Source organism: Episyrphus balteatus, chromosome 1 (assembly GCF_945859705.1).
Source record: "Episyrphus balteatus chromosome 1, idEpiBalt1.1, whole genome shotgun sequence".
Lineage (NCBI taxonomy): Eukaryota > Metazoa > Arthropoda > Insecta > Diptera > Syrphidae > Episyrphus > Episyrphus balteatus.
In genome coordinates, this window is record NC_079134.1 from 164,290,610 (window position 1) to 164,578,967 (window position 288,358).

General features: G+C 31.8%; 29 protein-coding genes across 38 annotated transcripts; 13 read left to right on the plus strand and 16 right to left on the minus strand.

Moving 5' to 3' along the window:
- Nucleotides 1-7,831: 7,831 nt before the first annotated feature.
- Nucleotides 7,832-8,158, minus strand: LOC129911880 (probable H/ACA ribonucleoprotein complex subunit 1). Its single transcript, XM_055989869.1, has one exon. It carries the CDS (start codon nucleotides 8,156-8,158, stop codon nucleotides 7,832-7,834), a length of 327 nt encoding a protein of 108 aa, XP_055845844.1.
- A 496-nt stretch (nucleotides 8,159-8,654) lies between these two features.
- LOC129911885 (probable H/ACA ribonucleoprotein complex subunit 1) lies at nucleotides 8,655-8,975 on the plus strand. The gene has a single exon (XM_055989882.1). The coding sequence runs from the start codon at nucleotides 8,655-8,657 to the stop codon at nucleotides 8,973-8,975; it is 321 nt and encodes a 106-aa protein (XP_055845857.1).
- Nucleotides 8,976-10,844: 1,869 nt separating this feature from the next.
- Nucleotides 10,845-11,120, minus strand: LOC129911891 (acanthoscurrin-2-like). The gene has a single exon (XM_055989895.1). It carries the CDS (start codon nucleotides 11,118-11,120, stop codon nucleotides 10,845-10,847), a length of 276 nt encoding a protein of 91 aa, XP_055845870.1.
- A 511-nt stretch (nucleotides 11,121-11,631) lies between these two features.
- Nucleotides 11,632-11,907, plus strand: LOC129911900 (acanthoscurrin-2-like). Its single transcript, XM_055989905.1, has one exon. The coding sequence runs from the start codon at nucleotides 11,632-11,634 to the stop codon at nucleotides 11,905-11,907; it is 276 nt and encodes a 91-aa protein (XP_055845880.1).
- A 1,452-nt stretch (nucleotides 11,908-13,359) lies between these two features.
- Nucleotides 13,360-13,953, minus strand: LOC129911908 (ATP-dependent RNA helicase glh-2-like). Its single transcript, XM_055989918.1, has one exon. The coding sequence runs from the start codon at nucleotides 13,951-13,953 to the stop codon at nucleotides 13,360-13,362; it is 594 nt and encodes a 197-aa protein (XP_055845893.1).
- Nucleotides 13,954-16,781: 2,828 nt separating this feature from the next.
- On the plus strand, nucleotides 16,782-17,132 carry LOC129911916 (uncharacterized). The gene has a single exon (XM_055989928.1). The coding sequence runs from the start codon at nucleotides 16,782-16,784 to the stop codon at nucleotides 17,130-17,132; it is 351 nt and encodes a 116-aa protein (XP_055845903.1).
- A 1,989-nt stretch (nucleotides 17,133-19,121) lies between these two features.
- On the plus strand, nucleotides 19,122-20,365 carry LOC129911922 (dermokine-like). The gene is made up of 2 exons (XM_055989943.1): nucleotides 19,122-20,299; nucleotides 20,350-20,365. The coding sequence occupies exons 1-2, from the start codon at nucleotides 19,122-19,124 to the stop codon at nucleotides 20,363-20,365; spliced, it is 1,194 nt and encodes a 397-aa protein (XP_055845918.1).
- Nucleotides 20,366-27,750: 7,385 nt separating this feature from the next.
- LOC129911930 (uncharacterized) lies at nucleotides 27,751-28,131 on the minus strand. Its single transcript, XM_055989955.1, has one exon. It carries the CDS (start codon nucleotides 28,129-28,131, stop codon nucleotides 27,751-27,753), a length of 381 nt encoding a protein of 126 aa, XP_055845930.1.
- A 278-nt stretch (nucleotides 28,132-28,409) lies between these two features.
- Nucleotides 28,410-29,015, minus strand: LOC129911935 (translation initiation factor IF-2). Its single transcript, XM_055989970.1, has one exon. The coding sequence runs from the start codon at nucleotides 29,013-29,015 to the stop codon at nucleotides 28,410-28,412; it is 606 nt and encodes a 201-aa protein (XP_055845945.1).
- A 6,107-nt stretch (nucleotides 29,016-35,122) lies between these two features.
- Nucleotides 35,123-35,601, plus strand: LOC129907122 (uncharacterized). The gene is made up of 2 exons (XM_055983190.1): nucleotides 35,123-35,323; nucleotides 35,386-35,601. Exons 1-2 carry the CDS (start codon nucleotides 35,155-35,157, stop codon nucleotides 35,547-35,549), a joined length of 333 nt encoding a protein of 110 aa, XP_055839165.1. The 5' UTR covers nucleotides 35,123-35,154; the 3' UTR covers nucleotides 35,550-35,601.
- Nucleotides 35,602-38,321: 2,720 nt separating this feature from the next.
- LOC129905622 (ADP,ATP carrier protein-like) lies at nucleotides 38,322-39,238 on the minus strand. The gene has a single exon (XM_055981150.1). The coding sequence runs from the start codon at nucleotides 39,236-39,238 to the stop codon at nucleotides 38,336-38,338; it is 903 nt and encodes a 300-aa protein (XP_055837125.1). The 3' UTR covers nucleotides 38,322-38,335.
- A 4,789-nt stretch (nucleotides 39,239-44,027) lies between these two features.
- Nucleotides 44,028-44,444, plus strand: LOC129911944 (uncharacterized). The gene has a single exon (XM_055989978.1). The coding sequence runs from the start codon at nucleotides 44,028-44,030 to the stop codon at nucleotides 44,442-44,444; it is 417 nt and encodes a 138-aa protein (XP_055845953.1).
- Nucleotides 44,445-52,419: 7,975 nt separating this feature from the next.
- LOC129917406 (uncharacterized) lies at nucleotides 52,420-52,873 on the plus strand. Its single transcript, XM_055997692.1, has one exon. The coding sequence runs from the start codon at nucleotides 52,444-52,446 to the stop codon at nucleotides 52,828-52,830; it is 387 nt and encodes a 128-aa protein (XP_055853667.1). The 5' UTR covers nucleotides 52,420-52,443; the 3' UTR covers nucleotides 52,831-52,873.
- Nucleotides 52,874-53,007: 134 nt separating this feature from the next.
- LOC129911952 (keratin, type I cytoskeletal 9-like) lies at nucleotides 53,008-53,415 on the minus strand. Its single transcript, XM_055989992.1, has one exon. It carries the CDS (start codon nucleotides 53,413-53,415, stop codon nucleotides 53,008-53,010), a length of 408 nt encoding a protein of 135 aa, XP_055845967.1.
- Nucleotides 53,416-60,077: 6,662 nt separating this feature from the next.
- On the minus strand, nucleotides 60,078-62,187 carry LOC129911961 (uncharacterized). Its single transcript, XM_055990005.1, has 3 exons — nucleotides 62,109-62,187; nucleotides 60,783-62,040; nucleotides 60,078-60,258 (listed from the first exon to the last, which is right to left on the minus strand). Exons 1-3 carry the CDS (start codon nucleotides 62,185-62,187, stop codon nucleotides 60,078-60,080), a joined length of 1,518 nt encoding a protein of 505 aa, XP_055845980.1.
- Nucleotides 62,188-65,246: 3,059 nt separating this feature from the next.
- On the minus strand, nucleotides 65,247-65,615 carry LOC129911968 (uncharacterized). Its single transcript, XM_055990013.1, has one exon. It carries the CDS (start codon nucleotides 65,613-65,615, stop codon nucleotides 65,247-65,249), a length of 369 nt encoding a protein of 122 aa, XP_055845988.1.
- A 6,199-nt stretch (nucleotides 65,616-71,814) lies between these two features.
- Nucleotides 71,815-72,252, plus strand: LOC129911977 (34 kDa spicule matrix protein-like). Its single transcript, XM_055990024.1, has one exon. It carries the CDS (start codon nucleotides 71,815-71,817, stop codon nucleotides 72,250-72,252), a length of 438 nt encoding a protein of 145 aa, XP_055845999.1.
- A 3,552-nt stretch (nucleotides 72,253-75,804) lies between these two features.
- LOC129911983 (keratin, type II cytoskeletal 1-like) lies at nucleotides 75,805-76,284 on the plus strand. Its single transcript, XM_055990039.1, has one exon. The coding sequence runs from the start codon at nucleotides 75,805-75,807 to the stop codon at nucleotides 76,282-76,284; it is 480 nt and encodes a 159-aa protein (XP_055846014.1).
- Nucleotides 76,285-79,040: 2,756 nt separating this feature from the next.
- LOC129921277 (MAGUK p55 subfamily member 7) lies at nucleotides 79,041-121,142 on the plus strand. 6 transcript variants are annotated; one of them, XM_056003020.1, is made up of 12 exons: nucleotides 79,041-79,221; nucleotides 98,194-98,272; nucleotides 108,594-108,775; nucleotides 108,845-108,940; nucleotides 109,087-109,218; nucleotides 111,433-111,462; nucleotides 117,139-117,306; nucleotides 117,367-117,549; nucleotides 117,607-117,745; nucleotides 118,014-118,310; nucleotides 120,518-120,861; nucleotides 120,930-121,142. In XM_056003020.1, exons 2-12 carry the CDS (start codon nucleotides 98,230-98,232, stop codon nucleotides 121,104-121,106), a joined length of 1,791 nt encoding a protein of 596 aa, XP_055858995.1. In that variant the 5' UTR covers nucleotides 79,041-79,221; nucleotides 98,194-98,229; the 3' UTR covers nucleotides 121,107-121,142. The 6 variants fall into 6 exon arrangements, with proteins under 6 accessions (XP_055858995.1, XP_055858996.1, XP_055859000.1 ...); XM_056003021.1 differs by having other exon boundaries at nucleotides 118,017-118,310; XM_056003025.1 differs by having other exon boundaries at nucleotides 79,042-79,221; nucleotides 118,131-118,310.
- Nucleotides 121,143-125,223: 4,081 nt separating this feature from the next.
- Nucleotides 125,224-126,750, minus strand: LOC129906866 (spermine oxidase-like). The gene has a single exon (XM_055982821.1). It carries the CDS (start codon nucleotides 126,699-126,701, stop codon nucleotides 125,292-125,294), a length of 1,410 nt encoding a protein of 469 aa, XP_055838796.1. The 5' UTR covers nucleotides 126,702-126,750; the 3' UTR covers nucleotides 125,224-125,291.
- A 3,355-nt stretch (nucleotides 126,751-130,105) lies between these two features.
- On the plus strand, nucleotides 130,106-133,356 carry LOC129906799 (beta-ureidopropionase). The gene is made up of 4 exons (XM_055982723.1): nucleotides 130,106-130,421; nucleotides 130,486-130,748; nucleotides 132,502-133,121; nucleotides 133,186-133,356. Exons 1-4 carry the CDS (start codon nucleotides 130,318-130,320, stop codon nucleotides 133,354-133,356), a joined length of 1,158 nt encoding a protein of 385 aa, XP_055838698.1. The 5' UTR covers nucleotides 130,106-130,317.
- Nucleotides 133,357-133,904: 548 nt separating this feature from the next.
- On the minus strand, nucleotides 133,905-135,320 carry LOC129911984 (spermine oxidase-like). Its single transcript, XM_055990055.1, has one exon. The coding sequence runs from the start codon at nucleotides 135,318-135,320 to the stop codon at nucleotides 133,905-133,907; it is 1,416 nt and encodes a 471-aa protein (XP_055846030.1).
- Nucleotides 135,321-135,742: 422 nt separating this feature from the next.
- LOC129905307 (spermine oxidase-like) lies at nucleotides 135,743-137,345 on the plus strand. The gene has a single exon (XM_055980757.1). It carries the CDS (start codon nucleotides 135,773-135,775, stop codon nucleotides 137,207-137,209), a length of 1,437 nt encoding a protein of 478 aa, XP_055836732.1. The 5' UTR covers nucleotides 135,743-135,772; the 3' UTR covers nucleotides 137,210-137,345.
- Nucleotides 137,346-138,043: 698 nt separating this feature from the next.
- LOC129906438 (spermine oxidase-like) lies at nucleotides 138,044-139,881 on the minus strand. Its single transcript, XM_055982217.1, has one exon. The coding sequence runs from the start codon at nucleotides 139,661-139,663 to the stop codon at nucleotides 138,233-138,235; it is 1,431 nt and encodes a 476-aa protein (XP_055838192.1). The 5' UTR covers nucleotides 139,664-139,881; the 3' UTR covers nucleotides 138,044-138,232.
- Nucleotides 139,882-145,075: 5,194 nt separating this feature from the next.
- Nucleotides 145,076-170,685, minus strand: LOC129918951 (spermine oxidase-like). Of its 2 annotated transcripts, none has more exons than XM_055999730.1 (2): nucleotides 170,667-170,685; nucleotides 145,076-146,934 (listed from the first exon to the last, which is right to left on the minus strand). In XM_055999730.1, exon 2 carries the CDS (start codon nucleotides 146,901-146,903, stop codon nucleotides 145,473-145,475), a length of 1,431 nt encoding a protein of 476 aa, XP_055855705.1. In that variant the 5' UTR covers nucleotides 146,904-146,934; nucleotides 170,667-170,685; the 3' UTR covers nucleotides 145,076-145,472. The 2 variants fall into 2 exon arrangements, with proteins under 2 accessions (XP_055855705.1, XP_055855699.1); XM_055999724.1 differs by lacking the exon at nucleotides 170,667-170,685 and adding an exon at nucleotides 154,094-154,209.
- LOC129918941 (exocyst complex component 3) lies at nucleotides 157,561-163,931 on the minus strand. The gene is made up of 2 exons (XM_055999713.1): nucleotides 162,882-163,931; nucleotides 157,561-158,844 (listed from the first exon to the last, which is right to left on the minus strand). Exons 1-2 carry the CDS (start codon nucleotides 163,851-163,853, stop codon nucleotides 157,600-157,602), a joined length of 2,217 nt encoding a protein of 738 aa, XP_055855688.1. The 5' UTR covers nucleotides 163,854-163,931; the 3' UTR covers nucleotides 157,561-157,599.
- LOC129911987 (uncharacterized) lies at nucleotides 170,657-172,092 on the minus strand. Its single transcript, XM_055990070.1, has 3 exons — nucleotides 171,385-172,092; nucleotides 170,997-171,318; nucleotides 170,657-170,937 (listed from the first exon to the last, which is right to left on the minus strand). The coding sequence occupies exons 1-3, from the start codon at nucleotides 172,090-172,092 to the stop codon at nucleotides 170,657-170,659; spliced, it is 1,311 nt and encodes a 436-aa protein (XP_055846045.1).
- A 107-nt stretch (nucleotides 172,093-172,199) lies between these two features.
- On the minus strand, nucleotides 172,200-176,673 carry LOC129918966 (uncharacterized). Its single transcript, XM_055999737.1, has 4 exons — nucleotides 176,460-176,673; nucleotides 176,156-176,405; nucleotides 172,440-172,705; nucleotides 172,200-172,370 (listed from the first exon to the last, which is right to left on the minus strand). The coding sequence occupies exons 1-4, from the start codon at nucleotides 176,582-176,584 to the stop codon at nucleotides 172,325-172,327; spliced, it is 687 nt and encodes a 228-aa protein (XP_055855712.1). The 5' UTR covers nucleotides 176,585-176,673; the 3' UTR covers nucleotides 172,200-172,324.
- Nucleotides 176,674-178,798: 2,125 nt separating this feature from the next.
- LOC129906041 (CCR4-NOT transcription complex subunit 1) lies at nucleotides 178,799-203,370 on the plus strand. 4 transcript variants are annotated; one of them, XM_055981666.1, is made up of 8 exons: nucleotides 178,799-179,614; nucleotides 190,829-191,023; nucleotides 191,112-195,655; nucleotides 195,717-195,915; nucleotides 195,990-196,715; nucleotides 196,778-197,946; nucleotides 198,006-198,365; nucleotides 202,036-203,370. In XM_055981666.1, the coding sequence occupies exons 1-8, from the start codon at nucleotides 179,513-179,515 to the stop codon at nucleotides 202,127-202,129; spliced, it is 7,389 nt and encodes a 2,462-aa protein (XP_055837641.1). In that variant the 5' UTR covers nucleotides 178,799-179,512; the 3' UTR covers nucleotides 202,130-203,370. The 4 variants fall into 4 exon arrangements, with proteins under 4 accessions (XP_055837641.1, XP_055837650.1, XP_055837667.1 ...); XM_055981675.1 differs by having other exon boundaries at nucleotides 195,993-196,715; XM_055981692.1 differs by having other exon boundaries at nucleotides 195,717-195,903; nucleotides 195,993-196,715.
- The last annotated feature ends 84,988 nt before the right edge of the window (nucleotides 203,371-288,358 follow it).

Below are 288,358 nucleotides of genomic sequence, written 5' to 3' on the forward strand. Positions count from 1 at the left end.
TTAGTAAACTTCTTTGGAACAATAAAATGCGTTTCTTTCTAACTTTTACCGTGTTAGTTCTAGTCTTCGTATTATTCCAAGTTGATGCTCGAGCAACAGGCCAATTGCAAGGTGGTAGGGGTAGCGGAGGTGGCCGTCAATCTAGTATTGGAGGTGGAGGACGCAGACCCAGTGTTGGCAGTGGATACGGTATCGGACTTGGTGGATCAAGTGGACGAAGTGGCAGAGGTGGATGGGGTGGATAAGTGAAAATTATTCTATATCGATTCCGATGAGTTTCAGAAAAAAAGTGAAGAATAAAAAGAAAAACAAAGAACATTATAAATTTCGTTTATTATTTAAACCATTCAAAATTTAAAATTCTTAGAGTTAAAGTTGCTAAAATTTTTAAGACTTTTTATATGAAAATTTGGTGAACGCTTAGTTTATAAAAAAAAAAAACAAAATTAAAAAACATAAAATTCGTTTTTCAATAAGGAATAAAACAGCATCTGAAATTAAATTGAGCTAAAAAACAAGTATGCAGTTTTTTTTGTTAAAGCCGTTTTTTTAAAAGTAATTTTTTATGAATAATTTTTGAAAAAAAAATTTATTTTAAAATTTAGTATGCCATTTTGTAGCAAGCCTTCTAAGCCTTCAGACCTAAAACTAAAATTTCAAAAAAATTCAATATCACTATTCGAAAAAATTCAAATGATTTATAATTAAGGCTATATAAATGCTTTTACATTTAAAAAATCATTACATTTTAACCAGTAATTTGGGATGTATTAAAAAATTTAAAAACCTGTCCTATGGCAGGTTTTTTTTCATCAAAAGATAGATCGTGTTTTAAAACTATTGAATTTTTTAATCAAAATCGCAGGAGCAGTTTTTGAGAAAATTAAACTTTTCCAAAATTAGTACCGCAATTTTTGGTCCAAAAAAACTAATTCCGAAAATCCCTCTGTACAGGATCCAAAAACTGCTACATGCCAAGTTTGAAGTAGATCAGCCCATCCGTTTAGGCTGTAATTCCATATACCTACAGACCGACAGACATCCGTCTGTCAGTCGGACGGACTTTCAAGACCCACTTTTTTCGCTGTATCTATCATCGTTATACAATAGAAAATTGTTATCTCAACTTTTTTTTTTAAGAATGCATAACTTGAATATAGTAGGTAAATATTGCATGAATGCATGAATTGGGTTTTGAATTTGTTTTTGATTGATATATTTTTGTTAGTGAATTTAAAAAGCCATCAGACGTTAGCCATGAAATGTTCAAATTTTGAAGAAGAATACTTGTTGCCTTCATTTTCTCCAATCACCACAAATTAAAATAATTTCAAATAGGGTAAACAGAGGTAAAATGGGCAGTAGGAAGCCCAACTAACAATTTTGATTGTTTGCAGAAGCAAGAAGAAGTAGGTACCAATAAAGCTTTTCAGGAACCTTGTCACTTTTTACTTGCTCTATAGGGCAAGTATTGGTTTCGTGTCGAAAAAAAAAATTGAGCTTTTTACGATGATGGAGAACTCCGAAAAAGTGGGTCTCGCAATTCCGTCCGTCCGTCTGTGCGTCTGTGCGTCCATCTGTACACATTTCCACATCCTAAACAGGTTTTCAAATTTGGTACAGATGATTTTTATGGAATTCTGAAAGTTGGTCGCTTAGAAAGTGTAGCTCCCATAAAAATTTTTCAATTTAAACCACATATCTCGAAAACGACTCTAACGATTTTGATTGATTCCAGACGTAATATTCAAAGCAATTGCAATAAAACTGCATTTTTATTTTTTCTAAAAAAAGTCAAATACAAATTTTTATTTATATAGAGTCAGCTCTTAAAATATATAAGTAAACTAACATAAAAGTGCAAGAGCAAGTACGTGCGACCCCAGTCTAGCATTTTATTTATTTTCTAAAGCTTTAGTAGTACTCATTGTCACACTTTTGATTTACCTACCTAAAATGTTCAAACATTTTAAGGTGGATATTTTCTCTTTTCACAATTTTTTCTGAGTGAGGGGGGAGATGAAAGAGATAACATTATTACATTAAATTTAGACATCAAGAACTATTAAAACGCCAAAAAATTCCTTTTACAAATTTTTTATTTTTCAAAATAGTTTTTAACTTTTATTTCTTAAAAAGTTTAAATTTTTTCTGAAGAAATTACTTCCCAAAATCACCACCTCCAACACCACCTCCAAAACCACCACCAAAACTACTACCACCTCCTTTTCCTTTTCTGCTGCTTAATCCACTACTTCCAGGTCGGCGACCTCCACTTCCAATACTAGGTTGACGGCCAGCACCATCAGCATCAACTTGGAGAAATACCAAGACGAGTACGAGTAAAGTAAATGTTAGAAAGAAGCGCATTTTGCTGTTTCAAGACGTTTACTGAAAGACTTTTTACTTAAAAGTGTAAATGATCATAAAATTGAACTGCTTTTTATATAAGCTGCATGAAATTTTATACTAAATATAATTCTTTTTTTAAAAATATCTTACGACCATTTTGCTAACTTGTTTGAACCTTAAATTTACGATATGATGCAATTATCGGTTATTTCAATCTCCACAACTTGTTATTTACAGAAGATTGACATAAGTTTTGATAATTTCAATATAAATTATACATACATTTGCGTACTTCGGACTGGTTTTAAATATTTTTTTTTATTGATTCTATAAACGTAAATACTGACCGCGATAGCAGATGTTAGCCAAATTTATCTTTTAAAATGTTCATGTTCATGTTCAATTTTTTGAGTGCGATTTTTTGACTACGCGACCGAATGATTGATTTTGTTTAGAAAGAACAATTTGGTGAAAACTCTTTTTTTCCCAAAGAAATAAAATGCACGACTGGGATCGCACGTACTTGCTCTTATGTTTAAAGTAACTCTAATATTAAAACTTAGATTTTGTAATTAATTCAACACCGTTTTTAATGATTTTTTACACAAAACCAAGTAAGCCATTTGATTTCTTGTACATTTGAAATATTTTTTAAAAATCCGAGAACGTGTTTTTTGAAAATTGTATAAAATCTTAATACAACGCGTTTTTGGAAAAAGGAAAATTTTTACACTGAAAAAAAAAAAACAAATTTTGATTTGTAATAGGTTGGTAATTTGAAAAAAGTTTTTTTTTGTCATAATTTTTGAACTAAGGGTGGGCTAACGAAAGAAAGTGATGTAAATTGTAGGAATTACCAAGGATAGTTCAGAAATGTCTTAAAAGTTTTATTCTTGTACTGAAAAAGAAATACCTTCACACCATTTTATATGGGAATGTTATATGGACTACATTCAATCAAGTAAAAATTCTAAGTCAAATAATTAATTGAGGCGGAATTCCCACACCAGTGAATTTATTTTTTTTTTAATTATAAATTTAAAAGGTCACTGTGGTGTATGCGTACCTACTTTTTTTCATTTTTTTTTTTAAACTAAGCCTAGGATAGCGAAAATAAAAAATTGGGCTATACTAGGCTTACCTTGGGCAATTCAACCAGGCAGGTTTGGAAAAAAAATTAGCGTTTGTGGTTAAAAAAAACTCAATTAGTCAGCTAAAATTATTTACTTTACTTTTTTTCATTATTTATAGTACATGTTCATTATGAATTATTTTGTATTCAAAAACATATAAATGTTCATTATTTCAAAAGTTGTTCATTATTTGTTCAGTATTTACGATTTAATGAAACAAAAACATGTAAACGTGCTTTAGTTTTCAGAATGTGAAAAATCGTAAAGTAATGAAATCTGTAAATTTAATGAGCCTAAATTATGAAAAAGAAAAACGATTTTAATCTTGATGACCCTGATGCTTTTGGCTAATGTATACCCACCCAGTGAAGGGCATGGTCCACTACCTTTAAATTAGTTAATTTTGTGGGTTTTTAAAGATTGCCATTAAAATTTTACAAAAATATTAAGCAAAAGAAAGCGGAGGAAATGAGGTTAGAAAAAAACTCTCCAAGAAAAAATAAGCGAAAAATTTGTTTGATATGGCTGTGTTGAAATGTTTATATTTTGATATCTACGCGATGCACATTTCGTTATTGAACAAATACAAACATAAAATTATCAAAGTTTTGCCGAAAAATTAGAAAAAAACAAAAAAGTTTCCACGCTTGATTTTAAAAAAATCGGACAAAATTCAGACGCTTATCACATCAGACCGCTGCAACTATAGTTAATGTTTATTTTCTTAAAATTTTGCTGAGAATATAAAAAATTATTTTTGGTTTTTTGTGAAAAAAAAATAGTTTATTCTGAAAAACATTGTCCTTCTTTGATTCCAAACAAAGTTAGGAACTCTAGGCAAGGAAATCCCTTCGAGAACATCTAGGTGGCTGTGGTTGTCCAAACTTTTTGGGTATTCCGCGGAAGCATTATGGTACTCAAAAGCTCTTGAAGGAGGTTCTCTGAATGCTGTAAACAGGCCATATTCCACAACAAATGGACCTGTAACCTGCTACTGAGATTTATAATACAGGAGCTTGATAATGACCATGCATGTGCCCTAACAAATTGCAAGAAAAAGTTCTTCTTAGGTCAAGAAGATTTTAAATGGAGATCAAAATTTTATTCAAGCAAATAGTTTTACAAAAAGGTTCAAAAAATAAAATTCAAATTCTGGGCTTGAGGTCATATCGAATTTTATGTTATCCAATCCGACGTTTCGAATGTGTTAAAAATTTTTATTAAAAAATATATATAGAAAAATAATAATATAAAAGCATGAAGTGTTTACAAAACAAAAGTTCTTTATTTTTTATGTAGGTAAGGAAAGTGAATTGATCACCCGCCAATACCACCACCAAATCCTTTACCTGCTCTATTATTTAACCCCCTTTGTCTTATATCTGATGCACTTCCCACTCCTGGTTTGCGTACTCCAGCTCCATAACTACTCGAAGGTCGACGGACACCACCACTTCCCGTTTTCAATTGCCTTGGTCCTCGAACATGTGTGTCTTCAGCATCAACGTGGAAAAAAACCGAGGCAAATACCATCAATAGCGTAAATGTAAGAAGGATACGCATTATTGTAAATATTTTTATTTTAAAAAGTTGATACTACAACGAGTGAATACAAAATGTAAATTGCACGCACTTCTTTTTATATCAATTGCCGGACGTATCGCAAGTTTTTTTTTTATTCTTTTGTGATAATATAATCAAAATAAAAATAACCTTAACTTATTTGAACCTTTTAATTATAATGATATGATTACCGATTTTTAATCAGTTTCAACCTGCACAACTTGGCTTTGGAGAACTTATATAAATTATGTTAATAAAAGTGTATAAGCAAGTACACACAGCAGTTAATTTGAGATTTTTATGGGTAACTATTTTTGGAAAAGCTCAGATTTAAACCAGGCCGAAATTGTATACTAAAAATGTTCAGTAAAATATTAAATTCTTATTGGAAAGTAAAAAGTCATTTTTTGTTATTTTAAGTTCAAATCCTTGCTAGAATCCTTGGGCGGTGGGCGTCCCAGACATAGTAAACAAAATTCTAAGGTCTCTTGTCTCGACCCAACCTACACGCTCTAGCTTTTTGGCACATTACTCCTGAATCACCCTGTATAATAAGTTTTATTAAAACAATTTATATAATTCTCCAAAGCCTTGTAAGAACAAGTTGTGAATGTTGAAAATGTTTAAAAACGCAATCCTATCGCATAATTAAAAGGTTCAAACAATTTGAGGTTATTTACTTTGATTATATCGCAAAAGAATAAAAAAAACTTGCGATGCGTCCGGCAATTGATATAAAAAGGAATGCAATTTCAGTATGTTTGTATTCTTTCGTTGTAAAGTCTTTAAGTACCTTGTCTTCCTGAAATAAAAATATATTTAAAAAATGCGCATCCTTCTTACATTATTTGCGGTATTGATGGTATTTTTCTTGGTTTTTTTCCAAGTTGATGCTGAAGACTCAAATTTTCGAGGACCAAGGCAATTGAAAACGGGAAGTGGTGGTGTCCGTCGACCTTCGAGTAGTTATGGAGCTGGAGTACGCAAACCAGGTGCATCAGATATAAGACAAAGTGGATTAAATAATAGAGCAGGCAAAGGATGGGATGGCTTGAGTGGTTGATCAGTTTAAATACTTTTTCATTTGAAAATTGAAAATAAAAATTAATAAAGATCATTTTGAATTTATAAATACCTACTTGATCCTTTTTTATTGGGTTTTTAAGAACATTTTCAAAAAAAATAGCTACATATTTGGTTTTTCTTTCTAAATATAAGAGGTTTGGTTCCCTAACTTCCGATGTATCAAATACAATTATGAAAAAAAAAACTAAAGAAAGTATGTTATACAAACTTTGTAAAGAAAAAAAGAAAACAGAAAAACAAGGATACAAAAATTATGTTTTTGGTTAATTTTTTTGATGAATATTTTATTTAACCTGAATATATTTTAAATAACTGCCCCTCCACGCTAAACGAGGGGGAATAGATCCCCCCTCCCATACGATTTTTTTCTTGTCTTGACCCAATCTACACACCATGGCACAATACTCCTGAATCACCCTGTATACATAGAACATACTTTGAAATGCAAGTCAGTGTCTCATGATTTTACTGTTTATTTAAACAATAAACATTTTATTACAGTTAATGAATAAACACAGAGACAATAAAATAACAGTTGCACTTTAACTCTTTTAATAACTGCATCGGATTGATATTTGGGTGACCAAATTCAGATTAATAGAACTTGTTTCAATTTTAATGCTCATTTGACTTAGATGAAATGTGACTCAGGAATATGCATTTAACCAAAACATATAGGTAAGACTATCCAAAACAAACTTTTGAAGATACAACAAATCAAAAAGCGGTATAGTTAAAGTATTGTTTGTAAACAAGGAGTTTATGATGATGTAGTTCTTGATGATGTAAAAGTAAATTATAGAACTCGCCAATAATTCACCTCAAAAAGCTAAGTAAGCAATGAGTGAAGCAGCACCGAATTCAATTAGTTAAATAAATGTGATAAAGTTCACAATCTGAATATGCAAAATCTTGAAAATTAGTTTGCTCCAGTACAAAATATTGGGTTCCGTTATTTTTGTAGTAGATCTCCTAGACGACCTCCAAAAAAAATGTGTCTGGCGGTGAGCACGATTACTCCGGAACGGCTGGACCGATCGGCTTGAAATTTTTACTGAATTTTCTTTGATATTTTTGTCAGGTAATGAACGAAGGAAAAAGGTTTTTGACAATAATTTTTTATGCCATTTTAAAGTGTAAATTTTTGTGAAATAAACGATTTTTGTCTTTGAGAAGCCGCCATTTTGTCAAAAATCAAAATTTTGACTACTCCTTCGTTCATTACCTGCATTTGTCTATCCTGGAATTGAATATTTTGGATTTTTCAATTTTGGGTGATTTGTATCAGAGATATCTTGCTCACCGCCAGACAGCTTTTTTTGGAGGTCGTCTAGGAGATCTACTACAAAAATAACGGAACCCAATATTTTTTTAAATACACAACGAATTCTTTTTATACATTAAATTTGCTATAGGGATATGTATTCTTTATGTTTGTATAATGAAATGCCTCTTCACAAAAAATCCGCAAAAAAGAACGTTTTTTCGCACTTACAACTAGATATAACCCCTTAAACAGACCTATTTTCAGTTAGGACACATTATAATAATTCTTGCATATCTTTGAGTAAGTACAAACACATAAATGTTTCTTTTTAATCCAGCATTTATTTGAATAGAACGTATTTTTAAAATTTAATTGCAATATTATTGTGAAGAATCGAGGTAAGTTTTGAAAAATTCAAATTAATCCAGAATTAACGGCCAAATCCTGATCCCAAACCTCCGAGCCCACCAAGTCCTCCCTGACCGCCTTGTTGTCCCTGACCACCTTGTTGTCCCTGTCCGCCTTGTCCTTGTCCACCTTGTCCTTGACCACCAGCTAATCCACCAAGTCCACCAGGTTCACCATCATAAAATAAATTTAAAGTAAGTACGGGTTGTTCCGGTTGTGTTTGAGGTTGCGGTTGCGGTTGCGTTTGCTGTTGTTGTTGCTGTTGCCTCTTAACACGAGCACCTTCTGAATTTACTTGAAGGCATGCAAGGATCAAGAAGAGCATAGCAAAAGTAAAAAACGAACGCATCTTGTTATTGGTTTTCTAAAGAAATGCACAAGCTTGAGGAATTATGGTTTGAAAGTGATGATGGTTCTAAATTTGGAACTGTTTATATACCCTGAAATGCATTTAATTTTGCTAAAGTTTAGAAGAGGAAAATTGAAATTTTGTTCCAGCCCAGTGAATTTGATCCAAGAATTGCATTCCACTTAATAATGATTAATAAATCCAACCTTACCCACAAACAAGTTCTATTATTCTAATTCTACCAAATAACAACGCTCAACACATTAATCAGTAATGTATTTGCAACAGTATTTAATTGTTTAATTTGTCAATCAAATGATCTGTTATTTCTTTAATTGTCATAAAATTATTTATTGTTTGTCTTTCTTAAAATTTTAGCATAATCAAACTGACATGTATTTCAGAGTATATAAGCAGTTTCAAATTTAGAACCATCATCAGTCTCAAACCACAATTCCTCAAGTTTGTGCATTACTTTAGAAAAACAAATAACAAGATGCGTTCGTTTTTGACATTTGCTATGATCTTTTTGGTCCTTGCATGCCTTCAAGCAAATTCAGAAGGTGGTCGTGTTAAGAGGCAACAACAACAACAAGAACAAACGCAACCACAACCACAACCGGAACGACCCTTACTTACTTTAAATGTATTTTATGATGGTGAACCTGGTGCACTTGGTGGATTAGCTGGTGGTCAAGGACAAGGTGGACAAGGACAAGGCGGACAAGGACAAGGTGGACAAGGAGGTCAAGGGCAACAAGGCGGTCAGGGAGGACTTGGTGGACTCGGAGGTTTGGGATCAGGATTTGGCCGTTAATTCTGGATTTATTTGAATTTTTCAAAATTTACCTCGATTCCTCGCTAAAATATTGCAATTTAATTTTAATAAAACGTTCTTATCAGTTCAAATAAATATTTTTTAATTGACAATAAATCACTTATGACTTTTTACAATATCAAAGGCATTCAAGACCCTAATTCTACTAATTTAAGAGAGGTTATAAGGGTAATTCCTAATATTATGCGAAACGCAGTCATTGCTGATAGAGTCCATTTATACACAAAAGAAAAAAGTATACTTCTTCTTTAACCGAATATATTGCTTGGTTTCAAATGTAAAATACATAAACATAACGCAGAGATAATTTTTCAATTCATTTTGGTCATACGAATTCATGAGAATCAACAAGAACAAACATTTATAAGAAATTATTTATCAGAGTTCGGTGATTTCAAATAATTTTCTCGTCTAAAACTATAGCTTTTCAGAAGCATATATGTAGATGTAAATTAGCAAGTTCTTTATGTAAAAGAAAACTTATGTGCCAAAACAGTTCTTTTAAGAGCTAAAAATTTAATTTCGAAAATGATTTAAGTTCCATTTGCAAAGTTTCAGACGCATTTTGGACGCGTTTTGGAAGCGTTTCAGGCGCGTTTTTGACACATTTTGGAATCTTTTCAGAAGCGTTTTGGACGCGTTTCAGACGCGTTTTGGACGCGTTTTGGATGCGTTTTGGGCGCGTTTGGGACGCGTTTTGAACGCATTTTGGACGCGTTTTGGGATCGTTTTGGGCGCGTTTTGAACGCGTTACCGACGCGTTTTGGACGCATTTTGAACGCGCTTTGGACGCGTTTTGAACGCGTTTTGGGCACGTTTTGGACGCGTTTCAGGCGCGTTTTGGACGCATTTTGGGCGCGTTTTGGACGCATTTTGAACGCGTTTTGGACACGTTTCAGACGTGATTCGGACGCGTTTTGGACACGTTTTGGGCGCGTTTTGGAAGCATGTACTACGCGTTTTGGTAGAAAGCAGAATTCCTTAATAATTTGTATCTAAACTTAATTTCAAACGGGTAGTTGGTTTTTTGCAGTCGGCCCGAATAACAATTTTGGTTGTATTGCGCTACACTTTCCTCGTTAAAAAACGTGAAACTCAAAAATTTGTTTTGCAAAAACAAATTAAATACTAAAACTTTGAACACCGATTTGTTTTCTGCAAAATTAGTTTAGGTTACTTAAAAATCAGCAAACAAATTTTAAGGATTTTGAATTTTTTTCGTATATTGAAAGCTAAATTTTGAACTAACTTGCATTAACAAAATATTGAATGTTTCCAAAAGTGTTGAGCTACAATTTGGGGTTAACCCTTAAAAAAAAAACTACTGAAAAAAAAATAAATAAAATAAAAACAGTATTTTTTTCAAAATTTTTCCACTCTCCGAGCAGTTCGGAAATGCATTTTTTAAATTAAAAATTGAAATACAAAATTACCCATAAAAATGTACCTACAAGATTGATTTTGTACCACTACAAATTAGCATTTAACTAGCTACAATTTCTGAGATAATATAAATTTTTCTCTAATTCCTCCACAAGGGATCTATGCCAAAGTAAGGAACTTAATAATATGCAATAATTTTGTGGATCTTCGATCTCAAGCCAAACCTATCTGGGTCTAAGATTTCGAACATGCTACTCACACTATGAAGGCTTTTAAGCATCCAAGTGGCAAAAATAAAATTTAAATTAAAGTACGAGTGATTAAAATAAAAAGTTTTTGTCGCTTTTTTTAATCAAATAGGTACATATTATATTTCAACAAGACATTTCAATATTTCCAAATAAAATACAATACTTAACATTAATAGAATTGAAATTAATAAGAAAATCCAAACAAATCCAAGAATTAACGGCCCCAACCACCGCCACCAATTCCAGAGCTACCACCAATGCCACCACCAAGACCACCACCAAATGGGCTGCTCTGAGGACGGCCTCCAGTACCGATTCCAGAGTTGCCACCAATTCCTCCGCCAAGTCCTCCGCCACCAGCACCTCCGCGGCCGAGACTCAAATTCAATCCTAATTGCCTCTTTGCTCGAGAGCCTTGTTCCTCTTCAGCATTAACTTTAAGACATGCCAGGACCAAAAATACGATAGCAAAAGTTAAGGAAGAACGCATCTTGTTTTGAATTTTTGAAATGTACAAACTTGACGAATTGTAGTTTGAAACTGATGATGGTTCCAAATTTTGATTACTTTTATACTCTGAAATACATCCTAGTATTTTATGCTTAAATCTTTTTCAAAACAATAAAATTATTTATTGCAAATCAAGAACAAACTCAATCAATAAAATTACAGTTGCACCAAATATTGATGAATTTTTCACTAAAGCTTGATTCTTAGTTCACTAGAATAAGTTTAATGGAACTTGTTTAACTTTAATTCAGTTTTATCTAATTAGTCACCCAAAAAAGTATCAATCTTCTTTGAATGCATTAATCAATAAATTGTTGCAACTGTTATTTGTTAAGTAGTAAAACTTTTTAATTGTTTGTCAAAAGGATTTCAGCATCAAATACTAGCTTGAAATTCGGGTATAAAAGAAGTCCCAATTCGTTACCATCATCAGTTTCAAACGACAATTTGTCAAGTTTGTACATTTCTTTAGAAACAAAAAAAAAATCAAGATGCGTTTTTTCTTTACTTTTGCTATTGTATTTTTGGTCCTGGCGTGTCTTCAAGTTAATGCTGAAGAAAAACAAGGCTCCCGATCAAAGAGACAATTAGGATTGAATTTGAGTCTTGGCCGTGGAGGTGCTGGTGGCGGAGGACTTGGCGGAGGAATTGGTGGCAACTCTGGAATCGGTACTGGAGGTCGTCCTCAGAGCAGCCCATTTGGTGGTGGTCTTGGTGGTGGCATTGGTGGTAGCTCTGGAATCGGTGGCGGTGGTTGGGGCCGTTAATTCCTGGATTTATTTGGATTTTTTTTTACTCGTAACTTCAAGACTATTCAAAAATATTGTATTTTAATTGGAAATATTGGAATATCTTGTTGAAATATAAAATTTTATTTAAAAAAAACAACAAAGCCTTTTTATTTTTATTATTTATAAAAATTTACTCTTTACCCTTCAATTTTACAGAACATCCATGTTTTATGATACAAAAATATTAAATTTCAACAAATCTTGTATTGGATCTAGAAATGTAAAACAAGTTTTAAATTTAAATAAAATATTGATGTTGCCCAAATTTTCATAGAAACTACCCTAACATTTTTAACAGTGTGAAATTTTCTAAATCATCATCAAGATGTTTCTTAATCTTATAGCAAATATTAGGTTTTTTTGTTTATTGAGATAAATTAAGTAAATAAAAAATATTAAAGTTTATTTTAGCGCTTAATGTTTTTCTATTATGCAAACAAACAGATGTTTTTTTGTTTTTCGGTTATGGTGATTATGATTGTTTATCACAAAAATTTTTTTTTTTAACTAAGCAATTTAAAAAAAAAATCAACACCAATTTTAGGGAAATTGTTAGGTATAAAAAGAATTAAAACTTAGAAGTTTTTATCATAGTTATTTCAAAAACAAAACTTTATCACTGAAAAAAAAAAATCAAAATCTTTCGTATCCCCATAGTTTTAAACTTTTAATGTGTAGTACACTTTCTGATTAAAAGATAATTTTCTTCAAAATTTACAGACAAATTACAAAGATATGACCATTTTTGTAACGATCAATATTTTCGACTTTTTCTGTTATTTTTTGAGTTTTTGTCAATAACTTTAAAAGCAAGCCGAATTTGAAAATTATTATTAAGTAATTTTTTGTAGATAATTAAATTCAATATTAATATGTGTCCTTTTAAAAAAATTTTAAACTAAAATATTGTATAAGACTTAGAAAAACTATTCAAAAAAGGGAAAAAAATGTTTTGATGTTTTTACAAAATGGTCTATTTTTATCCTTTGAGAATTAATAGATATTGAACATGATAAAAAAGAAAAGAAGATACTATATCTTTCAACAAAAATTAAATACGGCTAAAATTGGATAAAAAATGTACTTTCAAAATCAACTGTTTTTGTTCTTCAATTCAAATTCTGAAGTTACAATTTTGTATGGAAATGTTCGTTCTTGTTGATTCTCATCAATTCGTATGACCAAATCATATGGTAATATTTCATTACCAAAATGCAATATAGGCAATAGAACACCACAAATTAGTTAAGTAAAGGGAAAATAATAAAAATAATCACATTTTCATTTATATTAATATTTTATTTTTAAAATTTTTTTCAGCTGAACCAAATTATAGCCTCCAATTCAGGACAATAATGCTTAAGTATTAATTAGTAAGTGTGAGAAGAGTGTTGAAACAAATGTCAAATTTGAAAAAAAGATCGAAAATTAACGACCGAATCCAAGTCCACCGAGTCCCCAAGGAAATCCATTTCCTTGACCAAATCCTCCATTATTGAAACCATTTTGCCCTGCTCCAAATCCGTTTTGCCCAGTCCCAAGCCCGCTTTGTCCAGGTCCAAACCCCGTTTGTCCATTTCCGAACCCACTGTTTCCAGGTCCAAACCCCGCTTGTCCAGTTGAAAAACCCGATTGAGCAGTGCCAAACCCCGCTTGTCCAGATCCGAAACCACCTTGTCCATTTGCGACTTGCCCATTTCCAAGTCCGACCTGTCCATTTCCCAGTCCAACTTGTCCATTGCCAAATCCAGTCTGTCCATTTCCAGGCCCTGCTTGACCATTTCCATATCCATTTTGTGGATTTCCAAAACCACTTGAAATACCTCCAAACCCACCTTGGTTGCCTCCGATAGTACCGCCTTGTCCACCACCAAATCCATTTTGACCATTCTGTCCACCACCACCATAAAACAATTGCAATCCAAGTCCTATTTGTCTCTTAGGTCGGGGATCATCTTTAGCATTCACTTGGAACTGGAAATATGCCAGGATTAAAACAAAGACAGTCAAGACAAAACGCATTTTTTATTATAAAATATCCAATCTTAAAGAATAGTAATGTGAAACTATTTTTATTTGAAGAAGTTTCATCCTTTTTATAGTTTGAAACTTATGTATGTTCTGTCATTAAGTTAAGCAATCCGAAATAAAATAGATAAAATCTCAGTTGAACTTTTGATTTTGATTTATTGGTCTAGGAATTTGATTTTTTTTTTCTTAAATTAGAATTAGATAAATAGAACATGTTTAAAGTTTATAGTTCAATTCAAAAAGTTGTCTATTTGAATAATACGTATATGTATTTTTTTTTTTTTTAGAAAATATGTGTCGAAACATTTGAATTATATTAAATTAAAAGTCTCTACAAAGCCTTATGGTTTCAGTTTTACAATAGATTAGATTAGATATAGTCTACTTTTAAGTGCAGGATCGCACCAAACATTGATCTTCTCTCACCGAATGTCATGAGTGCAATTTTCAGTGTGCAATACATTGAACACATATCCTGGCAGGAGTCAGAGTTGCCATGTTTTTTTTCTGCATTTTGACAGGTGGTGGGTGTAAGGAGTCCCTTGAACCATAACCAAGGTAATTTGAATTTCCTGATATAAGTGTTTGCAAAAAAATCTTTATTTTTAAATTTCCTTCAAATCCATCGAGTGAGACATCAAAATAAAGGTATCTTTAGGCTCTATTAATTTTTACTGAAAATTTTCTTGGATGTTTGATTGTTGATTTATTTGCATCCAAACATCTGCTGACTAACAACTTCTCGAAACAAGTTTTGGTAAACTACGTTCACAGTTAACTGGGTATGCATTTATGTAAAAGAATTACTTATTAAAAAAAAATCAAACGGTACCTACCCCTACCCCTTGCCAAAAAAAAAGGATTTTAAAATTTTTCTAAAATCCCCTCAAGTGAAATATCAAAAAACAGGTCTCTTTTAGCAATTTTCATAATTGAAAACCAAAAGTGTCTTATAGGCCCTGCCCCTGACATAGCTATTTCCAACCAACATTTTTTTCTATTTTTTTTACGTCCCGAAGCCGATACTTTTTGACCAAAGTCTCGAAATTGGTTATGAATTAAAGATATGAGTCCAAATCAACAGGCATGTGCATTCAGGTAAAATTACAAACCTTCACAGAGAAAATAGACCACATAAAATAGAACAAAAATAATATGATCTCTCTATGGTTTTCATCCAAGAAGGAAACCTTATTTAAACAATCGGGTTTTTCTTATTGTTTTAAAATCTGCACTTGAAGGGTTTTGAAAAGAAAAAAAAACGACAACCAGGCCGAGAATCGAACTGGAGACTTCAAATCATTAGTCGCCCACCTTACCACCTGAACCAAACCAATATGAAAATATTGATCGCGATTTTTGTTTTAGTGCCAAGTTGCAAAAAAAATGAACTTTTCACTCAATAAGATTTTCTCTATAAAAATAATAAGAAATATTTATAAAAAAAACCTTATTAATCGTTGCTTTTAATAAGATTTTTTTATAAAACATATGAGCGGTAAAACAATATGGCAATCTGTTAGTTTTTAGGTGGTCATATTTTTCTCTGTGTTTTTGTTTGGATTTTCTCTTATGGTTAAAGCTCAACGAGAAATTAGGTAAAATTTAATATTTGATATTTTTGATAAAAAATGAATTTAAAAAAAAATTGAATAATTTTAATAATTTTATTTATCTATACAAATTTTCTAACAATTTTCAAAAAAAAAAATTGGTATGCTATTTTTAAGAAAATATTATTCAACACATAAAAACGAAATTTCCATAAAATTCATCAACCTATTTTAAAAAATTGATTCTTCAAAAAAAAAAATTGAAATAATTTTTAAAAATCCAAAAATTTAAAAAAAATTTCATTTAACGATTGTTTAAACGTTTCTGTATACAAATTTTGATCGAAACCTGCTTCGTCCTTTACGTGAAACTCATAAATAAAAAAAACTGTTCTATGGCAGGTACAGTTAATCACGGTACGAAAAATATTTTCCTTATTCATTTTTAAAGGAATTTTTTTTGTTTTACACTACACACAAAAATTTTAATCAAAATCGCTCCAGTACTTTAAGATGGAGCTCAAGGAAAACACAGACGGACAGACAGACAGAATTGCCGGAGCCACTTTTTTTGGCATTCTCCATCATCGTAATATCATGTAAAATTGTAATCTCAAGTTTGATTTTTTCCCAATCCTAAACGGCTTGGGTGTAAGTAATTCTAACAAAACTCATCTGTGTTCACCAAATTTCGAGGTAAAATTTACGAATCAATCCCAGTACTTACTTTGAATACCAAACAAAAGTGTTTGAGTATTATCTAATCTCAAATTTATTCCTTAATACTACATATTTAATTGGTAAATAATTTGTCATTTTAGATTTTCTATATAGATCAATTTCCAATAAAAATGTATTTTTATTTTTTTTTTTCTACTTCGATTTTATCTTAATACGATCTTAATTCTTAATCCAGTGATACCTATGCATTTCGATTTTTGATTTAGCTGTGACAAACAATTAATTAGAGGATATAGTAATCAAATAAAAACAGTATTAACATGCATTTATTTGGTCAAACTAGTTCTTTTAATATGATACGAATTGACTTAGATTTTATGTATCCAAATCATACTTAAATTTGCTGTGTCATTTTATTTCAATATACTTTCTCGCTAATAAAATATTTATTGTTTAAAAGAAATCAAAACTTAACTAAGAGTTTTTTGAAATAATATAAAAGAAATGTTAATTTTTTGAATAACATCAGTCTCAGAACAAAGTTACTTGAGTTACTACAATCTTATTGGAAAATAAACAAACAAAATGCGATTTGTATTCACCATTGCTGTAGCCATTTTGGTTTTGACATACTTTGGAGCAAACGCTGAAGATGATGCCATTTTTCGAGCAAAGAGACAAACTCTTGGATTGAATTTATTCTTTAATCATTTAGGAGCTGGAGGACAAGGTAGTGGACAAGGTGCTGGACAAGGTGGTCAACAAGGTAATCAACAAGGTGGTCAACAAGGTGGTGGACAAGGACAAGGTGGTTCTCAAGGACAAGGTGGTCAAGGACAAGGACCAAGTCCCAATCAATTCGGAATTGGAGGACTAGGCGGCGGTGGTGTTGGTGGCGGTGGTCTTGGTGGAGGAATCGGAGGATTTGGTCGTTAATTTCTCAACTTTTGATATACATTTTTTTGTTTTGATTTATTTAATTTGATAACAAAAGAAAAATAAATTAAAACTTTTTTAAAATTATTGCTGCATAAAAGAATTGTTTCTATTGCCATTCACAAGAGGAAATAGCGGTCTTTTCTTTTTAATAAGAAAAATATCAAATTTGATCTGCATTTAACGAAATTCTGATTCTAACAGTTAATAACGAATAACCGGTTACTGGTAACAGTTAGGTATTGATATTTCTGCCATCACTAAAATTCAAACATAATTTTTTTATCTTCAGTGGGCAAATAAAGTAAATAATTTAAATATTTACATTTTATGAACGTCAAAAATTTACTGAGTATAATATTTTTTCAACTTAATAACTTTGAACTTAAAAGATTGACGTAATTGCTGCTTTCCAAATATTTAGTTATGTTTTAAGATTTAAGTTTTATTTCTATTAGTTCAAGACAAATAGATAACTTCTTTAAAGAAAAATAAGTTATAAATGAAAGACAAATTTTATTTTTTATGAAAAAAACTATGTATTTATTTGCATTTCGTCTGGTATGAAAAGATAAGATATGAAAGAGTAGCAAGTACTTTGAGATTGGAACCAAAAATCATGGATAAAAGGGTGATTTTTTTTTAATTACAAAAAAAATGTATGGGATACCCTAATGCCTAATGTAATTTGGTGATAATGTTACAATTGGGATAGAATCCAAGAAAAAAATTCTCATGCTATAATTTTTAGTGGAAAGGCTTCACAAAAAAAACACCCTTTCACCGAAAAAAATCGGTTCATTTTTAGCTCCAAATACACTAAAGTTCTTAACGAATGATTGGCTATTGGGGTAATACTTCTTCGAAGAAAAAAACACCTTTTCACACAAAATTATTTTTAGGGTCTCTTTAAATTTGGTTTCTTTCCCAAATAAACGTTATTACCAAATTACATTAGGGTGAGCCATAATTTTCTTTTTGTTTTTATAGCATAGACACTTGAGATTCTATTTTAAAAATTGTAAAAATGAAAAAATTGCTATTTCGTATTTAATTCATGATTCCTATACGATACCAACAGAAAATTCAACATTTTTTTCATATTTTCCAGAAAAAAACACACTTTTACCTGAAATATTTTGATAGACTGCTTAGATTTTTGGCTTTTGTCGCAAATGAAACATTTTACTAATTTTAATTATGTATCATTTTTGTCTCAGTTTAGTTGATACAAATTTTGAATTTCTACTTTCCTTTAAAAAGAAACACCCTTTCATTCAGGATAATTTTTGTACACTCTTTAGACTCTTAGTTCTTTTAACAAACGAAACTTTTTCTCCAAGTTCAAAAAGAAACAAAATTTATGTCAGCTGTTATGGAACTTTTCTCACACATTACTTGGCTCTAAAAAAAACACCCTCTTCTTTTTATAAATATGCTTTTCGTTTTATTTTTTCAAAAACAGTTCACTTTCTGAAGTTGTTTTAAAATTTCTTGCGACCACCCAGTCGTTGTGATTTATCCATTGGCATAAAAATGCATGGACAAGAAAACCGAGCTATTTTAACTTTATACGCTTGATCTTTATTACAATTAGGATTAACATATTTAGTTAATACTTCGTTATCTGAAATTTATTGCCTTAAAAGTCTAATATTCAAATTGTACTATTATTTTACGTCAGCAAAATTTAAAAAATATTTGTATATTTACCGAAACTTAAACTATAAGTCTATATTTACTTAACAATATCTGTTATTAAAACAATAACATTTTGGTAGATAAATACATTTAAAAAAATTCCACTATTGTTTTTTTTTAGATATGGAATATTTGTTTTTAAGTTTATAAAAATTTTCCAAAGTTTAATCTGAAAAGCAAATAAACAACCGTTTTTTCGGTATAAAAGGAGTAGATTTTTTGTCAAATACCAACAGTTTACCGTAACAATTCTTAGAGTTTGTTTCAGTTTAAAAATAAAAAAATTAAATGCGTTTTTTTCAATCAAGTACAGTGCTAGTTTTAGTTCTTGCGTTCTTCCAAGTAAATGCTTTAAGCCTTTTTGGAAATTCTAGAGGACATGGTGAACAAGCAAGTGGACTTCTTTCCATTGAACTATTAGGTAATGAAGGAGTCACTGGATTGACACAGGGGGTTGGTGGACAAGCCAGTGGAAGTGCTCAAGGTGGAGGTGTCCAAGGGATCAGTGGATCTGTTGATGGAGCTACTGGGCAAGCAATTGAAAGTGCTCAAGGAGTTGCTGATCAAGCTCAAAAATCTGCTGGGGGAACAATTCAACAAGCAGTTGGAAGTGTTCAAGGTGCCGCTGGACAAGCAGTTGAAACTGCTGGAAATGGCATTAAATCAGCATCAGATGTTGCTACACAATTAAGTGGAAGTGCTCAAGAATCCGCTCAAGAAGCTAGTGAACAAGCAATTGGAACTGGTGATCAAATAATTGGAAGCTCTCACGGAATTGCTGGATCATCTGGACAATCAAGTGAAGGTACCCAAGGACCAGCTGGACAATTAATTGGCGGTGCTCAAGGACCAGTTCAAGGAGTCGGTCCTCAATCTGGTGGATCACCTGCACAATCAAATGGAGGTGCTCAAAGACCTAACAGACAACCTCAAGGATCCGTTCCACAACAAGGTGGATCATTTGGACAATCCGCTGGACAGTTAACTAATGGTGCTCAAGGACCTGTGCAAGGACTCGTTCCTCAATCAGGTGGATCATCTGCACCATCAAATGGAGGTGCTCAAAGACCTAACAGACAACCTCAAGGATCCGTTCCACAACAAGGTGGATCATTTGGACAATCCGCTGGACAATTAACTAATGGTGCTCAAGGACCTGTGCAAGGACTCGTTGCTCAATCAGGTGGATCATCTGCACCATCAAATGGAGGTGCTCAAAGACCTAACAGACAACCTCAAGGATCCGTTCCACAACAAGGTGGATCATTTTTACAATCCGCTGGACAATTAACTAATGGTGCTCAAGGACCTGTGCAAGGACTCGTTGCTCAATCAGGTGGATCATCTGTACCATCAAATGGAGGTGCTCAAAGACCTAACAGACAACCTCAAGGATCCGTTCCACAACAAGGTGGATCATTTGGACAATCCGCTGGACAATTAACTAATGGTGCTCAAGGACCTGTGCAAGGACTCGGTCCTCAATCAGGTGGATCATCTGCACCATCAAATGGAGGTACTCAAAGACCTAACAGACAACCTCAAGGATCCGTTCCACAACAAGGTGGATCATTTGGACAATCCGCTGGACAATTAACTAATGGTGCTCAAGGACCTGTGCAAGGACTCGTTGCTCAATCAGGTGGATCACCTGCACCATCAAATGGAGGTGCTCAAAGACCTAACAGACAACCTCAAGGATCCGTACCACAACAAGGTGGATCATTTGGACAATCCGCTGGACAATTAACTAATGGTGCTCAGGGACCAGTGCAAGGACTCGTTGCTCAATCAGGTGGATCATCTGCACCATCAAATGGAGGTGCTCCAAGACCCAATAGACAACCTCAAAGATCCGTTCCACAACAAGGTGGATCATTTGGACAATCCGCTGGACAATTAACTAATGGTGCTCAAGGACCTGTGCAAGGACTCGTCCCTCAATCAGATGGATCATCTGCACCATCAAATGGAGGTGCTCAAAGACCTAACAGACAACCTCAAGGATCCGTTCCACAACAAGGTGGATCATTTGGACAATCCGCTGGACAATTAACTAATGGTGCTCAGGGACCAGTGCAAGGACTCGTTGCTCAATCAGGTGGATCATCTGCACCATCAAATGGAGGTGCTCCAAGACCCAATAGACAACCTCAAGGATCCGTTCCACAACAAGGTGGATCATTTGGACAATCCGCTGGACAATTAACTAATGGTGCTCAGGGACCAGTGCAAGGACTCGTTGCTCAATCAGGTGGATCATCTGCACCATCAAATGGAGGTGCTCCAAGACCCAATAGACAACCTCAAGGATCCGTTCCACAACAAGGTGGATCATTTGGACAATCCGCTGGACAATTAACTAATAGTGCTCAAGGACCTGTGCAAGGACTTGTTGCTCAATCAGGTGGATCACCTGCACCATCAAATGGAGGTGCTCAAAGACCTAACAGACAACCTCAAGGATCCGTTCCACAACAAGGTGGATCATTTGGACAATCCGCTGGACAATTAACTAATGGTGCTCAGGGACCAGTGCAAGGACTCGTTGCTCAATCAGTTGGATCATCTGCACCATCAAATGGAGGTGCTCAAAGACCTAACAGACAACCTCAAGGATCCGTTCCACAACAAGGTGGATCATTTGGACAATCCGCTGGACAATTAACTAATGGTGCTCAGGGACCAGTGCAAGGACTCGTTGCTCAATCAGTTGGATCATCTGCACCATCAAATGGAGGTGCTCAAAGACCTAACAGACAACCTCAAGGATCCGTTCCACAACAAGGTGGATCATTTGGACAATCCGCTGGACAATTAACTAATGGTGCTCAAGGACCTGTGCAAGGACTCGTTGCTCAATCAGGTGGATCATCTGCACCATCAAATGGAGGTGCTCAAAGACCTAACAGACAACCTCAAGGATCCGTTCCACAACAAGGTGGATCATTTGGACAATCCCCTGGACAATCAACTAATGGTGCTCAAGGACCTGTCCAAGGACTCGTTCCTCAATCAGGTGGATCATCTGCACCATCAAATGGAGGTGCTCAAAGACCTAACAGACAACCTCAAGGATCCGTTCCACAACAAGGTGGATCATCTGAACAGTCAAGTGAAGGTGCTCAAGGGCCCGTTGGACAAACAAGTGGACTCGGTGGACAGTCAGGTGGTTCATTTGGACAATCTATTGAAACTGCTCAAGGACTCGTTGGACAATCAGGTGGATCTTCCGGACAATCAAGTCAAGGTGCTCAACAAACTGAAGGATTCGGTCAACAAGTAACTGGAACTGCTGGACAAGTTGGTGAAATTCTTCAAGGACAAGCTCAAGGTGCTGTCTCACAAGCAGGTGGAGCTGTTCAAGGAGCCGCTGGTCAAGCAAATGAAGTAACACATACCGGTGGACTTATTAATTTAAGTATACTTTAAACTCATCTATAAAAGTCTTACTAACAAAAAAATACTTTGCATTGTATATACAAATTTTCGTTTTTTTTTCCTTATGTATGAATTTTTTTTTTAATCAATAAAAAATAAGATATTAAATTTAAAATGTTGAGGAGGCTCTTTTAATTTGAAGATTTGAAGAAACAAACGGAATGCATGAAATAATAAGGTTTATTTCGAAAAAAAAATTAGTTCTTACAAATTAATATCAATATTTTTTTGAAAGAAAAATTAAAGATGAAAGAGAACTTAACGACCCATTCCAGGTCTTGGAAGTCCACCAAATCCAGGCACATTAAGTCCACCGCGAAGGCCTGCATTAACACCAACTCCACCAATATTTACTCCACCACCAACTCCGGCATTAATTCCACTACCACTTTGTCCTCCTTGTGGGCCAACAGGACCACCAGATTGCTGTCCACTTTTATCCCCATCCAAATCCAAGAAAAGAGTCAAATGCCTTTTTGCTCGAGTATCAGCTTCATCTTCAGCATTCACTTGATTGAATGCCATCAGGACTACAACGACTATAGCGAATGTTGTAAAGGAACGCATCTTGTTATTGACCCTCGAATCAATTGAAACTTTATGAAGTGCAATGTGAAACTGTTGATAATTGGTAAATTGTACAACCTTTTTATATGATCAAATGAAGAAATAAAAAATAATTAACTGAACTTTAAAATTGCTTTAGATACATACATATGTCAAAAAGCAATACGATATGATTTTAAATCAAACATAAAATTGAAATTACCAATTAGGCATTGTATATTATGTACCCAAATCCCAAATATCGATTAATTTTTTTTTTCAAAGATACATTTTTCTAAATTACCATAACACAATTGATGTTACAAACATTTATCACTTAATAAAGTTTCTAAAACCAGTTAGTTTAATTATTAAATAATTAAGTGTTAACTGTTGAAACAAGACGGGTATAATGATTGATTTTTTTCATTAAAAGATTTAAATCAAGTGCAATTACTCCACACACCCACTTTCTTATATCGTCGCCTCAGAATTGTTTTGTCGTATACGCCAATTTTGGAATTTTGGGAAATCGCATTTTAAGGTTTGAGCTTTTATAAAAAAAAAAACTGGCCGATAGATTTTTTTCAATTTTTAATAGAATATTTTGTGCGATATTTTCTTCATATTTATGTTGTCAAAATTGTCACATCTATTTTAGTTTTCAAATTATCAAGGTTTTTATCCAAAATCAGTTTGTCGTAAACGCCACCAAAATCAACTTTTTTTCCATCCCATACACGTACGACAAAGTAGACGCACGTACGACATTCCAATATTAAAAAATAAATAAAAACATTTTCACAGTTCGTTTTTATTTATTAATTAAACATTTAAAAAAATAGTTTCTTATTACATAGAAGTAGTATTGGTTTGACTTAGAGGCTCAATTATTAAAATAAATAGATAAATAAAGAAAAACCAAAAAATATGACCATAAACATAAAAAAAAAATTGAAAAAATGTCAACAAAAAATAAAAGTCATCCTATGGCTATGAAATATGAAAGAAATAAAATAAAAATAAACCAAGTTTGGTTAAATTAATAAATTAATATATGGTCATAAATAAAAGTAAACTAAATAAATATCAAACTAAAGAATTTATTCCAATTTTTTGATTTGAATAACGCTTCATAATATTCTTGGTCTGATTTAGGCATTAATATGAAAAGGCTTTTAATATCAATAATCTTATCCTTAGTTATCGAGTTAGATTTTTTAGTAATTTGAAGACATTGGCTGAACAAATTTACAGGAGTTGCTATGGTAGACTTTTTATATGTTTTAAATATTGATGAGCTTTTATATTCCACTTTTCTACCGCTAGCTTTATAAAATAGTGTAAAAGTATCATCAGTATCATCAATTTGCAAAACAATAACGCAAATTTAGCGAAGAACAATGGCGCCTTAAAAAAATAATTTTCGACCAGCAGGTGTTTTTTGCGAGCGGGTGCAATAAAAAAACTCACAGCAACCCTTTTTCGCTTCGTTCACGATAACGCGCGTGAACGAAGAGGCGCCACGGGCTCAGCGCCCACGACTACAGTCGACTTGTTGATCTTGTGTGTTCGATACAAGATCAATAAGTATACAGCAATAAAACAGCAACCTTTTTTTCACTTTACTTCGTTGAAGACAGCGCGCGCGAACGAAGTGACAAGATCAATAAGTGTACAACAATAAAACAATAAAACTGCGACCTTTTTTCACTTCGCTCAAGACAACGAGCTTGAACGAAGCGGCGCCCGCGACCGACGGTCGACTTCTTGATCTTGTGTTCGATAGAAGATCAACAAGTGTACATATTTATAAGCGGTACTTGCGACCGAGGATGAGGTCAAGTATCTAGCGGCAGGAACAAACGACAAGAACCATGACAAAATATACAACATTTGAGATGTCTCTCAGATGCACTTATTTCTTCCTTGCACCACTAGGAATAGTGCAAAACCTTAAGTAGCGCAAAGCTTAATGCAGCCCTTAGTTTTTAAATTCGTTGTCCTTAAGCACATGAAGTCCTTATTTTCAATAAATATTATATTTATTATATTTGTTTATATTCTATTTGGGTCATATACCTACATACATGTAAGACAAAACAAGTTCGAAATTTTCTACCGTATCTGTTTTGTACGACGTACGACAAACCAATACTGAAGAAAAAAAAGCTGAAAAATACATAGAATTTTTGTCGTAAACGCCAAAAGTTGGCGCTTACGACAAACCAACGCTAATCCGATGCTTATTTTGTGGATATACGACAAAATGAACACTAATTATCTCAGTAACGGTAAACGATAGGACAAATCTGATAACAGAAATGAAAAGAGAACGTTCTAAAACCTATTACTACATATCCAGTTTAAAAAAGTGCATTTTGGCGTTTACGACAAAACAACTCTCGGGCGACGATATGACATTTCTTTGATCGTTCTTCTAACGGAAAAATTCAATACCTCTTTAAGTTTCAGTTCCAAACGAGATATAAAACTTTCAGAATTTAATACCAATAATCTGTACAAAAATTTGTTTGTATGTAGTTCTAATTCCTTCATAATAAACGTTAAAAGCCTTTGTTAATTAAGTAAAACAAAACAATTTCAAATAAAAGCGATGAAATGCGAATTAAAAAAAAAGATTCAAATAACTCTATTTCGGTTCACTTTCTTTTGAAGGAAATTTAATCTCCTTTGTAATTCAAATTTTGGAATTTCTTTTATAACAAGAAAACATTGATAAATTATTTAGAAAATAGGAGTCTTTGAAATTTAGAAAAAAATATAAATAATAATACTATTACCGTCAAATAAGGTGAAAAAAGGGTTAAACCTCGAAATGAATGCTAATAGAAATTTTTTTTTGCTCAAAATCTTCATTTTGGCATTCTATAACATACCTCAAAAATCTAGAAAAATCTCATGTCCGCAAGTCGCGATTTTCAAGGTCAAAGCGCGAAATGGGGGTTTTCAAAATTAGCAAAAAAGACGATGGTATTATACATACACATATGATACATGATTTCAAGGTATTTTTTAATGCTGATTCCAAAAAAATTAAAATCTGACGTCACTGAAAAAAGTAATAGGTACCTGTTTTTCATCTGTCAACCCATATTATTATAACAGTTGCTAACTTACTACCGAAAAACCCTAAAAAGTTATGGTAGCGGAACCAAATTTTGCATGAAGGTTTAAATATCCATTATCATTAAGAATCAAAACAATGCAATACAAAAACATTCATATCTATGGCAAAATGGTATTTTTTGAGACAGGGGAAATTTTAGGATATGCACTAAAAAACATCCTGGTACAATCTTGGAATAAGTGTTAATAGGCTAATTTTTTTTTTTTATGTTTGTTTGGATGTTCTATAATTTATGTCAAAAACTAAAAAAATCTCATGTCCGCAAGTTCATTCCGAGGTTAAACCCTTATTTAACTGAAAAAACGTAGAAGCAAAAATGCAAACAAATTTAAACCATCAACTTGTTTGTTTTTACTGTTTTGGTATAGAATTTTTTTTTTTCCAAAATGAAAAACATTATTTCGATAGGAAATTCAATTCTCCACAAAAAAAAAAAAACATATGCATCAAAATTTCGCTTTGTTAACGAGATTTATTGAAAAACCCTAAAAGGAAGGTTTTGCACCCCTATTTTCAATTTTGACCCTCTCATTTAATAGAACTCCACGGTTATATCTTCCTTTCTTCCCGCCTAAGTTCCTTTCTGTAAGACATAATCAATAGATATTGAAAATCGAACAAAATGATTAGTATGTATGTACGGCCTTTCAAGTGATGAATCATGGATGCTATTATTCGCAATTGTTGGAATAACCGCGCAATTTATACCTACATAAACAATCAAAACTAAATGTCAACTGAAAATTTTACAGAAATCGTAACCATTGTTTCTGAAAAATCATGATTTTAGTAAAATAAGGGGCGTATCGGTGGAAAGATTTAAAAAAAAATATTTTTTAAATGTTTTTCAACACCTCAGAAACAACCTACAAAATTTAAGAATGCCCCGAATGTTATCCATTTGCGAAATCTTAGATTAACTTAATTTGTATATTCCAAATGTAGCTCTTTTGGTTTGTTGATCTCAGAACTTGGACGTCAACATCATATTTATATGGGTCAGCTGCTGGTTTAGCAAAATCTTAATTTTAACACTTTTCATGATATACAAAGTATAAATTCAATCCTAAGTGGGCTTTAGGTCTAGTTTATAATTTTTTTCTATTTTGTCTCCGACGTTTCGACCGTGTTTACAGTCTTCTTCAGGGAGATTATTCTATCTTCTAATTTTAAGAATTTAATCTTAAAAATTTGTAAAGGTTTTGTTTGTTTTGTTTTTATTTTTAAATATTTTAAAATTCAAAAAATTCGAAGTCTTGAAAAAGACGTTTCAAATCATCGAATTTTTTGAATTTTAAAATATTTAAAAATAAAAACAAAACAAACAAAACCTTTAAAAATTTTTAAGATTAAATTCTTAAAATTAGAAGATAGAATAATCTCCCTGAAGAAGACTGTAAACACGGTCGAAACGTCGGAGACAAAATAGAAAAAAATTATAAACCAGACCTAAAGCCCACTTAGGATTCAATTTGTTTTCAAAAATAAGGTCACGAAGATAGAAATTATTACAAAGTATAAAATTAATTTTTCGAGTATTCAAATCTAGCTGACCTTTAGAAGATAATATTTTTACCGCTGTTCATCAACAAGCCTTTGAAGACTGATGCGAATCAGCTCTAGTCCCAAAAAAATATTTAGTTAACATATTTTTCCTCAGCCATAATAAATTAAACTATACATAATATAAAATTTAAACAAATTAATATTTTTTTTTATTAATAAATACTTAATAACTCATTTTTGTACATAATTTACGAAAAATATTTGTTTGATGATTTATCCTCTATGTCTGTTATAAGGTTGTTGAAAACCACCACCGTATCCACCTCCGTAACCGGGAATACCTCCATAACCAGGAACAACACCTCCATAACCAGGCCCAATACCTCCAAAACCTGGACCATAACCGCCAACACCACCATGATGATGACCACCTCCATGATGACCACCACCATAACCGCCTTGACCATAAGCACCGCCAGGTCCTCCAAAACCTCCTGGCCCACCAAATCCTCCTTGCGGATAACCACCAGATCCAAATCCAAATTGCTTGCCTTCACGTTGACCAGTTGAAGAATTCACTTCACCAACTGGATAGGCTACTGCTAGAGCAATTAAAATTACAAACATTTGCAAAACAACAAGAATCTTCGACATCTTGAATGAGATACTATCTTAACTATCCAACAAAATGAACTATATCTTATAAACAAAAAGAACCTTACCTTTTATAGGTTTTCTTTGGCGAAAGGTATAAAACTTAAAATGGTTTGAAGCTTAATGAGAAAGTAATTTACATAATGTAAATTCTATGAATAAATAAACTTTCATTTTTGTTGGACTTTTTTATTAATTTTTTGCCTAAAATTATAATAAATATAGAAACTACCTTAAACACACAATTTAACTAAAAAAAAAACACAAAAACCGCAAGTTTAACCAAGCTGAGCGAGAATATCAGCCAATGAGTTCGCAGAACCTGATGATGCTCCACTTAAACCAGCTCCTCCATTTGCCATTAAAAGTGGCCGTAGTGACGCGCCTAATGCCTGGCCAAGAAGTGCAGCTTGACTTGGAGTGAGATTGCTGAGATTTGGAAGTGCGGGAGCTGTGGCAGTATTTGGACGGTTGTTATTAGAATTGTCTAAGCCTGGTCGTGGCACACTTGGCACTCCACCGGCTGCTGGCCCTCCATAAGGCCGATTACCAAAGCCAGGTCTTGGGTACTGCTGATAGCCTCCATAATATCCACCGGGATAGCCACCTTGATAGAACCCACCTGGACGATAAGCACCTGGATAATATCCTCCGAAGAATCCAGAGAAACCGCCTGGTCTTGGATAACCGCCCGGTCTTGGGTAGCCACCGAAAAATCCTCCAGGTCTATATCCACCGAAAGCCGCACCAAAGCCGGGAAAGAAGCGACCCTCTCCTTCGGACTGTCTTGATCTTCCACTTGATTCTGGGGTTTCCGATTTCGAAGATTGACACGATGCAAGAGTTAACACTAAGCTCAAAACGATAAGTTCTCGAATAATCATTTCAACTGGCTTAAACTTTAACTTCCAAAGAATTCAACTACAAAAGACTGAATGGCCGGTTTTTAAGTTATAACTTTATTATATAAACAACGAATTGTGTCCAAAGATGACCTTGCGGAATAAACTAACGATGCGTGCATTTTTTACCAGTTTAGATTTTTGTGCAAAAATTATACATTTATTTATTAGAATCTTCCAAATTCGGTCAAAAGTTTGACGAAATCTACAACTTTTTGTTTTTGAAATGAATGAAAGGTTAATAACCTAACTAGTGTCATGCTATTGAAATTGAAAGTGGGTTTTCCATATTTGGGGCTTTGGAGCTTATTCTTCATAAGGTGTTTGCTAAACAAACTGCTATAAGAGGTTTCGGTTTCATTGCGTTGAAGAGATGCAGGAAGTTAGTTTGTTTGTTGTTGATTTGGAATAAAAATGACCTTAAAGATTGTTACGGTCATATAGTTTTGGCTAAGTGTTAACTTTTTTTATGATAGATAAATCTTGGAGTCAGTCTGTTAGTCGTTTTATGGCTTTCTACATGAGTGGTTTTCAGACGGTTAGCTGAGTCATATCAACGAAAATTTAAAGATTCAATTCTTTTTTTTAGAGACTTTTGTGTGAAAGTTAATGTAAATGTGATGAAGAGTAAAGTTGAATTTTATAATATTAATATGCCTGCCAAATTAGCCTACCGCAAATTAATCACTTAAGTAGTCTGTCGATATTGTTTACGTATCAAGTCGGTGAAAAAGAAAATTATGGTAAAAGTTCAACGGGAGAATCTAGCAGACTTGGAGTCAAAGAACGAAGATGAAGTTTGATGAAAGACATTATCAAATCCGGTAGGTTTTAACCGAAGTATACAAAAATTAATTTCCGATTGAAACAATCATTCAGGTTTTGGAACAGAAATTTAGACGGTGCGATGATGGTTTGAAGATAGATCCATGCAAAATAATTAAGATTGAGATGGAGACAGCTAGGCCGAGAGACTTCTGGACTAATGTATCAAACTGCATGGACAATATCGATACCTTCCCGTAAGAATGTATTAAGCGACATTTTTTTCGAAAATGACTTTTTGATGTGGAAATATACTCTGAGCGCCACGTTTTGGTACAATTTTGGTTGTTATATCATGTATGCAAATGAAACTAGAGAGAAAATAAAATTGTGAGTCCCATACATTTCCTCACAAGACAATTTTCTTTTTTGCGTTTCCTGAACAACTTTAGAAATGTCGCTTAATACATTCTTACGGGAAGGTATCGATATGGACATATCCAATTAAGATACATATTTTGGGATATTGACTATATGCTATTCGTCTAACATCAAATAATGCATTTCATGCTTGGACAAAACACTTACGATAAAGTAAGTTAATGTATCATGTACCAACATCAAAAATTATAGCTGAAAATCTCGACCAAACATTTATCAGCAGAAATCTATCAAAATTCATAAACTTTTTTGCATGCTAGTGAGAATTTGGAAAATTAAAAAACACACATCATCAAGGAATCGGACTTAAATTTTAAGTTGAAAATTTCTTGTTGCCAACAGTTATCAAAGTATTTAACTTCGAAAGGAGAAAAAAACGGAGTGAAACGGTTAATGCGTAAGGGTATACAAATTATAACTTGTTTTAATCTCTAGAACATAACATTAAAATTTTTCAATTCATCCTTAATAAAAGAAAATCTTAAAAAAAAACAATTTGTTAACACTTTTGCTCTCGATTTTCTAAGCAGTAACTACGGATCATCAAACTCTTGATATGAAATATTAAAAATTTTTAGTTTTAAATTTTTTATTTTTAAGAACAATCCTTGCTAACTTTAAAAATATTAAAATACACCAATCTTTTGTACCTTAAGAACTTTAAGTAATAAAAAAAATGAAATAAAGTCCTGTATCTCTTTCTTTTTTACAAATTACTATTTTTAAACAAAATAAAATGCACGACTGGGGTCGCACGTACTTGCTCTTATGCTTAAAGTTACTTTAATGTTAAAGATTTTTATTCAAGAAAATTAAGAAAATTTAAAATTTGATATTTTCAAGAAATTGAAAAAAAAATTAAATCTGTTTTTATAATTAATTAAATACCGTTTTAAATGATCTTTCACAAAAAACCAAGTATGCCAGTTTACTTCTTGTATAAAAAGGAATTTTTAGAAAAAAAAATTTTGAAAATCGTTAGAGCCATTTTTTAAAAAAATAATTTTTTATGTATAAAAATTTTCTAACATTTTTCAAAAAAAAAGTTGGTATGCCATTTTGAAGAAATAATTGATTTACGCATAAGAACGAAATTTCAAAATTTTTTATAAACCCGTTTTCAAAAAATTGATTTTTCAAAAAAAAATTTTAAAATATTTTTTAAAAATCCAAAAATGAGTTTTTTGAAAATTTTCTAAAATTTAAATGTTACCTTTATCTTAATGCTTTTGTATAAAAATTTTCGTGAAAATCGGGGTATTCTTGAACGAGATATTCATAAATCAAAAAAACCGTTATATGACAGGTACCGTTAATAAAGGTAAAAAAATATTTTTTTTATTTCGAAAGTTGGCTTTAATGTGTTATACTTCACTCAAAAATTTTAATCAAAATCGTTAGAGCCGTTTTTGAAAAAAATTATCTTTTCTATTTCCGTTATATGACAGGTACCGTTAGTTTTGGTCCAAAAAAAAAAATTTTAATTTGTCCTCTAGGGAATTACCCAAAACTCTTAACTACCAAGTTTGAACAAAATCACTCTAATAGTTTAGGCTGTAGCTTGAGGTACATACAGACAGACAGACAGACAGACAGACGGACAGACAGACAGAATTGCCGGACCCACTTTTTTGGCATTCTCCATCATCGTAATGTCATGTAAAATTGTTATCTCGAGTTCGATTTTTTTTACGAATCCTAAACTTGCCCTATAGTACCTATATCGCAAGTAAAAATCCGGATATTGCCTTTTTAGTTTGGGAGATTAATCCTCCAGCGGGGGACTATAGCACTTTACCCATTTTATAACCATAGACATAGTTTGTCATATATTTTATTATACTTTTATTTTATTATATATTTTATTATACTTTAGTTAATTTTGGTCATACTGATTCATGAGAATCAACAAGAACGAACATTTACAGTGACTCAACTAATTGATCACATGGTGAGTGGATCATTGGATTTTTTGATATAAATTTTTTATTTTTAATGATAATTCAATGAAATTTTTAACTTAGGGCCAATTTTTCAATAGTCAGTTAAACAGTCAGTTAGAGAGAAAATCAATTTTTCAAAAGTCAGATAGTCAGATAGCTTATTCCTAGAATAAAACATTTAATAGAGCAATAAAACTATCAGCTTCTTTCAGACGCGAATACAATTTATTCTAAGAATAATCTCAACAAAACTATTGTGTCAATTCTTTGATGCCGGGTACAAAGGGGTTAAGTAAAAAAAATCGATTTTCGCATTTTTATTGGACTTCAGTCAGTTTTTTTTTTTCTCTTTCGTTTGGTCGCCATAGCTCTAGCGTATCTCCTTCCGTTAGAAATGATTCGGTACAAAGGGTTTAAGTCAAAAATTTTTTAATTTGTATGATACTAAGGGCGTAAGTTGACTTAACTCCTTTGTTTTTGCATTCATTTTTAATTTTAAAATACAAAAATTGAGCCTAAAGCGTTAAGTCAAGAGGAAGAAAAAAAAACGAAAAGCGATTTTTCTACTGTATTATATTATTTCAAAAAGAATTTTCACATTTGATAATTAATCACATTAGCTGCGTACATTTGGAAATATTTATCTACTTTTTAGTACTTAAAGCTGCTTTGAACTACTTTTTCAGTATAGCAAAAGTAGTTCAAAAAAGTTTTTGGTACTAAAAAGTAGATAAATATTTCCAAAGGAACGCAGCTATTAATATTTCCAACTTTCTTTTATAAAATAAACCTTGTTATCAATGTAAACAAAGATTTTTCTTGACTTAACAATTTTGGACCAAGTTTATTTTTGAAGACTAAATGGCTCTAAAGTTTTAAGTCAACATAATTTTTTTTTAAAACGGTAATTTTTTGGTCAACAGCATATGTATATTAAAATAGATCTTATAAATGATGTTTCTGCATCATTACTTTTTAAAAATAATAACATTCAGATTTACAAACAAAAATTGAAACTTCAATTTCATTTTCCTCAAAACTACATTTTCTGACTTAACACCTTTGTACCCGGTGCCAAAGAATTGTCAAAGCTATTTTGAAAGAAATTTTGAAAAACATACAGCGGAACACAAGAAAACAAAAACAATTATGAATAAAAATGACGTTTAATTTTGAATATTTTTGAATTTGACATTTTTTTTTTGTTATTCTGTAGAATAATTTTTCTTGATTGAAAAATTCAATGTTGTTATCTGATTGTTTATGAGCCTTAAAACATTATTCGTCGAAAGTTAACTGACTGTTTATTAGACTGTTTATTAAAAATAGAATTGTTGTTCAGTGACGAAAACAATTTAATTTAACAAACAGAAAACCATGATATGTTATCAATTTGTTAACTCTGTGGAAGGCCCTACCGTATTACATAATTTTAATTGTTTCTTTTGCTAAAAGTTGTTTTTATTTTTTGTTACAGAAATCTCGTAAATTATTGTTTTGCAATAATTTCGATTAATAATTTGCCAAAAACTTTGAATGCTTACCATAAACCTTAACAAAATGAAAATCAGTTCAAAAAACTATAATGACACTTTGAACTTCAGCTTAGAGGTATTGGATTTCATTTAAGAGAAGTTAAATTAAAGAAGATTGTTAATAAGTTTCTTTGTTATCAATATTTAGCTAACTTTTGAGGTCTGCTGCAGGTCATTATCATGCACTCTTTTCAAAATTTTTAGGGGACTTTTTTTCTTAAATTGTGTTGTAGTTTTTGACAAAAAAAAAAGATCAAAATTATTTTTGTTGTTTTGGAGGGCAAATTATGATGCATTTTAAATGAAATACATACTTCTGTGGCAAGAACCAATAACTGCATAGTTGACTGATGCTCAAAAATTCTCTGTATAATTTTAGTTTTTAATTCATTTAAATTTAAGCCTTTACAATGATATACTTAGCCTTCGGTTGCTCGTAAAAACTTTCAAAGCAGAAAACAACTTATGTTATCATTTGAATTCTGCCATTCGATATTTAGCAGTGTAGGCAATGGGAACAAAAAGTATATAACTACATTTATTTTATTATTCGTAACATAAAAACTTTTTGACTAAATTTATATTTTTACAAATTGTAAACTGGATGCCCCATTTCATATGATTAATTTCAAAGAGTATAAAATGTTACACATACACCACAGTGTCCTTATAAATATACGGCCTTTTCAAAAGCCTTGCCGCGACGTTAAAATTCGTTTAAGAATGCTGAAAAAAGTTTCATAATGCTCGTTATACATATAAATATTTGCTATAAAATGCAGAATTTGTGTGAAACCAGCTGCAAAAATCTTGAAAAATGATTAACAGAGCATCTACTGTGTTCCAGAAAATCAAGTGTTAAATTTTGTGTAAATCAATGCTACTTGTCAAATACACCCAAATTAAATGATTAATTAATTTAATAATTGCAATTGTCCTTCAAAATATTTTAAGAAGCAGATAACAACTAGAACAACGACAAAAAAAGAACAACTAAGAATATTGAAGGTATTGAATGAAAGAAGCAGCTTAGTAATTATGAGACCGAATAAAGAATATAAACAAACTATGTTTACGTGCCTACATTATGTTCATAATTTGTTGTGATTGTAAGATTTTGATTAAAAAAATATAATGACGAATTAAATATTAAAAACACTAAACTTGATAACAATATTTATACAGATAGAACGAAAAAAAAAATATAACATCAACAACCACATAAAAAGGTCAATAGTGATAACAAGAAAAACTGTTGCAAGTTTTAGGTTCATTTCAAAAATACAATAATTGAAGTTTTTAGTTGAAGATTAATATTCATTCTAAACGAATCTCTACTTTTTAAAAATGAAACAACCAATAGTAATTATTTTCTCGTTAGTGTTAATTTGTTTGCATTTGACATTTGCAAGAAATGTTGAATCTCCAAGTCAAAATATGATAGCAACTCCACATAGTGAAGGTGAAAGTGGAAGAAGAGTTGCATCAATTCATCGTAGAATTATATCTGTACCGAGTTCTCGAGTTGGGCCATCAAAAGCTGTCGAATACAATTCAGTGCCAACTATTGAAAGAAAAATAGAAACTCTTCGAAGATTCCGAAGAGGTAAATAAAAAACACTTTAAGTTTTACATTTAATTACTTTTAACCTTTGTTTGTATGTATAGTTCGTAAATCAGTGACAGCATATCCAAAACATCATCTTTTACAACCTATTGAAGTGCCATTAGACGAAGTCCAACCCAAAGAAGGTCTTAATTCTACAACAGCTCCGTACACGGATAATCATCATTCTTGGAAAAATCCACCAGCTATTCTACAATATCTTTAAGTTGTAAAAATGTTTTTGTAATTTTGGTGATGTGGTAATTAAAAACTTTTGATGTAGAAAAATTGTTTAAAACTCTTAAAAAACATAGTAAAAGCATAATGATGAATAGGGAGCAAAATAAGTAAGTTCCTAAATGAATCAGCACTAAGTCCTACAATCTTAGGGTTAATCTCACCGCCGCGGCGTTCCATATAGAAATTGTGCTTTACAAATGTTAAGAATTTTGGTGCAAACAATTGTTAAATATTTTGTATAGAAATTTAATTAAATTTCTGCAGAACATAAACTTAAATAACAGAAAACAATGAAAGTGAATTTTTATTACTTGCTGTCTGAAAACAAAACAAACTTAAACCTTAAACAAGTTCTATTAATCTAATTCTAGTCAACCAAGAATCAATCTTCAGTCAATAGCATTAATCAATATTTATGGTGCAACTGTAAATTTAATGCTTAGGATACAAACAAAAGCTTAAACTTGTTCTTTTGTTTTTATTTCTCATAAAAATGTTTATTGTTTCAAGAAAAATAGTCTAATGCACTTTAGAATATAAAAGTAATCTTCAATTTGGAAGCATTATCAGTTTTAATCTGTTATTTGTTGTGGCATATCTTCAAGTATGCTGAGGAACAACAAGGCTCAAGATCAATGAGGCAATTAGATCTTGGCTATAGTTACGGAGGAGGTTGAGATGGTTGTGATGGACTTAGTGGAGGAATTGGTGGTGGCAGCTCTAGAATTTGAGGTGGGGGCGTTAATTCTTCACTTTTTTTTTGTTTTTAATTTCAAATTTAATTTTTTTTTCTGTACATACGATTTGACATTCGAAATGAGATACTTTGCGAAATTATCTCATTTGGGCTCTAGTGAAAACAGGCTATCATATTTAAGCGCGATTTGCTAGATTCGACGAAGAAATAGCAATTTCATCCGAAAATCTACCACTTTTTAGATTTTAATTTTAACCATTTGTTCAATTTCGGTAGAGACTTCCAAGTTTTTGCGTATATGTTAATTTATAGGTTGGTACTGAAAAAAATACCAAGGGTGAAATCGGCTAACGTGATAGTTGATAATTGATAATCAAATCCGTATTTTATGGAGCAGTTAAGGCTTAAATTTTGTCTGAAAATGTGGAATTTTGGCTTAGATATGCTAGATTCATTTGCTCAATACGGCTTAGAATATAATTATATTTCAGGTAAAGATTAAACAGGTTTGACTTAAATCAAGTATTTTAGGTTGAGATTCATAGGTTTTGATGGAAACTTCTTAATTAGGGTAATAAAACTTTACCAGTTTCAGTGAAAATGTGACTGTTTCTACTTAGTTTTAACAACTCAGAACTTGGTTACCATTTACTAAACTTGGCTTAGAACCAAAAATTTCAGCTGAAGATTTACCAATTTTTTCTGATATTTTACAGTTTCGGCGGAAAATTTAGTAGTTTCCGCTGAGATTTACTAATTTCAGCTGCAAATTTGCGAAATTTGAGTTAAAGAGTTAGCAAATGTAGCTAAAATTAGGAAGTTATTATATTTGCAAAACAAAATTCAAAAATTTCAGCTGATTTGTTCTAAATTTAGCGGAAAAATTATCAGTTTTTTGTCTAAAATTTAGAAAATTTGGTTGATTTTTACCAGATTAAGGTCAAGTTTTATTAAATTTGGCTGAAATTTACAAGTTGCAGCGGAAAATTTATTATTTTCAGCTGAGATTTACCCATGTCAGCTGAAAATTTTCCTATTTTGCGCGAAAAGTTTATAGAATTTAGCTGAAGTTTATTAAATTTAGCTAAGAAATTATTATATTTGGCGGATATTTACTAAAAATCGACTGAAAATTATCAACTTTAGCCGAAAATTTAAGAGTGTCAACAAAAGTTTTCTAGTTTTGCCGAATACTTTCCAGTTTTGGCTGGATTATCCCAAAACCTATCATTTTTGGCTTTAAGTTAATTTATCTAAAGTTTGGAAAATTCGAATGATTTTTAACACATTCAGCTCAGAATTTATTAGATTTGGCTGAAATTAATCAAATTCAACTAAGAATATAGTTTTTTCATGTAAAGATTAACCAGTTTTGACTCATAATTACCGGTTTTTTGTTGTTTCAGCTGCTAATTTATCTTATTTTATTGGACGACAAATTTGTCAATTGTACAAAATTATACTAAAAACTATCAATTGTAGCCGGAAATTAACTAGTTTCAGCTGTAAGAACTGTTCAGAACATAGTTACCGGATGGTTTATTCCAGTTTCAACTGAAGGGCTATAAGATTTGGCTTAAATTTTATCAGTTTTGTTTAAAACTTAGTAAATTCCGTTAGTATTTATCAGATTCAGCTCAGGATTTATTAAATTTAGCTGAAATATAATCAATTAAACTTAAAATACTTAGTTTAGTAAATGATTTACCATAAGGTTTCGACTGATTTTTACTAGCTTGTTGAACAATTACGAGTTCCAGCGGATATTGGCTTATTTTGTTGGAGATTATTCACTTTCGGTGGAAAAGTTACCAATTTGTGCAATAATTTGACAATTTAGACTAAGATTAACCAGAATTAGTAGAATATATTCAAGTTTTAATGTACCATTTGCCGCTTAAATTCGCTGAAATTTATCTGAATTTTTATAGGGTTAGCTCAAAAAGCATTTCTTCCAATTTTCAGTGCTTTGAAAAATAACACTCAAACTGTTGGTCAAAAAAAAAAGTATCAACATTTTTTTTCGAGAAACAATTTAACAATTTATTTCATAAATCATAACAATTAAACAAAAACTACATCAAATTTCTTATTTCATCATACAAAACCAACACAAATGCACCTCCAGTTCCTCTCAACACATTTGAGAAAGCACCTTTAAAAAATGCACCCGTCCCCTCTGTTTTTGCTATTACAGCCCAGCAATGTGCTGTATTTTTATAAGTTACCTCAGTGGCTTTCAAACCTGATTGCATCATCATTCGGCGTCGAACTGTATCAAATGGATATGATGCAATACCAGCAACAGTTGTTACAACTTGTGCAATAGCCCAGCTTATGTAAAGTTTGGTATTCTTTGGATCTGGAAGCATTCCACGAGCTGTATCATAAAAACCAAAATAGGCAGCACGATAGATAATAATTCCTTGAACTGATACATTAAATCCACGATAAAGACCAATGGGACCATCACTCTTGAATATCTTCATCAAACAATCACCAAGTCCAGTGAATTCCCTTTGTCCTGTCTTGCCAGTATCAGCACCCAATCTTGTTCTTGCAAAATCCAATGGATAAACGAAACACAGCGACGTTGCTCCTGCAGCTCCACCTGAAGCTAAATTTCCCATAAAATATCGCCAAAATTGTGTATTTTTATCAACTCCTCCCAAAAATATCTTCTTATATTTATCATTGAAGGCAAAATTCAAAGCTTGAGTGGGAAAATATCGAATGACATTTGCCAAATTACCACGCCAATAAGATGTGAATCCTTGTTCTTTTGGTATGCGGACGAAACAATCAATCATTCCTTTGTATTGTTTGTCAGGAGATATTTGTTTGGAAATATGTTGAACTTGCAGCAACAATTTGACGCGTTCTATTGGCGCAACAACAGTTTTTGAAATTGCAGCTGAAATGCCACCGGCAGCAAAGTCCTTTAGGAAACCACCCAAATCAAATTCACGTTCGCCCATTTTTATTGATAAATTTTTGTTGATGAATTATTTTTTTTGTAAGTTTTGAATTTTTCACAAAAGCAATTTGTCAATTGAAACATTTTTTAAAGTTTTTTGCCAGTAGTTTTTTTTTATTGGTAATCTAAAAAAAAGTTGTTTAGTGAATAATATTTCATCCAATTTATGTGGGAAAAGTAGAAACACCCATTTTGCTTAGCATACATTTTTAATTTAGAAAGATAGATGATTGTTCTTTAAATCCTCAGGCAATAAATCTTTCAAAAATCCCCCAAACAGATATGTTTACCTCCTTTGCCAAAATTATAATTGAACAAAAAAAGACTCTTAATTATTCTAACCAATATTTAATGGACATTCACACTAACGTCGAAGAAGATAGAACATTCATCAAAATTTTGGGGAAATCCATCAAATTATCTAAATCATTTGCCAAAAATTATTAAAAAACAAAAAAATAAATAGGTAACACGGAACAAACAGGTTAGCTCTTCTATAAACAAAAATCTTATTACTAACAAATATATGAGTCAAATAAGAAGTATTAACTAAATTTGATCATTAAAGTTCGTTAGCATCTAGACGTTTAAAACTGATTCATGCCCACAACTGGCTATCTAACTGGAGTTTTGTTTTTTGTTTATTTCTTCTTTTTGTGGTTTTCGTATGTCAATCTTTTGAATTATTATAAAATCATTAAAATAAAATGCTATTCTAACAATTCTCATATTAAACTGGTACAGTCGATGCTATTTCACACTGAACTTATAAGAGTTAGGAAGATGTGTGTATAATTTAAATTAATTTTGGTTCTGGGAATAACCCATTTACGTACTGGACAGTAATTACTTCTCATTTTGTTTACAATTTTATGTGCGATAAATAAGAAAGAATCAATCTGAAAAATAAAAGATTACAGCTTATTAGCTAAGAAGAACCAAATCAGTAAAAAAGTGTATTAGTGTCGTATTTGGTATGTTTTCTTGCAAGCTTTAAACTAATTCTCACGAAAAAAATGCACAAAGTTTTGAAAAATTTTTGTCAAAACTGAAAATTCAGACATTTGAAGGATGTCATTTTTGTTACAAGAAAAGCAAGGAACTTGAAATATTTTTCCCGTTATCTTAAAACAATTTCTTCTTACTATCGGACACGACAGTTCCGGTTCCTTTTTTATTACTTGCGATATATAGGTACTGTAGGGCAAGTTTAGGATGCGTTAAAAAAAATCGAACTCGAGATAACAATTTTAGATAACATTACGTATGGGTCCGGCAATTCTGTCTGTCTGTCCGTCTCTAGGTACCTCGAGCTATAGCCTAAGCTACTGGAGTGATTTTCTTCAAACTTGGTAATGAATAGCAAAAAAGTTTTTTTTTCAAAAACGGCTCTAACGATTTAATTAAATTTTTGTATGTTGTATTACACATCAGAGCCATCTTTTGAAATAAAAAAATATTTTTTGTACCATTATTAACGGCACCTGCCATAGAACGTTTTTTTTTTTTGGTTTCTGAATACCTCACTCAAGACTAACCTGATTTCAACGAAAATTTTTAAACAAAAGCGTTTAAGTAAAGGTTATATTTAAGTTTTAGAAAATTAAAAAAAAACACATTTTTTGGATTTTTAAAAAAAATTTCAAATTTTTTTTTTTTTTTGAACAATCAATTTTTTGAAAAAAATGGCATACCAAATTTTTTTTTTTTTTGAAAAATTTAAAAAATTTTATATATATAAAAAATTATTAAAAAAAAAACCATTCTAACGATTTTCAAAACAAAATTTCTAAAAACTCCTTTTTATACAGGAAATCAGATGGCAGACTTTGTTTTGTGATAAAAATCATTAAAAACGGTTTTTCATTAATTATAAAAACAGATTTTATGTATTTTTTACACTATCGGAAATGTTTTAATTCTAGCTTTAACATAAGAGTTACTTTTACCATAAGTGCGTGTGACCCCAGTAGTGCATTTTATTTTAGTTTATAATTTCTTACTTTCAAACTAAAAACTTCTGATTATAAATCAAAATAAAATGTATGGAATTTTTACAGAACAATTTTTTGGAAAGATAATTTTTGTTCGTAAATGAATCATTGATGTTTCAGTTTCTGCAAAATGGCATGCCAACTTTATTTAAATTTTGTTTTTTTTTTTTTAATTTTTTAAAAATAATATTTTTTAACGGCCCTAACCCTAGAATAAATTTATGGAGCTCAAAATCATTTAAAGAGCTGTCTTAAATATTGTTTAAAGTTTGTACGTTTTTTTTTAATTCATACTAAACTATCTAAAGTAAAATGAACACCTGGGTACCATGCCCTTGCTCTCTTCCTTAGAGTTGCTGAAAATACTCAAGCTTTTTAGAAATTCATAAGAAATTTATTAAAAACTTAAAAAAAACATTACAAAATATGTATTGGCTGAGTTCATTAACGCGATGCGTTTGTGATTTCAGCCATTACAAAAAAAAATCAATTGCAATTTTTTGTACAACACAGAATTAATATTTTTTTTGGAAAATCGTTGTAGTTAGGTATTTAAAAAAAATAGTATTTTCAAAAAAAAAATGTTTGACAATGAAAAAAAAAATCAATTCTGATAGTTTTGAATGAACAACAACTTGAATGTTTTCATAGGATTCATTTGTCAAGTGCAATGCGTTTGTCAAAAATGCGAGTGCGTTGGCCTTCCAATTTCACATTCCAATCTGCAAGTATGAAAAAGACATACAAAAAACCCCTTCTAATTAAATATAAATCGACACATAAAAACAATGTGAATTCTTATATTTCAGGAGAATTTAAATATATTCGTGCATCTACAATTAATATTGCCCGTGACCAGGACGATATTAATAAAGAAAAAAAAACGCAAACGATGAATAATTTACATTTTATTTGTTTATTTTTAGTGGCCTTTGTGAAATTTAATTCAATTTAAAGTTTAAGCGACCTTCAGCCCAAATGCGTTAAGCTCTGGTACAACAAAAAATATTGAAAATGTATTCATTGTTTCTTCTTTATTAATATCATTCTGATCACTGAAAATATTAATTGAAGATGCACGAATTTATTCAAGTTCCTCTAAAATACAAGAATACACACTGTAATTTAATTAAATAAGAGTCGCTGTTTATCGATCAAAATTTTGTGACTTCAAAGTTCAAACGGTACAAATGAATCTAACTGATGAGCCAAATAGTTGTACCTGGGCGAAATGTATTTGGTAACTTTTTTAAATTGAATCAAATTTCACAAATTCCACTAAAATAATAAAAATAATGAAAATTATTAATTTTTTTTCTTTATCATAAAAAAAAGTTTAAAACAAACATCTTTATATACTGTTTTTTTTTTTTAGAATTTCAATTTTTTTGGCAATCTTTTTGACAATTAAAATTACTAAAACGTTTTTCTACAAACATTTTCGTTGCAATTGGTGACACTTACGAGAAAATCAAACATCAAATTAATGGTTAATTTTTGTTTCTTTTCACCACTGTAACTTCCCATCAAAAACCCTTAACCCTTATTATAATTCTCTAGACTTCAATGCATAGTTTATTTATAATAAACATTCAGTTCACTGTGGTGTATGAGTACTAAAAATATTATATGTTGTATATGAACTGTAACCGGTTGGTAAAGTGTTAACGCCCAGGTATTTTGTACTGTCCTTGATCCTGACAATTTGGTTGTTAGGAATATAATCCAAATCCTTCACCCAGGAACTCGCGTTTAAAAAAAATTATTTTACTTTATACTGAAGATTTAGAAATTTTAATTTAGAAGTTCATCACAATTGAACCACGGATTCGATCCAACTGATTCTCACCAAAATATGTAAAAAAAAATTGTTTGGGAAAACTTCAAGTTTTTTGGTCTTTAAACGAGATTTTTTTTAAACAAGATTTACTTATATGAAACCAAAGTCACTAAAGTTTCCTTATTACTTTTAACACATTTCCGAAATATGATCCGAAAAGAAACAAGTGTTTTTTTTTCCGTCACTTCAAATTACTCATAATAAATTTATTGTTCTCTATGCCAATTAAATGAATTTAATACGTTTCTGAATCATATAAGCGGGTAAAAATGCAATATCTTTTGATCAAACATAAATCTTAGACTCTTAAGCTGTCAGCGATAGACACACGAGTAACCGAGAGGAGGGATATAAAAATTCTTTTACGGTCAAAATTCCCCCAAAAAAATAACACAAATAAAAATGAATTTAATCTCAATTTGGCCAATTTACAAAAAACACAAAAAAGGCAGATGGGATATAAGACAAAACACACGCCATCGCCACCGAAAAAAAAATGAACAAAAAAACATAACAAGCTATACAACCAACCCCCCAGACAGCAGCAACTTGGTTAGAAAAAGCCATTGCCCCTTTACTCGATTTTGGTAGCTTTCAACTACGAACTTTAAGTACAGACTGATTCATTTCAAGACTTTAATTTGAAGCCAGTCTTTAAATAATTTTTTTTTCATTTAAGCTTTTTTTTTTGTTGTTAATTGTTATTGGATAATAATACGATGAGTGTTTTGCTTTCCTCCTCTCCAATGTACACACCTGTTCACCTGCCTTCAGGGAATCGCTTCAATAGGAATAGTCAGTCTCAGAGTTATTCGTCATAATAAGATGGCTTAGATATTTGAAGACAGATTTTATATAAAAAGACACAGAATCTTCAAAATCTCATCAGACCAGAACCTCAGTTGAAGTTGAAGTGATTTAAATAAATTATACAAATCGAAATTTTGGAAACAAGGATGCATTACTTAGTAGCTTTTGTGTGTTTGGCCGTAGTTGCCACATCTGTCCTGGCAGTCCCAGTCCCAGTTGAAGTGAAATTAGAAGCTGAGGAACCAAAGAATGTATCGCCATCGTTGGTGGAGGCATTAATTGATGTGGATAGTGAAACTGGACACGAAAATGAATCAGCTCGATTGGCTAGACATGGAGGATTTGGCGGATATGGTGGTCGTGGTGGTTATGGTGGAGGTTATGGTGGCGGTTATGGTGGCGGTTATGGAGGAGGCTACGGTGGAGGCTATGGCGGAGGATACGGAGGAGGTTATGGTGGTGGATATGGTGGTGGCTACGGAGGTGGCTACGGTGGTCGTGGAGGTTACGGAGGATACGGAGGTCACGGACATCACCACCACCACGGTGGATTCTACGGATAAGCTTTTGAGTAACAAATGTTTGAAACATGATTCAGTGCAAATAAAGATTTTTTTTCAATTGTATTTTTATGTGTTCTGTGTTTTTTTTTTGCAGTGTTGCTTGATTTTTTTAACTTTCCTTAAAGTTGGATTGTAAACAAAGGTAACTAAATAAATTTACTTGAATAACAATTTATTCAAATATTTACTTTATCAATAACATCTGTCAAGATTTTTAAGATAAATACCTACCTTAAGGGGAAATATTTCTTATTTTTTATTTTTATTTAAATAGGTGTTAGCTTTGATCACAGTTGTATAGTGAGATAAAATTTTTTTAAAGAGTGCTTTTTTATTTTACCTACAAAATCAACAGATCATGCCCACAAAAAATGCATTCAGCAAAAATTAATTTTTTTTTTTGGTTCAGTGATAACGACTGATTAGTAAATACCAGTCGTTTGGAGAAAAAAATGGTAGCATATTTCTGGGAGAATAACTTTAAAATTATATTTGGTGAAATTCTTGTATACTTGGATTTTGTGTGTGATTTTTAGATTCTACCCATTTATCTTCTTTAAAGCTTGATCGATGTTGTTCTTATTTTGCATTTCAAGATATTAATAAAAATATTTTCTTGAATCACAAAAAAATCGAAAAGGAAATTCATTTTTAAATCGATCAAGCCGTAAAGGAGATAAATGGAAATAATCTAAAAATCAGATGCAAATTCCAAGTAAAAGTATTTCACTTTGACACAGACTGCAAGTAAAATCTGAAAAAATTAGAGGATTTTTTTCGTATTTATTTGGAGACTATTGAGCGGATGTCGTCATGAATTTTAGAAAAAAAAATTTTGGAAAAAAAATCAAATAAGGACATTTATGGTTTTTTTTTATTTTAAAGACTAATACGCTCCTGATGCGAAACGAAAATGCTAAACGAAAAAATATCATCGAGTATTCTGTCAAAGTCAAAATAAAAAAAAATAAAAATTAATTTAAAATAAAGTAAAATCAACAGAAAATAATTTTTAAAGCAAGGAATAAATGAATTAAAAGTGAAAAACTGTAAACGCTGCTCTTGGAGTCAAGAAAAATGCACAGGACAGTAAAAAGTAAGTGACAAATGAGTGAAAACTCTTCACTCATTTGTGAAGAGCTAGAGCTGCGTAGGTACTGAAAAAGGAACAGCAAAACGAAATTTTCCTTTCAAAATTTCATTAACGAAATTTTGTATGGGAAATTTCATTTGGCTTCAGCTGCGTACAAGGCTTAAAAGTTTAATGAGTTAAAGTCACGGTTAACGTTTCGGTAGAAATCTACCAAACTTCTTAGGTTTTTTTGGCTTTGGTAGGATGGTAGGTTTAAGCCCGTATTGGTAGTTTTTGGGTAGGCTCATGGAAACAATTATCTGAAAATAAAATTATTTCTTATTGCACTAAATAATTTTATAGTTTTTTGAATGACTATTAAACGCGTTATTCGAAAGTCTATTTAATTTTATTGACTCAATTTCTTTCTCATTTTGGATTTCAAAAATATCATAAAAATATCAAATATCTCGTGTTTTAAGGTATAACTCCAATAGCCGCTTTTTTTAAATAAAAAAAAACTAATCTTGTTTGTTAGCATAAGGTTGTACAAACACTTTTTTGAACCCAAAAACTATATCGTTTTTGTAAGTTTTTTTTTTTATATTTCGTGCATTTGTATTGCTGAATTAAGTACTTATAATTCTTATTTTACCTTTTTGTATTTCTTCTTAAAGTCCATTAATTTTTTTTTATTTGTTTGTAATCTATATATTTCGAAGACCTTTTTGCTTCATCATCAAGATCTTGTATATAATAAAAACATGCGTTAAAATAATAAAAAACATTTATAAATTTACACTTTTACCTACCAAAAATATTAACAATTAATGATTTTATTTTTTTTTTTAACTTCGGAAGTTTTTGATTTTGGTAGGTGTTTGGTAAGATTTTTGAGGAGGTTTGATAGGAATTTTTTTTTAGGAGTGGCAACCGTGCTTAGAGTTTGCAATTTTGATATAGATTGAAACAAATTACCAAATGCACACTCAGTCAGGGGTATAAAAATATCAATTGAAAAAAATTCATTTTGAAGTTAAAAAAAAAATATTTATTGCAAATAAAAACAAAATGCACGACTTGGTCGCACGAACTTGCTCTTGAAGTTCAAAGTATCGATATACTAAATATCTATTGGAAATTTATGATTTTGTTAAATTTCGAGAAAAAAAAGTTAAAAACAAAATTTAAATGAAAAAAAATTAATTTTTTAGGTAATTTTAAAGAATTTTTTTACATTTAACAATTTAAAATGATAAGAAATACCTGTCTGTAAACTTTGAATAAAATAGGCCCATGCTTTAATGAAATATACGAACCCTAAAAATATGTTAATATTTGCAAAAAACGGCAACGCCATATTTCCGTTCTCGGCATTTTTTGAGATAAACTAAAAACGCAGTTTTGTTAGAATCAATTAGACTGTTACGTACACCAAATTTAATCAAAATCGTTAGAGCCGATTTCGACAAAATTACAATACCTCGAAAATGTTATATGGTAGATATGCGTTAAAAAAGGAAATATTAAAAAAAATAAAAAAAAAACGGTTTTAGGGAATTACGTCTGTACCAAGTTTCAAGCAAATGCATCCATCCGTTTGCTCGATGCACATATGCACGCACGGACGCACAGACCGAAGGATGGCATGACGAAAACCACTTTTTTGACCTTCTTCATCATCGTAATGTTGGTTTTGATTAATACCTCGATTTATTTTTTTCACACGAAAACTGTAAACAGTAAACAAAATATTTTTGTTTTAATATTCGTCGAATTTATTAAAACTTGCTATATTAATGTATGGTCAAAAAGCCAAAATTTAAAGAAATTCGACGAATATTTAAAAAAATATTTAATGCAATCAAATTTTTTTTTAATGCAAAATATTTTTATTTGCAATAAAAATTTGATTTTCAATGCAACTATTTTTCAGTTTGCAATATTTTTTTTTGCAATAAATATTTTTTTATTTGTAATGGACAACAAATGCATTTAAAAAAAGTATTTTTTTTTACAACTCTGCACTCAATACAAAAAGCGCCATTGTTTTGAACTTTTTAGATAAAATTTTTTAGAAGGTAGATATACTGTATGTATTAGTTAAATAAAATGCGCGACTGGGTCGCACGTACTTGCTCTTGTAGTTCAAAACATCTTTATCTTAAATATCTATTGGAAATTTAAGATTTTATGGAGAAAAAAAAAAATAAAAACAAAAAAAAATCGAAAGTTAAAAAAATTCAATTTTTTAAATATTTTTTGAAAAAACTTTTTTTTTTAATTTTTTTTTACATTTTACACTTCAATACCTATGATGTCTGTGAATTTTGAAAAAGTTGACTTATGCTTTGATGAAATATATGCCATATTTCCGCCCTCGGCATTTTTTGAGAAAAACTAAAAACGCAGTTTTGTTAGAATCAATAAGAGTACTGCGCACACCAAATTTAAACGAAATCGTTAGAGCCGTTTTCGAGAAATTTGAAATACCTCGAAAACGTTATATGGGAGATATGCGTTAAATTGGAGATATTAAAAAAATAAAAAAAAACGGTCCTAGGGAATTACGTAAAAATCATCTGTACCAAGTTTCAAGCAAATCCATCCATCCGTTTAGGCCCTAGCTCCATGTACAGATGGATGCACAGACGCACAGACCGACGGACGGCATGACGAAAACCACTTTTTTGATCTTCTCCATCATCGTAATGTTGGTTTTGATTAAAACCTCGATTTTTTTTTCTACACGAAACCAATACTTGCCCTATAGAGCAAGTAAAAAATGGGTGGAAAAAAAACCATTACCAATTTCTTCTCATTATTTAATAAACACATAGGCTTGCTTGGCGGTGTTGTGCGAGACTTTTGCGGCAAAAAAAAAATAGCATTTTTTTTTTGGATTTTTTCGATCGATTTCTTGATAACGATGTATGATACGCAAAAAATTTTTATGTAGAACATGGAAAAAGCTACAAAAAAATACTTAATACAAATTTTCATATCTTGTAACCTTAATTTTCCAAATGGCGAAAATGTTGATCGAAAACTTCGAGTTAAGTTTTTCTAAGCACCCCTACCAGTACATTTACATTTCCAAATGGATATAATGACTGGACTTGAAAGGCAAATTGGATATAAGCCAAAACACGTGCCACAAAAAAAAAAATTAACAAAAAACAATAACTTATAGCTGTGTATAGCTTACACAAACATCCCAGACAGCAGCAAATAAACCGTTGCCCCTTTACTCGTTTTGGGTATAGCTTTCAACTACGAATTTATAGTATTCTGATTCATTCAAGACTTTAATTTGAAGCCAGTCTTTAAATTATTTTTTCGCATCTAAGCCTTTTGTTAATTTTTATTGTATAGTAAATAGAATGAGTGTATTGCCTCTCTCCTCTCCAATGTACACACTTGCACATCTGCATTCCGGGGAACAACTTCAATAGAATAGTCGTCATAATGGCTTTAATATTTGAGGACAGATTTCATATAAAAAGACACAGAATCTTTCAAATCTCATCAGATCAGAACCTAAGTTAAAGTTGAGGCGATTTAAATTTATTATAAAAATAAATAAAAATTGAAACAAGGATGCGGTACGTAATAGCTTTTGTGTGTTTGGCCGTATTTGCCACATCTGTCCTGGCAGTTCCAGTTGAAGTGATATTAGAAGCTGAGGAGGTCCAAAAGGTGTCACCCTTGGTGGAGGCATTAATTGATGTGGATAGTGAAACTGGACATGAAAATGAATCAGCTCGATTGGCTAGACATGGAGGATATGGAGGATATGGCGGTTATGGTGGTGGCTATGGTCATGGAGGATATGGACATCATGGACATCACGGACATCACGGACACCACGGATAAGCTTTTTAGAAATAAGTGTTTTAAACATGATACAGTGCAAATAAATTTATTTTTTAAATTATATTTCGATGTGTTTTGTTCTTTTTTTTGTATTCCTTGAGTTTTAACATTCTTTATAGTCTGGATTGTAAACAAAGGTAATTAAGTATAAATTACAATACAAACAGTTGAAAGATAAATCAATTTGAACAACAATTTATGCAAATATTTTCTTTATGAATAACATTTTTCAAGATGTTGACGTCTATAAATTAAGTACCTGAGGAGTAAATATTTCTAATTTTTATATTTTATTGAAATATCACCGTTAACACAGTGGGATAATGAGATACAATATTTTTTTTTTGAAGAGTACCTACATAATCAACATAATCACTGCACGCGCAATGCCCACAAACAATGCATGAAGCAATTTTTGGTTTTTTCAGTTGACTCAGTGTTAACGACTGATAGGTAAATAGCAGTCGTTTGAAAAAAAGAAAAATGCAGCATATTTTTAGGAGAATTACTAAATGGTTATAATATGACTGTTTCTTAGAAAATTTTTCAGCAAAGATTGAGCTCAAACTTACATCAAATAGAATTTGAACGAAATTTCTTTTTTCCCTTATAAAAGGGACAATCTTTCGTCACGGGTGGGATACAGTAAATTAATTGTTTTCTTTTAAATAAAATTAACTCATAGTTCTTTCATAAAATAATTGAACTGAATAAATAGGATTTTTTTTAATAAAATCAAAGGACTGATTGTTGAAAATAAGAATAAAATGCCATTTTAGAGATATAATGCAGTAAAGTATCAAGATTCTACAAAACTATTGGGTCGTATTATTTTGAGATTGTCATGTCACTTCTAAAATATCGAGCTTTTCTCGTCATTCTAAAGTAAGCGACAACATGGCTTATAGGCCCGGTAATTCAAACATAAAAGATCCCTGGTATATCCCGCACATGTCTCGAACATGTCCCGAACGTACTCCGAACATGTCCCAAACGTAACCCGTAAATGTCCCGAATGTGTCCCAAATATGTCCCGAATGTGTCGCAAACATGTCCCATACATGCGTTGTGTCGCATCTTGTCGCGTTGCGTCGATGCAATAGGCATCTAAACACATTAAAACGCTAATAAAACTAATTATCAAGTGTTATAGTGTTATTCAGTCCTACAAAATTGTATCAGAGAATACTTATTACACTATAGCAGGCATGTCAAACTCAATTATTACTAGGGGCCAAAACAGGGAGGTCTAAATTTTGATGGGCCGCTGGCCGAAAAAAAAGACTTAAAAAGACTTATAAAATTCGGTCATATCCACTTCATAAAAATTCCATATTTATTTGTTCATTAAAAAAAAGGTTGAATGTGAAATAAAAAAAAATATAAATTATTACCTTAATCCTGGTACGCAGATCGAAATAAATTTTAGAACATTTCGAATGTTAATTGGTCATAACTGATAACAAACTCATAAATGGGTGCATTCACGAATCTATTGATCCCACGTAGTAAACTCGTTCTGATTGGCTGAATACAACTAAAAAATGAGTTTAAATTTCCCCTCTGATGTAGTATAAAAATTTCGACTTCAAAGCAAGTTGAAACTGCTCAGTCAGCTGTGTGATGGAAACAATTGTATTTCAATTTAAATTTTTTGGTGGAATTGATGAAAAAGGCATAAACATATTATGATATTAATTGTGCAGTATTTAAATATAAATTATGAAATTGAGGAATTACAAGAAAAAAGTTATTTAAACCACTCAAAACACAAATTTTTTTTATTTCATGATTTAATCTGTCAAATATGATAGTTTGCATTTGACTACCTTTGTAGTGCAAACTCACATTCCAAAAGCTTGTTGAAATTCGCCTACGTAGTCACTACATTCGTGAATGCGCTCAATAAGATTCATTTTGGCTTTAATACAAACTGTCGAAAAAGTTCAGTCGAACTAAGGTCGTGAGTTCAAGCCTCGCTCGGGCAATTTTCAAAATTAATTGAACATAAGCGACTTAGCACCACTGAAAGGAGTCTGATGATCGCGTTGGTCCCCGTGAAATAGCTATAACTCCAGCCTATGAACTTGGTGTAAACACACACAAGTTGTTGTTGTTCATTCAAAACCTTCAAAATTTGTCTTTTAAGTCAAAATTATTAAAAATGTCGAGGGCCGCAAAATTATTCGCTGTGGGCCGCATGTTTGACATGCCTGCACTATAGTATAGGACTATTAATGGTTGCCATAATAACGCACTTGAAATTGAATAAAATTACTTTAAATAAAAACACTTATCGCAGGGTCCTCACGCCCAAAGTATTTTTTTAAGAATGCATTCACCCGATTGAACGCCAGATAAATACTTATTTAATTAAATTTCATATCATCTCTGTTCAAAATCAAAACTGTTAGCTACTGGGTTTTTTTGTTTATAATAATTTAACAAAATATGAAATAATAAAGCAATTTGAATAAATTTGTAATAAATTAAAAATAATTACATATTTTTCTGAATTCTATAAAATTGGTTATATTGTTCTAAACCTTGTCAGTCTTCTCATTTCTATATAGTTATGGAAAATTTGCATTCACATAAGAAAATTCGCCAAATCAAGATTTTGATCGCAAAGATGTCACCAGGATGATAAAAAACACGAAAAAGTGAATCTGACAATTCAATTTATCTGTGTGGGGTATTGTCTATTTTTTCTTATTTTAAATCGCAAAATGCGACACGCAAATCTTTAACTTCAAGCTTTGTAAGTTTTAAGCTTTTAAACTAAAATTCGTGATCAGTTCATTTTATCTATGACGTAGAATCTTAAACATCATTTACCTGTGTGACCTATCCCTCTTCTATTGCATTCTTTTGAAAAATATTACAAAAATTATAAAAAAATCATTCAAGAATAAATAAGTTTGAATCCCCCTTAAACCTTTTAGAAGCTTTTTTGCGACTTAAGAATTTTCTATAAAAAGACGTGACAAAAAACTCATTTAGATCAGAATAATACTGACAGTCGGAACGGTTTTTTTTGGTTTTCTGAAAATGCACTTGCATTTCGTTTTCGTGTACCTTGTACTTGCAATAGTAACATCGGTTGTAATAGCAGCTCCAAAAGATGACGTTTCGCAAGAGCCTAAGGTATTATCTGCTCTGGAAGCATTGATCGATGCAGATGCAAATACAGGACATGTAGCAGAATCTAATCGGCTAGCACGTCATAGCTATGGTGGCGGTGGTGGCGGGCATAGACCCACAGCTATGGTATACGTCGTTACAGTATACAGTAAAGGAGGAGGAGGACATGGTGGCGGTGGAAGAGGATATGGTGGGAAAGGCGGAGGATATAGGCGAGGACATGGGGGCGGCGGCGGATATAGACGAGGACATGGAGGCGGCGGCGGACGTTGTTGCGGCGGATATCATGGTTAATCAAAGTGACATGTTTTATGAAAATATATATCAACTATTGTGAATTAACAAAAAAAAGTTTTTTTTTTACTGTGACTATTTGAAAAAAAAATAATTAACAACTTTTAGCTGGAAATTCCAAACTTTATTGCTTTTAAATTGTTCTTACATAAAAAAAAAATTATTATACTTTATGACTTAGCCTTTGTAACTGTTGCCAGGTCTTCCAGAACTTACTGGTTGTCCTCTGTATACGGTTCCAGGACGTGGTCCCGGTCCACTTTGCAAGCTTGGTCTACCTCCACTGCTACTAACACCATAAACAGATCCGCCCAATGGTCGACCACTTGGGCCTCCGGGTCCTGGTCCACCAAAACTATATCCTGATGTCAATGTTGGTCGATTACTGGGTCCCAAGCTAGGATTTATACTTTGACTGCCACCGGGTCTGCCACCTGATGACGGTCCAGGTCCATAATTTGGACCCGAACTTCCTCCATAACTTGGCCCAAATCGTCCGGCTTGTCGTGGATTACGAGCTGCATCTTCAGATGCAGCAAAAGTACAAAATATTGCAACAATACTAAGAACTATGTTAACTTTCATTATGCCGATGATGATTTTTATTCCAATCGTGAAGCTATAAAGCAACTTTTCACTATGACTGATTGAATGAATCTATTCCTGAAGGAATTATTGACCGTCTATTTATATGCGAAAAATTGAATTATATACGTGGGAATGCAAATCTATAATCTTGCAACCAGTTCGAATGTAAAAATCAAACTTATCTTCTTCGTATAATGACAAGATTATTAACGCCTCGTCAATTCAGTTAAAGTGCGTGCGTCGTGATCTTCGTCCTGTCCTGTGGGAAGAACTACCCACTTATATCAATGTTCTATTCTAAGAACTGATACACAAAAATACTTTTTTTAAGATCCAGTTTGTGCATCATTGCTGCATTGCAGGAATAATAATACTTGTAGTGTGATATCATTGAAAAGTCGTGACAGTTTGATCAACTTGTTAGCTTGTTACAAACTGCACTTGCATCAAACAGAGAAGACCACTTATTTTCACAGAAATATAAAGTTTGTGATTATTTGAATGAAACGTGTCATTCACATAATCTCTTTAATTGCGTGTTGATGTGCTGAGAGCACCATCTGAATTGCATGCATATTCTTCTTAGTCAATTTTTTTTTTTGAGCCTGGACAGCCAAACTTGAATATTTAAGCAAAACCATGTAAAAATACAATTTTGCTCATTCAAATCGTTACTTCTACAAGATTGGAAGATGGCTGAGGTTTTTTTTTGTCAACATCTAAATTTTTTTATCCGCTTAAGCCTAGTATACAGTTCTTTTTGATAAAAAAAACAAGTGGTGAACAAATTTTTTTTTCGCAAAAACAATGGGATGCACATTGCTTTACGAGAAAAAAATCGTGGTGAGCATTATTTTTTTTCGGTTTTGGTTTACAGCTGTGGTGAATAAAAAAATATTTTTTTTTCGGAAAAAATCTATAAAATTCTCTCCCATAAGAAGTGCATCAGTTTTTTTTAGAAGAACTGCCTAGCTTTAAAATAAAAATACACGAAAATTCTATCGAACCGTTTACATACAATTTTGCTTCGTTTCAAAAAATATAATGGTGCATATACACGTATAAATATTTGTGCGCAATACCATCTGTATGCCCTCGAATGGAAAATTTGAAAGTTTTTTTATTTTTCTTCTTATTTGTTGACCATTTAATAATCCAGATGATCACCAACAAAATCATCAATCATGAAATTTAAATATTTTTTCACACAATAAAACAATCTTTTTCTTAAGAAATTTCCAAACAGTTTTCATTTTTACTTCCTTTGTAAAATCCAACAATTACATCTATTTTATAACTAGGTACTACCTACTTCATTATCTCCAGAAAAAACATATTTTCCTCCAAAATACATAGTGTCCAAAAATGGTCCAAGCTAAATATGCTGAGGGGCCAACTAAAGGCTCTCAGAATTTTGAACTTTTTAATCCCTAATACAATTTTTATAAAATTATCATTTATGGCATTACGATGGTATCTAAATAATGCAGCTTGTCCTTCTGTCTGTCTGTCTGTCAAACTTGGTAGACTCTCCAGAGGGGTTGGAAAAGTTTAATTTTCTCGAAGAACACTCCAACGATTTTGCCAAAATATTCAAATGTCAGTTTTTAGAAAAGCTCTATTTAAAAAAAAATGTGAAATCAATATTTACGATAGATACCTGCCATATTTTTATTTTAATCTGAATTCCTCCCAAATTCAATTTCAACGAAATTTTTCATAAAAAAAAAACAAAAGTATTAATATAAAACAAAAATTAAATTAAATAAAAATAAAATTAAGTTAATAAATTTAATAAATAATTTTTGGATTTAAAAAAATAAATGAATTTTTTTTTGAAAATTCCTACAATACGGGAAACCAAATTTATTTTAAAACTTCGTTTTCCAAAAATTATTTAACGATTTTGATTTTTGTATTGCATTTTAACCCTCTGTAGGCACACCTCTTTTTTGTGACGGCACACGGGTGCGAATTTGGTTTATACTTTTTCATGTCGCTAGAACTTTTTACGGTCACAATATTTTATAGAGAATCAAGTAAGAAATTGATGTAGAATATTCCGAGGAATTCGAATATTGTATTCACAATTCCGAAAAAAATATTTTCACCCTTATAAAGAGACTTTTTTGTGACCACTTTTTTGAAAAAATCGTAATTTTTTTTATTTTTGTCCTGCTAAATTCGCACCCATGTGCCGACAGAGGGTTAATAAGGAAAATAAAATAACCTACTCTTTTTGGATCTTAATTTCATTTGAGATGTTGGTTTTCCTTTGTAGAACGAATTTTGTTTTTTTTTCTTAACTTTATTTTTTTCATATATGCTTTCATCAATTTTGTATGCAAAAAGCTTTAAAAATTTTGGGAATTTTAATTCCAAGACGAAGCTTAGAACATGTAACTACCTACAAAGAAAAATGTTCGATTTATTGCAATTTTCTCGAAACGGCACTAACGATTTTGATAAAATGTGATTATTTCAGTTTTTTTCCAAATTGAAATCAGAGATTTTTTTTTATTTTAAATCAGTAAATTAGCTACAAATGCAAAACAGTTTTTCTTCAAACTGTGAGAAAGGAATGAAAATGAAAATCAATTAAAGACAATTTGGCCCTTATTATATTTCAACAAAAACAAATGTTTTTTTGAGTAATTTGTTTTTGGCTTGCGTTTAAAATGAAAATTAGCAGCTAATCTGCTGAGTTGTAGAAAAAACACGGCTTAATTATATTTTCCTCCCATTTCTTTTAAATTATTCTACGTGTTTTCTTTCTTACTTATTGAAAGTGATTATTTAGCATAAATATAATAAGAATGATTATCTCTATAGTTTTTCGCAAACTGCACTAGTCTTGAATCCTTGAAAAATTAGCAAAAACAAATTCTAAGAACGAATTACTTCAAAAGAAATTCAAGGATAGATTTAAAATCTCAATTTGATTCCAAAACAACGAAAATTATTTGACTTTTGATCTCTTAATTTTTGTGGGCTAAAGAAATTTATTTACTTTTTTTGCGACCAAAATTTAAATAAATTGATACAATAAATCAATTAAATAAGTATTTATCAGTAGCAAAATTATTATTTATGCGGTTTTTAAATATCAGTTCATCTATGCTCTTTTATAAAAAGTGTACTGACTCACTGTTGCTTTCGTTTTGTATCAATATTGTGTTCTATTTTTGATCACTTCCCCGAAATTGAATCGATTTGTTGAAATTAAAGTTGTTTCACTCTAATGAAGAGATGTAAACAAACTTCCATGGAAAGAAAAAAAAACCTGTTTATTGGAGAGTCATGTGTTGAATCTTCCCAAAGGTCGCTATTTGGTTAAGTTTATAAAAACAACAACTACACAGAACTAGCATAGCAACAGCGGCTGAAATTTTTTCGCAACACTAGTCATAAAAATGAAAACATATCCAAACACTTTAATTTTTGAAAAACACTCACTTTATTTTCTAAATCATTTTAGTTAAAATATTTACAAATTATTTTTATAATCTTTGTTTAGTTTGATAAAAAATAAACACTTTTTCATCCAAATAAAGTTTCTTTTCTCTTCGATCGTCCAGCACCACGCCATTTTCTTCTACCTCCTTGTTCTCTTGGTTTCAGTTTTCTAAATAAAATTCCACTGAAGTCCGAGTTTCTTCTTCGAATATCCTTTTCCAAAGTTCTAGGTTTTCGAATCATATTGTCACCAAATCCTTGTATCCAATTTAATGGATCCAAACTATCGTCAGTTCTCCAATTGTACCAAGGCGAAGCTGTTATAGCACTCACAAGCAACAGAGTCAAAAATAAAATTTTTAAAGAAGACATTTTGACAGGTCAACGGTTCGATTTGTACTGATCCTATCGATGATTGTCTAGTTCTATTTTATATACTAGGAATATCGAAGAGAAAGAGGGCTCGAAAACTCTCCACTTTTTCCATGTCAGGTAGTCAAAAAAAAAGTAGGAAATCAATCCTTTTTCAAATGATCCATATGACGGATTATTAAACAACAAAAGTATTAAGGGTCTTTCCAATTTATGATCGAAAAAAAGTAATAAACCTCAAGAATCTAGTGCACCTTATTGAATTAGGGTTTTTTATGGGCGTCTTAATTATTTCACCTTCTCATTTGAAAAAAAAAAAAATTGTTCTTTGTTCAGGATATTTCCTTGTTTCTTTGGGTTTTCTCGATGATATCTTTCTTGCAGTTGTGTCATGTCATATCACATCAACTTTAAAGAAAATTTTATTACGGGTCAGAACATAAATATAATAGCACTTAAGATTTTAAACCTGGATGTACAATACCATAAAGGTATCTTTACCTGTAATTTGGATTTGTTTAATTAAGGGATACAGTTTCACTGTGGGAGTATATTCTTGATAACGAGCTTAGAATGTTGGTTTGAAGAATAAAAATAATTGATTTATGGTTTTTCTATTCTCTGTTCGTTCGTTTTACCTGACTAATGGAACTATTTATGAGAATGAAAAAACGTTGCCGCAGTCACGTTGCAAGATAAGAACTGAAGATGAGGATACCAGTTTTGTAGAGCAAGGTCAGAGGTATGTCTACAAACAGCAAAAGAATAAACTAGTCTTAGGAAAACGGTTTATGAAAAATAAGTTGATGATTTCAAAGAATGTTAACCTAAATTAATGTAAGGGCAATTTTTTTAAAATTATTTAAAATGAAAAAAAAAAAAACTAACGAGAACGACAAACTTAGGACATTTACGTTTTTCATTGCAAAACTAATTTGAAAACTAAAATTCTATCTACATTATCTTTTAATTTTTAATTTTAAGCACTTAAATGACTACTGTTATGGAAGGAATATCACATACCTAGTTATTTTTCTTCTTTCATACTTTTAAGAAGTGATTTAAAGAATTGTGGTATTTATTTCGTGATAAAGTATTTGCGAGCCACTGTACACTGTCTTCAAATAGCCTATAAATAGAAGGCAAGTACGACCCTCTAAACGATTAAGATAAATAGATTAGAAGTTATGATAGAATGGGTGAACAAATTTGCATAGCAAGCTTTGAATAAACACCTTCGACGCAGATCTTATACATTTTGACGTAATTTGTTGTCCAAACAAAGATATTTACAAACTTTGGGACCTCATTGAAAATAAGACTTTATAAAATAAAAAGTTGTCATAATGTATAAGGATTTTCCAAGTTAAAAGTATCACTTCAGGACCTCATTGAAGATGGGACTTTATAAAATAAAATGTCTTCATAATTTATAGACATTTCCAAGTAAAAACTCTCACTTTGGGACCTCTAAGAAGATGAGACTTTATAAAATAAAAAGCTTTCATTATGTATTAAGACTTTTCCAAGTAAAAATTTTCATTTGGGACCTCATTGAAAATGAGACTTTTTAAAGCAAAGAGTCTTCAAAATGTATAAGGTCTTATCAAAGCAAAAAGTCTCACTCTGGGACATCATTGAGACTTTATAACATTATAAGTCTTCATTTTGTATATGGACTTTTTCAAGTAAAATAACTCACTTTGGGACCTCATTGAAGATCAGACTCTATAAAATAAAAAGTCCTCATAATTTATGAAGACGTTTTCAAGTCCTCATTCAAAATGAGACTTTAAAAATTAAAAAATCTTCGTAATGAATAAGGACTTTTCCAATTAAAAAATCTCATTCTGGGACCTCTTAGAAGATGAGACTTTATAAAATAAAAAGGCTTCATTATTTCCAAGTAAAAAGTCTCATTTGGGACCTCATCGAAGATAATACTTAATAAAGCAAAGTCTTAAAAATGTATAAGGACTTTTCCAAAAAAAAAAGTATCACTTTGAGACCTCATTGAAAATGAGTTTTTATAAAGCAAAAAAGTCTTCATAATGCAAAAAGAGACCTTATAAAGCAAAAAGTCTCCATAAAAAAAAAAGTCTCACTTTAGGACCTTCATTATGTATTAAGACTTTTCCATGTAAAAAGTGTCATTTGGGACCTCATTGAAAATGAGACTTTAAAAAGCAAAAAAAAGTCTGCTTAATGCAAAAGAACTTTTCCAAGTAGAAAGTACCATTTGGGAATATTTGTCCACTAGGTTCTAAATTTTTAGTTTGCAATAGCAATACATTTATTATCAAACTTATTCACATGTTTCTTCAAAACTCTTGTTCAAAAATAATAATGTTGTGTAAAAGTCTATCGGATGTAAAATGTTTAGGTGTGAATACCAATCTTCCAATTAGCACTACATTACATATGCTTCAATTGCTAATGCTAGAGGTTAACAAGCGTAATTTATGTTCAAGGTACCTTCTCCCAAAAAAACCTTTGCATAATATTTTTATATTTGCTACTATAATTCACAACTTTCATTGACAAAAATTTGTATGAATGAATTTCAAAGTGATAGTATATAAAGTAATGGTAGTCACATTGAAAAATTCAAACATCAATCAACACTTCTTGAACTAAGTTCCCACAAAAAATAACATTAGATACAAAATGAAGACTGTGATTTTCTTGGCTTGTTTTCTGATCCTAATCATATCCAGCAACGCATTTCCAGCTTCAAGTGAAATTGAAACAGCTGAGATAGAAAAACAACCTGAAACAACAAGGGTACAATCAGAAGCTGTTACAACACAAACGGATCTTTTAAGTGTTGACTATCCTGTTCCAATTGTTAGTTCTGAAGATGAATTGAAACGATCAACAAGAGCTTTGGGATTACTTAGCCTAGGTTTGGGTGGATTTGGAGGACTTGGAAATAAATTCGGTGGATTAGGTGGACTTGGCGGATTCGGACATGGTCTCGGAGGTGGATTAGGAGGTGGACTTGGAGGAGGTCTTTTTAATTTTAAAAAACCTTTTGGGCTGTTTTAAAAGTTAAATTAAAAAAAAAGAATTCTAGTTACTAAGTTTAAATTTTAATATGTAGATAATACAATAAAGAATCACGGTACAAAATTAAAAAAAGATCTGTTATATTTAACTTTGTGTCTGGTAAATTTAACGAAGTTATGGTAAATTTAACTATATTCTGGTAAATTTAACTTAATTTCTAGTAAATTTAACTAATTTCTGGTATATTCAACTATATTATGAATTAAACCAGAAGAAAAGTTATTTTTTCTCCGTGTACGTGGAAACAGACAAAAGAAGGCCCTTCTTCGTCAAATGCTTTGAAGAAGGTAAGCCAATTTTGAGGCCCGTTCCTAATAAGAGTTGCGAGTAAATTCTATAGAAAGAGGTGAAAGTCTACTCCTGACCATATTCAAATGAAACAAGCGGATTCAATAATTAATTGTTTCTCTTTTTATTTTCGAAGTTTCTTTGTATCGTATCGTTTAAATATTTGATGATTGCTTTACTGGTTAACAGGTGTAGGAATTGGTATCAACGAAAGTAAAGCATTTGGTTGAGGCCTAGACTGTTCCATAGACTGAGGAATAGGCATTGGCTGACTCAAAGGCTGAGGCATAAGCTCAGGCATTGGTTGAGTCATAGGCTGGGCCATAGGCTGAGGCATTGGTTCAGGCATAGGCTGAGGCATAGGCTGATACATCAACTGAGGAATAGGTTGCGGCATAGCTTGATCCATGGACTGTGGCATTGGTTGCGGAATTGGCTGAGACATTGACTGAGGTAAGGTCTGAGGCATAGGCTGAACCATAGACTGATCCATAGGTTGAGGCACAGGCATGAACTGAGGCACAGCTGGGGCTAAAGCTGGCTCAGGCAGGGGTTGAACTTGAAGTTGAACTTGTGGCTGGGGTTGTGGTTGAGAATGCTGTTGTTGAAGCTGCTGTTGAGGTTGTTCTTGGGGTTGTTGTTGAGCCTGTTGTTGAGGTTGTTCCTGAGCTTGCATTGGAGCTTGAGGTTGTTGTTGTTGTTGTTGAGGTTGTTGTTGTTGCTGTTGAGCTTGAGGTTGTTGTTGAGGTTGCACTTGAGATTGCTGTTGAGGTTGCTGTTGTAGCTGAGATTGAAGCTGAATCTGAGGCTGTTGAACATATGCAATCAAACCCTGACGAAGATAATAACTATCCGGATTGTTTAAACCACCATTTCCACCGGAAAATTCGGGATTTGTAACAGTTTCTCCAATTTGATCTGGATTTTGAGATGCAGAGCCTGTGTTCGATCCAGATTCATCACCATAACCATTAAAACCACCATACCCAGGATAACTTGGATAAAGATATGGGTATTTAGGTGGATATCCTGAGGGATAAATTGGATAATTTGGATAAATTGGAACTTGTGGATAAGGTTGGAGTCCTGGATAATAGCCTGGATATCCGGGATATTGAGGAAATGGTGGAATTTGTGGTGGCGGTGGTGGTGGTAGCGATGGTTGTGGTACTGGATATGGCACTGGATATGGTTGTGGATATGGTCTAGGTCTTGGTGGGAAGAATGTATAAGGATTATTTGGATTTTGTTGTTGTTGCTGTTGGAATTGTTCAGGATTTCTTTCAGGATATTCTTCTGGATAATCAGCTTGAATTGGATAGTATGGCATTAATGTTGATGGACGTTTTCGTTTGACATTTCCTTCCAAACTGATACTTGTTGGTTTTGATCCAAGGATTTTACTTAAAAGTCCAGGTGTTACTCGAATTGTTGTTGCTATTAAGACAAATAGAAATGAATGTTTAATATCTTTTTATTTTAAATTTTTGAAATGTTTAACTTACTATATCCATCGGATTCTTTTTCTGCAGCATGAGCACAAAATGCAAAGCAAAAAATAACTAAAACTGTTAAACTCCTCATTTTGAGTGAGTTTCGTTGTGACTTAGGTTTGGAAATTAAACTGTTTTTCTGCTTCACTGGTATTTATATACATCATCACTAAGATGTATTTTTATTAAAATACCACCTCTCTCGATATTGTAAGAAAAAAGAGAAATTTGTATTTTTAAAATCAGTCAAATATAAAAAAATCGAAAGCTAAAGTTCTTGTAGAGAATTTTGTTGCCTACGATTTTTATCACTCATCATTAAAAATTTACCATTTTTTGCCGAAATCAATATGCAAAATTTATTGCAAATCAAAACAAACATAGAGAAAGTGATTAAAAATTCAAGAATCGAGATGAAAGCCAATAGCTATTATCATTCAGAAATGGATATATCATAAAACTTCGATGGCTATAAATAATTCATAGTTAAATAGATTTAAACTAAATTTAAATAAAAAATTTACCACATGAATCATTTAGTGAGAAAACCAGTTTAAACTCATGATATTAGTTGGTTTCCTGATCAAATCAATACAAAGCAATACAATTTGTTGGATTAGTTGATCTGATATCATAAGCATTTTATCCTCTGCTATGATAGCGCCACAACTTATTTTCGTATGTTACTATTGTCTGCGAGATAGTGACCTAATAATTAAGCACCAATGAAGTTGAGGTTTGGTTGACATTTTTGTAGAATTTACCTACTTATGATTAAATTTGAGCGAGTGAATTAGTCTCGTGTGAAGAGGCCCATTGACGCTATTTGACAAATCAACAAAAATAGTGATGAATTGTTGGAAAATAAAAAAAAATAGTGAGAAATACTCGTTTTTAATAAAAACTCACAATATGCACTTTCGTTGGCCATGCAATTTTTATCGATCATGATCTTTACCCTAGAAATATACTCGTGAGGCTGAGGATACATATCAAGTTTTGAAAGGACTTATCACACTGGGTACAAAAGAATGTTTACAATGTACACTGTACATATTTCCCTACAACAATAATATCTGGATTTGGAGCCAAAATTCAGTTTTTTTAACTTTCAGTCACTGCAAAAAATTTTAATTCGTAAAATTTCAACTGAATTTATTTTTTTAAGCAACATATTTGAGAAGATGAAATTTAATTCTTACAATTTACAAGTCATTGTGGTTTGCGTAAAATAAACCTGAAATTTAGCTCAAGATATTAAAAAATACTGTTTTTTCTCCATTATTTCTTGGCTGAAAAAAAAAATTACCAGCTATATCTACCCAATTCCTTCCGATTTTGGGTTAAAAAAAAAATTGTACGTAAAGGTTCGAATTTCTGCCTGGATCAAATAAATTTAGTTTTAGTCAATTTTCGACCTCTTTTCATAAAAAGTACCTCTTTATTTTTAAAACAACATTTACCTACTGGTTGAAGTAAAAATCGATGTAAAAGACGAAAAATTAGAGAACGAAGCAGAATTTTTGAAATACCTACTTGAGTTTTATCAAAACCAAATGTTATATACCTACATTTTGAAAAGCTGTGAAAAATATTGAAATTGAAATCCGGCAGAACCAGAATTTTTGTAAATACCTGAAGGTCCCAAAAAACGGGCATTCCCCTTAAAACCGGGTTTTTGGTGAAATTAAAAAAAAAAAACGAAATATGCTGTTTTACTATGTTCAAAAAACCATAAAAAATGTAATTGGTAAAGAAAGTAGCTTATTTTTTTTTGTATCTGCCAATGAATGTTAATAGTAGAAACTGAAAATTTTTAAAACAAATTCAGAGTTGGGTCAAAATTATATTTTATTTTTTAGAATTCTGGTATTTTTATTTTCTTTTTCAAAAGAATTTTTACTCCAGCGATACTTGGACAGGATTCTAATTAAAAATACCAAAACAAGGCACAATTATGTCTGTAAAATTACATACTTTATTTTGAGTCCTACAGTGCTCCCGGAAATTGCGTTTTGATTATAATTTTTTTTAATTTATTTTACTTCACAATGTAATAAGAAATATTTTTGAGATTATATTGTAGTAGAAGTAGTAGTATGTAGATCATGGTAAATATCAACAAAAATTAGTATTTCAACCTAAATATACCCCAAAACAAGCGTTCCCGGAATGACAGTTAATTAATGTACGCCACTCATAAAGGAAACTTCAATAACAAAATGATCCATAACCCAATGGAAAAACAAAAAATCTTACATTTTACATACTGTCTCTCAAATTGAAAACCGTTCTGAGTATTGTCCCTTATTTCTGTTTATTTTCAGAAGTTTTTTCTAAATCGCCAGCTTAACTGAAGCCACCTGTGCGATAACATGAGACAATTTTCAACTATGTCTCCTCCTCTGTGCCACGTAGTTCTATGTTATATGTTCTTTCTTTGTGTCTATCTGTCTTTCTCTTTGTCATTGTCTAGTGTTGTCTCAGCCAAATGGCCTCAGATGCCGCGCTGAATAAGTGTCAGTACTTCGTACATTTATGTACTTTGTACTTTGAATATAATAATAATAATAATAATAATAATAATAATAATAATAATAATAATAAATAATAATAATAATAATAATAATAATAATAATAATAATAATAATAATAATAATAATAATAATAATCTGTTTATTTTTCGAAATCTTCCTCTTTAATGGCTTCTAGCTTCTAGATATATGTAGATCTCATGAACCCTAAAAGTTTTATTCAATACTTCACCGATTACAACAAATTGTAAATTTTTAAAATAATTTCTGTTGTAGTTATAACATTTAATACAGAATGAAGAAGAAAAAATTGTAAACCGAGAACTTTTGCTAGAGCCATAACCTTAAAGTCAAGGGAAATCACGAGTTCTTCGGGTTTAAATCGATAATTCCAACCAAGCACTTTATTTCACATCACAAAGAATAGTGAAATTATTTTGTTTATTTGTTTGTTTATGGATACCTTGCAAATTAAAGAACCGCATTTCATTTTTACTTTGTACTTTTATTATATCTTACAAAAATATTTTACGTAACTAACATTTCTTTTCTTTAATATTTAAATCACAATTTATCTTTGATTTATTAGTAATCAACCAATCAAGGGCTTAATCATCTAGCCAAAGAATCCACCACCATATCCAGGATATCCAAAACCACCTCCACCGTAGCCAGGATATCCACCGTAACCAGGTACTACTCCGCCAAACCCAGGTCCTCCAAAACCACCGCCAAATCCTGGCCTTCCAAAACCTCCGCCAAATCCGGGTCTGCCAAATCCTCCACCGAATCCTGGTCGTCCAAAGCCACCTAGAAGGCCACCAAAACTCCGACCCAAACCAAATTGACGAGCTTTGCGTCCCGATGTATTTTCATGTCCTTGAACGTCTACGTCTACATCTAGTAAACTATTTGCTTCCGAACTTCCGTACACAAATGTGACACACAAAAGGAGAACAACAACAAAAATATTAGTTAATCTCATTTTAACTATTTAACTGACTGCTATAAAAGTTCTAATGATGATGATAATTCGATAAATACTGTTTATTGATTCTACTATGTCGAAAGTTTTTATATAAAAGATGCTAGTTCGTTCGATGAATATTCAAATTAATATTGATACTAGTTTTTTGGGTGTTTAATTGATATCGGTTCTGACGGGTTAAATATATTCTTACCTACAATGCGCACTTTAGATTAGTCACTAATAGCCACAATAATGACCGTGGGGTTTTTTTTCGGGTCTGGTTCTACGTTCTAAAGAGAACTCTTAAAATTTAATTTTGAATCTTAATCAAGTCTTTTTGGATTTTTTTGTTGTCTTTCAAGTGTTTGGAAAACTACTAAGCTTAGATTAATTATATGATATTAGTTTAAACACTTGAGTCTGTATATTTTAAGTTGGTAGGTGGAATCCAATTTCAAATTTTGTTTACAATTTGTCTATAAGTATGACTGATGATGTCTTTGAATTAAGCGTGTTTATAATTAGACGTATTTTCCCAAATACAAATTTAAGAATTTCTTAGGCCATGAAATAATTTTAGTTTTTAGATTCGACACATTTTTTTTAATACATCAATCCCTTTGCACTCCCCCCATACACCTAAACCTACTTAAAAAACAATAAACAGCTTTGGTAGACGAAATGTTAATTGGGCAGTTGCGTGTTAATTTTGTTTTCTGTCACGTGTCACTTTGCCATGTCTAAAAGATATTAATTTATCCAATTTTAATATAAGATTTCATGAGTGCATAACAAATTGACACCAACCACTGGGGTTACAACTTTTTAGTACAAGTATAAAATAGGCATTCAAAAAATTGTTACATTCATTCAAATTGACAAAAAAATTGCGTTTTGAATAAGAAGCAAGGATTAAAAGAGTCTACAAACAAAAATTGGTTAAAAGGGTGTTTTTTTCGGGGTGTAGCTCCGAAAAACAGTGAAAACAAATTCAATGTCATGAAAATCAAATCAATACGATTGCTCAAAGAATACCTAGTTATTGCAGAGTTAACACAAGGATGCTTGTTTTTTGACTAAAACAGGTAAAATATAACCGTACCCCATGGGAAAACCGTGTTACACTAGAAGATTTAAGATGAAACAGTGACAAAGGATCCATATATAGTTCTTAGAAATATTTTTGGTGGGTGTTTTTTTGTTAAGAGCATAGTGATATGTGAGAAAGGTGTTGTTACAGCTAACTTAAATTTAGTTTAGTTTTTAAAACTTGGAGAAAAAATGTCGTTTGTTATTAGAACTAAGAATCTAAAGAGTCTACAATATTAGACTAAGGTGAAAGGTTGTTTTTTTTTTTAAAGAAAAGATGAAATTGAGATTATTATCATAAAAACTGTGACAAAAATGATACCACAGTGAAAATTGGTACAAATTTTCAATTTAAAGTGTACAAAGTTCTAAAGCTTGGCTTTAAATTTGTATAAATAAAATTTTGGCTGTTTCCTTGGCAATTTTACTTTAAATAACCGATTTTTAAAGCTATTTGAAAAATTGCCAAGTAAACAACCAAAATTTTATTTATACAAATTTAAAGCCAAGCTTTAGAACTTTGTACACTTTAACATTTCAGTACTTTTTGTGCTAGCATAATTTCAAAATAGGAGAACTTGGCTGTTTTTTTAACAGTAATGTTTTTGTTGTGATTTCACTTCTTTTTGCAAGGTTTTGCTGATGAAATTAAAATCTCTATAATTGATGAAAATCCAGAGAAAATGGGTGGTTACCACCCTTGTCTAAAATTCTCAAATTTTAAATTTTTTCTTTTGTAATAACTACCAGATCTACCATTTTACCAAGTTTCAAGATTCTACGATAATCAGAAGTGCTCTAAAATATTTAATGTAAATTAAGCGAAAATGGGCGGTTACCACGCCCCATGACGAAAATTCTCAAATTAAAATTTTTTTTCTTTGTATAACCTACCATCTGTACCATTCTACCAAATTTCAAGATTCTACAATAATCAGAAGTGCTCTGTAATAATTGATGAAAATTCGGCAAAAATGGGCGGTTACCACGCCCCCTGAATTGAAAATCTCAAATTTTCGATTTTTTCCTTTATACACCACAAGTCCTATCACCATGTAAAATTTCAAGTTTCTACGATATCGGGAAGTTCTCCATAATTTTGATGATCTGTCAGTGAGTCAATGAGTCAGTTACGGTTTTCGCGATTTTTGAAGTCTCAGAAACTACTATCGTAAGAAGCTGAAATTTTGTGAGGAATTTGGGTTCGGCCAGCTCAACAAATGTAGCGAGTTTGAAATGTCTGGCATATTTGGTGTGGAAGTTAGAGGGGGGTCGAAAATGGCCTGAGTTGTTTCCTGTAAATAAGGGTGTAGTGCCAAAGTTGCTAGAGAACTTGGCTGGGCACTACCGTGCCCCTTTATTCTACTGGTCGGCAACGAAAATAGAGCCTTCAACAAAACATACTTTCTAAAAAAAATTTGTGTGCTGAGTTCGAATAAGAAATTTAATTTTCACTGACACCGTATTATTATCACATTACCGTAATTTTTTGTTTTTGCAAAATTACTTATGCAATCTCAACACGCCATATTTATTATTAATTTTTTCTCAAAAAAAAAAAAAATTATGATATCTCAAAATCCTATAGCGTAAAACATACTGAGTGGTTTTTTAAAGAAAATTCCAGTTCGCAACATCTGATTTATATTTAAAAAAAATACTTTTTTGAGTCCTTCTAGTGAAAAAAGTGATGAGTGTAACTCAAAAACTACGTATATTATGTAAAAGAATAAATCTGTAAAATTTTTTGAATTCATCACACTAAAGTTAATATTATTAAAATCACATAAAAAAGTTTACTCCTACATTTTATCATTATGAAAATTTTATGCGTTTGAAATTCAGTTAAAATGATATCAAAAGGTAATTAACATTACAATCATTCTGCCGAAATCGTCGAAGTTTTTATAAGAATTTTTAACAATAACATTTTTCAAAAAAAATAACAAAAAATAGTTCAGTAAATAGTTCCTAATAGTAATTGTATTATTTGTATTGTATTGTATTTCAACTTCATTCTGGCCACCATTCGATTGAAAAAAAAAAGTTTTATACATTTTTTTAATTTATTTTCATCATTTTCGTCTTGATTCAAAACAAAAGACCATTATGCTGCCTATAATCTCGTAAAGGCCCTAACTACAAAGTTTTCGGAGTTAGGGCAATGTCTCTGATTTATCCTCATTTACGATTTCCTCAAATACGTCAGAAAATTCAAAATGTACTTTGATTTTTTTTAATTTTTATATGCAAATTGCGATATTAGATTCACTGTTTCCCTCTATAACTCAGAAGTAAGAAAAATGTAGTAAGGGCCTTTACGAGATTTTGGGCAGTATACGACAGTGTAAAGAAATTGAACTAAAAAGCGTATCTCAAAATAGAATTCATTCAAAATTAAAAAGCTTTTTAATTTTTCTAAAAATTTTTGTACAAAATTGCGCTTTTTTTACATGATTTTAAAACACCCTGTGTGCATATTTTTTTCTTGATGTATGTAGAAGTGTTGGCGGTTTGACATCAGATAAGCCCCATATTAATTGATTCTTTTCATCTCAACACGAGATGAGTTTATAAAAAAAAACGAAAATAAACAAAGAATTTTTAAAGTCGTCTAACAACCAAAAACTTGAGAATAAAAATCCCCAAACCAAAAAATCACAAGAAAAAAAACATTCTACAAGTTATCAAAACAAGTTATAAAATCCAAACACTCCAAAGAATCTGCAGCTCAATGTCAATCCATCAAAACAGCTTCACAGCATATAAAGTCCGTAACCGCACAAGCCAGGCTTCCAGTGGCAATAAAGTAGTTTCCAAAAAGAATACAAACAATATTTTTGAAGTTATACTTCTTATGGGAGGGTGAGTATGAAAATTTACTTTTTGACAAGAATGTCAAAGGGATTATGACGCGATCACCCTGGGTAGCAGGGCTGTCGTTTCACCTTTAGAGTAGGCAGTACTTTAGTATTTAAAAATGCAGTACGCCGCAGTACGGCAAACATAAAACACACAACACGTTGCAAGTTACATGTTTCATGTGGCAAGTTGCATGTGGCAAGTTGTATGTGGCAAGTTGCATGTGGCAAGTTGTATGTGGCAAGCTGCGTGTGGCAAGTTCTAGTGGGAAGTTGCATGTGACAAGTTGCATGTGGTAATTTCCATGTGGCAAGTTGCCAGGGTTGCAAAAAGCTCACATTTCAGCTCAGCTCACAGCTCAGCTCAAATTTGAGCTAGGTACCATAGCTCAGCTCATTTGAGCTGAGCTGAAAGTGAGCGCCCCAACTTCCAACGCCTATATCTCGGAATTTTGAAGAAAATGGAAAAAAAATTTTTTGATGCCAAAAGGTAGCGGGGACTCTAACATACATTTGGGTACAACTCTCATCCCTGTAGGTCCACACGTTCTCAAACCGGGAGAACTTAAAAGTAAAAAAAAAATTAGGCACGATTCTGATAAAATAGGCATGATGTGGCGGTTTAACATGGAAGGCGATTTTTTTAAAATCTGATAATGTGCAAAGCGTAGGCCCATGACACAAGCTATCATTTGGCATTACTCCCAAAAATTGCTCTCAAACGGTTTAGCTTCCAGGAGCGTTCAAAGATTCGGGGATTTTTCGAAACAAAATTTTACCCCAACTTTCAAAGGCGATTTTCTCGGAATTTTGAAAAAAATCGAAAAACCGGATTATACCACTATCGAGTAGCTGAGAATATAAGCTTTCATATGGCACCACTCCCCTGTCTCTAGATCAAAGCGTTCGAACGCCTATATCGCGGAATTTTGAAGAAAATGAAAAAAAATTTTTTGATGCCAAAATTTAGCGGGGACTCTAACCTACATTTGGGTACAACTCCCATCCCTGTAGGTCCACGCGTTCTCAAACCGGGAGAACTTAAAAGTAAAAAAAAAATTAGGCACGATTCTGATAAAATAGGCATGATGTGGCGGTTTAACATGGAAGGCGATTTTTTTAAAATCTGATAATGTGCAAAGCGTAGGCCCATGACACAAGCTATCATTTGGCATCACTCCCAAAAATTGCTCTCAAACGGTTTAGCTTCCAGGAGCGTTCAAAGATTCGGGGATTTTTCGAAACAAAATTTTACCCCAACTTTCAAAGGCGATTTTCTCGGAATTTTGAAAAAAATCGAAAAACCGGATTATACCACTATCGGGTAGCTGAGAATATTAGCTTTCATATGGCACCACTCCCCTGTCTCTAGATCAAAGCGTTCGAACGCCTATATCGCGGAATTTTGAAGAAAATGAAAAAAATTTTTTTGATGCCAAAATTTAGCGGGGACTCTAACCTACATTTGGGTACAACTCCCATCCCTGTAGGTCCACGCGTTCTCAAACCGGGAGAACTTAAAAGTAAAAAAAAATTAGGCACGATTCTGATAAAATAGGCATGATGTGGCGGTTTAACATGGAAGGCGATTTTTTTTAAATCTGATAATGTGCAAAGCGTAGGCCCATGACACAAGCTATCATTTGGCATCACTCCCAAAAATTGCTCTCAAGCGGTTTAGCTTCCTGGAGCGTTCAAAGATTCGGGGATTTTTCGAAAAAAAAAAAATTACCCCAACTTTCAAACGCGATTTTCTCGGAATTTTGAAAAAAGTCGAAAAACCGGATTATACCGGATTTCAAATGAGCTGAGCTATGGTACATAGCTCAAAAGTGTGCTAGCTCAAAATTTGAGCTGAGCTGTGAGCTGAGCTCAGCTAACTTTTGAGCTTTGTAGCAACCCTGCAAGTTCCATATTGCTACTACTTGTGCTGAAGCACACACAATTCTCATAAAATTACCATATCGCACATTTTATGCGCAATTCATTTACTTTAGTTAACCATCAACCGTACGTTCTGAACCGCACAACATGAGTAAATTTCACAGAACAAATTGAAAACTACATGGACGCAAGGAGGATGAAAGAATTAATTTATTGTTCACTTGATAAAAATGTAAAAAAAAAACTAAATGTGGATTATTTACTTCATAATAGAAATTAAAAATATCAAATAAAATTAATTTACATAATACTGAATGAGAAGTATAACTTCAGTCGCGTGTACATATACACACACTCTTTTTTTTTTACTTATTTTTAATATGCGAGTTTTTAATCTCACGTCATTAACCATATTATTAGCGACGCTTTTGTTTGTGTCGGCGGCAGATGAAATCAATTCTGATAAAGAAGATATTAATCGGCAATTAACGTTATACGATGTAGACAGTGGCGATGACGGGCAAAGTTTGACATCTGGGCGGAAAGTTCGTCAATTTGGTTTTCCTTTTCCTGGCTTTGGAGGAGGGTTTGGGGGGCCTGGCTTTGGAGGACCAGGTTTTGGAGGGCCTGGTTTTGGGGGACCAGGTTTTGGTGGACCTGGTTTCGGTGGTGGACGTGGATTTGGAGGTGGCAGACGTGGATTTGGAGGTGGCAGACGTGGATTTGGTGGTCGTGAAGTAGTTCGTGAAAGAATTCGTACCGTAGAACGTACTCGGGTGCGACAAAATAATGGATTTGGAGGAGGATTTTTTGGTTAGAAGAAATTTTGTGCATGTTTTTTATTTAGTGAATCTTGTGATACAATGTTTATTTGTTTATTTTAAGATACTCATAGATAATAATTAAATAATAATAAAATTACAAAAGAAATACAAAATATATATTTTTTTCTTCTAAGATTTAAATTATTTGAGATAGGTATATAAATTAATATCAACTAAATCATACTGTAACAATAACTGTCAAAGAGTGAAGTTATTAAAAATGTCAGGATATTTATTACCATACCAGCATTCACCTAAAATGTACCGCTGGAGCTGCGTAGAAAACGTAAACAAAAAAATATACGTTTGTCCCGTAGTAAGGTACGGAAATTTTAAATGGTGATTTTTGGTATATTCTAAAAAAATATATTCTACAGTAAGTGACTATCTCTAAAATTTGTTTGCTGCAGTCTTAAAAGGCTTAGAACAAAAAAATTGTTTTTATTCCTTAAGAAAACACTGGCTAATCCCTTTGAAGTCAGTAGTACCAGTACACCCTCAACATTTTTACTTTAAAATGCCAATTTTTACTCTAAAATTACTTCGGATTAATCTCGTCGAAATACATAAAGATATGTAAGACTAGTCAAAAGCACTGTCCACCTGATTTTTTTTTTTATCGGTGAATTTTTTGTTTAAAGTCCTTGGTTTTGTACGCATGCTAGAAACCCGATTTTTGGATTTCATTGGATTTCGATAAGAGCTATTAGAATTTAGAAGTGAAAAGTTTCAAAATATTTTATTGTAGACAGCTGTATGATCTAGAAGTCTTATCTGTCATATGATTCTAGATCTTATGTTAGTTTACTGTTAAAGTGATTTTTGTCAAATGCAGGATATATGGATATATGAAAAAAGTTGTCAGCTAAATTTCAATACAAAAAAAAAATAGTGCGCATACACCACAGTAGGGTGTCCCTTATATTGCAAATGGCTGAATTTAAATACGCATACGGGCTCAAAAGTTTCGCAACAAATAAAAAAAAATATTCCCAAAGTTTCAAGTCCCTATCTCAATGCTAAGTGGACGCGACTTAATTTTTAATATTTCCATACAAAATATCGATAAATTACAGGTAGTTTTGAAGTGGTTTACTCAAAAATTCGGTAAAAATGTAAAAGTTGATAGAAAATTTTGAAAATTTGCAAATATCTAAAAGGAGTGTACGAAAAAAATATTTTTCTTTTGTAAACAATGCTTAGTAAGTAAAACATAACCGCAAATATCATAAGAACAGTGATATTAACGGTTACCTACTTTTTACTGACTCAGCATTATTTAAAAAAATAAATAATTTTTTCGTACACTCCTTATAGTGCTGAAGATATTTGCAAATTTTCAAAATTTTCTATCAACTTTTACAGTTTTGCCGAATTTTTGAGTAAACCCCTTCAAAACTACCTGTAATTTATCGATATTTTGTATGGAAATATTAAAAATTAAGTCGCGTACACTTAGCATTGAGATAGGGACTTGAAACTTTGGGAATATTTTTTTTTATTTGTTGCGAAACTTTTGAGCCCGTATGCGTATTTAAATTCAGCCATTTGCAAAATAAGGGACACCCTACACCACAGTGACCTTTTAAATTTAAAAAAATTAGAAAAAGTAAATCCACTGGTGTGGGCACTGCGCGCTGCACCACAAATGTTTTTTCATTTGATTTAGAATTCTTACTTAGTTGAATGTAGTCCATATAAAATTCCTGTTTATTTGTTTTATTTCACCTTAAAAACCACGAAATACTAATACTGTTCCAAGTGTAAAAATCATTGATTTTTTTGGTTTCCTATATGAGCAGCTAGAAAAGCTACATGCTTAGAATAATCTATCCAAATTTTTTTCAAAAGCAACAACAAATATAACATTTAGTGTGAGGTGATTTCTTTTTCGGTACGTGAATAGTACTTTTTTAAGTACTTTCTCAACTTATATTAGTATCTAATTAGAACAAATTCTATCACTTTTTTTGTTAGTCCACCATTAGTTAAAAAATTATGACAAAAAAAAACTTTTTTCAAATTACCAACCTCTTGAAAATCAAAATTAGTTTTTTTTTAAGTGTACAAATTGTTCTTTTTACACTTTTACTCAATTAACCATGGTTATTCCAACAAATAACAATTTTCATCGAAGATTAGAATAGCGAAAATTTCTGATATGAAAAAACATTTTTTATTGTATTTTTTATAAAAATGATAGAATTAAGACGAAAAAAGGTTGGCTATCCTAGGCTAACGTTGGGCAAACGAACCACAGTGCAAACCCAACAATTTTAGCACTGAATAAAAAAATATATTTTTTGTGATTTTTGAGGTGAAAAAAAATAGTTCTGTTATAATATTAGAACTAATTGTGGGTTAGCGAAAAAAAAAATCTTGGGTCATCATGGAAGGTTTGAAAACAAAATTAACATTTGGGGGTGCTAACTTCATAAAGCCCGTCACGTGCGTCGACTTCGTGAGGGGTATCCACCATTTAAAAAAACGCGTAGGCCCCAATATCTTGGTAATCAACGGTACCAATTTTTTTTAGATTTTCTCCCATTGACTGAACTAATAGACATAATAGAAAATACAAATATATATTTTTTGAACCCTTATAAACGTTAGGTAACCTAGAACCATCGTACAAATATTGAGGTTAGTATCTTCCGAGTTTCTATTTTATTAAAGATTTTGTTTTGTCAAAACTCTCGATTATAGTGCAAGTTTGGAAAAATTTGCAACTTCAAACATTCAGTAAACATGTTTTGAGATAAAACTTGTTTTGAAATTTGTTAATAATAAGCGGATAGTAAGAGGAATTAAATGACAATTTTTGAACAGAAACGGTTGAGTAGTCACTTCTAATATAAAAATTTTCAAAAAACACATTTTTGGATTACCTATAAATTTTGTTTTTTTTTCGGAAACGATTTCAAACGATTTAGGTAAATTTTTTTTTTAATTTATTTTTATACAAATTTTATTTCATACTACATTTAAAATGATTGTGCAGGTAAAACTCTAACCGAGTGCTACTATCCAAACAAATGTCGATACGGATAAATTATCTTCATTTTACTTCACTCCCAAAAAAACGTTATGAGTAATCTTTTTTTCCCAAAAAATTTGCGTCTCACTTATTTTAACTTTTGTTTACTCTTAAGTACAGTACAAACCCCATTTCTGAGTTTCTTCTGAGTTTATCATTTTTATCAAGGTCAATATTCATTTTTTTTTCCTTTAAAGCAATGATTGTCCCATGCCACGATGTTAAATGGATTTTTCGGCCTTAAATCAATATTTGAACACCAATTCAATGTGATCTCTAAGTGCGTTTAATCCATTAACAGCTCAGCGGAGTAAAAAAATTCATGGTCATCACTTTTGGTTAGTTGCCTTAAAAATGGTACACAAATTTATGACTTCAACAATGTACACGTACAGGGACCATTTGTTTATTTAAGTTATTCTCAGTATTTAGTACAAATAAACCAAAACCTAGCTTAAATTACTTATAAATAAGTGTCTGGGATTATTGCCGAAATAGTAACTTCCACGATGTTATCTCGATTGTGTTTATTATTTCTTGCCGCTTCAGCAATATCAAGCGCCTTAGCGATAAACAATCTTGAAGAAAAGTCTGCTGATGAAATCCTAAAACGATCTATACGATCATTAATCGTTGGTGGAGGAGGACTTGGATTAGGTGCAATTGGAGGAGGAGGTGGAGGAGTTTCATATGTAAACAATGTTCCAATCGTATCATCAGTGCCAGTGGTGCAGACAATACAAACCGTTCAAAATGTTCCAGTAGTGTCTAACTATCAAACTATTGGATATGCAAATAATTATGGATACGGTCACGGTGGCTATGGTGGAGGTGGTTACGGAGGAGGTCTCGGTGGAGGATTAGTTGGCGCTGGAATTGGATTTGGTGGATTCAAACAAAGAGGACACTACAGGGAAAGTTATCGATACCGTTCAGGTGGTGGATTTGGTGGAGGTGGATTTATTGGAGGAGCTGGACTACTTGGATAGTTTTTACTATTGTTGTTTAAAATATTGTTTAATAAAGTGATCTTGAAGTAATATTTTCGTGTATCTATGATTGAAAGGAAATTTGCGTTTGGTGTCTTATCGAAATTTGGAAATTCACCAACTGAACTCAAACAATGTATTTTCTAGATGTGTTGGTGTCTAAAATTCAGTATTCCAAAATCTGTAAATCCAATATTCTGTTTTCCAAAGTTCTGTAAATCCATAATATTATACCAAACTTTTCGTTTTAAGAAGTTAAGTCCAGAAAAATTATTTGATTAGTGGTAAAAGGTATAAATTTGAATTTCCAATTCTTACGCATTCACAGTATTTTTAAGAATTAAGAATTTTGAAACACTGAATACTGAATTTACAGAATGAAGAAAACAGAAATTATGGAAACAGTTAGTTAGAAACATTTAGTTAAGCGAGTAGTAGGACAGACAATTTCTAAAACAGTTTTTAGAACCTAGTTTTTGTTCACGTTTCAGTTCGGTGTTTTTTCTTAAAATACGAAAACCTATCAAATTAGATGTCATTTATGTAATGTAGTAATGTAGGCTCCAAAACAACAAAGTCAATGATGATTACCTTAAATTAATATCCTTACACATTATATTTTTGGTTTTCCTTTTAAATAGCCATATTTGGACCCATCAGGTCATTGGGAAGAGGTTTTATAGGTGATCAAACAAAGTAGCAGAAAAAATTTTACAAGCGATGTTATTTTTTACTTTTTTTTTCTTGATAGAAAATTCATAAAGACATTAAAAAAGTGAATTTTTGCTAACTATTCATTAAGTCGTTTAATTTCAATTTTACCTCAAGACTTCGTCAAAATTTGGACAGTTAAGGACTGGCTTTTTTTCTTAACTAAGAGGCCTTGGTGTACTCTAATTTGCTCTCTTGGTGAGCAAGTCCTAACTGTCCAAAATTTTGTACCACTTAATGAAAACTAGAATTCAAACCATAATTTCACTTTTTATATACTTATGACTTTTCTTCCAATAAAACAAAATTAAGGAATTTAAGTTTTCTTTAAATGATGTGGAAATGATAAAGCTTTAAGTTCCATAAAAAAATTAAATTAAATTGAAGAGAACGCCGAAATTTTTTTTCTGAAATTAGCTACTAAATCCATACTGAGAATTTCTGAGAAAACGGAGTCTCGAGTTTACTTTTGAAAGTCCAAATTTACGGATTGCACTTGTCGGAAACGTAAATAGAGCTTGAACCAAACCCTACTTTTATAAAGAATTTTTGTGTGCTGAGTCCGAATCCGAATTCCAAATGTTACTGGCACGTCACGTTTTTGAAATAGATACTTGAATATTAACAGGTCAAAAATGCGTTTTTAGGGTAATTTTGACGTAGAATTACATCGCCGTTAACATTTTTTTTGCAAAACTACTTATGCAATCTCAAAACGATATATTAAATCGTCCTTAATGTATCTATTTTTTACAAAATTAGTTTTTTTCTCAAAAATATTGGAAAAGAGAAATCTGTGGTAAACTTCTCAAAATCTGGATTTTTTTTCCAAATTATGAATGGTTTTTGTAACCAAATTCTTGTTTGCGACTTCTGATTTTTAGACTTTAAAAAAGCAACATAATACGGAAAAGTTAATATTTTTGATTCAGCATTAAAAAGAACTTAATTGAAAACTAGTTTTAAAGAGTTTATAAGTATAATAATGATGAGTATATGTATCTCAAAAACAAGATATGATAGAATAAATCTGTGAATAGTTTTGAATTTGGCACATTAAATTTAATTAAAATCAGCTGACAATGTCCTTTTCCCCGACTTTTGTTTTTTTTTTTTCGACTAATGTTATTAAGAACTTTTGTATTGCATTTGAAAATGTTGCTTTCAACCGAAAAAGTCAAAAAAAGAAAAGATTAAATTTCTGTAATTTTTAAAACAAAAAAAATGAAATGGTACATTTGTGTACAATATAGCAAGTTATTTAGTAAAATAAAATCCTAAATTTTTAAGCTTCTTTTCATTGTTTTTAGGATAGAAAATACCTCGTCAATGCATTTCTTAAGTTAGGTTTGGTTTTCGGGTTATATAAAAAAATGAATACCGACCATTGATGCCTTTTTCTCAGGAACTAACCAATAGGTATCATATTCGACAATAAAAATACTTGAACGAATTTGTTTGATTTTTTTCCGTAGCTCAGGTCTATTAGTTTTTCATTAACCATTAAATTTGTGTATACAAAAATCTCTAATCAAACAAACCTTTCTAATGACACTTCCATGTCAAACCAATTTCATACACATTTTTCTTACACAACTGTCAATATTTTTTTTTTTTGCAAATCCATCGCATGCGCATTACACCCTTATCCCCTATTCACCACACTCACCACCAAAAAATTTGACAAAACAAAAAAAAAACTCTTTCCAAATATGCCACAAGAAAAAAACGAACTCCTCCTATGTCTAGACACATCCAAATCGGGATGAGATTAACCCGAAATCAGTTGTCAGAAATACCACATTGCAGTCGGACGTTCCTCTAAAAATAAAATTTTTGAAGACAAAAAAAAAGAAAAGAAGAAAAAAAAAACGTGAATCCCATCATCATCATTTCGGTGCAATATCTCTTATATCCTAAAAATAACATAACACAACAATAAGTTGTACCTATTATTACCCCCATCGAAAATTCTTTGTCAAATTTTTTTCTAATTTTGAAAAAATGAAAATGAAAATCTAATGAAAAATTAGTAAAAGAAGGAAAAATAGAAGAAATATTATCTGTCCCTGTCCGTGGCCCGTGTGGTGGTGAAGTGAAAAATCAGTGAATAATTTTTACTGGGTGAAGTGAAGAAGAAAATCATAGTACTTCCCCTTGTAGAAAAAAAATTTTCAGAAAATACTGAAATGTGCTGAAATTTGGTTAACTTATTTAACAAAAAAGGTAATCAAACATTTCTGTCAACGACTTAATTTTTTAAACCAACAGATTTTTTTTCTCGTTCAGAAAAAAAAATATATTATTTCGGAAAAAATTCAGGAGGAAATCTGTGTGGAAATTGATTTTCCGCAAGCGTGTGCAATTGCCTTTTTTACTTGTGAGGTTGTGACGTTGAACGAAGAAGAGAAAAATCGAGGGTAAAAATGGGAAAACACGCAGAAACACAGAGAGAAAGAAGTCGTTGTTGTTGTTGGTATCCTTTTAAGGTTTAATAATATTGAAGGATATTTTTTTCTCCCAACTGCTGAGCTGATAATGCATATGCAGTACTGGATGATTGCAATTTCCATCCCCTAGGATGAAATAATGCAGGCAGTAGTACAATATTCGTATGTCCTTGTTCGTGTCGGTAGTATCCTTCGGAAATTTCCTTCTCCGGAAAATTCAACCTGTTTCTCTTGTTCTTTGCGAAGAATACAAGAACCAAATACCGAACCGTCTGTCGTCATCGTGTTGTCAGTATGCTTTCCCCATGGTGACATTTTTGTTTTGTATATAATTCACATCCAACACACACATTACAGTAGTAACTGTAAGTATTCGGCTTCTTTGTGTTTTTTTGGTCTTTTGTTGCGGGATGAGGATGGGGATGATGATATAGGAAGATGGTTCGTTGTCAAGGGATTCGCTCATGGGAAATTGTATTTCCACATTCAATATAAAAAAAAGGAAGAAGATATGAGAATAAAACAAGGACTTCCGGGGTATCCGGTATGTGGAAAAAAAAACGGGAGGAGAATGTTAACTAGTTCAAGGTTTCTTATTCTCTCCATCCTTCCTACGTGTTTTGTTTTTTTGTTGTTGTTGTATGGTTCCATTAACATTTTATTTTTTTCTATTTGCAAGGATTTTCAAAAGCAGAGGGAGAAAGTGAAGGATTATTTTGTTGTTGTATTTTATATGTTTGTGTGTTGTTGAGTACCTACTTTACAACACACATTTGAAATGACAGATAATAATATGTCAAATGGGATATTTTTTTTTTTTTTGTGTGAATATTTAAAAGTGCCAAGCGAATTGTGAAAAAAAATACAGAGTAAAGGAACTTATTCAAAAAGTTCGTGCCATTTGTATAAAACCTTTGATAAGTTGAGTGTGTTTTGTTTAGTGCTCTTTTATTTTTTATAAAAGCATCAACTTATTTGACAAAAACAAATTGTTAGATATGCAAAAGGTGGATACATTTAATGCTAACATAGTTTTTTTGAAGTCAAATGGAATTTGAAAAATTATTTTACCCTTTCCTTTCGGTTTCTGGAACCTTTTTATAGGATTAAGTTGGATTTTTTGAGGACCCACATTACTGGATTTGCAATTTTAAAATGTAATGCCTTCTCATGTGTGTTTTTCTTTCAAGTTAACAATCAATAATGAAGTCAATGTGTACGTAAAAGACATATTTGGGTGATTTTCTAATCCCTTTTTGTACAGCTATCAGAAAATTCAAATCAAATTACGTGTCAGCTGTTTGTTTCCTTGTCACTTCTGAAACAATTTTTACGAGATTCCTAATTGAGGAACCAATCGAATGATCTGTACTTTGTGTAATAGAGGCTGTCTTTTCAGAATCGTTGAATTTTTGCGGCGAGACTGAGAGTTCGCAAATTATAAACACTTACCCAACAAAGACGTTCTTTTCTTTGGCAGACCAAAAAGGAATTTTTAAGTTCTTGTAAGGGAAAGAAATATTTTTCTAAAGTCTTATTGGAAAATTTTTAATATTTTCTTGTAAAAAGATTGACTTTCTTTTTCTGGAAAGTTCACTAATAAAAATAAAAGGGTTCGAGATTTCCTACAAAATTAAAAAATTATAAAAATTTTTATCATAAAAAGGCGACTTCTATGGATCGAAACATGGGCTTATGGTTTTCTCAAAAGGATTCTATAGTCAGAACTGGACGAATTTGAAATGGGACCACACTGCACTAGTTTTCGAATACAAAAAAAAATACAACAGCAAAAATACAGACGACTTGATATCCTCCTCTTTTTTTTAAGTCGGTTAAAAAAAACCCATGAATTGAGAACCTCCTCGTTTTTGGAAGTCGCATTCAGGTTGTACTGGTTGATTTCTGTTCCCCTAATAAGACGCCGCCGGTTATAGCGATCAGGAAAAAAGAAACAGTATGAAATTGAATATTTTTTCCTGATGCTCGTTTATAGCGACCAGGAAAACTTACGTCAGTTGACACACAAAATCTACCTACTCTCTTCTTCTCCTGATTGAAATACACACGAAAAATTTTTTCTTATGCAGGGGAACAGGAAAAATTTGAACCACTTCAGGGGAACGTTGTTTCACTTTGTTTCAAATGTCACGAAAAATTGATTTGCATCAGGAAAACATATACAGTAGCGAGCAAAAAAAATGCAAACGAAAAAGTTTTTAAACAGTTTTGAAAAAGAACTAAGTTACCAAATATGGCATATTGAAACTGTTTTATTTTCATTAAACAGAGTCAATTTGTTCAATATTTTACTCCAAAAACATTATTTGGTCAAAAGTCTACTTTAATATGCGTTTTTAGACGAGCAAAAAAATGCAAATGTTTTTATTGTTTGCATTTTTTTTGCTCGCAACTGTATATACAATTTAAGTAAAAACTATTGTACCATTGTAAATTTTCTTTTCAAAAATAATTCTTTAAGTAATTTATACTCGATTGGTATAGCATTTGTCTTTCAAATCAAATTAAAACATCACAAAATATCTATATGAAAATTTTTCCTGATTCATTTTCCTGACCACTATAACTGGTCCCTACCCCTTTAGAACCTCATATCATAACTTTTGTGACTTAAAGGACTCTTGGAAAAAAGCGTTACTCACAGTTAAATTGAGTGTGTACACACTTGTGCGGTGACTATGCGAGTCGTAGGAGATCCAGTGATGAAACGTAGACTCACAGGTCCCCAAACGAAGTTGCGTTACCAGACGAGTGGTTAAATCTATCAGTAGATTGCCGCAGCGTCACCGCATTTGTGTATGATTTCTGTAAGAATTGTGCATGGTGCAAGGTGACATATACTGGCACATTTATTATGTCTCCCACTTATACCATTCACACAAGAGATCAACCTGTGCCTAGGGTCCGCAAGGTTTACCTGAGAAAGCAGCGGCAACCCTACGGTTTTGTATTATTTCATATCCAAGCTCAACTGAATGCTGCAATTTTTTTTTCGCTTGTACTTAGAGTTTTTGAGCCTACCTATTGGAACGTTGAACAGTACTCTTCTTTGAACACTATAGTACCAGAAAAGCCGGTCATGTTGGTAGATGATTTTTTTCGCTCCCTGCGATAGTCATTCATAGTTTATTCAATATTGTGAATTGTATGTAGACGTATCTAACCATATTGAACCCTTCTTTTAGCTTAGAGGTATTTTTCGATCACAGAAGAAAGCTGAATTTCGTGCTACGTTATCGTGTTAAACTTATTAAGCTGATATCTGAGCCCTTTTCAAATGCCACTTGCAACATTTAAGCACGCAAAAATTGTGATATAAATAAAATACCTTTTAGTTGAATCAATTTACAAAATACAACTTTAACCTTCTTTAATTTGTTAATATTGTTCTTTTTTGCCTACGCAATACAAAAGTATCGTCCTTCTCAATAATCCTTTGTTAATGTCAAACCAAAATGTATTCCGGATGTATTTTTTTTTTCGTTTCAACCACACCAACTTAACCTATAACCTATAGCGTGATATTTTAAAATTAGACACGGACTTCATGTAAGATAGTCTTTTATTTTCTTTTTTCCATTTTACGCATGAATCGATTTATAATTTAGGAAACCATTCAACCATGGCTATATACCAACCAATACTCAAACCTAGCCCTCCTACTCATCAACAGTTCTTTGTTGTGTATTTTGTATTTAAATATAGAGTAAGTTCTATCACGCAGAGTCGAAAATGTCATATATTCCTGGAGGACAAAAAGAAAAGAGTTTTCGTACAAATTACGACCTCGAACTGGTGAATAGTTGATGATGACGTCAAACTGGCCCATAGTATCTAACTCGTTTGGCAATGGTCTAGTTTTGACAAAATTAGTTTTGTAGTAGATTGCTCATGCACGTTCGTCGTCATTGTCGAAGTCTCACGAGAGTCCTTGTTTGTTAAAGTTTAATTTTTAATTTTCCAACTACCACAAATCCTATATCCTCAAAATTGTCTGTATACACAAATGGTTCTTATACTACTTCAATGAATTAATAATAACCCTTTTATTAATTTAACATTGAACATTCAATAATCCTATGGGTATTTATTATGTTCATAATCATAAATAAACAATGTAAACACACATGTTGTGACATTTAAGTAGGTATAGGTTATAGTAGAAATTGTGTAGTAACAATATTTTACGACCCATTGAATGTAGAACATGACACACAATCAAAGTCGATTGAATCGTACAAGTGCACCTTCAGATGATGCTTCTATTACTTGCGCCCCACTTTTATTTTTCCCTTTATTCTCGATGACAGTAGGTATATTCTCCTACCAGTTCCACCTCCTTTCACGTATATAACGGTTGACTACTTACTTATTGAGAACATTGATTGATGACTTATACAAAGGTCAACAAATTTACCGTTATTGGAGGATATTCTTAAGTTTTACTTTCTTTCTCGTAGAACTTTTTTATAGATTGATTACGGTGGGTTCTCTTAGTTAAACATGATTGACTTGAGAAGTGACGAGACTTTGTTAAGTGTGTACTTGGAAGTATTTTTTATGTCGGAAGTAGAAAAGTTTTTGATTTTGTTGTTGTTTGAGATTTTATTTTTTTTTAATAATTAACAGCTAGTACAGGAAAGTTAGTAAAAAAACAGGCATATTGTGGAACGAAATACAGGACGGCTGAATTTTTCAAATCTGGAAGAGGGGTATTAGAAAAGCTTAAGTCCTGGTTTTCGGGACGGCACCCCCCTGGCGAAATCCGCCATTTTGGAAAACGCGAATCGCTCTATATCTCCAAAACTATAGGTTCTATAGAATTGGTTATCAGACCAAAGTTCTTGGAAATTTAATTATCTTTTTCTTTGTAATACATTATTTTTCTATGCGGGCAATAGTTTTGAGGTTATGTTGTTTTTATTTGTTTTTCGGCTTTTTTTTTTAAGTTTTTATCATTCCCGGTAATAGTTACATAATTTCTTAAACAATAACAGTTATAGACCATCAAATTTCCAATAATTTGGTATATTTTTTAAAATCATGCGATGTATGAGTTGAAAGTTATTGATCTGAAAACTATAGTTTTAGAACGGGAAAGTTAGTAAAAAAACAGGCATTTTGTGGAACGAAATATAGGAAGGCTGATTTTTTCAGATATGAAAGAAGGACATTAGAAAAGCTTTAGTCCTGGTTTTCGGGACGCCAACCCCCTGGCGAAATCCACCATTTCGAAAAACGCGAATTGGTCTATATCTACTTAACTATTGGTTTGACCGAATAAGTTACTTAACCAAAGTTAAAGGTAATATAAACATCTTTTCTTGTGCATTCACTGTTTTTCAGCAAGAACAACACTTTTGAGGTTATGTCGTTTTATGTTTTTTTTTTTCGGTTTTTTTAATTTTTCTCAGTCCTTATGATAGTTACATAATTGTTTAGCATCATAAAAGGTGGATGTTTGACTTAAAACAAAATATGTATACCACAATATTATAAGTTTTACCATTATTTTTTGTTTTTTTAATATTCAATTAATATTTAGTGGAAATTTTCCGACCCACCTAAATAATGGAAAAAACACCTCCTCTAATATCTATTTTTTCTTGTTTTCGCATATCGTACAAGATTTAGCGTTTTTTCATACTTTATGCAAAAAAATATTAGTATATTGTTTGAAAATTTTGAGAGGGATTGCTCTTTAAGGTTCCGTATCTTTGGTTCGAAAAGACATATAATCTTCAAAAGTATACCAAATTAATGGAAATTTGATGCTCTACAACTTTTGTGATGATAAAAAATTATGTAACTATCATAGTGACTGAGAAAAATTTAAAAAACAAAAAAATTAAAAAATAAAACGACATAACCTCAAAAGTGTTGTCCTCGCTGAAAAACAGTGAATGCACAAGAAAAGTTAATTATATTACCTACAACTTTGGTCAGGTAATTTATTCGGTCAAGCCAATAGTTAAGTAGATATAGACCAATTCGCGTTTTTCAAAATGGCGGATTTCGCCAGGGGGATGGCGTCCCGAAAACCAGGACTTAAGCTTTTCTAATACCCTTCTTTCAGATTTGAAAAAATCAGCCGTCCTGTATTTCGTTCCACGAAAAAGTCTATCTTTCCTGTACTAAGCAGGTTATTTAAACTTTTATTTTTTGTAACATGTTCAGGAGCATAGAGGAAGGAATACCTAGAGAACCGACTTCGGGTGGTTGTTCTCTTCGACCCTACAAGCTGCAATGAGAGAAAAAACTCCACAGTGGCTATATGTGGTAGTTTCCCCGTGCATTTTAAATGGCACTAACACATTCAACTGTGGAGTTTTGCTCAATGCGCTCAGTGCGCAATTTAGTTGAACAAAAAAATTCGTTTAATTCAAAAATTGAAAAATAGAATTAAATTTTCCGAAAAAAATTCTTTTTTTGACACTTAATCAATTAAAAATATGTTAAATATTACTTTTGATTGCTTTTAGCATAAAAATTCAACAATTTTTATGAATTTTGTTGTTAAAAACTGTAAAAATATAAAAAAGAAGTATAAGCGCATCCTAATCTTACCATGAAAAATATGAACAGCGCCTAATTTCCACTACAGAAAAATAGCTCAAAGGTGAGTATTTTGACAGATCAAAATAAAAAAAAAGTTCATGTAAAACATGTATTTAAAAGTTTATTTTAATTTCATTAATTTCTTTGATTTGTTGATGCCTCCCGAACATAATGTACTTGTTTCTACAAGTACATTATGTTTCCGCAAGATCACTGTCCAGAATCTTGGTGCGCAATTGCTAGCACTCAGAACGAAAAGCTGATCATCACATTTGTCAGTGTTTTGGCTGGAGAGATGCTAGCGACTGCTGCAAATTTCTTCCACGCAGAGCATTGGAGACGCCAAACATAGAATGGCAAGGAACTTTGTCTGAGAGGTGTAACCTGCGCCCATAGAGATGAGAACAGAAATAGCATTGAAGTAGATTCTTATGACTCCAATACTTCATTGTCCACAACGGAATCTACCTGCAGAGAAGATCCCTAAATATATAAAAATACTTTGGAAGCAAGTAACAATGCCACTGCAATTGAGAAACCCATTGAATCCGCTATTGAAGAGGAAGATCCGGATGTGATGCGGCGCCAAAAAAACAATGTTGATATTTTTCTACAATTCATTCATTTCAATAGGACTACTAGTGGTATGGAAATCGAGCTGTGCAATGGCGTTGACACAGCATGACATAAAATGTTATGATAGAATATTCCACCTGGGAATTGTGTTCCTAACTCTACTCCTACAATCACATAAATGTCGAGGTGTTCTGGGATGCTGACTGTGCATTGGTTCTCGTTGGGCGTGAACATCTAGTCAAAGAAGTACTGATCAAAAGTCCTTATCAAGTGCAGCTCTGTGCACATAAGCGTGAGGTATTTTTTACACAACTTGTAATTGGAGATATTTATCCTAAATCCTCTTCCAGAAACACAACATACATTTGGAAAGTTCAAAAACATTCTTTGGAAAAGATACCACATCGCAACTGGCGATTCTTCCCAAGAATACACTAATAGCGTTTTCGTTTTGGAATTCCTCCGAACGATTCTCAAACTGTTCGTTTGGCACTCCATGACAGTTCTAATTGTGAAAAGAATCAATTCCGAATTTTGAGGCAGAATCAAAACGAGAGTTACGCACACATGTTCACACTTAAGACGTTAAAGTAATGAAATGTTATTGTTTGCTGTTCATTTGTAAATATTGAGATATTTTACTATGCCAAACTTTAAATTACATTTAAATAAAGTATAGAAACAAAAAAAAAAGATAAATTTGTATGGAATAAACAAAAATAAGCAAAACTTTCATCAGATGTTCGCATTATTTGCCGTTTCACAAATACAAAGAAAGCCAAACTTGATTGAAATTCTTGTTGGCTTTGTAGATTCTTGAATATTTTCTTTTTCTTCGAAGACGACGCAACAAGTCGTTATTGCTTTAAAACAAAGTTATCGCTGCTGGTGGAGATAGATGTACTCTGGCTCGGTACTTGAACAAAAAAAGTTAAAACTACTTCCATCATAAATAAATAACCCCATAGGTTGGTTTAGCCTTTCACCTAAAAAGAAAATAGTGTTTTCAGGTAACTCAATCTATGGAATTTCGTTTCTATATTACCTTGTTCCAACAGTTGGTTGAGAATAATGGACAGACTTTACGGTAAATGAGCTTGCCAAGGGCAACGCCTATGAAGCACCAGTTCAAGAGTTGGTCTTGTTGCCAAACTCTTGCCAGCAGTTCCATTTTTTTCTTCGCAGAGAATTGGTGCATTCGGTGGGTGATGGCAGACTTGTTCTGCTACAACACGCCAGCCTAGGTCATCCATACCATAATATTTGTAACTTTCACCAATTAATGGATTAAATGGCTTTCCAGTTCGATTTGAATTACTGGGTATGGAGAAAGCAGAAACATAAAGCTTTGTCCAACAAATCAGAATGAGAACGACATTAGTCACCAGGGATTTCTTCTCCAAAGGTTGTCGAGATACATTTATTTATTTTAAACAAAATAAGAACCGAAAGGAAAATATATTCATGGAATTTTAAAACTCTAAAAATTTTAATTTGCAAACAAAATAAAAACAAAAAATCGAGAACTGTCAGCTGTCACTTTTGATTAAACTTTTTTTTTTTTTTTGAGCTACAACCGCCATTTTTATTTTGAATCCACCACTCACACGTATTCACGGATAAGAAAAAAAGAGTAAAATAAGAGAGTTCTCTTCTATTCACCTCAAATAAAATTTGCGGGTGTTTTAGGCAAGGGGGGTACGAGTCGGGTCTCTAGGTATTCCTTCCTCTATGTTCAGGAGTGAGCTCGAAGTAATTTTTTTAACTTCAAGAAAACTACTTGGTCTAGAATGAATAATGAAAATGAGATGAACAGAGTAGAAAACGTAAAAAAAAGTATTTGCTTGAAGGTTATAGTGCATTACAATTATTCGTTATTATGTTCATAATCTTAGGATTACCTATCTGCAAAGCCTTAAAATTCAAAGTGAAGCTTATGCCATAAAAGTGTTTTTCTTCCTTATTCTAATATTTAAGCATTAAAAAAACTCAAAAAACAAATTTAAATGGGTCAAGATGAAAGTTCATATTTTGTTATAAACTGAAAAATAAATAATCTTATTTCAAATAAATGGGCAACAGTTTTGGGGTTGCGGCCAAAATTCTGCCGGGATTAAAAAAGCACGTACTTTTTAACATTTTCGGAAACTTTTTGAATCTTTTTTGGTCAAATATGTATAAGCTGGCAGAATTTTGAGAATCAGAATTTTTAAAAGACAAAATGGAAAAAAGCAGAATTTCAATCACCAAGTATAACTTTGACAGTGATTTTTAATTCACTGCGATTTTAAACTGTGATTTCAAAAACAATTATGAAGTTGCAAAAAAAAAATTGTACGTGATTTTACAGAGGTTTCAATGTTGCTATGTGATTGAACCAAAGAGAGTCGTGATTTCACCGGATTTTACCTAAGAAACTCTAGATTTTAATGTGAAAACAGTGACCAATCCGTAATTAATGTAAGCAATTCGTGACTTTACTAGACCAAACTGTTGTTTTTTGTAGGACAAACTTCTTTAGAGGCAGATAAGTCTTTGTCAAGAGTTAACAAGTGTTAGGTAACTTAACTTCCAAACTGATATTCACCGACAGACAGGGGTTTCGCCTAGAAAAAATTGATGGTTCTCATATCAACATAAATCATATCAAAATTAATCAAACACATTAAGCACTGTCTTATCCATTCACCGAAAACAATTAAATTACCTAAGCATAAAAAAATGTATGCCGTATGAGTAATCTTTTTTTTAAGTTGAAAATTATCTCACATCCATTTTAAAATTTTAAAATATTTGAAAAATGGTTTTTTTTAATTAGGTAGTCAAAGAATGAAATGAAAGTTATTGAAAACCTGTGGACCAAATCCAGAATAGCAGGTTACACTAAAAAAAAAAAAAAAAACAGAAAATAGTCAGTAATTGCCAGAACTTTTTAGTTCCACATTTTTCTACTTAAATTACACTGGCTTGCAAAAAAATTAAAATTTTTTGGACACCAAGTGCCGTTATACTTTCCAAATAGATTTTAGCCCAGAAACTGGAGAATCCTATCTAAAAAAATATTTATGGATAGGTTTTCGAGATATGATTTTTCAAAGTTCATTGTGGTTGTTTGTTCAAAAAGACCAAAAAGAGTAGATTTTGAAAGTCCATATTTTATCCAATTTTAGCCGTATTCAATTTTTGTGACTATTATGTTGAAAGATAAAGTATCTTCTTTTTTCCTTTACAAGTTCAATATCTATAAATGCTCAAATGATAAAAATAAACTATATAGTTAAAACAACAAAAATTTCGTTTTTTTTTCTCTTTTATAAATAGTTTTTCTAAAGTTTTTTACAATAATTAAATTTTAATTTTTTTTTAAAGGATACACATCGATAGGAAATTTAATTATCTACAAAAAATTACTTGATAAAAATTTTCAAATTCGGCTTACTTTTTAAGTTACAGAAAAAACACAAAAAGTTACAGAAAAAGCCGAAAATATTGATCGAATACTAAGTAGGCTGGAAAAAACAACGACAAAAAACTTTGAAAAATTACGTAAGAAAAAAATAGTGGGATTGAGTGTCCATTTTGGGTGTAAACCAGTGTTATTATTATTTTATTTTTTAATTTATTATTTTAATAAACGAATTTTCCCTTTAAGAATGTAAGTTTATCATCAAAACTGATAGTAAAATAGAAAAATATCTGATCACTCTATGTTGTTTAACTTAAAGCAGCATCACCGTGAGACACTTTAAATTGACTCTAAATCAGGCACATTCACAATAATACCAAAAGTATATGAATGACCTCCAAAAATATCACTAATGTGTCAAAAATGGTTTGCTTGTTTTTCTATTTCTCTATAGTTTCCACTGTTCTGCAGAAAAAATCATAAAGGCGAAGTTAATTTGAGACTAAAATTCAAATTTGTCTTCTGTGGTTCCAATTTTTTGCAGGAAGTCCTAACTTTAATTTTTAATTTTTCTGAGCACAACCAAACCTACTGTATCTATATTTGCAGTATTATTATTTTAATATCCGCTTAAACATATATAAATAATTGTTTTCTATTGTGTAGAACGAAGTCAAGGTTTCTTTAAATAAACACATCCAGCAATCAAATTCCTTTTTTCTTCTTCAAACAAAAAAAAATCAAATCAAACTTAATAATAAAGTATAAGTGCCCAGGGTCAGTCAGAAAATTGAATTATCTCCCAGAAAATAAAAGATCTTACACGTTTTTCAACTTGATGCCAAATTCATTTCAAGAAGCTAAATTGACTGGCCCTACACACAAATTGAATCATATAATAAATCCATTTAGGTATTGAACACACTTTGGCAATTCCATACACCCAGCAGTGAATATTTTGAGTTTTTGAACCAAACCTGGGCAGAAGAAGATAAAGGCGGGAAGAGGCGATATAGAATATAGGATTAATTTCAAAACAAGAAGTAAACATTTTGGCGTCCATCCAAGATGAATCCGTCGATGTCGACCAAGAACAAGAAGCCAACAGCAGATAGGCAAAAAACCAGCTATTAAGGCCGATTCCCCATTTTAGCACAACAAGAATCTGTCCATAAATAATGGATATACCTACGCGAACACCAACTCACACACATTTTGCATGCTTTTTTTTCTTGTTTGCTCCTCTTCTCGAACTATTCTATAGCTTTTATATGTAGTTAAATGCCTGGTAGCCTTTAGTTAGAGAGTTGGCATCAACACACATCGAAAACTAAACGACACGGAGAGCTGAAGCAGAGCCATGGACATGGAGACTATGGCATTTAATTCTGGCACGGTTTTTCCTTGGTGATTCATGTGTCTCGTTTACGTTGTTGTTTGCTCTACAAAAGGTTGTCAACCCCAAAAAAAAAAAAAATATATGTACTCGTGTACTCGTACACTTGTACTACGGACTTTAGCTAAGGCAGCAGGAAAAAAAAATAAAATGAGTAAAGTAGTCCTAAGTTCTAATGGTGTCCTCGATTGTTCGGTATAATTAACGTTCCCATTTGCATTGGCTTAGGGCACTGAGTGGTTAAGATTGAGCAAGGTAAATGAGACCACTTCATAAAGAGGGTTAGGTGGGAGGGTTGGTGTTGGTAAGCTTGGGCTAGAGGTTGTGCTCTTTTATGTTGTGCCGTGTCATTACTTTCAAAAGCTAAGCAAGTAATTCAGTTTTTTTTTGTTTTTTCATTTTATATTGAGGAAGGTACTGTTGCCGTAGGTTAATTTTTTTTTCTTGTGTGTGTTCATTGCAACGACATGTCATCATATCAAAATGAGATGGGATAACTTTTGGGTGGAAAATACGTTTATACGTATCTAGATTTTGTATATGATTTTTGATGTTTCTTTTTGATGAGAGGTTAGGTTCTTATCAAGTTTGACGCTTTTAAGAGATGTGCCATGTCACCGGAGGCAGTGCATTTCAAATTCTAATTCTGTAGTGAAAGTTCCATAAAATTACATAAGTACTTTTTACATGACTTTTCTTTCTCTATAATATAGAAACGATACGTTTTTTGCATCAAAATGTTTATAAAAAAATATCTTGCAACCTAATTTCAAAACTTCGAAACTCAATTACAAACCAATTTTTTTGAATTTTACTGATATTGAAATTGATAAAAAGTTATTATTTTATTCTTGTTTCACCTTCTAAAACTACACAATTCAGAAGAAACGAATTGTTGCTTTAAAAGATGTGGTAAAATAAGTCCCTAATAAATAACTCCACAGTGACTCCATTTACAACAAAATGCGCGTCTATATTTTTCGGATGAGATTAATTTTGTTTTAAAATGTATTTTCCAGATGCTTAACACTTTCGTAGATCCTTACACTCCACATATAAAATTTCAACTCAATGACAGTCAGTTAATATAATTAACAAAAGTCAAGTTTCAATTTTTCGCATGTTTCCAGCTGCTGTTTTCCATCAATTCCACTGTAATCAACAACAACAACCTGAAGTCAACTTGTTTTATTATTTTGACAACGATTACATTAATAAGAACTTTGAAGGTCACTATGGTGTATGTGGAACTTTTTTTTTCAACAAATCAAAGCAAATTAATTAATCAAACGAGCTGACATTACAGTTGACCATTCTCTAACCCTTCAAATAGTTCACTAAGTCATGTAATTACTAGTTTTGTAAATAGAATGCAGCAATAAGGGGTCAATTTAGAGATTGTTAAGTTGAGAGTTGAGAATTTTAGATGAGCTCAATTTTAAAAGTAATTTCAAGCAACTCGCAGCTGGAAACTATCGGATTTTTGCCACTTGAAGTTAGAAAAACTCTTTTTTTTTTATTAATACTTGAAACATTGTTTGTCATTTGATAGGCTCCGCTGATTATGACGAATTGTACAGTTATATATATAATTATAATTACAATTAATTTTGTAGCAGAAGAACAATTATAAAGTTGTCTGGTTTTCTCCAACTAATTGTTTGTCGTTCTTGAGTGATGTCAGCCCTATCATAGACCTCAACGTTTATTCGTATTACTATTACTAAAAAAGCCTTTAATGGTTACCGTATTACTAGAAATATTTGCTACGAAATTTGGAGCTTGTGATAGCACTTTTCATAAAATGCAAGCCATGATACTTTGTGATAATGCATGTGAATTTGGGCCTGTCAGTGAATAACAAAAAGTGGCTATGTATGTAAATAATAAATTTTTTGTAAAAAGGAATTTATAAACATTCAACCGACAAGGAAACTTAAAATCTAAATTCATAGGAAACTAGCTAACCCCCACCCGCTTCGCTGAGTGCACTTTTTAAAAAAATAGGACCTGTGTGAAAATAAATTAAAACCGAAAAAAACAGGTTTATTGTAATTTAGCAGTTATTGGACATTGTTAATGGAATAATGGCACTTGATTCTGAAGGCCGGATTACACTTCAAAACTATTTTTACAATTTAAATTCAAAAAATGATTTAATTCAAAGTGTATTTCCAAGTATAAAGACAAATTACAAAAATCATGCTTGGCTGAGTGAACGTGCAATAATGGCTGCTACAAATAAAAATGTTTCTAAAATCAATGCAACAATTTTAAACGATATAAATGCACATTTTTTGCCTACAAATCGGTTGACCCTGTCACAAATGAAAGCAATGTAATGTATCAAATTACCAAACGGAGTTTTTGAATTCATTGGATATACCAGGACTGCCGCAACATCATTAAGCGCGGAAAGTAGTAGCGCTCATTATAAAAAAAAAGTCAAAGAATTCATACTTTTAGATACCAAATAACGTACCTACAAAATGGGATAAGCTCCAAAAGAAGTTTCCTATGGAATTCATACCGGGAGAATTATCAGACCGGTCCAATACTTAAATTTGTATATCTAGGAATACGTGACATTCTAACCTTTATGCCAAGGACCCAGTCTTGCATAGATATAGAAGCTTCGAGTCTCGAGTCTATTCTGAAATCGTAGAATCAAAACGTTCTTAAGCTCCTTTTTTTTGTTGGTCTGGAGCTATGGCGTTTTCCACAATATAAAAAGAACCTCATCCTTTCCCTGAAATAGCAGAACAGCCAATAATGATCAGATGATGTTTTTTTATTGAATAACGTACTGCTTGTCTGGTCTGATACGAAAAAAAACTACTCCAAATCTTAGAACATTACGTACTGTCCAGACGATCAGAGCTTCTATGTTTATGCAAGTGGCGATCCTTGCCATAAGGTTAAGCATGTCACGTTATTCCTCGGTACAGAAAAATTAATTATTGGACCGGTCTGGTAATTATCCGGGCGTGAATTCCATAGGAAACGTCTTTTGGAGCTTATCCCCTTTGTACGTTATTTTGTATCAAAAAGTATGAATTCTTTGACTTTTTTTTAAGTCAATCAGTATTTGATGTGGCGAAGACGTAACAGATGCACCAGAAAGCGTTGAGTCCCTGCTTCAAGCAAATTTAAACGTTGACAGGCAAAATCAAAATCAGACAATAATTATTTTGAAGTCTTAATATATTTTTTTACAAATTAAGCTTAGAGCTAGAGTGTTTCTTCACTCGCACAAGTTGACAGCTTTGTGAAGATGGCAAAAAAGTTTTATTTTTTTTGGTACAAACCATCTACATATTAATACCTTTCAAACAAAAAAAAAATTACCAAAATCGGACCAGCCAAACGCGAGTTTATCGGCCACACACACTAAACGAACTCATTTTTATATATAAGATATCATTTTTCATCGCTGAATTATTCGTTTTAAAAATCTCAATTAACTTATTTCTAAATCTTTGCTTGTAATTTAACTATATGAAAGATCACTAAGCCGTGAAAATATGAAAACAAATAGCATTAAGATTATTGCACAAAAAAAAAATTGCACATACACTACAGTGTCCCATTTGGTTCCTTTAATCTTAATCATTTACTAAATACTGAAACAATTGTAAAGTTTTTGAATACCAAAAAGTCAATTGCTTACTTTATGTGTTAAGAGATTTTATAAACAGAAAGACATCACGTACCGACAAGCAAAGTCATATTTTAATAATTACTGTTAATATAAAAAAATGTTGTCCATACTAATTTCAGAGAGATGCTTAGAGAATGTAAGAATCTGACCCCTTCTGCAAAAAAAAAAAAACAATAACATACTATTTGATAGCTTAATTAGTATTGTCAACTTGATAAACTGCTCAAGAATTGTCACATAAAATTTTGAAATTAAAGCAACGTAAAATAAGTTAGCATCTTTTTTTTTTGTTCGCGCAGTGCCTTTTAAATGTGTACACCTGTACACTGAGGGAAAAACAACATAAAATCAACTAAAACCACGTTGACTCAACTATTTTTTGGAATGATTTTGCATTGAAGACGAAAATTTTAAAATCAAAGTAGAACATAGTTTGTTTAAAGTGGTTTACCGTTATAAAACATCTTTAAATCAAAGTTGTTTCAACTTTGGAAAAAGCATCAATTTATAGAAAAAAAAAAGAAAAAATTGGCAGGCAATGAGGATCGCAGATAAAACTCTTGGGTCGCTAGGCGAATGCTTTACAAACGTTCTATCTCACTGTTGGAAATAAGCACGATAAAATGCAAAAAACAAAGCTGAAGCTCGACAAAAATGAAAAAATTCTTACGCTGTTTCAATTTTAATTTAAAGATGTTTCATGATTGTTTTTTTCAATATTAAATCAACGTTGAACATATTACATTTTACGTTGCGATTTTTCCCTCAGTGTAAACAGCTTATATCTTGAGTTCTATTGATCGCATCGTCAAGATTGATGTCTTTAGATCTAGGGAAAATGGCAGGCCATCAGTCCTTATTTTTAGAATGTGATTCTGTGTTAATTTAGCCTACTAACAATAATTGGAAAACTGGCGCTATTAAACCCCCTAAAAACCATATAAGGCCGTGATTTAAAGCCAGACTTTCTTATTCGTTTTTAGAATGCATAAGGTTATAAGACTGCATACTCCCATTTTGGTTATACCTCCTCTCCCAAAATTTGCTGTGGGCTCTTAAACTAATACTTCCTGTACACTCAAACAAAAATCTGATTTAACATGTTGTTCATCTTTTCCATTATAGATTCTTAAAAACTTATTCATATATGTACCAGGCATGGTAAAACTGGATACAAAGGAGTTTCTTGGAGTAAAAAAATTCAATTTGTCTAAATTCTATACAGTGCAATAGACACCCTCGTCTCATAAAATTTGTTTTTTGTCTTGGGTCAGCCTACACGCTCTAGCTTTTTGGCACTTACCTCCCGTATATCGTTCCTCTAAATGGTTGCCAACCCAAAACCACGTTGCATAGCTTTGGTGTTCATAGCTCTGGTTTTTCCTAACTTCGGTCTTTCATAACTTCGGTTTTTCATAACTTTGACACGCATAACTCTGGTATACATTACTGTGTTACTATTTTCTGCAGGCCTATTTAATATGGACCAGGCATTTTATGTTGTTGAATAGTCGTTGTGCAAGAATAGTGTCCAAGTTGTAAGTTATTGGAAATACAATACTAGTAAAGTCTTCACTCGTGTCTATAAATAGTTTTGGTGTATTTTTTCCATTTTTATTATATTTTATAATGAAATACAAAAAATGACTCCTATTAGACATCTTTGGTAGCGCTGTCAATTTCCTGAAATGCTCAAGATTTGTCTCATTTAACTTAAAAATCCTAATAACATAAAATACTTAATCATCTTTTTCTGTTCAGCATTTTTGAATACTGTATACAGTAGGCACAGATACACCACATGTATGTACTTATATATCATAGTTTGCAAACAGCGAAAAATCATAAAATGATTTTTAAATCCATGTATAGATGAACATATAAATATCTTAAAGAAATAATTTCAAAATATTTTCTTTTTCAATTCCCACTTGTCTCGAAGAAAAAAAAACACTGTCACTTGACCCAACGGAAGTTCGCTCTATAACAAAAAATATATCCAGCAATAATAAATTGAAATAGAAGACAAATTGAATTACAGTCATCTGAGGGCATTTATGCTGATACATTTTTCCTAAGCATAAAAATAAATAAATAAACAAAATTTTATTAAAAACCAATGAAGTTAAGAAGAGTAGATATCCGATGACAGTATATTTGTGCGGATTTAAGTCACCATTTTATTTGTGTTTGAAAATATGATTTTTTTTTATTTATTTCTCTTCATACATTTATACATACATGCAAAAGTTTTGAACAAGTATTCAAAAAAAACTTTTAAATATCATTTTCAAGTACCAAACCAACTACCAAGTGGTCAATATAGGGAACAAAAATGATTACATTCCAACCCGGTTAAATACTTTCCATAAAATTAATCGAAAAACAAACTAAAACAAGATCACTTTTAATAGTCTGCATGCATCATTTCCAGAAAGCCATTTTTGTTATTACTGTGATTCCGTAAACAAAAATAAAACTTAATTTTATTCCATTGTTGTGTAAATTTTTGAAGAAAATTAAGTCAACGAAAATGATACGTTCCCGGAATGAAAGCTATATCATAAAAGGTGAAAAAAAAATGACTGTTTGCATTTTTATTGAATGCATTTAATTGGTGAGTACTGTAATTTTTTTGTTTAAAATATTTTTTCTAAAAATAAACTTTTTGTTTATATATATCAACTCGTACAATATACCGTGCCATATCTTGAAGAAAATACTTTTTTTGTTGTTGTTTTGTTCAGCAAGCTGACGACGCCCCAAAGAACAATCAACCATAAAATCTATGACGACACTTCAGACAGTTCTCGTTAATTTTTATACCAAGAAGTGAAATATAAAGACAAAAATAAGGTATTGCATGAAACTATAAGAGCAAGGAAGAACCATGTAATAATATTTTTATAAGAATTTCAATTATTCTATTTTCAACGGAAGACAAGAATTCTTAAGATAGGTAATAATAATATGGGTCATTTGGAATGGGAATTAAACTTTGTTATGAAGATAGTTCGAAGAAACTGATAAAAATGTCCTCTAGTTGTTACATCTTTCATCTAGTTCAAGAGAAACTTAATTAAAAAATATACTTTCATGATGTTTTTTCTTTTTTTCTTTTTTTTTGCAGTAATTTGAAATTCATCTCGAAGTTGTCTTGCGAAGGATGACAGCTGAAGTTATGGCTGCTGACGCAAATTGGGATCCAGGTGAGTTTAATGAGTTTGTTCAAACTTCAATTTATATTTTTTTATTAAAAATAAATGGAAGTATGTACAGTATACGAAATAAATAAATAAATGTAAGGACAATCATTAAAAAAATAAAATGGGTCTTGAGATAGTTTATCGGTTACTAAACAAAGTACGAACTCAATACTACTCGTATAGACACTGACTCTATAATAAAATATTTCAATGTAGTTGTTAGTAAGTGTATGAAAATATTAAAACTTAATGTAGCTAAACCAAAATTGAAATATTAATTATTTACTTTGAAATTCCTCGCATAAATTATTTTACAACAGAAGAAAGGCAATTATTGTAACACAAAAATATTACAACTTATGAAACCTGTCACATACGATTAAGGCAGAATTCAGAAGTGTCTACATTTGTTAATTTTAACATATCTAGATAAAAAAAATTAAAATCGAGCCGATTTCTAAATGGTTTTTTTTCATACACAAATTTATGCCCACAAAAGATAAATATTAATCGACACAAAAATATAGTTTCAATTCAATTCATCGGTCCGTTTTCAAAAAATTTTTTTTTTTCAAAAAAATATTGAACTTTTTTTTTAAATCAATGAGTTTTTTTTTATTTTTCTTAATTTCAATCAAAACTACTAAAAAGTTTCTGTACAAAAAATATGATTGAATTAAAAGAAAGAAATCAAGAAAAGAAAATCTCCGTGTAGAAATGATAAAAACATTTTGTCTGTAAATTTTGAAAAAAATTGGTTAAAGGCCTTGATGAAATATGCGAGATTAACTTAAATATTTGTCTTCGCAATGCTATAATTTCGCTTTCCGCATTTTTATTAAAATCTCTGAGACCAAATCTTATTGAAATCGTTAGAACCGTTTTCGAGAAACTTGCAATACCTCAAAACATTATATGGGAGATATCGTGGCACAAAGTCAAAACCACGAATCTATATAATTATAGGATTCAAACACATTTATGGAAACTCATGCAACGGATATTGATGGCTTAGGCTGCTAGCCAAGAAACCGAGAATTAGGGTCGACGCACAGTGGTGCCATTTGACGTTTTTGGCGACAAAATTCATTTGCACGGCCATTTCTGGACGAAAAGTCATAAAATTTGGTACACTGAATGATTATAGTATGGAGAATACGAAAAGACTGCCAACTTTTTTTTATTCAAAATGGCGGCTCCAAAATGGCGGAAAGAATGAGGGTTAAAATAGAATTTTAATTTTCAAAACAGTATATAAGCTAGAAATTGGGCTAAATTCATGTCAAAAAGGTGTTAGATTTAAGATTTAGAACTCATAGATTCATATTCGTTACAAAAAAATCAAAAAAATTGAGAACAAAGTCCAAAAAATGCCAATTTAGTAAAACACACTGTAAGATCAAATCTTACCTCGAGAACCGTATTTATAAGGTTGCTTTCAGAAACGAAGAGTCTGATCCGATCCTCGCCTCCTCTGGTGTTCCCCAGGGTAGCCATCTCGGTCCTCTTCTTTTTGTACTTGCCATTAATGACGTCAGTAGAATCTTTTCATTCTCAGATCTTTCCATCTACGCAGATGACATTAAAATTATAAAAAAAATTACATCATCTCATGATTCTTTACTGCTTTAACTAGACCTAAATTCTTTTCTTACCTGGTGTAGCAAAAACTTTCTTGAACTCAATGTTAATAAATGCCAATCCATGACCTTTTCCCGTAAACGCTCACCTTCTACTCCTCGAATCTATCACTTCCGTAATATACCTGTCCCTACCGTTTTCTCAATTTGTGATCTTGGGGTAACATGTGATAGAGAGTTAAATTTTCGCTCTCATATTGATAATATTATCGCGAAAGCAAATTCCACCCTCGGATTTATCAAACGATGGTCTAAAGAATTTTCTAACCCCCATGTAACCAAATCTCTTTATACCACGTACGTCAGACCTATCCTCGAATACGCTAGCCAGGTTTGGTCTCCCTTCCAAATCACTCAATCCCTTAGAATTGAAGCGGTGCAGAGGAGATTCCTCAGGTTCGCTTTGCGAAATTTACCTTGGTCCGACCCCTTTTCTTTACCCCCTTATGAAGACCGTTTGCAACTTATTAGCTTATACCCCCTTTCTGAACGTCGTCGTATCGCTGACATTATCTTCGTATTTCAGCTTATCATTGGAGCGATAGATTCTCCGGCGTTACTTGAATTTATTAATATTAATACCAACCCACGAAACCTTAGAGCTGTCCCATTTTTCCGCCTCCCTATTCACCGCACTAACTACGGCCATTTTAATCCAATGAGCAGAATGCTTCGGCTTGCCAATGCAGTACAAGATATTTTCGATTTTTCCCTTAACTCCCCTTCCCTCAGGAGAAGACTATACAATTTACCTCCCATTCATCAATCTATATAATTAATTAATTTTTCAACTAGCGAGTATATTTTTTGTATATACTTGTTCAAATATGTACATATTTCTTATACAGGGTGTCCCACAGTCACCGCCCCAAACGAAAACCATGGATTCCTGAGGTCATTTTAAGTCGAAAAACTTAAGAGGTAATTTTCTCGTTTTCGTCCCGTTTTCGAGTTACCACGGTTTTTATGATTTTTGTTCTCTTTTCCCTTATCTGGCTTTATCTTTGCCAAACTACGTTTGATTTGAAAAATTTTTTTTACAACCAAACAAGAATTTATTACAGTTTTAGTTTGTCTCAAAACTTTTTTTTCTGCGGACAACCGTTTCTCCACAATTTTGCATCAAACACAATTTTCCTCGTTTTTTAAGTTGTTTTTTACACTTTCATATCATTTAAGTCAAAAAAACACGTTAATGAGTATTAACTTTTTGTGCTTTTTATTAAAGCCCAGTTTATTTTCATAAAAAAAATAAGTTTTATTTCATAAAAAAGGCTACTGAAATTAATTAAAAAAAAATAAACAATCTGAGTGAATTAAAAAAAAATAATTTTTAAATAAAAAATTAATTTAAATGAATTAAAAACTTTTTCTGAGCTATTGTGGTTAAGAAAAGAACAAATAAATAAAGCTCAGAAAAAGTTTTAATTCATTTAAATAAATTTTGTATTTAAAAATTATTTTTTTTTTAATTCACTCAGTTTGTTTATTTTTTTTAATTAATTTCAGTAGCCTTTTTTATGAAATAAAACTTATTTTTTTTTATGAAAATAAACTGGGCTTTAATAAAAAGCACAAAAAGTTAATACTCATTAACGTGTTTTTTTGACTTAAATGATATGAAAGTGTAAAAAACAACTTAAAAAACGAGGAAAATTGTGTTTGATGCAAAATTGTGGAGAAACGGTTGTCTGCAGAAAAAAAAGTTTTGAGACAAACTAAAACTGTAATAAATTCTTGATTGGTTGTAAAAAAAATTTTTCAAATCAAACGTAGTTTGGCAAAGATAAAGCTAGATAAGGGAAAAGAGAACAAAAATCATAAAAACCGTGGTAACTCGAAAATGGGACGAAAACGAGAAAATTACCTCTTAAGTTTTTCGACTTAAAATGACCTCAGGAATCCATGGTTTTCGTTTGGGGCGGTGACTGTGGGACACCCTGTATATTTATCTTTTTTTTTTTTCTGTTTTTGTTTAATAATTATTAATTTGTAAATAATTACTTTGTAAATAGAATCTAAGTTATCCGCTTGCAATAAGCTAAATAAATAAATAAATTAACATATAAGACCTCTAATTACGCTATTTCATGCATTTTTTTTTTTAATTTATCACAATTTTGGGATCTCTTCTATTTATGTTTCATAAGAAAATTGAAAATATTGGGGTTATATGGTTGCCAACTATGTTTTTAAGTAAATATAAGAAAACATGATATAATGAAAAGTTTCAATGTTCAATAAAACTGGGAATTTATTTTTTCCGTAAACCAAAATATACTTTTCTAATAGATTTTAGCGTTTTTAATTCAAATCCGGAGTCAAAAAAAATCTATGACGTCACGTTTTCGAGATATAAGCAGATCAAAATTAATTTTTATCTTTGAAACGTGACGTCATAGATTTTTTTTGACTCCGGATTTGAATTGAAAACGCTAAAATCTAGTAGAAAAGTATATTTTGGTTTACGGAAAAAATAAATTCCCAGTTTTATTGAACATTGAAACTTTTCATTATATCATGTTTTCTTATATTTACTTAAAAACATAGTTGGCAACCATATAACCCCAATATTTTCAATTTTCTTATGAAACATAAATAGAAGAGATCCCAAAATTGTGATAAATTAAAAAAAAATGCATGAAATAGCGTAATTAGAGGTCTTAAAGTGTGTTTTACTAAATTGGCATTTTTTGGACTTTGTTCTCAATTTTTTTGATTTTTTTGTAACGAATATGAATCTATGAGTTCTAAATCTTTAATCTAACACCTTTTTGACATGAATTTAGCCCAATTTCTAGCTTATATACTGTTTTGAAAATTAAAATTCTATTTTAACCCTCATTCTTTCCGCCATTTTGGAGCCGCCATTTTGAATAAAAAAATGTTGGCAGCTTTTTCGTATTTTCCATACTATAATCATTCAGTGTACCAAATTCCATGACTTTTCGTCCAGAAATGGCCGTGCAAATGAATTTTGTCGCCAAAAACGTCAAATGGCACCACTGTGCGACGCAGTGACTAGAGGGACGGATAACAAGTAAATGACGCATTAAAATGAAAATATCCAAAACTGCAAATTTGCCGTTTTCACTTTGTGTCGACGTAATGTATGTGTTAGAAAGAAGATAATAAAAACACACAAAACTAGTCTTGACGCGTATGACAAAACCCTTTTTAAATTTTCCGTAATCTTAAAATTTTTTGGCAACCAATACTTGCCCTATAATAGAGCAAGTAAAATACTATTATCTATGTTAACCACAAAGATTTTGAAAAATCATACATTTCTATCTCCAATCTTTGAGAAAAATAATTAATTTTGCAAAGAAAAATACAATTAATGCAGTAAAATATCGCAGTCATTCATTCAGAAAAAAAATAAGGTGCAAAACTGAATTCGCACGTACTTGCTCTTTGGTAAAAGTAACTCTAATGTTAAAGCTCTAATTAAAACTTTTCCGATAGAAAAAAAACATAAAATCTGTTTTTATAATTAATGATTTTGATCACAAAACAAAGTCTGATTTCTTGTATAGAAAGAAATTTTTAGAAAAAATTTTTTGAAAATCATTAGAACGGTTTTTTTTTATAATTTTTTCTGTATAAAAATTTTGTAAAATTTTTCAAAATAAAAAGTTGGTATAACATTTTTACGAAATAATTTACACATAAAAACGAATTTTCAAAATTTTTCAGCAACCCGTTTTCGAAAAATTGATTTTTCAAAAAAAAAAATTGAAATACATATATGTAGGTACCTATGTATTTTTTTAAGAATTGTTTACTGAAAATTTTTTAAAATTTAATATAACATTTACTTAAACTCTTTTGTGTAAAAATTTTTGTTGAAATCAAGTTAGTCTTGTACGAGATATTCAGAAACCAAAAAAACCGTTCTATGGCAGTACCGTTAATAACGGTAAACATTTTTTTTTATTTCAATAGTTGGCTCTTATGTTTAATACTACACATAAAATTTTTAATCAAATTCGTTAGAGCTGTTTTTGCAAAAAAAAATAGCTTTTGTATTTCCGGCACGGTTAGTTTGGGTCCTAAAAAAAATTTCAAGGGAATCATTCAAAACTATTTACTACCAAGTTTAAAGAAAATCACTCCAGTAGTTTAGACTATAGCTTAAGATACTTACAGACAGACAGAATTGCCGGACCCACTTTTTTGGCATTCTCCATCATCGTAATGTCATGTAAAATTGTTATCTCGAGTTCGAATTTTTTGACAAATCCTAAACTTGCCCAATACCTAGTATTGAAGGTACCTATGTACATGTACATAACTTAATAGTAGACATTGCTTTTCACCTTAATATTAATATTTGCAATTCCAATTCTGACTGCGGATTGAGAATCAGCACACGAAAATCCTTTACAAAAATATGGTTTGTTTCAAAGCTGATTTTCGCTGCAAATCAGTGTAATCTATACTCAATTTGAACAAGATCCAAGTACTTAGAACTTAATTTTTTTTCATTTCAAACTCGTCTGATTAATAACTCAAGAATAATTTCCATTAAGATTTTTCCATTAAAAAAAGTTACGTATACGCCATAGTGACCTTTAGTAGTATAGCCCTAGATCTTCATTTTTTTTAAATTAGCTGTCTATCGCCAGATGGTTCTGTCTCAAGAGAAACTTAGGTAGAAGTTCAATGCCAACAAATTAATTAGCTTTTTACACATTTTTTACTATTTTAAGAACAACTCTTCAAAATACATACGAGTATGTAATTGTTTTTTTTTTTTTTTGTTTTTTCATCTCTACACCCATATCTTCAAAAACACTCATCTTGAATAACTGCATCAGTAAATTTAACTATATTTTTAAGGACATCTTAAGAAAGCAATTTAAGAACTTGACGACATGATGTTTTAATTTAGTTTTATGACAATCTATTCTTTTTTTTTTTGTCTACATTTTCAAAGTGCTTTTAACGACAAACAAACTACAAGAAAAAAAAATACTCAAATAAGATGAAGAATGAAAGCAATTTTACATCATGATGTTTTTATCCTTCAGGCATAAAACAACGGATAAAATAGAAAGTGTATACAGAAGGAGACATGTCATTAAATATCTATTCACAATGTTTCCAACTAAGAAAGTGCATTTTTTTGCTAAGTAAATGAAATGAAAACAGGGAGGGGTCTTTATTTGTTTGTCAGGGTCGTTTGTCTGAATTCATGCTGAGCAAAAAATTAGATTTTGAAAATGAGTTAATGACATTCTAGTTTGCCGAAGGAATTTCGTGTTTTTTTTTTAGTTTTTTTCGTAAAAAACTTAAGACAGTGTTTACACTTTTGTTTACTCATCGACACACATTCCATTCACTGATTTAAACCCAACAAGTCTTTTTATGCGGCAACAAATCTAATAAACGCATTCGAAAAAAAAAAAAACATATCCCCTGTTGAATTTCAATTTTCACAAAAATATTCACACAAAAACACCACACAGCGCAAAGTTTGTTTGTATTTAAATAATTATTTCAAAAACCACACAATGAACAAAAAATACAAAAACAAATAACGCCACTGCTTGCCAGACAGACAGACAAACAATTAATAAACTCAAGTCTACGATCTCTTGCATAATAATTTTAACATGATTTTTGCATTCAATTTGTTTTTTTTTTTTTTCAATTCTCAAAATAGTCAACTTTCTTATTTCACGGTACACTATTCATACAAATATATCAAAATATATATAAATATATTGCAACTAGCTGTTGCATCTTGTGGTGCAAAAATGCAATCGCGTGCCTAAGTAAATTAAATCATTTTAGTTTTTTTTTTCTCTTTTTTTTCTTGAATTTTGTCGTGTTGAAATATTTACAATTTTGAAAAACAGAATTATAACTGCTTAAGAAATGGTCTATCCGGTCATTTTTTTGTGTGTGTGTCAGCAAAGAAATATCGATGTCATATTAAATTCTTTATGTTTCAACACCATTTGTGTGCTATGTGTTAAATGTAGGTTTGGTTATTCTTATGTTGAAAAATGAGTGATATTTAAAAAAAGTTTTTTTTTCTGGGACTAAAAGCACTTGAGAACTCAACTCAAAAATCGTTAGTATTTTTCAATTCCAATTGTATGGAAATTTATACTTTATATTTTTTTTTTTTTTTGAAAATGTAATAAAGTTAAAACTCGCAAATAAAAAAAAATGAAACCCACGGTACTGACATTGCAGTGGGGTCTTTTCAGGGGTCACCCAAAGTAATTTTTTCATGTTTTTAATAACCATAAAACCAGTATTACTCGGGGAAGGAAATCAATAAACTCTGACGTAAAAATGTCTTCAAAATCATTCCCAAAAGTGTTTCGAAAATCGTTAGAGCCGTTTTTTAAATAATTTTTTTATATAAAAAATGTTCTAACATTTTTCAAAAAAAAAAAGATGTGCCATTTTCAAGAAAATAGTATTCAACACATAAAAACGAAATTTCGATAAAATTCACCAACCCGTTTTCAAAAAATTGATTTTTCAAAAAAAAATAATGTGTTTTTTTGAAAAATTCTTAAAATTTTCATACAATGATTATTTTAAAATTTCTGTATAAAAATTTTGGTCGAAATCTGTTGCACTACATACAAAAATTTTAATGAAAATCGTTAGAGCCGTTTTGTAAAAAAAATAACTCTTTTCTTTTTCCGTTAGACAGGTACCGTTAGTTTTGGTCCTAAAACAAAAAAATTCAATTTGTCCTCTAGGGAATCACCCAAAACTGTTTACTACCAAGTTTAAAGAAAATCGCCCCAGTAGTTTAGGCTGTAGCTGGAGGTACTTACAGACGGATAGACGGACAGACAGACACACAGAATTGCCGGACCCACTTTTTTCTGGGGTTCGATTTCGCATCCACTGTTCTCTTCCATGATTTTTAAAGGTCTGAAAATCAAAACGTCAGAGAATCTCAGATTTGGATGATATATTCCACATTCGTGCAGTGCGGCTTAAGAAAGGAACTCTGTATTTTACGGTACGCCCAAAGATAATCTCAATATTCAACTGCTATGCACTTCTAAAAGCTCGGGTCGTTTGAATTTTGTCAGGAAGGCAATCCAACTTGTGAACCTCGATTTATTATCTTTCGTTTTAAAAACTGGAATAGGAAAGTAGTTTCACCTGAGCTTCGAATGAATAAATGTGGTTTTAGATTGACGCCCAATTAGAAGAAGAAAAGAATTTCTTTCATCACCGGAGGAAGCCTAAATATGTATTTCGCAGCGTTTTTAGTGGTAAAGACACAGCTTCTTGTGAGGAGTTACATTGGCGGTACGGAACTTCTTTCGAACTCGGCAGAAATTTGTAAATTTGCAAACGAACACGAGCACACGAATGGTTAAAATTTTTAGGTCACTAGACCTTGGCCCTTCATGCGCTTGGAGCGTAATTTTACAGATTTAAGCTTTTTAACTTAACAATGTTGCATGATTTCGCCTTTCAGCATTTTTTATAATAAATTAAAACTACCACAGACTTCACTAATTCAATAACATCTTTTTAACACAGACGTCTTAGCTTAGTTTAAATGGTTCCCAAAACCTTAAACACGTTTTTCTCAAAAAGGTGCAGTGTTCTAAAGAAGGTGAAGAAAATTTCTTCAAAAAAGCTGGACCGAACGGCTTGAAATTCTCACACGATCTTCTTAAATAGGTACTTTTGCCAGATAATGATCGAAGCCACTTTAAAGTGTATATTTTCTTTAATAAACCTATTTGTATCTTCCACTTGTCAAAAATCTAAATTTGGATTAAATTATCTCTATGTGCATTCTAGGTATTCTAAGTATTTATTTAATAAAAAGCCTCGTCACAAAAAACACGTTTTTACGTAATTACAAGTGGATATAACCCCTTAATAAGAGAATTATGATCGATCAAGGTTGCCATAAATCTAAGGTTTCCACCTCTTTATTTCTGATTTTAAAAAGGAACAATTTTCAAATAAATGCCCTTGCACATGGCTGGGTTTCAAATTCATAGCGAATTGAATGAGAAACAAAAATAGTACGATAATTAATTGCAATGATTTTTTAATAATAACGAACGACAAAACAAATTTCGGTTGGTCAGGTACGTACCCGTAAAAAAGTATTAGCATAAGTTACCTACCAGTAGTCACATACCTCAAACATTTTAAGAAAAGTTTAAAATTTTAGCTTTGACTTTTTTCTATAAATGCGTTCCAGGCTCTAGCAAAAATATTTCGAAGAAGTTCTTATTCATGAAAAATAGTCCGGGCGGCCACTGCAGAAACGCTCAACTCATCGAGCTAAAGAAAATTTCAAATGGGAAGTGAAAGAGGGCTATTAGTAGTTACGAGAACCACAGGTCTTCCCGTTCGCATCCTGGCACGATTGGCGTGGTAAAGTGCATTGTGCATCTCATAGAGTTAAAAGACAATATTAGTGTCAAATTAAAGGGGACATTGTCAGCTATCAAAATTCAGAGGTCTTCCGAGCGAAAGTCTGGCAGTTTTGTCATGTAGCCCGTTTTAAGGTTAGAAGCGATGAAAGTGAGTTTTTTCATAAAGTCTAATAGCCCTCTTTCACTTCCCATTTGAAATTTTCTTTAGCTCGATGAGTTGAGCGTTTCTGCAGTGGCCGCCCGCTCTAAAAGATTTTCAATGAAAAAATTAATTTTCTTTTTTTTTCTTTGCAGCTTTATCCAAACTAGTTTCATCGCTAAAAGAAACCGAAACCCTCTCAAGTGAACAGGAAATCGATTTTCTTAAAACACTTTTAGAATCCAAAGAGCTAAATGCCTTAGTTAATGTTCATAGTAAAGTGGCGAAAGTTGGTAGAGATGATAAATTAGCGCCACTCCTTTCAACATCAACACAGGTGCCTACTTAAATAGAATATTTAAATATTCAAGAAATTTAACACACAAAAAACATTTATCTTTTCCAGGTCCTGTTAGAAGTATTAGAACAATTATCTCAGCGATGCCATTTATCACCAATATGTAAAGAAGCATTTTATCTCCTACAAAATCCACATTTGCAGGTGAGTGAGTGGCGTGTTATAATGATACAAACTATACTAAAATACAAAAAAAAGGAATAAAATACCATAAAACCGACATAAAACCAAGGCTTTTCTTCACTCTCAATAAAACAATACCTCTTCCATTGTTCTTTCGCTCTCTCTAGAGTCTGCTTTGTGCACACGATGCTATTGCCCAAAAGGATTTCTATCCGCATCTGCCCGAGATCCCAGTTGAGATGGACGAGGATGAAGAAACGATTAAAATCGTTCAGTTGGTGAAAAGTAATGAGCCATTGGTAAGTCCTCTTTTGTATTATATATCCAAGGAGAATTCCTACATATCGTTTTGTACTTATATATTCTTCTCTCTTATTCAAGTGTGTTATGTTTTTTTTTTTTTTTCATTTTATTTTCTTCGTCCTTTTTTTTTTCTTTTGGAGTCAGAGTCATTCATTCATACAATCATGTTCATAAATTATTTCATGCATTAAATATAAATGACCACTCGTTGAATGAAGAAGAAAAAGAGGCAAAATTCTGCCTGAGAGGTGAAGGAACCCAAATTCAAACATTGAAAGGATAATATATAATAGTGTTTGCCTTCTGAGTTTTGTGAAGCTAATTTAGATTTTTTCTTCATTTTTTTTTTATTTTGTCTGAGACTTGAAAGGATATACGAATGATGGGTGCAATTTTACGGTCTGCTAAAGCAGTTAAATGAAGATGCGCACAAAAAGAAATTAACCGCGTACACTGCGGGTGACTTGATTAGGTCCATTCTACTTTTTTTAAACAGAATTGGTGACCATCTTAAAGAAAATTTTGTACTTTAAGTTCGTATTATGAAGTGAAAAGACCATTGAAAAATGAAGGACGACTTTCTTTATAGCAGTTTTTAAAGACTAAAGACTTAAAGACAGTGAAATTTTAGAGATTTCAATGCAAAAATTTCGAGTTTATTACCTACACTGGTCGGCAAAAAACAAAAAAAAGTCGGGAGCAAAAACTTTGTAAGGTGATTTCAATTAACTTGAGTGTGCTGAATTCAAAACTGTTAACAGAGTTATTCCATCAAGTCTAGTTTTTTAGCTCTGCTCATCACTATTTTCGCTATAAAGTCGCAAAAACTAATCTTGAATGTAATGTTTTTTGACCTTTGATCTGAAATATATATATTTTTCTGTAATATTTTGCTTTTTTATCCCAATCAGGAGTCTAAAACTGGAATTTGCTTCAAATATGCTTAAAAAAAGTTACCTTAACCACCAAGATTTTGAGATATCATAAATTTCTATACCAAATATCTTTTAGAAAAAAAATAGCTTTAAAAAAAAAATAAACATATTTAAGACGATAAAATATGGCTTTTGAAGATTGCTTAAGTAGTTTTGAAAAAAAAAAAGGTTATGAAATTCCACGCCAAAAGTACCAACAAAATGCGTTTTTGACCTTTTATTATTCAAATATTTCGAAAACGTGACGTGCCAGTGAAATTTTGACCTCAGATTCGGAATCAGCACACAAAAATCCTTAACTGTACTACGAATTCGTGTTATTGTTATTTCTGAATTATTTCCTTTAAAAGGTACAAACAAAAACTATACCAAACAAAAAATTGAGTGTGTCTAATTTAGAGAACCGTACTGTAAAAATTTTTAAAGCTGTATAAAAGAAAGGCGATAGATTAAATTCAATGAAAGGATTTAGAATAAAGAAATTGTTATGACTTCAAAGGCCTAGCTAGCAGCTTCATCACTATCACAATGTGCAGTACTACTTTCTAGAGAAGATCTTTTGAAAATTCGCTTAGTTGGACATAGACAATAAATGTTTATTATACGATTGGCTTTATGTGATTTGGCGCTAAGATTTTCAAGGCTTATTATGAAGAATGGCTTTTTTTCAATGGAAAATTTAATTAAATTTGCCTTTGCTTATGAACGAATATTTTGTTTGTTTGTTTTTTCACTGTTCATATTTTTTGTTGATGATGTAGGATATTTAGGACTTTAGAACAACTGCTAAGTAATTAAGCCGATTCCTTCCCTTCTTTGTAGAGATTTTCAAAGAATTATAATATTTATCAATAAAATTAGTTATAAACTTATTAAAAAATTATCTTCTTAGGAAATTTTTTCCAAGGAGAAAATAAAACTTTAGTGGTCTTAATTTAAAAAAATAATATTTTTATAAAAAGAAATTCACAAATTCATGTCCATAACATTTAAAAAACATTGTTTTTCATAAACTCCTCAACATCATTAATATTATCATAAATTATATCTTCTTCTTATTACAACATGATAATTTAAAAAAAATTAAATAAAAAACAAAAATACTGTATTTTATACATAAATGTGTGAAAATGTTTAAAAATGAAATTATTGTGTATCGTTGTTTCTGCTGCTGCTTAACATTGTGATTTCTTTGAAAATAAAAAAAAAAAAACACAAAACAAACAAAATATAAATATTTATAAAAATATATTATATATAAATAAAAAAAAAAAGGCAGGAGCACAAAGCGCGGAACCAATTGTTGTAAGTAATTGCCTCTTCCCCCTGCTAAAAATGTAAATAAATCCTTAATGTCACACGAAAAGAATTTCTATACATATATTTTTTTATATAATTGATGTTGTTTAATTTTTTGTTTAAACAACAAATGACATAGATTTTTTTTTTGAAGACTCTTGTAAATGCACCAAACACCAATACAATTTATTTCAAATTTATTTTTCTTGTTTATAATAATATTTGTTATGAAATGTATATTTTTTATATTTCTATGTTTTTTTAATATTTAGCAAAAAAACAAATTAAAGAAGGTGGATTATAAAATTATAATACTTATGGCTTTATGCAAATTTCTTCATTGAATAAATTTAGTGAACAGAATGAAAATTTAAAAGTGATTTTTTTGTATATAATATTATTTATTATTTTTAATATTAACAATTTGTATTAATATTTAAGTCAGGCACGCTTTTAGAATTGTTAGAAATTTCTTAAAGCGATAGATCAGTTTTTTTTTTAAGTTAAAATGCTACAAGGATTTTTGAATACTTCATTGAACTAGAATTTTTTATTAGAATAAATTTTTTAAACTAGCACTTCTTAAAACTATTTTATATTTTGCTTTTATGAGCTTCATTTGTTTTTTACATAATGCAAGGAATACATATGTAGGTATTGCAAAAATCTTATGAAAATATAAGACACATATCTTCATTTATTAAAGTTATGTGTTCTACAAATTCATTTATTAAACAAAAAGAAATTCAAATCAAACACAATGGTTGATTTGCCTAGGCCAGGTTTAGTCGAATTAAATTCCAAAACGGGTCGAATTACGGCACACGATTACGATTATACCTTAACGCTTTGACTATTTCTGTCTCTATTTAATTATTAGAAAACGATAGGGACACATAGCAACCATTTGTTAACGAACGTATGCCGTAATTCGACCCCTGTTTCTTTTATCTCTACAAATTATAGTGAATAACTTCAGACAATTTTGTTTAAAGAATTTTTAAGTGACCTACAAACTTACTTCAGAGTTTTTTCAGCCTTATAAAAACACTGTGCTTGAAAATGCAACTTTTTTTTACCGACAGATGGCGCTCCTATCTACTAAAGATAATTCGAATATGCTGAACACGATGGCGTCCTTATGAAATTTTGATGATTTTTTGTAGGCAATAACATCAAAATAGTTTCAATTTATTGGCCATAAGATATAAAAAAGAAATAATAAAATTTGAAGAAAAACTGAGTAAAATATAAAGTTTTTTTACAAAGAGAAAAGAGTTTTTTGTCAAACATGTATGTTTAAAAGTTTCAAAATATTAATTTTACTGATTAAATATCTTCTACAAACTGTAATTCTACTAAAAGACCATATATTTGGTCTATAAACGTCGATATAAAACCAATAAACGCCAAATTTATATGATGCTTTTCGATGATTTTGGGCTTAAAACAGAAAATTTCATAGGCCAAAATCTTTCTTAACTGAGCCAACTTTGAAAAACTAATGACGCCATCGTGTTCAGCATACTCGAATTATCTTTAGTAGATAGGAGCGCCATCTGTCGGTTTTTTGAACTAGCACAGTGAAATATATAAAAAAAAATCAGTACCATAGTTATCAATTTTTTTGCTTATAATACTAATATCCTAAATTTAAGGTCCTTGGTTTGTTAATTGTTTCTCACTAATTTGAAGCTTCTAATCCCACATCCCCCAATTATTTTAATCGGCCAGCTCAAACTTTGAACAAAAAAGCAGAAACACAATCACGCTTTGCCAGACGTGTCATCGCTTTACGTTGAGAAATCCTCAAAGAGCGCTTCTGTCACTTTGACTTCGAACAGCTGATTGAAACATAAAATCTGCTGTTAAATAAAAAAAACACAGTCACTTACAAAATTATTGGGCCAAGTCTTTATCTTGATTTAAATGTGGAAAAATGAAAAAGGATATTTATGTGTTTAAAAAATGCATAGAAATTTGTTTATTCTTTAATCCTATAGTTATAAAAACAAAACCAATCAAAATAAATTGTTTTTTAAACAGAACAAACAATAAAATTCGGTCTACAACATCATTAAATTATTGTTGTTTTTAATAAGTAAATTGTTTTTATTTAAAATATCTCGATGTCGTTTTTTTATGCAAAATCTATATAGAGAAACAAAAAAACACACCTAGTTGTGTAATAATTTATTTTTTTTATTCACATTTGGCCCAATAATTCTGTGGGTGACTGTAACTATGTCTGATAAATGTCAGAAAGCGAGCAAAAGTTCAGTCTGGTTGAACTTTTGCTCGCTTTCTTACGTTTGTCAAAAGAAGCGTACGTAGAAAAAGCGTCATTGTGTGAGGTTACACAGATTTCGTATGGTTGAACTTTTGGCAGTTGTCAAAATCGACGGCAAAGCGTGATTGTGTTTCTGCTTTAATGTATTCCAATCTGAAATTGTTTCTTTATTCAATTTTCAGATTCGTTTTCCTATAATATCTACGTTTATATTATACTATTATCTGGGTTCTCCTGATTTGAATTTTTAACTCAAAACTGTCGCTTTCAAAAGCAATATTTTTGAAACATAAAGAAGTTTTCGGCTGCAATTATTGGACAATTTATATATGCTTTAAACGATTTATATGTATGACCTTTTCCCCCAAAAATTGTTAAGGGCTAAAATCTTCAAAGATTGAAAAATACGTGTATTTTTTTGACATTTTTTTGACATTATTGGTAAAACCCAAAAATTCTAGAAAAATACTGTTTAGCCCCTTTCGAACCCAAGCTATGAAAATCAATATTCAAATTTTTTTTTTTTTCATTATTATTATCGTGTCAAAAACATCACAACTAAGAAATGTGAATAGCAAAAAGTTATTTTCCAAAATAATAAACAGCAAAAATAATGTGTTACTCTCCTATGAAATTTTGTTGTTTTAAAAAAAAATTGGAGTGTTTTGCTATACGACGTGAAGTAGTTCACGTGCAAAATGTACGGGAATTTCTTCTACTCTCCTCATATATTTTTCGAAAAAAATTTATTTGAAAATTGAAAACAAACAAAAATTGTATAAATTCACCTCACGACATGTACTAGGCTTAACGCTGGGTCCGAAAGGGTTAGGAAAAAATGTGCCCTGCAAAATGGTAAATTATGTTCATTGTATCCTGCCCTTGTAAAATAAGATAGTAGGTAACATTAGTTTTAGACAATATTACCCTCCTACGAATTGTTATTTTGCTTACGAAATTTTTCGTGATCGATTTCATTTCCAGAACCAGGCTTCATTTCAAGGGATCATTTCAGTTTGTTTTCATTTAGTTTATCGTTGTCTACCTAACCGAGAAAACCTACTCACTCTAACGCCGAAAAAATTATAAGCTCCTTAAACTCGGTTTTATGATAAATTACAATTGAATAGTATTGTGAAACCGAGTTTGAAGATTAAGATCAAGAAATCGAGTGTAATTTTTTTTTGCATTCCTTTGGAAACTTATTATGTACCTATGTGGAGAAGGCTCATTAGCCTTCCATTTTCTTCCTGTAAAAAAAGTTTTTCCCTCGAAATTGGTTTCATGTTTTATTTGATAATTTGCTTTCAGTGTAAATTCAGCGATTATTCAATTTTTTAGGGATTAATATTGATATTTTTAACCTTAGTAGAGTAACTAAAGCAAATTATTAGGGAACCCGGCCGAACAGCTCTGATTTTGACGATTTTTTTTTTCAAACGTAGGTAATTAAAAATACTTTAAAGTCTATAGATTAAAAATTGCCGGTGTTGCCGTATTGTTTTTAAAAATTAAAATTAATTTTTTTTTAACAAAACTATTTTTTTTGCTTAAAATTCATAAAACAAATGATAGCAGAAGATTCTCTAGGTAATTAAAGGAAAATATATAAAAGGCAGTAAGGGACAATCTTCCATTGTTTAAGCGATAAATGCAATTTTCTAACATTCTGACCTCAAACACAAAAAAAAATATTTTGAAAACAACGGCAACACCTACAATATTTTAAAATACATTTTTAAAAAGCCAGATGCTCATTCTTATCTCTTAAATTTAAATCCACTAAAATCAAGACTTTTTGAAAAAATGGTCCTCAAACTCAGAATTGAAAAAAAAATGTTATTAGAAAAATTTAAAATGACTTTTTTCCAAACTTTTTCTAATAAAATATGAATTTATTTAAAAAAAATTTTTGGCCATAAATATTATCAGTTGAATTTCGAAGCAAAAAAGGTGAAATATATCACACTTTTGAAAAATTACTTCAATTTCAATGGTTTTTTTTTTATTAAAACTGAATTTTTGCATTGAAATAATTAATTTTCTCAAAGACTGTGGTAAATATTAATTTTAAATTTTTGCTATTAAACTTTCAACAATAAGGGTTATTAAATGACTAAAAAATAATTTTATGTTTAGATGTTGAACTTACATTTACATTTACATTTTTTTTCAAAACTTTTATTAAAAAAAGTTCTTCGAAAATGAAATACTTTTTAATTTTTTTCATAAACCGTACCTAATTCATATTGACATTTCCTTTTATAATTTGAAATCATAATAAATGCTGCCAAAAAAATTTGAAAATAAATGCATTTTATATTACGACCAATTTTAAAAAACGACATGTTCAAATTTTTTCAATAATTTTTTTTTTTCAAAAATCTGAGTTCAATTACCATTATTTCAAAAGCCGTTCATTCAATTAACTTAATTTTAATTTTACATATTTGACTAAGCTTCTAGCTTTTACAAAATGTATATTTGAATATTGTAGGTGTTGCTGTTGTGTTCAAATATTTTTTTTTTGTGTTTGAAGTCAATTAATAAGAAAATTGCATCTATCGCTTGAACTATGGAAGATTGTCCCTCACTACTATATATTTTTTTTCCTTTAATTTCTTAGACAATCTTTTGGCACCAATTAATTAATGAAATTTAAGAAAAATTTTTGAAAAAAAATTGTTTTTGTTCACAAAAATCTTCAATTAAATTTAAAATATCAAAACGGCAACACCGGCAATTTTTAATCTATAGACTTTAAAGTATTTTTAATTACCGACGTTTGAAAAAAAAATCATCAAAATCTAAGCTGTTCGGCCGGGTTCCCTAATATTGCCAATATTTGAGCTTTAATTACTCCATTACCTGTGTTAAGTACAATTAATAAAAACATTCGGAAAAATTATTCACTTTTCAGATGTTTTTTTTTTTTCTTTCGTTTTTGTTGATAAAATAAATAAAAAACATAAAATTGGTTCAAGTAAAAAAAAAATTGTAATTAAAAAATCTTTTTTAAGTATTTTTTATTAAAAAAAAATTGTTAAAATTATATTTTTGGAACATTGTAAGTAAAATTATTTTGTTATGTGTTAATTTTTGTATACTTCTTATACGAACGCACTAAATTATCTATTTAATTTTTTGATTAGGAACTAAGTTTATTTCTCTTGCTTTACCTCTCACAATCGATGTTTTTCCAATACAAATTAGATAGTTTTTTTTTTCTTTCTTTTCGACTATTCATGTCGTATCACAATCTTCTGTGAATCTTTTTTTGTATGTTCAAGAAATATAAACCTTTTTAATTATAGTTATATTATCTGCAAAGAAATGCATCGTATAATCCAATTAAAATAATGTCATATTGTGTTTGTGTCTCGTTATAACAGGGCGCAACAATCAAAACAGACGAAGATACAGGAAAGATAATTATTGCCCGGATAATGCATGGCGGTGCTGCAGACCGGTCTGGTTTGATTCATGTAGGCGATGAAGTGATTGAAGTCAATGGCATTAATGTGGAGGGCAAGACACCTGGAGATGTCTTGCAAATTCTTGTAGGACGAGACATCATTGAATAATATCTTATTCTGACTTGATTTCTCTTTATTTCATAGCAAAACTCTGAAGGAACCATCACATTCAAACTAGTTCCATCGGATGGAAAAGGTGGCCAAAGGGAAAGCAAAGTGAGGGTTAGAGCTCACTTTGATTACAATCCAGAAAACGATCCGTATATTCCGTGTAAAGAAGCTGGACTGGCATTTCAACGAGGTGATATTCTCCATATAGTTTCACAGGTAAGTCTTATTTGGTCAAGTCAATAAATCAAATAAAAAGATTCTTTTTTATTTAAGGACGATGCATATTGGTGGCAAGCGAGAAAAGAATCTGAGCGCACAGCTCGTGCCGGACTGATCCCTAGCAGAGCTCTGCAAGAACGCCGAGTTATCCACGAACGAACTCAACGTGACACAACCGATGGCGATTCAAAGAGTAGGTTTTACAGTCTTCATCTTTAACCAAAAAAAAAAAAAAAAAAAATAGAAAAAATCGTCTTATATTTGTTTGGATCCCTTCACTAACTTTCTTATAAAAATTCAATTATTAAAAATTTCTACCGCATGTTCACGCATCTCTCAACACTAACTCTCACCAACTATATTCAAAATGTTATATCACACCACATCTTTCAAATCATCTACTATATGATCGTGTTCCCCCTTCAAAAATCCCATGCAACTATCACATAATAACACTTCAGCAGAAGGCTCATGTGCATCCATTTGCACGACCCCACCTGGCTCTCCAATGCTTAACTCTAGTAGTAGTACATCATCATGCCGTCAGCCTAAAACTAAAAAAATTATGTATGACTTAGCCGAGAATGATGACTTTGATCGAGAAATGATTGCCACTTATGAGGAAGTTGCGAAACTCTATCCAAGACCAGGTGTATTTAGACCAGTTGTTCTGATTGGAGCACCAGGAGTTGGGAGGAATGAGCTGAAACGAAGATTGACAGCGAGGGATCCGGAGAAATTTAGAAGTCCAGTGCCATGTAAGTAAAGACAATTCATTGAACAGTCTTAAATTTCATATTTTTAGAAATTTAAGAAGAAAAGGACGAAAAAACAAGTTTGACTGTAGTTTATACTAATTTCTGCAGAAATTTGCCAATTTTCGCGGGAACTTGCCAGATTCGGTTGAAAATTTTACAATTTGGGCTAAAATTAAGCTATATCGGCTGAGATTATCAGATTAGGCTGAAAATTTATTTGGCCAAGTGCAGGCCTCAGTTTCCGAAATTTGGCTTAGAGAAAAATTTAGCTGAAGAACTACCAGTTTTGACTGATATTAATATTTGTTTCGGTGGAAATTGACTAATATTGGCTGATGTACACAAATTTTGTTATTGTTATATGGAGGGCTAAGAGATACTTCAGCTCTTAGTCACTTAGTATATACGTTTCCATTGAATCTTACGGTGAATATTTTTTGCGAACAAATGACAATTTGAATCGAAACACTCTTGGATCGAACTAATGCAAGACGTTAGTAGAGAAAAACCTTGCGCAAATTTTGGCGCTTGATTTGGATTTTTTCTTTTTTTGACTTGGTCCGTTCCAGCTGTGAAACTGGAAAATTATAGCAGATTTCGATTTAAATTCACAGATTCGGATAGAATTTACCAAATTTGACTGCGATTTTATAAGTTTGGCCTATAATGATCTATTTCAGTTTAAAATTTGGCTCTTTCGAATAATAAAATACATCATACAAAAGGTCATCAATTTAAATGAAAATTTTAAATATCGGAAGACATTACAAATTTCTTTTAAAAATTTAGCAGTTTTAACTGATATTTAGAAATTTCGACGGAGACTTTTAGGTTATGTTATAGGTTATGGTTAGGTTATGTTATATTTGATATTTTCTGTTGATAATTTATCAGTTTTGAGTGCTTTTAACTAGTTTTATTGAAATTTTGGCTGAGAACTTATCAGTTTTCGGCTAAAAAAATTTGGTCAGAATTTCTTAAATTTGGCTGCAACGAACTTAATTGGCCTTAAAATTGTCAATTTTACTGAATTTTAACCAGTTTCGTTTTGAAAATTCACAATTTACGAGTTTTGTAATTTCGGATAGTATGTATTTGCCAGTTTTGACTGAAAATTCATTCGATTTTTTCAGGAATCTAAGCGAAAAATGATCAGTGTCTGCCAATTTTCACTGGTATACTTAACAGTTTTAACAGTAAAAAATTAGTAATTCTGGTGGATATTTAACAGATTCTGCACAGAAATAACTAAATTTGACAGTGATCAAGTTAAATAAGATTAGAATCACCAATTTCAGTTGATGATTTTCCAGTTTCTGTTGATTCCCAGTTTCAACATGAAATTTACTAGTTTGGACTAAATTCTATCGATTTATGCTAAGGATTTTGATTTAAAATTCCAAGTTTCGGTTTAAAATTACAACATATGTATATTAAATATGTATATTAAATTTCACTGGCTTTTGCCAATTTCGACTTAATATTTGCAGTTTCAATAGAGATTTGCCACAATCAGCACAGAATTAATTATATTTATCTTCCATTAACTAATACCAGATTAGAATTACTAATTTCAGTTACAAATTTAGTTTAGTTTTAGTCGAAAACTCAGCAGTTTCAACTGAAAAATTTTCATTTTTGGCTGAAATTAAGTAATTCCGCTCCGGATTTTTTACAATACTAATTTATAGTTAAGATTTCCAATTTTCACTGTTTTTTCCCAGTTTCAGCGTAAAATTTATTAACTTTTTCTGGGATTTTGTAAAATTGGCTGAAATGTTATTAATTTTCAACTAAAAACTAAATTTAGACTGAATTTTACCACATTCAGCAGAAAATGTATCCAATTTGACTGCAGAACTCGACTCAGAATTACAAATTTTGACCGATATCAACCATTTCTGGCCGCAAATTTATCAACTTCGCTAAAAACGTAACATTTTTGACTGAAAAATTACCAGTTTCGGCTGAAATCTTACAATTTTTGACTGAGTTTTACCAAATTCGCCTTAAACTACTATTTGGCTGCAATTATAAGTCGAAACTAGTTCGACTTATGTATAATTCGCAATTTTAGTTGAAAATTAAACATTTTCCACTTAAATTAACAAGTTTTGGGAAAAAATGTAGACAAGTTTCCATGGAGGCTTACGAGTTTCTATTTTCTGACTATTTTATACTCTTTTGTATTATAACTTCCTTTACAGATACAACACGTCCAATCCGTCAAGGAGAAGTACCAGGACGAGAATATATTTTCATTTCCCGCGAAAAAATGGAAGCTGATGTTTCAGCGGGGAAATTCATCGAACACGGTGAATATAAGGGCCATTTGTATGGTACATCTGCGGAAAGTGTCAAATCGATTGTTAACGCTGGATGTGTTTGTATTCTAAGTCCACACTATCAAGCCATCAAAGCTCTAAGAACTGTCCAACTGAAACCATTTATGATTCACATAAAACCCCCGAGTTTTGATGTGTTAAAAGAAACCCGAACAGCTTCTAGAGCGAAATCGACATTTGATGAGACCAATTCAAGAGGATTTACGGTTATTTACTTTTTTGCTGTTTATTTCTTGTATTTAAAAGGTTTCTAATCTTGATTTTTCTATTTTAGGATGAAGAATTCCAAGACATGGTTAAACATGGGGAACGTATTGATTTCCTTTATGGCCATTACTTTGATGAGGAAATCTTAAATGACGATCTAGCCACAGCTTTGGAAAAGCTTGTTAATTGTGTTCAACGTGCCGAAAATGAACCCCTCTGGGCACCAGCTTCTTGGGTTCAGTAAAAACAAAAAAAACCAAAGTAAAAAAAAAAACAAAAACTTAAAACGAAAAAAAAAATAATAGTATTTGGACTTTTCACAAGCCACACACATTCAATTTGTTATTATTATCAGGACTGTTTCCAATATAAAATTAATATTGTTGTAACAATATATGTTTCAATGTTAAACCAAAAAAAAAAAAATATAAACAAAACCAAAAACCTAAAACTTAAAAAAAAAATTCATAAAAAAATAAATCAATATAGCGCTCCATAACAACCTCATTGTCCAAGCATCCAGTGTCTCCATATTTAAAAATTCCAAAACATTTAAAAAAGCTTTGGATATTTTTTTACATAAAAAAAATTTTAAAAAAATTATTAGAAAAAAAAAGTAAAAATATAAATTATGTACCTTTGAAATGAAACAATAAATGATGTAAAGTATAATTCTTTAACATTAAAAAAAGAAATTGAATTAAAAACATAATTGAAAAACAAAAAATATGTCTTCATAAATTAAATGTATTTATTTAAACAAAAAACAAAAAAAAAAACTTTTAACAATATACAAACTCATTCAATGCCCTTTCGTCCTTATATCTCAAATACAAAACAAAAAACATTAAATAATAATATTCATATTGAAATAAAACAAGACATTAATAATTTTAATTATTAAAAAACATATAATTCACTATTTTAATTTTTAAACTTAATAAAAAAAATTGTAAACCAAAAATAAAAAACTATCTGTTATTGTTGATAATGTTAATTTACATTTAAGTTTAATTATTTTTTTTTTTTTTCAATTTATTATTTTGTAAAATCATCTTTAAAAACAAAACAAAAAAAAATTAGTAACAAAACAGTGTTCGTTATAGATTATTATTATTCTTTTGCCAAAATAAATATAAATTTTAAAAATGATCTACAATAAGTTTTGTTTATTACAGTAAGCAACAGAAATCGAAGAATTTTTGTGAGATATTTTTTGGATATGAAATTGTCAACCTACGATAGATGGTTAAAAAGTACCTGCCTACACTAATTTTTCTGCTTGCGATATACCTACAAAACAACTAAATCCCGAAAGATCGTAGACCCCAAACATTTACATTTACATTTAACTATTAGTGATTTGTAAAAAAGCAAAATTTGTATTAAGTGAGCGCTGCACTCATTTTTATTATTACTCTGAATCAACGGCGGATCTAGGGGGGGGCACGGGGGCACGTGTCCCCCCCAGAACTGGTTCATACTTAAAGCAAATAAAATTATAAGAGTTGTTAAAATATATGAATAATGTCAAAAAGAACTTGCGTGAAACTCTTGTCTATTTCTGACTGGAAATGCGAATTTTATTGTTTGTTGCATCGCTTTTCCATGAAAATCTCCACCCCACAAATAAATAAACGACTATTTGTTGGGTAAACACGCATTTAAAAAAAGTGAATTTTCTAAGTGTTTTTTTTTTAATTAAGTGATTTTGGTGAAAAATTTTGATATGGACATCGATAATCAAGGTATGAATGGTATTCTAAAAAAAATTTAACTGTATATGCAACTCTATTTTTATATATTATTTAACTGCTGGATATGTAGAACAAACTTGCATTTCAGAAGTTTGCCCAAGTTTGCATTTGCACCCCGAAAATAAGGACCCCTTGAAAAAAAACTCCTCAAAAGCGACCCTTACTTATAGATTTTTATAAATATTATTTTATCGAGAAAGTTTCTCCAGGGATACCTTTAAAAATATGTAAAAAAAAATAGTATTCCAAATTTCAAAAGAATCGGTGGAGTAGTTTTGAAGTTATGGGAGGGGCACCGGCTTTGAAAACATTAGTTAGTTAGGGAGAACGATTTGAAGTTTTGAACTGCACTAAAACGTTCGTAAGCGAAGTATTAAAATACTCATAACTTGGTTAATTTGGCTCAAAAGACCTACAGTTTGAACACAATATTCTTGAGATATAAACAAATTTTAATGCAAATAAAAAAAAAACTGTGTTTCCCGGGAAAAAGTATGTTTCAGTTTTTTTGTTATTCTTAGGAACTTTAATATTTATTAGAATGAAGTCTTTAGTATTTGACTAAAAACTACTAGGTCATTAAATAATGGTATAAATATGTCCATAATATTGCAAAATTTTATACAAAATCAATTAAAAAACGTACACATTTTTTTTCAAATTTTCTTCTTTAAAACTTTATTTCTCAAAAACTATTTAATGAAACAACTTAAGTCAAAAAATAAAATAAAGAATAGATTACTACTTTAATATAGCACAGGATTGTACGTGCATTTTATGATTTTTATATTTTTTTTCTCCCGTCTAATCGGTAGGTAAGTAGGTAAGCACTTAAGTGGGTTTTACTGTAACAAGAAAATGCAATTTTTTTTTTCCAAATAACTTTTTTGTCATTTGGTACCTACATATTTGATGTGGGAAATGTGCCAAAATATTTTTGGCCAGGTCTTAGACCAAAATACCGCACTGTGCGTCGTAAAAATTCGCTGCTTGTCAGTCAGTCGTATGATACTTCACTTTATTTCTAACTGTTCTGGCTGATTTTGCCAATCCGTCCCTTGTGCCCCCCCCCCCCCCCCCCCCCCAGAAAAAAATCCTGGATCCGCAACTGCTCTGAAGGGTCACTATGACGTTTTTGGCTAATGCAAATTGTTTACATCGATCATCCAATGCAGTGCATGTTGTTGGAATACAACATTTAAGAGCCAGTTAAGAAATTGTAAAAAAAATAGTTTATGATAAATTAAAGGCGATAAGAAAATGAACAATTTTAACTTTTACGGTAAACTTATTCTTTTTTAAATACTCTCTGCAACTAAAAAAAAAACAACAGAGTTTTAGTGATCTGTTTGTCTGTGTGCCTGATAAAAGTATTTGTGTTTACCGTAGCAAATAAGTTGAGCGCTTTTGATAAAAATTTAGAACCGGTGTCAACGATACCCGTCATTTCAACGAAAACTCTTTACAGAATTGTTTTCTGAAGAAATTATGAATTGACATGTAAAAACCAAATTTGAATAAAATTCACAATCTTGTCCCAAGGTATTCAAAAAATTGATTTAAAAAAAATTATAATATTTTTAGGTCCAATATAGTATTTGTTTTTGTTTTAATTTTCAAAATTTTAATATTAAAATATAACATAATTTTTCAATTTTTTTGATACGGACAAGTGAATTTGTTTTAAATTTAGTTTGTATCTACAATGGAAGCAGGAGCTTTTAAATACAAAAAGAATCATCAAAATCGGTTCACCCAGTCGAAACTTCTGAGGTAACAAACATACAAAAAAAAAAATACAGACGAATTAAGAACCTCCTTCTTTTTGATGTTGGTTAAAAAGAGTTCTTGACTATTTATCGATTAACAGGCAAGAGTTATAGAGTTCCATATAGATTTGAAAAAAAAATCTGCAAAAATTAGGGTTTTGAAAAAGTTAAATAAAAAAGTAATAACTAGATTGTCAGATAGCAAACAAAGAGTTCTATGCATTGTCTATCTAAAACTCTAGTCAGAATTCTATTTTCTAAATTAAAACAAATCTACGTTTTTAATGTTTTCCGAATGAAACTATTATTTGTACATTGCGATCATGTAATTCGACATTAAAAATACCCAAAAACAACGTTTTTGACATGTTTATATTAAAATATCTCAAATACCTAATATTCTATAGCAATTTTGACTTATGATTAGGACTAAGCACAGGAAATTTTTTTAAAAATAGGTAGGTAATGTATTTGAGATAAAACAAATTTTGGTGTTTTCCAATTTAGGTGGTTACTTTGCATGAACAATACTTTTGAAAATGTATGCTGAGCTTAAATGTTCAAAATTATGTACATATGTAATCAAAATGTTTAAAAAGCAATGTAGAAATTCCCAAAACTTGTTAAATAATTTCGTTACATATTGATTGAGATGAGAAGTTTACTTCTTTCGAAAATATGGTTCATGAACAACAAATTTTCAAAGTACCCCAATTCCAAAAAGTACGAACCCAAGCAAATTCTGGCCCCTGTAAGTTTTTTGAGTTCCTAATAAAATTTTTTTATAGATAGAGTTCTTGAGAAATGAAAAAATTGTGCCTAAACAAAATTACAATTCTAGAATTGAAAATCTTTAAATTTTATTTTTATAAATAAATCATAATTGAAAACATGTCATCAAAATTATTTAACACTATAAATGTCTGCAAGCCTCTGTGCTTCACGCCAACCAGTTTCCACTGCTCCATGAACTGTTGAAAAATGATGATCATTTGTAGCTTCGCCAGCAAACAAAACTACTGGTTTATTTTCAGAATTTACCAATGTACTTGCCAAATGAGCTGGTTTTGCATTAATCTTCTCTGCCTTGACCGTTGCATGAGAATAAGATCCTCTAAAATGTTTATTCGAATACCATGATGAAGTTGTAGAGTTAATTGGTTCAGGAATTTCCCATTTTAGAAATTTTCTCAATAAATACATACAGCCACTGATCACTTCTTCTCTTGGCAATGTTTCCATTAGCCTTGCATTGGGACCCACAATAACACCATTTAAAAGTTTTGGTTGATATTTGACTGTTACAAAAGTGAACATATCCTCCAACCAAGCACGGTTTGTGCCACGAATTTCTTTAAGATCCTCCTCACGCCACAATAATGCAAAACCTTCCCAATTCACTGGCCAGAATTCATTGGGAAATTCCAAAAACACCTTGTTGACAGTACCAAATCCTAATGTTTCAATAGCTTGAGTTTTTTTCTCTGGTAATTTTGGTTCGAACAAGCTTGAATGAAGTTCTTTTAAAACACCAAGTGACACTGTTACTATAACATGATCAGCTTCTTTTACTTCTCCATCTTCACACGTAACTAATACACCTCGATCACTCCAGATAATCTTCTTCACAGGTTTCCCCAATTCCACACGCTGATCTAGTACACCCAGCTTCTTGCTGTCAGTTGATTTCATTAGCAATTGTAAAAATCGCAGGTAACCCTTATCTTTCCAGTTTAATAGCTGATCTCCCTCGCTCTCCCAATTTTCATGATAGTCTCTCGTCGATATATCACTCAAACTATCAGCAGCGTCAATTGCATTTTCAAACTTTTGAAAATTATCAAAAAACTCTTTGCCAATATTTGTATCGATATCAGAATTCTCAGGCTTTTGTAGTTCTTGAAAGTATTTCTCTGTGATATATTCTTTCAATGAGCCCTTGAAATTTTTCATTTCCACTTCATTATCGATATGTTTATCGATGATATCTTGAAGACGTTTACTTGTAGCTTCTGGGAGAATATATTTGTTGGATCGGATAAAATTTTGTTTGCTAGCATATTCATCAGAGTGCTCCAAAAGATTCGGCTGTTGATTAGCCAAATCAAAAACAACATTATCCTTTTCCCCATGACACCATTGGGCTCCCATGTCAACAACATTATTTGCAAATGGAATAGTGTTGATACGACCTCCAATGCGATTTTCGGCTTCGAGTAAGGTGACTTTTTGAAATCCAAGTTCTAGAAGTTTGGTAGCAGCGGCTATGCCTGATGGGCCTGAGCCAATGACTATTATTTTTGCACTGTTCATTGTCTCGTTGCTTTCGTTGATATAAATCGAAAACTAAGTAGTTGCATTGATTGGTTTCAATTATTTATATATTGTGCAAAAAGTTCTCTGCTATCTATCTACAATGTCAGGGCCGTCAATGATAACAGACCAAAAGTTGTGGTTGATAAGATAGTTACAAAAGTGGAATACCTATACAAACTTAGCCTATTTAAATTGTAAATACATACAAAATACCAATATTTTTATAGTTGTATTTTGATAGTTAAAATGCCTTTCGCCATAAATAATAACATAACAAGATGAAAAGCTTCTTTTCAAATAAAAATGGCAACAACATTCTGCAAAGGCTTGTGAGGTACTTTTAAATGAGCACTTTCATAGAATACATTTTCTAACAGATGAAGGAGTATACCCGACATCAAAGAAATAGAAAAGCGGTTGGTCCCATCGAAATAACCATAAGTTCCGAAAAAAAGATGAGGAACATCGGGTTAAGATGGTTCACGTCAGTGGCGTAGATAGGGGGGGGGATCAGGGGGATATATCCCCCCCATTGGGATCGATAATTGTGCAGTATAAACAGTCATGAATAAATAAGTTGAAGAAGCGCACTTTGAAAAAAAAAACGCTATGGATTTCGAGTTCTTGATTAGCTTAAAGGTTATAACTTATAAATATGGTTTACCAACTTTCGTTGCCATTAAGTCGGTGTTTCAAAGAGTGAATTTAGACTTGGTCCAAGCAATGGAGCTCGCTAAAGATTTAAGGGATCAACTAAAAATTAAACGGGCAGAAGACGACTCATTTTTGAAAGTTTTTTGTATATGGGAAAAATTAGCTGAAATCCTTGACATAGGCGTTAAACATAAGAGAATAGTGAAGCGACAAAAGAATCGTTCGAACCCTTCGGTTCAAAGTACAGTAAAGAATATTTTCGTGTTACTTTTTTCAATCTTTTTCTCGATTTCTATGTAATGGGCCTTGGAGAAAAATGTACAAACCATGAAAACACACTAGAAGGGTTTCCGGTTCTTTCTAAGGATTCTTCGTCTGAAATAGACAAAGCAGCTAAAAAATTTAATGAAACTGTTGAGTTTTACCAAAAACTAGACCACATAAAATAGAACGAAAACAATAAGATTTCCTTATAGTTTTGATCCAAGAAGGAAATATTATTTAAACAATCGGGATTTCCTAATTGTTTTACCGACTTCCAAAAAGGAGGAGTTATTCAATTCGTCTGTACTTTTTTTTTGTGTTTGTCACCTCATAACTTTGGACCGAGTGAACCAATTATGATAATTCTTTTTGTAGATATTGAAAAGCTGGTGCCTGTTCAGTACCATTAGAAAAACCATAAAACCCAGTTTTGATCCATGGAAGTCGGTTTTGTTTTTTTAATAAAAAAAAATACGATCATGTACGGAATCACCTATTCCAACTTACTATAGAAATATTGGTCACAATTTTTGTTCTAGAGCCAAGTTGAAAAAAATATGAAATTTTTACAAAAAATTTTGAAAGATTTTGTACATGAAAATAATAAGAAATCTCTATGGAAAAACCTTATTAATTGTTGATATTAATAAGGTTTCTTCATAAAACAGTTCAATAAGGAAACCTGTTGGTATTTAGGTGGTCCTGGTCATATTTTTCTCTGTGTGAAGAATTAAAAACTCAGAAAAGATATTTGATCAGAAGGAAAAATACTTCCTCTATGAACTCATTGAAAGCGCTCGAAAGCTGCACCGAAAAAAGTTGTCCTGGTATTTATATTTTATTAAAGATATTAGCTACACTGCTGGTTTCTACGTCAACTACCGAAAGAACTTTCTCCAATTTAAAGAGAATAGAAACAATACAAAGAAGCATTATTAAAACTTAAAAAAAAATTTGCGAACTAGATCTATCCACCCCCTTAGCAAAAAGCTATCTACGCCACTGGTTCACGTACGTTAGCTCCAACCTTTTCAAAGGTGACAGAATCACGAATTCACGAATGTAGTGGCTATGTAGTCGAATTTCAGCGACCTTTTGGAATGCGAATTTGCACTACAAAGCTAGTCAACCGTGAACTGTCATTTTTTGACAGATGAAAACATATGAAATAAAATAAATTTGTGTTTTGGGTGGTTTAAAAACTTTTTCCTTTCATAATTCATATTTAAATACTGCAAGATTATATCATTTTGAATGCTTTTTTCATCAATTTCACAAAAAAATTAAATTAAATACAATTGTTTCCACCAAACAGAGAAATATTAATTTAACTTTGAAAGTCGAAATTTGTATACTATAATTTCTTGTGCTTAATCTTTTAAGGGGTAATAACACTTTGTAGCCACGAAATCGTTTCACCATTTTCATCAGTGTATAATACAAATGAGAAACATTATTTTCTTTTATAGTTTGTTTAAATATATCAGAATAGGCTAATGTTAAATTTGTAATGATGTGAAATTTTGTAAATGGCAGCGTAATTCAGGATGATGGCAAAATCCTGTGCTCCCATCAGGCGACCAACTTACTCTTACAGTTTTTAACCGATTGGGCTGAAATTTTGTTTGGAGCTTAACAATACTATTCTCCAGTGAAGTACGTAGAATTTTTTTTTAATATCGAATTTCCTACAATTTTCTTTTAATTTTAATTTGCAATAATTTTTTTTTAATGCAAAATATTTTTTTTTTGAAATAATTTTTTTTTAAATTTATTTGCAGTAAAAATTTTTTTTATGCAAAATATTTTTATTTGCAATACAAATTTTATTTTCAATGCAGATATTTTTCAGTTGCAATAACATTTTTTTTAATGCAGATTTATTTATTTGCAATAAATATTTTTTTTAATGCAATTATTTTTCAGTTGCAATTAATTTTTTTAATGCAATTTTTTTTTTTTCAGTTGCAACAAATATTTTTTTTTATTTCAAATGCATTTTTTTTTTTTTTTCAATTCATATTTTTACAACTCTGTAGGTACTTCACACTCCTATGCACTTTTGTTTAATTTTTAAAATCATACCATGAAAATTTTATTTAAAAAAATCAAGCTACAGAAAATTATTAACTGGCAATACTAACCAGATATACAAATCTTAAAGCTTTTTCAATACTGAATAAACGCAAGCTATTTTCCACTTATCAGCTTGCTCACAGCTGATCATTAGGTATGAAGAATTGATATTGACAACAAAGTCAATTTGTTTACATGAACTTATCTCTCCCCCAATAAAATTAAAGCTTTCTACCCATGATATACATAGCTATAGCAAATAGCGACAAGTGCTTTTGAAGAGAAAATATTTTTTTGTTTTTGTATAGAGAATTGTGGGTAGAAATAAATAAAAAAAAAATATACACAAATTAGTTCACTAATGCATTGCTATTCCTAATCTAATAGAGAAAACAAGTGGTATACAGAATATTTGATATTTTTTGATAACTAAATTTAGATAGGAACATTATTTAATAAAAGATTAATAAATTTTCTGTCAAAGATAAGTTAACGAAATAAAGCTGCTGATAAATTTGTGCGAATATTTCATCAAATTAAAAACCATTTAACGATTGAACTCAACAATCGTAACAAGTTTTTTTAGTTTAAACTTATTTTTCTATTGCACTTATACAAAATGTCAGGTTTTGATTTAAAAAGTCTCGAAGACTCTTTGGCAAAGCACATTCCAGAAAATGAACTTAAAGAAGTAAAACGTATTATTTATGGACGATCTGATGAGTAAGTTTATAAGCTATTTGTGGTAGAAGATAATTACATTTTATTTATTTTGGATTGTTTCTAGTCATGAATTGGAAATACCTGCAAATGCAAAGAAAATTTCAGAAGAGAATAATTTTGAAATCAAGGCGTTTTCTTTCCCTGCCAAAAAAGAAGACTTAAGACAATCGCGTTTGGTTCGAATCGGTGCTATACAAAATAGTATTGTTCTTCCAACAACTGATCCTATCGAAAAGCAACGTAAAGCTATTTATGATAAAGTTGTGACAATCATTAAGGCAGCTGGCGAGGCTGGAGTTAACGTCCTTTGCACTCAAGAAGCATGGAGTAAGTAACAAAATAATATTTCTAATTTCTGTTGTACCTTTGAAAAGGTCAGTTAGATGAAGTTTACCTCAGAAGCGGGTGTTAAGTGATTTCACTATTGAAAACAAGGTGGCGCCACTGTGAAAATTTCAAAATTGCAATTGTATACCCAGTGCTATTTTGCATAAGTTGAAACAGTACTTTAAGTTATTAGTTAACTCGGATTTAAGTCGGATTTATTTAATTTAGGTGAAAGGGTATTTTTTCGAAGAGACCGTAAAATGTTTAACGGGTCCCAAAAATCCAATAAATCATTTTATTTTTGGTAACGATGACGAATAGCAACGCGAATCATGGCTTTTTGGGATTGATTACAGATTTTACGGTCTCTTCGAAAAAAACACCCTTTCACCTAAATTTTTTTTGTGAAAACTCCTTAAAAACGTTTTTACCAAATTTCATTAGGGTGGCTTATCAATTTTGTTTTCACTCAAAAAAACACCCTTTTAACCATGATATTCTTATAGAAACTTTAGATTCTTGTTTCTAATCTCAAAAATACCAAACATAATTGCTGAATTTTGAAAGGATACCCCTATTATTACTTACTTTTTCCAATATACCCACCTAAAAAAACACCCTTTCACATGAAAAAAATGTATAGACTTCTTTAATTCGTAGTTCCCATGGGAAAGACAACATTTTTAATAAATTTCGTAAGGGTACCTTTTATACCATTGATTTTATTGGACTTATCGCAGATTTTCTTTGTTTCCCAAAAAAAAAAACACCCTTTCAAATAAAAAAAATTTGATAGACTACTTAAATTCTTGGTGAATGAAACATTTATAAAATTTTCATTGGTGTAAAATTTTGTTCAAAGTTTTTGTGGCACTTATTCCGGATTTCTTCATTTCTTAAAAAAAAAAAAAACACCCTTTCGCTCAAGATAATTTTGTAGACTCTGTTGATTCTAGTTTTTATGACAAACAAAACTTTTTCACCAAGTTTAAAAAATTAACAAATTTATGTCAGCTGTTATGATACCTTTCTTACATAAGACATAATTCAACCCATAAAAAAAACACCCTTTCACCAAAATATTTTTAAGAACTTTTTGAACCTTTATCAGAACCTTCAAACATCAGTGTTGACTTTTTTTATTCTTGGATCTTATCCCAAAAGCAAACTTTTTACCAAGTTTGAGGAGTGTAATATTTTTGTTTAATGCCTTTTTATTTTACCTGTACATAGAGAAGAATATGACCCGCTAAAAACTAACAGATTGCCATATTGTTTTAACGTCCATACATTTCATTAGGAAATCTTATTAAAATCAACGATTAATAAGGTTTTTTTAAGGAGATTTCTTATTATTTTTATAGAGAAAATCTTATTAAAATTTGACTGAAAAGTTGATTTTTTTTTGCAAGTTAGCACTAGAACAAAAATCGCGATCAATATTTTCATGGCAGGTTGGTTCAGGTGGTAAGGTGTGCGACTAATGATTTGAAGTCTCCAGTTCGATTCCCAGCCTGGTCATCGTTTTTTCAATTTTTTGCAGAATTTAAAACAATAAGGAAAACCCGATTGTTTTAAAAAGGTTTCCTTCTTGGATGAAAACCATAGAGAAATCTTATTGTTTTTGTTCTATTTTATGTGGTCTATTTTTCTCTGTGTACCAACACCAAATTCTGAAGAAGATTTGGAAAAAAACCAAGATATTAAACAATATGACCAAACTAAAAATTTTTTGTTTATTTTATTTTTACAGCAATGCCCTTTGCCTTCTGTACTCGAGAGAAATTCCCCTGGTGCGAGTTCGCCGAAGAAGCCGAAACAGGCCCTACCACCAAATTACTATCCGAATTGGCCAAAGCTTACAATATGGTCATAATCTCATCAATTCTCGAACGTGATACAAATCATGGTGACACCATTTGGAATACAGCTGTTGTAATATCAAATAAAGGTCGTTATTTGGGTAAACATCGTAAAAACCACATTCCTCGTGTTGGTGATTTCAATGAATCCACTTATTACTACGAAGGCAACACTGGTCATCCAGTTTTTGAAACTGAATTTGGTAAAATTGCCATCAACATTTGCTATGGTCGTCATCATCCACAAAATTGGATGATGTTTGGTCTAAATGGAGCTGAAATAGTTTTCAATCCTTCAGCAACAGTTGGTCAACTAAGTGAACCGTTGTGGGGTATTGAGGCTAGAAATGCAGCTATTGCTAATAGTTATTTTACGGTAGCTATTAATCGTGTTGGAACGGAAGAGTTTCCAAATGAATTTACATCTGGTGATGGAAAGAATGCACATAAGGAATTTGGTCCGTTTTATGGATCATCTTATGTTGCAGCTCCTGATGGCTCAAGGACACCGGTAATAAAATACATTTTCTTCCACTTTTCCAATAATTATTTAATATAAATTTTTTTATGTGTAGGGTCTTTCAAGAAGTAGCGATGGACTATTGATTGCTGAAGTTGATTTGAATCTGTGCCGACAAGTTAAGGACTTTTGGGGATTCCGAATGACACAACGACTACCCATGTATGCAGAATCCTTTGCAAAGGCATCGGAATTGGATTTTAAGCCACAAATTATTAAAGAATAAAAGTTTTAAAAAGTTTACACAAAACTTTAATTTTGTAGGTTTTTAAATTCCCATTAGGAGTAAATTCAGTATTCAATCAGTGCGATTTGTGAGATTGAAAAACTTTTAAGATAGTGAGTATTTTAAGTTCAAAAATTGCATTTCCTCAGAGCTTAGATCAAGTTCCGATTTTCATGATTTTTCTTATAATATTGTGAAGCTTTTTACTTTTTCTAAGGTAAGCTCAGTGTTTTTCAGAATTCTTCTCAAAGAAGCCACAAAACTTGGGCCTTTTACTTTATATACTTATTGGGTAATAGTAATTTTATTTATTTTTTAGGGTTTTATTTGAACAGTATCACAATGTTTTAATCAGGGAAATACATTTTTTCCGGAAACAAATTTGCTATGCTAAGACTCACTGTGAACTGTAAGAATTAAGGAGAAAAATACTATGGAAATATAATCTCTACTTTTTCTATTTCAATTTTTTGTTCATAAAACTTTTTATTGGCTTATTACATTAAATTTATAATTCATTAGAACCAACATGAAATCTAGAATCCGGTTCAGCTTTTATACAAATCAGCCAATCTTTTCGCTTCCCTCCATCCAGTTTCAATAGCCCCATGAACAGTTGAAAAATGATGATCACTGGTTGCCTCACCAGCAAATAAAACAAGTGGTTTCTTTGTAGAACTCTCCAAAGGACTTGCCAAATCACTTGGTTTTGCATTAACTTCTTCCGCCCTCACCGATTGATATGAATATGATCCTCTAAAATTCTCATTTTTATACCATCCTGTTGTCTTAAAATTGACCGGCTTTGGAATATCCATTTCAAGGAATCGCTTCAAAATATACATACTTCCTTCATATATTTCATCATCTGTTAAAGTCTCCATGTGACGTGCATTAGCACCAACAACCCAACCACTTAATATTCTAGGCTGATGAGCTACTCGATAGAATCCATAAACATCTTCCAACCATGCTCGATTAGTACCACGGATTTCTGCAAGATCTTCTTCACGCCACAATGTCGAAAAACCATTCCAATTATTTGGCCAAAATTGAGTAGAAAATTCAAGGAAAATCTTATTAACAGTACCAATGCCCATCGTTTCAATGGCACGAATTTTCTCCACTGGTAATTTTGGATGAAATAAGGTTGAGTGCTTATCCTTAAGAACTCCAAGTGACACTGTTACAATAACATGATCAGCTTCAAATATCTCACCATCTTTACACTGAACTTGAATCTTGCTACCGTCTTCATTCCAACTAATCTTGTTCACCGATTTTCCCAGCTTAATTCGTTTATCAAGAACTCCCAATGCATTGCTTTCGTTCGATTGCATCATAACACGTAGAATTGAATGATAACCCGTCTCCTTCCAGGTCAATGCTTGATCACCCTCGCATTCTGAATATTCAAGAAAACCTTTAGCTGACAAATCATTAACTGTTTCACATCCATCAACTGAATTTTCGTATCTCTTAAAATGTTCCAATAACTCTTTGGCAATTGCAGGATCAATGTCAGAATTCTCAGGTGCCTTGAGAGCTTCAAAATATTTCTCATCGATATAGTCACCAACAGAGCCCTTGTAGGTTAAAAGATCAGTGTTTGCAGTGACTTCAACGATATTATCGATGATTGATTTAAAACGTTCTAGCAACTTTATCGGAACTATTTCCTTATTGGAACGGATGCATTGGAATAGGTAAAAGTTGTCTTCCGTGTGAGCTACAAGATTATGCTTGCTAGCCATCTCATAAACAACATTATCCTTCTCGCCATGACACCACTGAGCTCCTAAGTCAACGACGTTATCAGCAAATGGAATGGTGTGGATTCGACCACCAATACGATCTTCGGCTTCAAGCAAAATTACGTCTTGAAAACCATATTCTAAGAGCTTTGTTCCAGCAGCTATTCCCGATGGCCCTGTGCCAATAACAATCACTTTTGTAGTATTCATTGTTAATTCTAAAGTTGAATTGATACTGATTTGGCATTTCAAAATATTGTGCAGTTTATAAAGGCTTTTAAGTCACGAGACAGATATAGGCCAAGGCTACTAAACCTACCTTAAGTGATAATGTAAGTAACCGCAAGTAGTTTATCATTTGCGGTTTTAGTTTGATAGTTTGTAAATAGTTCGTAATTCAAGAAACTACCAGCGAACAAAAGCTGTCCCAGATACATTTTATTGCAAATTGTAACCCTTTAAACAATCTTGAAGTAAAAATGCATTAAAACTAGAAATCTAATCAAGCTCTGTTTGGTCATTTTCTTTATCAGTTTTTATCAATAGCCTTGACCTTTTTCTTTCTCAGCTGCAAACTGTATAAATACCATTCAGGCTTACGCACCTTTGTATTGTTCAACTATTAACAGAAGTAAGAAGTCCTTTTTTGAAACATTTTCGTAATGAAGAACGCAAGAATAGTTATCATTGGCACAGGTCCAGCAGGCATTGCAGCTGCTACAAAACTCCTAGAACTTGGATTTGAAAAAGTCACCTTGCTTGAAGCTGAGAATCGTATTGGAGGTCGAATTTACACCATTCCATTTGCTGCTAACGTTGTTGATCTAGGAGGTCAGTGGTGTTATGGTCAGAAAGACAATGTTGTGTATGAGTTGGTAAAAGACGAGAACCTTGTCGAACACTCTAGGGAAGAAATGCAGAAATTTATGTTTATTCGTTCGAACAAAAGACTGATTTGCTATAATTTAATGGATCGTTTGAAAGCTATTTACGAAAATATTCTAGAAGGTGGTAAAAACGAAATGTTAACTTATAAAGGTTCCGTGGGTAAATTCGTTACTGATAAATTCTTCAAAGCTTTAGAGAAGCCAGAAAACTCTGATATCAACATGACGTCAGCAAAACAGATATTTGAAAGTTTCAAGAAAATGGAAAATTCTTCAAATGCAAGTGATACACTGGATGAACTTTCAGCCAAGGGTATACACGAATATTGGGATTGTGAAGGTGATTTGTGGATGAATTGGAAGGAGAAGGGTTATCTTCGATTTTTGCAATTTCTCATGAAATCAACTGAAACCAATGAATTGGGAATGCTTGATCAGAAAGTGAAGTTGGGAAAACAGGTGGAAAAGATCACTTGGTCAAGGGAACCAATTCAAATTAAATGCAAAGATAATGAAATTATTGAAGCTGATCATGCTATTGTTACAGTGTCTTTGGGAGTTCTTAAAGAAAAGCACTCAAAACTGTTTGAACCTCAACTGCCAGCAGAAAAGATTCGTGCAATTGAAACTATTGGATTTGGAACTATCAATAAAATGTATTTGGAGTTTCCTGATCAATTTTGGTATGAACGAGAAGATTGGCCTGGTTTTACGATTGTGTGGCGTGATGAAGAATTAGCAGAAATTCGTGGTACAAGTCAAGCTTGGTTGGAAGATGTTATTGGTTTTTATCCAGTCGTTCATCAACCAAAGACCTTATGCGGTTGGATGATTGGTCCTAATGGACGCTATATGGAAACTCTGCCAGAAAAAGAAGTTATTGATGGATGTATGTTTCTATTGAGGAAATTTCTTTATTGGAAAATCTCTGAACCAGTGGCTTTTAAACGAAGCACATGGTCTTCGAGTGAAAATTTCAGAGGATCTTATTCCTTCCAATCGGTTAAAGCAGAGGAAGCAAATGCAAAACCTAGTGATCTTGCAAGTCCATTGACAAAATCCGTTGATGACAATAAACCGATCGTTTTGTTTGCTGGAGAAGCTACTAGCTATCATCATTATGGGACTGTACAAGGAGCCGTTGAAACTGGTTGGAGAGAAGCAAAGAGACTTGCAGATTTGTATGTCGATAGTAACAATAAATTAGAGTAGTTTAAAGAAGGCTATGATTGTCTCTATTTTGAAAAGCTTTTTGATCAATTATTGTTTCTATTAAAATTACTCTTAATAATTTGCATTTTTTTCAAAGAAATTTATTTAAAATAAAAGAAGTATCTACATATTTAAATCCTTGCAATTTTGTATTCAGACTTAGGAATCAGGTAAATTCTCCTTCGCACCAAATGTGTTTATTTCTTTACAGCCGATTTTAGACCTATACTTATTCAATGCCGGATCATCGTTTTGATAAGATTAAGGTAAGTTTTATTCCTGAAATGGTTTTTTAGACAATTTAGACTTATCGTTAACTTTCATTAACTCTTTCAAAATTTGCATGGGTTCGAGTCCTTATGTCGTCGGTGGAAAATTGGCGACATGGCGACATTGCGACAAGGCGACAAAGCGAAATGGCAACATAATGACATGGCGACATTGCGACATGGCGACAAGGCGAAGGTGTATACTTAACTATCTAAAACATTATATTCTTCATTGTGTTAACTTGTTTTTTTTTTCAATTTTTATAGTTTAAAGCTTATTTAAATTTCCAACTGTAATGTTACTTGAGACTGATAGCGTTTTGAAATTTATGAAAACTTATCAGTTCCAACACTCTTTAAAACAATAAACTAGTTTTATTTCCGGAATTTTATTATTAGTCAATATTTTAATATCTTGATTAATTTTTTTTAAACTAGGTAAAAGATTCCATTACATTAACATACAACTTTAATCATATTAAATTTAGTTCTTAGATAAAATTTAATCAATCTTATCAAAATTCTTAAAAAATATTTTAATATAAATGAATCATTATTAAACGCCAGCATTATCGAACGATTTCCTTGAGATTTCCAGATATTTTAAGTTCAAACTATATTCTTTTCTACTTCTTAGTTAGATTTACATGTACAAATGGAACCAGAAGTTACCAATATTGTTTTTAATAAATCTAGTAGCCTCTGGTAGATCATTAAGACCTTCGACTTAGCGCTTAAAGTCTTTAAAGTAGTCTTACAACTGTGACTTTGGTGCCCCATTATTATAAAAGTCCGCCAATCTCTGTGCCTCACGCCATCCAGTTTGTACTGCTCCATGCACTGTAGAGTAATAATGATCACTTGTAGCTTCTCCAGCAAAAAGAACAACTGGTTTCTGATGTGAATCTTTTAATGGACTCGCCAAATCACTTGCCCACGTATCTTCTTTTTCAGCCATTACTGATCGATATGAATATGAACCACGGAAGTTTTCATTTGAAAACCAAGTTGATGGTTTAATACTCACAGGTGTAGGAACCTGCCATTTGAGGAATTTTCTTAAAAGGTACATACAACCACTTAGTAATTCATCCTCCGGCAGGGTTTCAATATGGCGTCCAGTTTTTCCAACAGCCCATCCAGTTAAAATTCTAGGTTGGTAACTGACCTTATAGAATCCAAAAATATCCTCTAACCAGGCACGATTTGTTCCTCGTATCTCATCAAGGTCTTCTTGTCTCCACAATAGAGCAAAACCATTCCAATCATTTGGCCAAAATTGCTCAGGAAATTCTATGAAGATTTTATTAACAGTTCCGAAACCAATGCTTTCGATCGCACGAACTTTTTGTATTGGCAACTTTGGATTAAAAAGTTTCGAGTGTTTTTCCTTCAGAACTCCCAAAGATACTGTTACTATAACATGATCAGCTTCGATAATCTTATTATTTCCACAGTTTACTTCAATCTTTCCATTATTCCAACTTATTTGATTGACCGGTGTTCCCAAAAGTACGCGCTTGTTTAATACTCCCAGTTCATTACCCATTTTCTCAGAATTCAGCAATAACTGTATGAGCTTCGTAAAGCCTTTGTCCTTCCAGTTCAATTGCAGGTCACCTTCACAATTCCAATATTCAAGATATCCCTTGCCAGACACATCACTCAACGAATCAGAAGATTCATAGGAATTTTCAAACTTCTCATAGAATTCAAAGAATTCTTTTGCTATTTTTTCATCAATATCCGAGTTTTCAGACCGCTGTAGTTCTTCAAAGAAAAATCGGGATATGTAACTCCCCAAAGATCCATTATATTCTTTGAGGTCCGATTTGTGTGTCCCTAAACCTTCATGAACAATTCCCATTAATCGTTGAGTTACTTCTTCTGGTAGAATTTCTCCGTTTGAACGAATGCATTCATAATTTTGGTAGACATCTCCAGTTGATTCTAAAAGATTGTGCTTATTAGCCAGTTCAAAAACGATGTTGTCTTTCTCGCCATGACACCATTGTGCTCCTAAATCTATGACATTATCACCAAAGGGTATTGTATGTATTCGACCACCGATACGATTTTCAGCTTCGATAACCAACACCTTTTGGAAGCCAAGTTCAAGGAGTTTTGTTGCGGCTGCAATGCCCGAAGTTCCAGCTCCGATTATTACAATTCTTGCAGTATTCATGATTAATTTGATGTTATTAGAAAATAGTCAGAAAAATTGGAATTTCCGCTCAATTTTTGAATGAAAACCGTTTAAACTAAATAACTTGGCTAAATTACCAACTTCGAGTGCTTGCTTTGATAACTTTTTGTAGAATTTGAACATTTCTCATGTATTTACATCCCAAGAGGCGTCTAAAAACTGAGTAAAATGACGTCAGAAATTGATTGATTATTACTGATTACTAAAAAATAATTCACTGTAATCTGGGCTATTTTGGGATAGGTAAACAAATTTAGTAATAAAATTGTATCGGTGTTCTTAAATACCAATTTCTGCTCAAGATAATAGCCACTTAATAGTACTAATTTATTTATTATTAAACGGTAACTGATATGCAAAAAAGTATTATCTCAATAGAAATCTTGGTGTTTGTGAAATTTTTTTCCATACAAAGAAAGGTTTTATCAATTCAAAATAAGATTTGAAATTTAGATAAAGCTTTTTCGGAATATGTATGATTACTTATTTAGCTTGCCAGTCAACTTAAGGCGCCGAGTTTATAGTTTATTGAGTGCATTTGAAACGAAGAACAAACAATACATGCATCCTTGTTGGAGCAGCTAACCAACTCACTCCTACTATTAAATGTAGAATAATTTTTTTGATAATAGCCTTGCAAAACGTTTTTTTATTTCTTATTATTCAAAAACGTACAACAAATTTACACCTATTTTATGGCAACACTTTAAGACCATAAACCAACAAACATATGGATTAGGTTATGATATGACATGCATTTAAATGTAACAATATCAAAAATCGTATTTTTTACTTGCGATATAGGTACTATAGGGCAAGTTTAGGATTCGTAAAAAAAATCGAACTCGAGATAACAATTTTACATGACATTACGATGATGGAGAATGCCAAAAAAGTGGGTCCGGCAATTCTGTCTGTCTGTCTGTCTGTCTGTCTGTCTGTCCGTCTGTCTGTCTGTAAGAACCTCGAGCTACATCCTAAACTACTGAAGCGATTTTCTTTAAACTTGGTAGTTAACAGTTTTGAGTGATTCCCTAGAGGAGAAATTGAAGTTTTTTTTTTAGGACCAAAACTAACGGTACCTGTCATATAACGGAAACAGAAAAGTTGATTTATTTCAAAAACGGCTCTAACGATTTTGATTAAAATTTTTCTGCTTACTGTTACAGATAAGAGCCTTCTTTGACAATAAAAAAAATATTTTTTGTACCGTTATTAACGGTACCTGCCATAGAACGGTTTTTTTGATTTATGAATTTCTCATAAACGACACAACAGATTTCGACCAAATTTTTAATACAGAAACGTTAAATCAATCATTATTTAAAAAAAATTAAAATTTTTCAAAAACCACATTTTTGGATTTTTAAAAAATATTTCAAAATTTTTTTTTGAAAAATCAATTTTTTGGAAACGAGTTGGTGAAAAAATTTGAAATTTTGTTTTTATGTGTAATTTAATTATTTATTCAAAATTGCATATCAACTTTTTTTTTGAAAAATGTTAGAAAATTTTTATATATAAAAAATTATTTTTTTAAAAAACGGCTCTAACGATTTTCGTAAATTTTTTTCTAAAAATTACTTTTTATACTAAAAATAAAATGGCATACTTTGTTTTTTGTAAAAGATCATTTAAAACGGTATTTTATTATTTATAAAAACGCATTTTATTTTTTTTGTACCACTAACGAAATTCCGTGAAAATATCAAATTTTCCCTAATTTTGTTCAATAAAAAACTTTAACATTAGAGTAACTTTTACCATAAGAGCAAGTACGTGCGACCCCAGTCGTGCAATTTATTTACTTTAACCATTGAATAATTATTTTATTATATCGCTCATTTTCGAATTAGGTATCTCAAAAAAATTATTTTTCAGAAAAACTGATTATTATTTTTCCCATTTCCCAAACATTTGCCTGGAGGGGAAACCGACGAAGTTACGAATACCAGAGTTACGGGCGACAGAGTTACGAGCGTCAAAGATACGCTAAACCGAAGTTACGAAAAACTAGAGTTACGAATTCTAAAGTTATGTTAAGCTATGACATGTGATTTTTGGGTTGGCAACAATTGCGAGGAACGATAATATGGAATTATGGAAATACAAATAAGAGATTAACATTTTTCTCATTTGCATAAAAAGATTAAACCACACCCATTTTCGTTAAAATCTATTAAAATAACCAATGAGAATCGATATTCTCTTATTTATGTTTCCATAATTCCATATCGTTCCTCGCAATTGTTGCCAACCCAAAAATCACATGTCATAGCTTAACATAACTTTAGAATTCGTAACTCTAGTTTTTCGTAACTTCGGTTTCGCGTAACTTTGACGGCTGTAACTCTGTCGCGCGTAATTCTGTTATTCGTAACTCAGTACTCCGTTACCATTTTGCCATGGAGTATTAAGTTACACATTATCCAAATGAGTTAATTGAAAAGTGAAATAGTTTTGCCGATTTCACATAAAGAGAACTGTAATCGAATGGTATTACTAGCTCAAAAATCATGTTTTTATACCTTATTGTATTTTTGTTTTTAGGGAAAGAAGAAGATTTGCAATTAATACAGCACCTTTAAAAGTATTGCAGTTACTATTGTTGAAATTGTGTTTTTTTTCGACAGAAGTCAATCAATTTGCTAATTGGAAAAACTATTTCAAAATCATAAAAAAAATCTACTAATTTTTCCAAATTTTAATTTTAACGCTACATGGTGCCCCAAGAGGGTTAAAGTTTTTTTTTTCATTTGAAAAAAAATATATATACCTTATATGTATGTATGTTGACTTATGAGGTCACTTTTTTAGATATAGCCTTAAAGTAAAAATGTTTGATGAGGTTATTATCTAATTAAACACTGTTTTCAAAAAGGTATAAACAATTTTGATTCTATAACGCTTTACATATGCTACTGTTGCTTCTGTAAAGTATTATAGAAGCAAAATTGTTAAAATGGATCTTTCTAGGACCAGGGGTTAAGTAAGGACATGCTTGTTTTTTGCTCCGTAATTGAATTAAGTTACAAATTACAATTTTTCATTCTTTTTCAAAGAACAAATTTGGATAATTAAATACATTGTTTTGATTCTAAGCTCTCTCATTTCAAGAATGTTTACAAATTAAAAAAAAAAAAAACAAAATTGGTATATATGCCATTCAACAAATTTTTATTTTTTTTCCACTTCGACATCGATTTTGGACAAACATAATACTTTACATGTTATTTTATTTCCAAATTTATTGAAAAAATCCACTGAGAAAAAAGCTGTTAATACAACTTATGTAAATCGGTAGAAAATTGACGACACTAGAAATTTTGCAATGGCTGAAGGTCCAAACAAAAAAAAAAACAATTTTTTATAAGTGGGACAAGGCCTATACAACTTGATAGTGTAATGGTTCAAAGATTTTAATTTTATGTATTTCAAAAAAGGGGCCTTATTTGTGCCCTTAATTATGAAAGCGGACTAAGTCACTCCTAAAAATGGCCTCAAATCTAGCCTTAAAATAATTATTATTTAACGGGTAAAGTTAATCACAACAAAAACATTACTGTTAAAAAAGAGCCAAGTTATCCTATGTTGAAATTATGCTGGCACAAAAAGTACTGAGATGTAAAAGTGTACCAAGTTCTAAAGTTTGGGTTCAAATTCGTATCAATAAAATTTTGATTGTTCTCTTGACAATTTTTCTTAACCATCGATTTTTAAAGTTATTTCAAAAATTGCCAAGTAAACAATCAAAATTTTATTGATACGAATTTGAACCCAAACTTTAGAACTTGGTACACTTTTACATCTCAGTACTTTTTGTGCCAGCATAATTTCAACATAGGATAACTTGGCTCTTTTTTAACAGTAATGTTTTTGTTGTGATTTCACTACTTTTTGCAAGGTATGGCTGTAGAATATAAAATCTCTTTATTTGATGAAAATTCAGTGAAAATGGGTGGTTGCCACGCCCCCTGGCTGAAATTCTCAAATTTTAAATTTTTTCCTTTGTATAAACTACCAGCTCTACCATTCTACCAAATTTCAAGATTCTACGACAATCAGAAGTGCTCTATAATAATTTATGAAAATTCAGCGGAAATGGGCGGTTGCCACGCCCCCTGGCTGAAATTCTCAAGTTTTAAATTTTTTTCCTTCGATAAACTACCAGCTCTACTATTCTACCAAATTTCAAGATTCTACGATAATCAGAAGTGCTCTATAATATATGATGAAAATTCAGCGGAAATGGGCGGTTGCCACGCCCCCTGGCTGAAATTCTCAAGTTTTAAATTTTTTCCTTTGTATAAACTACCAGCTCTACTATTCTACCAAATTTCAAGATTCTACGACAATCAGAAGTGCTCTATAATAATTTATGAAAATTCAGCGGAAATGGGCGGTTGCCACGCCCCCTGGCTGAAATTCTCAAGTTTTAAATTTTTTCCTTCGATAAACTACCAGCTCTACTATTCTACCAAATTTCAAGATTCTACGATAATCAGAAGTGCTCTATAATATATGATGAAAATTCAGCGGAAATGGGCGGATGAAATTTTGTGAGGTGTTTGGTTTTGACGAGCTCAACAAATGTAGTGAGTTTGAAATTTCTAGCATCTTTGGTGTGGAAGTTAGAGGGGGGTCGAAAATGGCCTGAGTTGTTTCCTGTAAATAAGGGTGTAGTGCCAAAGTTGCTAGAGAACTTGGCTGGGCACTACCGTGCCCCTTGATTTGAAAGCGAAATTGCAGTAAATAAACTTCTTTATTGCTCCTCTAGTGATTTCATAAAAGAAATATAGTTAAATCGTTATAAGAAAATTATTATGTAAGTTTTTCTTTAAACAATGCAAAAAGTGACTTAGTCCACTTTCATAATCATGGGCACATTTGCCAAATTACGGAGATTTCAAAATCCTTAGAGTGGTTTTCGAAAAAAGTTGATTTTCATATTTGTTATATGGCAGGTAAAGAACTCGATGCGCGGACGTTGCGTTTTTGTCAATGTTTTTTTTTTTTTTAAATCGTTTGAAAATTGTTAAGCAATTCACAATGGTTCAACGTTTTATTCTGCTTATGCAAAAAAATAAATTAGAAGCGCTTAAGAAACTATCAGTATCTTCCATATCTATTCAATGTCATTAGCCAAACAATGTATATGTATAGCAAAGCCTTTGGCCACTTATTCTCTAGTTTAGTAGGAACATTTGAAGACCATCAACATTAAAATCTATTAAGTAATTTGGATACGGCAAGCATTCCGAGTTTGTTTGAAAAAAAAAATTAAAAACAATTAACCTTTTGTGCAATACAGTAAACATTTTTATTTCGGCTGTTTTTTCTTTTTTTTTCTTATATAATATCAATAAATTAGCATTTTAGTAAAGGTTTTTTTGTTTTTTTTTTTCGATTGAGCAATAGACTGCAATAAATATTATACATTTTTTTTTCGGTTTCTAATTAAGATGGAAAAAAATTTAATAAATATCTAAATACAAATATTCAGAACCTTAAACACCAGCATATTCCTATTTCTTTGAGATTTTCCAACACATGTCTTTTTTTATTTTTAAGTAAAAAATACTTGTTTGACCTTGCGTCTAAAAATTTCAAGCTGAAGACCATGCGCCCATGGATTCGCAGAGGCTAGTTGGTATATAAAGGTAAATCTAGTGCTTCAAACAAATGCGATAGCCCCTTTTTAAAGCATTTCCCGGTATATCTCAAAGAATTATATCGAATTCATTTTATATAGTCTTCGAATTAGCGTTTAAGATCCTTAAACGCGATGTTATAATTGTGATTTTGTATTTTCATTATTATAAAAATCAGCCAATCTCTGTGCTTCACGCCATCCAGCTTCAACTGCTCCATGGACTGTTGAATAGTAATGATCACTTGAAGCTTCACCAGCAAATAGAACAACTGGTATCTGATTGGAATCTTTTAATGGACTCGCCAAATCACTTGCCCAAGCCCCTAGCTTTTCTGTCAATATCGATCGAAATGAGTACGAACCACGAAAGTTTTCATTAATATACCAAGCTGAAGTCTTGAAATTAACAGGCGTAGGAATTTCCCAAGTGAGGAATTTCCTAAAAAGGTACATACAACCGCTAAGTACTTCATCTTCCGGCAAGGTCTCCATATGCCTTCCACTTTCTCCAATCACCCATCCACTTAGAATTCTAGGTTGGTAGCTAACAGCATAGAAGCCAAAAACATCTTCTAACCAGGCACGATTTGTTCCTCGTATCTCATCGAGGTCTTCTTCCCTCCATAGTAGAGCAAAACCAGTCCAGTCGTTTGGCCAGAATTGCTCGGGAAACTCTATGAAAATTTTGTTGACAGTTCCAAAACCAATACCTTCGATAGCACGAACTTTTTGCATTGGTAGCTTTGGATTGAAAAGTTTCGAGTGTTTTTCTTTCAGGACTCCCAATGAAACTGTCACTATAACGTGATCAGCTTCGATAACTTTATTATCTTCACATTTTATTTGAATATCTCCATCATTCCAACTTATTTGAGTGACCGGTGTTCCTAGTACCAACCGCTGATCTAGTACTCCATATTCAGTGCCAACTTCATCGGAACTCATTAATAACTGTAATAATTTCATATAACCTTTGTCTTTCCAGTTCAATAGTATATCACCTTCGCAATCCCAATACTCGAGGTATCCCTTCCCAGACACATCACTCAATGAATCGGAAGCTTCAACTGAATTTTCAAACTTTTGATAGTTTTCGAAGAATTCTTTTGCTATTTCAATATCAATATCCGAGTTTTCAGCTCGTTGTAGTTCCTCAAAGAAAAATCGTGAAATATAACTTCCCAATGATCCATTATATCCTATGAGATCTACTTTGCGAGTTACTAAACTATCATTAACAATGTCTTTTAATCGTTGACTTACTTTCACCGGTACAATGTCTTTGTTCGAACGAATGCATTCATAGTTTTCATAGACATCACCAGTGGATTCTAATAGATTGTGCTTGTTTGCAAGTTCGAACACAATGTTGTCTTTTTCGCCATGACACCATTGTGCTCCCAAGTCTATGACATTATCACCAAAGGGTATTGTATGTATTCGGCCACCGATACGATTTTCAGCTTCAACAACCATCACTTTTTGGAAGCCAAGTTCGAGGAGTTTTGTTGCAGCTGCAATGCCTGAAGGCCCAGCGCCAATTACAACGACTTTTGCAGTGTTCATGGCTGATAGTTGATGTTAGTTGAGAAAAAATCTGAAAAATAGGGAAAAAATTGGTTAATATTGAAATGAAGTGTTAATAGTTTTTGATAGGTTTAAAGGTTTAAAAATTACGAATTTATGATTTTGATTGATTGAAAATCTCAACCATTATGTTTCCAACCTAACTGAAGTTACTACTTCTATAAAGCCTTATAAAAGCTTCCAAGCTAGGATAAAATTGTGGCTTATCTTCTGTTTATTGAAACAATGTGAAAAGTCAACAGTGGAACTTATATAAAGGAAAACTACAATTCAATTTCGAAAAATCTCTGCATACGTGAACTACACAAAATAAAGGATTTCTGATAAACTCGTAAATGATAAATCGCAAATACTGACACTGTTCGTGAAAGTAATCGCAAAATTTTGTTACCTGAGTAAGCAAGCAAGTATAACCAAAGAGACAAGATCAGGTTTTGTGTATATTTTCAAGTCAACTGAATGCTTGCGTCTTATACCAGAAGTTTTTAGAGCTACCTTTCTTTTCCACGTTGGGCGCCATTTAAAGTAGTGGTGTTATAAAAAATGTATTGCAATAATCACGTATGTTTCTCTATGATTGAAGAGAATACTTTTGAAACAATTCACTGGATTTAATTTTTCTGAATAACCCCAATTTTTTCATAACCGTAAGGAACTGTCAAAATTCAAGCAATTTTTTTTTTTTTTTTTGTAAATCATAAAGATATCAAAATTAAAGAAGTTTACCCAGATTTAATGCTGGAAATTTAGTTAAATTTGTATTCACAATTGAACAATTGAGTGAATTCCATTCAATCTTATTAACTATGGTGAATATTTAAAAGTATTTAAAACCTTTGCATAAAATCCTAAAGATTTTCATTTCAGAATTATTTTATGTTGGCTTCACGTTGGGCGCCAGTTACCTACATTAATAATATAAAAGTATCCAAATTCTATTTCTGTGATATTTTTATGGCTCATAGGTAAGTTACGATTCAATGTTCCCAAAATCTGCACCAGTACCTAGTACTATGTCCTTAGAGCGAAAAGCTGGACTCGGAGAATAAGGAGACAATGGTTTTTTATGTTTTTTGCATATTCGAAGAAAATTAATTATTAATTGTTTACAACAGAAAGAATATCGACGTTTTGATTAGGTATGATTTGAGTTATGGTTTTTTGTTTTTTTTTTTTGTCAAAACATTTCGAACTGTCTTAATATTGTTGTCTATCAAAGAACCCCAAAACTTAATCCTTGAAGTATCGATAATGTATAAGAAAGCTACAGCGCAGCGGTTGATACTTTTTATACCCAGATTGCCATTTAAATGAGCAAACGTCTCCATATTTTTCCAGCCAACATTCTCCAAGACATTTTAAATCTTAAGCTGATGCACAAACAAACAATTATTATCCTTCGTCTTCAAAAGAGTGCACTCATTTCTTTTGAAAAAAAAATGGAAAAACAAAAAATCTTCAAAATTAAAAAACACATTAATTTGCCAGAGTAAAGCAGATAATATTCACTTGAAATATCTCATAAAAAAACATAAAAGCAAAGCTTTCTGTAACAAGGAAAAAAAGATGACGCTGATTAGTCAAACGAAAGAAACGAAAAAAAAAACAGAAATTTTAATTGAAGAGCAAAGGAGAAAAAATAAAATAACATTTCTACGAGGTCGAGGTCAAATAATTTCATTGCTTCATACAAAAGCTTTATATTTATGTATATCCACCCCACCCCACAATATCACCTAACTGTATAGAAGCAGTAAGGTGGAAATATGACTGAAAAAGAGCTACCGAAATGTAAATAACCTCAGTCGCATGTTTTATGAGTCTTCTATTGCCACCATCATCAACCTACCATACCACCCCCTAAAGGTAACAGTGATCCCTATTAAACCTTCCACCACCCCCTTTTGTATACCCTCGCCTTATAGCTCATTCAAAGTCATTTGCTTGTGAATAGAAAATCATAATTTACTGCTCGACTAAGCAAACAAATTTAAAAAGTTTACACTGCATATGCCGGCTTAATGTTTCCCTAGGTGACTATGCGACTTAATCTGAGATGTGAGCTGGGAGGTGTTTTCCTTTTTTTTTTAACTTTTTGGAACAATCTTCTTTAGAAAAGTGTCAAAATGGTTAAAGAAGGTGGTACTTTTTTTTTCTTAGTTTCCGGTGCAGTGGCCGTTAGAGCATCCTGTTAACGCCTACTTTATAACTATGAAAAGTTGTAGACATCATGACTTAAGAAAAAGTGTGCATACAAATGGGTTAAGAAGGAACCTGAAGTATTGTTTATGAAATATGTAGTGTGGTAATTGTATCAACTTCAAGTTGAAAAAGTTAAGTGGAATAGTCTGCAATTTTTTGTCAGTTGAATTTTTTAACATTATTTTTACATTTTAGTAGCTTTAATGTCTTGTACATTTATTTGTGTCTTAGAGATTGGTATAGTGGATTTTCAATTCTGGCAGCGATACAGGTAATATTGTTTATTGGCTTTATGTTAATAGACATCTGAACTTTATTACTTTTACAGCAAGATTTCTTTTGAACTGAAGAAAATTCACTAGGTTGTATAAATATTGAAAAATTTCAGTTTTTTTAAGAGTCAATATCCAAAGTTTAATAAAATTCAAACGAATTCGTCTTTTGAAGAACAAAATTTCCTACTAACTGGGCTATTTGTGTTTAAAAAAAATATTGAAAAAAAGATTCTCCTAAATTGATGATATTTAGGAAGAAATATTAAGCTAACACCGAAACGGTTTTAGATTAAAATTATGGGCAATGTTATCACATTAAAGGCCGTGAAATATCGTTTTTCTAAATTAAAAGTTCTTATAGGGACTAAAATCACCAAAGCCTGAAAAGTTCGGATAATTTTCAATATTTATATTTATTTCAGTTTTCGGATTAGAGTGTTGAGTCCGAAAGCTTAGGATGTTCATGAGACTACACCTTACTATAAACAACCCTTCCGAAAAGGGTAAGGTCTTTTCCTAAAAAAACGACAAGCTAACTGAACTATTTAGCGAGCTTTCTGAAGCAACAATAAAGGTTCAAATTCAATATTTCACCATCTTTAATTCTGGAGGCCGTGCATTTCTCCCGCCCCAAAAAATTATTTCGCTCGTATTTGGTCAATATTTTGATAAGGGCGCTTTTTTAAAACTGTTTCTGCAAAGTCAATGTCATAGAGGAGGTATATTTTCTCTATAGTCGACTGAAAGAGTACTTTTCAGAGAATAACTTTAAATTTATTGGTTTAAAAGCTTGTCAGAAGTTATATGAAATTGAGATTGTTTACCATTTAAAGACTTTTCCAATAATTATTATGTCTTCTAGTTTTTGAGAAAATTGAAAAATAAAAACAAAAAATATTTTGAAAAAAGAAAAATCTGATAAAATAATTTTTCAATTTTCTCAAAAACTAGAAGACATAGAAACATAGTTTTTACTGTTCGATAAGGAATTAATTGAGGTAGTTTTCTGGGTGAGTAATTTTTTTATTAAAATTCACAGTCTGGACAAAAATAGTATAAAATGAGTTTTTAAAAATTTGTTTTCGCCTATTTTTAACTTTGAAATCGATTATTTCAAAAACTATTTGTTATAATATAGTCTATTTAATAGACCGGAGCTCCAGAGCAAAAATAGAACAAATTCGTTCAAGAGTTTTTATTGCTGATTATAATTCCTTGGCATAAAAGAATACTCCAGCCAAAAGTGCTACTAAATCCATTGGTGCATTTCTGAGAAAACGGCAACACTGGTGATTTTACAAGAATTGTTTTTCAGGCCATTGAAAACAGTAAAAGAGTTGGTATTAAATGTTTTTCTATGCAATAGACCAAAGCTAAATGCTCTCCGTCCATCCATTCGATCCATATTTATAAAAATGCACATACACAAAATTGCACACAAGGCCATAATAATGCAAATAAATTTTTTTGTTTGTCATATTTAGTTTATATTAAATCAATCCCTCGAAGTATGTTTACTTTAAAAGTCTAAAAGTTTCCAATTAATACTATTTTATCGAGTTTTAAAAACTTGCTTTTAGCTAAAAAAGTCAAAAATTTAGAAAAAGTGCTAATTTTTGAATAGGTACATTTAAGTTGTTTCTTGACAAAAAAAATTGCATATTAACAAAGGATTTTACCTCTACTTTATTTCATTAGTACAAAGTTTGGACGTACCGGCTACATACACCAAATGCCCCTCGATTTAGTAAAAAAAATAAAATCGTCAATTTTTTAACTTCTTTTTCTTTGATTTTAGGTTAGAATTTTAGTCAAAAATAATTTTTAAAATTTTTAACCATCTTATCTTGATAGAAAATTTAATTTTCTATGAAAAGTGTCCTTGAACCATCTCAAAGTTATGCTTGGTTTTCGAATTAAATCAAAAAAAAACTGAAAACCGACCAGTGTTGCCGTTTTCTCAGAAATGCACCAATGGATTTAGTAGCACTTTTGGCTGGAGTATTCTTTTATGCCAAGGAATTATAATCAGCAATAAAAACTCTTGAACGAATTTGTTCTATTTTTGCTCTGGAGCTCCGGTCTATTAAATAGACTAATATATTGATTTAAAAATTAGAATTAAATGTTCAATTTTGCCTTTCGGAAATAGTATCATTTATTACTGTAAGTGTTGCTGTTGTTTTTTAATAATTTCTTTTATTTTGGTAATTTTTTTTAGAAAACAGCCTCCCACCTAAACGGGGGGAGATAGACCCCCCTACCAAAGAAAAAAAATTGTTTGTATTGAGCTCCTCTACAAAAACCCGTTATCAAATCCTGGCGCCCAAGTTATTCTACTACGTGCCGAAACAACATTTTTGTTCTATACCTAAAAGTTCGAATTTCTGTATCTGGATTGAAATCGAAAAATTTTTTTTCTAAGCCAATTTTAAACTGATTTTCATAAAAAATACCTCGTTTGATTTGGAAATAAATATTATTTTAGAATATATTTTTAAAATTCTAGGTGGTTTGACCGAGTTACATGTTTTTTACATTGTTGAAAAGGTATATTTTTCTCCTATTAGAAACTGTCAAAATTTTTTTTCAATGGATGAAGGTAAAAAAAACCGTTTTTTGCCCCTAACTCTAGATTTTGGGGGTGTTAGAGACTTTTTAAATACCGTTTCGTAATAAGTGCGACTAGCTCTACAAAACGTGATAGGTCTCCGCTCTTGGATGTGAATCCTAAAACGAATATGAAAAGCTGAGTTTACGGTCATCAGCGAAACAATTAAGTGGATTAGAAGCTTCAAAAAACAAATCATTGATAAAAATATAAAATAGAGTCGAAAACAAAACCAGCTTTTGTATAATGGGTTTCTGACTTAGGTATATTCAATAATTTGAAGGGCAGAGAAGAGAATGATCGATACCGAATGCTAGCATCGATAAGAAAATCTTTCTTTCGTGAAAACAATATTAACCTATTAATACGAAAGCCCTACGGACTGGCTATAAGAGTCCTTCTGCTCTTCGAGGTATCTCTAAAGCGAAAAATAAATCAGCGTTGATGTCTGAAGATAGACTGAGTATGAAGTTTCCTTCGGAGTAAGTAGTTGGCCAAAGCTTTTACATTGTTGTTTATTGTTGGGACTCAAATATTTTTGCTAATGATAACGAATGAGTTTTCCCTGAAAGGCTGTAATTTCCTAAATATTATGTAAAATTATCGAATTTTCGTGGTGATGCCATGATATCAATGATCCTTCCAATTAAAATGATGTGAAAATTCATGTTAGCTAAAGGTATCCCGACAAACAATTTTGGTTCTATAAAGCTTTACAGATGCAATTGTTGCTTCTGTAAAGCATTATAGAAGCAAAATTGTTAGAAAGGATGGTATGCCTTTTTTGAGCTTTCATTGACAACAGATAACTATGTTACTTGGAGATGTGAAGGGCTTAGGGATAATGCTTTAAAATATGGAAAAATTTCAAATCTTAAACTGGACTCTATTTGAATGGGATTTTTATAGGTCTCTTATAAGTATTTTGGTCAAAAGTAAAGTTTTATTAATGAGAGAAACGAAAACCGAGTATAAAATAATACATGAAAACAGAGTGTATGGGAAGAACGAATGAAGAATGATTAACTGCCTACTTTTAATTTTAAATTACTAATGGCCCTTAACTTGGTCAGGTAAAATCTTAATCAAAGTTAATTTAATACGAATAAATTTATTTCGAAATGGTTAGAAAAAAACCACATTTATATCAAGGTAACTATCATAAGTGTAGACGTATAACTTATATGTAAGATTTTATATTCTTAGTAAGTTAACAAAAGCTTTTAGCTAGAATTAACATTAAATTACTTATTCACATGATATTTAATATCATTTTTAATAACCGATTAATGTCACTCACTCTCGATAATTATAAAAGATAGATACGGTTGTATATTAATATGAATTATACACGACAGCGAAATATAATTTGTGCTAACGGGATTATTTACATTAATTTTGTAAAAAAAAAAATGTATTACACATTTGGAATTACATATGTTTCGATCGACTTGTGTTTACAACATTTTTTGAGTGAAATGGATGTACATTGTACATGTAACAGTACCCGGATTGCAAAATCACCACCAAGTACCTACAAAAACATTTAAAAATTTCAAGCGCGAAAAAGAAAATTCAATTTTAAAGCAAAACAAAACAAAAAATTTAGAATGAAAAAAAAAAATAAATCCTAGCCACATTATAAGCACGAGCAGTCTTTTCATTACATCATAGTACTGTCAACAAAATACAAAATTTCGTCTTCCTTTTCCTCAACTATTTCTTCCGCCGACACGTGCTTTTAGCTCATTCGAAAAAATGTAGATTTGTAGATAGGTACCTTGAAAAACTATTACACAAAAGATAGTTAGAACAACTTGAAACTATTTACGTGTACAGAGAGTCGGGTAAATGAAAGTATTGTCACTTTTTCACTGCTTTTCAAAACCACTCAACACTCTTTCCTGCCAAACAACCCCTTAGGCCCACTTTCATTTGATTATTCCCTAAAAGCATGCCCTTCATGGTTTTCAATTTAATTTATTTTTTCTTACATATATGTAATAATTGCATGTACATATTTTTAAGCAAGACCGACAACAAACAAGGAAGCAAAGTCTGTTGAAAAGAAAAACACTTACCCCCTTTTTGTCTATTGTTTATAAAAATAGAATCTATTGTAATTCCTCAGGCTAAGCAACTGCGGCGGCCTCTTACTTGCATCATTTGTTTAAACAAATAAAAATCTGCAAATTTTATAGTTTTTTCCTAGGTGTGTACAAAAAAAAAAAACACCACATAAAAAAAAGATTTTTGGCAATGAATCAGGATTTTTGAGATACGGAGCGCCAACGCACGCGAACTGCGAGCCACCTAAAACTAAACTAACTCCTAAATGAAAAATAAACTCCGAAAGCCGAGAGGAGGTACAAACAAAATACACAGAGATTGGATGACAATATTGGATGAGGGTGCGCGCTTTACACAGCGGCATGGCATTGGCATAAGTTTCCCTCTCGATAGTGGTGGACCGCTAAATCGATGGAAAACTATATTTGCTATAATATTTTAAACTATTGGAAAAGACAACAAAGGGGGTTGTGTTTGATTATGCAAATGAACTATTATGAGTGTATGTATCTTTTTGCGAAAGTGCATGGGATGAAGGAAATGCAAAAAAATAAATAAACAAACAACGATTGAATAGTTCGGGCGCACCCTTTAAGAAACTGATGCTGCAAAGTTCCTTCAACCCTCCACCCAAGACTGTTTTATGGTGCAGTAAGTAGTATTTTAAACAAACAGATAAGCACACACATACAGTTCTGTAAGGTTATAGGGTAAATAACGTTTTATTGGCGCTTAATGATTTTTGCCGCTGAATTAACTTAGAACTGATAAACCCTTCAAACGAAGGAGAATAATGCTAAAAAGGGTATTTATGAGCTAATAAATATTCAGATCCTTTTAAATATCAAAGGATCTAGTATAAAGATAACTTTTAAAACATTCGTACACTGTGGTGTATACGTACTTTTTTTTACATTATACAAAAGTATTCATACCCAAACTGATTTTTATTTTAAAATCCTATTTATCCTACTTATTTTTATACTGAGTTATTTCGGTGGTGCGATCAAATCAAAATATTTAACAGTTTTTTTTTCACCCAAAAATACCGGTCAATGTTCCAGTCGTTTGTTTTCAGTATTTTTGTTTACTTTCGAAGCTTTGTTTTTATGGTTTTGTCTTTGTGTACATTTTACATGTCAATAATACTTTTTTACTTCTCATGTTCAAAACTGTTATTTCTTCAGTAAATTAAAGACCTTTTAAATCGGGATAAACGTCTTCCTTCTACAGTATCGGTCACAATTTTAATTTATAAGCAAAATTAAGTGTGTCTGTGTGTTTCTTATTATTTTTTTTTTCAATTTCTGTTCTGCGCCCATACGGCACGTAGCACATCTAAAAAAAACAACCCTTTTTAATAGCCACCCTCTTTATAATGTGTCTGGCTAAAATGTGAAAAGCAAGAAAGACTACTGTCATGCTCTAGGAAACATATGATGTATGATGCCATAATTCAGGCGCAGAATCTGGTTTTCGGAAAATCTATTCCGAAAATTATGAAAGTGAAAGTTTCTCTTTTATTCATATTTCGGTACTTTGGGTTGCCATTTTTTCTTTTAGACAATATAAGTGGTAATGGTTCTTAGACTGCAAGAGAAGTATAATGAACATTTAGACTGCATGACTCACACGATTCGGTTTGTTTATGAAAAACTCAAAAAAATTTTAAAGAATTCAAAATAACTGGTCAGTGATAATATTTCTTTTATTTTTTCAACTTACAAAAAAATATCACTCATACGCCACAGTGACCCACTTCACTCAGATATGATCTATCATGATTTCTTTTGATCTTTACAATGGGAAATCAAATGGATACAGGTTTAAAAAAGGTTTAATTGAAGATTGTTTATTGATTTGACTAAGATTTGAGATAGATTATATTTTTTAGTAAGTCTTATTGTGAGTTTCACGTAAAATTTTTCAACCGAAATATTTTATTTCAACAAAAATTAAAAAAACTCGTGCGAAACTTTAAGATAATTTAAATTAGCCTTTGGCTTATTTATTAAAATAAAGATATATTGCACAATAAAAGAGATATCTGAATGATTTGAACAGTTTTTGTAAGAAGAAAAACAGTTCTTATAGACACCTTTACAAATTATGTTGAAATATATTACCACTCATTAAAGCATATCCTCAAAAACCGTCAAAATAACGTTTTTTTTCAGCTCTTTTCGAAGGGATTGATATGTAATTCCCTTTAAACTGGTTTGGTGTCAAACAAAAAAGCTGTAAATAAACTCATATTTCACCTCAAATAAAAGTTCAGAATACAGAGTATTTTTTCACTTTGAAAATTTTTTCGCTCGGAACAACGGGGAAAAGTTTAAATCAATCTTACGGTAGGAAATTTGTCCATGCGAAGGGACAATAAAGCTGGTTTCGATCTTTTACATTTTATTATTTTCAAAAATCTTGCAGTTTAATGAAATACTTGTTGACAAATTTTAAAGAACATTTTTTAGGAAAATTCGGAAGTAATACAAAATTAAGTATTTGGAAAATACTAAACTTTCTAATCTCCGATTTAGATGAGAAATAACATTTTTTTTGACAATATTTTTGGCAATTCATTTATATGACATTTAGGTCTATTGTGAGGTTCACATGAATTCCAAGCGAAATGTTGTTTGTGGTGAAAAAATTTCCTTGGCTTAGATTGAATTTTGCAGGCAAACAAGAAAAATGAAAATTTCAGTCGAGTAAAATTTTAAATAGCTTTTAAAAATAACAGAGTGAGCAAAAAAATGGGGTGAAACATTTCCATAATAGTTTTCTGAGAATGCTTCCTTTTTTTCAAGTGCGAACAAAAATTACATGAGAAGTTTCCCTCGAAATTTATTGGTATAGGCTCTTATTGGCCAGAATCAAGTGTCACCTAACTTTTTAATACATCTGACAAATCAAAGCTTCTAAAAATTCAAAACAAAAGTTCAGTTGATCTGCACTAATCCCGGGCATTTTCAAGTAGGTAGTTTTATTTTAAATTTTTCATCGAAATAAGAGTAATGACAGAAAACTTTTGTTTAAAGTCGCTATCACGTTAAAGGGACAAAAGGTGACAAGCTTAAAATGTTTCAGTGGTGACCGCTTAGCCAGAAAAAGTACACATTTGTTGAAGTTCAACTATTGAGCTCAAATGGCCAAATTGAAATAGTTGATTCCAGGAAAGATTGCCTTCCTCACTTCGTCTGAAAAATGGCTACCAAAACTTTACAGTCGTCAATAAAATGCTTATTCCAATTTTATAATAATTTTTCCACAATCTTGCAATCTTTCGATGCAAGAACCTCAAGACCAAAACTTTCTGAGGCTCTGATGAAAATCCATCGTGTTTAAATTTCTAAATTAAGGAATGACAATAATAACTTATACCTGCATCATTGCTCACAGGTATCATTTCACCTAAACGGGTCTATAATATGACGACAAAAAATACTCGAATTTATATTTTTGTGTATATTTTATTTGTTTACATATATATTTTACTTTATTAAATATTTATTATTTACCACAGTTTATCATTAAAAACTATTTCACGGAATATGCAGTCTTGCTTAGCAATACTAACCATCGCTTTTTTCGATTTCATTGCATCTTGAACTTTTTCTCTAACTTCATTAGCTTTAACATCGTTTCTTATATAAAATAATCGTATAATATGGTCTTCACTTAACGAAGGACAACTACCCAATAAAGTATGCAAATCCAATACCAAAAGTTCAATATCACAAACAAGCAAATTGGCTAAAGTTGAAATAAGATCAATTGGTGATTCGGACATTGATAGATTTGGAGCTATTTTCTCGAAGAACAACTTAAAGCGACGTGCTTCTTGGTTGATTTTCTTTGTAACAGCTTCAACTTCTTGACGGGGTTTGGAGAGACGTTTCGATAGTAGAGCTTTGATATACCGCTTGGCAACCAAATTCTGGGCTTCATTTATCACCAACTCAAAATTAACCGGGCGGAGATGATTGTAATCTTGGAAATAATCATCCAGAGTAGCACAAATGGTATCAACGGAAACAGTACTCTGTAACCATTTTACAGTGAACAAGTCATTGAAATGGACTTCCATGTCAAGGAAAGCTTCTTCAAGAAGATAACCCACTGCATGACTGCGAATATTTCTGAATGTTTGTAGAAGTTTCTCAAAATCTTCGTAATGTTCAGTGCGGGATTTGGGCCAATAAAGTTGTTTCATTTGCTGAGCCAATTCGATCATTTGCTGTGAATTATTCACAATTGTAATAATGTAGTGTGTAAAATACTGCACTTGATCTCGATTGCGGAAGTGATGTTCTTTCAATTCAATTACTCCTTGCAAATAACTCTGTCCGAATATCTCCACTTGTTGAATGCTCAGAACAAGAGCTTTGAACGTCAGCTCAACATGAATTGTGTTGGTAACTTGCAAATGTTGATCAATCATTTGGAATATGATCACTGGAGCTGAACTTTGATAATATTGTTCATCTTGATCAGGTGGACAATTGGACATCCATTCTTGTTTTTCTGTTTCACAAGCTTTGCTCATCCAATCTTGGTAGTTTTTGCGCATATTGTTGAGATATTCTCCTTCCAGGGATTTCAAATGCTCCGGACGTAATAATGGACCAATTAAAGAGTGAACATCAACCTTTAGGTCTGGATGGGACATCAACTCAACTCCAGGATAGGTATTCATTACCCAAGAAAGTAAGGAAACATATTCATTGCCTTCCAAGCCACCTTTAGCAATGCCATCGAGCTGAATAAAAAAAATAAATTTAAATGAGTCGGTCTTAAACAAGCAAAAGACAAATAACTACAACAGCAAAGCATCTTACAAATAAGCTCAAACGATGTTCAACAAATAATTCATACCTGGTTCAAGAATCAGATGGTTATCTATATGATTTTCCATTGAAGTAATTTCTGAAAAAGGCTTTTTTCATACGATTTTTTTGGACTATTCACAAAGACACAAAATATGAACCATAGACCAATAGGGATAAGCTTTAAGGGTTAATACTTCTTATTTAGGAACTAACAGATTGTTAGACTATTACAATAATAAAGAACATTGCTCTGAACTAAGCTTTTATGTACTCAAAGAAAGTTTAAGGCAAATAGATGTCACGAGAGAAAATTAGAAAATTTGTACACTTCCCATCTGAAGAAATTTCAAAAGCCTACAACGACAAACTATCTATAGAAATTGGAAGAACTTATCAAGCAGACGAGGAATTGTCGGGTACCCATTTTTGGTGCAGAGGAAGAGATACTAGAATTTACAGAACCCTGACTGAGAAATTGTGTTTTGAATCCGAATGTTCTCAGATAACCACCCAAAAAAAAGAGAGCCTTAGGATAAAAAAAATCAATACTTGATATAGAAGGAAATAAGTGGAAAAAAAGACGATGGAAAACATTTGCAGAGATTATTTCAACCAGCGGCTTAAGTAACAGTAAAATTCTACGTTCTACGGACAAGTTGTTCGCTTTCAAGAACTCAACGTTTTATTATCTAGAATTTTAACCACCAGACCAAAATGATTTTAAGATAACCAATATGTTAAGAAGGATGCAACAGCTTACTTGTAACTACATATTAATATGGTCAAAGGAGAAAAGCCATCTCTTTGCTCAGCTATAGAAGGATTAGACTAATGACTTGTGTCAATTACATTATCAAAATCTATCATTGATGAAGATGAGTACCTCACAATGCGATAGATTTCGAAAAATAACACATTTCAAACCTACTTATGCATTTTTTAATTGAAAAGACCTGTTTGACTTTGGTATTCCCACCGAATCAATCGAGACTAGTGGAAGAGTGATTCGCATTCATGTAATTGCTTCCGCATTGTTCTTGAAAAGTAAGTGCAACCAGACCAACGTTTCCGATACTATCTTCTTAGAATAAAATAACATCGGGAAACCTTGCAGCGTCACTCAGAGAGAACCAAGCAAATACGTAGTTAATATTTTCCAAAATGATTTTTGTTCTGTAGCTTACCAAAAAAACCCCAAAGTTAAAACTTCTGTCGTAGCTTAGGAAACTAGCACTATAGTGGAGTAACTAAAGCTCAAAAATTGGCAATATTAGGGAACCCGGCCGAACAGCTTAGATTTTGATGATCTTTTTTTTCAAACGTCGGTAATTAAAAATACTTTAAAGTCTATAGATTAAAAATTGCCGGTGTTGCCGTTTTGATTTTTTAAATTTAATTGAAGATTTTTGTGAACAAAAACAAATTTTTTTCAAATATTTTTCTTAAATTTCATAAATTAATTGATGCCAAAAGATTGTCTAGAAAATAGCTCAAGCAATAGATGCAATTTTCTTATTAATTGACTTCAAACACAAAAAAAAAAATTTGAACACAACGGCAACACCTACAATATTCAAATATACATTTTTTTAAAGCTAGAAGCTTAGTCATATATGTAAAATTAAAATTAAGTTAATTGAATGAACGGCTTTTGAAAGAATGGTAATTGAACTCAGATTTTTGAAAAAAAAATTATTGAAAAAATTTTAACATGTCGTTTTTTAAACTTGGTCGTAATATAAAATGCATTTATTTTCAAATTTTTTTGGCCGCATTTATTATGATTTCAAATTATAAAAGGAAATGTCAATATGTATTACGGTTTATGAAAAAAATTAAAAAGTATTTCATTTTCAAAGAACTTTTTTTAATAAAAGTTTTGAAAAAAAATGTAACTTATTTTTTTTTTAAGTTCAACATCTAAACATAAAATTATTTTTTATTCATTTAATAACCCTTACTGTTGAAAGTTAAATAGCAAAAATTTAAAGTTCCTATTTACCACAGTCTTTGAGAAAATTAATTATTTCAATGTAAAAATTCAGTTTTAATAAAAAAAACCATTGAAATTGAAGTAATTTTTCATTTTTTTTTTTTCAAAAGTGTGATATATTTTACCTTTTTTGCTTCGAAATTCAACTGATAATATTTATGGCCAAAAATTTTTTGTAAATAAATTCATATTTTATTAGAAAAAGTTTGGGAAAAAGTCATTTTAAATTTTTCTAATAACATTTTTTTTTTTAATTCTGAGTTTGAGGACCATTTTTTCAAAAAGTCTTGATTAAATTTAGTGGATTTAAATTTAAGAGATAAGAATGAGCCTCTGGCTTTTTAAAAATGTATATTAAAATCTTGTAGGTGTTGCTGTTGTTTTCAAAATATTTTTTTTGTGTTTGAGGTCAGAATGTTAGAAAATTGCATTTATCGCTTAAACGATGGAAGATTGTCCCTTACTGCCTTTTATATATTTTCCTTAAATTACCTAGAGAATCTTTTGCTATCATTTGTTTTATGAAATTTATGCAAAAAAAATGGTTTTGTTAAAAAAAAATTAATTTTAATTTTAAAAAACAATACGGCAACACCGGCAATTTTTAATCTATAGACTTTAAAGTATTTTTAATTACCTACGTTTGAAAAAAAAATCGTCAAAATCAGAGCTGTTCGGCCGGGTTCCCTAATAATTTGCTTTAGTTACTCTACTACTAAGCCAGCAGACTTTTAATTCTTAGCTAGGGAAAAAAGAAAATTATCAACCTCAGAACTAACTTATATTAAATTAATATTTTCAGAAACCCATAGAAAAAGTTGACGTCACAAAGAGGCAACAAATGTTCGTGATGTATACGAACCATCTTTATAGGCCGTAAAACTCTCATCGTGTGACAACCACACATTGCAGAGAATTAAAGTTGCTAGACTATTGCATTTGATATCAGAACGCATACATCTGTAAAATTGCGTACAAACATTTATGTTTTGCCTCCTTTCCCAAAATTTGATATGGGCACTTACTATGACCGAGCATGAACCAAACAGCAAAATAGTATTTTAAAGGATTTTTCATAGTTATTGGGATGTAAATTGAACTAAATTAAAAACGAAAAATGCTGTCCATTATTTGAACTATTGAAACAAAACTGGGTGCAGCTGCCCGAACTTTACCCATAAAACAATTCAATTTTCAACTTTAAAAAAGAGAAAGTTAGTAAATTATGAAGTTAAAATCTACTAATTTAGCAACAAAAAACCGCACGAAAATCTACTTTTGGACAGCAATATATATGTAGGTCGAATTTCAAATCCTGGGGTCGAATTACGGCATACGTTCGTTAACGTATGGTTGCTATGTGTCCCTATCTTTTTCTACTAAATAAATAGAGACACAAATAGTAAAAACGTTAACGAATGATCGTAATCGTATGCTGTAATTCGACCCCTGATTTTTCACAAAATTTGGAAATTCAAACTGAAAACTTTAATAGACGATTTAGTCAAAAGAATCATCTTTTGAAGGGATATGAATCTTTTAGTTCATTGAAAATATACCAAGTTCAATAGCTTTTTACCCTTTTGAGACCCAGAGGGTTTTAATTAATGAAAACAACTATCATTGGTGATACCGGGGGTACCATGAGTACAAGGATTTTCTGGTAATTGTTTAGACAACTATTAAAAGCATTAAGACGTGAGGAGGATGTCACATACTCTACAAAAGGGTAACATTTTTTGTATTCTAAACCAAGCAATGTAGTGTAACCAGGTCAGATAGGCTGCTAGAAAATCGCCTAGAGTGAAGTCAGAGATGTGAACTGCCTTAGCTGAAAATTTGATGCCTAAGGTAATTAAGCAATAGAGACATAATACTCGACACCATTAAAAGTGATATAATCAGAAAAGAAGATGCCCCAGTGAACAATAATTTATGTATTGTAATAATTCAATGATAAATGGTAATACTTACATAATCAGACAATCCTTGATGATAAAGCTTCACATACTCATTGAAAATATTATAATGTGGTGGAAAGCATGGAATACACAACGATTTAACCACACGCAAATCTTCCAAAATAATTTGCCGAGTTATCTCCAAATCTCTAACCAACCATAGCTTATTATCAGCACGTTCTTCAACCTTGGAGCCTTCGATTCGAGTGACTACGGCTTCACGCAAAACATTCATGGCCATTTGACGCCAATTTTTGGGTCTGCCTGGTGGCAGGAAACCAGTTACCTTTTGTTGTTGCAATGCAAATTGATCGCTCTTCTCTTCGCGCTCAATTATCCGCAATGCAGTCACAATGACAACTGGTTCCTTGCGCACCGTGTTCAGCGTTCGGTTCATAATCAATCGAATCTTTTTCTCCAGCGCTTGCGAGACTGTTTCGACTTTTTCAAAATGTCTCTTCAAAGTGATTTTGTCACTTGCATGTTGTTTAGATTGCTTATGCAATTCATACAACAAATCATCTCGAGAATTCTCCAAATCCGAAAGACATTGATGTGCATTAAGGAGTTTATCCTCGTCAATGAGTTGCATTGTCTTGGCAACACTTGATTGCACATTGAATATGTGTTTTAGGTTTTCCATTGCAGTTGCATATTGAGAATGTTTTGTATTCTCTTCGCGAACAACTTCCAAAGCATCGTAAATTTCTGGAACCCCAGCCAACAAACCATCGACTTCTTTGACTATGACAACAACATCTTTGACATTTTCCAAACATGTCACTAATTGTTTTAGACCAACACGAACTCCATCGAGTTGGTTTTGCATTCCGGTCTTGAGTAATGCCTCGACAGAGGCTTTTTTACGCCCAACTCGATGACGATATTGATCGACTTTCTCCAGTTGACCTGGACGTTGGAGCATGTTTTTAACATCTTTTAAGGCTGCTTGGCGAGCTTCTTGCTCAAGTTGTGCCAAATCCATGGGAGTTTAGTTGTTTTTTTTTTTACTTGAAATTTAATTAAAAATTAAATTTTTTGTAAGGGCGACATAAAAATAATAAAATGATAAAAGGGGTGTAAATAGGCGAATGACATTTCACATATGAATTTTTGTTGGTTGGGTTTACATTTGTCAGTTAAATTTGAAATGACATTTCATAAATGGGAGAGTTCGGGAATGTATATTTTTAGTTTTCTTAAAAAATTATTTTTAGCGTTTTCCATTGAAACCTAAAACAAAAATCAATTTTTAAGAATTATAAAGTTGTATGTTAAATGGAAAAGCCTAGAGATACATAACCCCATAATTTTCAACCAGCGCTACCCAACCAACGCACCCTATGGGAGGCCCCAAATCAAAAACAAAAAAGAAAAAACTCTTCGGGCAGAAACTGTGCAAATCAAATTTCGCACCTGACCGCGACATTGTCACGAGTCACGACTACAAAAACCTGTTGGCTTGGGAGCATGGTATAAAAAGACAAGGTATGATCCATAAACAAAAAATACCAAGACTGGAAACTCGGCGGTCAACTGACGTTTGCCTACAAGCTGCGAGGTGTGGTGAATGTCGTGAACCTATCGTTGTGTTCGTGTCAAATGTGTGGTGAATGTCGTGAATCTATAAATGTGTGCGTGTTAACGTCATTTACCAACGTGGTGGCTTTCACATATATTCACAGACAGCACTGTACACAAAAGGGTTTCGGGGGAAAGACGTACGAAAGTTTCCAGTCTTGGTATTTTTTGTTTATGGTATGATCATTAGAGCCGCCATCTTACAAAATGGGGTAATAAGGTTTTGACGTTTGGCATTTGGCAAAGTCAAAGCAACAACAATTTCCAAGACAAATTTGTTTACAACAACAATTTCAATGAGCTGGGCTGTCAAAACCTTAAGTAGCCATAAGTTTTGACAGTTCTCGATACTGAGTTTTTACTAATGATCATACCTTCTCTTTTTATACCATGGCTTGGGAGGGCCTTATTCTGGAGTCATAGAAACAAAGTTTTTATTCTTCGATAAGGAAAGGAATCCATTGAGGCAGTTTTCTGTATGAGTAAAATTTTTATTAAAATTCACAGTCTGAACAAAATTAGTAGGTATGCAATGAGTTTTTTTTTTAGTTTTTTTTTTGTGCCTATTTTTAACTTTTAAATCGATATTTCAAAAACAAAGGGAGGGTTGCAATATATCGATTTAAAAATTAGAATTAAATGTACAAATTTGCTTTTCGGAAATAGTATCAGTTATTAATGATGTAAGTGTTGCCGTTGTTTTTTTTAAATTTTTTTTTTTAATTAATTTTTTTAGAAAAGTGTCCCTCCCGCCTAATGGGAGGAGACAGATCTCCTCCCATAGTAAAAAATGATTGTATTTGATTTCTCTACAAAAAAAAATGCGTATCAAATCCTGGCGCCCAAGTTATCCTACTATGTGCCAAAATAACATTTTTTTCGGTGAATTTCTGTATCTGGTTTGATATCGTAAATTTTTTTTTCTAAGCCAATTTTGAACTGATTTTTATAAGAAATACGTCGTTTGATTAAGATAAATAAATATTATTTTAGAATACATTTTTAAAAAAGCATGTTGTTTTGTTTTGTTTTTTTTTTTTTTTTTTTTTTTTTTTTTTTTTTGATGTACCTTTGCAGGGACGGGTTAGAATATTCCTGCAGCGCCTCCCCGCTTGTCGTAAAAGGCGACTAAAGGAGCAAATTTATCTAGGTCACAAACACCAAGGTGAACCTAGCGACACTTAACACCTGTAAACTTTCCCAAAAGTGTGCATGCCAGTCCCTGGGTTGGCACGACTGGAGATCACCGGTGCTGTTAAAGAGAGATCAAATACAAAACTGGAGTATGCACGCGTCGAAAAAACAACAACAACAACAACGTTTCGCAAGATTTTGTGAACTGAAGCATTATGGAAGTACTCGTCCAAAGAAATGACACTACCCCGCCAGGCACTACCATTACTAATGGTACTGATCCTGGACCGAGTAGCAATGCTCGGGTCAGAGCTAGACGGATTCCGGGGGCTAGCAAAGTAATGCCACAGATTATACAAAATCTGAGAGTTGCGAGTTGGAACGTTGGGAGTATGACAGGTCGAAGCTTCGAGCTGGAAGAGATGATGATAAGAAGGCGAGTAGACATCTTGTGTGTCCAAGAAACGAAATGGCGTGACACGGGAAATAGGGCCCGCTTCTTGGATACAAGGACAAAAAATTACAAGATGTTCTACTATGGAACGGAAAAGGGTAAGAACGGAATCGGAATCATCCTTACAAAAGACCTCTTAGGCAGCATATTGTCCATTTCGAAATTCAGTGACCGTTTGATGTCCCTTAAATTGGTGATTAAAGGAAAGTTGTGGAATATTGTCACTGCATATGCTCCCCAAATTGGATGTGAGCAGGTGGAAAAAGATGCATTTTGGCTAGATTTTCACAACCTACTTAAGGACATCCCAAAGGAAGAGTTTTTGTTCGTGGGCGGAGATTTAAATGGACATGTCGGGAAAACAAACGAAGACTATGAAGATTGCCATGGAGGCCTCGGATACGGCATCAGGAACTCTCCTGGTGAAGACATCCTGAGCTCGTGCAAAACATATGGTCTTATCGTACTTAATACCATGTTCATCAAACAAAGCCGACACCTGGTCACTTACAGCAGTGGTGGAAATGAGACTCAGATTGATTACCATTTGGTATCTAGTTTCATGAAACCTCGGGTCAAGGATTGTAAAGTGATACTGGGAGAAGCGATCGCCCACCAACACCGTCTCCTACTGACAGAATTTTTTATGGAGACAGTGAACGACAACAAAAAGACAAAGACTTTTGGGAAGATCAAATGGTATAATCTGGATAAGGAAAAAGGCGAAGCTTTTATTTCGAATATGCAAAACTATCTGTATAACAACACCAATATATTTCGAAATGAAGAGAGTACAGCACAAAGTATGTGGGACCTCCTACAGCGAACTTGCATAGAAAAAGCCAAAACACTGTTAGGGGTTTCAAAAGGACACAACCAACAAGGCAAAGAAACATGGTGGTGGAATGATGAAGCTAAAGCAGTTGTAAGTAAAAAGAAAATGGCTTTCAAAGCTTGGTCGAAGTGCCCCTCTAATAATACAGAGCAAAAGTCACGCCTCGAAGTGGAATACAGAAACTGCAAGAAAGAAGCGAAGAAGATATGTGCCCAAATTCAAGCCAAGAATACGGAAGACCTGTATCGGGAGCTAGATGAAATTTCTTCCCCGACTGCTGGTGCTATTCAAGAGCTACGACAAAACGTGAATAAGGGCGCAACCATCTTCAAAATAGCCGCTCAAAGAAGAAGAAATGCTCAGGAGATCTGTTCGCCAAAGTTTATTAACAATGCTCAAGGCCAACTACTTGTGGAAAACGAAGAAATCCTCCACAGGTGGCGACAGTATTGTGACGAACTTCTAAATGAACAATTTCCAAGGCTACACTTTCCAATAGCTTCACCTAACTTAAGCGAAGTATCCGATGTCACAGTCGAAGAAGTTAGTGAGGCTGTAAAATACTCCAAAAAGGGAAAAGCTGTTGGGCCAGACGAAATACCCTCAGAGTTTTGGAAAAAGATGGGAGACATCGGGTCTAGATGGCTCATGGTTCTTGTTTCCAAGCTTATACGAGGTGATCGAATGCCTAATCAATGGAGGGAAAGTTACCTTCTTCCAATATACAAAGGAAAGGGTGATACTCGAAGCTGTGATAGTTACCGTTCGATTAAGCTGATGTCACACACCATGAAGATCGTTGAGCGAATCTTGGGTAGCCGACTGCGAAAAATAATAAGGCTATCTGATGACCAGTGCGGGTTTGTTGCGGGTAAATCAACCACAGATGCAATCCGGAGTATCAGAATCATTATGGAAAAACATCGAGATTCCTTGGAGGATTTGCATGTGGTATTGGCTGATTTTGAAAAAGCATTCGATCGACAACCACGAGATCTGATATGGGTGGCCCTCAGACAACGAGGAGTTCCGGAAACCTATGTGCGGATAATTATGGACATGTATGATGGAGCAGTTACTAAAGTAAGATGTGCAGCTGGAGTCACCGAAGAATTCGAAATCACAGTAGGTGTACACCAGGGAAGCGTCTTGAGACCTCTGCTCTTTATTACCGTTCTTGATTACCTGCTTCAAGGCAAAGTGACGGACCCAAAAGTGCATCAGTTATTCTTTGCTGACGATGGAGCCATCATAAGTGAAGACCCGATATCCCTGCAACGAGCACTTGATGTATGGGTGGATGTTCTAGAAGGTAGTGGGTACCGCATAAGCGCGAAAAAGACAGAATACCTATGCTGCCCATTTTCTGATCCACACAGGCCTATTCCTGACATTTATTTGAATGGTGTAGTGCTTCCCAAGTGTGAAAAGTTTAAATATCTGGGGTCTATGATAAATAACGAAGGTACTTGTGATGACGATATCAATCATCGCGTAAGCGTAGGGTGGATGAAGTGGCGGGAAAATTCTGCTATCTTCTGTGATCGAAAAATGCCCCCTAAGCTGAAAGGAAGGCTCTACACCGCAGTTGTGCGTCCAGCACTCACATACGGTTCACAATGTTGGACAATGTACAAAAAGTATGAGAGTAAGTTAACGGCAGCTGAGATGAAGATGCTTCGCATGACAGCAGGAGTAACAAAGCTTGATAGAATTAGAAGTACGAAGATCCGAGGAAGCCTTCATGTTAAAAATACCATCTCCCAAAAAATTGAACACGACCGACTCAGTTGGTATTGCCATGTTCAAAGGAGAGATCCTGAGAACCCCGTCAAAAAAGCAATATCATATAACGTTCCAACACGAAATAAAAAGAAAGGTAGGCCTAAAAACTCCTGGTACAAGCAAATGCAAAAACACCAGCATTCAGTTGGCCTCAGAAACGGAACAATACAAAACCGGGAGGCTTGCCGCCGATTTCTGAGGTCAACCCGGCGAACCCCACAGGCGGATCACTAGTGTGAAGCAGTAACGTGGGAAGGTTATGATCCCCTCGACATCGAGATCATAACAGCGCACATAGGGGTATTTAGTCAATTTAGGCGGACAAAACACGAAATTTTAAAATGATCCAAATGTAAAAAATCAACATCCTACTAAAAATAGATAACTTGCTTAGCATTTTCTTATAGTTTTAAAATTGATTATCACTTCAGGTGACTAACAGCAGCGGTCTAGAGTTCAAAGTTTTCAGCCCAAAGATAAAATTAATTTTTTTTTGTAATTTAGCGACTGTGTTTAAGTAAGTACTTTTTTTTAAGTGGATGTAGAAAAAAGTTTTTATGAAATATTGATAAGGAGATACGAAACTGTCTACTAGATGTTGAATCTAAATGTTGTATTACTTTATAAATAAAAAAGTGATATGTTGAATCTTTATATAAATTAATCGTAAAAAAAGTAAATTTCTGTGTTGGTAAGGAGATAAGTTATACAATTTCACATTATTGCGTGATAAAATTTAATGTTTTCTAAAGGTTAAACTCTTATCTAATTGAATCTGTAAAAAATAAGTGCAACTAAGTGCAACTTCGACACATTTGCCCTTCTTAAAGGTTTTAGGTTTTGAAAAATGGTTACCTTGTATTCAGCATCAATATTTTAAGTTTTTTTTGAAGATTCAACTTCTTGAATTGCAGAACCTGAATCCTTATGAATTTTCCTAAATTTTAAGACCTTTATCTTGGCGATACCATTAATAAAACTCAATTTATAAGCGTTTTAACAAACCATTGGGATCCATTCTTGACACTTTTTTGTTTGATCAAAAAGTGGTTTAGGAAGAAAAATGTTTTCATTGAAATCAACACTTAAAACACTTTATTCCAGTACTAAATACAAGTTTTTACCTTGTTGATGAAGATAAATCGGAAAAATAATTTTGTCCGCGTAAAATTGGCAAATACCCCTATGTGCAGCGCCGAGAAAAAAAGGAAGAAGAAGAAGATGTTGTTTTGATGTAGAAGTTGGGTAAATGACGAAAGAACATTGTCAGCTTATAAATTCTAGGTGGTTTAAGCATTGTTGTTTTATACATTGTTGAAAAGGTCTAAGTGTCTTCTATTCAAAACTGTAAAGAAAGGAAATGGGTACAAATTTGACGAAGCTAGATTTTTTTCAATGGACGAAGGTCCACAAAACCGTTTTCCGCCCCTAACTCCAGAGTTTCGTAATCAGTGCAACTAGCTCTACAAAACGTGATAGTTCTCCGCCCGCTTATATTTTGAGTGTAACACAGTGTAATCATTTTACAAAATAGGGCACCTGTAGAGGGGATACCGCAATTTTTGAAAGCAGGATTAAAGACGTAAAGAAGATTCAGGCTAGGGAATGAAGTGACAGAAAGATGGAATTGGGAGCGAGAAGAGGGAGGGGTGAAGAGTGGATAAAGGAACTAGATAAAGCGAGAAGGAATAAGGCGACAGAGATGTAAGAAGAGAAGGGAGGGTAAGAAGGACAACTTGTAACCATAGGGGGAACCAATACAAGATAATACAAAACAAGTAAGACGAGTTTGGAACAAGCAATGTTATTTAAAAAAAAAATTATATTTTCAAATTCCATATGAGCTTAGGATAGAATTCAAATCTTATGTTTGTTATTAAAAAAAAACTTATGACCAACATTTTATGTAATGTCACAGTTTTAAGTTAAAAAAAGTAGTACTTTTGTTTCACAAGAATATCACAACTTCAAAAAAAAGTCTCCAATCCGAGACTCTCAATTATATGGACCTTGATGCATCATCAAATTTGTCTCCAATATAGTCTTGTATGTAATTTTCAAAAATATTTTTCAATTCCGTCGATAACATATCAAATGATCTTCGAATTTTCTTCGTATCGAAATTGAAACATTTTCCTTCTGCCATTAAATCCAGGGCAAATGTCGAAGTAGTTGCATATAGAATCGATTCGACATCATTTTGTTCTTCCACATGATTTAGCCAATAATTCAGTACATTAGCTACTTCTTCAAAAAACTTTTCATTAATAACTACATCATCTGAAAAAGAAAAATAAATAAATCATACTCGAATAATAAGTTTGTGAGTTTAATCTTACCTTCCCAAATTTCAAAAAACGAAGTAACAATTTTCCATGCCATATGATTACGCAAATCGTTAAAACCATGTACTAACTTCTCCGAGTATTTAAATAGTCTAAATGCCTCTGTCAGTCTTGCACTATCCAAAACCTCAGCCATAAAAAGATCTTCGAATTTAATATACCAGTCAACTTCTAAGGCAGTCTTACATTTAGGACACTTTATTAGGATTTCATTGTTTTCTTCAATCACCAGCCACCAGCGAAGGTCTTGAGTTTGTGGCGGTGAAAAAACTTTATTACAATTGGGAGCACTACAACGGTATTGGTGAAACTTCATCTAAAAAGACATTTAAGAGAAAAAGAGTTAGAAAATTATTCAAGACTAACATGATAAGGAACATACAAACTCATTATCGTTGTTTCCTATCTGGCAATGTTTGCAATCACATTCAAATTGATAAATACTTTTGAGTTCTTCTTGACGATTGTGCCTGGAATTATTCCTGCAGTCAAGGACATACGAGTTAAAAACTTCGTCTCCTTTTTTGAGATCATTTCGAGCCTTTGCAATTAATCGACTTCCATCAAAGTTCAACCTCAATGATGGCTCACATGAATGGTTGCACAAACTTAGGTATGGATACATTCCAGCAAAATTAGCATCGATTTCACGAAATCTATGCAAGAGACGTTTCCTCAGATGTTGTGGTTGTTTCCAAACATCGGCAAGTGTCAAGAATTCATAAGGTTTGTCGATAAAGGTCACTGCAACACCTGACTGACCATTGGCAACCATTTGGACAGCATGACGGAATATTAATGCTGAAATTAGATTCTTCCAATCTAATTGACTGCAGGGGCTGTTTTCGTACAGCTCTGGAAAGTTTGTACGAGTCACCAAGTAATTTGCTGCTAGAATTCCACCTAGAGCTAATACACGACTAGTTTTCGGGCAAATCATGTGCAGATTGTTATATGACGAAAGTATTTCTGGATAACCTTTTTTACCAGATTTGGTGATTGTTTCAATTTTGTCCCATATTTCCTCCGGACTTTTGATGTTTATAAGTTCACTGAGAATCTCAGGCAATCCTCGGATTAGTGTATGCATAGCCAAATGGGTAATACCAAGAGATTCAATTAAATTACATTTATAAGCAAAGCATTCGTATTTATGGATTTTGTCATGAGCTAATTTGCATTGCTGTGAACAGTAGATTACTTTGGAACAAGAATAACATGGATAAGGAATTAGTTGTTCTTTTGCACAATAGGAACAAATTTTAACATTGTTGACTGGAACAAATGCAAAGGCTTTTTCGGTTAAAATCACTTCGTCTTTTTTATAGTCTTTCCAAGTGGTCATGTAACGACCTTTTTCCGGGTCTTCTAAGCTTCAATAAGAAAAGAATATTATTGAGTGTCAGTTAAGTATTATGTATTTCTTGAAATTCTTACATATTTTGAACTTTGTAGTCGCGGGGCTGATCTTGATGCCATTTTCCTGGCAATTCTGCTAGTATTTTCAATTTTTCTTCAAAATCTTCTTTTTGATTGAGACATTGTTCATTTAATGGCATGTCTCGCAACTTTTCCAAAGCATTTTCCAGGTGGTTATAGTTTTTCAGTTTGACTGCACAATAAGCTTGCCGCATTATGATTTTTAATTGCTTTTCCTTTGGATACCCTAAATTCTTTGCTATCTCACAGTCACTGTAGGCGTCCTGAAAAAAAAATTACAAATGGCATTTCTATAAAAACCATAAATCACAGGCTGTTGGTATTTTCAAATACAGTCAGTGATTTTCTTATGATGATTACATATTTGTTCATACAATAATTATCTGCACTGCTTTCAGTCTGGTCATTCCTAAATTTTGAAGAATTTGTGGTAGCGGTACGGGTTATTGTATGAAAGAGGGACCACACCAGAAGGTATGCGGTAGCGATACTGGTAGCGGTACGAATGCTTGTATAAAAGATTATCTGTGGTTCAACTTTGGTTCAAAGATGAAGTTGACCAGTGGAATTTTGTCTGCCAATTTTTTTTTTATTTTTAAAGAATCCTTTACAGGCAGCCTCCACTGGGAATAAACGATGCGCGGTTTATGAATACGTCTTGGAAAAATTCAATGGAGAAATATGATTTTCTCTTAGATGTCTTAAATGAAGCAAAAAGATAAGGTATTTGACATGAATCACTTCGGACACAAGAGAGACAATTTTTATTCCTCAGTGTAATGCATAGTGAATTGGTAGCCAGCAACATAAAACTTCATCTAAAAAAAATATTACCTCAGAGTCCCAAGGAAATACATTTTTTTTTAACTTTTTTGTCTATTCTTATTTTCTATATCAAAGGGGCCCCCAAATATCAAAGGGTCCCAAAAATTAAGTCTTGCCCCTCTTGTAGGAAGATACATGTAGTAAAACCATCGAAAATATGTTATTTGTCTCATTTGTTGAGTAGTTTGTTTGTCATTATTTATTACTCAAGATATATGTATGTGCAAACGCTACACAACGCGATACAATGCGACACAATGCGACACAACGCGACACAATGCGACACAATGCGACACAATGCGACACAACGCGACACAATGCGACACAATGCGACACAATGCGACACAACGCGACACAATGCGACACAATGCGACACAATTCGACACAATGCGACACAATGCGACACAATGCGACACAACGTGATTTAGGAAACTGTCTACATGATTTTCCTTAATGATACACTAGTAAACTGTGCACACAAAATATGTGATCCTGATCACCTACAAGAGGAATTAGAGTATGTAGACATGACTTTAAAAAAGAATGGTTACAGTACAGACACAATGCGACACAATGCGACACAATTCGACACAATGCGACACAATACGACACAATGCGACACAACGCGACACAATGCGACACAATGCGACACAATGCGACACAATGCGACACAATGCGACACAACGCGACACAACGCGACACAACGCGACACAATGCGACACAACGCGACACAACGCGACACAACGCGACACAATGCGACACAATGCGACACAACGCGACACAATGCGACACAACGCGACACAATGCGACACAATGCGACACAATGCGACACAATGGGACACAATGCGACACAATGCGACACAACGCAACACAATGCGACACAACGCGACACAATGCGACACAACGCGACACAATGCGACACAATGCGACACAACGCGACACAATGCGACACAATTCGACACAATGCGACACAAAGCGACACAACGCGACACAATGCGACACAACGTGATTTAGGAAACTGTCTACATGATTTTCCTTAATGATACACTAGTAAACTGTGCACACAAAATATGTGATCCTGATCACCTACAAGAGGAATTAGAGTATGTAGACATGACTTTAAAAAAGAATGGTTACAGTACAGACACAATGCGACACAACGCGACACAATGCGACACAACGCGACACAACGCGACACAATGCGACACAATGCGACACAATGCGACACAACGCGACACAATGCGACACAACGCGACACAACGCGACACAATGCGACACAATGCGACACAACGCAACACAATGCGACACAACGCGACACAATGCGACACAACGCGACACAATGCGACACAATGCGACACAACGCGACACAATGCGACACAATTCGACACAATGCGACACAAAGCGACACAACGCGACACAACGCGACACAATGCGACACAACGTGATTTAGGAAACTGTCTACATGATTTTCCTTAATGATACACTAGTAAACTGTGCACACAAAATATGTGATCCTGATCACCTACAAGAGGAATTAGAGTATGTAGACATGACTTTAAAAAAGAATGGTTACAGTTCAAGACAAAGAGCATGGAAGCCGAAACCATATGTAACACAAAACACACCTTTCCAATTGGAAAAGCGAGCTTTTCTTCCCTACATTAAGGGAAGAAACGCATTGTGTCGCGTTGTGTCGCATTGTGTCGCATTGTGTCGCATTGTGTCGCGTTGTGTCGCATTGTGTCGCGTTGTGTCGCATTGTGTCTGTACTGTAACCATTCTTTTTTAAAGTCATGTCTACATACTCTAATTCCTCTTGTAGGTGATCAGGATCACATATTTTGTGTGCACAGTTTACTAGTGTATCATTAAGGAAAATCATGTAGACAGTTTCCTAAATCACGTTGTGTCGCATTGTGTCGCGTTGTGTCGCATTGTGTCGCATTGTGTCGCATTGTGTCGCATTGTGTCGCATTGAGTCGCGTTGTGTCGCATTGTGTCGCATTGTGTCGCGTTGTGTCGCATTGTGTCGCATTGTGTCGCATTGTGTCGCGTTGTGTCGCATTGTGTCGCGTTGTGTAGCGTTTGCACATACACATATCTTGAGTAATAAATAATGACAAACAAACTCAACAAATGAGACAAATAACATATTTTCGATGGTTTTACTACATGTATCTTCCTACCCCTCAGGGGCGTACGTTGAGTTTTCGGGACCCCGGGGCAAGACTTAATTTTTAGGGACCCTTTGATATTTGGGGGCCCCTTTGATATAGAAAATAAGAACAGACAAAAAAGTTTTTAAAAAAATGTATTTCTTTGGGACCTTTTTTAACTCTTTATTCCTAAGACTCGGCGTATAAGAAGTTCTTCTCCAAATCGAGATGTGCAAGCAAATCGAACTTTATGAGATGTTATGTAGTAGGAATTGAAAGCTATTTACCTACAGTAGCAATTGATGAATTTGCAATGGTTCTTTGTTTAGTCTATATCAGTTAAAACAACAATTCGTTTTTTGTTGGTGAAATGAGACTTTACAGAAACTCCCAATACAATGGATCGAACAAAAATTCTTTTGCTAATCGTGAACTAAATTGAACTAAGTATGCGAACTTAGTCCACTAGTTCACCGTAATCAAGTAGTTTATTAAACTAATTCGTTCGCGAATGACAAAAGCCTATTTCGGAGCATCGGCATACTATCTAGAGAAATCATCGATGGCAGAAAAAATGGCAAAATAAGAAGTCACTTAATATGAGACAAACAGTTACGATAGACTCAACATTTGTCTCAATTAGAAATAGGATTGACTTGAGAGCTTTGTTGGTTAAAAGAGCTTTGTCTTTTTTAATTCTAACTTAAACTTAAGAAAAATGATTAAACTTACAAAATAATACCCAAATTCAACTAGAGCAGCAGCTCTATTAGCATGTGCCAAAGCCAACACTGGACTATCTTCGGGAGCAGCTAGAATGGCATTTGTGTAGTATCGACTTGCTGCAAGTGCATTGGCCTTTTTGTTTTCCCTGAACAAACGATTGCCTTCTTCTCGGTAAGTATTGGATTCTGCTTCTGATTTTAATGTGCAATTATTGGCTTTAACATCCAATTCTTCGAGGCAAGCGGAGATTTGTGATCTTTTGAGGAAAGAAAAGTAACATTTTTGTTGACTGATGGTTTCAAGTACTTACTTTATTTCATCCTTGCTAAGAATTTCACATATAACTTGTAATTCATTTGAAAGTGGAGTTAATAAACATTCTTCAATATTTGAACTATTTTCTTCGATGAATGAGATAATTGAATTTAGTGCCATTATTGTAAAATTGATAGAAAATAATATTTAATTTTCGCTAAAATCTATTCACTTTTTTTATGAACCGCATTCGGCACAGTTTAATGACAGCGAATTTCAAATCAAATTCAAAACGTAAACAAACAAAAAAAAGTATGAGTAAACATCAAACTTTCCAATTTCCAAAAACAGTTGGAATATTTGATTCCATTGGCTGGGTTTACATTCGACAACTTTTCCAATGAAAATTTTTCTTTGTTGTTGTAAGTCGGCTTCTACACGAAGACGCAAATTTCAAGATGCACATAAGAGCAAGGGAGAGAAAAATATCGATTTCTCCTTTGTCTGCTTCTGCACGAAGCCGCAACACACAGAAATTATCTTCGAATTTTCTTTTGATTTTCGTTTCCGTGCGTCACACGCTTCTACACGTAGTATTTTTTACAAGACGCAAATTTGACAGCTATTTTTTTTTTTTCATTCAATTTTGTTCTCATTTTCGTATGTATTTTTTTATATGTATATGCAACGAAAACATTTAAATAAATTTAAAAAAATGTCTATATACCCAAACAATATACATCCGACGAAAGCGAGCCTGACGAAATCAAATAAAACAAAACAGCAAAAAAGAGAACAAAAGATCAAAGAGAAACGTCAATTTGAGTCTCAAAATTTTCCACCGGAGACTCACAGGGTAGGAAATCTTCCTTCCTTTTTTTAACTTTCTTTCTCTCTTGCTCTACGGTGTGTCTTCAACTTTGTATCTTCGTGTGGAAACAGACATTGGAATGAAATCTGACAGGATTACAACAACAACAAAAATCGTTATTGAACAAAAAATCGTCGAATGTACATTCTGAAATTAAAAAATTAAAGAAAGGAATTTGATAAGGGTTTACATGCGACGATTTTTCTGATGCCGCTTTTTCTTTAGGGCCAGTTGAACAAATATTTCATCCATGATTCAGTTACTTTTATCATCTGGTAAAGCTGAGGTTTAGCACTGGTTCGAGGTTAACATATCCATGTTAAAGTAGCCAAATATTTGTTTGAACCACAGCTAATTGCCCTATATCGGCAAGTAATTAAATTCCTGAACCAAGTCTGAACCATGTTCAGGTGCGGAACTATTTTCATACAAAATGGGGTGTCGGTGGCGTTTTTTGCCGTCGGTCATCGTTGGTGTGGGACTAGCTTTAAACATAGTAAAATCCTTCGACAAAGACAAAGTTTTCCAATAAAATGAAGTCTCAAGAGATTAAAACAATAAAATCGTCACACATGTAGATCCTGCAAGAGAAAAATTGTCATTGTCAGCTATTACATGAAGCCTCAAGAGGCGCGCCTCTTTTCAAAACTAATGAGTGCAAAAGAGAAAGAAGATAAAACAAAAAATTATCCGACCGGAGAGTCGTGGGCCAAAATTCTGAGACTCTTTTTTGACGTTTCTTTTTCCACTCTTTCTTTTTTCAACATTCCCTTTCTTTTCTTTTTGCTTCTTGGTGGAATACAACAACAACAATACTTAAATCAAAAGAGAAATGTCAAATTTGAGTCTTTGACTCAAGAGGCATCGTGTAATAGTACGCGCCTCACAGAATGATTATCAAAAGAAAATTCGAAAAAAGAGTCAAGCCTCTTGAGGCTTCATGTAATAGCTGACATTGGAAAAATCTCTGATTGTCAATTTTTTGATAAAGCCCCATTTACACGAGAAAAAATTTTGAATGAAAAAATTTTATCGTTTTTTGTTCGTTGTATAAATGCTCTGCCATTTCTTTTAAATAGATATAAAAACAACAACACAAATGATTCCGCTCATTCTTTGCTATATTAAATGACAAGAGAGCAATTTGACAATTGAATAGCAGAAATGGGTTGTAAAACCTATACAGCCTATGGTTCAAGTTCTTTATTCACCGATTGCGATGCATTAGCAGTGGTTAACCTGTGGTTGAAACATAAACAAATAATGTAGAACACTCATTAATTGAATTTTAAAACATTCTATTTACTCTCTTTTGCTAACAAATAGCCTTAAAAATCGTCTTTCTTCTTTATGTAAATAATAAAATTCAAATTCCAACGTTTTATTTAAATTTCCATCAAACTACATCTATCTTCATGTATATCATCACATCCATATACCGCTCACCCATCGATTTTTTCGAAATTGACGACGACATCATTTTTCGAAATAAAAGTGTGACGGAGACAAAAAAACGGCCATTCTCGACGACATGAGAAGAGAAGAAGACTTTTTTTTCCCTCATTCCCATTGAATTTTTCGCGAAGAAGTCTTCTTTTTTTTTACATTTTTTCATTTGGTTTCGATTTTAATTGACCGATGATAATAATAAAAAAATTAAAAATAAATTCTAATTTATCAAACGACTTCACGAATAAATTATTTTAGTGAATAAGAAGTGAAACAAAAACAACGGAGTAAAAAGACCAAAAACCAACAAAGGCATCGACTGGCTCTCTAGAGGAGCAAAAGAAAGTGAAAAATTTATTTGGCCCCACATTCTGGGGCCAAAAGGTAGCACCACAGCACTCCACAACCAAAAAAGAAGCACCGCCACCATATCTATCTCTCATCACAGCAACGTTGTGTCGTCAGAACAAAAAACTACGCCAATTTTTTCTTCTTCTGTTTAAAAACTAAATTTATGATCAATTTTTTTATCTGATTTCGATAAGACGTAAAAAAAAAGAAGAGAACGAAATTGTTGCTGACGGACGATTGAGAAAGGACACACGAGATTTCTTTATTATTTTCTTGAGCATTTGTTGTTTTGGCATTTTTAAGAATTTGTTTTGAATTCGTTCTTTTTTTTTATTGAGAATTTTTGTTTGTTCGAGCGCCAGTGGGAGCTTCAATTCAACATTGATTGAAGCCTTAACCCACATTAGTGCAATCGACGAAAATTTGATGGAAGAATTATGTACCTGGAGCCTCTAAATTTAACGCTAACGCAGATTAGTATTTTGGTGAAGAATCTGAACAAGAAGAATTACACACAGACTTGTCAAAGTTTAACTAAGGTAAGTTTAGTTTTTTTTTTCTAAATAAATTCCTTTTAAAAAAGATGATCAATTAATTTCATAACAAAGACGATGAAAATATTATTCGTCATCTCGTCGTGTTTGTGTGTCGTCATTGGAAGACCAGAGACTTCTTTTTGTGTCGAAATATCTTTTACAAAAGTTATTTTGGAATCGAACCTATTCAATGAGTATCTATTTTTTGATTGTAAAAGAATGCACAGACATTCATTGTTTTTTTTATGTTGATTTATTTTTAATGAAAATGAAATTAGTTTCTATAAAAAAAGAAAAAGATAAAAAAGTTTTATATAGTTGATCGCATATTTTTGGAAATCTAATTAGAAATCAATTTATGTACGTATTTACGATGTACGATCGACGATATCAAAAAATAAAAGTGATGCCAATATATTGATAGAAATTTATTTAAGGGTTACCTCACACTGTTGAATTATTTTTGTGAATAGTTTTAGTTGATCACGTATTGTGGGAAAAATTTTAACAGGAATTTTTTGTCAGAAAAGGAAATTTTCTACAGAGTAAATAAAAATGGTAGCGATTTTCCTTTAAGGTCATGGGCGTACAATTTCGAGATATACATATTTTGTAGAAATATAAACAAACAGCTCAATTTCAAAATCAAGAAAAAATTAGTTGAGTTTTTATTTTGGATTAGCGAGTTCTCCGGATTTTAAGTTCTTTTTCAGGTCCTCTGACATGCAAACGCCATTTTGTTGCTTTGTCTAGGATATTTAAAGTCGTCAGATAAGTGCCAACGTCAACGATTTTCTTAATCAATAACTTTTGTTATGATAAAAACCGCATAAAAAGAAAAGTCAAATTTTGAAATTTTTAGGCCCATTTGCTTCTACGGAACATAAATTTTAGTTTTAGCTTAGTCGAGCATAGTTATTATGTTCTAATTAGTGCCAGTTGTACAAACGTGGATCAGCCTTGGTTCAGAAATTTAACCTACCGATTTCGTCGGATTAGCTGCGGGTCAACTTCGGTTCAAGCATGAAAGTGGCTATTTTTACATATATGGACCTTGAACCAGTGCTTAACTTCAGCATTACTACCGATTTCAGAAGATAAAAGTTGCTGATCCACGGATTAAATATTTGTACAACTGGCCCTTAGTTTACTCTACGTTTCTAAAAGAAATGTATCTTGAACTTAGCAATGATTTACTTTCATGATATAAATAGCTCAAATTCAAATTTAGATTTATTGAGACTTATTTTTGATTACAATAAAGTACTTATGTTAGAAATACATTAGTAAATTTAAAAAAAAACTGACTTAGAATTGGTCTAGCTTTAACATTTCAATATTTAAATTAATAGACTTGGTAATTCTATAATATGTTAAGATAGGAAACTTATATAGTAATAGGAACAAATTTTAGTGCTGCTCAAAGGCACTTACAGAGTTTACAAAATGTGTAGGTTTTCTTAAAACTAGATATAAAGACAAACGTATATACAACTTAAAACTAACAAACAATAAAAAAAAACTAAAAAGTAATTAAAATAAAAAAAAGTGCATGTGTATTTGTCAATTCATTAAGTGAAATGACTAAAGTTTGATAAAAGGAACGTATAGTTATTTATCAAAAAAAGTTTAATATAAGTTATAGTTTTAATCTTTATATAACATTTGATAAGGTTGAAGATAAAAAAAAGTATTTACAAAATTTTATGAATTGTTATCCTCTATCTATGACATGGCTACTTCTCCTGAAGAAGTCAGAAAGGAATTCGTTATTATTGAGTTGCAGAAGTTGTAAAGAGTTGGGATTGGCTAAACTAATTGGGGAAGCGTAGTATCTCTCTTCTAAATTAAAATTAATATTTTCAGAATACAAATTCCTTATAAGTGGGTTTTCGTGGTAACGAAATGAATGTATTCTTTTGATTGCTAATTCGGAAAGATAAGATAGCAGCGGTTTGATTTCAGATTCGTCATATATAATTGAGTTTCTATACCATTTTCCTCCAGGTCTCCTATATTTATGGACACAATTTCGTAATATGTATCTTTCGATATAAATAGCTGAGAACTTAAAATTTAAAAGTCAAAGCGGTACAAATGTCAAACAATTTTAATTTTTTTCTAGTGATTTAGCAATTAAAATACAAAAATTCATAAATTTTGGCGGCAAAGTTGACCATTTGTTGATGGTCAACACGTACCGAAAGTAAGTTAACTGTTGTTTAATTGATAATTTTTGTTCATTCAACATCCATATACATTTTTTAAAGGGTGTTATTTCTTAATTTCTGAATTTAAATTGCCTAAGTGGAACATATAATCCTTATGTTATACTATTTCTTCTTTTTGAGTTATGTTAAACTTAGTGGTATTTAAAAGTTACTTTGAAGTTCGTGCAAACCGGTTTGTGGAACTTAGCCATTTACATATGTTGTACTTAAATATTTAAGTTTAGTTTTTTTTATTTTAAATTTAATGGAGGTGTTTTGTCGCATTGTGATTTGAGGTTACCCGATACAATTCAACGTAATTTATTTATATTTGTCATTATTTTAAAAATTATGTATTTTTATTTTCAGATAATGAGCTTTCGAAATGTATACAAATTTGTTTAAGTATTTATTAAAATTTAAAAGAAATTGATCAATTCATTATCACTTTGCGGTGCAAATGTTTTGTCCGATACTGTACACATACACACATAAGCATTTATCAGTTGCTGGCAGAGTTAAACATTTTTATCTTTTGGCAGTAAGCAGCTACTGCCAGCTGGCTAAGTTGATCAGGTTTTGGCAAATAGACAGCATCTTAAGGGTGGCGCTAGTTTAATTGAGCAAATACATCAATTTTTTGTAGAACACGTTAGAATTTACAGAAAATGTAGACGGAGACACTTCAATCACATTTTGAATAGAGAAAGATATGCATTAGAAATAATCAATCAAGAATATTTTGGGATAAATAAAAAAATGTATTTCAAACTGTATTTACATTGTATTATGTTTCTTTTTTTTTTAATATTAATTTACAAAGTCTTGTAACATTTCAGTTTTTGGTTTGGATTGTCAGTTTTTTGCTATTTATTGAAAATTTGATTTAAAAAAATATCAACGATCTTTAGGTTTTTAAATTGTACTTACATTAAAGAATGTAATAATAAATTTTAAGAAAATTTTATTTGAAAATTTCATCAATACATTCAAAAATATGTGCTATTTTTCGGATAGAATGTTTTGCTTATGAAAGGCTAAATTTTTTCTTTTTGCACTTCATATAGACCGCCAAAAAAAAAAAATAGACCAACCACGAAATTTCGAATATCGATGTAAAATCAGATTCTAAGCAAATATACTTCAACGTCTAAGGTCTAAGAGCCGTTTGCTGAATCGTAACTTAAGCATTTAAGATTTACATAAATACTTATGTGACATTTTACGCAGAGTAGGAAATAAGAGTTTATGTTCAACATAAATTATTTAAGTTTCGATTCAGCAAATGGCCCTAAATCTTCATTCGTTAAAACTTATTTTGTCGATGGCACTCTAAAATTCAAACATATTTTTTCGATTCACATGTTTTATAATTTCAACTTGACTTTTGAAAATTCCTATTTTCCAAAAAATAGTAATAAGCTGAGCTTTCTTGATAGAGCTTGCACGGTTTACAAAAACAACACGCAGTTGCCATTAAGGAAAGAATAGAAGCTAAAGAATTTTGACTAATTTTATTAGTTTCTTTTTTCCTATCTCAAGCCTAGTACGCAGCTGAAGTGAAACGAAATTTTCCATACAAAATTTTGTTAACGAAAGCCCTGTTTTTTCTACAACTGAGTAGCTACTCATTTTTTTGTTTTATTAGAAAAATAAAAACAATTCAAATACTTGTGTAACTTTTTCTTGTTTTGCGAATAAAAGCAAAAATGAGTACCTACTCAGTTGTAGAAAAAACAGGACTTAAATCATGAACGAAATTCAATTTTGCTTTAAAACTTATTTTCTGATGTTTTTTCTTGAATTTTGTAATTTATATTTTTATTATTGTATAAAAAACTACCAGTCGGGGATAAAGCATCGTACCAACTGACAAAATTTTCCATCCATAAAAAAGCACAACGAAATCTTGAAAGAAATTTTTTTTTTTATTTTTAAACTTATTTCTGATGTTTTTTCTTGAATTTTTTTATATGTGTTTTTATTATTATGACTTTCACATAACACTCGATGGTATTTTTTCCTTAACGTGTTCGCTGTTGACTTTTGAGACCTTAAAATTCAAGGTTTTAGCGTTTTTTTGTGCTGTTTAGCCCAGTCGTACATACAAAAACATACCTAATAGCTCCTGCGTTCCTTTAAGAACATTTATCTACTGCTTAGCACTTTAAACTACTTTGAACAACTTTTGCTCTATTAGAAAGTAGTTCAAAGCAGCTTTAAGTACTAAGCAGTAGATAAATATTCCAAAAGGAACGCAGCTTACATATTCAGCTCAAAAATTATTAAGGGCAATGTATTCATAAAACGGTGTTAACTCTGGGTAAACCTGTGGTAAACGTGCTAAAGTGGTAAATGTGTCAAAACTTTGTATGGGTTTGACAGTTTACCACATTTACCAGGTTTATCCGGACTTTAAACCGTTGCATGAATACCCCATTAAAAATCATTTTTATTTGTGAATGAAATATTTTTTATTGACTTAAATGTGTGTTATGTCGGATTCCTCTTAAAAAAATCGAATTTAAAGCAATTTTTTTTAATAAATCTTTACCTACGATTTTTTTAAGGAATTAGAAATTGAATGGTTTTGCAAATGATCGAATCAATTTTTAACCACTTCCGGGATGAAATGTTTTATTTTATACATTTTTTTGTAAAACATATTTATTGGAGCAATTTGGCATCACTTCTTTTTGGCACTCTATCGATAATATCTATCTGTCCTTTTCTTTCACATTATCCCTCCCAAGTCAAACAGAGCCAACTACACACATTAATAGAAAGAGTCAACACAATCAACCCCCCATCAAAATGCCATCCTCTTTCGTTTTGGTTTTTTTTTTCGCCGACGCCATGTTCATTTGAAGATTTTTCCACTGGTTCGTCGCGAGAGTTTTTTCCTTTTCGATAAATTTAATACCAAAAAATCTAATCAAAATGGATTTTAATCAACACAAAAAAATAACTTAGCATTCGAAGCATTTGAATTGAGTGAAAAAATGTTTCAAAAAATGTTTAAAATTAGCAAGAATTTCATTTTTGATTATTTTATTTGATGAAATTTTTTTTTTGCTTCTCTTTGTGTATTGAAGAAGAAAACGACGACGAACGACTCGACTGCTGTTAACTTGCAAAAAAGTGTATCAAGTGTAAAAAGAAAAAAAAAAAACATTTAAAATTTTTCTTTTTTCCCAAAAAAGAATTACAAATTCAATGAAAAAGAACATTAAATTGCAATTAATCTATCGAAAAATTGATTGTAATTGAAAATTAATTGAAACAAAAAACTTAAAAAACAATTAGAATCCCCAAAGGTAAGAAAAAAAAAGAATTCTCTGAAGCAATAAGATTTTTCTTCAGTTTTTTTTTGTATGTGTGTGTGCGTGTGTGGTTTTGTGTGCGTGGGGTATGTATACTTTTTTTTTTTTTGTTTTGTGATAATTTTTTCTTGTGGTTTCTTGTGCTTCTGGATTCTCTACTTTGACTTCGATTTGACTTCCTCTTTACCTACCACTTACCATCGCCTTGATGTCGTCGTCGTCGTAGTCTTTCTCGTCGTTGTCGCCAAACCATCGTCATCTTTTTTTTTTCTTCATCTTTTGGGCGAAAGGTGTCTACAAACTTCTTCTTCTGCTTCTGTGGGTCTCCAATTCTCTCCATTTAAATTGCAGGTCATCTGGTCATGGTTTCTGCCTTTTTTATTTGCTGCTGGTTTTTATCGAATTAAAAACTCGACCAACAGTCTACAATTTTGCATAAGTACATATATATTTTTTTGGAGTTTGTAGAAAACATGTTTAATCCAGTTCATTTTGGAAAAAAGAGAAAAGATACAAAAAAAAAAAATAAGAACCTTGTCTAGCAGGTGTGCTTTCTTTTTGCTCTGCTCTGTAGTTTGGAGTTTTTTTCAATTTGCTTCTTCCTTTTGGAATCTTGATCCTTTATTTTGTATTTACTTTTTGGACTTGGAAAAGGACATAGAAAAATCTTTGTCCAAAAAGTCCAATAAATTTGGAAAATTAATACCTTCCTTATCATGGAATAGGTACCTATTTAGATCTTAGAATTCATTTCATGCTAAAAATTTTTCTTATTCATATTTTTGGGACTTTCTGAATTATGGTTCAACAAACAATGCAACTTTTTTCTTGGAAAAAGCAGTTTTATACAAAAAAAAAAATATAATTCGAATTCCGAGTGCCTATGGTACTAGATGATCTAATGATCTCAATTATTTTCATCATATTGTCTTACTTTTTTTTTTTTATTAATCAAAATGGACATCAAACAGAAAACTATTACATTTACATAACAACTGCACCTTTTGAATATGCATTAATAATGCGGGTCGTACAGAAACGAAAGAGTGAAAACGACTCTTATTATGGAGTTCTAATGAAGAGATAAATTGCCGCCATTTCGTTGAAAAATACCTAGATCTACATAATGTTATGTATATTATTACAGAATAGGGATGATTTGAATCATAAGATGAAGTTTTACAACTGATGGAAAATTACTTATAAGTAAACAGAATAAGTACAATGTCCTGGAGTAAGTACCAGAACCAATATACCTAGTAAACTATAGTCCGTAATTGATAACCACTTTGAAATGGTTATTAAATATGTATTCATATTTAAGAGCAAAAACAAAAAATAATTTAAAAGCCAATTCATGACAGAACAGGTATTTATGTTGAATCTTCTCGACAGAATAAAAATTTACGCAAATACTGCTGCAAATTTACACAATTTGCTGCAAAATTGACCCATAAAGAAAAAATTCTCCATTGAAAACCTTTGATTTAACTCAATTTTCGATTATATCAACTACATACGTTTGAGTTAAGAGATAAAAATATGCGTTACCTATAGCAAAAGAACTGTCCAAACTTTCACCAATATATTCCAGAATCAGGCAGTTTGTGTTGTTTATTTCCATATAAACATGAACTGCTAACAAAAAAGAATATTATTTTATGAAGAAAAAAGTTTAATAAAAAACTTATTCACTTCAGACTTTTTACCGGCTGATAGTTTACAGGGTAACGCAGCATTAGACAATGCATTAGGTCAATACGATTTTGTAAAGCCCAATTAAATTCTCTCAAGATAGCCCGACTAACGACAACTCAACTCAGGTAGGCGTGTATTTTTTAGGGTACAGTAAAACCCGGATAAGTACCTCACCTTAAATGCCCCATTTTGATAGGCACTAAAGCGGGTAAGGTACTTACAAGAACCCGCTTAAGTGCTCATAGGCAGTTATCTCTATATTTATTTAATAATAAAAAAAACATGTTTGATTACTAAAAACATAATCTTCACAAAACAAAATTACTTTGAATGTTTAAAATAGCTAACTAACTAATTTCTACCTATGGTAGAGTTTTAGAATTTTAAAGCGGTTTAGGAAACGAAGTTTTTCTTACAGTTCAAATTTGTTTCAAATGTGTACTTAAAAGAATTTTTTGCAAGTAAATTCAATTATAAAATTTGAAAAGCCAGGCAATTAAGCGGGGAAGGTAGTTAAGCGAAAGGTACTTAAAAGATCAATTTTATGTGAAAAAATGCTTAAAATTTTGGTTCTAAGAAAACAAAGGTACTTATGCGGGTTAGGCACTTAAGCGAGAGGCACTTATCCAGGTTTTACTGTATAATTTTTTCAAGAATTATGGCGGATTTTGTTATTGGTTGGTGGTTGGAGTGTGTTTATTAGATTTTTGAATAGAGTAATACATATGTGAGGACAATTTATTTAGTTTTGTTGATTGGAATTCTTTGTTGTGAACTGTGAAAGCGAAACTGTAAGTGATCTTTGTTATTATATTATATATTATATTCGCGCGCAAAAACTCCAACCACCAAACAATAATAAAATCCGTCATAATTCTTAAAAATTAAACCCGAAAAAATACACGACTACACGAGTCGAGTTGCGATGAGTCGGGCTATCTTGAGTCGGGGTGTACAAAGTGTCCTGTGTTGTCCTGTGTCGGGCTATTCACTTTCCATTCTGAGGAAACTGCAGATGATATCCAATCGACGATTATCTCATAACTCAGCCTAAAACAAACAAGACTGGAAAGAAGCAAAAGATATAAGCAGTAGCACAAGAGAAATAAGAATAAAAACACACTGTTAACAGATGAGAATATTAGGAGTGTTAACATTTTTTTTAACAAAAAAAAATAAATGAGAGTTTATGGCACCACATAAAACAAGCCTTAACTTTCCTTAAAACACTTCGCGTGGACCCCAATCTTAAGCAAAAAAGTGTGAAAAAGAAGGCTTGGACAGAAAAAGCCAAAAGTAAACAGATGGGGCTAAGGTTAAATTTCCCAGGTTTTATCCCAGCAGAAGATAGGATGGGTTACTGCTTGAACTCTTTGAAGAAAATATTAACCAAAACATAGGGAAAATATAGAAAAAACAGTGCGTGTCACAATTTTCTTACGACCAAATTTTTTTTTTTGTGAACTACCTATATCATGGCCGAATGAAACAATAGAGTTTAAAATATACACGGCTATTCTGATTTCCGATCGAATTATATTTTCTCCCATTTTCAAATTTTAGCTGTTCCGTATTCGAACACATTTTGCGAATTCATAGGTGTTTCAAAAAACGAACGGACAAATTTTTGCCGTTTTCAATCCGGGTTACAATTTGATACAGAAAATCATTATTCTCCAACAAAAAAGTCGAATGGAAAACAGAACAACGGTTTTCAGATCGTACGTGTATAGGGTTTTTAATTTGTTACAGAACTTATAGCTAGTCTGGGTTTATATTTTATACTCGTAAAATTGAAGTGTTCTCTTTTTAATCATCTGTCCTTTGGATTTTTTTTACTTAAGATGGAGGAATTTTGGTATATCTAACAACTATATCGTAAGTATGTAGACTGAAAATAACTTCACATGTTTCTTCAATAAAATTGTGAATTTCAAGCAAATCCTTCTTATAACACAATTTTTTTTATATCTCTTAAGCTCTGTAAATTCCAAAAACAAACACACATGTTTTATCTTCTTCAGTGAAATTTTTATTTTGAATCCAAAAAAAAAAAACAAAGTCCAAAACTCTGTGAATAATGGTATGGCTATATTAATGCACAAAACAAACAATTTCTTTTTAATTATTTATGCAAAACATGACACCATAAAAAGATCAAAATATGTGAGTTAAAAAAAAAAAAACTTCAACTAGCGTTATTTGATCTGTAATAAATTGATCTTTAACTATACTGGCGAACAAATGCAATACACTCATTTATTGAAGATGTGATCCTCTGTAATTAAAAACTTGAATTTTGAAATTCAATTTCTTGTTGATCAAGTTACTCATAAACTGAACATTAAATTAATTAATGCAATTAATTCCGTTGTATTGTTGTGAATGTAGATCCCATCGCTTATAGACGCAATGGTGTTATATATTTATTTAATCATAAAAAAAAAATGGTAATGAGAAGAAAATGTTCAATATTTTTTACGCAACCATTGATATTACATAAATGATTTCAACTTCTTGTGAAGGTGGCAGAAATTAGTTACTTTACGTAACTCAACTAAAAATAATTATAAGTTTTAAGTCACACCATATCTAAGCCAATTAATAAAATATTGCGTGGTTGAACCAATTTCATTGTTTATTTTGTATATCAGTAGCACAGGAGAAAAATTACATGAGTTCAATGAAATCTATTCCAACAAAATCACTTCTTTAAAAGGAAAATGAAAAAAAAAAAAAAAATAAAAAACAAATAATTTTTATTTTAAAACGAAATAAATACATATTATTAAACAGTGATGGAAGTTTAAAGTCTGTATGACATGAGTGACGATCTTCCATAGAAATTATAAAAGGGTTGGGTATGTCCGCTTTATTCCTCAGAAAAAATCAACTTTAGTTCATATAGTGCATTCTTCTCTTCACTTTATTTTGACTTTTTTCGCAGAAAAATAACTGTTAGTTTTTGAAAAAAATGTATATTTTTTTTTAATTGAACGAAAACCTTATAGCACTCGTAATAAACTATTGAATGACAAAATATTTATTAATAAAATAATAACAAACATTTTGAATAGTGTTTACATGGGGAGAGCATGCTGGCCAATTTAATTAATTAATAGAATTTATTTCCAACCAATAAATTGTTTCTCTACTGTTATGGATTTTGGCATTGTCCTGCTGAAAAATCAAAGTTTGATCACGGTGATCAGCTAAAAGGAGAATTGCATTTCGAGGCACCCCTTTGAAGAGAAAGCGTTTCACATCATCACCGAGCCGCCACCAAAATTTCATTATTTTGCCTCTAGAGAAAATAAAATTATTTCACTTTCTATGTTTGCATTAACCTCTCTTAAATGAATATAGTCTTAGATGTATTAGAATTAACTATCTGGGTCGGTCCCCAGCCACTGTTCGAGTTGCAAACTTAAGGGCGGTTATTCGTCCCAAGCTCAGATCTTGATTGGTACTTCTATATCCTTCTTGAGCCTTTTTTAAGAGATTTTTTTTTATAAAAGAGCAAAGAATCTCCTAACATATTAATGCCATGCAAAATGATTTTAACATCTTTTCACAGAAATATAATATAATTTACGATTTGATATTAGCACTGTATTGACTACTAAGTTTTTACTCTGGGTACTCTTCTTAGCATTCCCGATTCCGCAGGAAAATGTCTAGGTGATTTTCAACCCAACTTGTATCACTCATTTGAGCCCTTCCTTATAGGTGGAAGATCAATACTAATAAGTCTCGTGCGTAGGAAATTTATGGTTAAGTTTCTTGATCAAAAGAGCTTTCAAAAACTACAGTAAGATCTGTTGAACTTTAACGGCTGTAAATATTGAAATTTACCTCCTTTTTTGAAAACAAAATTTCAAAAGATTTTTCAAATCAAAGGTTTCTACATTTTAAACAAAAGCTTCTTAATTTTTTTGGTCAAAGTATCACTGTTATAATTCTCTTTCTTTATTTTTTTTTTCCAGTTAATTGACGAATTTGGCCTTGAAGCAGATCGCCATTGTCTGCGTTGCCTATTCTCAAGTGTAAATTTTACTGATCCAACGTGTACACCGTTCCACTGCAAGTTACTCGGTGCCGAACTGAACAAACAGCTGGATAAGACCCCAGCAATATCAAATATCTGTTTTTCAGTCGATCATTGTTTCCCTTCGCAAAAGGTAATAAAAAAAATACTTTTTAAATGAACATATAAAAAACCAAACATTTTTTTCTTCCTCCCTCTCTTCCAAAAAAATCACTTTTCAGACTTTAAAACCATCACCTAATCTACTTGCCCAAATAACACAAGCAACTGGCATCTCAAAATTAAGTGAGGTTATTGTTACACTTGCCCTCACTCATTCTACGAATGTTGAGATACAAGCAAATGCCAGTGAGCACTTGAAACGAACGATTCCTCTACTAATCGAATCATATACCAATAACGAAACCTCTACACCAACTGAACGTAGTCTCAACGATATCCTTCCAAATATATTACAATTGATTCTATCGCTCTTTCGAAAAGACACCTACACCAACTACGGTCTCAACGAAGAACTTTACTTGAAGTTCATACAAAAATTGAGAGAAGACTTCCCACGCGAAGGTGTACCATTAATTTTGTCCCCCTTCTTGTATCAAACACATCACCAAGAAGAAATTTCCATTGAAGAAGTTTATGATAATATAGCGGAAACGCTCACGCAGGCGAACAATATTATGGACACATCCTGGATTAATTTAATCCTGGAAATCGGCTATGAATTCACATCAACTGTCGACGAATGCAAAAATCATCTACGCTGTGGACGTGCAGACCTCCAGACACAAGATGTCGCTAAGATTATTGGATTGATGTGCCGCACGCACACCTCTTTACTAGACTGCAATGTAAATCTCCCAACTCCGGCAAATTTCTGGCCTGGCCAGAATACTGGCAATAATAATGCTAGCAACAATAATGATACCACAAATAGTACTCCGGGAACTGGTGGCAATAATGCCAATGACCCGAAAAAGGATACCAAAGTATCCCAGGCATCTAGTGACACAACTCAAACATGGAAACCAGATATCTTTGTCCAGGCACTGAAGGAAATTGTTCCCAATTTGCCATGGAAGGAGGTATGCTTTGCCCTCGATCACCATGAGTTCATAATCAAAGACCGGATTGGTCTGAATTTGCTGCTGACTATTTTCCGTCTTGGAACACAGTCAAGTGTGTTCCCAACAGAATGCGTCTATCGTCATTGGCAAAATGTAGAAGGTCAGTTTTCGCTGATTTCTATGATGCTAAAGAACTCGGACTTGTTCTCATTCGCCGACTACATATTCACTCCGGTACCGGTTGAGTTGTTAAAAACTCCCCCAGAAACAGATAACAAAGAGATTGCCACTTGGAAATCATTGCATTTAGTCGAAGTATTGTTGTATCTAGGCGAAAATGGACCCTACACACAGGTCACAGAAATATTCAAATTCCCAGCTCAACATTGCCCCGATGTGTTGGTTTTATCACTCCTCCAACTCACAACACCAATTACTGGCTTCCGCCAGGAGCTATATAACAATCTGATTCCAACATTTATAGCAAATCATCCAAACTCGGGTGTGATTCTCCATCATGCTTGGAACTCTGCAAACTTTGCAATGCACTTGCGTCCGACCATTATGCATGCGATGTCCGACTACTACCTTCGTGGAGAGAACGATCAGTCCAGATTGTCACGTATCCTAGATGTTGCCCAAGATCTCAAGGCTCTCTCGAGTCTTTTAAACGCTAGAAGCTTTTTATTTGTCATTGATCTAGCCTGCTTGGCCTCAAGGCGAGAATACCTTAAACTGGAAAAATGGCTAAGTGACAAGATTCGTGAACATGGTGAACCCTTTGTTCAAGCTATCATCAAGTTTCTTCAACGTCGTTGTCCACAAATAACTGGAGCTAAAGTACCCGACGATCAGATACCAAAGGCTGCTCAACTTCCGCATGAAACATTAACCACAATGCTGACTTGTTTGCAATCGTGCGCAGCCAATGTATCACAAGATCTTTGCGATGTCATCATTCAAATGACATCCAATTGTAATTTAATTGCTAACAAGGCTCGTCAACAGCAACCTCCACCACCGGGTGTCATCCGGACACATCGTGGCATCGAGCCACCTCCGTTCAATGCAAATCTGAACGCTCAACAGATGTTTGGACCATCAGTAGACACTCTATCGAATCTTAGCACAAACATCGCTGGATTGAATCTGGGCGGTCCCAATGGATCGTTTAATTTTGGAAATGTCCTCGGCAATTTAGTCTCTACACCAGCTTCTCCTTCGAGGCTGATGAATGCTGCTCCTTCAAACAGTCCCTATCCGATGGCAATGGCACTACAAGCACCGCCAAATGCAAATAATATCGGACGTATACCGCCAACTCCTAATGCCAACCAGGGAGTTATTGCCGATCTTGGACAACCAGTCTCAAAGGAAGTCGAAGATGAAGCAAATAGTTACTTCCAACGCATTTATAACCATCCACCGCATCCGACACTTTCTATCGATGAGGTTCTCGACATGTTGCAACGCTTCAAAGAATCCAACATTCGTCGTGAACAGGAAGTGTATCAGTGTATGTTGCGAAATCTTTTTGAAGAATACCGTTTCTTCCCTCAATATCCAGACAAGGAACTCCAAACAACTGCTCAGTTGTTTGGTGGCATAATCGAACGGAACTTAGCACCAACCTGTTTCACTCTTGGCCTGGCTCTTCGTTGTGTCTTGGATGCTCTTCGAAAACCGGTCAATTCAAAGATGTACTACTTTGGTATAACAGCCTTGGATAGATTTAAAACACGTCTCCGTACTTATAATAAATACTGTGAGTTTATCCGATCAATACCGCACTTCCAAGAGTTTCCACCATTACTCATTCAATACGTGGAATGTGGCTATATGGAACAAGAGCCACCAACCAAAGGCCAAGGTAGCATTCTACCCGGATCAATGTCTCAAATTATGCCAAGTCAACCCGGACAACAAGCTGCTCCTGATTCCCTATACCGCAGCAATTCAGTAACTGGAAATATTGTAACCACTCCAGCTCAACAGAAGCCAATGGTAGTAACTCGAGTCAAATCGATTGCAAATGCAACCAACATTGATACATTGCTCGAAGCAAACGAAGAAAAAATCACCGTTCCACCCGAAACAGTCCAAGATAAGACCGCTTTCATATTCAACAATCTCAGTCAGTTGAATATTCCACAAAAATGTGAAGAAATCAAAGATCTTATGATCAAAGAATACTGGCAATGGTTATCACAGTATTTGGTCTTAAAGCGTGCCTCAATGGAATTTAATTTCCATACTTTGTATTTTAATTTCTTGGACGCTCTCAAGAATCCCGAAATCAATAAATATGTTACCAAGGAAACTCTACGCAATATCAAAGTGCTACTACGCTCCGACAAGGGTATGATTAATTTCTCTGATCGGAGTTTGTTGAAGAACCTCGGCCATTGGTTGGGTATGATGACACTTGGACGTAATCGTCCCATTCTACAAGTCGATCTTGATTTGAAAGCTTTACTTGCTGAAGCTTATCACAAGGGTCAGCAAGAATTACTATTTGTTGTTCCATTTGTAGCCAAGATTTTAGAATCAAGTGGCAAATCGAAAGTTTTTAAAACTCCCAACCCATGGACAATGGCGATTATGAATGTTCTCGGTGAGCTACATCAAGAGCCGGAGCTCAAGTTAAACTTGAAATTCGAAATCGAGGTTCTTTGCAAGACTCTTAACATTGAGTTAACTAAGTTGAAACCGATCATATACCTAAAGGATCCAACTCGTTCGATGGGTATTGAACATCAAATGTCACAGCCTAAAGTAAAGGCTATTGAAATTGTAAGTGTGGCTCATCAACAGCAACAACAACAACAGCAGCAACAACAACAGGTTCAACAGCAAGTACAACAACAAGTTCAACAACAGGTCCAACAGCAACAACAACAGCAACAACAACAGCAGCAACAGCAACAACAGCAGCAGCAACAACAACAGCAGCAGCAACAACAACAACAACAGCAGCAGCAGCAACAACAGCAGCAACAACAACAACAACAGCAGCAGCAACAACAAGCGATAGCAAGTGCTATTGACGTTGACCAATCCATGGTGATGAACAACACCTCGACAACGAATCCATCACCTAGCATCAGCAATGAGAGTGCAGGACACATAACCATCAGTCCTCCAGAGCCACGTTTCAACTACGTCGATATCAATGTCACCAATTTCTCACTAATTGCTCAGCATGTGGTAATTTCTCCCAACATTGCTATCTTGCATACCAATCCAAATTTAAAGCACATTGTGTTGACTGCCATTGAGCGAACAATTACAGACTGGTTACAGCCTGTCGTAGATAGAAGCGTTCGCATTGCATCGAGCACAACTGAACAAATTGTACGAAAAGATTTTGCATTGGATCCGGATGAGTCTAGAATGCGCACTGCAGCTCACCAAATGGTGCGTAACTTATCCGCTGGAATGGCAATGATTACATGCAAGGATCAACTTACCCAGACTTTAAATGTGAATATAAGGAAGGCTTTCTTGGCAAATATCACAACAACTCCACAAGGACCACAATATCAAGATATTGATGCCGCTGCTATTCAACTGACTAACGATAATGTAGAGCTGGCATGTGCTTTTGTACAGAAGACTGCCGCTGAAAAAGCAGCTCCCGAAGTTGATAGGCGATTGGCACCTGATTTTGAAACAAGAAAGATGTCCCGTGAAGAGGGAAGGTAAGTGGTCATTCAAATTGACAATTGGAATCCTAAATTATTTTCAAAACTTTTTTTCCAGACGCTACGTTGATGCTGAAACTTTGGCCTATCAATCGGAACGAATGCCCGAACAAGTGCGCCTGAAGGTCGGTGGAATTCCAGCAAATCAATTTGCTGTTTACACTGAATTCGCAAGAAACATTCCTGGATTCCAGCAAATGTCGGAACGTGATGCTGCCCTCTTCCTTCCTAAGGCCACTATTCCGGTGAGTATCGATGTAAGCTTTGATTTCATTTATTTTGCGAATACCGTTTTAAAAATGAGATTACTAAATAAATTTTGTCCCTATAGCAGGATGTTCCTTTTGGAAATGACGAATTGGGTCTGATGTATGCAGAACTTGCTACCCGTATGGAAGGATTCCTCAATAATACCGTCAATGTGTCTACACTTCAAGTTCAGGCTAGCAAGATGCATGCCCTCCTTACCGCGCTCATGGTAACACGTCGCATTCGTGACAATGAGAGCGCTTTGAATCTCCTCACACGTGTTGTAGAGGGTTTAGTCGAGGGCTTGGTTAACATACCCGAACATGAAGTTCACATGAAGCTTTATCGCGATGTACATTTGCGTATACTGAGTCTACTCCAAACAGCCTTTGGCACTGTTGCTACTGAACGTGCTGTTACTAAGTGCATTTTTGAGATCCGTGAGGATGTTCGTTGGAACGTTGAAGCCATCAAACTGCTGATCTCATCGCACATGGTTAATGTACAACAATTAGACATATTGCTCCGCGATGCCATGGACAATGGTAACAACTACATGGCTGTTACATTTGCCATGCAACTGATGGAACGTCTGCTAGTCGACGATCGTCCAAGTCACATTGTTCCAGAGAGTGAATTCATTGGAACCATTGAGATGTTAGCTCGTTTACCACAACATCGTCATCGTTATCCAGAAGCTCTCACTCACATGATTGAGATGCTCTGGGGTAACCATGACTCGAGCAGTTTTATGGCCGAACGATACTCCACTGGAGCAGCACAATACATTCATACTGGATTGTCTCATGTAAGAATCAAAAAGACAGACTTTTAATGAAAAAGAGATTTTTATTATATTTTTTTTTTCAGTCAAATGAAGTTGATGATCCACCAGGCCTTCAGGAAAAAACTGAATTCCTTCTCAAAGACTGGGTCTCAATCTACTCGCAATCTAATAATCTCTCACGCGAGACAAAGAACTTTGGAGCCTTTGTTCAAAAGATGAATTTATATGGCATTCTAAAGACAGACGATTTGATAACTCGTTTCTTCCGCCAAGCTACACAATTCTGCATTGACTTGGTTTACAGAATTCTAAATGATCAATCACACAATCCAGCGGTAGCTAAAACAAAAATCTTCCACTGGATCGATGCATTCGTCCATCTAATCGCCCTTCTGGTTAGACACTCTGGCGATCAGGGAAATCCAACAACGAAAATCAATTTATTAAACAAAGTTTTAGGCATTGTCCTAGGAATTTTGTTACAAGATCAGGAAATTCATGGCAGCTCATTCCAACAATTGGGCTATCATCGTTTCTTTATTATGCTCTTCCTTGAATTGAGCTCACCCGATGCAGTTCTCGAGTCTCTGATGCAGAGTATTGTAACAGCCTTCTCGCACACTTACCACCTACTTAATCCATCACGTGCCGCAGGCTTTTGCTATGCTTGGTTGGAATTGATTTCACATCGTATATTCTTGGGAAGAATTCTAGCTCAGATTCCACAACAAAAAGGTTGGCCTTTGTATGCCCAGTTACTGATGGATTTGTTCAAGTATCTGGCACCGTTCCTTCGCAATGCAGAACTGGCTAAACCAGTTCAAGTTCTATACAAAGGAACCTTACGCGTGTTGTTAGTTCTTCTGCACGACTTCCCAGAATTTTTGTGCGATTATCATTTTGGCTTCTGTGATGCCATACCTCCAAATTGTATTCAAATGCGCAACATTATTCTAGCAGCATTCCCACGTAATATGCGTCTACCCGATCCGTTTACGCCAAACTTGAAGGTTGACATGTTGCCGGATACAGCAACAGCTCCAAAGATTTTCTCAAATTATGTCGTCAACATTCAACCGGCCAACTTTAAGAAAGATCTCGATTCATATCTTAAGGCGAGGGCACCGGTAACATTTTTGTCGGAATTCCGCAGTCATTTGCAGATATCAAATGAGCCGGGTTCTCGGTATAATATACCTCTTATGAATGCACTTGTGCTGTATGTAGGAACACAAGCTATTGCGCACATTAGGTGAGTTTCATTTTATATTATTTTTATTTTTAAACTAATTTTGAATTAATTTCTTTCAGGAGCAAAAACTTCGTTCCCAACACTTCGAATATAGCACACAGTGCTCATATGGATATATTCCAGAATTTGGCTGTTGATTTAGACACCGAAGGACGTTATCTGTTCTTAAATGCAATTGCCAATCAATTGCGCTATCCCAATAGTCATACTCACTATTTCAGTTGTGCCGTTTTGCATTTGTTTGCAGAAGCCAACTCAGAGGCAATACAAGAGCAAATCACACGAGTTCTACTCGAACGATTGATTGTCAATCGTCCACATCCATGGGGTTTATTGATAACATTCATTGAGTTGATTAAAAATCCGATTTACAAATTCTGGGATCACGATTTTGTTCACTGCGCTCCAGAAATTGAAAAGTAAGTTTATTTTATTTATGTATATTTTCTTTGATTTTCAGATACAAAATCAGCTTAAACTGTAGCAGTTTTTTTAAATTTTATATTCGGCCTTATCACTAATTCCATTCACACAATTCCCGAAAAATCAATCACAAAATCCGATCGTTCGTTGTGACGATTTTTATGAAATTTTTACGAATGCATTCCGTGATTGTTTTGCGGGATTCGTAGCAAATTTCCGATACGGATGGAATTCGTGATAAGGCCGATTACTATTTTCCACACTTCCTTTATAAACATTTGATTTCTTTGGAATTGAAATGTTTATTAATATCACAGGAAATATGGCGCAAACCGAATTTTAAGAAAGGACCCCGCACATTTTCTATGCCCTATCACGACATGTATTCAAGATAACTTAGAAAAAATATGTACATATGTTCGTTTCTTTTTTTATGTTATCTCGAAAACCTGACGTGATAGGACAAAATAGACTTCGAATCTGGTTTTGGCGACCCGAAAAACATATATTTAGCACTGTCGCACTCCCAGTTCAAACGAAAATTTTTTTGGGCTGTGACATTTTTTGAGGTTATCTTGAAAACCTGACGTGATGGGGTAAAATGGACTTCGGATTCGGTTTCAGCGACCCTAACAAATTATGGATTCCACTAAAGAATAGCGCAAAACATAATATAGAGAGTTACTATCCCTTTTAAAAAGTTTGAGACAGTCATCGGAACAAAACCGTTATTTTAAAAACTGTCCATTTTTCGACTTTCTGCCCATATCGACTTTTGATCAGGGGCTTCAAGAGAACAACATACTAAAATTTCAGACAAAATGTGCGGGGTCCTTTAAAGATTATTTTAAGGTAGGGAAGGGACAAGGAAGGTAAAGATGCCGGTCCCAAGCAAACCAAAGCTTTTGAAACGTTTGAGTAATCTAAATATTAGCCATGTTTGATTGGTAACTCAGTACTCCGTAAAATTTGGCACGAGAAACAACAACAAATGATTGGTTAGGATAAACAAAAGTTTTTATTTGTTGGTTTACAGAGAAATTTTTTTTCTAAACTTATACATTTTTGACCCTTCAACAATAAAAGATTATTTATAATAAATAAAAGTAATTGTTTGTGGTTGGTTACAGCATAAAATGTTTAATCAGTAAAATACTAAGTACCAATAAAACAAACTGAGTATCAACAAAACATTTACTCGACCAACAGATATTTTTTTGTTTGTTTATTTCTGTGTGTGAAAAAGGGGCTATATTTGTTTATTTTTTGTTCTGCAGAACCCTGTTTGTTGAATTCAGCATAAAATTGTAATATCTTTCGTTCTAAGTTGAAGTTTGAAAAATTTTCATACGTTTTTTAAAACTTCAATAACAGGACAAGTTTTAAAAATAATAAATAGATGTCAAACAATACAATTTATGGAGCTGCTCTGAAACTAAAGTTAGAGAAATTGGGGCGTATTCATAGATACTTTTTAAGCTGCTTTTGATAAAAATTCAAGTTTATCCTATTTGAATTGCATTGGTTAAACTCCAGTTTAAGTTAAACAACAACTATGAATGTGGCCCATTGAGTTTTAAAACTTGAAACTGTTAATCAAAAAATCGTAAGTGTGTAAACAACTCTGGGTTAGCCTGGTAAAACGGAAAATGTTGTAAACGAACTGTAAAAACGAACCACGTTTACCAGGATTATTCACAGTTTACACAGTTTCATGAATATAGGTCGTTTCAAATCAAAAGTCCCATGGAAAATTGAGCAAAAATAAAAAAAACTCATTCGCTTACTGGAAGGAAGCATTTATGAGGCAGCTGAACTTTTTCTAAAATTACGATAAAATAATGAAGAACAGTTCTTGATATCCCTACTTTAATTAATTTATCCGTCTGTGAGATTCACTGGGTTAGCCTCAGAAAGCGGAGGCAAGTCTCCCGGGCTTATCACTCCATATCCTCGGACAATACAAAAAAACATAGAATTATTTAATTATTTATCATTTGAAGGCAGTTGGGATAACTTTGCCGAAGATATTGTTATAGGACTAGGTAAAGATGGACCAGAAATGTCCAGTTTATATGATAGCAATTCATAACTTAAAATTCTATTCACATCTTTTCGTTTGTATAATTGGGCAGTAAATATCTTATTTTTATTTTTCAATTATTTTGGAGTCGTCACCATAGAAATCATTAATAAACAATTTCAGATTTTTCGTTTGTTTATTTTTTTCTCTAGCATTTCTTTCATTCAAACAAGCATGATTTGTTGTTATTTTTGAGTTGATTTGTCGCAATGAGCCAATAAAATTGAGTTTTTTGTTTATTTGTTCTCAATTTTATTGGAAGGGAGAAAATAAACTCTGAGTCAGGACTTTTGATTTGAAACGACCTATACCCCTTATGTTTTTTTTTTTTTGCACATTCTTAAATACTAAGCTTTGATAATCTTTGAATCATATTGATTTTACTTTTAAGTCATGGTAATATTCTCGTTTTCGGTTGGTTCTAAGGTTCTAACGGTTTTTATGTTTTTGTTATTAATTCTTGTTCGAATTAAACAAAGATTCTTAAAATCTGTTGAATTTTGGTAAACTTGGATCTATTTATGTATGTATGGACAAAAAAAAAATAAAAATATTTACATACATAATTTGTTCGTGAAAGAAAATTAATGGTACCTATTTAAGTTAAAGGAAAATTTTATCTTTCTCGAAAATGAATTGAAATATTAGATCTATCGGTAATTGTATTTCCATTGAAATTTTTTCCACATTCGAGTATCGTGAACCCCTTTGGAAAGTAGAGAAAAATCCGAGAGAACAATTTTTGTATTTGAAATTTTTTGCTTTTTTAAATCAAAACATCAAACATTAGAAAAAAATTTAAATAAATCTAAAAAAAAGTCTTCAAATTCGAAGAAAATTAACGTTTTAATTTATGTAAAAAATGCGATATTGCCAATGGATTTCCTTCACATTCAGCAAACCTAACCTCATAGTCTTTTCCCACTCTTTTATGATTCTCACTTTCTGCGAAAAACCGCAAGCACGCATTTATCTTAATGAAAGGAGGAATAGCGGTAGGTTTCTTTGATGGAGGCAAAAAATCTGATAGGGTTTCAATCAGGCGTCAATTATGTTTGACTACAATCGTTTGTTGGGGTTTATTGGAAAAATAAAAATATCATTCTTCAAAGTAACCCTCATTATTTTCAATAAAACTGTCAGTGAAATTGTTACATTCATGATAATATCTATTCAAATCCAAGGTGTTATGATTATGAAATTAATATACCCATCCTAAAATGAACACCTTTCCAGTCTCCTTGGTCAGTTTCTTTAGAGCAGTTCTAATCTTAACAGATCTTAGTCAATTTACATTTAAATGTTTCAATTGATTCTTCGGTATCCTTTTAATGGTGAATGAAATATCAATGATTATTATTCCTATTTTTTCGAAGATTTAGGATTATCTTACCTGTTCTGAAAATAAAAATAAAACTTAAAAAAGAGAAAAAAACAACCCTCAATATTTTTTTTTTAATTCTTTTTATTTTTTTTTTTTTAATTTATTAACATACTATACATAACATACCGCATTTTGTAAATTGTTTAGATAAGTGATGTAGGAAATTATAATCTAACCTTGACTTTTCTCTTATTTTCAGCCTCTTCAAATCTGTGGCTCGGTCTTGCATGGTCAAATCGAATCACCCACAACAGATCTCGAATTTAGATGGTGAAATTCAGGAAATTAACTAACCAATAATTTCCTTTACGAATCGAACATGAAAATCCGCTATCATGGCATAAGATAATGGAAAGGACAAAAGAAATTATTTTTTTTTTACATTATTTAATTTTGTAAGTAACAATTTTATTAAAAAGAAGAGTAGAAATGAGAAAAAAATATATAAATTGGTGTATGATAAATAAAATTAGAAAATTTAAAACAAACAAAGAACAACTGAGAAACCCCCAATTAACTGTGTAAAAATATAAAAAAAAGTGGATAATATAATAGTTACAAAATTAGTGTAATGAACAATTTTTAATAAAAAAATAAAAGAAAAAAAAAAACAAAAAAAAAAGCATATACTGTAACAAATTAAATTTTGTCGTTGATCATCTAAAAAAAAAAAATAATAAAAAAATCTAAACACTATGTAAATATTTTAAATGGTACATAATTAAAATAGAAAAGTCGTTGCAATTACATTTAATATGTGTTAAATTGTAATTGGTTTAATTTTATTATTTACGCTTCTATCTCTCTTCCTTTCATTTATGAAATAAATATACTTTTCACTTCCTCATGTTATTTTATATTTTATGCATAAATTGTTCTTTTTTTAAATATTTGTACACACTTTACTTTTTTTAATTAATTGTCATTAATTATAATTATAACTGATTCTACATTTGTCGTACATACATTAGTGAATTCAAAGAGAAAGAAACAAATATAATTCATTAATATATTAAATTTAAGAGGAACTTTACAAAAAAAAAGAAACAACAAAAAAAAACAAAACACAAAAAATTCCTCGATTAATTTACCTGGAGAGTTAGATTTTATATATATATATTCATATTAAAGAAAAAAAAAAAAACATAGATCTTAATAATAAAATAATAACAACAGCATTATGCATCTTAAGATAGACTTTTCTTTATTTTTTTCTTTTTTCTTCTTCTTTATTCTTTATCAAATGTACACCCACAGTTTATTATGATTCATTTATTATTATCTATATCTATACCATACGACCACGTTTATTATATGTATACATATAATTTTGTTGCAGTAAATTTTTACTTTGTTTGTAAGTGATTGAAAAAAAAAAGTAATACTTTGAGGAATTCTTTGCTGTAGGATAATTTTTGAATGTAAAATGTAATTGTAAAAAACAAACCGAAAAACAAATCAAATGAAAAAAAAAAACAAACGAAGCAAAAACAAAAGAAAACAAAAAATAAAAAAAAAAAAAACAAAGAAAAAATGGGAAAAAGATGAAATTAAAATATTATAAGTTAATCTACTAACATAAAAATAATAATAGCAAAAAATATTAAAAATATGACTTTTATTTCGTTTCGTTCTTCGATTCCGCTGAAATTGTTCATTGGTTGGTTGCCTTGTTCCACATTTCGTTCGGTCTCGAAAATTCCGAAATTGTTTCGAATTTTCGAAACTTAGGTTGCCTTCTTTTGATTGGAGGACTTACTGCGCCAAGTATTAAAAAGTAAGTACGGAGATAGAATGAGTCAAATTAAAGATGCAGCCTTTATTTTTTGACTTGGTGAACATAATACAAAAATGGAACTTTATTTATATACATATGTACATACTTATCAGAAACTTTTAACTTGGTCCAAAATTGAAAAAAAAAAATTATAAATAAACTTGATGAGTATTATACATCTAATTTGATCTAGAGTTACACGACCGTATCACGAACTCCATTCGTATCGGAAATTTGCTACAATTCTCGAAAAAACAATCACGGAATACGTTCGAAGAGGAAAATTTCATACAAATCCCCACTGCGAGCGGATTTTGTGATTGTTTTGTCGGGTAGAAAATTTCCGATACGAATGGAAATCGTGATAAGCAGTGGCGTATCCAGAAAACATTTTGGAGGGGGCTGGAAAATTTTTCAAAAATTTTTTAGAGGGTAAATATGCGAAAAAATTTTCATTTTTTTTTATTAATCTTTGATCGAGAGTTAAACGCTGTGCTGCGGTACTGAAAGTGGTATACCTAGTTGCATTATAGTGCTCTCGACAGATTAGTACAACTGTCTCCTCCTTTCACATTCAGAGTACCTAGTGTTTTTTCAAAGTTCTTGTGTCCCAAACATTTTATACAAACAGCAAGGAGTTGAGTCATCCTTAAAAAAAAACTCTTTATTTCGTTCGTGTCATGTGCTGAATCCAAAACTGTTTACAGATTAATTTATATCACGTCAAGAGTTTTTGGGCTATGCTTATCAATATTTTCGTTATATACGACCATGTTCCGCAATTCGAACGAAAATGAATTCAAATTACTTTTCAATTTCACGTGAAATGAAATATCAATATTCTTCATTTCGATCGGTTTCGAAAACTTCGAAATTGCTTCTAACTGTCAAAACTGAAGGATCTTTCATTTTTATTTTGTTTCCAAAGTGAAATTACTGCAATTCATTGGAAAAGGCCCCCAAATTCACGAACAGAAACATAGTGAATTGAATTCTAAATTGAATTGAAAATCTAAATGAGTGAAAAAATGCGGAACACCTATTTCACTCTCGGCAAGTGAATACGCAAAAAGTGAAATGCAGAACGTGAAAGTCACAAAAACTAATTTTAAATGAAATTTTTTTTGATGTTTAATTCGAAATATATATGCTTTTTCGTAATATGTTGCTCTTTAATCCAAATCGGAAGCGCAATACTGCAATTTTCTTAAAGAAACCTGTTGACCACTTAGATTTTGAGATATCAAAAATTTCTATTTCCAATATCTTTGAGAAAAATATTATTAAAAAAAAAGTAAATATTTAATCAAATACTGCGTTTTGAGATTGCATAAGAAGTTTTACAAAAATTGTGATGTAATTGGACGTCAAAATACTAAAAAAATTATCTAAAGAATTCGGAATTGGGCTGAAATCCGAAAAAAAAATTATCACAATCCTCATCGTCAGCTAAGGCTCTTACTCAAACAAACCCAAACAGAAATTTCGGAATTTGGAGGGGGCTCGAGCATCTGTGCTGCCTCTAAATCTCTAAGATTTACGAACAAGTTTCTGTTAATCATGTACATTATGATGAAATCAGCTAAATAAAAACATGATCTTGAAGGCTTGGGGGGGGGGGGCTTGATCCCCCTGAGCCCCCTCTTCAATACGCCACTGGTGATAAGGCCGACAGCCTATTATGTTGGCGATGCTCGAAGCTCGATTGCATCAAATTACGTGTTGGTGCATTTCATCCTTTACATTGGTGGCTTGTTCAAAATACTATTACAAATTTTTTTTATTGAAGTTATACTTCTTATTGGAGGGTGGGTATGAAAATTTACTTTTTGACAAGAATGTCAAAGGGATTATGACGCGATCACCCTGGGTAGCAGGGCTGTCGTTTCACCTTTAGAGTAGGCAGTACTTTAGTATTTAAAAATGCAGTACGCCGCAGTACGGCAAACATAAAACACACAACACGTTGCAAGTTGCATGTTTCATGTGGCAAGTTGCATGTGGCAAGTTGTATGTGGCAAGTTGCGTGTGGCAAGTTGCGTGTGGCAAGTTGCATGTGGCAAGCTGCATGTGGCCAGTTGCGTGTGGCAAGTTGCATGTGGTAATTTCCATGTGGCAAGTTGCCAGGATTGCGAAAAGTTCGCATTTCAGCTCAGCTCACAGCTGAGTACCATTATAGGTATCATAGGAATTTTGAAGAAAATGAAAAAAAATTTTTTGATGCCAAAAGGTAGCGGGGACTCTAACCTACATTTGGGTACAACTCTCATCCCTGTAGGTCCACGCGTTCTCAAACCGGGAGAACTTAAAAGTAAAAAAAAAATAGGCACGATTCTGAAAAAATAGGCATGATGTGGCGGTTTAACATGGAAGGCGATTTATTAAAAATCTGACAATACGCAAAGCGTAGGCCCATGACACAAGCTATCATTTAGCATCACTCCCGAAAATTGCTCTCGAGCGGTTTAGCTTCCAGGAGCGTTCAAAGATACGGGGATTTTTCGAAAAAAAATTGTACCCCAACTTTCAAACGCGATTTTCTCGGAATTTTGAAAAAAATCGAAAAACCGGATTATACCACTATCGGGTAGCTGAGAATATAACCTTTCATATGGCACCACTCCCCTGTCTCTAGATCAAAGCGTTCCAACGCCTATATCGCGGAATTTTGAAGAAAATGAAAATAAAATTTTTGATGCCAAAAGGTAGCGGGGACTGAAACCTACATTTGGGTACAACTCCCATCCCTGTAGGTCCACGCGTTCTCAAACCGGGAGAACTTAAAAGTAAAACAAAAAATAGGCACGATTCTGAAAAAATAGGCATGATGTGGCGGTTTAACATGGAAGGCGATTTTTTAAAAATCTGAAAATGTGCAAAGCGTAGGCCCATGACACAAGCTATCATTTGGCATCATTCCCAAAAATTGCTCTCAAGCAGTTTAGCTTCTAGGAGCGTTCAAAGATTCGGGGATTTTTCGAAAAAAAAATTTACCCCAACTTTCAAACGCGATTTTCTCGGAATTTTGAAAAAAAATCGAAAAACCGGATTGTACCGGAATTTTTTTTATGATAAAAAAAGAAATATTTTACTAAAAAAATAGAAATATATTTACTATTAAAAAAACCAAGAGAAAAGATCAGGAAAAATTATCTGTCTTATTTATAAAAATATCCATGTGTTAAAATAATTCCATTAATAACTAGAACCAAACATCTTAAGCTATGGTGTTTTATAAAAGTTTAAAATATCTTCATATTTCATTATACTTTCCAAATAAAAATCAATGTATCCTCTCACCCATCACAGCTCAGCTCAGCTCACTTTACCTTAGCTCACCCAACAGCTCAGCTCAGCTCAGCTCACCGACAGCTCAGCTCACCCAACAGCTCAGCTCAACCATCAGCTCAGCTGAAATGAGCTGAGTTATGGTACATAGCTCAAAAGTGAGCTAGCTCAAAATTTGAGCTGAGCTGTGAGCTGAGCTCAGCTAACTTTTGAGCTTTGTAGCAACCCTGCAAGTTCCATATTGCTACTTAGTGCTGAAGCACACAATTCTCATAAAATTACCATATCGCACATTTTATGAGCAATTCATTTACTTTCGTTAACCATATACCGTACGTTCTGAACCGCACAACATAAGTAAATTTCACAGAATAAATTGAAAACTACATGGACGCAAGGAGGATGAAAGAATTAATTTATTGTTCACTTGATAAAAATGTAAAAAAAACGAATTGTGGATTAATTAATTTATAATAATAGAAGTTAAAAATATCAAATGAAATTCATTTACATATGTATACTGAATGAGAAGTATAACTTCAGTCGCGTGTACATGTGTACACACACTCTTTTTTTTATGAAATTTGAAATACGTATGGTCAAATTCAAATGGTCAAACGAATATTAAATAAAAATATATTTAATGAACACATTTTTTTTTTCACAAAAATATTTTTAAGTTGAAAATAATAATATTTTGTGTTTATTATCATTAATTCAATAATATTTTGTATTTGCTAGAGATATTTTTTTTTTAATTTGTAATAAAAAGCAAATGCATAAAAAAAATACAAAACAAAACATGCATTTGAAATATGACCCGTCGAGGGTTATTTCGATGTTCTCATATATTTATAAGCAATATTGAAATGTTGGCCTTTTTCCTAAGGCGCTATTCACGTCACAATTGAATGGTCTTGGTCAGGCATGTCAAGCTCAATAGTTACTAGGGGCCAAAACAGGGAGATGTAAATCTTTATGGGCCGCAAAAAAAAGTTAAACTAAATTTTTTATAAAACAGATTTATAAAAATAAGAAGAATGGTAACATTAATGTTTTCTTCCTGATACCTGAAATCTCTTCTCTACTACCATTTTTCTTAAAACCAAAGTGTAAGTTAGGCTAAATCTAAGTGACTTATTAATCTTTATACAGAAGTAAAAACATGTGCTCGCATCGACAGGTTCTGTGAAATTTGCAAACGATTTTATATGGCAATTTTAAATTGTCCCAAATGTGACTGAAAAATACTTGTAAAATTCGGTCATATCCACTTCAAAGAAATTTTAAACTTACTTCGGAGTCACACTAGAAATCGCATTCCTCCATTTCCATAAAATTCTCCATTATTCTATTTTAATTGAAAAAAATCAAAGAAAATGAAGGACACTCTTGCCTTTCAAAGGCATAATTCTGCAACCTTTTTCATATTCAGTTTTAAAGTTTAAATTTTTTCCGCGCAGTAGTTTTGATACGACGATGAAGATTAACCTAAATTTGACATATTGCACGTAGGTAAACGCGTCAAATCCTTGTTACTCTTCTGTTGTCCCAAAAAGCTAGTTGCATTTGAATGCCATAACTAGGGCACTTATGATTCAACAAATCGTTGGGTTAAATCAGAACATTCACTTCCTAAATCACTTTAAGAAAGCACAGAATTTCCTACCATGATTTAAGCCACAAGATTTTAAATTTTATATTTATTATTTTCATATTTATATTTATTTGTTCATTAAAAAAAATATGTGAATGTGCGTTGAACAGAAAATATAAATCATAACCTTAAGCTCAAAATTATTAAAAATGTCGAGGGCCGCAAAGTTATTCGTTGTGGGCCGCGAGTTTGACATGCCTGGTCTTGGTCATGTTTCATCAATCGGGCTGTTGTCAGTTTCACGTGGAAGTGGGGAGTTTTCCGAAGGTAAACAACTTTTCGCCCGGAACTCACAATAAGGAAAAAGTGACATTCGATTTTTCTGGGTAGAAGCTTTTTCATGTGAAACTCACAATAGGACTGAATAACATACATACATAATTAGAATTACACATGGACATTGAATAAAAATTAAATTTCTTGGCAGGGGCGGATCCAGGATTTTTTTCTGGGGGGGGGCACAAGGGACGGATTGGCAAAAAAAAACAGCAATAACATTTAGAAATAAAGTGAAGTACCATACGACTGACTAACAAGCAGAAAATTTTAACGACCCACAGTGGTCTAAAACCTGGCCAAAAATATTTAGGCACATTTCCCACATCAAATAGGTACCAAATGACCAAAAAGTTATTCGGAAGGAAAAATTTTCATTTTCTTGTTACAGTAAAAGCCACTTAAGTGCTAACCCTCTTACTCCTGGATTAGCCGGAAGAAAAAAAATATAAAAAATCAGAAAATGCACGTACAATTCTGTGCTATATTAAAGTTAGTAATCTATTCTTTGTTTAATTTTTTGACTTAAGTTGTTTCACCAAATAGATTTTGAGAAATTAAGTTTTAAAGATGAAATTTTGAAAAAAAAAAATGTTTACGTTTTTTAATTGATTTTGTATAAAATTTTGCAATATTATGGACATAATTATACCATTAGTTAATGACCTAGTAGTTTTTAGTCAAATACTAAAGACTTCATTCTAATAAATATTAAAGTTCCTAAGAATAACAAAAAAACTGAATCCTACTTTTTTGCCGGGAAACCCAGTTTTGTTTTTTTATTTGCATTAACCTTTTGTAACCCAATTTCGTAAATTTAAAAATTAATAAGTCAATCGATTGGCCTTTATCTTTAATAAAACACGTATTTTTTAAAAATTCAATAAAGTCATTATTTACTTAGTTATTTCGATATTTTGGGAGTAAAAAAAAGTTTAAATAATTTATTTTTATATAAAAATTCAAAAATTCAAGCAAAAAACTATCTAATATTAATTTTTAGGCACTTTCCTAAAATCCAAAAATAAAACCCCGTGGGGTTTACTAACAAAAACTATTTTTTTCTGAATTTCGTAGTTTTTATACAAATTTGCTTATTTTCAAAAAAAGCCCAACTTTCAACATTAACTGTCAATTAAAAACTATTGGTGCTATTTATTAGAAATTTGAAGTACTATTTCGATAAAGCAATACTTAAAGATTATAATATTAGAAGCTTCAAAAGAAAAAAAAATAGTTTGTAGAGCTTTTATGCAATCTTTTTCGGTTTGTTACAGAAATGTCACATGGGGCTACAAGGGGTTAAATTGTTTTATACCTCAAGAATATTGTGTTCAAATCGTAGGTCTCTTGGAGCCAAATTGACCAAGTTATAAGTATTTTAATACTACCCTTAGGAACGTTTTAGTCTTTTAGTCCAGAGTTCAAAACTTTAAATCGTTATCCCCACAACTAATGTTTTCAACGCCGGTGCTCCTCATAACTTCAAATCTACTGCACCGATTCTTTTGAAATTTGGAACACTATTATTTTTACATATTTTTAGAGGTATCCCTGGAGAAATTTTCTCAATAAAATAATATTTATAAAAATCTATAAGTAAGGGTCGCTTTTGAGGAGTTTTTTTTTCAAGGGGTCTTTATTTTCGGGGTGCAAACTTGGGCAAACTTCTGAAATGCAAGTTTGTTCTACATATATTGCAGTTCTATAATGTATAGTTTATGCAATTTTGTGACGTGTTCCGCTATTTTAAAAACACTAATGTTGAAAAAAAACAACGAAAAAAGTGCAAATTTTTTAACCCCTCTGTATGAAAAAATAGAGTTGCATATAGGTACAATTATTTTTTTTATATCATTCAATGTCATTCGATGTCCATATCAAAATTTTTCACCAAAATCACTTTGAAAATTCACTTTTTTTTAAATCGAAAAATCGTTTATTTATTTGTGAGGTGGAGCTTTTCATGGGAAAGGGATGAAACAATCAACAAAATTCGCATTTTCAGCCAGAAATAGACAAGAATTTTACTCAAGTTCTTTCTGTTATTATTCATATATTTTTAAAACTCTTATAGTTTGATTTCCTTTAAGTATGAACTTTAAGTTCTGGGGGGGGGCACGTGCCCCCGTGCCCCCCCCCTAAATCCGCCTATGTTTCTTGGTACCCGAAGTACCTACCATAAACAAAAAATACCAAGACTGGAAACTTTCGTACGTCTTTCCCCCCAAAACCCTTTTGTGTACAGTGTTGTCTGTGAATATATGTGAAAGCCACCACGTTGGTAAATGACGTTAACACGCACACATTTATAGATTCACGACATTCACCATACATCCAACACGAACACAACGATAGATTGACGACATTCACCACACCTCGCAGCTTGTAGGCAAACGTCAGTTGACCGCATAGTTTCCAGTCTTGGTATTTTTTGTTTATGGTACCTACTCTCAGGAGTGAGTCTGAAAAAAAAGTATTTTTACCATTTTCTCAAGAACTTGAAGGCGTAAGGAACATATCACCCGTATTGTGAGTTCCACCCGGAGAGTTATTCACCCGAAAAAATTTTGCTAGTTTTTTTAATAGTAGGAATGGATATGAAAATGCTAATTGAATTTATTATTGAATCATTTTACAGAAAATTTAGATGAATTTATTATAGCGTTCGTTTGGTCATCCCGAACTGTCTCGAGTAGTTCCGATTAATTCTGAGATTATTCGTTTGTCTGGCACTAAATCACTGTTCTGATTTTTAAAAGGCACGCATACCTACATTTAAATAATTTAAATTTCAAAGGGTAAATTTTATCATTATTTGATTTGTGGAATAAGATCTTTATTTAATGAAAAAATTAAATAAAAGAAAACAAAATGGTTGTCTATGTTAAAAAAAAACCGGTAGGGATCGAACCTCGGTCTTCCCCGTGTGGTGTGAGTCGAATACTCATCGAAATCTCTGCACTTGTAGGGTTTTGGTGATCACTCTACTAAGAGCAAAGAATAGGTGATGGTCAAAAGTGACAATCAAAAAGGTGAAACTCAACTTTCACCTTAGCCGATTCCACCCCAGCCTTAACAACTCAATTAAGTACTTTTTATATGTTCGGAGTTACTTCAACACAAAAAAACCGAAATTATTCTTTCAGAATAAAGGGGTTAGTCATGAATGACCATAATCAATAATACCAAGAAGAAAACCCCCCAAGGCTAAAATCCTCAAAAATCGGAATGGTGAGAAGACAAAACACCTCCAAAAAAGAATCACCAAGAGAAAAAACCCTAATGATATTGCACAAGTTATATTATATGCTTTTGTAACTCTTGCGCTTAGTTTTAACACTATTTATTCGATATTTACCTAATCTAAAAAAAAAAACTTTCCTAGTTATTGGAAATAAAAAAAAACTGGATTAAAAAATTGTCATTACAAAAAAAAAGTTTCTGTATAAAAAAATTCGCAAATATGTAGGGCAAGTACATAATTTGTAGTTACCTTTAGTCTCGTGTCAAAAAAATTTCGAGTTTTTAACCAAGACTAACATTACGATTATGGAGAAGATAAAAAAGTGGGTTCAGTCATGTCATGACGTCCGTCGGTCTGCTTCGGTGTGTCCATTTGTACATGAAGCTGCAGCCTAAACGGGTGGAAGGATTTTTTTGAAATTTGGTACAGATTATTATTTTGTTAAGGTTTCCAAAGTTAGTTTTTTTTTTGTTTTTTAACATCTAACTTAAAAAGTGGAACTCCCATACAAAATTTTTGAGTTATTGCAATTTTCTCGAAAACGGCTCTAACGATTTCGATTTACTTGGTGTATATAATGATCTAACTAAGTTCTTACTTTTTCTCAAAAAATACACATAACGGAGATGTAGGGGAGAGTGGCGGACAGTGAGACGGTGCAAACAGTGAGACAATCCATTTTTCTCTTTTCTGAAAATAAGCACAGTAACGCTAGTTTGGGTCAAAACGTTTATTTCCCCGTCTGCGTCTTTTAATTTTGTCCCGACTTAATTAAAGCTGTCCATTTTCCCCCGCCGTAAAATATCACACAAAATCAGGTGAAAGTAGTTTTTGGAGTGTTATAAAAAGAGTGTATAACACAAAAAAATCTGGTTAGTGGACAGAACTTTTTTTACATATGTATTATATTTATATGTTCTTTCATAAAAAAATATCATTGAATTAGAATTCCTTCTCGTTTTTTGTAATTTTATATTTTTCCGAAAAATGACAAAAAGTAAACAGTGAGACATTATTAAAAAGCAAACAGTGAGACATAGGTTTTTTAAAAAGCAAACAGTGAGACATATAGATTTTAAAAAAATCTATTATTTTAGCATGACTTCAAAATGATTTCGTATTGTTTTTTCTTTCATTTTTTTTTGGCTTTTTGTTTTTTTTTTTTGAATAAATGGGTTAAAGTAACATAAATTAATTAAGTATATACTTGTCAATTACCTAATTATTTGACGTTTTCGTTATTTTTTTTTTTCACCTAAGAATGTCTCACTGATCGCACCCCTTTCAAACAGTGAGACGTTTTGACTTTTTCTACATTTTAGTCCAATGTGATGCCCTCATTCATTCTTTAACTATAAGTTTTTTTGCAACATTAAGATAAAATATGTCTTAAACTAACTTCAAAGTTTCGTTAAGCTATCTCGAAAACATTCTAAGATATACCAATTTAAAAAAAGGGTGTCTCACTGTCCGCCACTCTCCCCTATATGGTGTTTCTTTTTTTTTACCGACTTCCAATCCAAAAAGGAGGAGGTATTCAATTCGTCTGTTTTTTTTTTTGTATTATTTTTTTTGTGTTTGTTACCTCATAAGTTTGGGCTGAGTGAACCAATTTTGATTAATTTTTACAAATTTATTCATAATGAATTACCCCACATAAAAACATAACCTATAAAACAGCCAAAATGACGTTTTTTGACATTTTCTAACATTAATATTTTAAAAACGGAGGCCAACAAATTTTTTTGGCTTCAGATTCGGATTTAGCACCTTAAAAACTACAAGAAAAGTATATTTTGGTTCTTGTGGCAAAAACCTTGTTGACCAGTGTTATTAATAAAAGTTTTGAACTGAAAGAGGAAGTACTTACGTGCGACCCAGTCGTGCATTCAATTTTTTTTGTTAATATTCGTGGAATTTCTTCAAATTTTCACTATCTGGTCTTCAATATTTTAGTTGAAATACCTAATGTAAGTCAAAACTGTATGAAATTCGACTAAATTATTTTTTAATGCAGTTTTTTTTTGCAATAAATGTTTTTTTTTGCATGCATTTATTTTAATTGATATTTTTACAACACTGCTGCTGTCTGCTGAGTAATACTTAAGTAATAAAAGATTTCTCTATGGAAATATCATTTAACCATTAATTTTAATGAGATTCCTATGAAAACAGCTAAATAAAGAATTTTTATTGCTCTTTAGGTAATGGAATTTTCCGCTGTGTAGTTATTAAACAAAATTGTATTGGCTAAGTAGAAATTTTGGGGATTTGGAGAAAAAGGGAGACAAAATTAGTTCTTGAGGATTGAACGCATTTGGGCACCACTTTTCCTCTTGTTCAAGGGAAATGAGCTTAAGGTCTTTTCTAATTTTTCAGAACATTTTCTTGAGATCAATCCCATTTTCGTGGCATAAGAAAACGTGAAAAGAGCCGAAAAGTGAGAAAAGATTTAAGTTCGTATATAACCCTATATCTCCCGTAAGATTACTAAAGGAGAAAAATTTCTTATTCCGAAGAAATGCAAAAAGAGTTTTTTGGTGTCGATAAAAAAATCACTCATACGCCATACACATTGTTCATAGATTTTACTTATAAATTTGATAATGAAGAGTATTTTAATGATCTTTTTGTATAAATTTGGGAAAAAGGTTTACTTATTCACAAGAATATACCGCGTTTGTTCTTTTAAAACTGAATAACCATTTAATAGACGTTCAAAAATAAATAGGTAGGTACTATTCTATTTATAAATAAAGTGCCTACTTATTAATGTTGTATTTTATAAACCTTACTATTCTACTTAATTTGTTCTTTACAAATTCAAATAATTCTTTTTATTCTGATAGACCACAATAGGCAAAAACATGCCAAGAAGACTTAGTGTACGGCCACGTACTGAGCGGCTGAGCGTCTGTCGCTCAGCCGCTCAGCTCTGTTCTATTTTTTTTTTTTTTTTAATCCTGAGCGACGAACTACATTATATACTAAATTACCACGAACATTTTAGTGAATGGTGAAAATTATGGTTTCTTTTGAAGAAAAATATTAAAAAAATATTAATTTTTTTCGTTATAATAAAAAAAAAAATAAAAAGGATCCGACAGGAATCGAACCTGGGACTCGAATCGTTGTATGTTTAAGAAGCTATAGGCTAAACGGATGGATCAATTCTCTTCAAACTTGGTATGTAGCAGTTTTTGGAGATTGTGCAGATGATTCTATTGAATTAATTTTTTTAGAACATTATCTAACCATACCTGTGATGCACCTATTCTAGAAAAGTATAATTTTCTCAAATACTCTTTTAACGATTAAAACAAAAAAAAAATTAAGTGTGGGTTTTTGGACAAGGCCTATTTTTTAACAAAAAAAGATTTTTTAGAAAGTCATTATTAACGGTACCTGTCATAGAACCGTTTTTTTAAACTCTGAATTTCTCTCAAACGACTTATTAAATGTTATTAAAATTTTTTATACAAAAGCATTTATATAGTCTTAGTATAAATCAAAAATAAAATTTCAAAGAAATTCATTTTGGATTTTTTTTTTTTTTTGAAAAATCAAATTTTCCAAAAGAGGTCATTGAATTCTTTTGAAATTTGGGTTTTAGGTGTTGATCTATATTTACTACAATGTGGCATATCAACTTTATTTAATTAAGAATTATAAAATAAAAAAAAATAGGCACTTCTAGGAATCGGACCTGGGACTCCCACGTGCGAGCCGAATACTCATCGAATATTTTGCACTTGTAGGGTTTTGAAATTGCCGCTCAGGATCGCCGCTCAGGACGTGGCCACCTCGTCGCTCAGGATTGACGCTCAGCCGCTCAGGACGTGGCCGTAGCCTTAGTACGTCATAATCCAAGAGCGTTCTTTGAAATGACAATTTTTTCTATATTATTTAAGTAATTTTTTTCTCAAAGTCATAAATCTGAACCCATATTTATGGATTGTTTATAATGATATGGAGAAATAAAATTAAATTAAAAAACTAAAAAATAAATTAAAAAAAGTTAAATTTTAATCTAATTATTATGTATAGTCCAGGCGGCCACTGCAGAAACGCTCAACTCATCGAGCTAAAGAAAATTTCAAATGGGAAGTGAAAGAGGGCTATTAGTAGTTACGAAAACCACAGGTCTTCCCGTTCGCATCCTGGCACGATTGGTGTGGTAAAGTGCATCGTGCATCTCATAGAGTTAAAAGACAATATTGGTGTCAAATTAAAGGTGCTATTGTCAGCTATCAAAATTCAGAGGTCTTCCGGGCGAAAGTCTGGCAGTTTTGTCATGCAGCCCGTTTTAAGGTTAGAAGCGATAAAAGTGAGTTTTTTCATAAAGTCTTGTTTTTTGGTATTTTGGTGGATGAGTTAAGGAGTTTTTTCACTATAAAATAAAAATAAGAGTTATTAGCATTTAAATATAAAACGATGTTTTGGAAAAAGCTTGATAGTTTATTAACAATGACCCAAAGTATATGCAAAACTACGAACAATTCACGAAAAAGTCTCAAATAATACGCTGCGCCCCTTACAACTTACCGAATTAAAAGTCGAATTTAATTTCAAATTAAAGCTAATAATGTCTTTTTTTGAAAACCAGAGGTCTTCCAAGCCAAAAATTGGAAGTTAGGTCACGCAGCTTGTTTTAAGGTTAGGAGCGTTTTTCACTTAAAACGTTCAAGCAGGCTGGGGGGTGAAATGACAAGATGTGGCTTGGAAGACCTCTGGTTTTCAAAAAAAGACATTATTAGCTTTAATTTGAAATTAAATTCGCCTTTTAATTCGGTAAGTTGTAAGGGGCGCAGCGTATTATTTGAGACTTTTTCGTGAATTGTTCGTAGTTTTGCATATACTTTGGGTCATTGTTAATAAACTATCAAGCTTTTTCCAAAACATCGTTTTATATTTAAATGCTAATAACTCTTATTTTTATTTTATAGTGAAAAAACTCCTTAACTCATCCACCAAAATACCAAAAAACAAGACTTTATGAAAAAACTCACTTTTATCGCTTCTAACCTTAAAACGGGCTGCATGACAAAACTGCCAGACTTTCGCCCGGAAGACCTCTGAATTTTGATAGCTGACAATAGCACCTTTAATTTGACACCAATATTGTCTTTTAACTCTATGAGATGCACGATGCACTTTACCACACCAATCGTGCCAGGATGCGAACGGGAAGACCTGTGGTTTTCGTAACTACTAATAGCCCTCTTTCACTTCCCATTTGAAATTTTCTTTAGCTCGATGAGTTGAGCGTTTCTGCAGTGGCCGCCCGCTCTAGTAGGTACCTTCTGTTCCAGAAATGGAATTTAATTTACGTAAGCTATTTAATTTACCTATATATATATATATAGGTAACCTAACTATCAAATTGAAAGTTATAATTATAACAAAGAAATACTAAAAAACCTCTTGTAACCCAACGAGCTACCTACTTAAATTAATACAATTTTAGTGCTGTGAGGCACTCATTTTTTTTTTACCTCCGATATTTTGGCTGTTAAACTCCCCTTTTCGGTTCTCGGCCATTCCATTTGCATTTTTAGGACATTTTTATTATTCAGTTTATCTCGGTGAAGAAGCAATATTTTTTCTTGAAACTTGGTGGTTCTTAAGGGCTAGTGATAAAGTTGAAGTTGGCCGTTCTACAGATATACCTACTTCAATATCTGTTATTATAGAAAAAATCAATCAATTTTACTATAAAATTGAAAATAGTTTAAATGAAAATAACTAATTTCTGGTCATACTTAGTAGGTACATTTTCAACGAGGAAAAGAAACTTTTCAGAAGTTTTTAACATAAAAAAAGGTACTCTTACATAGACTTACTATTGATTAAATTTCCAAAGTGCCAATTGTAGATATACTTATATTATTTAACTTGTTCACTAAATTCTAGCCTCGACTGTTAACTCTATTCCAAGTTATTATGTGATCTGCAAATAAAATCCCCAACCATAATGCATGCAGCACGAAAACTCGTTTATCTGGCCACCCCTCCCCCAAAAAAAGACCCGCCCGTTCCAATGAAATACACAGCAGCAAACCAAAAAAATAAAAAAAAAAGCTAGGTAGGTATCCCAAGCTTCATCCCGCCCAAACCCTTCTTCAACCTATAAACTAACAAACCGACCGCCCGACCGACAGACCAACAGAAACCACCTACAGCTCCATCTCTCTATCTACCTACCTACATACATACTTTACATATATACTCAACTCATAAGTAATATCACATCACAAACCCATAAACCTTTTACATAATGTATCTAACACACTTTTCCCTCTATGTACCGTTCATTCGCGTTAAGTATATGGTGGCCACACCACTGAACAAAAAAAAAACGAAGAGAATTACTAAAAGACACGTTTTTGTATCTAAGTGCTATTTCCCCCCCTTCTTCCTACCGCACCACCACCACATCACCCTCACACACTACCAGCAGTATATCTGGATCTTTTTCTATGTACCTTACCAACTAATGGCCACCCCTTTTTCATCATCGTTCACCATCAAGCTCCCCTCTTTATATAGAAAAAAACACTATACATACTCTATCTAGGTACTCTGGGGGATACATACGAAGACAAAAAAAAGCTCCAAACACCAAGCTTTGAACCCCACCGTGCTTTATAGAGTGCTTAAGGTACATAACTACGTAGGTATCCAACAACCATTGAAACTTTAACATCAAACAACGACGGCGAAAGAAAAAGACAACAAAAAAAAACACACAAAAAACTTTGGAAATCTAGATACATACTGGCAATAAAGTCCCCCACCTTGCCACTTAATAGATACAACACCAACAACAACACAACTTTGAGAAAATAAAAAAAAAAAAAAGAAAAAGTTTGAATGTGGAATAAAAAAAAAGGGAAATACATAACATGGCATTGTGTGGAGCATGCCTAGAAGTGGCGCACAATGTGTGATACATTCATTATACACAATTCGTATCTGTAAGATACATTTTATGCTGCCTGTGCTGTGCGCCATAGCCACTGCTGAGCCTCTGTGAGCCCCTGCTGTGCCTCTTCCACCCCCCCGCTTCACATCGCAGCACACCCAAAAACGGGTCGATATTCACCAGCTAATATATGTATAAAGATAGATACTCTCGCTGACTCACATAATATAGTTTTGTCGACAACGAAACAAAATGAAAACGACGACGATGAAAAACTAACACTCGCATCGCAAGAAGGAAATACTGAGGAGAATCGAGAAGAACGAGAGAAGCTCTAACGAAACGCTTTGTTGGCATAATGCCATTTAAAAGATTACACACATACCAACAAACACAATATAGCCCCCCCAACCAACACAAATGCCAACATTACCCATTTTACTCATAAAACGTGTGCACGTAGTTGTTCCATCATAATAAATCTATCTGACCCAGTTTTCTAGGCGATTTTCTATCACCAGCAGGCCGCAGCAGCAGCACAGAGTAGCAAACCAAACTAGCAACGCTCTTCTATGGGCAACCGGAATGTCTATGTAGTTAAAGCTAAAAGCATGCCCCATAATGTGGATTTTTTGGTTGAAATTTTTTTTTCCTTTAGTGTTCTTTATTTAGTTACCTAGATAGATAAAATGTAGGTTCTCTTTTTTTTTTTGTGTAGGTACCTATATACCTAAGTATTTTTTTTTTTTTACGTTCGATTAAATTATTTGCAGAGAAACCACAAAAAATTCGGATCTCCACAAATGGGTTTTTTATCTCCTATACTTCCAAAAAAAAAAAACCGAAAAAAAATTAAGATGAAATGAATAGTTAGGTACAGAAATAGCATTCAAAAATTTTTGGTAAACGATTTTTTTAGTGGGAACTGGAAGATTCTTCTACAAGTTTTTTTTTTTTAGGTTTTCCTGTTTGTATTTTGCTTTTCGAAGTAAAATTTCATAACCAAGATGAATTCTTAAGATTTTACAAAGTATTGATTCGATAAAGCAAGTTGAACAGAGAAGCTCTCACAATCAGTACATTTTCTTGAAATATGTTGAAGACAGATTGTATCGCATACATATCTTTTCTGTCAAAAACATAACATGAGACTGTTTTTGAAACATTTTTTAAATTCTTTGTTATTGACAAATACAAGATTCTTCTTAACAATGGAAACATTTTTTTATCTAAATGTAATGATGTCAGTATTTACTTGCTGGAGAAGCTTTTTGTTATAGGATATGTTTTATACCTAAGGAAATAGGTATCAGACTAGTTTTTGAGATTAGTCATAGTTAAAAAGTTCTTATTCATACAGAATTTGGTTCAAAAATATGTAGATTTAGGTAAATTACACGGTGTTACAAAAATGAGGTTTCAAAATATACGCGGGCGGAGACCTATCAGGTTTTGTAGAGCTAGTCGCACTGAATACGAAACGGTATTTGAAAATCCCCTAACACCCCCAAAATCTGAAGTTACGGGCAAAAAACGGTTCTTTGGACCTTCACCCATTGAAAAAATTCTAGCTTCGACAATTTTTTTACCCATTTTCGATTTTTTTACAGTTTCTGATAGAAGATAAATATACCTTTTCAACAATGTATAAAGCATGTAACTCGGTTAAACCATTTAGAATTTATAAGCTGTCAAAGTTCAAAAATTCCATTTTTTTCGTCATTTGCCCAACTTCGGCATCAATTTAAAGTATATGTTTTCAAAACAACATGCTATTTAAAAAATATATTCATAAACTATATCTATTTCCCAATCAATGGAGGTATTTTTTATGAAAATCATTTCAAAATTGGCTTAGAAAAAAAATTTTTCGATTTCAACCCAGATACAGAAATTCGAACTTTTAGGTATAGAACAAAAATGTTGTTTCGGCACGTAGTAGGATAACCTTGGCGCCAGGATTTGATAACGGGTTTTTATAGAGGAGCTCAGTACAAACATTTTTTTCTTTGGAAGGGGGGTCTATCTCCCCCCGTTTAGGTGGGAGGTGCAGTTTTCTAAAAAAAAAACATCAAAATAAAAAAAAATTATTAAAAAACAACGGCAACACTTACAGTAATAAATGATACCATTTCCGAAAGGAAAAATTGTACATTTGATTCTTATTTTTAAATCAATATAACATAACCAATAGTTTTTGAAATAATCGATTTCAAAGTTAAAAATAAGCGAAAATAGGGTATATTTATCTTCTATCAGAAACTGTAAAAAAATCGAAAATGGGTAAAAAATTGTCGAAGCTAGAATTTTTTCAATGGGTGAAGGTCCAAAAAACCGTTTTTTGCCCGTAACTTCAGATTTTGGGGGTGTTAGGGGATTTTAAAATACCGTTTCGTATTCAGTGCGACTAGCTCTACAAAACCTGATAGGTCTCCGCCCGCGTATATTTTGAGTGTTACACCGTGTTATCTTTTACAAAATTAAACTACAGTTTTGCTTAGCAAAAATAAAGTTGGAACTTTTTAAAGGGTTTTCAACATGGACATTGGATTTCTCAGCGTTTTTTTTTTCGAATAGGTAGACACTTTAACATTTCCATAATTTCATTAAATTATAACAAAATTATTTTTTTTTCTCGTTTACCAATGATAGATACTATTTGTTATGCATCTAAAATTGTATTCATTTTGGTAAAAAAAAAATTATTTCTATTTTATTCCAACTAATATATCCAAAAAAGCGTTCCCGGAATACTTCCATAACTCCAAAACTAAAATTAAAATAGCTTAAAAACATATCAATGCCAATTTTTTTAATATTTTCTCTAACAAAAAAATTAAATAGTACGTATCTTAAATAAAAGTTGTCCCAGTAAATGTGACGCATTGTACCGAATTCCCTTAAATTGTCAAAATAGTAATCATCCAACGTGCAAATGACATTGCAAGCAATTTCTTAGTTGACATTATTATAGCTTTATCATTGTATACCTACCTTTTTTTATGGATACAAAATTTAATCTATGCAATAAGTGAGTTTCAGTTTAGCGTACATCACATAATCTTCATTCCGGGAACGCTTTTTTTTGATGATATTCAAACCAACAATAGAGGGCACTACAATATAATTTAAAAAATATATTATTTTACACTGTGAGACAGACAATTTCTGCCAAAAACAAGCCCTTAAGAGCTAAAGTCAATAAAGACTAAAGAATTCGGGTACTTTTTGACATTTTGTATATCAAACGGATTCACTTACATATGTAAATGTTAACCTTTTGTCTGCAGGAAGGACTTTTATTGTACTTCAATTTAAAAAAGCCGAAGATGTGTTGCTGTGCAATGTGTTGATGGTCCAAAAAGGTGATTAAGAAATTGTTTAGAAAAAAAAAAAAAAAAAATGTTACGCATACACCACAGTGATCGTTTGATTTTTGACTTTACAAATTTATACACTGAAGAAAAAAACAACTTAAAATCAAAGAAAACCACGTTGATTCCACTATTTTTTGGCATGATTTTGCGTTGAAGACGAAAATTTTAAAATCAAAGTAGAACATCGTTAGTTTAAAGTGGTTTGCCGTTATAAAACATCTTTAAAGCAAAGTTGTTTCAACTTAAAAAAAAGCATAAATTTATTAAAAAAAAGAAAAAAATTGGCAGCCACTAGGGATTGAACCTAGAGCTCATGCGTCACTAGGCGCATGAAAAAGTCTGAAAAAATGACTTTATTTACCAAGCTAAATCTCTAAAATTATAATAATTAAAAATCTGAAAAATTTTCACATGATAGCTACACTTATTAAATTTGAGTCTGTAAGGTTTTAAATTTTTTGAACGAATGGTTTGGCTAGAATTTAAAATTGATGGAACAAGGTCCAAGAAACCCCATGTTATTCCCATAAGAAACTTAAACAGCTTGGCGGCACAAATTAGAATTAAGTTAGAGACTTGAAACTTGGGGAATACTTTTTTTAGTTTATTTCCAACCATATAAAATCCTAGGAGCATAGAAATTCTTATTATTTTAAAATAACGAACACCCTATTGTGCACCTTGCAATTCACATCATGAAAAGCCACATTTTCTATTTACGAAAAAATAGCATAGATTCCGCAGTTTTGGTCAAATTCAATAAAAAAATACGCCAATTTGTGCCTAAATGTATATTCTTTCAGAATATAACCTTACTTTATTTTTTTGTTTGTTTTATTTTGCGAAAAAAATTGAGTAAAGTTGAAAGAATTGGGAAAAAAATCACTTTTTCAAGATTTGTGGGATAAAAACCTACACTTAATTTGTTTAAACAATAGATTTCTATACATCATTCAAAAGGTCTGGAAATCTTCTTTCCAAAAACATATAACATATTGAGAGTTGTTAGAAAAATGACTGAAATATTGATAGATTACATCGTAAGGTCTGTAAAAATGGTTTTTTGTAAATAAAAAAAAAATGGAGGGTTCCAAAAATATAACAAAAATATTTTTATGCATTATTCGACCATACGAACAGCCTGCACTATGTTATTTCTCGGGTGTATTTTCAGTGTCGCACCGTGTTATTTTTCACTTAAAAGTTAATAATTTGATGAAAAAAACACAAAATTTACCTTTTTACTTTTAGTGGTTTCACCTGAACTTGCTCATACTTACAGACATGGTCTTTCTTTCTAGAAGCCACTTATTTTATATTACAAGTGTTGCCAGTTATAATTTTTTTCATACAAATAGTACAAAAAACGGTCTTACCCCCAATTCTCCTATATTTGGTGTCCTAGAAGTGTCAGGAAAAAACTAATTTAACGTATTTAAATTATTCACATACAAAGATCGTATTAGTTTTTCTCGAAACATCTAGGACATCAACCAAGTTTCAAGAAAATAGACAGGAAATCTTATTACCAAAGGATCGTGAGCAAAACCTTCACAAATGGTTGATATGGATTTTGTTAACAACGGGTGATATTCGTTCCCTTTTTCCTCAATGATTGGTAGGTATGATTGATGTGGCTTTTTTCTTCCTATAATGGCACTACAGCTCTTAGTTCGTTAGCTACACAACATACAACATGTCTTAAACATTCCATAGATTAATTAATAGCTTTTTGATCAATGACACCTCATTGAACAGCTCTTACATTTACTTATTATGTCTTTTTCGTCAGAGATTTTCCCGCATTTTCATTCAGAGCGACCTTAAATCGTACGTTAGATCTTCATTTATAACAAGACTGGAAAGATGAGTGTCATCTTGTTTTCAGGGTCAGGGTCTTTAGCATAAATTACTTTCTCAGTCCATAGAAACTGCATTAAGCAAAAATTATTCTTCGCTTGATTTGTGCATTATTGTTGCTTCCTTCGTCACGTGTGGGACACTTAACTGACGTAAATTAATTGTTTTTTTTTTTCAAATTCTACAATTTTTCCACCGGAACGGGTGGGACAAAAAACAAGCGATTTTAAGATAGGGTATTTGCTAACAGAATCTCTTTGAAGCTATTTAAATTTTTCCTTTATATACAAAATGAGTTATTAACGTGACGGGTGGGAACGCGTAAATTGTTCTGAAAGAAAAGAGTTTTTCTCCGGAATGTCCCAATGGTGTTTTCGGTATCTTTTCGGTTGTTGGGACAAGATTTCTTAAAAATCAAAAAATGATTTTAAGCGATGCACCATTTTGTTTTCCAAGAAGCCTCCACAGTATTTGCCTGGAAATCTAAACAGACACATATTCATCTAGAGTTTAAAAATCTACTGCTGAATTGAACAAAATCGAATGAAATCACTCGATTAAACAATTTCCAAATTTCATGAATATTGTTTAACAAACCGTTTGATTTTAAAATGATGGCCTTACATAAAATAATAAGCTTTAAAAATGTCAACAAACTTTCTTAGGAAAAATTCATTTTCTCGCTTAACGCACCCTATTCCGACACAAAGTGAATACCTACAACAAATGAAAAACACCACCAGAGGAAAATTTTATTATCTCTAAATACAGAGGTATACAAGTTAATCTTTTTACCGTCGAAATGGATTGGAAAAAAAAAGAGTAAGAGCGAGACAACTATATATATCCTGGTATAGAAAGTTTTTTTTCGTCAACAAAAAGCACACCAGAACAAAACAAAAAAAAACACCCAGAATATAGCGCTAGGAAATTTTGTGGCAAGCTTATAAGGATGTATATGTATATGTCCATATGTACATACATATATATACAAATGACATCATGCAGATATCACACCGTTAAAGACATTTTGTTATGTCACACGAAAGATAACAACTACCCTGGGGATGCTGGAGTTAACACTCTTTGGTAACTTTTGCCTTGCCCCTTAACAACATTTTTCGAATTTCCTGGGTATACTGCTGTGCTGCTGCTATACCTCTTTTACTTCTATTTCTGTGAATAAGTGTCATGCTTTTGCTATGCTAAAGGAATTACCCCCAGAACGACGACACACAAAATCCACCGACGACGACGAGCACTAACTTTTGTGCCGAAAGTTTATTAACATACAGACAAAGTTTTTGTATTTATGTATGTGTGTGATGTTGGTATGTATGAGGACTAATAAAAAAAAGGACGATGAAGAGTTTCCTGTTTTGTTCTAGAGCCATGGCAACAAGACTTCCGTTTTAACTTGGAATTTTAGGAACTGCAAGAATAAGAGGATATACATTTTAGACATTCAGTGTTGGATTTGGAAAAAAAACAAAAACGTTTTACAAAAACTTAAAAGCTCTCCCCCAAAAACTTGAATACAAAAAAATACTAAACAAAATCGGCTCTGTAATTCACAAAATACTTTTTAAAACAGGCAAAGAACACCACAAAGCTAAAAGTGTTCTAACTGAATTGCTCAACTTTTGGCTCTAACTTGACAGAAAGCCTTAAGATGAACTCCATGCAACCAACTCGTATGCCTAATTCGATTATCCTGCTAACTCTCTGACACACACACACATTGATGAACGTATACTGTGTAAAATTTTATGTGCGCCAATACAACGATAACGTTTGACGATGATGACGACGACGACCTATTTCCTCGATAACGCTTCGGTGGACATAATTTTCTTTTGTGAAAAATCCACCAAAAAAAGCTCTTTTCCTTTTTGGAAAAAAAAAAAACTTTCCTTTAAGGATTTTGTGAACAGGAAACTATGGCTTTTGGTGATGAGGGAGGATAAACCCACAACATAAGCGGTTTCATTTCCTAATAGTTTTGGAAATCATAGAAAATATAGAGACCCGCACTATCGTCCTTAGTACCCACATAATAATCCTTTTTTTTTTGTAACTCACAAAAATACATTGCATTTGCTCGGAAGGAATTCTAGAAAATTTTTAGCTAGAACGAAAATATTGTTATCATTATCGTCTTGTTCAGAAAAGCCTTGGGGAAATGGTAATTCAAAAACGTTTTCATATTCATTGGATTAGATTTATAGTGGCAAAGGTAAGGTTTATCCTTGAAGAAAGAAACATTTATTATCTGTGTATGTTGTTACCTTTTTGACAACTGCGCATGTAGAAGAAAATATATAATATGTATAACTTTTTCGATTTTTGTTTTTTTTTTTTTTTTCATTTTCATTTTATTTTATTCGTACATGTGTATGAGTTCTGACCAAGATGAGTCAAGTTTCATACAAAAAATGACCTCTAGTGTAGTTATTGCAGCTTAAAAAACTTAAAAGTAATTCAAGCATAAAGCTTTTCTTGTCAGGACTCAAGACTAAGAGTGATATTCAATAAACGAAGAACGTTGCATTTGTTTTTAATCAATAAGCTGATTGATTGTCAAAAGTCTGTCCTTTATTAAAGAATGGAATGCAATTTTTGGGAATCTGACACATATTTTTTTCTCAGAATTTATGTGTGGTTCATGGTTTTCATTATATGGACGCTTTTATTCTGGTAGCTGATAAAAGTCCAGGATATGACATCCTGTGCGAAATGAAATCATAATAACTTTTCGATATTTTGCTTCGTTTTACAGATATTAGTACAGGAAAGATAGACTTTTTCGTGGAACGAAATATAGGACGGCTGAATTTTTCAAATCTGAAAGAGGGGTATTAGATAAGCTTAAGTCCTGGTTTTCGGGACGCCACCCCCCTGGCGAAATCCGCCATTTTGGAAAACGCGAATCGCTCTATATCTCCAAAACTATTTGTCCTAGAGAAATGGTTAGCTGACCAAAGTTCTTGGAAATTTAATAATCTTTTTCTTTGTCCTACATTATTTTTCTGAGCGGGCAATAGTTTTGAGGTTATGTTGTTTTAATTTATTTTTTTTTTCGGTTTTTTTAAGTTTTTATCATTCCCGCTAATAGTAACATAATTTTTTAAACAGTTAAAGTTATAGACCATCAAATTACCAATAATTTGGTGTAATTTTGAAAGTCATGCGATGTATGAGTCGAAAGTTATTGATCTGAAAACTATAATCTAAGTACAGGAAAGTTAGTAAATAAAACAGGCATTTTGTGAAACGAAATATAGGGAGGCTGATTTTTTCAAATCTGAAATAAGGGTATTAGAAAAGCTTAAGTCCTGGTTCTAGGAACGCCAACCTCCTAGCGAAATCCGCCATTTTGAAAAACGTGAATTGGTCTATAGGTATCTGCTACACTATTGACTTGACCGAATAAGTTACCAAAGTTGAAGGTAATATAAAAATATCTTTTCTTGTACATTCACTGTTTTTCAGCGAGGACAACACTTTTGAGGTTATGTTGTTTTATTTCTTATTTTTGGTTTTTTTTTTTTAATTTTTCTCAGTCTGTGTTAGAAACATAATGTTTTAGGCCGTGTGTGAATTGCGTTAAATAGTAAAAACCGTGTAAAATTTTTGACACTATTGAGGTGAACAAAAAAATTAAAAAAAAAAAATTAGGTATTGTTTAACATTTTTTTTGCCTTTTTTCTGCCATGATACTCCTTTTTAATAATAAAAAAAAAAAAACAAAACCATCTGCAAAAAATATATATAATATAATATAATATAATATAATTTTCAAAAGTATACCAAAATAATGTAAATTTGATGTTCTACAACTTTAATCATGCTAAAAAATTATGTTTCTATCATAAAGACTGAGAAAAATTAAAAAAAAAAAAAACGAAAAATAAAAAATAAAACAACATAACCTCAAAAGTGTTGTCCTCCCTGAAAAACAGTGAATGCACAAGAAAAGATATTTATATTACCTACAACTTTAGTTACGTAACTTATTCGGTTAAGCCAATAGTTTATTAGATATAGGCCAATTCGCGTTTTTCAAAATGGCTAATTTCGTCATGGGGTTGGCGTCCCGAGAACAAGGTTTTCAGCTTTTCCAATACCTTTATTTCAGATTTGAAAAAATCAACCTTCCTATATTTCGTTTCACAAAATGCCTGTTTTATTTACTAACTTTCCTGTACTTAGTCTATAGTTTTCAGATCAATAACTTTCGACTCATACATCACATGACTTTCAAAAATACACCAAATTATTGGTAATTTGATGGTCTATAACTTTAACTGTTTAAAAAATTATGTTGCTATTAGCGGGAATGATAAAAACTTAAAAAAAAACCGAAAAAAAATAAATTAAAACAACATAACCTCAAAACTATTGCCCGCTCAGAAAAATAATGTAGGACAAAGAAAAAGATTATTAAATTTTCAAGAACTTTGGTCAGCTTACCATTTCTCTAGGACAAATAGTTTTGGAGATATAGAGCGATTCGCGTTTTCCAAAATGGCGGATTTCGCCAGGGGGGTGGCGTCCCGAAAACCAGGACTTAAGCTTTTCTAATATCCCTCTTTCAGATTTGAAAAATTCAGCCGTCCTATATTTCGTTCCACAATATGCCTGTTTTTTTACTAACTTTCCTGTACTATATACATTTTTTTTACATTTTGGTTTTTTACTTTTCAAAATTCGCATTTAATCAAATAGTTATTTTTATGGTAAACACTTTTTTTTACAAGGAATCACCGTATTTTACCATGTCTTACTTTTTTGGATGAGTTAAATTATTTCCGATCTACTACTTTTATAACAAAGAAAGCACGCAAGCCGGTGCTATATTTCAAACAACACCTTCAAGAGGCTTTGTTTTGATATTTTTAGAGGTAATAAGATAATTTCAAAATTGAAAAGTATGTATTTACTTATTTTTCTGATACGAACCTACAAATTGTGAAAAATAGTTCAGAAAAAAATAAAAATAAAAACATATAACCTGTTAAGAGTTCAAACAAATTACATCGATATTCCACAAGAGAATATCTTTGGACCTACTCTCTATTTAATTTATTTAAATAATAATATGGTGAATAACAACACCATTTACCTCGCTATTTTTACCACAATATGCACTCCAAAACTCATGGGGCAAAATTAGTCCGATTTTCAGGTGACTTTATTGTGGTAGGAGTTCGACGTAAACTTTTGTTGAAAACTGCTTTGTCTCTTTAAAATTTCCAACAATACCTGTAGTCCAAAATAATGCGTTTCATCTAGGCACAACAGTTGACTACAATAGATAAAAAATAAAAACAGAACGAAGAAAATGCTTATATGTATAATATGGAGATGTTTACTTTAAATAAGTTTAAAAAAAAGTTACGTATACGCCACCGTTACCCTATGAATCTAAATTTTTTCAATGTTGATTCATTGATTGTATGGATCAATCTTATGATTCGAAAATGAAATGAAGCACAAGATAACAACTAAAACAAGCTGTTAAAGAAAAAGTGGTATTTCTTTTGCTGAATACTGGTGTCATGAGATGAACATATCTTTTTTAAATTAAGAGAAGAAGGTGCAAATTAGCTATGGCAAGTTAATTCAGAGTATCTTGTAATGCTCTAAAAATTTAAAATTCTTTTTAAGTAGTTGTGAACTGTTTTTCAGTACGAAAAAATTTTCAAAAACTTTAAATGAATGTACCTGACCAATTTATTTAAATTTACAGTTATCGTGTAGTTATAATTTAAAATTCCCTTGTACCCAAACACCATCAGACAAGTAAACAACTAAAAATATTGGTTAATAGATGATAGCAGCAGTATATAAAATGTTTCTTGTAAAAAAAAAATACGTATACGCCACCGAGTCCCTATACAATTTATAAATTTGTCTTGCTTGGTAAAAGTTATCCCTTGAGTGTTCATTACGTATTAATGATTTCACTGCGAAGAAAAAATAGAAGGTCTCGGAAAGTAAGTACGGATCAAATTTAGGGACAAAACACTCAATTTTGTTTACTGTGAAAGCAAAATATAGTTTTTTCTTAAGATATTGAAATACTGAGTGTGTGTATCTGGTAACTTATTGGAATGGACTAACAAGGGAAAATATTTGGGGTGAAGGTGAAACTCAATGTTGGTTTTAATAGTAATTCCTTTCATAAATGTAATAGTTGCTGAAATTGAAAAAAAAAAAAAAATAAACATTTTAATGGATTTAAAAGATTATTTATTTAATTACCTACAGCCTGTTCACACTATTTTTCAAAAAATATTTTTATTTTTCTCTTTATATCTGAATATAAGAAACCCGCCATTGTATTAGAAAAGTGCAAGCAAAATATCACAAATTCTGCATAAATCAAGGTAAAATAAAGCTTATAGCTCTTAACCCAACTATTAAACTTGTTTGTATATACTTTGTCCTCAAACCATGAACTGTTTCCATATTTTTTGTTTTGTTTTTATTTTTAGCCCCAATTAAGAATCAAATAGGTATAGTTTTTTTTTGTCAAAGTATGGCCTTCTTTGTAGTCACATTTTTCCAATGTATAGATATACAGGAATTTATAGAACAGGGTTTTTATCTAAGATGCATTTTTATATCTTTTAAATGCATCATAAATAATTCTAATGAAACAAAATCATGACGTAAAAAAAAAAACACGTATAAACATTCTTGCAAAAATATTATTACACCTCAAGTCTCTTGCTTAGAGTCACTTTATCTCATAAAAGTAGGATTTTTTTCAAATGGGTAAAACCAATATCAAGTTTAAAAACCATGCTTTCTGCTATTAAAGGTTCAGTAGCTGTACCAAAAAGAGTAACAACGGATTCAATAAATCAGAATTTCAAAAAAAAGTACCAAATCAAAGAACGTTGAGTGTTAGAGATTTTATTTCACACATTCAAAGTTGGGCTCTATAGCCCCTAAGGCACTTAAAATATAGTGGAGGAGAACATCATGCCACTGAATACGATTTTCTAATGCTTTCAACCGATTTTGCAGTTTAATGAATTTGCACAAAAATAGCTGAGATGTTGAAAAATTCAAATATTGCACCTGCGGCGGGCCTGATGCTGGCTGCTGGTGCTGCTTCTGTATGGTGCTATGGAGCTGCTCTGTGTTGCAGCTGTGGAAATTTTTTCTTATGATGATTTCGTAGAAAAATAAAATGACTGAATGGGAATAGAAAAAATGTTATAAATGAGTCGAGAGTGCGGTGCAGAATGATGATGATGATGATGGTGATGATGTAATTTATTTTAGCGAATAATTTAATGACAGCAGGTTTTGTTATAAATGAATTTATTGATATTCTATTTTCAAACTCTTAGATATATAGGTACAATCATTATTTTAATTGCAAGGTACTGCACTAACTGAACGATTTGAATTGAAATTAAGTTTAATAGTGAATGTACGGCAGTTGTACTTTAAATTGCACTGCGTTGATGAGTTCACTTAAGATTTAACACAAGAACGATTAGAATGAATGTGATCCTCCGTGTTTAACATTAATGATTGACAGCTGCCGACGTTGTTTCTTGACTTTATTTTCCTGATGCTGGGACTACTTTCGGGATCTAAAAAATAAAAACTTTTTTAAAAATGTAATATTTTGTAAGATCCTTAAAACATTATGTAATAAAATGCACGACTGGGGTCGCACGTACTTGCTCTTGCAGTTTAAAACACTTTTATGTTAGTTTATTTGTAGATTTTAAGAGCTGCCTCTGTATAAGTCAATTAAAGAAATTTTGTTGATGTTGGGGAAGAGCCGACATTTAGGGCAAAATTTTTTTAAATGAAAAAAAAAATGTTTTTTTATTTGACTTTTTTTGAAAAAAATAAGAATGCAGTTTTATTGTAATTGCTTTGAATATTACGTTTGTAAAGTTTAATCAAAATCGTTAGAGCTATTTTATAGTTATTTTGTATAATTTGAAAAATTTGTATGGGAGGTACACTTTTTTGACTTTTTTGAGAAAAACTAAAAATGCAGTTTTGTTGCAATTGCTTCAAATATTACGTCTGCAAAGTTTAATCAAAATCGTTAGAGCCGTTTTCGAGTTATTTGGTTTGAATTGAAAAATTTGTATGGGAGGTACACTTTCTAAGCGAGATATAAAAAAAGAAAAAAAAAACCAACTTTCAGAATTCCATAAAAATCATCTGTACCAAATTTGAAGAAAATCCGTCCACCCGTTTAGGCTGTGGAAATGTGTACAGATGGACGCACAACCGCACAGACGCACAGACGCACAGACGCACGGACGGAATTGCGGGACCCACTTTTTCGGAATTCTGCATCATCGTAATGTTGGTTTTGATTAAAACCTCAAATTTTTTTTTCGACACGAAACCAATACTTGCCCTATAGAGCAAGTAAAAAATACTATATGTGCATTGGAAAACTTTCAGATTGAATAAAAAAACCACGACTGTTAATTCCAAAAAATTGAAAATATGGCTAAAATTCATCGAAGCAGACTGATTCGATTTGCTAAGGTTACACCCGTTACACTTAAACTTAAGAGATTGTGACGTTACAAGGCAGGTTAGAAAATGTAATTTTAACAATATTTATTAACAACTAAATGCATGATGTGTTGAAGCTATTAAATACCTGACTTAGTGAAAATGTACTGAAAAGTGAGATAAGAGGTTAAGCTCATTTTTTTTGCATACCAGCCAAAATGTCCATTTATATTTCAACTAATCATAATCTCTTTTGTACTTTTATAAAAGTAAGCATATAAGTTTTTCCTAAAAACAAAATTATAAACTTCACGTTGGGCGCCATTTTGGGTTTTTCTTAACACACCATTCCTACTAAATTAAGTTCTATTAATTTATATGTAATTGAAATAGTTCCTATAACATGCCTTCATATAATATGTACGACAAACATTATGGAATCACAGGACCTTATCATTAGGTAGGAACTTTTAATTTAAAACGAATTTTATGGATGTAAAGTATCGGCATCTTATTTCTGGCGAGGGCCTTACCATCAGCCTATTTCACTAAAATAGGACTATAATTTTTAAATTTTTATTTTTTGTCGGTTTTTTAAAATGAAAATTGACATAAAAATAAAATGAATTCCGCCTTAAATTTAAAAGAATTAAGCGGGCATCGTATTGCTTTAAGGTGGTGGGATTTAAGGTGGACATCATCTTATTTCAAGGTGCCCTTTTTTCCTCCGTGTATTTAATTTGATAATCGCAATACCCTCATCTCCAAACATTTTAAACTTTTCAAAGAAATTCCCGTATTTCTAGTTGACATAAATCTGAGTAATAATTGTATATTTTTTTTTGTTACCAGCAACACCAAAATGATTGCAGTATAATGAACTATTTTGTTTTACCTTTTCTTTTATTCTTCAAGTAGCAATTGAGAATGTGAACCCTCATATTTTTTTGTGCTAGGTTTGATGAAAATAAGTATAGTGTTCCACATTTACCTCATTAAACGACACTGCACATGTGAATGTAATTTAGTTAAATAGAACATAACACAATCTCAATTATGACTTTCTCAAAAAAAAGTACAAAAAGAAAGGTTTGGCTGTCAAATACCTACGGAAAGTACTTTGAGTACCTACCTGCAAATAGGTGTTGTCAAAGTGACCTAGATTTGACACTACACCAAGCTTGTGTATTGTGTACCTTTTTCTACCTACTCTTGTACATGTACATTATTGACATATACTGCATGTTAATGCGAAAAACCCATTCAGCTCAGATATTTTAATTGAATCCTGTGTGTAAACAGGACATGCATGCAAAGCATATACTCGTAGATGGGAAATTCATTTAGAACTTGTGTTTTAAAATAGAATTTCCAATTACGGGTTTTAATTCATATAGTCATAGAGCTAAGGTTTTAAAATTTTATCTGTCATTGAGTTTGTAATTAAAATCAAAGCAGGAAATTGAAAATAAACTCTCTGATGCTCATATAAAAAGGGGGCGTCGTCATCGTTCTTGTTTTTGTAAATGACACGTCGTCGGTCGATGTCGTCGTTGACAGTCGTAGTATTACATCGAAATAGAGCTCTCTTCTTATATATTCTGGAATGGATCAGATGGCACGTACTCTCTAATAAACTCGTACGTTGTCGCATGCATTCCACATCATTCATATAAAGGCAAAATGGCCATCATTGTTGCTTGCTCTAAAACAATTTTCGAAAAACTATTTCAGATACAAAAACAAAAAACACAAAATGAAACGTGGAATGGTCACGAAAATAAACAAATTTTTCAAATTGCTTAACTATCATTTATGAAAGCAGAGTGAGTGCGCTGTGATTGTGCTTTTTTTATCGGCATAGAAACAATAAAATGTTGGTAATTGAAACTTACCTCGTCGAAAAAAAACTAAGTTATTTTTGTTGTTGTTGCGCTGTCGAAAGATGATAAGCGAATGGGCTGTTTTGATAAGACTCGAAACTATTAAAAAAATAATAGACAGACATTAAATTGCTGACTATTAAAATTTGTTTTTGTTTTTTTCTTAGAAATTGAAATATGATGCCAATACTTTACACCCATAAAATTCGTTTTAAATTAAAAGTGCCTCTCTAATGATAAAGGTTTTGTGCTTCCATATAATGTTTGTCATCATGCAGGCATGTTATAGGAACTATTTCAATTACACACAAATTTAATAGAAAAAAATGTAGAAGGAGTGGTGTGTTAAAGTAATCGAAAGAAGATAATTAAGAAAACACAAAATGGCGCCCAACGTGAAGTTTATAAAATCTGTATTTTTTGGTAAAACTACATATATGTTTTATAAAATTATAAAAAAGGTTATGATAATTTGAAATATATTTTTATGTACATATTTTGACGAATCTGAAGTCAGCCCTCAAATTTTAATTAAATTGCAAAAATACTCAATTTTAATGCGATTTGCATAGTTTTTTGCAATTTAATTAAAGTTGAAATAATTTGTGAATTTTACTGATATTGTAATAGTGAATAAATATTTATAATTTAAAGTTAAGGATTTTGTTTTGTAATGTTGATTTATTGTAAAAATAAGTTTTTTCATACAGTGTCACATCCGTAATAAAAATATGTCACACCCGTTACATTTTAGAATTGTTATAAAAATAAATTGTTTTAGTAAAATCTCCTTTCATTGCATAAGATATCGACGCGACGGCTTTAAATTTAAAAATCTGCAATTAGGCCCTTAAAAGTCACATACATACTGAATCAATTTTCTAACGTCTAACCCGTTTTACAACTTATCTTAGGTTAACAAAATGTAGTTTTAAAAATATATTAACAACTAAATACATTAGGTGTTGAAGATATTTAGAGAATAGTAGGTACACAAACCAGGAACATAAAATGAAGTAACTTTGTCACACACGTTAAAATAAAAATATTCTTTGATAATTACTGAAAAGACTAACTATGATTCACTTGCATTTGTTTTTTTATTTCTTCTTTTTTCATGTGATATATTACTCTCAAGAATGAAAATATTTTGGTGCTGTTTTTAAACCCATAAACGTAGATCTTAATAATGCTGTCTAAAGTAATTTTACAGTTAAGAAACAGTTCTTTTTCATTGTGAATTGGTTTAGAAATAAGCTAAAATTGCTTAGCCTAGCAAAGACAAACTCAGAAATGATGAAAGAATTTAAAATAAGGCCTATTGGTTTACAAAACTGGAGTTTCTCTGACTGAACATGTTGTGTATAATAATGAACGCTACAAAAAGAATGCTGCGTGAGTAAAATTGGACCCGGGAAAGGAATGCATAACGTTTTGCAATGCATCAAATATCTTATAGATATCGTTCATTCAAACAAAAAAAAACTAAGTCTTTAACATTACTGTACGCCTGGAATCTGAAAATACCCTACACGTGTTTGTGTGCTTTATAATAGCTTTAAGGACATACAATGTAACAGTTCATTTCACAATAAGAATTCTATATATTTTCAAGATGTTTCTGTTATCGAAACTTTTTAAGTACCCCCAGCACATGTTCACCAACTGATGCTTTGCTGAACGCGTTCTATATTCTAATGTATCCCAAGCTATCAACTATGCATTATATTTGATATATATTTCTGACAACTGAACATTTTCGAAAAACTCACTTGAATAATAGCTCTAAAAACGCCATACAAATTGCTTTATGGTACAAATATTGGCAACATTTCAACTTGATAAAAGACAAAGAAATATACTCTCGTAGTCGTCGTTCGAAGAAAAATTTGCTTCAATATCATCGTCGTTGTCGTTGGTAGTCGTGTCGTTGTTCGTTTCGTCGTCATCATCTTTGGCATGCGGTGCACACATTTCCTTTCCAATCTCCTATAGAACAAATTTTCTAGAATAATTTATAGACAAACGTTATGATGATGATGATGATGAAGACGACATCGATGTGTCGGTTTGGTTGTTTGAAAAACCGAAAATATTGCAGATATATTTCGAACGAAACTAGGTCAACCAAGGCAGGTCTCGATATGGCACGCCAAAACTACTATCGTTTCACTCAGTGATTCTCAGTGAGTTGGTAGGAGGTATAAGGTACGTTTTAGCTCTATACTACTGCAAGCGGGGGCAGCGCAGGACAATATCGCCGCACCCCTTTTTGAAGCATTCAAATGAAAAATCTTAAAATATATCAATGTGGTGCTCTCTCGGAAAAATAACAAACAAAGGAAATAAAAATGCAAAAAAAAAAATAAAATAAAATTCTACTCGTGCATTCCTTTGGGATTACAAAGGCTTCACACAGAGCTCATGTCCAACGCTCGTTGATAGTATTTATATGTTCAACTCACGGCCCAAATCTAGAACAGTAGGTCAATCGATATTTTCTATGTATGCTACACGCGCCGCACCCTTATTTTTGTTTCCCTTCACTTCCCTCCTTGTACCATCTACTACATCTCCTACCACCCACCGCCCTATTCACCCACGACTATATGACTTCGTCCCATTTTACAGTGGTTATATTTTATTTAAGGACTTTTTTTTTATATGCAATTTACAGAGAAAAAGAAATTTGCAATCGCTTGTAAATGTTTTTTTTTTCTCGTTTTCTTCAAGTTTTTCATTCAAGTTACTGTAGAAGAAGATTTAATGGATTTTGTATTTAGGAAGGATATTCGAAAAATATTTTCGTATTCGATTTGAACAAGCTGTGTGTGCGTATATAAGTTATTGCGATAATTTGTCATGATACGACACTTGGGTGTAAATTATTTGAAAAGGGCAGCAAATTTTGGCATGAAAAATGGCACGCACTAAAAAGTTTTTTATTTAATAAGTTAAATGATTTTTTTTTAACTTCAAATCAAATCTTGTTATAAATAAAACTTTAATTTTTGCAAGGAAAATTTACATGGTCAAATATGGTTGATTTAATCAATTTTCTTTTTTAAAAAAGTTGTTTGTTCATGAAAATATGTAACCTTTTAAATCTATACCGTGAAATAAGAAAGGGATTTTTTCGCGAATTAATACTATGAAATAAGTTTTAAAATTTCAGGATTTTTTAACAATTTATATTATACTGGTCAACATGATTTTATTTACAAAAAACCAAGTTATACTTTTCTAAAGGATTTTTGTTCTGAGCTCGAGTCCGAAGGCAAAAAAGTTCTATTAAATCACGTTTTTGAGATATTCCCGTTAGAAAATCGAAAATGACGCTCTCTTACGTTAACGGTTTCTAAAAGAGCTAAATTTTTTCTTTCTAAATCTGTTTAAATCTTTTCAATATCTCTTTTCTTGTTCGAAAGATCTTCTACATTCTATATTTTATATTGTTATTATTATTATATTTATTATTGTTATTAAATGAAAGAACAAAACATTTACTAAATTTGTGAAAAGTTGGTGAAAAGCGGTGTAATAGAGAAAAGCTTGGCTTAGTTAGATACACTGAGGGAAAAAACAACTTAAAATCAACGAAAACCACGTTGATTCAACTACTTTTCGGAATGATTTTGCGTTGAAGACGAAAATTTTAAAATCAAAGTAGAACATCGTTAGTTTAAAGTGGTTTACCGTTATAAAACATCTTTAAATCAAAGTTGTTTCAACTTAAAAAAAAAAGCATCAATTTATTAATAAAAAAAATGAAAAAAATGGGCAGCAGCTGGGGATCGAACCTACAACTCTTGGGTTACTAAGCGAATGCTTTACCAACGTGCTATCTCACTGTTGAAAATTAGAGTGATAAAATGCAACAAACGCTGAAGTCCGACAAAAATAAAAAAATTCTTACGTTGTTTCAATTTTATTTTGAAGAAGTTTCATGTTAATTTTTTCAACATTTAATCAACGTTGAACATTTTACGTTGCGTTTTTTCCCTTAGTGTAGTTATATTAAAAATTTATGAGTCGGAAAAATGTGATTTTTTTTCTTGTTTAAAACAATATAAAAAAATATATGAGCATTTTCGTAACGATCGAAATTTTCGACTCTTTTTATTACTTTCAAAAATGACGTTTTTCCTCTTTTTTCAATGGGTTTTCTAAAGTTTTTTTTACAAAACATAACTTTAAAATTTTTTAAATTAAAATTGTTCATTTATTACTCAAGATATCTAGAATACTAAGTATGCTTGGAAAATCGATAAAAGAAACTTTGAAAATTCATATCTCGAAAAACTATTCATACAATTTTTTTTAGATAAGATCTTCGAGTTTTTTGGGCTTAAATCTATGCGAAAAGTATAGATATAGGTGTCTGAAAAAATTGTATTTTTTTGTAAACAAGTTTTATTAAAGCTGCAGGAGATTAGGACTTTCCTTCCGATTTGTCTACCCTAAACAATTTCTGCCATAATGTTTAGGAAAGGAGACCCTCCTAATTCCTTTAACGACGAAACAGTCTCCTTAACATCCCCTATTGGATTAACTCTGCCGCATTATGTGAACGACCAAAACCCTTTGAACTGCTTGCTTATGCCGATGGTATTGACATAATCGGATAAGCACTGTATGATTTCAGTGGCACTTATGTGAGCATCGAAACAGAAGCGAGTAAATGGATCAAAAAAGGACACCCAACACTAAGGTATTGGACAGTACATCACCATGGAAAATGTTGTTCTACTCACTCTTTTATAAATTATATTAATCTAAATTAGTTCACCTATGTATATTATTCGACTACATAATTATTATTAAAGTTAATACCTACAACAATTTTTCGACTATAATTTCCGGTCCAGGAAACAGAAATTTCAAATTAATCAAAAAAACACGTTTGCCATTGTAACTCATTGACATCAATTTGTATATTTCACTTCCACATATCGTTACAAACAAAAAAACACGAATCCCCAAAAAAAAAAAAAAATAAGAAACAAAACAGAAAATAAATTAACTTTTTTCGAATTGTATTCATAAAACAAATCATTTGACCCCGAAACCTATTTCCCCATATTTTACATTTATTCCCACTCATTTAGTACTCGTGTGCCGTATCTCATCACCGAAAAAAAACAATCATCAAATAAAAATATATTCGAATAAATAAATATACTTTCGGAATAGGTTATCTCAATACTTTTTTTGTAGTAGTATTTGGCTGATTCGAACTCTTTTGTACTTTTCCAGAATGGAAATGGAGTATTTATTTTTTTTTATAAATAAAACATTGAGCTGAGTAATTTTTCTCAATAAAGTTGCAGTAGGTATAGAGTACCTATGCAATAATTGTGCTGATATCTAGTTAAATTAAAAACGAAAAACAAACATTGCCAACAGATAAAAGCAGTTAACAAATGAATAGCGTATACAGAAAATTTAATTAAACTTATTTTTGTTGCTTCTTTTTTTTTATATTTTTGTTTCCACAATTCATGAGGATATAGGGGATACTGGAGCTAGAGTTGTAACGAGGTTTTATTTTTTTTAAGTTGGCATTTTGATAGTTTCTTCGTAGATTTAGTTAAACAAAGTTTTAAAAAAGGGTCCAAAACCTTTTATTTAAACTAATAAGAAAATTTTTGTGTAATTTTTCCACAATTTATTCAGATATACATACATATCTCTAAAATTACAATTCTTTTTGATATATAAGCAGTTCTATGTTACAAAACTCCATGTTACAACTTACTCCAGTCTCCCTTAAAAATTTGATGATGCGATCTTATTGCGGTGATGAAACAACGTAAAAAAACGTGATGCAAACATACGGAATATAAAGTTTTTCTTTTTGTGTTTTGTTTTGTGTAATTTTTTTTGAATTGAAGTGGGTTGTTAGATTGCGATTGAAGTTCCGTCTCTGTCCGTCACGGTTTGGTAACAAATACAACAACTCACTCCAAGGTTTCGCGGAAGTCAAGTCATGATTAATTGAAGCTTTTATTTAAGTGGGCAACAGCAGGCATGCATCAGAGAAGCCTCAATGGGAATATAGCACATCATGATGATTCTAAAAATATGTACATATACAAAAACGATCGGTGGAAAATTTTTTGATAAAAGCTTTGATGAGTTTATACTTAGTTGAGTTACTGAGTAATGATTAAGTAACATATTGCTTTTTGTAATGAATTTTTGAAAAAGAAATTTGTCTAAATTTTAAATAAATAAATGGGTCAATCCCATTCCACTAAAAAATCTTTATTCGGAGAACGTAGAGAATAAATTGATACACTTTGCGAGGAGGCATAATAATTTACCTTCACTGACACAGAGCTTAATAGGTCGCATATTCTTGAAAAAAAAAACATTTGCCAAAATTGTATGCATGCAATAAAAACACACCTCCTACAGCCCGATTCTTTAAACCAGTCACAACTTGTGAGAGTCACAAAAATTCAATGATCAGAATTCACAGCAACTTAATAAAGAATAAATTATGCTTTTTGTGACTCTCACAAGTTGAGACTGTGGGGTAGAATCGAGGTTTAAGGCTAACTGTAGACAATTTTTACACTGAAAAAAAAAAAAAAACAAATTGTGATTTTTAAGAGGTTGGTTGGTAATGTCATAATTTTTGAACTAAGGGTGGGCTAACAAAAAAAGTGATGTAATTTGTTGGAATTACCAAGGTTAGTTTAGAAAGGTCTAAAAAAGTTCTATTCGTGTACTGAAAAAAAAATCACTTCACACCATTTTATATTTATTGTTGCTTTTGAAAAATGTGTAGATACATTTTATTAAGCATGTAGATTTTCTAGGTGCTTATATGGCAAACCAAAAAAATCAATGATTTTTACACTTAAAAAAATGTTTGCATGCTGTGGTTTTTAAGGTGAAATGATAAACAAATCAACTTAATCTTCTTAACAGGAATGTTATATGGACTACATTCAATCAAGTAAAAATTCTATATCAAATAAATAACATTTGAGGCGCAATGCAAACACCAGTGGATCTAATTTTTTAAATTATAAATTTAAAAACGGTCACTGTGTCACTGTATGCGTACTTTTTTTGTGTGGTAAATAAAAACTAATTCTTCTATAATTTTTGAACTAAGCGTAGGACAGTGAAAATAAAAGTTGGACTATTCGGGCTAACCTTGGGCAAACAAGCCACGGTTTTAAACAAACGATTTTTTCACAGGAAAAAAAAATCACAATTTTTTTGGTTTCTGATATGAAAATAAATTGCACGACTGGGGTCGCACGTACTTGCTCTTATGGTAAAAGTTACTCTAATGTTAAAGCTTTTCATCGAATAAAATGAGGGAAAATTTAAAATTTGATATTTGCATGGAATTTCATAAGTGGTGCAAAAAAAATAAATAATTAAATGCCGCTTTAAATGATCTCTTACAAAAAACTAAGTGTGCCATTCTATTACTTGTACATATAAAAAGATATTTTTAGAAAAAAAAATGTCGAAAATCGTTGGAGCCGTTTTTTAAAAAAATAATTTTTTATATAAAAAATTTTTTAACGTTTTCCAAAAAAAAAGTTGGGATGTCATTTTGAAGAAATAATTAATTTACACATAAAAACTAAATTTCAAAATTTTTCACTGATCCGTTTTCAAAAAATTGATTTTTCAAAAAAAAAAATTTGAAATATTTTTAAAAAATCCAAAAATGCGTTTTTTGAAAATTTTTTAAAATTTAAACACTTTTGTATACAAATTTTCATTTAAATCGGGTTAATGTTGTACGAGATATTCAGAAAAGAAAAAAACCGTTCTATGACAGGTACCGTTAATAACTGTACAAAAAATATTTTTTTTATTTCAAAAGTTGTTATCTCGAGTTCGATTTTTTTTACGAATCCTAAACTTGCCCTATAGTACCTATATCGCAAGTAAAAAGTTTTTTTTTGTATCTTTTGAAAAAATGGTGAAATAAAGAAAAAAAAAGTTGGGCTAACGTCGGGCAAACGAATCACAGTACAAAACCAACAATTTTTACACTGAAATATTTTTTGTGATTTTTAAGGTGAAAATGTAGGTATTCGTTTTTATAGCAGTGGATAGTGGAGAATAAATAAATTCGAGCTTAAAAATTTAATACTCTTCACTTTGAAAACAAAAATATTAATCAGGATAACGTTTGAGCCTTACCTACTCAATTAGCTTGACAAAGATGAACATTTTTAAGCAGCACCACACGAATGTGAAATGCGAAATAAGCACCCTCAAATATTAAACTCAAACTTCAAAACCAGGGGAACACTGATATCGCCTTTTGCTTTAAGTTTACCTAAATACTCGCACTCTGTTCAAGCACTTAAAAAGGTAAACATAAAATATCTTGTGAGTGTGCAGATTATAAAGCAAAAAGTGTAATTAAATTACAAAAAAATTCTGTTTGCAGTTTGCTTTATAATACACTTTCCTATATCCAACTTGTCGATACACTTTCTATTACAAATATTTCCTGCAAACCGACCGGTACCACGGCTTGATAAGTTTTCTCACAATCGAATCAAAATCGATTGATTACGATATATGCGAAATGTGATACCACATACCTCTGAATCCATTCAGGCTCTCTTTTATAAATGCGGACTTCTCACAGCTCTTAATTAATACAAAAATCCAATAGAAACGACAACATACCGAGGCAGTATGTACATTTTGTTCACATATTCACCAAAGCAAAAATCTAACCCAGATGAACATGTTCAAGTTGATTGGATATATTTTAGCAGCCTCGATAGTTCACACGGTTTTTTTTATGTTTATTTGGTATATTAAATACAAAGGTATGTGGTTTTAATAAGACTATCTACCTTTGTAGCTTTATTTTAGTGATTTTGTGAAAGAGTTAAGAACCGTATGAATTTGAGAAAAAAAACTGGATTGTTTTTTATTTAACAATTTTAGTTGTAATCATTATTTATTTTATATTTCATTTAGGAGTCACCTTTTTGGCGGGTTATTCCCTATTAACATATACATAGTTAAAGTTAGATATATTTTTAAACTTTCAGGTAGAAATTTAGAGATTTGACATTTTGCTTTTTTTGGATTTGTTATTTTATAGTGGGAGTAATTTATGATGCTTATGCAAATTGAATAAAAAAGTTTGCTAAATAATTCCGGTTGTAGAATTTTACATTTTTTTTTTCGTTTCGTTCCCCCGTTAGACACTTTAGTTTAAGATGAAAGAATCATGTTTCTGACTCAGTTTATTGCCAGTACATTGCCTTTGATTGGTTTAAACTAAGAAAGTATTAAAGTATCACAGCTAACCTCCCGTGATTAGTGACTTAGAGACGTAGTCCTAAAAAGTTTTTATCAAAAACAACACAAATAGAAGTGTTAAAAGAAGCCAAGCTATTTGCATTGAAAAACATGCAGAGATGTAAAATATTAGAAGTTTTCAATGTTTAGTTCTTGGAATTCATTAGAACCATTGAGTCTTTTTGCACTAGGTAGAAAAATTTTGTAATTTACTAAACGAACCAAACCAATTTATTGAAAAAATCAGTTTGAAGTGCAAAGCCAACTTTTTGTCTCTGCCACATCTCAATTTGGCAACATTTGAAATTTCTATGATTGAATATTGCTAACAAACTATGGAATTTAAAAAAAATATTGTGAGTCTCAGGGAGGTCAAACAAGACGACTGTAGAGGCATATTGTTTTATGGATTCCTTAGGGTTCAGATTTCAATTCAATATCTCGTCAATTATGAAATTTAAACTTGCGATAAAACATCCAGAGCCATTATTGAAGACCTAAAATAATTACTTATTCGGATTTAGGGCAATAATAACTAACTCGTTCACTTCCGTAATATTAAAAATTCTATTCCTCAGATACACGCTGATAAATGTTTTGAATGTTTTAGGAAGGTACTGTCTTTATTTGAGTTTCAGACCTCCTCCGTACCGAACTTGTTGAACTTTCCGGTAGGTAGGTAGGTAGAGATGGCGGTCAAAGCAAACCGTGCTTGATGACCCAATTAGCGCAGGATGCGCCGTTTTGATACCAAAACTCATGAAACCTGTGAGTGATAAATGGATTTATAAAACAAAAAAAAAACAAAAAACAAAGGGAAAAGCAAGTGTTAGGCCGTCCTAAATCCACTTTGTTGCATTGAGGAACGAGATCAAGTCTTTGATCTTTGATTCTGAGATGTTGTCTATGACATTAAAGAATTCACTCCCCAGAGAGAGTTCTCCATTCCTAGCGAGAGCAGGACATTGGCATAGAAAATGGAAGACCGTTTCTTTTTCTTGCTGGTCCAAGCAGCTGCGACAATAAGTATTGTGCGGTATACCGTATACCCAACTTTGCTACATATTCCCCTATAGACCAATGTCCTGTACACACCGCACACTGGGGCAAGACGATATTGAATTCATGGCATCAAATCAGCCGGTACAGCTAGGAACCTGAAATTTCACATGTAGGCCTATGAGACTCTTGCAAGTCAAAATATTTCCACGCCCCCAAAAACGCCCACTTTATAGCTCATCATTTCTGAATTGATGAACTATTTCTCCTATTTATCAGCATGAAAGTATATTAAAAGGCTAAAAAGGCGTAAGAGTATATTTTTGTGTATTCACATAACTACTTCTAACCTATAGATACTCTTTGATGCAATCTTCATACCTATAGAAAAAATAAATTTTTTAAAAACCTTTTTTTTAATTATTTTTTTATTAAAACAGTGAACAGTGAATATATGACTTAAAGTTAAACAAAAATATCATCAGCACTATCTTCACCAAAAATGTTAGCTTAGGGGATAATATTTTGTTTTGCTCGTTGTAACAGGATCCGAAGTCCGTTTTACCATTGAATAATTACAAATAGAAGTGGACACCCAGGGAAACTTCCGCTGTAAAATTAAAGGCGCTAGTATCGTGCGTTGAATTAAAAAAGCAAATCCAACAATCCAAAAGCAAATCCAGCAATCCAAAAGCAAATCCAAATCCTAAACCGCTTATACATGTAGATAAAAGTTTACTTATTTCAAAAAGTGTAGATAGCCTAGAGGATTAGGTGAATGTCTGGCAAGTTTACCTGCCTAGGTTCGAATCTGACGGGAAATTGAGATTGTTTTTTTTTTTTATTTTTTTTTTTACATTACTAGAATAAAAATTAATTAAATTTGTCAAAAAAATCTTAGCACTGTGGATTGCTTACCGATTTTAAAATAATTTTTTTTAATTCAAAATCGTTGAGAAAAACGTATTGGTTTTTTTTTTATTGATTGATAATAAGAATTTTTAAAATTAGACGGATGTCTGTAAAACAAGAAGCTCAGCTTAAAAATAAAAATAATTTTCATGATTTTTTTCATTTGTTTATGTAGTACCTAATGGTACGTTAGTCTTATTGTAAAATTTATCTAATATTTTAAAAAAGAATTCCAAATAAAATATTAAGAGGGGTTTGTATGTGGGAATATAAGAAAAAATATATAACATTAAAGGTAGTTTCCTTTAACTAAGGCAATAAAAACAGTGTGTTATCAAATACAACAACAATTATTTATTATGCATAGATAAATATATAAAAGCTTAACAAATAACAGGTACTTAGGTAATACATATATATAATCACAGAGTTGAAATGTTGGAAGTTATGTCTTTATTAAATTTTATTGAAATTTTTAGCATTTATGTAATATCTAAGTGCAAAGTTTAAAATGTAGTTTTTTTCAATATTTCTACAAATTCAAAATTAGGTTTTCCAAATCAATTAAAACTCTGGTGTGAACGCGCACTAATGGAAAGTTTAGATAAATCCCAAAATCAATGTTTTTACCAAATTTCATTAGGGTGACCCATCGTTTTTGTTTTCACTCAAAAAAACACCTTAATAACCATGATATTTTTATAGACACTTTATATTCTTGTTTCTTATCTTAAAAGTAACATAATTGCTAAATTTCAATAGGGTACCACTAATATTACTCTAGTATTACACACTTTTTCAAATATACCCATATTTTCTTTACTTCCAAAAAAAAACACCCTTTCACATAAAAAAAATTTATAGACTTACATTATTCGTAATTTCCATTGGAAAGAGAACATATTTAATGAATTTCGTAAGGGTACCATTTATACCATTGATTTTATCGGAGTTATCGCGGATTTTTCCCTATTTCCTAAAAAAAAACACCCTTTAACCTAAAATATTTGAATAGACTGTTCGGGTTCTTGGTTTCTGTTATAAATGAAACATTTTTACCCATTGTGTAGCAATTTTTTCCTAGTTTTTGTGGTACTAATTCCGAATTTGATTATTTCTTAAAAAAAAAACACAAAAAACACACACTCAAGATAATTTTGAACACTTTATAGATTCTTAATTCTTATACCAACCAAAACATTTACATCAAGTTTTAAAAATTAATAAAATTTAAGTCAGCTTATAATAATTTTAAGAACTTTATGAATCCTCTGTCCCTGCTTTACCTTAAATCTTCATCCCGAATTTCATCAGTGTAGCATGTTTTTTACATGGATTTTGGTTATATTTTACCTGTTAAAGTCAAAAAACAAGCACCCTTGTTTTTAATCGGCGATATTTTTTCTTAAAGCAATCGTATTGACTTTATTTTTATGTCATTAGATTCAGCATCAAAAAATACCTTGAATACATGTGTCATATGATAATATTCTACTAACAATTTTGTTCAGTGTATTTTTGACCTTCACCCCCTCCCTCTTGTCAGCGAAAAAACACCCTTCTACCCAACTTTTTTGTATAGACTTTTTTTGTTCTTATCCCAAAAGCAAACTTTTTTCCAAGTTTCATGAGTGTAACAATTTTTTTTTTTTATTTCTTGATTTAATGTGCCTACTATTTTATCTGTACTATAAGACAATTTAAATTTATTTTTTATTAAAAAAAAAATGTAAAAAAAAGAACAATTTCATTTCATACCGGTATTCGAACTCAGGCCGGTAGGAGCAAAAGGCATCTCCTTTCTCCTCTAGACTAATATGACTTTTCAATAAACGAAAACTTATATCAATATAAGCTCTTTGAAATGTATAATAATAATAATTATTAATTTTTTTATGAACGAATAATAGTTGAGGCGCAAACCTGTAGTTCATCTATCTTCCGGTACGTTCTTCTGTTCACTTGTGTCACTTCTATTTGTAATTATTCAATGGTTTTACTCGATCACCTCAGGTTTTCTAGTTAATCTCAAAAAGCGTTCACAGACACCCTCTAAAGAACTTCTTTTTTTGAGGTTATTTTGAAAACTTGACGTGATGAGGTGAAACGGACTGCAGATTCATATTCAGCGACCCGAAAAAACAACCTTTATTTAACATAGTCGCACCCCCAAATCAGAACTTTTTTTTGTGTGACTCTGACATTTTTTGAGGTTATCTCGTAGACTTAAGGTGATGGGGTAAAATGGACATCAAATTCGGTTTACGCGACTCAAAACACATTTAATTTATATATCCGCTACCCTAGGCACAAACAAATTGAAAAAATTAAAAGAGATCATATAACTTTACTCAAACTTTACAAATAATGTACATATATATATTTTTATTTGTGTTTTATCATAGTTAAATACCCCAAGTTGAAGGCTCCATACTTAGATTTTTGAAGGATTGAAAAATGTATCGAAAAAAAATCGGAAAGGTTAGGATGAAAAACAGCCAATTTTTGTTCTGATTTACAGATTAACAATCAGACTTAAAGATAAATTAATTGTGAAGAAACGGAAGGATCTATAAAAAAAATTAAAACGCACTTTTTAAAAGAATAGATATTGCTCTATACAAAAAATAAAGATGTTCTCAATTTAGCTTTTTGAATTAATTCCAGCTTTTGGGTCTTTCTGTCCCAGTGTGCACCGCAACGATTCTGCTAATGTTTTTTCTGGGTCTGGAGATTAAATCATTGGTTTTGGATTTGTTCTAGGTGGGCCAGATTTTTCTAGATAATGAGCAAAAAAAAAAAAATTACAATTTTACAGTCCTTGTTGTAAAATTCCAGCCACGTCTTGGATTTTCAAAAACCCAAACCATGTCAAACCACTCCTCCAAAACGTTGTCAGAGATTAAAGAGCTCAAAAATGTCAACAGAATCGATTCGAATACTTCGCCTGCAGGCGTTTTGTACCTACTTGCTTTTGGAGAAAATGGACAGCAATGATCATTTTTTAAGCATCTTAAGCCAGTAAAATAGTTATGTTAGATGATTAAGCTCGTCCCACACATTAGCTTAACTTAACATACATCATAACCACAATATCATATCACTCATGTCATATTAAAAGACCATATGCATATTCATTTGTGTACTTGTTTAAACTTATGTGGTCTCTGTGCTGGTCTTTAAGAACAAAAATTTCTGTTTTTTAGTGAAAGGTTAAAGGTTTTGGCACCAGCACAGCGAGAGCGCCTACTCACTCAACAACAAGAGTTTTTGTCAGGCTTTAATAACTAATTCCCACAACAATCACGCATTTCTGCACTGAAATCCGCTGTCATGCCAACATGCAGTGTCTACACCCCATTACCATTACCATATCATCAGTGCAGTGCACCATCATTCGAGCCCATAGTTTTTAATAGCCGGCGGGCAGCATTAGCCAATGTGCGCCCACTACCATCTTTGCATACCAATTCTTAAGATCCGTCACCAAAACCACACGAACTGCAAAAAGTCGATTTTTTTTTTTTTTCAACCAAATCATTTGTTGAGAGAGTGCAATTGCGAAAATGCTTGTAAAGCAAACAAAATGAAAAAAAAAAACTTGATAATGGGGATAGGCCTGCTTGCCTGCGCGCTGCACAAAATGTCAACAGGTTTGCATTCACATGCATCTGGTTTATTGGCTTTGGCTAGCTTGGATAGATGGCTGGTTTTGTTGGCTTGTTGGCTAGCTAGCAGGCGCAGTTCTACAACCTGTGCAGCCGCTAGCAACCTGCTTAAAAATGCTTTCATGTTTCCAACTCTTGATCACCACCTGTATCTACATACGAGTATAATTCGTGGAGCCTAGTTTAGAGCTCTTTGTGTGCTAGCTGGTGCTGGGTGATCTAACGTCATGTGGAATTGAGATTTTTTTTGTATTATGCCCTCTGGCTTTATAGCTTTGGTTTGCTATATTCCTGCTATGCCTTAAGGCTATATGTTGCCAAGTTAATTTGCCCATTCGTCCATCCGTCGAATAGTTTGTTATACCACGTCTATTCGAATGGATTCGAAAGTGAAACGCGCGCATACTGGCGATATGGTGGAGAGCCCCATCAAGGAGGCCTGCGATGTTGCATTTGACTTGGAATTTTCCATGTTGCACACATATTATGCTATAGCCTATACAACATATGAAATTGGCACAGCAATGAATAAAGATTGCCATGCCGATGCCGATTCCGCCGATATACCACCGCACCGAGCAACATGTCGTTTATACTATGCGATAGTATAATTATGCTTCAATCTGTTAGCTGGCTGATCACCTCGTTCTGCTTTTGATTATGCAACTACTACTGCCACTGATCGCTTAGGTTTTCATTTGTCGGTATTTTACTCCAAAGTAATTACAAAGTGTTTTTTTTTTTTTTGTATTCTTTGTTATATCGACAATGCGACTTTATGGTTAAGTAATATATATGACAAAAGGAATTCAATTGACACAGCGATAATGTAGAATCTCGTACGTTATACCTACGTTACTTATCGGCTAAAGATCTGAGATCTATAATTAATTGAGTCCAGTTCAAAAAGTTCATATTGGTGTCATTGGAACGCAGATGATTCACACTTTGCTTTGGCGGCTATATTGAATATTAAAATAAAGTGGAGAGTAGATCAATTTTTTTTAAATTTTATAAAACGATTTTTTAATAGACTTTTTGACAAGATGATGAGTTACTCAGTTTCTTTAACTTTAGCTCATACGTAAATGTCAAATTTGAAACGCATTTCAAGTTTCAACTCAACGCTTATAAATACCCCTTGCCAATTGACCCCTGTTAATTGAATATGAATTGACATTTGCGTTTGACATTTGTTTAAGCTATCAAAATCCACTATCTATGTTTACTTTTTGTTTTAATGATAATTTCTGGTAACTTTTCTTTCGGTTTTGAATTTGGCAAAAGTACGATAACTTAGGCGACAAGAATTGATAACGGTATTTTGTAGAGGAGTTTAATACAATCATTTTTTACTATAGGAGGGGGGTGGGGTCTATCTCTCCCCGTTTAGGCGGGAGGGGCAATTTTCGAAAATATCACGTAAAATACAAAAAATAAATATTAAAAAACAACGGCAACAGTTATGAACAATACCTTTTTCAAAAGCCAAAATTATACACTTAATTTTAGTTTTATAAATCAAATTATTTCAATAAATTTTTCTCGAAATAATCAACTTCAAAGTCAAAATTTGGGAAAAAAAAGTTTAAAAAATACACATTAAATACTATTTTTATCAAGACTTTGATATTAAATATGAAATAAATTAATGAAATAAACTGCCTCAGTTAATTTCTTACCATATGCTTCTATGTCTTATAGTTTTCGAGAAAATTGAAAATAAGAAAATTACCTTTTATCAGATTTTCATTTTCTTGACTGTTTTCGCCAATATTAACAGCTTTTTTTTTTTTTTTTTTCACTTCAGATTCTTTGATGTAGTAAGCTTAGAACAAGCTTTTAACTACAATCAGAGGCTCATCATAAGTGCATGTTAGTGGTTAGTAGACAAAAAATACAACCTCCCACATGCACAATATAAAACAAAATAATTACGAACAAATTTACAAGTTATAAAATTATAAGTACAAAAAATCCAACATGTATAATTTATTTAAAACATTGATTAACAGTCACGATTGTGGAGCACTGGTTCGAAACAATGTTTTTAAACCCATTTTCGTCAAATAAAAGTCTAAGGATGAATGGTTCAAGTTAAAAAGTTTACTCATGCGACTAAGAGGCTCATTAATACCATAGTTTGTTCTATGAAAGTCGATATGCAAAGGTTCAAATCTTCGTAGGAGGTGAGATCCACCCGGATAATTTATACCAATACAAGCTAATAGATCAGGGGCGTCAATTTGGGAATTAATAAGCTGATGAAGAAAGATTAAATCATTATTTACACGTCTCTGTGCTAAAGTTTGTATCTGAAGAAGTTGAATGCGATGTTCATAAGGTGGCAAGTTGAAAGGGTCGGACCAAGGAAGACCTTTTAGAGCGAAGCGTACAAAATTGTGTTGAATAGATTCGATTCGGTTTTTATGAACTTCATAAAAAGACTCCATACTTGAGAAGCTTACTCAAGATGGGGTCGAACGTAGCAGTTGTACAAAGATAGAGTAACAAATGGATCATCAAATTCCTTTGCCCAACGTTTAATAAAACCAAGCATTGAGCTCGCTTTATTTACTATAAAATTGATGTGTTCAGTAAATCCTAAATTTGAACTAAATTGGACACCCAAGTCTTTGAAGCTAAATACTCGCATAGCTTATGTTGCAAGATGTAGTAATCAAAAATATAAATGACTCGTTTTCTCGAGAATGTAATTGTTTGGTATTTAGCTGGGTTAAGTGAAAGGCCATTTTTACCACACCAAACATTAAAACTGTTAATATCGCTTTGAAGAAGGATACGGTCATTGTCAGACTTAATTTCTTTAAAAATCTTCATATCATCAGCAAATATGAGAATATCACTTGAAGTTATGCACGAGATTACGTCGTTTATAGCTAAAATGAATAAAAATGGGCCTAGGTGACTTCCCTGAGGGACGCCAGAGTTGGCTATAAAAAGATCTGAAAGACAGTTTCTAAATTTGACCTGATAGGATCTTTGGTTAAGATAAGATTCTACCCAGGCAATAAAAATACGTGGAAAACCAAAAGCTTTTAATTTGAAGATTATTATTTTATGACTAAGTTGATCAAATGCCTTTGAAAAGTCAGTGTAAACGCAGTCAACTTCATTACCTTTTTCTAATGCATTTGAACATTTATTTAAGAAGCTAAGAAGATTAGTTGTAGTAGATCTTTTTCTTACAAAGCCATGCTGCTTTTCACTTATCAGATTTTTACTATAAAATGCTAGACTATCACAAACAACTTGCTCAAAAACCTTTGGAATGCAGGATAGTTTCGAAATAGGCCTATAATTCTTTATATCTGTCTTATCACCCTTCTTGAAAACAGGAGTGAGGAATGACTTTTTCCAGATGGAGGGAAATTTTCCTGACTTGATGGAAAGTTTGAATAAAAATGTTAGAGGCTGAACTAGGGAGTTTCTACAGTTTTTTAATACTATTGGTGGCACACCGTCTGGGCCAGCAGAACAATCATCATTTAAGGATGAAAGAAGGTCTAACACAGTACTTTGCAGTACAGGGATGTTCGTACAACTCGTTTCGGAACATGAATGTAAATTTTTGAAATAGATTTCGTCAACATCAACAGTCTCATTAACAAATGAATTACGAAAGTTATTTTTTAACTTAAAAGTATCATGACTGGCTCGATTCGCGAATTGTCAGGATTTTAATTTCCTTTTTGGGTACTCTATCCCGCTCAGACAACTTCTTTGCTTCTCTTAAGCCTTTTGAAATCGGTCCTAAGAATCTCGCGATTTTTTTTATAAAAATGGTAAAGGTATGAAGTTCAAGGCGTATCAAAGTGAGATGGGTAAGTGGGGGCATGCTGCCCCCCTGCAACCCCCCTGCTTGGGCACAATATAGGATTTGGGGTGGGGTCAAGTTTGGGTATGTACAAAGTATGTTTGAAATTATCAAACAAACCTTTGTTAAAATTAATTTATCAGCAACCTTCTGTTAACCCCTTAAATGACAGTTCTAATGGAATGACATATAAGTTGTTTTTTATGTCAGAAAAGAAATCCAAAATGGCATATCATTTTAGTTGTCTGTCATTTGTGCCTCATTTTTTTTTTGTCAATAGTTTCCTATGGCGACTGCAAAATGGCTGATTCATTTGACGTTAGTTTCTGTTTTGATTTGAAAACAAGTACAAATTTTCAATTGTTCAATTTTTCAATCTGCGTTCATTAGCCGCGTTCCTTAGGAGGAAGCAAAAGAACATGTGTAATACTAGAGCTACTAACCATCTTCTATCCTATTACCTTTAAAGGAACGCGACTATAAGCGTTCCGTATTTGACGAAGCTTTACTAAAAATTAACTATAGCCCTTATTCTGATTGTAAAGCCTAGTACGCAGATCGGGAAAAAACAAATTTTATCTCTACAAAACATTGTTTAATCCCGCGCAAAATTTTAAAGTTGCAGAAATTAAGTAAATTCTATCAATTTACATAATTTTTTTCTTCTTTCAAATTAAATTGAATTCTTTTTCTTTGTTTTTGATTTGATTCTGAGTTTTATTTATTTCGTATTCACTTTCCAAGCATTTTATTAAAGAGTCCACCTTAATGTTGTTTGAATTTAGTTTATTTTTTTTTTTGTTGTCACAATTTTGATGGCTTCCAACATTATTTGTCCTCTCAAAATTAAGTGGAGATTTTTTCTTTACAGCGGCTCCAAATATTTAAATTTTGCTCGTGAACTGCGTACAGCTTGCAAAAATATTTAAGACAAAATTTGTATGAGAAATAAAATTTTTAACAACTGCGTACTAGGCTTAAGCTCTTGTATATTTAGTAGACTGATTCAAAAAAAAAATTTTTTTTGTTCAAAGCATTGTTGAAAATATTGTTGGAAATGACGAAAAAAAAATACTGTAAAAGTTTCAGCCCTTAATGTTAACATTAAGTACCGCCGCATCGAAAATTTCTATTTCCCATACGATTTGTATGGGAAAGATTGTGTATTTATGTTTAGAATTTTTTATCTTTTAAATGGTTCATCCAAAAGGCTTGACAAAATCATTTTCTTTTATAAAATTGCCCGTTCTACAAAAAAACTCTTATTAATTTTTTTGATTTACTCCCGCGTTTCGAAGCTATTCAGCTTTAAAATATAAAAAGTAATTTTTTCTCATTTTGTTCCGATTTTTTGACGAAATTATTAGGTTTTTCAAAAAATTTGGCAAAATTTTCGAATATTTGTATTCTATGTTGTGTTTTGGTTTCACAGATCCTTTTATATAACTCTCAAACCCCTAATACTGTCATATTAGATTTCTTCAATAAATTCGAATTATTCATTTTTTCAACTAAAAATAATTTTAATTAATTTTTCGCGTCCGTTTTTTTTAAATTTTATAAATGCAATTTTGTAGAGCGTTCAATTTTATACAAGAAAATTATTGAATCTAGCCTTTTTGATGAACCATTAAAAAGATTAAAAATTCTAAGCACAAATACACAATTTTCCCATACAAATCGTATGGGAAGTAGAAATTTGCGATGCGGCGGTACTTAATGTTAACATTAAGGGCTGAAACTTTTACAGTATTTTTTTTCGTCATTTCAAACAATATTTTCAACAATGATTTGAACAAAAAAAAAAAAAAAAATTTTTTTGAATCAGTCTAATATTTAGTGATAACATTTCGCTTAATAAAGTTAGTGAATTGCTGTCCTTTTTGACTTGTTTAAGTCTTTTAAGTTGACTTTATTCTTTTTGACTGATGGTTTTTATTAGTTCAGCTTAAAAATTGTATAATACAGTTCACTACTTTTGCAACTTAAGTGACTCAATCATATAAATATTTTGTTTGGACTAGTGTAGTTCAACTTTTTTTAATATTTTATTATTTAGAACTTTTTAAGTCACTGTGGCGTATGTGTAATTTTTTTCTATGGAAAAACTGAATTAAAAAAATAGTTTTATAATTCTTCGAAATAAAACTCCATTTATAGTATACCTACTCGTAATTATTATCAACACCTATCAACACCAACTACAAAATGAATACATATGTACCTATACAAAAACATATCAGCACCCTTTGCTTATTAAACCCACCACCCAGGTGTTTGCTTGAAGTTGTAGAATCACGATTTTGTGACATCGTCAGTTATTACCATATATTTACTACATTTTTTAACTTTTGTTTATTTATAAAAAATGAAAGAAAAAATACTTCTATACTCGTTACTTTCAAGTAACCAATCGATATTATATATCCAAACAATTTACCACACGAGTGGGTGAATGATGTATGATGATGATGATTCATTGGCATGAAATTCTTTTTTTTATTATTTTTACATTTTATAACTATAAATTTGTGTACGGGTTTTTATAAATATCAATTTGCAGCACAAACATGTCTCACTATAGAAATGTGAATGTGAATACGTGAGAATTTGAGAATGTATATGCATGTCCCATTCAAATGAATTAGCACTCTGCCAATGATAGTTTCTATATAAATTTTGTTGTTGTTGTTGTTGCTTTGTGTTGATTATTCGAAAAAAGAAAAACTGGGACCCAGTAACGTCGTCGTTGTTCAAGTTCCTATAGTACACAGCATTTTTTATTTATTTATACATTTAGGTATTGGGGGTACAAAAGACAGGGAACAGGAAAAATAAAATAAATTTAAATAAATTGTTGTGGCGTGAATGAAGTGCAGTCAGGCATTTTAGACAAGAATTAATAATATTCTTTTTGTTTTAAATAAATCATGTTGATTTTTGTTATATTTTTACTAACACAGACATTCTGAAGACAAAAGAAAGGATAGCAACATAGCGTTATACAGAAAATAGAAAAGATATTTTGTTTTCTTTTGAAATTAAATATTAAAATTAATAATTCATTTGTGCATTTCCTAAAATAAAATCAGACATTCGAATTGATGTCCTTGAAAAGAAAACTACAAGTAGATGTGCCATGTAACAGAATGCTATAAAATAACATTAAAGTGTTATTATTTTATGTTAAGGTTAACCAAGATGAAAGATACACTTTAGAAAACATTGCTTAGAAAACTTTTTCAAGACATTTCTCAGTCATTGGTTTGAAGACCCTACAAACGCCCTTTTTTCCATTTCACCATTTTCTGATTAACAAACACTACTAAACGAATTCTTATTATTTGGAAAATCGAAGAACGGCGTTTTAACCAGAAAAACACTTGCAAAATAATTCACAAACATATAGTTTTAGAAATGTGACCTTCGGCCTCTACACGGTTAAAAATACTGTAGTAGTTTTTAACACAACCTTTGGAATAATTTTCAATAATTTTTTTTTATTAATTTCAAATACAAAAAATTCAAATGTATTAGTTTCAAATAAAAAAAAATTAAAATGTAATAAAAAGTATTGAAATATAAGAAAATTTGAATTAAAAACTAATTCCTTTGCACCTAAATTATAACTTTACCTATCTGGTTTCGAATTGAAATTTAATACTCGCTTTTTTTTTATACAAGAAAATCAAATTTTATCAAATTGTATAAAAAACGTAAACGAAAATGGAAACCATTTTAAAAAAGAAAGAAATTTTTTAGTGCCTGAATTTAGGGTTTCTGCTACTTGAAAAAGTATCTACATAATATACAACTATTTCGGTTCAGAAAAATGAATTTGGTAACCTTCTTTCTGATAAAAAATAGAAAATAAAAAATCTGTATTTGCACTATTTTGAAGGCGCTTTGTGTTTTTACGATGTAAATGTTTGAATTACTGACAAAATTTTAACGGCAATAAGATTTCACTTCACAAAGTTTGTGCAAAAAAACATAAAGATCAAAAATAATATCACCATTATTATATTTATGATGAGTAATCACTTTCAGAAATGTTTTGTTTCATTTTAAAGAAGTAAGAAAGAAAATACTTAAAATAATAAAATATTATAAAAAAGAAAGAAATCAAACTTAAAATTCAGGAAAGCGTCCCTGATTTTTAATACTAAAAAAAATTAATTATAAATAAATTTTGTACTAGACTTAAAAATGTAATACAATCAAATTATAAATTTTAAATAAAATTTTGGTGTTGCCTCAAATGTAACCCAAATTTTAGTAGAATCTACAGCAGAATTTTTAACCGTGTAGAGGCTGCCTTCATGTGCTTCTTGAAGTGATCCTTTGAGGGTGGAAGATTACTCATTAGTAGATAATTTGTGATCTAGTACTGCAGTCAACACAATGTTCTTTTGCTCGATTAGAGGTATTAGATTTCACGTTTAAAAATATGACAATTTGCGAGTAGCCGCGTTCGTTTGAAGTTGCTAGATTGCTTATGACCAAATTTCTTCTCATGGTCATAAGCATATTTTTGTTAACGATAAGTCTATTACAAATTATTAAGATCCACAAATTGACGTTCAACATTCGGTGCTATAACCTAAGCAGGAGGCAAAATGATAAGCTTAAATGCGCTACCAGTGGTCAAAATTTTAATTGTCGTCAAACCGATCTTCCATTCTACATTTGGTTTTGTTATCAATGCCTGTGTTCTTTTGGGACCCAGTATCTGCTGTTAAGTACTTACTTCTGATTGCATTCAACTCCGTTTCTTCTATAGAAAAAATGTCTTTGAATGCATTGAGAAGTACTAAAAAGTACTTTGATGTAGAAAATGTTGGGGTCCAGGAATATATAAACATAAGCTAATATATTAAAAATAAGTTCAAAGTACTTTTAAATTTTTGATAGTTTGAAATTTTTACTTCAAAATCGCTTAAATAAATGAACCTACCTACCACAGTGAGCCTGTACAAGTTTAAGGTTGACCTAAAATGACGACAAAAACTAAAGATGAGGCTTTGTTCCTGAAGGCCTCAGCAATAATAATCCGTTTTTACCAAAATCGGATTAGCTTCCTTTTTCGAGATACCCCCCGTTAACGTGTTTTTTTCGAGAAAAATTCATATCAACGCAAGGCTCGAGTAGGATAACTTAAGTGCCAAGAATTGAAAACGGTTTTTAATAGAGGTATTCAATACAATCATTTTTTGTTTTGGGAGGGAGGGTCTTCAGGAACAAAGCCTCATCTTTAGTTTTTGTCGTCATTTTAGGTCAACCTTAAACTTGTTCAGGCTCACTGTGCTATGCTACTGATCTCTTAACTAACACTGTCTCTGCAGCAGAAGCATATGAAAATGTTCAAATCTATGATAAATGTTTGGTTCCTGAATTTAATTCTTTTTTTTTATTCCCTACTTAAAATCAATAATATCAGTTACCTTTGGCATTAAATGGAAACAAACTTAAGCTTTATTTTTTATTAAAAAAAAAATAGTTTCATCTCAAAAGCTAAAGCATCTAACATTGTATTAAATGTTAACGCCAACGCATATCAATTCAAGAAAACCTCATTTTATCCGATTTGACAGCGCATAAAAAATTACAAAAAAAAAACCCACAACCGACGATCAACAACGACGCTGTTGAAGCAACAATGTTTCGAGTTTTGTCTTTTTCTCAACCTTGAGTCCAAGTCGAGAAATAAAACTAAAATACAAAAAAAAAAAAAAAATACTAAATTAAATACAAAATCTATACAATCAAACGGAACAACATTCAACTTTCTAAGACCGACTGTAAAGAGGCGGTTGATTGCGTCAGTCAGGGGGAACATCATAACCAACAACATCAGGCAGCAACAAATGACCGTCAGACTTTTTTTTGTTTTTTACTCAATCTGCTAACAGTTGATAAATTGATTTTACCTTGGCTTAGAATATACCTACTATTCTCTTTTTCGAATCCAACAAACGACGATAAAGTCTACTACATTGGTATATAAACGAACTTTCAACAGTCAGGGTTATCAAGTTGTTTGGAGGTTTTTTTTTTTTAGAATAGTGACTGATCGAAAAAACTCAACACAATGATTCTCTGTAAAGTACCCTATAGTAGATCTCAAAACAAGGCACATCTCTCGACAACAACTGAACTGAAAACTAAAGTTTTTCCCCCGAGGAAAACTAAAAAAAAAAAAACAATGAACATGTGCTGGATAATTAACAAACATCACCAGCTTACCATCAAGCTGAAAAGGGGATTGATCAATGATCATCTAGCAAATACACACACAAACTTCTAACAAACAGAGCACACACAACCTTAACAAAAACAATATAGCGTTGTTAATTAAAGTAATTATTTTATGAATGTTGATTTGTTTAGTTTTAAGATACCCCCCGTCGCCACCGCTGCTGCCATGACACATTATGGTGATGTAGGTTCTAAGCTGGAAATGCAGCGATTAGGTCATCCTTCATTGTCATCCCTGACATTCATCATTATTGTTTTTGTACAGCTTTTAAAAATATAGAGAACCCTTCATATTTTTTTTATCTCACCACAAAAATTCAATAGAAACAAAACTCATTGTAGAATAAATTTGTTTGTATAACACATTGTATAAAAAAATATACAAATTGAAGTTGATAAATATGGGAATTAAGTTAGATGAAAATAACCACAACTGGTGAACCTTGAACCTTAGAAAATTATATTATCGTTTACTGTAAGCTTTGTGCCAAGCTAAGTTTTTTTTTGAGAAATGATCAATTATTTTTTATTAAGTAGGTAAATAATAATTAAACACTGCGATGGTTTTTCCCTACATGCACTCACTTTAAAATTGTTTGATATTTTTTCGTTGGAAAATTCTAATTCTTTTTGTTAAAAAGAAAAAATTACATAGAATTTCGATCTTGAAAGATTAAGCTTATGAAGAATTTGTCTTGCGAATACAATTTACTTTTTTCATGCATTGCATGTGCAAAATGCCATATGCACATGTGGCACTGACCACTGACGTAACTAGTGATGGGCAAATACCCGGTATATACCATTTGTGGGTTTATACCCTGGGTATATACCGGGTATTTACCAAAACGAGGGTAAATACGGGTATTTATTTATAATCGCTACAAATTCGATTGTTTGTCATCAGGGCCCTGTTTCAGAGCTACTAAATCAACTACATCAGCAACCTCAAAAGCCAATAGTTGAGTCCGATTGAAATTCGGGAAATATTTCTTATGGTTTAAATAGTGTAAATGTTCAAAAAATGCTTCGTGATGTCCAACAGGCCTCCGCAATTAATGTTTAAAGTCATTGATGTAGCTGATGTAAACAATGTATTAAGCTCTGAAATAGGCTCCTTATATTATATAAACATGACAGGGCACACTTGTTCTTGATTGAGGTTATTTTGTTGTGTTAAATTTTGGAGGAAAAAACAATTAATTTTTTTGTTCACCCACGTTTATTAGTGTTTGTTTTTCAAAAACGGATGTATAGTTTTAAATGATATTTTCAGAGTTATGAGCAAGAAAAAAGTAGTTTAAGTACAATCCGCTTAAATTGAAACGGCTTGAAAACGGCTCTATTTTAAAAAAAAAGTTTTATTTAATTAAAGAAAAAGAAATAAGGAAAACATTAACGGATCAAAAGAAAAATTCCAAAATTTTAAACAAGATAAAGCTCAAACTTTCTAGTTTTGAGAAATCATAATGAATTTTTTTCAAGCTAGATGTTCGGCTCAATCCTATTAAATCAAAAAAAAAAAAGAAAATTGGAAATTTTTCCGTTTTTTTTTTGTCTAAAAACTTGGAAAAAATCTTTCCAGCTTAACCACAATATGGATCGGATAACTTGTTTATCCAGCTTAAATTTTCTTTTTTAAAGTTTGATTTCGACGCTGAGATATCGAATTTAAAACGGGAAAGGATCTTTTTGACTTAAGATTAGAGCTGTAGCAAATCGTATGTATTCGTTACTAAAATGCGGGTATTCACTTCAGTAACGAGTAACGAAACGTTACTTTCTAAACAGTATCGTTACTCGTATGTTTCGTTACTGGGTACTGAAGTAACGAAACATACGAAACGTACGAGATACGAAACATACGAGTAACGACGTGATTCCAGTTTCAATACTAAATCCGATGAAAGAGATACGAAATGAAGTGATACACTCAATTTGTCGCATTTCGCATCTCGTGTCGGTATCGTAACCATAGTCAGAATGCTAACTGCAGATAATTATCTGGAGTTTACTTTTGTGTCGATTAAAACAGTAGTGCCAAGGTTCAATAATCATTGTGTTATCGATAATTTATACAGAAATATCAAAAGAGACGTTTTTGTATTTTCTCTTGGTATTTGGCCGAAATATGTATATCCACGATGCAACCAATCTGTTTATGGCCTTGGTGTTAATGGTATTGATATTTAGCTTAAGAATGTTCAAAAGTTTTTTGGTTTTTCAAAAAATTAGTTTATTTTCGGTGCAAAATTTTCAGCACAAAAAAAAGCAGAGAAAACGAGGTTTGAAAATCACTCTCAATAGAAAAAATAAATGAAAAATTGTTCGACATGGTTGTATTGAAGTGTTAATATTTCGAGATCTACGCGTTGCACTTTTAAAATAAAGGTCTCTAAAGAATTGTGATAAGATTACTGAAAGAATATAAACAAAAAATTACAAAAGTTTTGTCGAAAAATTTGGAAAAAAATCAAAAAAGTTTCCACGTTTGATTAAAAAAAAAAAAACGAAAAAAATTCAATATAGCTACCTTTAAACTCTTATTACTTGAAAATGCCGCAACTAATTTTAATGTTTATGACCTTAAAATGTAGCTTAGATTATAGAAATTGTTTTTGGTTTTTTTCAAAAAAAAATTTTTTGCACCCTTATACCAATGTACGAAACATACTTAAAATACCAAACATACGAAACGTATCAAATACATGAAATATACGAAACACACGAAGCATGCGAAAGTAACGAAAGTAACGAAACATGCGAAACACACGAAACATACGAAATATGCGAAAAATGCGAAACATACGAAAGTAACGAGTAACGATATTATTGATGCGGGTACTAGTATCAAAAGTAACGTATACATGCGGGTACTCATTTTGTCGTTACTTTTACAGCCCTACTTAAGATCAATAAATCAGCATCCGCTGATTGCACAAGAAAAAGAGTGTTTTGAAATCTTCAATAAGTTGGTTTTAAAAGAAAGTATTTTTTTTTTGCAATTTATGGAAAAATCAAGAAAAAAAATGTGCTTTTTTGTGGCTATGGGATAATCAGGCGCTAACTTATATCAAATGGTTAGATCAAAAAGCGTAGAGCGCATTTTGGTTGTGTGTAGTTTCATTAATAAGTTTGAACAAAGAGCGCTTTACTTTTTTAAGACTAACCATTTGACATAAACTAACAAAATTATTTTATAGTTTTTAATGCGTGATAAAAGCGTTGTTTTTAAAATTATTTATTTTACTATATATTTTACTTTTTATTCTTATCATTATTGAAGGTAAGCAAAATTCGACTTACATAGGTTGTATATTAGGGTGGAGTGAAACTGCACTTTTTTTTTTTTTTTTTTCTTCTACATACCCGGGACGGGTGCCATTAGTCATCAAAAAAGAGCATACCAAATCTCAGCCCGATAAAAAAATATCTTGAGGGTTCACAACGCCCTTTAAAATTTACATGCTTGTTGGAAGTAATGTACTGGGAGCAATTTTCAAAAGAGATGGAGCAATGTGCCAAAAAGTTAGAGCGTATAGGTTCGGTCGAGACAAGAAAAAAATCGTATGGGGGGGGGGGGGGGGGGGCAATTTAAAAAAGAAATTATTTAATTTGAAACAAAAAAATATTAAAAATCAACGGTTATACTTACAATAACGTGCTATACCTTTTTGTAAAGCCAAAAACCTCGTCTTTTACAAAAATGTTTTTTGGCACAGTTTTTGAAAAATTAATTTTCGAAATCAAAATTTTGAAAAAAAAAAATTTCAAACTAATTTTTTTCAAAATTTTATTTAAATAAGTACTACTTAAGTTTTTAAAATTCGATGCTGTTATTTGTTTAAAGAAAAACTGAAAACCGCATCCAAAAACATCTTGTTATTTTCGAGAAATTAACAAAAAACCAAAACTGTTTTTGTCTAAGAAATTTCTTTATTTTTTGTTTTTACGTGGCTGGATCATGGAGGTAAGTCAATAAAATTTTTTTTAATGAAAATTGAACAATAAATAATAATGTACATGTTTTTCGAATAAAAAAAACTGAGTAAAACAGTAAAAACTCAAAAAACTCCATAAATTAACCTCTATGGTGTTTTCATTTTTTTTAAGTGACTTGTGAACCCTCTAAAACTTCTTTGATCGATCTGAAACTTTTTTGTCGTTATTTAAGTTCCAAATGGCACCCATCCTGGCTATGTAGAACAAAAAATAAGACAACTTTTTTTTTTACTCCACCCTATTGTATATGTTGCATAAGCCTCCATGATTTTTTTCCATTTAATTGATTTGGAATGTTTCACGCCCCTCCCCTGACCACCAAAATATTGTGTTGACGTCTGAACTACATATGTGTACAAATTTTCAGCTTGGTACGATAATCGGAAGTCGGTCAAAATTAACTTCTTCGATTTTATTACATTGCTAGTTAGTTTGTTTGTTACAAGTGAAGCTAATAAAAGCTTATTAAAAAAACAAGTATTGATTGAAAACGTTATAAAGGGCATGTAATGGACTTTATGCAAAAAATATTTCTTGACATCACTCCTCCCCCATTTTCGTCTGTATATCGTAAATACCCTCATTTTGGGTATATACCCGCCTTTTGGGTATTTACCCGGTATAAACCTGGTAAATACCCATTTATAAATACCCACCCGATTGGTATATACCCGAGGCACATCACTAGACGTAACCAAATGATACTGCATGTTAGATTTTGATCACACACAAATCTTTATGAAATTACTTCATTTTTTTTCGTTAGCCCACCCTTTGTTCAAAAATTATTTTTCAAATTACCAACCTCTTTAAAATCAAAATTTGTTTTTTTTTTTCAATGTAAAAATTTTCCTTTTTCCACTTTTTTAGAGGTTGGTTATTTGAAAAAAGTTTTTTTTTTATAAAAATTTTTGAACTAAGGGAGGGCTAACAAAAAAAAAAATTATGTAATTTGTTGGAATTACCAAGGTTAGTTCAAAAAGGTCTAAAAAGTTCAATTCGTGTACTGAATAAGAAATCACTCCACACCATTTTATATCTATTGTTACTTTTGAAAAATTTTTGGATAGATTTTACTAAACATGTAGCTTTTCTAGGTGCTTATATGGTTAGCCAAAAACAACCAATGATACACTTGAAAAATATTTGTATGTTGTGGTTTTGAAGGTGAAATGAAACAAATCAACTTAAGCTTCTTTACATTCAATCAAGTAAAAATTCTAAGTCAAATAAATAACATTTGAGGCGCAATGCAAACACCAGTGGCTTTAATTTTTCTTAATTATAAATTTAAAAAAAAAGGTCACTGTGGTGTATGCGTACTTTTTTGTGGTGAATAAAAACTAATTCTTCTATAATTTTTAAACTAAGCGTAGGGTAGCGAAAATAAAAGTTGGGCTATCCTGGGCTAACTTTGAGCAAACAAACCACGGTTTTAAACTAACGATTTTTTCACAGGGAAAAAAATCACACTTTTTTTGGTTTCTCATATGAAAAAAATTTTTTGTTGTATCTTTTGAAAAAATAGTAAAATCAAGAAAAAACGTTGGGCTATCCTTGGCAAACGAATCACAGTGCAAAACCAACAATTTTTATACTGAATAAAAAAAAATATTTTTTGTGATTTTTGAGGTGAAAAAAATATAATTCCGTTATAATTTTAGAGGGTTGGGGTCAAAATTCTGCCGGGGTCAAAATTCTTTTGTCAAAATTCTGTTTTTCAAAATTCTGCTTTTCATAATTCTGTTTTTCAAAATTCTGCAAAAAATTAAAAAAGGGTTTGGAAAATGTTAAAAAGCGCGCGCTTTTTAACATTTTCCATCTTTTTGAAAAATTATCTGCTTATTTGATTACTTAGTAATTTTTGTTTTATAAATGAATAAATTTGAAAATATTGAGAAGAGGTTTTTAATACTAAACATTTCCGAAATCAAATAAAGATGAATATTCAAAAATTTGAATAAGAAAAAGAATATTTTGTATCAAACAACATCGGTTCCAATAAGTTATAGAATTTATTTGAAAGAAAGTCAGTCTATGCATTTTAAAAAATATTTGCGACACTTAAACAAAAAAAATTAGGAAAGTACCAATGTTGAATTACATTAATGAGGTGTATTTTTCTTTAGTCAGCGCATATGCTTTAAAAAAAATACAGAATTGGCAGAATTTTTTTGTTTAAGTATAATACTGGCAGAATTTTGAAAAGCAGAATTTTAAAAAGCAGAATTTTGAAAAGCAGAATAGAAAAAATGCAGAATTTTGAAAAACAGAATTTTCGTTAATAAAATGCACGACTGGGGTCGCACGTACTTGCTCTTGCAGTTCAAAGCACTTTTATGTTAGTCTACTTGTAGATTTAAAAAGCTGGATCTAAATTTTAAAAAAATTGATATTGGGGAAGAGCCGACATTTAGGGCAAAATTTTGTTAAATTAAAAAAAAAAATTTTTTGTTATTTGACTTTTTTGAGAAAAAATAAAAATGCAGTTTTTATGCCACTGCTTTAAATATTACGTATACAAAGTTTGATCAAAATCGTTAAAGCCGTTTTCGAGAAATTCGTAATATCGTATTTTTTCGTATGGGAGGTATACGTTCTAAACGAGATATAAAAAAACAAAAAAAAACCAACTTTCAGAATTCCATAAAAATCATCTGTACCAAATTTGAAGAAAATCCATCCACCCGTTTAGGCTGTGGAAATGTGTACAGATGGACGCACAGACGCACAGACGCACGAACGGAATTGCGGGACCCACTTTTTCGGAATTCTCCATCATCGTAATGTTGGTTTTGATTAAAACCTCAATTTTTTTTCGACACGAAACCAATACTTGCCCTATAGATACGGTGACCATCCGTCCCGATTTACCCGGGACTATCCCGTATTTCTACAGCTTGTCCCGGGTTTTTATTTAAGAAACCCGGGACGTAATAAGTGTCCCGTATTTTGTAATTTGTCCCGTGATTGTCCCGTATTTGCACATTCTCTGATTTTTGTATTCGATATTTGTAATACTTTGTACGGAAAACAAGAAAACAGTGGTTGGAAATTAAAATTTTTCTAATTTTTCGGATAAAGCATTAAGCCTAGTACGCTGCTGAAGCAAAACGAAAATTTTTCTAAGTCTCCAAAGTCAAAAAACTTTTGCTGCAAGAAAAATTGCCTGGGCAAATAAATGGAGGTGACAAACAATTGAAAAATCTCTATATATTCTAGCACAGATAAGAATTTCGTTGCCTAAGCTGCGTATTGTGCAACGAAAAGCAAAATTTTTGTTTATGATTCCGTTGTGCTAGTTTTTCATGAAAATTTTCGTTTCGCATCTAGACTAGGCTTTTAAATGTTCGTCAATTATTAAGCTCCAGCTTCTGTTTGTCTGGTTGCTACACCAGGAAAAATGTATTTGAATAAAGAACAACATATGGAAGAGTAAATAACCCAGAATAGTTTCAAGACTTTCAAGGACATGTTAAAAGTTGTATTAAAGATCATACAATTTCAAAATCATTTAAAATAAAATTAAAATGTTAAAAAGCAGCTCTCCCGATTTTGATTAAAAAAATATTTTTTTAAAAGCTATTAACAGACATTATTATAAAACCATTTTCTTGATTATATAAACGACTTAAATGATTTCAACAAAAAAGCTCCCAAAAAATCGTTCTTGATATCAAAATAAGGAAAAATTATGAAAACTCATTTAAAAAAAAATTGATGCTGAAAAAATAGGCATGATTTGGCGGTTTAACATGGAAGATGAGCTTTTTAAAAATCTAACAATGTGCAAAGCGTAAGCCCATGACACAAGCTACCATTTGGCATCACTGCCAAAAATTTCTCTCAAACGGTTTAGCTTCCAGGAGCGTTCAAAGGTTCGGGGATTTTTCGAAAAAAACAATTTACCCGAACTTTCAAACTGGATTTTCTCGGAATTTTGAAAAAAATCCAAAAACCCGATTATTAGTCCGGTCAAATTAGACTAAAATAAGGGGGTGAGGTTACATTAATTCCCAGCAAGCTGAAATTTGGTAGGATTGTTGGAAACACCATCATAAATTAAATTTAAAAAGTCCTCATCGATCCGAGGTGTGGAAAAAATTTTACGGGGGGTCAAAGGTCACAAAAACTGGTTTTTCACGATTTTCAGGAAAACGGTAAGTCTCATCAAAAAATTTTCAATGCAAGAATTGTAGACCAGATTATTATATATAAAAAGTGTCATGACACTTTTTTTCCTAAGACCCACCGTTTCTTAGGTAAAACGATTCAAAAAGTTGAAGTTGAGTTGTAATCGTCATAATCAGGCCTATTTTGAAAAAAAACTCCTAACTGAAAAGTTCCTGAAATTTCATTATTTTTTAAGCTTGAATTTCGTTCTTCAACGGATAAGAATATGGGAAAGCAAAAAAAAAAAAGGAATTTTTCGCCATTTTTCCGATTGGGGCCCTTCTCCCGAAACCATTTCCCTAAGAATTTTTGTTTATAATATGTCTGAACATTTACAGGGTGTGCAATAGAGAAGGGACAACCCTTAAACGGCTGATAGCTACACTTATGACTGTTCTAAAAACAGATAGAAAAAAGTTCTATCGCAACCAGTTCATAAAATATTGGCTTTTTTTCGTTCAGTGTATTTTAAATTTTATCATCTTGTGTTTTCGTTCACTACAACCACGAATGAATGAATTTTATTTATTTCTTTTTTTTATAATTTTCTACAATAATTGTATGAGTACATAAATGCTTAAAAAACTGCATAGTTATTGCACATTTTTGTAAAAAAAATTTTGAAATCTGTTTTTTGATGCAAAATGTAAAAAAATTATTTTATGAAAAATTTTAAACACCTGTGGTATAAAATAAATCTATAGAAACCTAGGTGGCCAACTTTCTTAAAAATATTCCCCTTAAACGAGAATATTTTTAAGAAAGTTGGCCACCTAGGTTTCTATAGATTTATTTTATACCACAGGTGTTTAAAATTTTTCATAAAATAATTTTTTTACATATTGCATCAAAAAACAGATTTCAAAATTTTTTTTACAAAAATGTGCAATAACTATGCAGTTTTTTAAGCATTTATGTACTCATACAATTATTGTAGAAAATTTAAAAAAAAAATAAATAAATAAAATTCATTCATTCGTGGTTGTAGTGAACGAAAACACAAGATGATAAAATTTAAAATACACTGAACGAAAAAAAGCCAATATTTTATGAACTGGTTGCGATAGAACTTTTTTCTATCTGTTTTTAGAACAGTCATAAGTGTAGCTATCAGCCGTTTAAGGGTTGTCCATTCTCTATTGCACACCCTGTAAATGTTCAGACATATTATAAACAAAAATTCTCAGGGAAATGGTTTCGGGAGAAGGGCCCCAATCGGAAAAATGGCGAAAAATTCCATTTTTTTTTTTTGCTTTCCCATATTCTTAACCGTTGAAGAACGAAATTCAAGCTTAAAAAATAATGAAATTTCAGGAACTTTTCAGTTAGGAGTTTTTTTTCAAAATAGGCCTGATTATGACGATTACAACTCAACTTCAACTTTTTGAATCGTTATACCTAAGAAACGGTGGGTCTTAGGAAAAAAAGTGTCATGACACTTTTTATATATAATAATCTGGTCTACAATTCTTGCATTGAAAATTTTTTGATGAGACTTACCGTTTTCCTGAAAATCGTGAAAAACCAGTTTTTGTGACCTTTGACCCCCCGTAAAATTTTTTCCACACCTCGGATCGATGAGGACTTTTTAAATTTAATTTATGATGGTGTTTCCAACAATCCTACCAATTTTCAGCTTGCTGGGAATTAATGTAACCTCGGATGTCTAAATTGACCGGACTATATAGAAATTTTTTTGAAAAATCAATATTTTTAAAACAATCCAATGAATTTTGTATCTGTCCCGGTTTTGGCTTCCAGAAATATGGTCACCGTACCTATAGAGCAAGTAAAAAAGTAGAATTTTGAAAAGCAGAATTTTGAAGCCAGAATTTTGACCAGATCCCAATTTTAGAACTTAGTGAGGGCTAGCGAAAAAAAAATTTGGGGCTATCCTGGGCTAACCTTTGGCAATCGAACCATGCAGGTTTGTAAAAAGAATTAGCATTTGGAGGTGCCAACTTCACACATATGAATGAGCAATTGAATTCCTTAAAATAGAATGTTTCAAGTGGATATAACCCCCTATTTTTTTTTTTATTAATCTATAATAGAATTGTGGACTTATGTCCTGCGAAACTATGTCCTTACGCCTTAAATCGCATATGAAATGGTTGGGTATGGAAAAATGAGCATATTCCACCTCGATTATACATAAATTCACAAAAATTTTCTATTGTTTTTTGTATCAGTCAAAAATCCATAACATACCTAACCTATGTACTATAGGTACTTACTTTTATGATTCATTACTTTTTATACTTTTTTACTAATTGCAAATAGTAAACTTTACAACTCTAATTTCGATATCCTGGTAAAGAATTTCTTTACAAATTGTGGCAGTTTATTAACATATTTATTATGTTTTACTATGTTAACGATAAAAACTAAATTCTAAATAATTTTTAAATGTAAATGTCCGATTTGATATTTTAATTTTTCCTTGCATTTTTTCTTTATTCCTGAGTCAGATAATGACAAACAAGTTCTGATGTTGATATTGAAAATTCCTGGAAAATTTTTTGGACGCGCTGTTTTACATTCTTTTCTTTGCATAGAACATTATCGTATTGACATTGTGAGCATTATGCAAAGTAAAGCAAATACTTTTCCTTTTCACGAAAACGCTCCAAAGTCAATCGGATTTTAAAAATATTTTTGTTAAATGTTCCATAGTTTCAAACTGTAACAATCATTTATTCCAACTCGAATCATTTATTGCAACAATTTACTGCAAGAAAAAAGATGATGTTGTTTACCTTGTAAAGTCTAGGTTCTTCATAAAAACCACATTGCTGAAAATGTCTTCGTTGTAAAAGATTAAAAATTACTCAAATCAGTTTTTCGTCCCTACATACATACATAGCCCTTCAAAACGTACTAGGATCTGGGAAAAGTATTTTTTTAAAGTTTATTTCATTTCAATGATTACAACACATAAAACGTTTTTAAACGTTTTTTTTGTAGGTATTTAAATTCTTAAAATTTTTTAATTCAACATAAATATCAAAAAATATAAAATGTAACTAATAGGATTTTCCAAATAAATAAACTCGATTTTCAAACTCGAAGATGATGCACGATTGCGCCTTCTCTTGTTAAAAATGGCGACGTTACAAAGTTACAATAAGTAATAATAAGCATACCTAACCTGGATACCTTCTTTTCTATTCATCGTGTGCATTTAATTCCTTAATTTGTAATTATGGAAGGGGCTAAAATTAACATCGAGTTAACTTACCAAATTTGATGAGATTACTTTCAATCAATTTCGTTTTTATTTAAATTTAATACTGAATTATATTTTTACTTGCTCTATAGACTATAGGGCAAGTATTGGTTTCGTGTAGAACAAAAAATTCGAGGTTTTAATCAAAACCAACATTACGATGTAGAGAAGATCAAAAAAGTAGTTTTCGTCATGCCGTCCGTCGGTCTGTGCGTGTGTGCGTCCATCTGAATGATGGCATCTGTACATCGAGCTAGGGCCTAAACGGATGGATGGATAATGGATTTACTTGAAACTTGGTACAGATGATTTTTACGTAATTCCCTAGACCCTTTTTTTTATTTTTTTAAATATCTCTTTTTTAACTCATATCTCCCATATAACGTTTTCGAGGTATTGCAACTTTCTCGAAAACGGCTCTAAAAAATTCGGAGAACGGAAATATGGCGTTGCCGTTTTTCAAAAATTGACATATTTTTTAAGTTCATATATTTCATCAAAGTCAATTTTATTCAAAATTTACAGACATAATTTTGAAGTGCAAAATGTAAAAAAAATTCAAAAAAAAAGTTTTTGAAAAAAATATTTTAAAAATTCAATTTTTTTAACTTTCGATTTTTAAAAATTTTTTTTTTCTCCGTTAACTGATCACTCAAAAACTGGTGCTTAGAGATGCAACATCGCTAAAAAAAGCATCGATGTTTGAAGACATGAATGTTTTATGATGTTTTATTTATGTTTTCCCTATGTTTTTTTGCTGTACGATCTACTGTATCTAAAGAAAAAAATATTTATGTCTTATCTGTTTAAAACACAAAACAGACAAATTTATCAACAAAATGAAACATATTGCATCCCTCCTGGTGCTTAAGTTAAGATGGAAAATAAGTTCTCTATGAAATTGTTAATTTTTCTAGCCCACTCGAATTGCAATTAAAACTATTAAACATACCTACATACTTTTCAAAGGGAATGTAAATATGCAGGAGCAGTTACCTATTAACTATTTAATCCGAACGCTAACAGATTTTTTTAAAACTATTTTTCATCATGTTTAAAAAATTTTTAATGTGTGAAAGGATATAATTCAGCGGTCCCGACTGTAAGTTGATATCAATTAGGGTTCGGATTTCGGAGGTTTTTTTCAAATGTACTTTCTCTTGTTCGTTTAAATGTACGTTTGGAGCTAATGGATCCTATAAGCAGTTGTAAGTACAATATTTCTGTGGCTATAATGACAAAGTAGCTTATGTGGACTTAAGAAATTTTTTAAAATTTAATTTTCAATATTACTTTTTTCGTTTTTCAGTTTTTGATTTTAATTGAACTAAAATTTTTGTGTCTACATAGTAGGTAGGTATGTGTGAATCAAAGCTTAATATCTGTACTTTTTTTAATGGAAAATTTCGTACAAATTGTCATTATGATGTGAATGTTTCTTCTTAGCAAATTTCATATGCCTAGTAGGGCTGCCAGACGTCCCGATTTTGTCCCGACAATCCGTTTTAGTTCGAAAACTTTGGGTAAGAAAATAAAAGTGACTGGTATACCTACGAAAATAAATGAATTACATTAGACATTTCCTTATAGCCTGTTTTCACTAGAGCTCAAATGAGTTAATCTCGCAAATAAGGTCAGTTCAGATTTCAAATTCAATTTTTTTTCTATAGAACATTCGCAGCATGTTTTGTATTGCTTTCCCTTTTTTTATTACACGTGTGTAAAAAAAATTATTGGTCCTTTATTTTTCTGTTATGTACCTATTAAAATTTTAAACATAAAAAGCTTTTAGCTTCAATTTATTGATTCTCAATTATATTTAAAGTCCACATTAAAAATAAAAAAATAAAAAACTGTCAGATCGCATACAATTTTAAAAAACTTCCCCTTTCAAAAGGCAACGTTAAATTTAATAGAAATAGTTACTAATTTGTATATTTTATGGATGAAGACTTTGTTATTTCTCTTTAAGTTAAGTTTTCAAAAAATGGAATTTTTACCAAATTGGTTCATACTTTTGTATAAAATGTAAGAAATGAAGTCAAATACATGTTCTATTATTTTTATTTCTTTTTATTTTTATTAATTTTCGATTTCTTGTATTTTTTTGCTATCCCGATTTGTCCCGACTTTTAAGACTTGTTGTCCCGACATTAATAAAATTTTATCTGGCAGCCCTAATGCCTAGGTCCGAATATTTGATAAAGGCGATTAACAACTTTCAAACCCTTACGATTATAACACTGGTTAACAAAATTAAACTTTTTTTTGTTGGCGGAACAAAAAAATACTTTTCTGAAGGTTTTCGTTGTGCTGAACTCGAATCCGTAGTCAGAAAAAATTAATCAGCTCCCGTTTTTGAAATATTACCGTTAGAAAATGCAGTACTTCGGGCCTAATTCTTTTATATAAGGTAAATCGTTTGAGCTTATTTAATAACGGTTTTTATAAGAACTATTTTCCACCTTTTTAAATCTGTTTAAATCTTTCCGATATCTTTTTTACTTCCTCAGTTGTTTGCATATTTCATAAATTGTATAACGACATTATATCCTTTATGATATATGAAGCCAAAGCCACTTACTTCCCTTTAAGATATTTCGGGCAATAACAAAGATATTGAAAAGATTTAAAAAGTTCTATAAACCGTTACTAAATATTTTCTAACAATTTTCCTTAGATTAAAAAATAAGATCCGAAATAGTCAAAAAAATATTTACTCAAATTCTATACTGCAGGCTTATGAAGTGGGTAGAAGAAAACAAATTGCTAAGCACTTTCCAAGCTGGTTTTCGTTCTGGTCTTTCAACTGTGGATCAAATCTTCGCACTCTCCAACATAGCAAAACGTTTCATCGATAACAAACAAAAACTTTATGTATTTTTCATTGATTTTAGGGCAGCATTTGATACTATCAACCGGAATTCACTTATTTATAAATTATCAAATTTAGGTATATCGACGAAATTTTTAAGACTCTATAAACTTCTCCTCACTAATACTTGCGCTGCTGTGTCAAACGGGAGCTCCACATCCAGCTTCTTTAACACTGATTGCGGTGTGCCCCAAGGTTGCCCCTTAAGCCCGATTATGTTCGCCCTTTTCATTGACGATATCTCCCGTGATCTTCCTGGGGGTGTTAGGTTCGGAAGTCTACTTATTAAGGTACTACTTTATGCGGATGACCTTGTTGTTTTGGCGGATAACCCCACCACATTACAATTACAAATTAATAGACTTAAAAACTTTTGTGATAAATGGGACCTGATTATAAACACCTCAAAATCAAAAATTATGATTTTTGAAAGCACCCGTCGAAGGAGAAACCCGCTAGAAGCATGGTCATTGGATCGTGAACCTATAGAGGTGGTTAACCAATTCAAGTATTTAGGTGTTCTATTTTGTAGCAATCTCGATTTCCGGCCCCATGTTAAGGAAAAATGCTTGTCGGCAAAAACTGCAATAAACCTTATATGGAACAAAATCTTCTGCAATAAGTACATAGGCATCTCAGCAAAATTTAGAGTTTTTGAAGCCACTATAAACTCATGCTTATGCTATGCCAGTCAAGTTTTTGGTTACCAAGATCTCGATGAATTTGAGGTAGTGCAGCGCTTCTTTTTTAAACGTATATTCAAACTTCCAAATTATACACCAACTTACGCTATACATGTGGAATCAGGTATCCCTCCGATTTTTCTAAAAAATCTTAAATTTAATGCCGATTATATAGTAAAAGTAATGCAAAGGTCAAATGAAAATCTTCATAAGCAAATGATGGATTTCGCATTCCGAAGGAATTTATCACCGTTTAAAGAATGGTATGAAATAGCAAATGCACACGGATTTAATCTAAACCTAAGTACAACTACTCTTGCTAATTGGAAAGGTAGGTTTTATGAATGTATTGCATTGGTTGATGATTCATTGTATCTCAATTTCTTGAATAGGGCTAGAACCTCTCCAAGCAGATTGGTCTATAAGCAACTTAATCACACTTTGTTCGTAAACAATTATTTTAATAGTAATCTCTCTGCAAATCAAATAGGTACTTTGTTTAAAGCAAGAACTGAGATGCTAAATCTTAATTACAAACCTCACAGAAATGATAATCCCAGGTGTAACCTCTGCAATCGAAATGAAATCGAAGATGTCAACCACTTCTTAGCCGTTTGTCCAATGCTACAAGAACTTCGAAGACTTTATTTTTCCAAAAGCTTTCTCAATCACCAGGAAGCGAAACAAATTTTAAACGGAGAGTGGGGTTGGAAGGACCTTTACAATTTTATTGATCATGCCTTAGATTACCGAAACAGTTTTTTAGAGTAAATTTAAATTTTTATTATTTATTTAAATTCAATATTTTTATTCAATTGTCTACATAATCTATTTATAAATTTTATATCTAATCTTAAACTTTCTTTTTTTATTCTCGATAAATGTCAATTTTCAGGCAGACGGCAAATATATTTTTTGCCATGCTAATGTTCTTATATAATTTTTCAAATGTATTTCGAGTTTTGATCAAATAAAGAATTTGTAATAATAATAATAATAATAGTCAAAAAAACGTTTTTTTGCATTTTCTAACGGTAATATTTCTGAATTCAGCATACCGAAAACCTTCAGAAAAGTATATTTTTGTTTCGGCAACAGAACCCTTGCTAACCTGTGTAATGCACCTACGTCATGTAGATAGCTTCTTAGCATTCATAAAATTTCTTATCTGAGCTATGTTTAGAATACCTAATTTAGTTTAATCTCATTAGATTAACTAGGTACTTATATTTGTAATAAATGAAAGGGGCGTTTATATTCTCCACAACTGGATTTTTTTGGCTTGGATATTTTGTTTGGTTTGAACAGGAATGTCAACTATGAACTTATTAAAATCGAAACTTGAAAAGGTAGGTAGCAGGGTTAAAACCTTGCTCCGATCGAAGCGAATTTGCTCCACTTTTGAGGAAAACAAATAATCTACTCCAACGCTCCAATTTTTCAGGATTTACTCCACTTTTTCCACACAGAAAAATTGTTTCCTGAACTAACTTTGCTAACCATATTGGAATGTTTTAAATCGAAATTGTATTTATTTTAGAATTGCAAACACATTTTTGAACCACCACTTGCATTAATGATGCTAATAAAACAATATAATTTGGTCCAAGGTGAATTTATCACAAAATAGTTCTTTTTTATGAATTGAATTGACTTTAATTTAAGACTTATAATTATTTTTTATTAAAAAAACGTTCCTAAAAAGTAAAGTTTTTTTTTTTTTTCAAATCTACTCCGGAAATTTAGCATTTGCTCACCACTTTTTTTTCAAATTTGCTCCAAAATTTCATGACCGAGGTTCGAACCCTGGTAGGTAGTTGTGTACAGTACGTAGGTACAATGCCTTTTTGTATGTATGCTGATGAATCGTGGATGGTGTAAATAATTTAATGAATTAAATTGAACCTTTCAATTAATGACCAATCATTCCAATATCGATTGAAAGAAAATGTACCTAATCGCTGTTGACATAATTTCCCATAATTATTGAAAAATTAGTAAATTCTTACAAAATTACAACCATCTCTATTTTTCTTCCATCTAACAGTTTCTAACAACATTAAATTGGCCCAATTTTCCTATATTGCCTATGCCTATCATTCTTACTTCTCTTAATAAACAAAATAACGGTAACAGTTGATTTTTCCTTCCAACACACAACAAGTAGTGAAAGTAGAACTTCATTACATTAATTAGTTTACTAAGAACAAAAAAAAAAAAAAAAAAAGCATTCCATTCCATCCACTTAACTATTGATTTATATATACATACATACATATTTATATGTACATAAATTTGTTCCACATAAAAAAAAAAATAAAACTCGTTGCCTTCGTTCTAGTTCTTAAAAACCAGAAATTCCATCTTCCTCTATCGATTCCCCCTTTTTTTTCTAATGTATATAAAGAGAAACAGCTTTTTAAGTTTTCAATCAACTCTACTCTACTTCTCACAAACACACACTATCTCAAAAACAGAAGAAAAAAAAAAAAAAACGAATTAGAAATAATTCAAACAACAAATTTCCCCTTCCGTTTGGTGTGCTCGTTTTCAAAGTTTTTGCCTAGCAACAAACGCGTTTTTTCATCATCCTTTCTTTTTTTTATATATTTTTTGTTCTCTCTCTAATCTCCCCGCCACATCATGTAGAGAAGGTAGGAAAGTTTTTTTTTTTTCGTTTCGTTTCACGCAGTCTACAAAAAGTTCATGTGGTTAACATTTTTTTTTTTTATGTGCGCCAAGTTAATTTTGAGAGAAGAAAAAAAAAGGGGGACCTAGTGACAGGCAGACATGATAAATGCAAACAAAAATTAAGTTTCTTTTTTTTTTCTTTATTTTCTGAAAAAATGATGCAATGCGCGAATAACGATTTTTTTTTATGTACTTTTTTCAAAAGCTGTATGTTCCGCCATTATTCTACATCCACACGTGACAGATTTTTCTCTTCCTTGATTGTAGTAAATTTTTGTAGACGAAAAGGCGCGTATTTTTTTTTTTTGAATTTTGAATCTGTATTAACACCACGTTTATGCAATGGTAATGACTCAATTCAGTACTTTTTGGAGACTTAATTATTTTTTTTTCCGCACTTTTTGAATTTACAACGTGGAAATAATCCACGTTTGATGTATGTAGAAAAAAAAAGATGGTTATTTCTGTTGGACGCCCGCAATTTGTATAGGAGAGAGAAAAAGACTGACTCGTATTAAAACAACAGCAAGCCCTTATCTCGCTCCCACATATTTTGCAGAACGTATGTGAAACACCATTATTGTAGTAGATTTGTTGCAATGATTTTATTGTCAACACTTTATTTTATTTAAATTTTGTTATAATTTCCAAACACTTTGTAGAGTTTAAATAAAAAAAAAAAAAATTAAATATCACAACGATCCAAATGGACACATCCAACAACGACGAACACGACCAAACTATGGAATTGATGAAATAAAATTTTCCACGACAAAACCAACGAGCGCGCGCGCCAGAAAGCTCTCATCATCACACTAGAAAGAGTACATGTGTATTCATATGAAAAAAAAGCACTCGATAAATATCTACATCTCACTCTGACAAAATGGCGACTACACAAAGTGAAATCATCATCGCGTACAAGGAAAAAAAAATTCTACACAAATCATGCGGAAGTACAAAATTAGGTCGCATGATACACGAGAAAAAGTAATAGTTTTTTTTTTCTTTAAACAAATTTTTGTATAGCTTTTCAAGGCCCGATTTCAAAATCTAGTACTGAAAAATGAAATATCCTTTGGCGAGAGGAAAATTTGATATGGTTATTTTTTCTCATTTACAAAATATGGTCAAACGATTACATAACCAAATCGAGAAAGAAAATACAAAAAAAGAAAAGAAAATTTATCGATTATCTCCACTTTGTAAAAAAAAAAAAACGGTTAAAAACTCTCCAAAAAACTACAGAAACCCAATATGTAGAAGTTTTTATGAGAAAAAAAAACTTAGGTTTGAGAGTAGGAAAGTTTATCACATTTTTAATTAGATAAATATATAAGTAAAATGAAAAAAAGAATATTGAGAAAACACAACACTCCTCTCAGGAACCCACAGTTGAAGAAACGCGACCGTACACCACAGCAAACTTGGACCGAATAATACCCAGAAAAACACATCGTGAGTAAAATGCTTGAAATGGGGAAGCATATAAAAGCATTTTGAGTCACTGAAAAAAGCTCTTTCCTTCTCACCTATTTATTTGAGTAAAAAAGCGGGGTAAGTATATAATATAAAGAGGAGAATGCATACAACAAATTTTTATATATTATACATTTTCCCCTTTTTACAGGGCTTTATATCATTCAATTTAAAACGAAAAGCTTCTAATAAAGCTTTCAACTAAAAAAAGCTCTTTTTTTTTCTTAGATGATATTTGACAAAGTAAATAGAAGGGTGTTTAGATAAAATTTAAATGAGAATGACTATACCTACTTGTATGTGTGTTTGTTGGTTTTTCATTGTTAACTGTTTTTAGGAGTAAAATTAGGGCGGGAGGAGAAGGAGGGAGTTATCAGGCTAAAAGGAAAACAACACACAAAAAAAAAAAAAAACTAAAAGAACACGAAAAGAACAAAAACTTGGGGAAAAATCGAGTTGGAAATCCGTTAACAATGCGCATATGTTTCTTCTTGGCGTGTTCTCCTTTTTACTACTTTTGCGCCAATAACCTAGTTTTTTTTTTTTTTGTTTTTTTCTTTCATAAAGTATGTACTGAATAAGAAGTCGAAAAAAAAAATGAAAACATCTACATCACACACTGTCCCTCTGCTGACTCGTCGGTTTGTTCGCGTTCGTTTTAGTTGTTCTGGTTCTGGGTTCTTTATCGAGTTTTGTGATTCTGGTTTGAAAAAAGAACTGTAGATGTGTTAGTTCTTTAGGTTTTTTTTTTATTTTTGAGTACAAGTGTTGGAGATTAGGTTGAAGTTTAAATTTGAATTGAATTTGTAGCAACCATTTTGATTAGAAACTATTATTAAATTTTATTTTATTTTTTAGAGTGGGAAATTATTTGGGGCAGTAGGTATTTTAACCTTATATTGGTAAAATTACTTTAATGAGAAATTTTAAAATGATTTTTGTTGAAAAATTGTAGAAAAATAAATTTTTTACCGACTTCCAAAAAGGAGGAGGTATTCAATTCGTCTGTATTTTTTTTTTTTTTTTTTTTTATGTTTGTTACCGCATAACTTTGGACTGAGTGAACCAATTTTGATAATTCTTTTTGTATTGGAAAGCTGGTGGCTGCAGTGTGGTCCCATTTCAATTTCGTTCACTTTTAGCCATAGGAACTATTTTAAAAACCATAAAACCCAGTTTTGATCCATGGAAGTCGGTTTTGTTTTTTTTGCTAAAAATGATTATTATGTTTTACTCTTCCTGTTTTTGTTTGGCACCTTCGTAACCTAGTCTTTTTTGGACTCGAAGAATTCAAAAAGACAAACAGGAAATTTTCCAACCTTGAACATCAAAGCATCTTGAAGTTGAAGCATTCATAGAATAATATTCAGTAGAATTTGTTTTTGTTTTATAACAAAAGTTATCTTGAAAATTGATAAAAGTTTTACAGTAAACGAACAGAACTTTTACAACGAAAAATTCTAACTGACAGTTGGGATTTACATAGAACGATTTTTCCAATGACGATTTTTCTTTGTTGTTTTTATCTTGTGAAGAAATTCACAGAGTTGTTCAGTGTAATGAAATCTTAGGGGATTACAAAAAGACATATCCAGGAAACGAATGTTGAGAACTAGTTCAGAACTGCACACTACAACAAAAACTTCAATGTAAAAATAGTAAGTACCAATATTTAAGACTATGGGAGCTCAAATTCAAAAAGATGTTATCTAGATATTGGCTTTGGATCTCTTTTGTGAAGGCATTTTGCTATAATTTTCACGAAAATACGTCTATTGGGTGTGTTCTCAGAGGTATCTTTTGTGTAAGATTCACAGTTAACCTTTTAGTTTAGGGATGGTAGGGAATTGCACATTTGTTTTTCTAAGAAGTGTCAGATAAGGGCCAATATTGAAAACTTCAAGCGATTGTTAAACTGGACATAAAGTATCCAATAGTTTTATGTTGCTTTAATCCTATGTAAAACATCAGCTATTCTTTACTTCTTGAGGTACAATTTAGGACGTTCAACTATCTTATGACATTTGGGGCCAAATTTGACAGCCATTATAGTTAACTTTTATAGATCTGTTCGTCCACAAACACACCCATTTTTATTGGAAAAATAAATTTTCCTGTTGTCATCCAAATGTAGGTAATTGAAATAGCCTACTTTAGGCATTGTATGACCTTTGAACTATTGAACCATTTTGTAAAGGTACAAAAAGAAATTGTGGAAGGAATAAGTTAACAGACACAAAGAATGAAAACAAAAATTTGAAGTTAAGACTCCCCAAACCAACGACGCCAACCGAAGACTGTCGACAGTCTAAAGCTCTAAAGGCTCTCAGTATAAAAAAAAACCTAAAAGCTCTCCTAAATCAACGACGACGGGTGACTAAAACGCTGCCGACAACGTCTTTTACCGTCAACGTTCAGGTGAAAATTTTATTTTGCAAATCGTCTTCCACTATCGGCGGTTTTCATACAAAAATACTCTGGAGAGTTTTTTTTTAATTTTTGCAAAAGTGGAAGGGTAAAAAATTTAAAACCTAACGTATATTAAAAGCTTAATATTTCGATTCTTCGATTCTTTTCCGCAAACAAACAACGTTGATTGTTACGAGAAGTGACCACTTTGTCTAGATTACAAAAATATTTAAATAAATATTAAAAAAAAAAAGTAAGAAATAATTTCAAATTCTCGACAAATTCTAACGTAAGCTTATGCCCACTTTTCACGAGTCGATTTTAGCTGCACGATAATGTCAGTCGACTAGGATTTTTCAATGGGGATGCCACTTTAGTCGCCTGCGACTTACGTTCACACGAGTCGAAAAGCTTAGCCGCACGGCAAAAATCGTTTTATTGAACGCCAAAAAGACACAATAAGTGCAACAAATTTAGAAATTTTTTTTTATGTTTCAGGTAAATGTATCACGCCTTGTTGTCTCCCTCCAGCATAATTAACTAACATAATCCAGTAACCCTTCTATTTTATATTTAACAACAAATAAAGGTAGGTTCATACTTTAAAATATTTATGATAAAAATTGTAAACACTCAATCGGAAACAGTGACTGTTGGGAAATCAAATGACTTTTTCTAAGAAAACAAAAATTGGGTAAGTTCCCCTACCTTTCTATTACAACTTTACAAAGAAAAAACTGATTTAAAAAGTAAACACTTTAAAGTTTTACCTTTAATCTTTACCTAAACTACATACCAAACCCTTTTTTCCATAAAAAAATACAAAAAAGTAAACAAAACATCTATCCATGATGTTTCAAAGAAACACTACCTAATAGTATTTCCTAGAATCATATTTCTATTTTACTTTGTTCTTTCAATCTTTTCTAACAAACTGGAATCCCACAATCTTCTAAAAGATGAGTGTCTTATGAGTTGTTCTCACATGAACTTCGATAACCTAGTTTCATACAATGTAGGATGAATTTTCTTAGAATTTTGAGTTCATCGTTCATTGGTGAATTCTATCAACCTCTTTCTCGGAAACTTAGATTTATCGAACACCGACCCTGGTGATTTTCTAACATATATAAATGCTAGTATCTTGAATTATACTAGATAATATTTGGCCTAAATAATTATTTTATGTCCTTCGTATCACAAAAATGATGAGTTTTTATCATATAAAGCTACAAAAATGTGTTATCTGTCACAGAAAATACTTAATAATTTCCTTTTAACATCTGGCAATACCACTACTATCTCAATTAAGCTACGTACACACTTATTTTTAATTAAAAAATAAAAACATTTTCCTATCACACTTTTAAGTTTCGACACACATGTAGATTGTAGGTATCCAACAAAAACAACAACAAAAAAAAATTCCACTATTCCCCAACTAAAAAGAACATGAACAACAAAGAGAAAAAAACACATTAATATGAAAACATGACATCATCCATTCCTAGTTTTTTTTGTTATTTTCCTACTACTTTATTTTTAATTCAATTTTCTTGGTTCTTCTCTGCATTGCACAGAGTCGTGTTGTTCGTTATATATGTATTCATACCTTATGACACACAAAGAGTAAAAAAGCCAAATGCCTTACATTCTACAGAGATCATAGGGACAGAAATGTGCTGATTTGTTGCGCAATTTCATCTTTTACCCCCGCGAAAAGAAGGAACACACAAATTTAACATAAGAAAAAGGTACCTACACACAAAAAAAAAATTCAAACATTTTGCGCCTTTTTAACACGCTTTGTTGTTATTGGAACCTACTTTTAAGAACCTACAAAGTTTTTGTATCAAAAAGTGGAGAGTTATTTATTTGTTCTCTACAAACATTTAAAAAATGTTTGAGTTGAGTTAATCTAATTTAAGATAAACACTTTAAAATTTTGTTTATACGAGTATATTTCAAAATTGATAAATTGGCAACTCCTACAAAAAAAAAAAAACTAATCGTTTTTTGTGTTTTATTAGTAGGTTACGAACTTTCAAAATATATTTCCGTTTGATATACTTTTCACACACACACATGTGTCTGTGTGTAGTAGATAGGTACCTAAAAAATATTGAGGTTGACAGAAGAGCTTTTTTTGACTATGAAAAATTAGAATATTAAAAAAAAAGTAAGAACTTTTGTTTGTATATATATATAAAATATAAATGGAGAAAATAGAAAGCTTTTCAATTGACATAAATTTCTTAGTTGGAAAACCTGAAGAGCTTTTTTGGTACTTTAGTACATAATGCTAAGTAGGTACCTACACACTTTCTTATCGAAGTAAAGTATATATACAGGGCTTACGAGTGAGTATAGGTATGTAATGGTAGTGGTATTTTTTTTTCTTTTGAATTATTAAATTTATGAATAAATTTTCCTGTAAAGTGTCATCACTTGAATGATGTAAAATCTAAAAATGAATCCATTCAGCGTAAAAAAAAATATAAATAAACAGAGTTGTTTTAAATGTGCACCTTCAGTGAATAGCTATTAGGGACTAGACACTTAGTCAGCGTCATTTTTTGAAAGAAAATTTAGGTTGACAAGTAATCGAGTTAGGGCCTGAAATTTAATAACTTGTACTGGATGCACTCATTGCATACAATTGAGATTTCCTTTCACTGGAAAACTTTGTTCTTGTTTTTTTCGCACTATTACAAAAACAAACAAAAAAAAAACAAATCCCATTGGAAAATTCGTCAAATCCGTGCTAAAGTATGCTTCAAAGTCCCTTTGATTTCATTCAACGCTAAATTATTCGATATTTGGCGCCAAATACCGAAACTTATTAGGTACAACTGTGTTTTCTAAAATTTGGAGAGAATTTTTAATGGTAACTAAAACTTAGTTCGATCTGCATTCTAGGATTCAATAGGTATATAAGTTGGCTATAACCAAAAGAAAAATATTTTAAAGCTGATCACCAAGTCGTTGTTTCGAAAGACTTAAGGTCTAAACAAAGTGATAGTTGCTGTTATGGGCACTTTTTGTAAAGTCTCAAAAGCAAAAAAAAATTGTTTTCATTAACGCACTTTAAGGAAAAGAGTAGGTAGGTATAAATTGATTATTTTTTAAACAAAATCTTAGCTTTTTGCAATACTTTTGTTGGCTTTCCAGCCGGAAAGCTATCACAAAATAAATTTGAAAATGTACCTAGTCAAGTATTTATCCTTCACTTTCATCATGTTTCTTTGAATTTAACATTACAGAAATGCTTTCATAATTCAATTAAAAAATCAAGAAACCAATGAGCATTAATATCAACTGAAAGCACTTAAGTCATAACTATAATAGACGGAAGCAAATGTCAAAAATGAACGACCCGTTTCTTCCCATTCTGTCAAATGGAAAGAGAATGCAGTCAGTTTTCATATTTACATCCGTAAAGTGCAATAGAAAGTGCACTTTACTTCCGAAAACAAAACTGAATAAAAATAAAAAATCGTTGTAAATGAAAATCATCACAATTCTTTATCCCGGAAAAAAGTAGGTTCTATTTTTCACTTCGATCCACTACATTTTTTGACAAACAAAACGCAATAATTTAATAACTGCACTGCACAAAAAAAATTAATGGTAATTTATATAGGTTTTTAGCATTCACAACTGAAGAATTTTTTTTTCGGTAATGAACGGTGCGTTGAAAAGTGTTTATATTTGAGTCCTGGAATGATTGTTAAAGGTTCTTATTCAAAAAAAAATTTGAAAAAAATCAAGGTCGTTCTTAAAAAGACCTGAAACGTTTGAGATAATTTTTGAAAGTAAGAAAGTTCGGTCTTGAAAGGAATGTTTAGCAATATCTACCTAGTTAAATGAGAAAAGCCGCAGCAAAACAAAAGGAGGCCAAGGTTTCAAGAAGGAAAATAGTTCAACTAAAGAAGGTCGGCGCTAGAGTAGAGGGGAAACAAAAACGCATTAGGTAACTTAAAAGGAAGATGATTTTAATCAACGAGTTCGTAAGGTTACAAATCTGCATCGGGTAGTTATGTTTCATTTAAATTTGTGTGTTTCAAGTCTTATTACACGAATTTATCCTATCATCAATCATCAGTAATGAGAGCATTTTGGTATTTTGATGATTCCAAACATTTTGTAAGACATAGAAAAATCGAGAAATGAATCAGGATTTTCTTGCAAAAGTCAAGAAAAGTGTATAAATGAAACATGTTCAACTTCGTGAAAATGTGCCAACCTGATTGAAAATTGTTAGCATATTCAAAACAAAAACTTGAGAATAATAATTCGGGAAATCATTTTCTTAATTGGCACCATTCACAAAAAAAAAAAAAAAAAAAAAAACTGGCGCCCAACGCAAGTACAAATAATCAACAATATCTACTACAACTCATTTTCAATTCATGTTTTATTGGAATTTATGATCACCAGTGATTGTATAACAAACAACTTTCAAAGTAATCAAACAACAATAAAAAAAAGTTTCATGAAAATAAAAATACAGACAAAAAAAAAAATATTTCCCATTGCGTTCATATAGATGCAATATAGCAAGCAAGTATACATAAACTTACGCAACTACAAAATATTTTCAGCCTGCAAGTCATTAAAATTCCACTATTTGATTAGGTACTGAGAGACAACACACATGTCAAATGTTTTTTTTTTTTAATGAAAATAGCTATAATAAAAAAAACTTATTACACTTTCTTTGTCAAAACGAATAATACCGAATGTCTGTTTGAAGTGAAGCTTGCACTTTGCTCGTCATGTATTTTTTTTTTGTTTTATTGTTTATCATTTGTACAATATCTCCTCCGCTTTTTTTTTAAATACATTTAAACAAAGTGGTTTCAAATGGCGTGGTTTATTTTACATTTTCAAGGTTTTCCACTTTTCCTATTTTTGCTTCGTATACCTATTTTTTGTTTGCGCTGCCTTCCATCGCACAATCGCTAAGCGATTATTTTTGTAAAAACACAGCGAGCAAATGGAAAACAAACGCGAAAACTACAATTTACTTATATTAAATGTGCCATTTTTCATGTAGTTGTTAAACTATGCACTCCACAAATAAAATATATGACTATGAGGCTATGGGGCACTGATAGTTTTTATGTATTAGTGTAGTTTTTTGTGTTTGTAAAGGTAATTTAAACAAAGGTGCGGCAGCTCAAATAGTGAAAAAAAACGCAAGGAAAATCATTGTGCAATTGAGCACAGTTGGGGCTATACAAATGTATAGTTAAGTCACGTTTTTTTTTTTTTTTTTAATTTTTTCCTAAGTACATTCGACACGAATGTGTAGGCACTTTTACTAGTTAAGATCGTTAAGATTCTTATTTTTTTTTTGTTTCCTACAAAACTCTAACCACTTTAATTAGATATTGTGGTTTGTGGGTTTGGAAGTTTAGTTAACATTTTTTGAATAAACTTTAATGCATTTTGTTGAAATAGTAAATTTTTTTGTGCGGTTAAGTGGTTTTTCATGTGAATGTGGGTGTGTGCGATATGGATCGTTAAAAAAAAGTTACGTAATATTTAATAGTTGAACATTTTCCAACCCAACTCTGTCATGTCGAAAAAAGAAGAGAAAATAAAGAAATGACACGGGGTGATGTCATAATTTAACGTTTTGGTCTTTTAGGTATGAAACTGTCGTCAAAGACTAGTTAGATTTACATTTGGAACTTATCAATCCATCTGATTTAATCCCACACACATCCCTGGTAGCTAAATTTGACTTAACGAAGCTAAATAATGATTTTTGTAGGTTTCACGTTGGGCGCCAGTTAAGGAAAATTAGCATTTTCGTGTTGTTTCAGCACCAGTATCAAATAAAATTAAGTGGATTTGTATAGTAAATCACAGTGTTGTTCTTTTTTTACAAGACAAACAATTCGATGGGTTCACGTTGGGCGCCAGTTAACTAATATAAGTATTTTCTTTTATTTCAACACCAGTAACAAAGAAAATTAAGTCTATTTGGATGTTAAATCACAATGTTGTACCTTTTTTTACAAGGCAAACCCTGGTTTTGTCTTGTATCGTTCTTAGAACTTTGAATTATAATTTGTTGAACAAGCAAAACAGAGCTTTGAAATCTCCAATGTAATAATTTTTTCCACTTAACGTAACGATTAATTTTGACGAAATTAGGTCATCGTTCTCCAAGTATAATGTAACTAAACGACAAAACCTTGGTCCACATTTTCAATACCTTTTTTTTACACTATTTCCAATTTCTTTTCTTTTAAAGTTCTCTCGTTGGTTTAATATTTAATTAAGTATATGAAAATTTAATATGTCACTTACTTCAAATGTCAAAAAATCGGATTTTAAACTTATTTTAAGATTTATTTGTTTTGTATAAATAAATTGTTTAATTATTTTTTTCGTTCATTTTTATCCACTTGACGATATTTTTGTATTTTCACATCTTTTTTTTTTTTGAAAAAAAAAAAAATAAATTAGGGTCCACTTAAAATCTATTATTGTTGAATGTTTAGGAAGCGTTCAGAAAATACACATTTAGGGCAAGATCACATTAGAGCCCTTTTAACTTATTTTCTATTTTTTTAAAACTTTTTTTGATAACAAATTTAAATGCTGTTAGTCAATCCGCTTACTCAACGCGAATGACAAGCGATACCGATGCGAACTGAGGATAGACTCTCCTCCAATAACGAACTAAAAATGCTTGCTGCCTGCCCTGAGCCTCTGACTGATACTTTAGGGCAGCAGCACAAGCACACCATCGTCGCACAAGTAGGCACGTCGAAGTCGTACTGCGACAAAATGAGCTTTCGGACGCGACTTTATTTTAACAAAATGTGTCGAAAAAATAATTTAAAAAAAAAATAAAGAAGAAGACGAAGAAAGACACACACAAAAAAAAAACGAATAAAATCCAAACACAGTAGAGGCAAAGAAGTCAGTATATCAGAAGTAGAAGTAACAACAGCAGCAGCAACAGCAAAAGTAGAAGCCAGGAGCAATAAAATGTGGCGCACCCAACAAGAACAATTGTCGGGGTCAAACTGTATGCTGCTGCGACATGCAACCGATAGAAATAGTTGATAGCTGTAGGATGTTGCATTATTTTGCACTTCGTTGAGTTCGTTGAGGGCAGAGATACCCAAAGGAGATGGGAAACTTTCGTACGTTTTACCCCCCAAAACCCATTTGTT

Coding starts and splice junctions, on each gene's coding strand:
- LOC129911880 (XM_055989869.1), bottom strand. CDS start 8,158: ATGCGTTCGTTTTTTACTTTTGCTATGCTCTTCTTGATCCTTGCATGC.
- LOC129911885 (XM_055989882.1), top strand. CDS start 8,655: ATGCGTTCGTTTTTGACATTTGCTATGATCTTTTTGGTCCTTGCATGC.
- LOC129911891 (XM_055989895.1), bottom strand. CDS start 11,120: ATGCGTTCTTCCTTAACTTTTGCTATCGTATTTTTGGTCCTGGCATGT.
- LOC129911900 (XM_055989905.1), top strand. CDS start 11,632: ATGCGTTTTTTCTTTACTTTTGCTATTGTATTTTTGGTCCTGGCGTGT.
- LOC129911908 (XM_055989918.1), bottom strand. CDS start 13,953: ATGCGTTTTGTCTTGACTGTCTTTGTTTTAATCCTGGCATATTTCCAG.
- LOC129911916 (XM_055989928.1), top strand. CDS start 16,782: ATGCGATTTGTATTCACCATTGCTGTAGCCATTTTGGTTTTGACATAC.
- LOC129911922 (XM_055989943.1), top strand. CDS start 19,122: ATGCGTTTTTTTCAATCAAGTACAGTGCTAGTTTTAGTTCTTGCGTTC.
- LOC129911930 (XM_055989955.1), bottom strand. CDS start 28,131: ATGTCGAAGATTCTTGTTGTTTTGCAAATGTTTGTAATTTTAATTGCT.
- LOC129911935 (XM_055989970.1), bottom strand. CDS start 29,015: ATGATTATTCGAGAACTTATCGTTTTGAGCTTAGTGTTAACTCTTGCA.
- LOC129907122 (XM_055983190.1), top strand. CDS start 35,155: ATGATAGCAACTCCACATAGTGAAGGTGAAAGTGGAAGAAGAGTTGCA. Junction 35,324..35,385: donor TCTTCGAAGATTCCGAAGAG/GTAAATAAAAAA, acceptor TTGTATGTATAG/TTCGTAAATCAGTGACAGCA.
- LOC129905622 (XM_055981150.1), bottom strand. CDS start 39,238: ATGGGCGAACGTGAATTTGATTTGGGTGGTTTCCTAAAGGACTTTGCT.
- LOC129911944 (XM_055989978.1), top strand. CDS start 44,028: ATGCATTACTTAGTAGCTTTTGTGTGTTTGGCCGTAGTTGCCACATCT.
- LOC129917406 (XM_055997692.1), top strand. CDS start 52,444: ATGCACTTGCATTTCGTTTTCGTGTACCTTGTACTTGCAATAGTAACA.
- LOC129911952 (XM_055989992.1), bottom strand. CDS start 53,415: ATGAAAGTTAACATAGTTCTTAGTATTGTTGCAATATTTTGTACTTTT.
- LOC129911961 (XM_055990005.1), bottom strand. CDS start 62,187: ATGAGGAGTTTAACAGTTTTAGTTATTTTTTGCTTTGCATTTTGTGCT. Junction 62,041..62,108: donor AAAAGAATCCGATGGATATA/GTAAGTTAAACA, acceptor TTGTCTTAATAG/CAACAACAATTCGAGTAACA. Junction 60,259..60,782: donor ATTCCTACACCTGTTAACCA/GTAAAGCAATCA, acceptor AAAATTAAAAAG/ACCTCCTCCAAGTCCACCTC.
- LOC129911968 (XM_055990013.1), bottom strand. CDS start 65,615: ATGAGATTAACTAATATTTTTGTTGTTGTTCTCCTTTTGTGTGTCACA.
- LOC129911977 (XM_055990024.1), top strand. CDS start 71,815: ATGCGAGTTTTTAATCTCACGTCATTAACCATATTATTAGCGACGCTT.
- LOC129911983 (XM_055990039.1), top strand. CDS start 75,805: ATGTTATCTCGATTGTGTTTATTATTTCTTGCCGCTTCAGCAATATCA.
- LOC129921277 (XM_056003020.1), top strand. CDS start 98,230: ATGACAGCTGAAGTTATGGCTGCTGACGCAAATTGGGATCCAG. Junction 108,776..108,844: donor TCCTTTCAACATCAACACAG/GTGCCTACTTAA, acceptor TATCTTTTCCAG/GTCCTGTTAGAAGTATTAGA. Junction 108,941..109,086: donor TACAAAATCCACATTTGCAG/GTGAGTGAGTGG, acceptor CGCTCTCTCTAG/AGTCTGCTTTGTGCACACGA.
- LOC129906866 (XM_055982821.1), bottom strand. CDS start 126,701: ATGAACAGTGCAAAAATAATAGTCATTGGCTCAGGCCCATCAGGCATA.
- LOC129906799 (XM_055982723.1), top strand. CDS start 130,318: ATGTCAGGTTTTGATTTAAAAAGTCTCGAAGACTCTTTGGCAAAGCAC. Junction 130,422..130,485: donor ATTTATGGACGATCTGATGA/GTAAGTTTATAA, acceptor GATTGTTTCTAG/TCATGAATTGGAAATACCTG. Junction 133,122..133,185: donor CTGATGGCTCAAGGACACCG/GTAATAAAATAC, acceptor TTTTATGTGTAG/GGTCTTTCAAGAAGTAGCGA.
- LOC129911984 (XM_055990055.1), bottom strand. CDS start 135,320: ATGAATACTACAAAAGTGATTGTTATTGGCACAGGGCCATCGGGAATA.
- LOC129905307 (XM_055980757.1), top strand. CDS start 135,773: ATGAAGAACGCAAGAATAGTTATCATTGGCACAGGTCCAGCAGGCATT.
- LOC129906438 (XM_055982217.1), bottom strand. CDS start 139,663: ATGAATACTGCAAGAATTGTAATAATCGGAGCTGGAACTTCGGGCATT.
- LOC129918951 (XM_055999730.1), bottom strand. CDS start 146,903: ATGAACACTGCAAAAGTCGTTGTAATTGGCGCTGGGCCTTCAGGCATT.
- LOC129918941 (XM_055999713.1), bottom strand. CDS start 163,853: ATGGATTTGGCACAACTTGAGCAAGAAGCTCGCCAAGCAGCCTTAAAA. Junction 158,845..162,881: donor ATCAAGGATTGTCTGATTAT/GTAAGTATTACC, acceptor TTTTTTATTCAG/CTCGATGGCATTGCTAAAGG.
- LOC129911987 (XM_055990070.1), bottom strand. CDS start 172,092: ATGCATACACTAATCCGAGGATTGCCTGAGATTCTCAGTGAACTTATA. Junction 171,319..171,384: donor GAAACAACGATAATGAGTTT/GTATGTTCCTTA, acceptor ATGTCTTTTTAG/ATGAAGTTTCACCAATACCG. Junction 170,938..170,996: donor GTTTTTTGAAATTTGGGAAG/GTAAGATTAAAC, acceptor TTTCTTTTTCAG/ATGATGTAGTTATTAATGAA.
- LOC129918966 (XM_055999737.1), bottom strand. CDS start 176,584: ATGGCACTAAATTCAATTATCTCATTCATCGAAGAAAATAGTTCAAAT. Junction 172,706..176,155: donor TTGAATTTGGGTATTATTTT/GTAAGTTTAATC, acceptor TTTTTTTTTCAG/GACGCCTACAGTGACTGTGA. Junction 172,371..172,439: donor GACTACAAAGTTCAAAATAT/GTAAGAATTTCA, acceptor ATTGAAGCTTAG/AAGACCCGGAAAAAGGTCGT.
- LOC129906041 (XM_055981666.1), top strand. CDS start 179,513: ATGTACCTGGAGCCTCTAAATTTAACGCTAACGCAGATTAGTATTTTG. Junction 179,615..190,828: donor CTTGTCAAAGTTTAACTAAG/GTAAGTTTAGTT, acceptor TTTTTTTTCCAG/TTAATTGACGAATTTGGCCT. Junction 197,947..198,005: donor CAAGCTATTGCGCACATTAG/GTGAGTTTCATT, acceptor AATTTCTTTCAG/GAGCAAAAACTTCGTTCCCA.